This window comes from Crassostrea angulata, chromosome 6 (genome assembly GCF_025612915.1).
Source record: "Crassostrea angulata isolate pt1a10 chromosome 6, ASM2561291v2, whole genome shotgun sequence".
NCBI classification, from domain to species: domain Eukaryota; kingdom Metazoa; phylum Mollusca; class Bivalvia; order Ostreida; family Ostreidae; genus Magallana; species Magallana angulata.
Window position 1 is genome coordinate 34821975 of NC_069116.1, and position 233642 is coordinate 35055616.

General features: G+C 33.6%; 7 protein-coding genes, 1 long non-coding RNA gene and 1 other non-coding gene across 16 annotated transcripts in view; 6 read left to right on the forward strand and 3 right to left on the reverse strand.

Moving 5' to 3' along the window:
• LOC128190254 (actin-1-like) overlaps positions 1–2972 on the forward strand; it is a 6513-nt gene extending 3541 nt beyond the window's left edge. For all 3 annotated transcript variants that reach the window (XM_052862230.1, XM_052862231.1, XM_052862232.1), the window contains 2 exons: positions 1430–1549; positions 1656–2972. In XM_052862230.1, coding sequence (XP_052718190.1) covers positions 1430–1549; positions 1656–1867 — 332 coding nt within the window. In that variant the 3' untranslated portion in view covers positions 1868–2972. The remainder of the gene's footprint in view (positions 1–1429; positions 1550–1655) is intronic.
• Positions 2973–7250: 4278 nt separating this feature from the next.
• Positions 7251–8939, forward strand: LOC128187476 (uncharacterized). Its single transcript, XM_052857908.1, has 3 exons — positions 7251–7563; positions 8537–8623; positions 8929–8939. Exons 1-3 carry the CDS (start codon positions 7251–7253, stop codon positions 8937–8939), a joined length of 411 nt encoding a protein of 136 aa, XP_052713868.1.
• Positions 8940–17383: 8444 nt separating this feature from the next.
• Positions 17384–23714, forward strand: LOC128187046 (metabotropic glutamate receptor 3-like). 2 transcript variants are annotated; one of them, XM_052857122.1, is made up of 6 exons: positions 17384–17573; positions 18972–19009; positions 19570–20982; positions 21087–22359; positions 22462–22677; positions 22876–23714. In XM_052857122.1, the coding sequence occupies exons 3-6, from the start codon at positions 19570–19572 to the stop codon at positions 22908–22910; spliced, it is 2937 nt and encodes a 978-aa protein (XP_052713082.1). In that variant the 5' UTR covers positions 17384–17573; positions 18972–19009; the 3' UTR covers positions 22911–23714. The 2 variants fall into 2 exon arrangements, with proteins under 2 accessions (XP_052713082.1, XP_052713081.1); XM_052857121.1 differs by lacking the exon at positions 18972–19009 and having other exon boundaries at positions 17385–17573.
• Positions 23393–38731, reverse strand: LOC128187047 (inositol polyphosphate 5-phosphatase K-like). The gene is made up of 12 exons (XM_052857123.1): positions 38675–38731; positions 37884–37988; positions 37146–37239; positions 36643–36759; positions 36180–36287; positions 35711–35778; positions 34931–35042; positions 32830–32939; positions 32308–32470; positions 30729–30875; positions 30221–30406; positions 23393–29891 (listed from the first exon to the last, which is right to left on the reverse strand). Exons 1-12 carry the CDS (start codon positions 38707–38709, stop codon positions 29880–29882), a joined length of 1257 nt encoding a protein of 418 aa, XP_052713083.1. The 5' UTR covers positions 38710–38731; the 3' UTR covers positions 23393–29879.
• A 229-nt stretch (positions 38732–38960) lies between these two features.
• On the forward strand, positions 38961–45163 carry LOC128187048 (RPA-interacting protein A-like). Of its 5 annotated transcripts, none has more exons than XM_052857124.1 (8): positions 38961–39023; positions 39982–40072; positions 41685–41852; positions 42313–42397; positions 42644–42764; positions 44175–44238; positions 44398–44535; positions 44861–45163. In XM_052857124.1, exons 2-8 carry the CDS (start codon positions 39989–39991, stop codon positions 44888–44890), a joined length of 690 nt encoding a protein of 229 aa, XP_052713084.1. In that variant the 5' UTR covers positions 38961–39023; positions 39982–39988; the 3' UTR covers positions 44891–45163. The 5 variants fall into 5 exon arrangements, with proteins under 5 accessions (XP_052713084.1, XP_052713088.1, XP_052713085.1 ...); XM_052857128.1 differs by having other exon boundaries at positions 44401–44535; XM_052857125.1 differs by having other exon boundaries at positions 38980–39005; positions 39981–40072.
• Positions 45164–47024: 1861 nt separating this feature from the next.
• LOC128189767 (uncharacterized) lies at positions 47025–50145 on the forward strand. The gene is made up of 2 exons (XR_008244277.1): positions 47025–49400; positions 50053–50145. It is a non-coding gene; the product is annotated as an uncharacterized LOC128189767 (long non-coding RNA).
• LOC128190936 (U6atac minor spliceosomal RNA) lies at positions 49742–49862 on the forward strand. The gene has a single exon (XR_008244412.1). It is a non-coding gene; the product is annotated as a U6atac minor spliceosomal RNA (small nuclear RNA).
• A 1912-nt stretch (positions 50146–52057) lies between the features above and the next one.
• On the reverse strand, positions 52058–74024 carry LOC128187920 (ribosomal protein S6 kinase beta-1-like). Its single transcript, XM_052858603.1, has 16 exons — positions 73801–74024; positions 69100–69128; positions 68186–68306; positions 65156–65224; positions 64366–64437; positions 63934–64067; positions 63513–63613; positions 62914–63004; positions 62584–62674; positions 61116–61157; positions 60560–60625; positions 59303–59365; positions 56336–56413; positions 55158–55265; positions 54945–55063; positions 52058–54722 (listed from the first exon to the last, which is right to left on the reverse strand). Exons 1-16 carry the CDS (start codon positions 73888–73890, stop codon positions 54521–54523), a joined length of 1476 nt encoding a protein of 491 aa, XP_052714563.1. The 5' UTR covers positions 73891–74024; the 3' UTR covers positions 52058–54520.
• A 5968-nt stretch (positions 74025–79992) lies between these two features.
• Positions 79993–223038, reverse strand: LOC128188604 (eIF-2-alpha kinase activator GCN1-like). Its single transcript, XM_052859768.1, has 52 exons — positions 222953–223038; positions 222755–222857; positions 216531–216729; positions 201696–201804; positions 201397–201495; positions 201136–201270; positions 189773–189841; positions 189417–189525; positions 189209–189283; positions 188966–189094; positions 175962–176114; positions 175575–175672; positions 169210–169285; positions 168821–168976; positions 161205–161297; positions 161013–161088; positions 153835–153994; positions 150274–150457; positions 142086–142210; positions 141827–142005; positions 141213–141309; positions 140960–141079; positions 129274–129466; positions 128446–128765; positions 127952–128179; positions 127364–127491; positions 127061–127253; positions 126486–126722; positions 125489–125683; positions 121733–121979; positions 121428–121549; positions 118380–118494; positions 118116–118295; positions 107027–107247; positions 106597–106804; positions 105954–106150; positions 105622–105811; positions 101781–101851; positions 101436–101651; positions 95062–95226; positions 94703–94864; positions 94264–94356; positions 93462–93605; positions 92986–93255; positions 92047–92160; positions 90821–91051; positions 90396–90589; positions 89185–89396; positions 87476–87627; positions 87120–87221; positions 85942–86157; positions 79993–83304 (listed from the first exon to the last, which is right to left on the reverse strand). Exons 1-52 carry the CDS (start codon positions 223004–223006, stop codon positions 83176–83178), a joined length of 8043 nt encoding a protein of 2680 aa, XP_052715728.1. The 5' UTR covers positions 223007–223038; the 3' UTR covers positions 79993–83175.
• Between the last annotated feature and the right edge of the window lie 10604 nt (positions 223039–233642).

Consider the following 233642-nt stretch of genomic DNA (forward strand, 5'->3'; position numbering starts at 1 on the left):
GTAAGTCTTACAGTATGGTTGTCATACTGTATGGCGCATAGAATGATCTCTCTAACCGTCTTTAACTTCATACTTTTTAACTCATTCGTATCCTTTCTGAGCTTAATATAAACTTCCATTGCAAGAAAGGAACTTGTAGTTGCTTAAATACAAGTACAAATGTATTTGATGGACAACAGCCTAATATTATGATATATATGTTCTTTGCCGGTAAAGCGAGAATGAGGGGACTATTAAAAATGGACAAAAATGTATTTGGGATCGTTTAAAAACGATGATCCCTTTAAAACGTATACAATTGTGGTTTCTGGATTTTTTCCTTAATCAACTTTTTTCAGGTTTTACACGAAAACCATATACATATATTACATGTTGAGTTGTTATCTATAGATTGTATATCCAGATCTATGTCCTTTTAATTTGCCCTTTTTGAAATGGAAACGGGAGGTTTTTCTGAGTGGTTCCGCTTAAAGACAAGCGAAAGTTCTATTCGGTTTCCGAGTCAGAATGCATTGTCAAAAGTCTGGCATGATGGTTACAATGATACTTTATTGTATTTTTTTTTATATTGAAAGAGGTATAGCGCCTTTTCCTGTTATTTCGCCTACACCTGTGTTTGGACGGAAATTACCTATTACTAAAAATAGCTTCAGGTACCCAGCTGTCGCAATATGATTTTCGAAACCTGGATACGCTGTACTGGTTTTATAATGGTGTCTGTAACAACTGATTTGTCATAACTTCGGGAAACTCTGTGTATAACAGTAGTTGATATTCTGAACCGTGATAAGTTCAAGCAAAATGCAAATGATTTAAGTGTAAATAGAGTTCATGTATAGTGTTAATGAAGAGATCTATATATATTGGGTGTGCTTGTACTCAGTCTGAATTAAACAAGATAATTTTTTTAAAAACCATAGAATAGAAACATGTAACTTAACCTCTCTGTTCATGTTTCAATTTAAGTGAAAAAAATTACTACTTAATGGATTCGATCCAGCGACCACAAAATCAAAAAGACCTCCGCGTTACCACTAGGCCACGCATCTAACATTTTCAGTAGATGCATTTTCAATATATATAATTCAATGTAAACGTGTACTACAATACCCATAGAACATAATTTTAATCGGATGTCTTTGGTTTAGAGTGGTTCAAATAGTCAAATATCCAATTTTGTATCGTATACTAACCACTTTCGTACACTAACTACTTTCCTATATATCCCTAACAAAACCTGAATATTTTAATGATGTCGTGTAAGATAATTAAGACTCTTAGAGCATGGTAATTGTGTAATTTGCGTTTCTTTGGTTATATTTAAACTAAATATTGTATACTTGAGTAATATTGAAAACGTCCGATGTTTGCAAAAGGCTATATTTGAGGCCAAATCGTATATAAAGTGCGCTATACCTCTTTGCTATAGGTTTCGACTTCCCGGGGATTCATGAACTGGTGAAGGAAAGCATCGATTCCTGTGACATCAGCTCACGGCGATCTTTGTATAACAATATCATCTTATCCGGGGCATCGACCATGTTTCCACGTATACTATATTTATTCGATTTATTGTTACGAAAGAAAAACTATTTTAATTGGGATTGCATGTAATCATAGCCTGGAATATATATTACACACTCTCTCTATTTCAGAGCTGCATTCGAGACTGGACATTGAAATCAGAGCTTTAGTTTCGGATCATCTGCCACTAAGAGTTATTGCCCCTCCAGAACGGCGCTCTTCTGCCTGGATTGGAGGGGCTGTCGTATCATCATTAAGTTCTTTCGATGACATTCTGATATCTCGACAAGAATACGAAGAATTTGGTCCAGGAATAGTTCATAGGAAGTGCCGATACCTTTAATTTTTTTCTTTTTACTACATGTTTATTATCTAATTGCATTTCTTTTTGTACGTAGTGATATTTTGAAATAATATTTGCTTTTTGATATGCTTGATTCAAACTTGTTTTAACATGTTCTCTTTATCACTGACTACTGATTACGTGCATTGTACATGACGTAATTACTGCTTTTTAAAAAAATGAAGTATTGAATGACCAGCTTTTACAAGTATATTTCAAAACATATTTTTAGACTGAGGAATATATCTTGCAACATCCACGAAAATTCGTAATTTAATTCTTGAAAATTTGTACATATATCGTAATTGTTACTATTTTCAATGTACAATTTATCTTAAAGCTGCTTGGTCCGATTTTATATCAAATTTTATGCACGCTTTTAAACGATGGCTAAGCTTAGTATATGTATAATAATAGACATTGCATTAGTTTTACCCGTCAATTATGCCAAATTTCAATGAAGAAAAATACGTACAAAATTTGCTAACAAAACAAACGACATTAAAAGGTACCGCGTTATTTCGCCTCATGTAAAATTTCACCCCTGACGACGAGACGGGTATCGTTGTATTACGAATTTGACATCGTTTTAAATAAAGGTCGAAATGATCAGACAAATTACAAATAAACATGTGTACCTTTTGTTCGCTAATATTTCCAGAGTCTGCTTTCTTTACAATCGATGCGTAGCGTGCGGGTTGAATAACCCCAATCATTCGGGGGACGAAACCAAGCGGTTTCCTTTTCTAAACATTCCCGTGATGCATTTTGGTTTGTTTTTTCGTTTGCCCAAAGAGAAATTATTTTTATTTACTTTAAATATTTCTAACTTTGAACGGAGACTGATTATGCTGGTGTAAATAGGAGAAAGTCCATAACTTTCTAAGATAAATGATTTGTATGAAAAAAATGTTGATACTGTAATTACAAAAAAATCGGACCAAGCAGCTTTAAAATGTATCTTAAAATAGATTCATATCATAGACTTTGTAAAAGATTTCTTATACAAGCTCCAGAATGTGACATCAAGGAATATTTGATTTGAGATTTTGAATTTTGAATTATTGGAAATAATAAATTTTGTTATTTTGTGTAATTGAAAATAATGCGATTTACCTGAGTTTTTCATTGTGCATATTAAACTCACCGAGACGAAACTCGGAGGAGCTTATGCTTTACACCGGCGTCGGTGTCGGCGTCCGGACCTGGTCAAAGTTTTTGTTGCAGATCCTAATCTAAATTATTAGTTGTCCTGTCTTCACCAAACTTGCATGGATTATGCATCTGGACCTACTTATTTTAAAATATACTGTAGTAGATTTAACTGTAATATAAATGAATCGCAGATATAGCTACCGGTGCAGATATGGGCGGCGGAAAGGGTAGAAAAGACGTTTATGCAAAACGAACAACTAATTTTTAAAAACAAACGTTAACTAAACTAGATGCTGTCATTAGACAGTAATACCTGCACAAGTGTTTGCCCCTAAATAACACTGTTTTGTACCAGTTTTGGTAAAAATGAAGGCCACATGCAATTTCCGGTAATTTTATAAAGGACGAGATCCCATCCCATAATACACATGAACGGCCCTTTATGTACAATTTGGGGTTAAACCTTTTGCAAGTGATCATAGAAAGTATGGTTTAAATAAATATTACAACAAAATTAAATTATGCCCCCTCCCTTCAGCGGTTGCTGACTTTAGACAGTCGTTAAGTTTTAAGCAAGATACAGAACTAACATCTGTGTCATGTAAACAAGGCTCGTGCCCTGTCTTTGTTTACATAGGTTCAATATACCAATAAAAAAAATTTCAAGCTGATTTTAGGTCTAGAATTGAAATTTTCACTTCAACATTCAGAATGTAAACAAAAGCTTTGTTTACCTAGCAAAGAATTGTAAGCTCTTAATCGTGGTTATAACTCAACTAATGACACTCAAATTTTGGTTGCCTATTAGGAATGCCTCACTGAAGCATTGTAAACATTAAAATAGGAAAATATTAAAAAATGAAAAAAATAATAATTTTAAAAATTTAAAAAAAAAATATTTAAAATATAAAAAATAATAAAATTTCACGTCACCTGCATGTAAGGCAAGGGTTATGGCTGGGAAGGTGGGGGAGGGGATGTATTTGTCTTATTATTTTATTCGGCTCAGGAATTTCAATGAAAGAAATGAGTGAATTCATATGTTTAGAAAAGAAAAATAATGAAGCTGTCCATCTAGGTTATCGATATGATATTGTGAAAGCATTTGTTTTTGGCATCCGTTTCATTCATTCGTTCGTTTGTTTATTCATTCATTCATTGTTCATCCAAGTACCTTATTACGTCAGACACTCATGTAAGTGCATACACTGATGGTCAGTCAAGGTCGTGCTCTTTCGCTTCGCATTATCAACCAGTAACATTTCAATTCCGGTCCAGTTTTATGTATCTAAGTCATCAAGGTCGCTTTCCGGGTGTGGAGATTTTCTAAGTCCAAAAGTCCATGGATTGTTCAGATATATACACAGAGAAAATGAAAGGGGAAAAATCCCTACAAGACTTGTGTCATCTGCTCCATCCAAGTCCAATACTGTTCTGCGCTAATCTTGGCTCACATAAAGAGCCCCATCGATTCCTGTTCTTCCTCCTGCTACGCACTCAAATAACTCTCTTTGGAATCATACTTTTATACCCTATATAATATTCATTTCAAGTGGGTAATGCAACAACAACAAATGTTAACACAGTATTTTAAAAATAGGAAATTGACTTAGATGTTTATTTAAAGCTGCTTGGTCCGATTTTATATCAAATTTTATGCACGCTTTTAAACGATGGCTATGCTTAGTATATGTATAATAATAGACATTGCAGTAGTTTTACCCGTCAATTATGCCAAATTTCAATGAAGAAACATACATACAAAATTTGCTAACAAAACAAACGACATTAAAAGGTACCGCGTTATTTCGCCTCATGTTAAATTTCACCCCTGACGACGAGACGGGTATGGTTGTCTTACGACTTTGACATCGCTTTAAATAAAGGTCGAAATGATCAGACAAATTATAAATAAACATGTGTACGTTTTGTTCGCTAATATTTCCAAAGTCTGCTTTCTTTACAATCGATGCAAAGCATGCGGTTTGAATAACCCCAATCATTCGGGGAACGAAACCAAGCGGTTTCCTTTTCTAAACATACCCGTGATGCATTTTGGTTTGTTTTTTCGTTTGCCAAAAGAGAAATTATTTTTATTTACTTTGAATATTTTTAACTTTGAAAAGAGACTGATTCTGCTGGTGTAAATAGGAGAAATCCATAACTTTCTAAGATAAATGAGTTGTATGGAAAAAAATTTGATACTGTAATTACAAAAAAATCAGACCAAGCAGCTTTAAAAAAAAAAAACCCGTCATTTCTCGATTGCTTTTTCGATAATAGCTGAATTTGCATGGTGCAGCTCAGCCCCCTGGGCTCAAATAACGAACGTATATCCGTAATTATTAAATCGTACATTATCGATAACTCGCATTAAGCTTACATTCAATCTACTTATTATGCACCAATTCATGAAAATATGAATTGCCATTTTGGAATGATAAATACAAAGATATTTGATCGCTTTATATTATGCTCTGTATGACACTGTAGCTCCCAGGTCGTCCATCCGAATTTTTCAGACCGGAAGCTACAGACCAGCAGCTTGCATTTAGCTTGTCTATTTTTCAATTGAATGGGGGGGGGGGGGGGGGGCAGGAAGAAACGCAATGTCTAACCAAATGTAGGAATATTCTTTTTTTATCTTATTCAAGGACCGTTTGTTATATTTGCGCATAGTTACTATGTTGGATACAAGACCATAAATACAAAAGCTATAAATACATATGTTCGATGATACTGTGATTCATAAGAATGAAATTAAATGTTCGCTCTCAATTTTGGAAGATTGTTTTAAATGAATTGTTAACGAATCGAATGTTCGTAAACTTTTTGCATCTTATAATGAGGATGCCAAGAATCTATTTGCAATTGTCGCTATTTTAGCAGATATGAATTAAATATGATTTTTGTTTCAACGTTTTAAAAAAAAGTAAATATGCAAACATTATGACCAAAGGACCATCTGTAGGTTTTTGTAATTTCTCAAATGTTAATTGCTGAAAGATGTGGAATTCATCTGAAAATAATTGGAAAGCCTGCTTGTTATATACCCAATTAAAACCAAAATATATGCTATATCAATTATGAATTATAAGATTGTGTTTAATGTTCAATTGATTTGTACAGTGGGAGAAAGAGCAATTATTTAACATCTCTCCAAAAATACCTTGATTTGGCAGCCACGCACAGTCACCGATATTCTTTACAATCAATATTTTGATATCCTTTGATAAATAAAGAATTAAAATACGGTTTAATCACAGGCACCTTACGTTATATATTTTTATCAAAATAAAAAAATATTTACCCTCTGCTTAATTAGATAGAGGGTATAAGTTTGTTTATTGTGACTCCACGAATATATACCCCCTCCCCATAAATTCGAACTTTTCATGGAGACTTTCATTCAATTTTATAAAAAAAAAATTATACCGTTCTGTTGTAAACATGAAACAGGTTTTATCAGAAATGGAAGACCATTTTAAGCCCTTTTGAAATAATCTTATTCATGCACGTACATGTAGCATTATACTTAAATATTTGTTGAGGAAGAAAAATAATCACCCACTTAACTTTCCTTCAAAACTATCTTTTGATTTTTTATGAAAAGAAAGGTCATTGTTATGGAGATTTTAAAATGTAGGATTTTGGATTTCTCATTGATTTTCTCGAGATCACAGATTTTAAATGCAGAAACAGTTTTAAATCGAGCATCAACTTGTTGAATATTCAGATTTATAGTTATTTTTGCGGAAATAGCAACGGAAATGTTACTAAGATGTTTCAAAACAAAGAAATTAAATAGAATAATCACAAACTGAAAAACAGCAATTACCATCGAACCATTATGAAAATAATTTATTTTTAACCCACCAATGTTATTTTTGGTATGAGAAATTTCAAATTAACATTAATATGATAATTTCAATAAGATACCTTACAGGCTTTATGTGCCTTCGTAAATTTCTTTTTGATTTCAAAGATAAGATATGCCTTCATCTTCCGTTTCATTTTCCAGTGCAACAAATACCCAAGCAACAAACTTCTAATCCCTTGCTTCTTTTTACTTTAAAATATGTGGCTTTTAATTGACATAAAATCGATATGATAATGAAAGAGAGATTAACCGATCATCTATTCGACCAATCGCACCGCATTTGTAGAAAAGTAGTTTAAATAACGCATCACACACATACATGTACCGAATACTAAGTTGTAAATGAAAATGAAATGCAACAAATTCATTGTCTTCATGATAATGATCATCCTAGCGGTACGAGGGGAATTCATCTCCGATTTTATGTACAGAAATTCCCATTACGACAACAGGGCAACTCTGGAAACCAATGTTATTTTGACATCGAATTTCCACAGCGTTATCGACTGTGCATCCCACTGCACGAGACGCGATGAATGTGAATCTATGCTGTTCAACATGGACACTTATTCTTGTCAACTTCTGTCCGTACGCATGGATGTGATGTCAGACACAGGACCACAGTCTTACCTAGGATGGCTCTACTATGAGAGGAGAACTAGTATGTCTAATTTTACATATGAGTTTTCGCCTCAAACAAGACATAGGTTCTTTTTTCTCATTTAGAAGGGGGTCTGGATTGGAGTTAAGTGTTTTCGTAACAACCCCCCCCCCCCCCCCGAGAAACGTCTATTTATGAAAAACATGTCTTTATGGACCGGTGAAAAAGAGCGTCCCGGTATTAGATGAATGCTTTTGTTGGTAAGAAATCGATTAAACTTTAGGCTGGTAGATTCAATTTTTGTGTCTCATAAAATACGTGTGATGAATTTGTACAAGAATTTTTATACAATCCTGCGGTTATCTTTAGACGCTACGAGCTAAAGCATTTTACACATTGACACTTTGAGATTAAAGATGAGAAAATTGAATACAGAGGGTGCTACGAATCTGATGGACGTGATGACGTATGCGTAGCTATTGAACATGATAAATGCCATCTATTGCTTTGAAAGATTTATAACTATCTACAAAGCCCGTGTATTCTTGTGACGATCATTATGATTGTTCATACACAGTCTTAACATTGTCTTCATACAAGTCAGTAAAATTCAGAAGTGTTAATTACACACTGAGACAACACAGGCTTCATTTTCGTCACATCCATAATATTTTTTGCTAAACCCGGAAATTTATATTTTATAATGAGATAATGAATTTTACATCAAGCATCTTTTTAAATCTATATTTAAAAGAAAAAAATATCATTCTAAGTCGATAATTTCATATCAATCATTATAACTTTACTTTCATTAGTACTAGTAATAATAATAGAATTACACATCAGATGCATTTATATCGCATCCTATATTAGCCCTCGGACGGTGTATATCAGCCCTCGAGCCTGACGGCTCTCGGGCTGATATACAGTGACCTTGGGCTAATATAGGATGTGAAATAAAAATTGCCATGTAATAATCTATATTTATTGTACAAAAATGTATATCAAACAAACGACTGGATTGATGTTTTAGGTGAGCCGATTGCATCCTTGACAACTGATTTGCCAGGAACAGAAATTAACACTGAAATTGAGACTGGAACTACTCAGTCTTTACCTGGTAAGTTGTAATTTTCAATGCTTAATTGGTGGTGTCAGTACGTATTTTTAATAATTGGAAAATTTATGCAAATGTTCATCTATAATTAACAATTTGAAAAAATTGTCATAATTTAAAATTTTTGAAATCACCATTTTCTTTTTATCTTTATGAAATTTCATTTTCAAGATTGTTGAAATGATGTGATGATCATGATAGACTGACACCGATTCCCATATCAACTCGTGTTGTGATCGATGTAACAAAAATATTGACAACCATGCGTATTATATGATATTACAACTGATAATCTTTCTTTGATACAGTTCTAGTCTGAACGGTGTGCTCACCTCATTCTACTATCAAATGTTGCTGAAAAATTAAAATTTCCCATTTCTATGGAGGGTAATCGTGTTCAAAAATCCAGACATGTAAACTATGCAATCGTGTTGATGTGTGAGCCTGAGCATGAATATGTGTAATTCTGATCGTGTAACCTATAAAACTCGGGCATAAACACGTGCAAGATTTGACTCAGTTCCTTTGCATGATGCACATTTTGCACATTTATTGTTTACATTAGTTAATTAAACCTTCAACTTTGCACACTTTCAATCCGTAGTTTCTGCTTTTGTAACTTCAGGCTCGACAATAGCACATCTGACATGATACAAATTGACAAATGTAAAGTCTACAAGTTTGTCGAATTTTGACATTACCTTATATGGAAACAGTGACGTCACTGATAGAAAAAGGCTAGCTGCAGGTAAAGGCATGCCGTAATCGCCGGAATAGGGACGGAATAGCCTATAATCATATTATCTCTGGATAACAACATTTCATAGAGTATTATTTTTCGGAAAATTAAATTATGAGATTGGTGTACATTTTATCAAGAGAATGTATAAAAGATGCGAGTAAAGAATTCGATCGGCTTCAGATATCCTCTTAGAACTGAAAAAAATTACATTTAATGACTTTGTTTGAATACACGTGTATAAAGATATATACGCATTTTTATTCATAGGCGTCTGAACCGGGAGGGGGGGGGGACTTAGCCCCCCCCCCCAACTTTTTTGCCAAGTTAGACCTAACCATTAGGAACATAGCAACAGGGAGGATTCAACCCCCCCCCCCTACTTTTTCCTCACAATAAACAAAATTGTTCCTTAAAAGACCTTAAAGAGAATGAAATATTGATAGTGATATTGAAAATTAGAGTCATAGTAGGTATACTAGCACCCCCCCCCCCTTAAATTTGATTTGAGTTATTGGTATACCCTCCCCCACGGATTAGAATTTTCATGATTACGGGAATTCTTGTCAATATTTTTCATAATTAGTTTAGCCCCCCCCCCCCACCCCCTTTCAATTTGCTTCCGACGACACTGTTATTAGAGTACATGCAACAATTTGTTAAAGTATAGGCCTCGGCTGAATTAAGAAGATATCTCCAAATGCATCCTTATCGCTACCACAAAGTTGTGATAAGACCCCCCCCCCCCCCCCCCCAAGCAAAAAATTACACGGGGTCCGTCAGCTGAGTTGCAAAGTTATCGATAAGAAAAACAAACTATTTAAAGACATTGGTATTGAGATTGTGATTACCCGGTAATATGAGACTTAAGAAGCGACACCCTCTTTAAATAAAATGAATAAAAATTCCAAAGATAAGGTTAACTGTCGTGAAATTAAAATGTGTATAAATTATTTTAAGAAATGTTTCTTTGCATTGTCGGCAATATATGGGGAAAAAAGCCTATCATGCAGGTAAAAATTGACATTTTTAAAAAATTATTTTAAGCAATTATTACGGGATTGAGTATGACGTCCTGAATGTCGGTTAAATACAGACTCACTTTGTGTATTAATGTATTATTTTATCACATGATACTGTTACATATGATATTGCAATACATAATATTGTATCATATAATACGATATTGTATATTAAATAATATCGTATCATACGATATTGTAAAATATGATATTGGTTTTATATAATATAATTATTATTAAATCACAATAAATTGTACTATATGATATTGTAATATATAATATTGTATCATATGATACATGATATTTAATATGATATGATATCATATTATATGATGTTTTATCAAATTATATTGTATCATATGATACAATATCATATTATGTATGAAATATGATATAGTATCATACAATACAATATCATGCTTTATCATGCAATATGATATCATGATGTACAATATTGTGATGTATTATTTGATATGATATTTTGTTATACTTTCATGTTAAATACTGAAATCTGATTGGTTAAGACGCAGTTAATAATATTTACTATTACCCTCAGCGTTAGCAACGCACTTGGCAACGGGTAACATTAAAAAATGTTACATGCGCGAAAATTATGCGCGTACGGTTCGCTGTAGAATTCACGTTATTCCTATATAAAAGCAGTAAAATTTTCTTAAAATTTTTAAAAAAGACATTCAGTATAACAAAATAAATAGTGCCTGTTTGGGAGGATAACAGTTGAAATTGACACCCCTCGAAAACCATTGTCAACCTCCGCTTCGCGTCGGTTGACAATGGTTTTCTCGGGGTGTCAATTTCAACTGTTACCCTCCCAAACAGGCACTATTTATATAGTATCATATAATACTATATTGTATCATGTATTATGATATTGTATTATGTGATCAAATACAATAAACCAAAACACAATACAATGTCATATCATGTGTTACACTATTGTGTGTCAAGTTTAGTTGAAATTGGCCCAGTGGTTCTTTGAGAAGTCGAAAGTGTAAAAGTTGACAAACAGACAGACAGACGAAAAAGTGATCAAAAGTGATCAGAAAAGCTCACGTGAGCTTTGAGCTAGGGTGAACTAAAAACGATCTCACTTGGAAATTTGTTTTTTTCATATTTATCCGAGCGCCTTACAATCAAGTTTCACTGTCAATAACTATCTAAAACATGATTTTCCATGAAGACATCGAAGCTGTACCTAATGAATACTGAATTTATTTGAGATAACAAGAAAATGAAATGGTACGTTATAAAAAGTACATCGCTTTATGTCTAGTCTTATAACATTTATTTAGTCATACTAACTCGCAGCGTAACATTGTTGACACTGATGACAATCGATACAGTCATATATGTACACTGTACCAGACAATCTGCTTACGGGGATATTAGCGGTCTTGGATATGTTACAAGACCTCTTTTGGTCTCAGAAGGATAGCTTTTTATAGAATTTGGTATCTTATACCGGAAGTATGATCCTGGCAATGGAAAAGCATCTTCCCTACAAGCAATAATACCCGGAAGCGAACGCAGAACTGTTTTCCAATATTGTCATGATATCGAAGCTGCTGCAGAAGACACTAGCCCGCGTTCGACAAAAAACTATGTTACAGGCTGACACTAGAACCTACATAGCTGGCTGTGAAAAGTGTTTTAAGAGAAAGAGTCCACAGATGAGAAAGAGAGCGCCAATGAAACTTGCAAAGAGTGGAAATACAATGGACAGAATTGCAACAGTTACTGACATCTTGGGTGAACTTTCATTGACAGAAAAGGGCAATAGCTGTATATCCTAGTCATTTCCGTCCTTTTTTCCTAAATGGACGGAAAGCTTTGCCATGCCAAATAAGGAAGCCTCAACCGTTGCACATCCAAATATAAAATTACGTTTCCTAGCTAGTGTCTTTGTGCGATATAACATTATGAACTACATGAATAAAATTGGCGAATTACAATTAAAATTACAAGATTTAACAAACAATATTTACACCTTCAAATGTTTTCCCTTATATATACACTGCGCAATCCACTGTTATGTCTGCATAACATCATTATGGGCCAAGAGGTCAAAGTAGCGCCTTCGGGCTTTATTGGATTTGATCACGCCCCGACCAAAATTATCATCTCATAATACTCAAAGAATGATTCCTTATTCCTTATTTGAATACTGCTAATGAGCACTGTTCTGTGATTAATGTTAAGCTGGACAAAGCAAGGAAAAAATGAAGATAGTCTTCACATGTGTGACCACAATTAGATTACCCGTTGAAGTGTCACTTAAATGTTGGTTAATTAAAAAGATGAGCTTTTAAATTACTGGATTTATTTCGAGGTTGACAATGACAATGAACTTTATTCTCAATAAACTGTGTTTACAGTGTAGAGAAGATATATACAACATTGTGAAGAAGGATTAGTACATGTACATTAACCAAGAGAGCTAACTCTCTCAATAATTGTATTTATAAATTTACAAATCTTGATAAGTTGTTTTTTGTTTGATACATTAAACATTGCTTCAAATTTTAAAACATTTGGGTTTGATATATGATATTTTGGTAAATACATGTTTTTAGCATCAGTTATACAAAGATCAGAACAATTAAACAAATAGTGGAATCCATCTCCAATTTCATTACAAGTACATAATTTGCAAGTTCTATTCTCTCTTGGAATATTGAACCATCTTCCTGTCTCAATAGGTAGTTTTGAGTTACCAGTTCTAAAAATACAGTATTTCTTCCATAGTTTTGTTGGCAAATTCAAAAAATATTCCTCAAAAGCCAATGATTTTTTAAACAATCTGTAATTTATACTTTTTGGTGAATTTTGAACATCACTATACCATGTTTGTTTGAACTGATCTAATAGTATGCTGCGAACTTTCGTTTTTAACCAAGGAATATTTATAGAATTTTCTTGCCATAAATAGGACAATCCACAATTATTTAAAATGTTCTTTACAAATTCACACCATGGATTCTTATAGTTTTTGAGTATATGAAAAAGTTTTGAAGATAACTTAGAATTCTGGGAATTAATTAATTTACCCCAAAATGAAATCATTCTAACTTTAATATTAATAATAAGTGGATACCTTCCAAGTTCACCATGCACCATATAGTTTGGTGTTGAGGAACTCAGATTTAATATATGTTTACAGAACTTAAGATGAAGTTTCTCAATAAGCTTTGTTCTTTGGAAACCCCATACTTCACAGCTGTATAAAAATATTGGCTGGACAATTTTATCAAACATGTCTAATTTACAGTCAATTGCTAAATTATGCTTTCTACATTTACCAATACAACTAAACATGGCTTTAATAGCCTTTTCATGTAGATCATTAAAATTTAAATTGAATGAATTGCTTTTACAAAATGTAACACCTAAATTCTTAAAATTGTTAACTATTTTCAAATGTGAGCCTTCAAAAGTAAATTGGTTACTGCTTTTACCTCTACCAAATATGACCACTTTGGTTTTTTTACTATTGACCTTAAGATGCAAGTTTTTACAGTATTCAGAAAAAGTATTCAAAAGGTATTGGAATTCTTTAGGGTTTTCAGACAATAAGATGGTATCATCAGCATACAGTAGAACAAAAAGACTTAAACAAAGATTAAGATCTTTTCTAATCTTGTTGGAGACTTAACATTATTTACATGGAGATATTCTTCTAGGTCGTTTAAATACAGTGAACATAAAAAAGGTGACAAATTTTCCCCTTGTCTTACTCCAACAGTACATTCAAAAAAGTCAGAACATCTTCCATTGACCAGTACTTTTGACTTTATACCTTTATACATATTTGTGATAATTTTAAAACATTTTCCATCAATATTATTCAATAAAACCTTGTTCCATAACCCGATATGCCAGACAGAATCAAATGCTTTTTTTTTAAATCTATGAAAGCACAATACAATTTCATTTTGTGTATTTTGAAAAGTTCTATAAGAGAATATAATGAAAAAATATGGTCAGCAGTGCTGTAACCTTTACGAAAACCAGCCTGATTTTCTAAAAATAAGTTGAACTCTATCTGCATAATTATTAAGTCTTTCATTAATTATAGCAGTAAACAATTTTCCCAAACAGCTCAATAGTGGAATAGGTCTATAGTTCTGTGGATCCTTGTTATCTCCCTAATTTTTATACACTGGAATAATATTACCACAAATCCACTGTGTAGGTATCACGCCAGAATCAAATATTTTGTTAAATAATACAACATATAAGTTCAACATACAGTCATGTGTACTTTTAATATATTCATTAAATATTCTATCATCTCCACATGCCTTGTTATTCTTCAGCATGTTAATACTTTTGAGCAAGATTTTCTTTGCAATTTCCATAATTGTAAACTTTAGAATTTTTTGCTAATTCTACTGATTGCTTTTTAAGGACATTTTTGAAAGATGAAAAGGACTCAATACATTTTTTTCCAATGATAAATTAGTCCATAGCCGAATAGTTGATGGCGAGAGGCTGTTAAAATATGCAACTGTCCTAGACTGTGGTATAATGAAGTTAAAGTTACCAACATTACGAAGATTTTATCCATGCTGTGGTGGTTTGAAAGGCAGGGTCAAATCTTGTAAATATACAGGAGCTATCCCATAAACAATCTTGAATAATGAAAGTTTTTGTTTTTCCCTTCTCGTATGTAATGGTTCCCACCCAAACTCTGAATACAAAGCAGTCCTAGATGAGTTTTCCGAAGACCTGTAATTATTCTACCTGCTTCTATCTGGACATTTTCTAAGAGATTTTAATTTTCTTGTGAGCAATTTTTCCATACAATACTACCATACTCCAGAATTGGTCGAATGAAAGCAAAATAAATCTTAATTAATGCAAGATTTTACCGTGGAAAAGCTTTTTCATATATATTATTTATATGACATGACCATCTAGCATCACTTTGAAAGATAAGACCAAGATGACAACGGGCTTTAGATTCATCAATAATACTACCGTTGAAACCAAAATGACCCTAAGGATGATTATTTGACCCTCATGAAAAATTTATATTACAAGTTTTGTTAGGGTTGAAATCCACAGCGCATGTGGCAGACCCTGTATCAATTTTATCTAGATCAGCTGTTAATGAAAATGCTACTGCGTAAACATCATTATCTACAACAATAAACAAAGTGGTATCATCCGCAAACAATCTTGTATTATTAACCAGATTATTAGATATGTCATTAATATAAAGGATAAATAAAAAAGGACCTAAAACAGAGCCTTGTAGGACTCCTGCTGTAATAGGTCTAAAATTTGAATGAAAACCATCTAGTACTACTATTTGGACTCTATCATATTTAAATAGTTATCAATCCATTTCAACATATTACCATTTATCCCACAAGACTCAAACTTAAAGAGCAGGCCTTTGTGCCATACTTAATCAAAGGCCTTTGAAATATTACAAAAGATAAACCTGACATCTTTACCTTAATCTAAGTTTTATATTATGGTATTATAAATTTCCACTAACTGGTTGACAGTTGAATCATTAGGTTGAAATCCTGATTGATTTTTTGTTATGATATCATTTTCTAAGATAAAGTTGTACAAATATTTAAAAATGATTTTTCCATAATTTTGCAAACTGAACTGGTCAGGGATATTGGTCTATCCTTATTGACTAGATCTGGACTACCTTTGCCCTTGTAAACCGGTGTAACATTGGCCTGTTTCCATATGTTTGGCAGGCATTTTAATTCAAGTGTGTTATTAAAAAAGTTTTACAAGTGGTTTGCATAAACACAATCATGTATTATGTATGATGTACTTGCATACGTATTTCATTATGTTTTTGTTTTGTGTCTTTCGGGCGGGGTATTTCTTTTTTAAATAAAATATTAGGGCCTATCACACTGATTTCCCCAACCACCCCTCCCCTACTTACACACCGTGAAGAAAGTTAACGTTTATTTACAAAAGTTATTTAGTTTAGGTGGTAGTTAGTAAGATTATGTAATTCTTTGCAAAATTAATCTGTATTTTTTTTTTTAGAAATATTGATTTATCATCAAAGCAAACCGAACAATATTTTTGACATCATTAACATGCGCGGATCTAGAGGAGGGGGGGGGGAGGGCGACCCCCCCCCCCGGAAAATGAAAATTTATTAAATTTACATAGTAACATTATCGCAAATATACCTCGGGCAAATACATAATTATATCTATTTGATGATTTTGGGAATAATTTATTTCCTTGGTATGAATTGTTTTGGAGCGGTATGATTTTTATGATTTTGGCAATATCTTTATTTTCCTAGGTATGATTTTTCTTGGAGTTATAGGTACGCTATGTTACCTCCCCCCCCCCCCCCCTTACGGATTAGGAATTTCATGATTTGGGGCTTGACAAGATTTCTGATGATTAGTGTAGCCCCCCCCCCCCCCTCTTTCAATTTGCTTCCGACGCCACTGCTTAGGACCCCCCCCCCCCCCCCCTGGAAATTTTTTTTGATCTGCTCATGATTAACATGTATTTCAAAGTGAGTTTTCAAACACCTCCATACCTCTAAAAATGAATATTTTGCTTTAATCGATGAAAGAATGAAAAATAATTTGATCAAATTATTTGCAATAAGTAAACATGATTCAAACAGATTAAAAACCAAATGAAAGTGTCTTTTAATAAATGAAATTACTTTAAAAATAAAGTTCTTTTCAATCGCACGTTTAAAGGCAGCAATACCGGTTAATTATTCAATAATATACCCTTATAATAAGGCCTGCTTATTGGTCTGTGCGATTATTATGCAAATTAGATCGATATTGTCAATGAACACAGTCCCGTCTATTTTTATCCACCTTGTGCGTGAAACTGGTCGGACAGGTTTTTCGAGTCTCGCACCATTGAGCATAGTATTTTAATGCATAGGCGGGCCATTCTCTAGATTTATTACTGTCCGACTAGGATAATGACTGAGACTTCAAAATTTTGGGTTACCTGAATACAGGTATTTCAATACAATAGTAGTTTACTTTTCAATAGACTTATAAGGTGTGTATTTTTAGAACGCCGGTCTGGGTTGGGTTAAATCTTGTTGTTTCCTCCAAGAAATTGGTTCACTGGGATATTCCAGGATTTCGGAGTCGGTATAAACTTGGAACGGGGAAAGAACTTGGCCCCGTAGCTGAAAAAGGTACGTTCTAGCCAGCTTAATTAATTCTCTTATGAATAATTTTCCGTTAATACCAAACAAGAAACCCAAAGACATGTGTATTAAATGAATGAAATGTCTTCTGCATGCTACTGTTTTGTTGATGAAATGAACAGTTTACCGTCATTAGTTGATAATAGTTACTCTATCAGATATTGTTATTTATGCACTGATTAAAGTGAAATATGTCGTGTATGAATATTATTTTTATTTTTCTAATGAGAGTTTGCAAATGGGGTACCACCCTATGACTTATTTTAAAAATCAAAATGATGAACTTTGAAAACATTCAAGAAACCAATCCCGCTTCATTAAAACTAAACTGAAAGATTGAAAGTCGTTACACTTATGCATACATATATTTTGCATATTGGTTAACATTGAATAATGGAATGCAGAGAAAAAATGACGTTGCCATTCAAAGTAACAGGGCTTTTGATATTTCTTGTATTTGTATAAACCCTATAAATACTTGTACAAAGTGTGGATGAGGTTTGTATTTTGTCTACGTGTAGGGCGGTATGCACCATGTTATTGCTAAAATTGGTTATGGTGTCTATGAAACTGCTGAAGCAGCGAAAATGAAAGGAGCACAAGATGTTGTTTTCAACGCCCGTGATATCCGCCTTTCTTCCTGCTAATTGAAAAACAGACACACAGAGAGAGAGAGAGAGAGAGAGAGAGAGAGAGAGAGAGAGAGAGAGAGAGAGGGTGGCAAAGGGGGGTTGGGGTTTGGGTGGTGCTATGGTTCTTAGGTATAAGTGAAATGGCTTAAGACAGACTTTTCTTTATGTCAAATAAGTACGCTTCGTTTATTTAAAGCAACAAACACGCTTTTGAAAGTCCGAGAAATTACGCAAGAAACTGTTTTTTTTAACGTTATGTACTATTGCAGTCCTGATTCTGGATGTCGATGGGTTTTTAATTACCATGGTTAATACCAAAGATACATTTAAGTTTGAAAGTTGAAATATTTTTATTTTTTTAACAATTGTTAACACAGAGTATCGTGATCTTTGAATTCTAAACTTTGATGTTACATTTTCCTGCTTCTTAAACTACTATAATTATGTATACTTTGTATTTCCAATAGGCAGTTTACTAGTATATATTCAATAGGAATAATTTCTACAATCGACAATAGAAAATGAAGATATTTTTCTCTAGAAGGCTGTAGTTCTTTTTAGATCTGTTTCTTCTCCTTATTGTGAAAATAACAACTAGTGGTTTACTAGCTTTGAAATTGTAAATACATTTCTTGTGAAGCATCAGTCAAGCTATCCTTCAGATTAAAATAGCCTTACTTTTCTTACATAGCCTCAAAACAACCCAACAAATGTATACTCTGTTAATGCACTACGTATTATTAATTTTTTTCAGTGGACGATCCAGGTTATTTTCGGGGGTGGGTCCAAAAAGTATGTATTTGATAAATATGTTATTGTAGATTCCGGTGGTGGATCCGGACCTTTTAACCACCACTCCCCCTCCGCGCTGAAGGTCTACCGTCTCAAAGAAATCATTAAGCATCAAAATTGAATCTGATATTGTAGACCAAATATATGTAGTCAGCAAAGGCTAGTATGGTAATGTAACTGTAACAGCTGATAAACGATTTTGCTAATAAGTTGGGAACTCTGTTGCATTTACTGATATATCGGTTGACATCTATCAATTTTCGTTTATGTTAAAGGTGGTGTGGGCACCCTTTAGATATCAGTATGGATATGTCAAAAAATATAATTATGATTTTAAAATTGTATGGTGGTGCCCCATACATCTAAAAAAAAAATCGTTCGAAAAGATATCAGATACACATTTTTTGTAGAATAAACAAGATAGTGTTTCCCTCCCATAAAATAATAATAATGATGTTCAAATTTTCATATAGTTACCTCACTAAAAGACATAACAATTTAGGACGATATTGTCTGGCATTCAGGTTTTGCATTGCCGAGTATTTGCTTTATAATTCCAGATGAGGCCTCTGTGTGTCGTTTCGTTCCTGGCTATCATATATCAATGTGCGCATGCTCAGAGCACATGTCCAGCGACTGGTGCCGACTGTACATACAACAAGGTAGCCGTAAAGCCAGCAACAAACAATGAACCCAACAGGCATTACTACATAGGCGGTCTGTTCGGTATTCACGAAAGAACCAACGATGCCTACGCATGCGACAATGCTCCGATTCGAGAAGAGGAACTCATCAACTTGGAAGCGTTTCTCTGGGCCATAGATAGATACAAGAGCATTCATTCCAACATTTCCATAGGCGGGGTGGCTTTTGACACTTGCTCTCGTTACCAAAAAACCATAGAAGATATTCTCAGTTTTGAAACTTGCAAAATTAGAGTTTCTGATGTGAACCCACCCACGCCACGAAATCTGTTGGCATACATTGGACCAGGCGACAACTACGACGCCATGTCATCTGCACGACTTCTAAAAGATATGAATAAAACACAGGTTAGCTACGGAGCCTCGACCAATCTGTTGTCCAACAAGGGTGAAACTTACGATTTCTTCCTGAGAACTGTTCCCAGTGATGCAATCAACATAAAAGCTTTGAGCACGTTGATAAGTAGTACATTAAATGCAAAGTATGTACAGGTTCTTCACACGAAGGATGACATCGGAATGGCTGAGTACATGAAATTCAAAGAAGAGGCTGCAAGTTCGGGTATTTGCATTGTCTATCATTCTGGCTTTTCTGCAGATCCATCAGCTTCAGAAATCATGACTATAGCTGATGCTGTGTTTGATAAAGTTAAAACTAGGCATGTTGTTGTCCTGGCTCCGGAATCTCAGGCCAAAAATTTCCTGTCTGAAATGAAAAACAGAAATCCGAATAAATTTACACAATTGATTTTCTTTGGATCATGGAATCCCAGAGCTATAATGGGACTTGAAGTAAACGCGTACACTACTAGCCTCCAAAGCCCTTCCAACTATGACACTGATGTAAATAGCTTTTATTTACATTTAGACAATTTGAAGCCTGGAGAAAACTCAAAAAACAGAAAGTGGTACGAAGAATACTTTAGATCCAAAGTAGGTTGCAACAGTTTAAACTGCGACTACACCAATAAAACTATACTCGGTAAATATCAGAAAAGCCCACATGTCCCGTACATTCTTGCTGCGGTAAAAGCAGTTATTCAGGGGGTCAAAAACGGAGCCACCAAGGCATGCACTTCAGGCGACCTCTGTTCCAACTATCTTAACGTTAACAATCGTGGTCAGCAGATCTACACTGGAATAATCAACACCACTGATCTAAGTGTGCCCTACTTTCAAACAAGCGGAAGCATGAAAGGCGATGCTTCCAATTCATTGAGCAATTTGAAAATACTTTTATATGATGCATCAAAAAGTGAATCCATCGAGGTAAGAAACTCATTATAATCTGTTTCGAAAAAGAAAGTTTTTATATTGTAATTTTATAGACTATTTTGTATCTCAGATATTATTCCAAGTATTTTCCTTTTCAGGTTGCAACTTACAACCCCAGTTTAGGTCTGCAATTAGAGAAGACTATAACAGCATACTCATCCTCTTGTCCAAGCTCACCCTGTCTGGAATGCAACGAGTTACCTGTAACAACAACTTCAACAGCCAGTCCGACGTCACGTGTCACCGTTTCCACGACAACAGATCCCACGGAAGGTGGGAAATACGCACTGCTGAGATTTCCTTATAACGAGGAGATGACCGGGATTTTCCCTCCGTCCGGAAGCAGAGATCTATTTGATACCAGATTCAAAACTGGTCAAAGATGGATCATTGCTCTGGGTGTTTTGGCTGGATTGGGTGTTTTAGCTGTGCTTATTTTTGAGGTGTATATTCTATACAAGTTGCTTGGAACACGAATTGGGCGACAGTGGCGTACCATGTGGTTAGGCCAGTTGTTATTACTTGGGATTTTCTTGTCTTATTTGACTCTCTTTGCTTTTATTGTCATTCCGACAGATGTCACTTGTGGTATAACGAGATTTGGGGTAGGTTTCTGTTACTCCATTCTTTTTGCTGTCTTGTTAGTCAAACTCATGGTTTTGTTAACATCGAAATCCTCCGACTCCATTCTCGCCGATATGGAATCACCAAACTACCTCAAGGGTATTTACCAATTCTTGATGTTTATGTTTGCTGTTGGTGTTCAAGTTGTAATAAACGTACAGTGGCTCATTCAGGTCCCACCTTATGCCGTCAAAGTCACGGCAAACTACGGAGGAGAGGAGTGGATTTGCAATCATTTTACTTGGCAGGCCAGTATGGGTTGGAACGACATGCAGAACTTCGTCAGAACTCCATTCGAAAACCACCTTCTCTCCCTTCTGTACATAATGTTTTTAATTCTCATGACCACCATTGTTGCCATGAAAGCACATGGAATTATCACAAATCATAGAGAGAGTGTGTTTATTGGGATCGCTGCTGGGTTTTCTATTCCGGTTTGGATTGCTTGGGGCCTCGTTGGAGGATTGAACCGCGACAATGCCTATGCTCACGAGTATGGTGACGCTTGCATTGCATTTGGGTTGTTTGCCACTGCAACCCTTTGTTTGTTTGCTCTCTTTTTGCCCAAAGTACGACAACTCGTCAACATGGGTGTGGAAGGAATTTATCTTGAGGACGACCGTGATACCTACTACGCAGGCTCAGTGGTCATGGCTCCACCAAGCTATAAGAGCAGGCCAAGCTCAATGATATATGTAAATTCAGGAGAGTATTCCAATCCAGTTGTCATTGGCAATGGAGATCCAAGTAAGTTTCGAAAACTTCAAAACATTTATGAATTGGTAAACCGATACATGATTAGGTAATAAGATAGACATGCAACCTCACAAAGTCTCTCCGTTTTTTTAGACCACCTAAAGCACCCAGGCAGTATGTACAGTGGTCACAGTGCCCCTGTCTACACCAAACGGAACGATCTAGGGGGCAGCCGGGTCCTACGCGTGACCGGGGATCTTACGGGAAAACACCCCACCGAGCGTAGGCGTCCAGTGTCCGAAATCGGCTACTCGGGATACGCTAGCTCCTATAGGAAAACCAGATCCGAAAGCGGCGGAACACTTAGAAGTTAGTATCCTTGAGTAATGAGAAAGCGTGAGAGGGATAAATAAATAATTGACTTTACCTCTTTTAATTTGTCCTGTATCAAGAAACAAACAGAGAGGAAGGGAGGAAGAAAGACTGGATTTCAAGAGGGGTGAAAGAATAGATAAATGAATTGACTTACTAGTATTTTATTTAAAAAACTTAATCTTTTTTTTTCAGAGTCTCGCTCCGAACGTGAATTAGGTGCACTTTGAAGAGAGAAAAGTAAAAAGAGCTTATTTGGAAAGAAAGAAACATTTTTATGAATCAGCTGCCATAACTCCTAAACTTTGGCATCTTTGAGAAAATGACATAAGTGTAGTTCATTGCCTTAAAAAATCGATCAAATATGCCGAAGGTGTCCGGTTCCAGTGCGTGAAAATTTCAAAATATGACTTGCCAAGTATCCAGTGACATAAAAGATGTCAATTCAACTGTTATTTAAATCTTCTTTCCAGAACTTATACTAGTTCTTTTACAGTTTTCACCTGTAGGGTTTATTTCAATGCGAATGATTAAAAGTTCTTTATTTCGACATAACTACAAGTAACGATTAACTGCATAATATTAAATCGTTATCTCTGTTGAAGAATCTCATATTTTTTTCATATATGGAATTCATTTAAGATCGTTATTCTTGATGTACGATTTTTTTTCATTAATGAAGGTGTGTACATGCATATACATGTATTTTGTACATAACAGTTTATATCCAATGTTTGACTGTAACATGTTTACACTGTGTGTGCATTAGTGCTTCTGTGAGGCGAGTGAATGACTGTAAATATTAATTATCTTTTTGTACTCCATCATAAAGTCATTTCTGACTCTGAAAACAAGTCAGACTGATAAAATACAGTGACCAAAATTATAAACCAATTATGATTGATTGTCGAACAATTTGAAACGCGTGATTTCTACTTTGCTTATCAGATTTGCACATTATATGACAATATGTATTAGGTGAGATATAGTATATATTTATATGTAATAAAAATATTTTGTTAAAATGAACAAAATATGTCTCGTATATACTCCACTCAGGTAAACTAACATTTCACAGCAAAGAGGGGTGTTCCAGGCCGATACCCACTACATTATCTCACTTTTCTTTAAACCATCCCGAGTCCGAGTTATCTCTTCCAAACTCTGTGCTAGCTGATGATTAATTTCATAAAATTTACCAAATACCTATCCCGCGAATAGCTTTTAAGTGTAGAATTTAGGCTAAGTCGGTTATATAGTTGATTTTTTTCATCATACCATACACCAAAATTTAAATTTTTTAGTAAATAGTAATATTTTTAAAACCCAGAATGAATGAAGTTTGTTTTTGTCCTGTCTGTTCTTTTCGGTCGTTTTCTGTCTGTTCGTCTGCCAAAATGATATTTAGCAAAAGTTTTGATTTCCTACAGTAGATACATCCTTCAAGTCTTGCGAGCACATTTAACAACTGAACGCATATTCTATGTATGTTTATATTTTATTAATTCAAATACATGGCCAGATTTCTTCCTTAAGACAGTCGATAAACATAGGTAAGGAAAGATTACAGAGCTCACCTTTATAAGATCACCTTTATCATACTATATGAAAATCATATTTATTGATGATATTAACATATTGTATGCAAATGTATGGTTTGATACAATATTGTATAATATCATACATTACAATATTGTATCATATATTGTGAATTACAATTAAATCGACCTATATGGGAGTTGAATTTTTGGAAAAATAACTTTAGAAAATCAAAGTTTTTTGTTTTAGAACCTTTATAACAGGAGTTTGGACTTTGCGTAGTTGTGTCAAACAGCAATGTGACGTATGCCTGTCTATTTCATTGCTGCCCACTCAGTGAAAGCTCAATGAAATCAACACAATTTGTCTGGCTTTTGAGCTAAGACTACGCAATCGGTGCATATTTCACTTGAATCCAGCATCATTTTTAGCATGTTTTGACGCAAGAAATGATAGCTACGTCCTACGGACAGTCCAAGGCCTTGTTAAAATGGTTCTATTTTCTATAGTACATAATTCTAATTTTTTCGGATTTGCATTTTGAACCTATCGCATTTCTCTTGCAATTTTATTATTAATCTTCAACGTTGGCTAAAACAGCATTCTCTCAGTAAAATGGGAGTGCTTTAGTTACTTTATATGAAGGGTTAAAGGGACTTTGACACAATTTTATATCAAAATGTTATTTTTCATTTTATGTATAAAAATTGTTTACTTGCGCATTTTGAATGATTAACCAAAATTTGAATGTTAGATTTCTAGTTATAAGAGAGATACAGAGGTAAGAAATCATTGTTATGTAAACAAAGCTCGAGTCTTATATTTGTTTACAAATAATGTAAAGTATGGATTTACCAGTTCTTTGACAAAATAACTCGTGGCAAACAAGGTAAACTGATTCAATGTGTTCATAAATAATATTATCAACAGAAAAAGCAACATTTGATTGGAACTTGTACCAATAAAACACATGTCTAAACATTAAAAAGGCTCGAGCTTTGTTTACAAAACAAAGAATTTCAAACGCTGTATCTTGCTTATAACTCAACATTTGACTTTCAAATTTTGACAAAGCATTAAAAATACCCATATTAACCATTTTTAACACTAAAAATGGAAAAATAAAATTTAAGATTTTGAGCTCAAATCGTGTCTCAGTCCCTTTAAAGAGATTAAAATATCCATTAAAATGTTTTTTGGAGAAACATATGGGCTTTAGAGGTAGCGATCATCTCAGACATCCTTTTCATTTAATCATCAAGATTTCTTCATATTATAAGTTTCGTTGACAAATTCTCCATTCTTCTCCGACTTGAGTTTATAAACTGCGAATTTGTAAAATATAATTCATATTTTAAAGGAGCATGGTCACGATTTTGGTCAACTTTTATTTTCTGGTTTTTATTATTTAAAATGCTTAGATAATGCATTTCTTATGATCCAATAAAATGCGAGAGTCAGTCGTTATACGCAAGATATAGGGCTCACAACTTGTTGTCATGTAAACAAGGCTCGTGCCCTGTTTTTGTTTACATGGGTTCAATATACCAGTTGAAATCTTTTTCAAGCTGATTTGTTTATCTTCTTATTCATTTTAAGCATAAATAAACAGTTCCCAACGATTAACACATGCATTCATTTGAGGTCTTAAACTGGATTTTTCACTACAACATTCTAAATGTAAACAAAAGCTTTGTTTACATATCTAAGAATTGTAAGATAATTATCTCGGTGATAACTCAGCGATTGATACTCAAAATTCGGTTACCTATTAAAAATGCCTTACTAAAGCATTGTAAACACTAAAATCGGAAAAGTGATTTTTGACCAAAATCGTGACCATGCCCCTTTAAATATTATTTCCCTATCCCAAATTTGGGCATACAGCCTATTTCCACCTGGAGATGGAGCGGGTGAGTACAACGAATTAAAAACTACTTCATTGAAAAATTAATACATACATTTAATACATGCGTATGCGGTTAAACCTTTTTTAACAAGAGGGTTTGTCTTTAAACCAGTAAATGCAAGTTTGAGTATCAAGAACAAACATATTCAAATTTCACCACAATAATTTTTTTTATTGTTAATTTACATTCCCAATGTTGAGTGATACGCACATTAATAAATATATAGATATATCTATAAAAAGTAAACCACATTTATTAAATAATCACAGAAGTTTTAGCACAAGTTACACATGTTTAGGTACATCATAATGTATTGTATAATACACATATATCACCATATACAACTAAGCCCGTTGAACAAGCTGAAGTAAGAGAAGGACAAGTTTTGTCCAAAATGAAATACTCTATGCATCATTTTGATCAGTTTACATTTTGTTCTTTTGAAGGGTCTGACAATGGAAATTATGCATATGCACAACAAAAATAAGTAAAAATCTAAGGCCATTGTTGTTACTTCCTGAAAATTGTAAAACATATTCTTTTACCACAACGCTTCAATTAATAAGTAAATGTTAAAATATCGTAATCAAATGTGTTTTGTTCAGATGAACATAACCAAAATCTTCTCGGATCATTTCATATCCAAAATTGCATTACATATTTTCGATATATTTCGGCCAGTATACGTGTATTTATACTCCTTGGATATTGACTAGTTATAACTTGATTCAACAATACACATACAAAGTATCCCATGGCTAAAACAATTGTGTTCCTTCTGACCACACTTCAAGATCCAAAATTCTGTGTTATACATGTATTTGATTTTGACCCAGTCTAACCTAACTATTTATGTATCTACTTATTCATCTCATTTTAATATGGAGATGTCTGTTTTGTGTGATAGTTTAAGCTGTTTCAATAAAAATATTCCTGAAACTTTTTAAACTTTTGAATAAACAAGAGGCCCATGGGCCACATCGCTCACCTGAGGAACAATAGGTATGATAAAATCAGATTAATGGAGTCATAATACAAACTATCTGGACAATGTACAATAATACATGTAGATCCTGTATAAATAAAATCCATTTTTCCCCTGGATATTCTTATGTTTATAATCATTAGTCCCTTTTCTAACAGGATGATTTTATAGTCATATCATATGTTGAGTATTGCAGTTCTCAAAAAGATCCTTAACAATTGTTTATATATGGGATATAAACGTACATCAAACTCTGAACCTTCTTGTGAGGCCAAAGAATTGTCCTGGGGCCAAAGTCTTAACAATTATAAAGAATCATCTGGCTGATTAGTTTCTGAGAAGAAGATTTTTAAAGATTTACCATATATATTCCTTTGTTAAACTTTGACTCCCCATTGTGGCCCCACCCTACCCCCGGGGATCATGATTTTCACAACTTTGAATTTACACTACCTGAGGACGCTTCCACATAAGTTTCAGTTTACCTGGCTGATTAGTTTCTGAGAAGAAGATGATTTTTAAAGATTTACTCTATATATTCCTACGTAAAACTTCGACCTTCCATTGTGGCCCCACCTTACCCTCGGGGGTCATGATTTTCACAACAATGAATCTACACTACCTGATGATGCTTCCACACAAGTTTCAGCTTTCCTGGCTGATTAGTTTCTGAGAAAAAGATTTTTAAAGATTTACTTTATATATTCCTATGTTAAACTTCGACACCCCATTGTGGCCCCACCCTACTCCTGGGGATAATGATTTTCTCAACAATGAATCTACACTACCTGAAGATGCTTCCACACAAGTTTTAGCTTTCCTGGTTTTATGGTTCATGAGAAGAAGATTTTTAAAGATTTACTCTATATATTCCTATGTTAAATTTCGATCCCCCATTGTGGCCCCACCCTACCCCCGGGGGTCATGAATTTCACAAATTAGAATCTACACTACCTGAGGATGCTTCCACACAAGTTTCAGCTTTCCTGGCTGATTAGTTTTGAGAAAAAGATTTTTAAAGATTTACTCTATATATTCCTATGTAAAACTTCGATTCCCCGTTGTGGCCCCACCCTACCCCCGGGGATTATGATTTTCACAACTTTGTATCTACACTACCTGAGGATGCTTTCACACAAGTTTCAGCTTTCCTGGCTGATTAGTTTCTGAGAAAAAGATTTTTAAAGATTTACTCTATATATTCCTATGTAAAACTTCGACCCCCCATTGTGGCCCCACCCTACCCCCGGGGGGCATGATTTTCACAACTTTGTATCTACACCACCTGAGGATGCTTCCAGTCAAGTTTCAGCTTTTCTGGCTAATTAGTTTCTGAGAAAAAGATTTTTAAAGATTTACTCTATATATTCCTATGTATAACTTCAACCAACTAATAAGGCCCCAGCCTACCCTCGGGGGTTATGATTTTCACAACTATGAATCTATACTACCTGAGGATGCTTCCACACAAGTTTCAGCTTTCCTGGTCTTATGGTTCATGAGAAGGAGATTTTTAAAGATTTACTCTATTTATTCCTATGTTAAATTTCGACCCCCAATTGTGGCCCCACCCTACCCCCGGGGGTCATAATTTCACAACAATGAATCTACACTACCTGATGATGCTTCCACACAAGTTTCAGCTTTCCTGGTCTTATGGTTCATGAGAAGAAGATTTTTAAAGATTTACTCTATATATTCCTATGTTAAATTTCGACCCCCCATTGTGGCCCCACCCTACCCCGGGGGTCATGAATTTCACAAATTAGAATCTACACTACCTGAGGATGCTTCCACACAAGTTTCAGCTTTCCTGGTCTTATGGTTCATGAGAAGAAGATTTTTAAAAATTTACTCTGTATATTCCTATGTAAAACTTTGACCCCCCATTGTGGCCCCACCCTAACCCGGGGGTCATGAATTTCACAAATTAGAATCTACACTACCTGAGGATGCTTCCACACAAGTTTCAGCTTTCCTGGTTTTATGGTTCATGAGAAGAAGATTTTTAAAGATTTACTCTATATATTCCTATGTTAAATTTCGACCCCCCATTGTGGCCCCACCCTACCCCCGGGGGTCATGAATTTCACAAATTAGAATCTACACTACCTGAGGATGCTTCCACACAAGTTTCAGCTTTCCTGGTTTTATGGTTCATGAGAAGAAGATTTTTAAAGATTTACTCTGTATATTCCTATGTAAAACTTTGACCCCCCATTGTGGCCCCACCCTACCCCCGGGGGTCATAATTTCACAAATTAGAATCTACACTACCTGAGGATGCTTCCACACAAGTTTCAGCTTTCCTGGTTTTATGGTTCATGAGAAGAAGATTTTTGAAAATTTCTCGAAAATTTTCATAAATTCCTTATTATCTCCCTTTACAAAAAGGCGTGGTCCTTAATTTTCACAACTTTAAATCCCCTTAGGCTAAGGATGCTTTGTGCCAAGTTTGGTTGAAATTGGCCCAGTGGTTCTTGAGAAGATGTTGAAAATGTGAAAAGTTTACAGACAGACGGACGGACGGACAGACGGACGGACAGACAGACGGACGACAGACAAAATGTGATCAGAATAGCTCACTTGAGCTTTCAGCTCAGGTGAGCTAAAAACCACAGTAGATCTTGTTATATACAGCATGTATCCGATACATGTAATAAGACACTATAAAGAGGAAACTAGACGATTTTGTTGAGGATTTCCTGATCTGTTTGGCAGTGTCATACTTTAAGTCACTAGGCGATCATTACTGTGGCAGTCAATCATGAGACAATCTAAATAAAAAAATGTCTGCAGTTATCTAAATCATTAAAGACCAAACATCTTTACAAACAAAAATGTCTCAAAGACAGACAGTACATGTAATGCCTTTGGTAAATCGTTCATAATATTTGCTAGACAATTATAGACATTAAGGTAATCATTTGATTTTTAAAATCATTGGATTCATTTACAAAGCTATAAGATGGGAAAAATCATTTAAGAACAATAAATTAAAGGCCACCATAGTTTTAACTAACTTTAAAAGTCTTTTTGATTGAATTGGTACACTTTAGGACAATGTGTTACATTTGATCTTCAAAAATCCAATATCATGATGTACCTGAAATTCCTCGCTCAGCCCTAGAAGTGTGTCCTTGTAGTTACTGATGTATGCCACCCTGTAACTTCCCCGGCACCCTGAGAGATAGCGCCCAGAGAAGGTCACCTCTACCCCCTCAGGGCAGCCCTCGGCTAGCTCCCTGGCCCACACATATGTCACATAGTCATTCAAGTGCTTGAAATCATCCTGTAAAAAATAATGTATTGATATGTTTGATCAAATCTGCATACATCATTTTATAAACTTCTGCCACAGTTAGCATTTAAAGTAATTCTAATGTATATTTACACAAATATCTTTCATGTAAGATTTCTTTCCTTTTTTCAATGTTGCACAGAGGGGAAATGACAAATACTGGTTATGTTCTTAACAAATGATATTTGTTGTTGTTGTTTTCTTTTCAACAATAAATTTTCATACAATATAATTAGGTACAAGAGACTAAATAATCAGGGTACTTGCATGTTTAACATTAATAACTTTATTTTTTTTTCACATCCAATTGTACCTTGTACAATCCGATCCAATCTCTACTAGATGACATCAGCTCTGAATTTTTTCTCATTTTGTATCTGACAACTACATTCTGACCTGCTTTCCAACATTTCTCCACATCAAAAATCACAGGAGCTGGAAATTTCTGGCAAGGAAAAACCTGAACACGAAACAGGATCCCAATATTTACTTGGTTATTTTAAGAGAAAAATCAGTTAGTTTCAAATATGTTAACAATTGTATATATATATATAAGCCACAATTTACATATACGAGGGTTGTTCGGAAATTATTGAGACATTTACTCTTACTAACTTGTGAAAAAAGATAAATCATTGAAATTTCACCAGAAAATACACCAGGATGTCTTTTGTTAACGTAAAAATTTTGAAGTTGTTGACGTCATTTGTTCATTCTTGGTAAACTAACAAACTTGCTTACATCCAATGACCAGGCGCAACCACAAACGCATCGCAAAGTCGTTTGAACGTTCTACTTGGTCCTGTATTATGAACACCTTGCAAACGAACGGATACATGAACTATTCTTCATTTTTCATCTTTTCTTCTTATTTTAAAATGGCAGCATTTACATATATTTTCCATTCTTGATTTTTGTGTGAAAAAAATCAAGTTTTTTTCTCCCAAAAGTCAACTTACTGTGATATGTACTACTCTTACATTCATTCGGTATATATCTTAAAACTGTTAAAATCAATTTGTGTGAAAAAGTATTTGATATTTAGTCCCAATGTTTTACTTCTAGTTAAACAATCAGAAAAAAAAACGATTACCTGAAGCTTTTGACTCTTTTCCATCGAATAGTTTTTATTTAAGCAATTTTCTGGCCAATAAAAGTCCATTTCCGAGGTTCACACCAATTTCATGCATATTCGCTGCGCCGCCATGACGTCAAAATTCAATAAACCGTCTCAGTCAGATTTCAATTGCTTGTTAAATATTAAAAGTACTCTCTCCGTATTTCAACTCATACAATAGTAAAACTTGCACAAAAGTTAGTCACAGTAATTAGCAAAATGAACATACATACCGGTAATTGGATTTATTTTATCAAGAGTTTTAGGTCTAACAACACTTAAAATGAAGATGTTTAAATATTTTAAACTCCGAGTTTGTGCCTGCGCCGGGTACCCCAACCACCGACTTGTTTATGTACTGTCATAAACAAACTAGTATTTTTTTGTAGTTTTAATTTGATCATTTTTTCAATTATGTTTCTTCAATGTTAATTCCAATTTTCATTAAAATCCGCCACTTAGAAAGAGAGATATTTGTGATGTCTCAATAATTTCCGAACAACCCTCCTATAGAGACCATGCAGACCCAGCCCAGAACATACATGTAACTCCACATTTTGAAGTAACTATAGATTGAAAAGGAATGGAGTAACTGAAATACATGTACAATATACTTTATGTAAAGATTTTTTTCTATTCTTTTACTTTATTTCAGTGTTTAAAAGAAAATTTAGGTTGATCAAAGTAATTAAAAGTTGTTGATAATAAATTGATCAGTTGCACATGACATTGGCTTAGGGTGTGTATTTCTTTCCTCTCCATCTCAGAACCTCACCTTTAATTTAAATGTGGCTACCACAGGTTTATGATCACTGAGAACATAAAATGGAAGAGACTTGTATTCCAATAACTCTGCTGCGATTGTTATCTTCTCAAAAGCATCGTCGTGTACCTGCCACAGAATCCTATCGCACCATGCAGGAACCCGCCTCTTAATGCTAAGGAGTAACATGTTTTGTAATAAAATAATGACTGAATCTGCTTTTTTTAAAACATGTGTTTAACATTTTTTTTCACCACAAACTCTTCTTTCACATATTTATGACTCATGCTGAGAAAGTATTATCTAAGTAATTTAAAAATATTGAAATGCCTGCAAATGGTTAAAAATAAAATGTCAAAATGAAAATGACTAATCGTTTCCTAAAGCCAACTGAATTACATGTATATAAAGAATTAATTCTCAGATAAAATAGAAGCATCTTTAGTACATGATCTGTCAGTATTTCTGACACCAATATAACCTAGTACAATGTCATGTGTCTATAATTGCAGGCAGTGCTTAGTGTGAATTCACCTGCTGTCATAGGTATCTGTTCCTTTATCGAACTTGTAGGTGGGAGGGAAATCTAGCTGTCCTTCTTCAAAATCACAGAATATCAAACCTTCTTCCCTGCATTTGATTAACTGCAAATGCAAACTAAAACATAGACCGGAAAGAAAACAAGAGGCCAACAGGCCTTGATGGTCACCTGATAAACTAAGCTTACTTCAGCTTTCAGCTCAGGTGAGCTAAAAATGGTAACAATCAGCTTTGTAGTTTTTAAGAAGAAGTTAAAAATGTAAAATTGTTAACGCACGACACACGACGGCGGACAAAAATGGATAGCAATAGGTCACCTGAGTTTACTCAGGTGACCTAAAAAAATTGGTAATCTGCTTTCTTTTCTCACTTCTCATGTTTCACCTGTTCAGTTATATTCCTTCTATGCAAAGACATCATCTGGAATTTATTCAAAAATAATTGTACACATACCACACATCAGTATTTTTTGCTAGCCAATTTTTACTTTACTATTAACAAGTCTATTTGTATTTTTGGTTGTTTTGTTTCATATCATAATACTTGTGACCATTATGGCCCCATCCTAGCGTCAAAACCATCTCCTCGGGGGACATGAAATTTACAATTTTAGTAGAGGGCTTCCTGGTCTAAATAATTATGAATTCAGTTTTTCTTACAGATGAGTGGGAGCATAAAGAAATTTTTTTGAAAAAGAGTCAAGTTCTTGCCCTGCCCTTTGGGCCCCTATGGGGCAAGAGTCATGAAATTTACAATTTATGTTTCCTTTACCCCAACGATGCATCATACCTAATTTAAATAGAATTGGCCAAGTAGATTTTAAGAAGCTGTTAAGGGGCATAGTCACGATATTGGTCAAATTCTATTTTTCTGTTTTAATTATTTTCAATGCTTTAGAAATGCATTTTTAATGACTAAATGAAATTGGAGAGTCAGTAGTGAAGTTATAAGCAAGATACAGGGCTCACAATTCTTTTTCATGTAAACAAGGCTCGTGCCCTGTTTTTGTTTACATTAGTTCAATATACCGGTAAGAGTTCTTTTTCAAGCTGATTTTCTCATCTTTTTCATCTCAATTTAAGCATAAATAAACAGATCAAATGTTTACCACATTTATTTTTGGTCCAAGACTGGAGTTTTCATTTCAACGTTCCAAATGTAAACAAAAGCTTTGTTTACATAGCAAAGAATTGCAAGCTCTGTAACTCCCTTATAACTCAACGAATGTCACTTAAATTTTGGTTGCATTATAAAAATGCCTTACTGAAGCATTGTAAACATTAAAATCTGGAAAATAATTTTTGACCAAAATCGTGACCATGCCCCTTTAAGACACGAGGCACAACACTGGGAGGAGGCACAGCGCATGGTAACGGACAAAAACCAATGGCAATAGGTCATGTGTATATAGCTACAAGTACCTGCACAATGAATTCTTATTGTAATGAAAAACTTGAGATTTTTTTTTCTTCACAAAATACATTTGCATTCTTGTCTAACGCAACGTAAATCGTTCTGATACTTTTGTCCACCGTCTGTATCTTTAATACAAGATTCTTATGTGTAAAGTCATAACTTTAGAGGAGCTCCTTCCATCTTGTTTTTGTATCTGTGTATGATGCAAAAAATATGAGATTATAATCTAAGTGCATGTTTAAATAAATGTTTTTACTTTTGAGTCGCTTTTTCTAAGAAAAAAATACACAGAATGTACAGTTCAAACTTCTAAGGATAAAAACAGTTTTAATCATTTATGTCCCATAGGAAAAATACACATTGGAATATTTAGGGATGTCATTTCTTAAATTCTTTACAATCATTAACACTTGATGTTTGCGGCTGTACTGTGGTAAAACCTTCATATTTGTTTCATATCAGTTTCATTTTCCATTTTAAGGTTTATAATATGTATCAAGATTGTTGCTATCGATGAAGTGAAATCAAGTGTAATCTATAACAAGTGCATTCCTATAAAGCACATTGTACTTTTAATTCAATGAAATTCTTATAATAAGATATTTTGTAGAAGGGACAACCAATTCCTAGCTACAGTATAGAGTATGTCAAAATAGCCATAAATTTCTACAAGAGTTACCTGATCTTTCTTCCTCAAAGTTTCAAAGTCTTTCTTCTCAATTAAATTCTGTACTTCTTCTTGAGTCAAGTCGTCTATTCTGAAGTTTAGGTCTCCAATCCAGAATACATAGCTGTTTTTAATAAATATACAATAAAACAATATACATGCATATTGTAGATGTATATTTTTTGTAACTACATGTTAAATAATTATCCTTATACATTCCACCTCTGCCCCGGCAGGGTCTTGAACATCACGGCCTCTGGAACCCACTCTCAGTAAGCAGCCACTGCCCTAACCACTCAGCCATCTAAGCAAGACAAAAATATTGCTTTCGATGACTATTGTTCCAATCCTCTCAAATTGTCATTTAACTGTATTCCACCTGTACCTCAAACGACCATGTTGTGCGCAACCAGCTTGCTAGGTTCTGTTTGTCATCAAAAGGAAGCCCCGGCCAGGGCATAGGTGGAGCTCAAATATAGTAAATTTCCCTGTGCTCTATGTATATCTATAACCTTCACTATAGGCAGGTATATGTCAATTTGAGAGTTATTGCAATGTTAGTGCTTATTATATGTATATATCTATGCAATGTGTATCGTTCCGATCCTCTCAAATTGTCAAACCACTTTTTCCTAACAAATATTTCAAGAATAATTTAAAAACATTTTTAAGCAAGAAAATCCTGAGAGAGAGAGAGAGAGAGAGAGAGAGAGAGAGAGAGAGAGAGAGAGAGAGAGAGAGAGAGAGGGGACTGTCATACTAAATGTACATGTATGTCAATTTCCAACTTACTCATGATCTAATATATGATCTACATCTTTATCTCTGAACTTCTGTGTATCCAAAACAGTTAAAAAATCCTGTACATAAATAAAATTTATAAACTAAAATATGTAGTCTGTGCTAATTATAACAAATGGTAAAAGAGTAAAAAAGCAAAAAACTTATATGTGTGCTTTTATTGGTACTTGTCTAATAGCTGCTAATACTTTTCATAATAGAAATGATGGATTAGTCCAAGAAATTCATTAAATTGACATAGCTGGTAATCCATGATGACTTCGCTATATCTGTGAATTTGCAATATCCGTGTTCGTACTAAACGAGTTTTACTGTATAAGTAACTAAAAACACTAAGTGTATTTCAAAATCATACTCATACTCTACAATATTAGGAAAGAAACAACCAATAAAATTGTTCAATGACATCTATCAGTAATTATTTGTGCAAAGTTGACTGGTTCTTGGCAGCTAGATTTACCTCAATCCTTTCGGCAGAGTTATGCCTGTGAGCTGCTAGGTGAGCGTTGACAATGATAACATTGACGCCATTGAGATCAAAGCGGATACTCACTCCTCCTTTGTTTCCCTGCACATCAAAGTATCGGACACATTTATACATATAAATATACATTGTTTTTCATCATATCATGACAAAAAACCATGACACCAATCAATCCTTGACATGCTTTGTAGGAACACTCCTGCATGCATACACACATTCACCAAATATTGAAATAGCCTTCTTTTCTAGCTTTTATAAAGGCAGAGAAATCAGATCAACATGTACCTAAAATACTAAATTTCATCTAAAATATTCAGTTCCTGTTGCTAGTGAAAACACTAAATGAAAAGGGGAGTTCAGGAAATATTTTGCCTAGGTAATCCAGGTTAAGATTGTGAATGTATGATGATTATGACGAAAAATAAAGAGGGACACCTACCCACCAGCCCCCCATCCCCGCCCGTGATATTTCCGACTCAACATGAGTGGCACACAGAAGGTCTTCCTTTTTGATGTACACAACCAGGAGGAGGCCCTGCATTTTGACTGCCTTCAGCTACAACAATGATGTCATCAGTTAAAATATAATCTGTCTCTGCATGAGATACTGTCATTGAGTAGTTAATTTTTTTTGTATGCAATCTAAACTAAAGTAGTGAATTATTTTTATTTTTTATTATTTCATTTTTATTATTTGTCATATTGTTACCTTAATTAATTAGTATTTAAACTCATTTACGATCTTAATATAAATACATGACAGATTGTTATGCTAACTTTCAACATGACCACAACATGAATGATATCACGTAGTTTTAAGGAGTCTCACTCCCATATGACAAATGAGCAGGTTACAAATCAAAAGGACTTTTTTAATGTTACTTCATTTCCTGATTCCTCATTCATGAAGAATATCAGTAAACTGTTACGAATAACAATTACCAGACAGAATCCCTTGGGAGCTAGGATGTCATTGAAGAGTGCTGTCCATGAGCTTTTGTAAGCACCATACTCCCCAGACACTACCTCCTGTAATCTGAAATAGTCAATTCAATTTAAAAAATATATATATAAATATTACCATATGCTCAAGAAACTACAATTAAATGATTGTCAGAAGCATTATTTTTTTAATATTAAGAATTGTTCGATGGATAGATTCATATAATACACTGAATACAGGATTAATGTATACATGTACAAATTCATGAACCATGATTCAATTTAAATAATTTAAATAATTTCATTTCATATGATGCAACTGAGATGAATTTAAATTGAATTCTTCCTTGAACACATCACAAATGATGTGTTCAAGCAAAAATTCAATTTTCATTTTTTCACTTTTTGAAAATTTTGCAAAAATTAAGTAAATCTGTAACTTTTTGTCATAAAAAATTCAATGGTAGCAGAAAAATGATCAATACTAATTGTGTACATCATATTATTGTTTATGAAAAGGTTATAGTATTTTCCCTATCAAACTATTATAACTATGTGCTTTATCTTAAGGAGTACATGTAAAATAAAGAAATAAAAACCTTGAGGTAGTGTTCCAGACAAATAGTTTTCAGTGTATACCTGAACCTACTGATTCTTTAAAATTTATTTCTCATTTTGTCTAGCATTTTATGTGATGCACATGTGCATAATTGGTTCCAAATAATTCAGACAACTAACCCTATGCCATAAATATCAGGCAATGGGTCTGTCTTAAGATCCAACAGATCTGTAAAGTCTGCCAAGGGCTCTTCATCTCCTACATTCCAGGTTACCAATTTTAATCTAAAAGGAGGACATAAGTAAACATTTACGAAGTAAATAAAAGATGATTTATGGTCACATAGCAATTAATAGCCCAAAATCTCCATATAACTGGGTTATAGAAACTTGTAACATTGATGACAATCCAGTAAAAATATTAGAAGTGCATTAACATTTTTAAAACAGCTTTTCATAATAATTGATAAATAAAATTCATCACATATTTAAAATCTTCAAAGCATTTGTAACTTATACTTGATTCCGATCATATCGCAGGTTCTATGATATCGCGGTATTTCTGTTAACGTGTAGTAGCACGCACTGAAATTGACATTTGATGTCGGGATATTTTTAGACATAGTAAACAGAGACACGCTGAACATCACTGAGGTATATAATAGAGGAAACTCACAATAACATTAGTGTCTGGAAATATTTCCGTATTGATAGATTTTTCGACAAAATGATTTAACTACCGCGATATATCATAGGATGGGCTTATTCTCTTTTGAGAAGTGGACAAGAAGTGGATGTAGGCTATATATGCCTGTCTACTTCTCAAAAGAGAATAAAGGACAGGCTCATATATAACGTTAACGTATAAAAGACCGTACAGAATTTCAAATGCAGTAAGGCTGTTTAAGTTAATTTGGGCGGCCAGACTAAAAATACATGTAGATATACGTAGAAATGGCTATATATGATACCTGTATGTTTTAGTTTCGCCTGACATTGTACACATCAAATAAATATTTTCCGTGAAATCAGTATTATTTCAAATATTTTCAAAGAGCCTTAAGGCTCAAAGATGTTTAAGAAGTTATTCCTGTATGGGTTCGTTCCTCGTTAATAAGAGTAAAATGCAGGAAAGTTGCCAAAGCCATCGTTTCTTGTTGTTTACAGATAGTAACAGTGTCTGATCTACTTTCGCTTTCCAAATATTGAGTAAAACGTCATTGCGCATCATCAAATTTTGAAGTCAAGGGAGATAATTCCCGCAGTAAATCAAAAAGATGATCAAAAAAGTTGCGCTGAGTTGGATAGTGGTTTAAACGGGTGAGAGTTTACAGATACATAGGTTTATATCACAGGGGCTCTTCACGAAGTTTTTTAACCTTTTTATATCTACAACCTCCATACAAGATATAAAAAGGTTAAAAAAACTTCGTGACGATCCCCTGCGGTTATACCTGAATTATTCATTCTGAATGCATTTCTTCCTGTTACTCAATGAAAAAGTGAATATTCACATTTTTAAAAATAATAGATATAAGTCCGTTATAAAAAGTACTCCCTGTACAGTGCGGTACTTATGTTTGTTATGTTTACAGTGTTGTTGTTTTTTTTTAAAATATGGGCCTATGAAATCTTGAATATTATAGCATTGAATCATGATTTTTTGAAGTATACACTCTCATAACTGCAGCGGTGTGTGCATACAAATTGAGTAACGCGCGTTAGCGCGTTATGAAAATTTGTATGCACACACCGCTGCAGTTATGAGAGTGTATACTTCAAAAAATCATGATTTAATGCTTATATTTACATTTTTTTAATTTCTTGCCTTGTCTGCAAATGTGATTCATACCTTAAAATTCCTATCTTATCCTAAGGGTAAGTTACTATTATTGGAAGAGCCACAGTAACAGCCACAAGCGTGAACTTTGATTTTCGCTTGTGACGTTGCAGTTTACAGCGTTCAACGTTTGTGACGTCATAATAAAACTCGTCAATTTGACCTTTGACTATTTGTTGCATTTAGAGGCATTTAAACGTCACGGAATTTAATGGAAAAACACAGTAGAATGTAAATATATATCTTTAATTTTTGCGTAATAATGACGTGCATTTTCTGAAGTCAACAAACACATGATATGCAATGTCAGAGACATATATAACCATGATAACATGTTATTATTTATGTCTCTCTGGCAGCATTTCAGCTGTATTTTCATAATTATCATAACCCGATTAGGCTAACAACAATCTATTTGATATCTACATACATAACCAGATCCAGGATGTCTGTGAGTGAGAAGACAAGGAAAGACCACAGAGCTCTGTACAAGGCAAAGACTCCACCGTGGAAAGAAACCTACAGAAAGGTACGAGCCATTAAAGGGGCATGGTCACAATTTTGGTCAAAAATTATTTTTCCGATTTTAAATGTTTACAATGCTTCAGTAACGCATTGTTAATAAACAACCAAAATTTGAGAGTCATTCATTGAGTTATAAGGGAGTTACAGAGCTTAAAATTATTTGCTAATGCCTGTGTAAACAAAGCTTTTGTTTACATTTTGAATGTTGAGGTGAAAATTCCAGTTTTAGATCTAAATTGTATGTATATAACGTTAGGAACTGTCTATTTATGCTTAAAATGAAAAAAAAAACGTAGACAAATCAGCTTAAAAAAGATTTTTACTGGTATATTGAACAAAGGTAAACAAAAACAGGGTAGGAGCCTTGTTCACTGGTACACGACAAAGACTTGTGAGTCATGTATCTTGCTTATAACTCAAAGACTGACTCTCAAATTTCATTTGATCATTAGAAATGGATTCTTATAGCTTTGTAAATAAAATCAATAGAATTTGACCAAAGTCGTGACCATTACCCTTTAAATGGATGTAAAGTCATAGGCCTATATATATATTGCAAGTCAAACTCAAAAAAATGAGCTAACATAGTTTTACAGTTGATATTAAACTACAGACTACATGTGCACAAAAGTATCGGAACGATTTACGTTGCGTTAGACGAAAATGCAAATGTTTGCATTATTTACCGCAGGCGTTTTCGGTGTAGACATAATTTATTATTATACTTTCATGTTAAATACTGAAATCTGATTGGTTAAGACACAGTTGATAATCCGTTCTATTACCCTCAGCGTTAGCAACACACTTGGCAACGGGTAACATTATATAATTGTTATACTTTCATGTTAAATACTGAAATCTGATTGGTTAAGACGCAGTTAATAATATTTTCTATTACCCTCAGCGTTAGCAACGGGTAACATTAAAAAATGTTACATGCGCGAAAATTATGCGCGTATGGTTCGCTGTAGATTTCACGTTATTCCTATTTAAAAGCAGTAAAATTTTCTTAAAAATTAAGACATTCAGTATAACAAAATAAATAGTGCCTGTTTGGGAGGATAACAGTTGAAATTGACACCCCTCGAAAACCATTGTCAACCTCTGCTTCGCGTCGGTTGACAATTGTCAACTGATGCGAAGTGGAGGTTGACAATGGTTTTCGAGGGGTGTCAATTTCAACTGTTACCCTCCCAAACATGCACTATTTATATATTATAATGGTACACCTTGGGTGTTTTTAAAATGATGACGTCTTCATGTTTATATTAGCTACGTCAGATTTTGTTGTCTGCGATTTAATAGTAAGTAAATTCATCCACAAACAACATGGCTGCAAATCGTAAATATGCATCGGATGGTGTTAAAGAATCAGTTGTAGCATTGGTTCAGAAGAGAATTTCTTTTCAGAAAGTTGCAGATATGTTGAATATGTCGAAAACAACTGTGCACCGAGTTTACAGATATTTTTGTAAACGAGGAACTGTTAAAACATCCCCCAAAACAGGTCGAAAGAAAAATCTGAGCGATCGCGACGGAAGAAAATTTTTACAACAAGTTAAAGCTAACAGGAAAACTCCATTGGCATTGATTAATACATTTGTCTTGAACTACAGAGATGTATGAGCAGGCTGAGAGAGAGCAGAGAGAAGTTGCAAGAAAAGTTTCGCAAGATCAGCGCATCAATTAATGAAACAGATGAGTTTATAACAGACTTGATGAGAGATGAGCTCCAGACGATGCAGAAAAATTTAGGTTCGGGGGAGGAAAAGCTAGATATAGAGGTATATTGAGTATACAAGTGGAGATTAAAAGCCAACCCAATCCCCTCTTTTGAGTTGTATAAAGTTTTGTTTCAGTTTACAAAATGGCATTTTCTTTCTGGATATATGATCAAAGCATCATTTTGCTATGGTTTAATATACCAGTACTGTACAGTTAATGTACATATGTAATGCATAATCAATGTTTTACAAACTCTCAATCAATTAAAATGAAATATTTTTTTTTGGTTACCTCAAAGAAGTTTTAGCAGAACTCTTGCACTTAAAGTCCTGCCTTTTCAGCTGTGCCAATATCTGGAATCATCATTATATAATCGATATTTTTGTAAAAGAAATCTACTTGATAATTTTTAATCAATATCGGTAATTTTTTTTTATAAAAAGTAGTTTATCATTACAATTTTTACATTAAATGTTTAATTTATTTCTATTTAATATTTGATTCGTTTTCCTCTTATAGATGGAGGGATTTTCTGCTGCCGATTTTGATATAGAAAGTGTCCTTAATTTGTTTGAAGATATCCAAGAGGAGCTTAGACACGAAGGTACAAAAATTTTTCAATAAATACATTTGCATTTCAATGTTCAGTCAATCAGCTTAATTGTTTTATACTTTGTTATTTTGTTTAAATTCCAAAAGAAACAGTGATGGGCATTAATTTTGTTTCTACAACTGCAGGCATTCAAGGTGCATATTGCTCCTCATTCATAAAAATTAAAATGCATGGTAATGTTGAAAATATAATACACTTTAATTATAATTCTGTATGAATAATATTTATGGGTGTCAGAGCTGAAGATGTTGGCCGAGTTTGAGAAGTATGAGGCTAGTGTAAGAGAAGAGGAAGATGTGTTGTGTTCAGCAATTGCAAGTTTGTCAGCGGAAGAAGTGATCTGCCCAGTCTGTCAGAAGTAAACTATTTATCTCACCTTACTTGTATTTGTTAACATAATGATGTGATTAAAGCTGACATGAATTCATAAATATGCATTATTTCCCTTTTATCTCTGACTACAGCTCATATCTACTCACCCCCTATATAAGGTCAACTGATTCACCCAAACACGTTATGGTACATTGGACAGAAAGATTTTAAGGAACACATTTTGAAAACTGCACTGATAAGGAATTTCAAATGAAAGACGAAAGAAAACAGAATGAAACCAGGCACACATAATTAAAAAATCCTTGATCATTGTAGAACGTTTCCCTGTGTTGCACTTTTTAATCCGATTTTATGTTATAACATCACACATACCCAAACCAAAAGCTGTAGCAGATGGTGCAGTGACAGCATGGACTCTAGAAAACGGTGTGGTTTTGTAGAAACTGATAAAATCAATGTTATGTTGTTACTTTCTTGGATTTACTATCACTTATTTACTGTGTTGGATGTTGTGCGGTCGTGGTCCACAACATAATGTAGACGTTAATCACACGTTATGCACTGTATATGAACAATGCACGTGTTTGCTGTGCATGCGAAGTAAGGCAGCACATGTATCAGTGCAAGAAAATATGGATACTTTGGAAATTCTTTCAAAGAATTTAGCCTCTGTTATTAATTTTTTTTTATTGTAGTTTTCTTTATTTCTTTTTTACAAACATATTACCGGTACTACAATGTGTTGTTGTTCATACATATCGGTAAAGAAGTCCATGCTACCTGAATGCCTCTTTCCGAAAGTAACCAACTGTAACTTTCTTGACTGGTATGTCAGCTAGTAGCAATTGAGGAGCTACTTATAATATGGCGACAAAATGCTTTTATGAATTCATGTTAGCTATAAGCAATAAAATGCTTTCTTTGGTTGTTCATGTATCAACATAGTAATGTAAAGATACATTAACCATTTAACTATTTGGAAGTCTGACATCTGTGCATTATTCATTATAGGTATTTAAATAAATGTTGTTACAATTACATGACAGTAATGAACTTAACACTTAATAATGTATTTGAAGATTTTTAATGTGCACACTGAAGATTTTTAATGTGCACACTTAATAATGTACTTGAAGATTTTTAATGTGCAAAATTGGATTTCTTAAGAAAAAGGGTTAGAAACCATATTTACCCTTACACTGAAAGATCGGGGTAATAATAACAAGCCCATTGCCTAAACTATTACATGTATGTGCACTGATTCAATGATACCAATTCTGGTGTGGACTAGTGTATGCATACGTACTGTAGCTATCCAAAATTTTCAGTTTCATTCTCCATAAAGAGTTATTTCTATAAATATGATATCCGAATTCTGATCACAGAGAATAAAAACACAATATGTAATCAACATTTATCGAAATTATATTTTCAGAAACAGCCTGCTTCAAAACAAATCTGTGATATTCTGTAAATGTGGGGTGCGAGTAGATACCGAAGTAAGTAAAATGAACATCCTTTAATATAATCAGGAAACAATTATTTTTTACTTATTTCAAATATGCTCATGTTCATGCTCACTGTTTAAAAAATAAGTGTTATGACCAGTGTCGAACCAAGAGATTCAAGATTTTTTAAATCATACCATTTTGTTACAGCAGGACTGCCTGACCCTGAGAAATGTTAAACAGTTATTGGATGATGGAGTGAAACTTCATGGAAACACCTGTGACACCCCACCCACCTTTTCTGTGGTCTCTGAGCTGGGGCCCCAAAACCTACTCATGTCATGCCAGGTATGTTAAAATCAGCTTGAATATATAATCTATTTTTCCTGACCTACAGATGCTGTCTCTATTCCTCAAACTTAATAATCAATCCAAAAAATATTTAAAATTTACTATTCATGTAGAAGTTGTTGATAAATAAAATACCAACATTTAATTGAAGACTAAAAACTACTTACTAAATTTTCCAACATAAAGATGTATTCTATGAAATAAAGCAAATGAACTCTGAATTTTATGAGTTATTAAACCTTGCAGAGGAGACAGCATTGCTAACTTGCTTATTTTATATGAGAAAAAAATAACATATTCCATTTTTTTCTTCTATTTCAAGTCCTGTGATTGGATGTCTATTATCATTTAAGTCCAATTTCAAAGACATGAAGAGTGCTGGTTTGTGTCTAATCATAGTGCTATGGATGATGATGATGATAATGATGATGACGATTTGTATATAAAAAGAAGTTCACTACTTGCAAAATTTTCAGTTAATGTATGGTAGTCTTACATGTTGAAAGAAAGTAAAATAAGATTTTCTGATGGGATTGTACATTTTCTTCTTATGTTCATTTTTACATGCAAGTCATTATGTTGCAAAATATTTTGTTCAAAATAAAATTGACTATTCGGTTTCAAATTCCTAGTTTTGGTTGATTAATTGGCATTGATTAATACATTTTGCAGATGGTAGCTCTTTGTTGAATTAGATTATGAGAAGATAATCTCTGTGATTTTTAGAGGCTTATGTCTGCAATATTTTCATTCCACACAAAATGATATGCCCTTTCAAGATGATCTGAAATCTTGTGATAGACAGTGCACACTCTTTTTAATAGTTTCAAAGAGATCAACAAAAGTCCCATCCCAGTCTTGTGGTAATTCATTGACTGGTAGAGAGAAATCGTTTGAAAAATATCCCTTTGAATCCATTTCTTTGAAAATCATATATTTACATTTCCAGTGTCTTTGCCTGTGATAACACTACGAATCGATTTTGTACTATATAACCCATAATACAAATGACGCCAAAGTGAGGCGCCAGCGGGGTTTGCTTACTTAAATTTAAATATTTAATCGTACGATGGCTTAATGTTATATAAATATAAGTAATAAGGAATCATTCTTTGAATATTATGAGGTCATAATTTATTGGAATTGATCACGCCCCAACCAAAATTATCACATCATAATACTCAAAGAATAATTCCTTATTCCTTATGTAAAATCCTGGCAATAATTGTCACCATAATCTGGTACATTTAATTTTTGTTCAGAAATATAAAAATGCCAACAGTTTTGTTCTGCAATTGCTCTGTAAAGAGATGACAGTTAGAATACAGAGAGAACTCATGGAAGCATGATGATTGATTCCATTGTGCACGAGATGCAATTCCACAGAGCTGAACAACTACATTTTTTAAAAGAAATAAGGAAACTAACTTTCGAAAAATTTTCATCATAATCTTTTCCCTCTGAAAAATTATAAAGGTTTCTGATTTAGAAGACAATCTTTGGGTATTTTAAATACCGGTACTGGTCTTTCTTGCTTTTGACAATTCTTATGATTCTCTTGAATGATAGATTTTCAAAATATTTGAGTTTCTAAATATGAAGTAGAAATTCTCCATTGAATATGCCCCCTATCAGATATGAATGGACCAAAATGATATCCATGCTGACAAATTTCCTTGTGAATCAAATTATTTTTCAAACAGCTCTGGTTGTTAATTTTCCCAGGTTGTAGACAATCTACGATATGTTTTCCCATTTTGAAGCTTTGATGCATACTGTTATATCCACACTAATTTTCAAATTCCTAAAAACTGACCGGTATGGTCAGTTTTTAGGAATAATGAGGTTGCTGGTCCATAAAAAATGTGACTTTTTCCTCTGGATCCAGAGATAAATTCCTGGGAAAAGAGGATTTATCAAATTCTTTTAATACTTTCCATATTCCAAAGTATCGTAGAAGGAGTTTTTCACATGCACAGGGTGCAGAACATACTCTTCTTTGGCCCATATTATGTAACCATTGCTCATTGTTGTCATCAACCAAGGAAATTCATATGGCTTATAATTAGATCATATGAAACTTCAATCAAACTAAATGCTTGATTTAATTGCCATTAAATTTCATTTAACTATTTTATACATGTACATTAAATGTAGTTTATGTTGTGTTCTTCTAAGATGTAAAGGTTCCCAGCCCAGTCCATCATAAAAACATGATCTAGATAAGTAAGTAAGTAAATGATTTATTATAGTGACATGTGTTTTATAAACAAAGAAAGATACATGTATATGATATAATACCTTAATGAATAAACACCCGGCCCATCGGACCTACCGGTATATGTCACTTTATAAACATGAGTGTACAAATAGTAAGTTTACGCATTGTTATTTTTATACAGAACATATACATGTAATACACAGCCTATCGTTTACTCCCCCCCCCCCCCCCTAAATGAATTAACTCTAAACCCAGTAATAATTCCTGCAACTTCTACCTGTATGTAAAATAGATTTTTATAAACGAATTTCTATCTATGACATGTTTTAGTATTCAAGTATATTCAGCCTCTTACAAGCCTTTTCATGTATATTTGTTACTAAAATATATGATAAGTCCAAGTTCCATCAACCTGAAAATGTATTCCTAAATGTACATGAGCATTTGATTTTTATTTATATAATCACCACCATTGCCAAATTGAATGCTGTATGATGTGATAATTTCTCTGCTTTCTTGTAAATTTAACATTAATCGTTTTTACACTTTTAGAATCAAAAGCCCAAAATTGGGATCATATAATTTTTATTTTTTCAAGATCCTCAATAAGGGACATAGAAGGTGTAATAATGTCATTACCACAATGGCAAACAGGGATATTGTATTATCAGCAAATAATCTAATGTTAATTTATATGCCATCAGCAATATTATTAGTATATATCAAAAAACAAAAAAGGGTCAAGCACTGATACTAACCCTTGTGGTATCCCAGATTTATTAATTTCAATCTCAAAACCACTTTACAATGGTATAAAGAGACCATGTAATTCATAAACATTTGAGATTTTCTAATTCAATAACAATTTTCCTAGCATGTATATAGTTTTGTAAGCTAGTAGATGAAAAATCTTCTAAATTTACTCTTTGTTAATTTCTATCGGTAAGATAAGCTTCAATCCACCCCAGAATATTTGCACTAAAAAGTAATTTATAACATGCTAAAATATTTATGTACATGTATATGGTATTCAAAATAAGTTATAACTACTAAACAGGGTTTGTAATTGATTATGATTGTACATATGTATTTAAAATAAACTTTAATGCAACCATGTTTGTTTTCCTTCTCCTCAAAAGAATGAAAATTGAGTAATTTTACATACAATAAAATTAATTATAGCTACTATCAATCATAAAACAAACCCTTTTTAATTATTAAAATTTACTACTATTACATGTATTAATTTTTTTTTAAATTTTAAACATAATTTTAAAAAATTGCCTGTTATTTTTTTTTATATTTAATTAAACATTTACTTAAGGTCAATAATTGAACAGACTATAGTTCACCTGTAATTAATTTCCTTTGTTCCTTGACACCCATAAAAAAATTCAGAATTTTAGGTAAGTGGGAAGACACCTTCCTGATTTCCAATCCAATTGGATGCTTACCTGCTATACTTGTTTATTGATAGGTAAAGCTATGAATTGAACATATTTTATTGAATAAATCAAAAGGATAAGACACAAGTTCTAAAACTTAGATAGTCTTCTCCTAGTAATGAAATTTTATAAATATTGCCATACATTGAATATATTGAAAAATTGAATACACATAAATATACATGAATAAACAATCTACTGCATATATAATATCACCTTATAAATTCAAACATTTTTTGAAAAACAACCACATTCACTCAAAATTTGTATCGTCTTGAAAATTTCAGTGTTTTGTATATTTGTCAACGAATCATCCCCCCATAATAATAAATGTGCATCTATAATGTGTACATAACGTAATGTCAATAGCTTATTCATTAGAGAATTCCGAGGTCTTGTATACTTTTTACAGACAAAAAACAAATGGTATGCATCTTCTGATAAGCCACACGAACAGTTTGGACTGGCTATTAAGTTACAGCGGAATAAGTCAGAATTTAAAATACAGTTGTGTCTCAAACGTGTATGTGTTATGTTTAAAAATCTTTTAAAGCTATGTATATATCAACATATATTACATTATAAATTCTTTTATTGTCAATTCATGTGTTCTATATTTGGAAGGTGGGAAAGGCTATTAATGGGCATTTTGTCACCAATGTTACCAGTAACCATTGTAACAATTAAGTCACAAATATATTAAATTGTATTCAATCATAAAAAATAAATATTGTCACCAGTTACCTGGTTACAGCTGTCTGAAAACCCCATAGAAAGTTTAACATTTAGCATTGTAACCAATGTTACTGGTTATAAATGGAGTGGGGTAAAAGTCAGGACTAATTTTCCTCTTCAAATACATGAAGTTCGTAAAGGTAGTCGAATTCATCTTATAAATATTTATTTTTAAACCGTTGTAGTAACTTCCCACAGGTAGTAGCTAGAGTTTACCTGTTTGCCTAATCTCAGCGAGATTCGTCAAGACTGACAAATTTGGACGGACGTCACTGGTCTGAGATTCGGTAGAGACGTCCGTCAAAAATGAATCTCGTTGAGATTTCAAGTACTGTTAGTGTTAACCGGGAGTTCATTTTCCCGCACAGCATCGATAATGGTTTTCAGAGCACGTTCAATACCATGCCGAATCCTAGACACTTCGTTGTTATCAGGAAGCTTAACTTTGTTATCCAGATCAAGTAAGGCTTGTGATAGTTTATCCATTAATGATTTGGTACCAATTACACGTAGTCACATGTTCAGTACTTTCATTTTCGAACTTCCGTCAACAAATAGAGTTCTTTCCCTTTATTATCATTAAAAAGGATTTCTTTAGTAAAATTTACAAAATCGATCCAAATTAATATATTTTGAATTATTCTACTATAATTTTTCTATGTTTTAAAATTAAAGCAAGTTTAAAATAAAGGTCTATACCATGTAGTTAAAATAATAACGTTTCAAAATTAAATAAAAACACATTTTTTTAAATATGCAAAGAGTTGGGGATATAATTCATGTTGGACTTCCTTGGATGTTTGTGTTGTAAGAAAGGAGAGAAGGTTAGCACTCCCCTAGATAAGGACGGAAGGGACCTTCATGGTCTATACAACACATGTAAGGCAATCGTCTTCTTACTTTGAAGACGACCTTATTTTTCCGCGATTCCAATTTTCATTAAACAAATTGATATTCTTTGAATTATTCTACTTTAATTTTTCTCTGTTTTAAAATTAAAGCAAGTTTAAAATAAAGGTGTATACCATGTTGTTATATGTCTCATTCATTAATTGTATATGTTGAGTTGAAATCATGACAAAAATATCTATTTACTCAATTATTCTTTTGTAGTCTACCTAAACTGACATCAACAACAAGCGAGAATCTTTGTTTACTTAACCACTGCATGAAGACTTAAAGGTTTTAAATAAAAAAAAATTAAAAGAAAGAAATGTTTTCATTTTTCCATTAAGCTACAAAAGTTATAAACTTTATGCTAAGTATACAGTTTGAATCAAACGCATTTAAAAGTTTTAATATAAATTCGAATTTATTTATTTTTTGACCGGGCCGGTCAATAAACGTCCAATTTTGAAATATTCATTAGCACGTGATGTGACAATCTAATTTTAGAACGTACAACAAGAGGTCGACGGCGAAACGTGGTCGGTCAGTGGAAAAACGCGTTCGAAGGGAGCAGTTTGATAGAAAATGTTGTAAAATGAGAATCTAAATTGAAGACCACTTTGAGCGGTGGACACGTGTTAGAAACTTCGTGGTTTACTATGGGCTTTTTTTTCTTATCAAAGAGAGGGGTTTGTATATGCCTTTTGGCTTGTTTCCCAATCTTATTGTACTTTAATAAGGAACAAGGAATCATTCTTTGAGTATTATGAGGTGATAATTTTGGTCGGGGCGTGATCAAATCCGATAAAGCCCGAAGGCCTTTATGATAGAAACTGGAAAATGTTGACCAATATTGTTTTAAAAATACATGTACCCGCTATTGTAAAATATCGATAAATACTGTTTAAACTAACTACGGGGTTGCAAGCCTCTTGTTATAGACCAGCTGAAGACAGGTGGGCCATGTATATGATACGATATTCATTGTCTGAATATGATAAAACTTGTGTAGCTATCACTCGAATACTTAAAATCTATAAAATTGTATCCGTTTTGAGTCGAGGGGCGGGATAATTTTGATGTTCTATTATGATAATATGTTGTCAATGTATGAAAATAATGGTTAATTGCAAAAGAGCTCTCATCGATTGTCTTTGACACCGATAAGCAACCATCCTCATAAAATGCAGATGACGATATCTGATATATTTCTGTTAACAGCACACAAACCTGTTTATATGAATTAAAACAGATGTAAACAATCTGTCGTATTACCTCGTTCTGCATGCTGCCTTTCTAAATTACTATTTCCGCGCACATGCGCAAATCAACTCCTTATGAATATGCATAGTAAATCTCCGTTATTCATTTTCAAATTATGGCTAGTTCAAAAAATTGCAAAATTTTCTATAAACTTCTTTTTCATATATCTAGTCATGCCGACAGAATTTGGGTCTGGTTTTCAACATTGCAAAAGTGCCGTTAAAATCGGCATATATACCTTTAATCAGAGACATAAATAACATGTTATTTATGTCTCTGCTTTAATTTAGTATACATCACTGGTTATAAGTTTTGTAGATTTGTATCGTAACGAAATTTTTAAATTTCAAGGATCAAAATATAGTTTGAGCAATTTAAACATGTCCTGGCAAATTACTTATACTTGTAGAATTACACAAACACGCAATGTAACAAAGTTATGGCTAAAATAATTTTACAAATGCTCATCTGAATAAGTTAGAAAATTGCTTATTAAAAAATATGACTGCTTAAAAAAATAATCCTTCTCCTTAAACCCGCATCCCAAATTTAGCGCTCAAAATCGGCATCCAAAATATTTGAGCAATGCAAAAGGTACCATCCTCGGGAAGATAGAAACAGTAATAACTAAAACAGCGTCATTAAAGGTCACCTGCTCCGAAAACCTTCATCTAATCTGAATGCTAAGCTTTAATCTTTTCCAGCATCTGTAATTCATGGCCAAGATCTGCATCCAAGTCCACTTATTTAATATCCCCATATGCGCCACTCGAGCTCAAAAAAGTTTGTTGAAGTTAGGAACAGCAAAATTTAAGATATGGGACCTGGTCCGAAGATCTAAACACGACAAGAGTATAAGCACCACCTCTCCAGGAAACCACAGAGCTAAAAAGTACTTTTGACAGAAGACAAGCCATTCATACACACCTCAAACTACATATACATCAAGGGAAAATGAACAAGGTAACGCATTTCAAATTGATTTATTCATTGTTTTCAGATTTAAAATATTCATTAAAATGAAGATACTTTTGCTAGAGACAATTATTAAAATAATAAGAAAATTAAAACTCTCATACAATAAATTAAAAGTCTATCTTCCATTCCACAAACACTTCCAACAGCAGTGTATGTTTTTTCTTCCTTTGACATTTTAATTAAATTTAATAGCAGCAAAAATTAAACTGCAATCAGTGATACAATATCATGACATCTTTGATTAAATTTGCAATTACATGTAATTACAAATACAAAGAATCATCAACAGATATAAACTACACTGCTTACAGTACAAATTACAATATCATGTGTGAAGCTTTAATTGTATTACATTTGTGCAGGACAATTCCTCTGTTACTACAATTAATTTACTAAATATGGCTCATGATTAAAACATGTACAAATTTTTTTTTTCAAGTAATAAAAAACAAATATCTCCCTCTCTCTTTGGGAATTTTTTAATGAGCAGAATCGTGAGATATTTTTCTGATTCAGATCAAATGTCATACCCATGTCTAAAATGAAATAAAGAAGGAAAAGTAAGTGCCATGGAAATGGGCACAAAAAACATCATTGACAAAATTGATATTGAATACTAGTACCGTAATAACAATTATGGCATGATTCATATTATTTACAAATGCACAAAAACATAATAATAATCCTTTATCAATTTACAAAAATGAAGAATTTACACATCATGGCAGCTTTCTCTGTAAAAGAAAAAAAATAAAGCTCAAGTTTCAAGTGTTTACATTTGGACTAACTTCACGACTGAACAATAAAGGAAGAGGCAAAAATTACACGTCAATAATCAATAACAAAGGCTAGAATGATGCAGACATTTCTAAATCAAACTACATCATATCCAGATTTGTCCCAACCATAAAAATAAACATTCTCTGAACACAAATTCAAACCAGCAAATCAGCTGTCAGTTCCTTCAACTTGACCATATATAAATCAGGCAACTTACAGAACTTATGTAAGCATTGCAGTATTTTGTCTCTATTAAATAAGTTGGCACAGCCAAAGTGAACAGTGATATTTTGTTTTGTTTTTCTTCTCTTAATAGAGAATATCTTGATAATAATATCTTCAAGTGCCAAAGTAATACTAGTTAAGCTTTATCCACAATATGCATCCCAAAGGAAGGTCTCTGTATTTGAAGCTGTCCACATCTATTTGTACATATATGTACTGGTATGCTGTATGAGTTATAATCATTTTAAATAAGGTTACAGATAAACCTTGGAGGAAAAAAAAGTTACAAAGCAAACAAGATAATATTATCTAAAAAATCCAATAAGATACATTTCTTACTATAAAATCACAAATTCTGGATCAAATTACAGTACTCGATATAAAAACCAGCAGACAAGTCTGGAAAATTATCACAGCAATCAAGTCTTATGAACTTATGACACTAACATGCATGTAGTACAATAAAATCTTTCTACACTTGTACAAAGTGCAGAATGAATTTCTGGGAACATGAGTTTCTTCCTTAAGACAATAAATATTTTCTTTCTCGAATCTGATGCTTTGAAAGTGCCAGTAAATCTGCTGGCCAACATGTCAACAAGGCTTTGTAATAGCAAGCTCTATTTACTACATTACCACTGTACATGAACATAAATCATAAATGAAATTATTTTCAAGAAAATTTAATTAAAAATTTGTGGAGGATAACAAATTCCATTACTTGACACAGATTACTTTCTGAGTCATCACAATTCAACAACATTAAGTAATACCTGTACATTGCCATGTACCTGTACATCTTTCATTATTTTGGTCTGCATTCTCCAACCTGAGTTATGTATCTAGCAAATTAATGTCCCAAGACATTCCAATTTGCATCCTTTTTGATGTACGAAGAGAGGTTATTACCCTTCTTGCTCACATTCATATTTGTCTTTGAACAAAGTATCACATACAAAGTGAAACATTTCTTTGATTTTTTCATTAATGAACATTTGATAAGAATTTTTTTTCTATTTACACACAAAATAAAATCATCATCAACTATATGTAGTGTACCCTTTGATTCTGTGGAAACAATGATTAATGTTAAAAAGGGAAAATCATGGTAATATCATTCTATCTTCTGCAACAATAAAAGCAAATAATTAAATGTCCCATTTCCCTAAATAATTTGGCAAAAATCAACTTTCACTTTTCTGGTACATCCTCAGTTGGTAAATAAAAACATCTGTTTGGTAAACATTAGCATCTATGACCATGCCACATAATACAATGTTTCTTAAGACTTTTTAAGTCATTCAAATCAATAATAAATACATAATATATTGCAAGCCAAGAGCAATCAATTTGTAACAAACCCGCTATTCAGATGTAACAAGGAGGGAAAAAAATATTTTTTAAAAATTGTTTAAATTCCTAATTTTTTCCTAAAGAGGGCCCTTAGTCAATTCATCCTGAGGTGAGGGGGTCGGTTCTGAGCGCCAGGATAAGCGGCCTGCTTGTAGGTGGTGTTCTTTGTGGCGATGGCGGGGGAGGTGGATCTCTTGGGGATGGTTGGTGTGGTCGTGTCCATCACCTCCATGTCGTCCATACCATTCATTTGTCCGGCCACTCGGAACCCCTCTATGAGATTGATCTGATGGGGACTACAATTACAGAGGGCAACCAAATGATGCAAGCACATGAACTGTGAGATTAGTGTATGATTTTTCAGGAAATTAAAAAAAATGTACAGCATAAGCAAATACTTTTCTTGCTGGGAGGGGTTGGGCTATATAAAAGTAATCTTGCATTGTACATTACAATCTTGGAAAGTTGGATGTTATGCTTATTGCCATCAATTTGCTAGTTATTCTATAACTTTGTACCTCATGCTCATGGATGCTTTGAAACTTGATCCAATTTTGCGAGGAGACCTAGGTTCTTTCTCTGATATCCATGGTTTGTTCAGCTCTTCTAGAACTGACGGGGCAACATATGTAAATCCCTGTAAAAGGTATCACATTTGTCATCAATCAATAGATGGAAAGTAAATATAGAGCAAGAAATGTGGATTGGGATTTCATTGATGGGACACTTACTACAAATACTTGATTGGCACTTTCACTTAGGACTGAGTCGTCGGGGGAGTCTACTGGGGTCTGTCGGGTGAACTTTGTGTCAAACTGACTGACATCCTCTTCACTTGTCTGTCAACACAGAGTCAGACACCAACAGTTAAATAGCCACACACTGGCTCAACAGTTACCAAAAGTATAACATTGTAACATGAAATGTTATCTAGATATTGTTGACAATGCACCTCTTTAATAGAAAAACTAGTTGGTACCATAGAATTGGTTTCCAAAACCCATGTCTGAAAGTGTCACTGACTTTTATAAAGATATTAGATGTAAAAACACGGAAGCTTTAAATTTGAAATATAAATAACATGTTAATTTTCTTCTCAAATATTAACTGTTTTGCAACAAGGGAACCGCTAAGCAGAGCATCACCTCGCGACATCAATTCTTGTGTTGGGGATGGGGATTTAGGAATATACAGTTATTTACATGTAATTGAGGTGACTTAATTATACTAACCCTCCATTACTACAATTTTTTTTTTTTTTTTTTTTTACCTGCGCTAGAACTTAATCCAAAAACTACTGTAGAAACATAAATATTTGTTGAGGATTTAATTTCATTATTTTCGTTGGCAGTTTAAATAAACGAAATGAAATCCATGACGAATTTTTAACCTAAATAATACAGAGATTATGATATAACGAAATTAAATGCCAACAAAATTTTATTTTGTTTAAAAACAACGAGATTTTGACCCAATGAAAATATGTGCTTCTACAGTATCAAGTTGTTGATTTGAAGTGCTTACTTTCACTTTAGTTTCACAGTAGTGAAGCGGAAGTAGTTATAGTCAAGTCGTACATAAAATTTCTGTTTAAAATTGTGTTATTTTAACGATATATTAAAAAGTATTCAGCTATTTGACTTGAAAATTAACAGGGGTTGTCCTTTTACCATATGGCAAAGAAGTGTATGAAGTTTGTTAAATATCCGTGCAAGGGTTTTTTTTAAAAATCTTGCTTCCAAGCTGAAGAAGACACACACAAATACATACATACACACGCACAGCAGCAATGCTTTATCCCCTTCCCAACAAGTTGCGTGAGGGAATTATTAAACTTCATAACTATGTATATGTTTATTAAGCATATTTATTATATTAGAGTGCAAAATATCTTATTAAATCAACTCACCACACATGGTTTAAATGGGGGCTCAACCTTGTGTTGGTGAAGTTCATTCCAGTCTATATGTCGAAAAAAGGCATGTTGCTGCAAATATGTGAATGAAAACTTTAAAATTCAAATCCAAGACCATTTCATTTTAAAACAAGAGGCCCATGGGCCACATCGCTCACCTGAACAGCAGTTCCTTGTAACATTACATTTCGTAGCATATGCTTTTTCTATTTTAAACATTGAACCCCTTTCTGGGGACCCAGTAATGGTCCGAGGTTTATGGTTGGCTTGAACAACATAAATAGTAACATAGGAATGAAAATGTGTAGCACTGCGGTGGGACCGCACGTACACAACCTGAAAAACTGAACGTAGAAGAGTTCCACTTCAAGAGGAATAACTCTCAGACTGTACAGAACATTAAGAAAGATAACTCTTGGTTCCACTACATTAGAGTTTACACAATTTGAGGATCCTTGCATAGTAATCTCACAAACTGTAGCATTATAGTTCTCGAGAAGAACTTTTTAAAAACATTTTCAATATATCTTTCTATGTTAAACTTTGAACCCCTTTTGGGGCCACAGTATTAGTCCAGTGCTAAAGTTTTAATTATTTGGAATCTACATTATTTAAGGATGCTTGCATAGTTATCTCACAAGCTGAAGCATTATAGTTCCCTAGAAAAAGATTTTTCAACATTTTCCCTCTATATTTCTATGCTAAACTTTGAACACCTCTTGGGGCCCCAGTATTAGATTGAGGTCACGGCTTTTATAATTTCGAATCTACACTATTTGAGGGTGCTTACGTAGTTATCTGACAAATTGATGCATTGTAGTTCTCGAAAAGAAGATTTTTAAACATTTTCCATATATACCGGTACTTCTACATTTAACTTTAAACCCATCTTGGGTCCCTAGTATTAGTCCAGGGGTCACTATTTTAAAACTGTCGAACCTTCATTATCCAAGGTTGTATGCATGATAGTAATCTCACAAATTGAAGCATTGTAGTTCTCGAGAAGAAGATTTTTTAACCTGTTACCTTTATATTTCTATAATAAACTTTGACCCCATCTTGGGGCCCCATTATTGGTCCGGGGGTCACGATTTTACGAATTAGGAATCTACATAAGCGAAGGATGCATGCATAGATATTCCACTAACTAAAACATTGTAGTTCTTGAGAAGAAAATTTTTAAACTTTTCCTTTGTTTTTTAAAATGTTTAAATTTTGAACCCCTCTTGGTGCCCATCAATTGTCCGGGAGTTACAATTTTTTGAATCTACATTATTTAAGGATGTACATGTATGCATAGTAATATCCCAAACAGTTGCACGATGGTTCTTGAGAAGATTTTAAAACATTTTCCTATATATGTTAAAATCTAAACCCCTCCTGGGGCCCCACTTTTGTTCGGGGGTCACGATTTTTACAATCTTCACTATATATACAACCTTTTGTGTATGTATTGTTCTTTTGGGTGAAGTGGTTCTTGAGAAGAAAATTTTTAAACATTTTTCATATGTAGTTCTATGTTAAATTTTCATCCCCTCCTGGGGCCCCAGTTTTGGTCCGAGGGTCACGATTTTTACAATTTAGAATCTTCATTATACATACAAGCTTTTGTGTAAATATTGGCATTTCTGGTGCAGTGGTTCTTGAGAAGAAGATTTTTTAAACATTTTCCTATGTATTTCTATGTTAAACTTTGAACCCCGCCTGGGGCCCCAGTTTTGGTCCGAGGGTCACGATTTTTACAATTTATAATCTTCACTTTGTATACAAGCTTTTGTGTAAATATTGGCATTCCTGGTGCAGTGGTTTTTGAGAAGAAGATTTTTTAAACATTTTCCTATGTATTTCAATGTTAAACTTTGAACCCCGCCTGGGGCCCCAGTTTTGGTCCGAGGGTCACGATTTTTATAATTTAGAATCTTCACTATGTATACAAGCTTTTGTGTAAATATTGGTATATCTGGTGCAGTGGTTCTTGAAAAGAAGATTTTTTAAACATTTTCCTATGTATTTCTATATATGTTAAACTTTGAACCCCGCCTGGGGCCCCAGTTTTGGTCCGAGGGTCACGATTTTTACAATTTATAATCTTCACTTTGTATACAAGCTTTTGTGTAAATATTGGCATTCCTGGTGCAGTGGTTCTTGAGAAGAAGATTTTTTAAACATTTTCCTATGTATTTCTAAGTTAAAATTTGAACCCCGCCTGGGGCCCCAGTTTTGGTCCGAGGGTCACGATTTTTATAATTTAGAATCTTCACTATGTATACAAGCTTTTGTGTAAATATTGGCATTTCTGGTGCAGTGGTTCTTGAGAAGAAGATTTTTTAAACATTTTCCTATGTATTTCTATATATGTTAAACTTTGAACCCCGCCTGGGGCCCCAGTTTTGGTCCGAGGGTCACAATTTTTACAATTTAGATAAATATTGGCATTTTTGGTGCAGTGGTTCTTGAGAAGAAGATTTTTTAAACATTTTCCTATGTATTTCTATGTTAAACTTTGAACCCCGCCTGGGGCCCCAGTTTTGGTCCGAGGGTCACGATTTTTACAATTTAGAATCTTCACTATATATACAAGCTTTTGTGTAAATATTGGAATTTCTGGTGCAGTGGTTCTTGAGAAGAAGATTTTTAAAGACATGCACCCTATACTCACTGTTTCGCAATTATCTCCCTTTTGAAAAGGGCTGTGCCCTTTATATTAACAATTTATAATTCCCTTTCCATAAGGATGCTTTGTACCAAATTTGGTTAAATTTGGCCCAGTGGTTTTTGAGAAGAAGTTGAAAATGTGAAAAGTTTACAGACGGACGGACGGACGGACGGACGGACGACGGACAACGGGTGATCAGAAAAGCTCACTTGAACCTTCGGTTCAGGTGAGCTAAAAAGGAAGCCCTAATTTTTCTTGTCAATTCTATTGAAAATTATCATTCTTCATGTTGTTTCCCTATTTACCTTGATTGGTTTGGAATCATCCACACCTCCACCTAATCTTTCTTGTGGGCTTTTTTTCAACAACTATAAACACATACACAGATAAGATTATTGGAATAAAGGTTAACAAAAATAAATTTTATATACTGCAAGAGCACAAATATTCTTTGGGAAAAAAATATTAATTTTTTTTATAACATACTGGTATACCAACAAAATCAAATTTACAATGAAATTTTTTTATGGTATTTACATTTTTCAGTGTCTTTGCCTGTGATAACACTACGTATTGATTTTGTAATACCGGTATACTATAGCATTGAATCATGATTTTTTGAACTATACACTCTCATAACTGCAGCGGTGTGTGCATACAAATTGAGTAACGCGCGTCAGCGCGTTATGAAAATTTGTATGCACACACCGCTGCAGTTATGAGAGTGTATACTTCAAAAAATCATGATTTAATGCTTATATTTACATTTTTTTTAACTTCTTGCCTTGTCTGCAAATGTGATTCATACCTTAAAATTCCTATCTTATCCTAAGGGTAAGTTAATATTAATGGAAGAGCCACAGTAACAGCCATAAGCGTGAACTTTGATTTTCGCTTGTGACGTTGCAGTTTACAGCGTTCAACGTTTGTGACGTCATAATAAAACTCGTCAATTTGACCTTTGACTACTTGTTGCATTTAGAGGCATTTAAACATCACGGAATTTAATGGAAAAACACAGTAGAATGTAAATATAGTCCAATAAATTCAAATTACGTATAATTGGGACGCAAGCACGGTTTGCTTATTAACATTCAAATATTTATTTGTACAATTGCTGAAAATTATATAAATATAAGCAATAAGGAATCATTCTTTGAATATTATGTGGTGGTAATTTCGGTCGGGGCATAATCAAATCTAGCATGAAGCCCTTTGGGCTTTATTGGATTTGACCATGCCTCAACCAAAATTATCACCTCATAATACTCAAAGAATGATTCTTTATTCCTTAAATTATTGTGAATTTATTAAATTTAATACAAGTACTATCATAGTGGGTTTTTTTAAATGATAAAATGAAATCCACACAAAACCATTTTAGATCACAAATACACAGATTTCTTCTTCTACAGCATATGATACATTGTCATCAAAAATGAAATAAAGCTAAGAATCAAAATCTGTATATCACTGTTATTGTGATTCCATGACAAGGCGTTAACTGTAACACACAACGTACATAAATAAATTAAAAAGTTTGATTAATTTGCAAGTCCTACCCTTTTAATGAGTCCTCGGGCTTCATTTGTTAAATAAGGAGGAAGACTAAGCTTGGCTTTCAAGATCTGCAACAGATATTCCTGGTACATTTCAAAAAACTTTACACAATTGATATTTCAGGTAACTTACATTGATTCTATTATGTAATAAATAATTACATTTCACAATAACATTACCTGGTACTTCACACAATTATACCAATTTTACATGTATTAAATAAATGATTACATCTGAATAACTCCACTGAATATTGCTTCATTTAATAGATACAATTTGTGAATGTATTAAATGATTGAATTTCATAATCCAACATTTCAGTATATTTATATTAGTGTCAAACATTAATACCAGTACACACATAAAATGTCAACACAATGTCAAAGCTCACAATTTCCTGGTAATAAAAGGAACTCTAAAACCTGATTTTAGATTTTCTTCAATCTATAAGTCTTGCAATATTGACCAAGCATTGCAAGATTGTTTTTTGGTGATAAAAATTATAGTTGGGCAATGTCAGATTTTTCAGCAGATTCAAAATACATCAAAACCACTAACCTTATCAATGGTTTTCTTTCTGTTCTCTGCTGTAAATGGTGGCTGAAAATAGAGTTAAAACATGCAATTAAGTATGTATATATGATATAAGGGTGTCAATGCTAAACTGTTATTAAATACCCAACTTTAATTTAAATGCAAGAAAATTTCAGTACACTTGCAAAAGCTTTGTTGTAGCAATTTTCAAAGCCATAAAGCAAGTTCTTTTAATGTCATTTATACTTGTATTAGATGGTATTTGTAGGCTTGTTTGTGAAAATTAGTTGCAATCAGGGCTCTCACAGCGCTTTTTTGGTACGGGCCGGGTCCCTCTCCATTGGGAAAATTATCGACATTTTTTCTCAAATTGGGAAAATTTAAGATACTTTAATATGTCATTAAATGACTTCTGTATTTGGTACAATCTGTTATTCACCTCTTAATTAAAGTTTTACAGCTAGCTCACATGATGTTCTCAGGAACTAACCAAGAGTTTCAGAATTATGAAGAGGCCAATTTTTAAAAATTTTATTTATACATGTTGATTTAGATTTTTTATTTGAAATTTTATAGTGGTCAGGAAAATAAGACTTCATTTTTTTCACATGATTGATACATGTTGATTTGCATTTTTTTTTAAAAATCAAGGTATTAACCCACAGACAAAGATAAAAAAAAACAATTTTTCAAAAATGTTACAAAAAAGTATAAAATCAAATTTGGAAAAGGGAACAAAATTTAGTCATGTGGAATTTTTATACTGGTACTTTATATCATAGATTAAATATTTGCAGTATCTTATAAGCAAAATTCTGTGTATGTTACTGACATCTTGTGTATTTACGGGTATTAATAAAACCCTGTGACCCAATTACAGCCGTAATGCAGAAGACCTGTTTACGATGTCTAAATTATTTCATGATAATCTAAGCATTTACTTGGAAGGCTTATTATCTAATAACAAGACATCAACCAAAGCTACTAGCTGTCATCACAATAATTTATAACCATCCTTTATAAATTTCCGAGCACTTTCAAATGCATCACTCGTAATGCCGTGCTGTTGGGTGTAACCGACCCAAAAGTTGGGCTTGTGTCCAGTTGTGAGAACCTTTTAATTAAAATAATCATCAGTGTCTTCCCAATTACATGATCATTAGAGATATAATTAAGCCAGCTTTAATCAATTACAGCAAATGTACAGACCAAAAAGCAAACAGCTGTGTAAATCTCCCAAGTTGTTAATAATTAATGCAATTGGGAATTTTTATCCTAAAATTGGGGAAATCTGTGGCTTTTTGCCATTGGGAATGGTCAAATATTTAGTTCAAATTTGAGGGGAGTGACGGCCCTGGCAATAAACCAGTTTGCCACTTAAAAATTGCAAAGTAAAGTTGTTGCAAATAAAAGAAAGTTTACAGTATTCAACTTGCGAATGGATTTTCCTTTAACCCCACCCTCCTCTCTTACAAACTGAATTGACACTTACTGCTCCGGTCAACATGTCGTACATGAGTGCCCCCAAACTCCACCAGTCAACAGCCTTACCATGACCACTCCTTGTCAGGATCTCGGGGGCCCTGCAAGGAAACAACAACCACACTGTTAACATGTATCTCACAGAGTCTTACGCCTTATTTTTTATCTGGTATGTTCAAGTAGGTTTTTAACTGCTAATAAAGTCAGGTCAGTCAAATATCATTTTAGATTCAAAAGTAATTACATGTACTGATATTTGACAAGTATCAAATGATATATTTGATTAACAAGCTTAAATGTTTTCTTCAATTTAAACAAACCACGCAAATCCTCTACTTACATATATTCAATTGTTCCACAGAATGTATGGGTTAATCCTCCTTCATTGATAGACTCTTTACATAATCCAAAATCTGTCAGCTTTACATGTCCTATAAATCATTATCAAATAGACACCATTAAATTCTGCATTGGTATAATATTCTGTCAGTCATCTATAAAGAACAGTTAGCAGCTTATTCTATCTTTCCTTTTACACTAATGTCAAAACATGTTATTTTACTTAAAGAGAACTTAAAGGAGAAAGCTTCAGCTGAAATAATAACTACCTGTACAGTCTAACAAGTATTTTCTGTGGTTGTTTATTTTATGTTGGACTATAAAAGTTAGATGAAAAGTCCACAAAAATATTCTTTTTTTAAATATTCATTAAAATGATGATTACCTGTATATACCCATTATACAACATTTTTATACAATCCTTATACATATAATCTAGAATTTCAGCAAGTCTTCCAATGCAATTAACATAACCTTGAAGATTTGAGTTTCAGGTATCATTATCAACTTTTTCCATGGGAAAAACTTAAGATATTGTGTGATGTAACAAATTTTTTAGGAGGAACATGGCATAGAGACACTAGATCTCTTATCACTGACCTGTATTGTCTAGGAGAATATTTTCAGGTTTCAGATCTCGGTAAATAATGCCTTGTGAGTGCAGGTGCTCTATTGCTAGTGTGATTTCTGCTAAGTAGAAACTGTAAACAAAGGATAACATTTCAGTACAGAATTAAAGTAAATGGTACTTGATTAAAAAATTCAATCAAGAAAATATCAACAAAGCTAGTAAATCATTTACATGCAGTGACCATTGAATTCAATATGATGCTTTTGAACCACAAGGGTTTTCAATGACCAAGAAATTAATCCAATTTAAAATACAGAAACATTATTTTAAGAAGGTGAAATCAAAAGATGTTGACAGTATAATTCACAATTTATTAAAGTAAATATCTTAAAGAATGTTGTAACTGGGTTATATGGGGGGATGTGGATGTGTGGTGGTGGTGCCACTTACCAGGCTGTGTCCTCCATGAAGATGCCCTCCCTCTCTAGCTGCATGAAGAGTTCCCCTCCCGGCAGATACTCCAGGATCAGGTACAGTTTGCCCCCGGTTTGGAATGCATAGATCAGGTCCACAATGAAAGGATGCTGCAATATTACACGGAGTTCACAGAGAATAAAAATACACTGAAAATCACATACCAACATTGAATTCTTTTTTCATTTTTCTGTTAGGCAACTTACTGTACAAGGCAATTATTGCAATCTGGTATTTTATCAATTCAAATAATGAAATGCCAAATAATGTGTCTATTTTTCATCAGAAAGAATTACATGGACTTATTATAAAATTCCACTAATTAGATGTAGTTTTTTAATTAATTTTGCTAAAAATTAGACCTGTTTTTTTTAAAAAGTTTCTGTAAAATGAAACTGCTTGGCATACCTTTACACATTCCAGTATGTTACGCTCTGCTTTTGTGTGTGCTGTGTCTTTGGCATTTCTGGCAATTGTGGCCTAATAAAATTCAATAAACAACATGTAAAATTCAAGATTTTCACAATGATTATTTTTCTTCCTATTGTTTTTTTTATTGTCTGTAGTGCAATTACCCTGCACTTAAATTAGGCGTACTTGTAATGTCCCTATACATGTACATTGTACTGTTAATAATACAGTTTATTGACTTTATTCATTTAAGCATCACATAATGGACATGAAAGCACATTAAATATAAAAATGTTATTTTCTATTACAGCAATATAAATGTGATTATACACCCCATCTTATTCTAATGAGACTTCTCTACAACTTTGTATACTGTATTTAGTACATGTATTTCATTCATGCGACTTTTGTCTTTTGCAGTCTATCTTTTTTAAATATAGGCAAAATTACTTCATAAAATTTATCACTATTTTGGGGGCTTAAAATAAGTTAAACTCAATGTGAGGGTCAAATTGATTAGATAAGATCACAGATGCACTCTCATCATATATATTGTTCTGTTGACAAAGATGTACATGAACTTCATCAAGGTTATACAAGCAATTGACCTGACATTGTATACACAGTCCACAGTCAGCTGTGTACCAATAGTCTTCCTAAGTACTAGCTGTTAAACAGTGTCCTACTTCCCAGCAAGTGTGACTTTGAATGAAGTACCAGTATATCTGTGTGTAGATAAGTAGGTTATATTTTCATACAGTGAATATGAAGGTCATGACCCCCTCACCTTCTTCAAAACTTTCATGGCAAATATCTTGCCATTGTCTGCCCCTGAGATTTTCCGGACTTGGAATACCTGACAAAAATAAAATGAAAACCAGATTGAAACACAATGTAAATTTGTTTCTTTTAAAGACATAATTTTAAAAAAAAATTGTCAAACTTTTAATTGTCAAAGATATTAAAATTTGTATATTTCATGATAAAATACCTGATAAGTAATGACGTGACAAACTTCAGTTATACATCATTCAGATTTAAAGAGCTTTTATACATGTGAAAAATAAGGTTCTATATTGAGGTTTAATTCATGCACACTTATTAAAATTGCCATTTTTTCCACTTTTTAAAATATACTAGCGGAAAAAAGAAACTGTGCATTATTTAATATATGAAAAAACATTTAAAAATTACAATGAACAGATTTTATTTTTTGTAATACTGTTAACACATGTATTCGTAACAACATCTCGTAACACATTAATGTCAATGTTGAATAACGTCAATTTCAGCACACTCGAAAGTCACTGTTATTAGAAATTGAATTAACAAAATTAATAACACTAATTACTTTAGAGCATTCTATACACCAGAAAAAGAATTAAAATAAATTGTCCAGGTGAAAAGAGGGAATGTTTAGACAATTAGCCATTTCCTCTTATTACTTCCTGTCAAAATGGCGGCCACTTTGAAACCATCGTAATGAACAGTGATGAAGGAAAACATTTTCTTTTGAGCATTTACAAACAAAATAAAGACTACAATGCTATTTCATTGCTAATGCAAGGTAAATTATTTCATTTTAAACTATTGACAAACAAATTATATCTTTTTGTTGATAAACTATGTATTGAAACAAGTTGTATTTATTCTATACCAAAATTAAAGACCATAAAAACACTAAATCGGTTAATCTTATTATCGGTTAATCTGATATTTTTTCTCTGACAAACTGATGATCAGATTAAGAGGAACCCTCTGTAATACATTTATCCCCTAACAGTAATGTTTTTAACTGTTTTAATGAGGTCATTTTATTTAAACCAACAAAGTTGTTACAGCATATCATCCTTTTAATTTTTCAGTACAAGTATTTAACGTTTAGGGAGACATTTCTAGTGATAAATCAAAATTTCAGCGTCAATCGTAGAATTATAAGCAAGATACAGAACTCACAATTCTGCTTGGTTTGAGTCAATTTTTTGTCCACAATAGTTAATTACATTCAACTTAAGATTTTTAAACTTGGTATTTCCTATTCAGAATGAACAAAAGCATGGCCTCAGTTCTTTGAGCAAAGCTCTGTATCTTGCTTATAATTCGAAACTTGACACAGCTGAATATGGTTAGTAAAGAGAAAATTGTAAACAATTAACAAAGAAGAAACATGCACTAAAACAAAGAAAGAGCACAATTTATTTTTCATAATATATATATATACCTATATATTTCTAGCAGCAAAAACAATCTCCATTTAGACTGAAAAGCATCTTAACAAAACATGTTGCATTGATTATAATCAACCATAGGCATAACTTAGAGATCGAACCGAATTACCAATAGAATGTATAGTATTTATCATGTTTTATAATATAATATGTTGTTAGTGCATCAGATTTTGCTCATCTTGGACAGGTAAACAATTAACTGTCTGATTTACGGAAGTCTATATTTGATTCGATACGTAAACATTTCAAAATACAGGTGATATTTCCCCTCAAGTTAAAAAGCATAAACGAAATTCAAAACAACGTAAAACCACGGTCATGAGTCAAAAATGTCAACGCATTGAAAGATTTAACCTCAATTCACTTCATGAAATCGGCACAAATATATTAAGCATGTTTCAAGTATCCCTTCGCACGTAAACTGTTGCACAACAAGCAAATTCATCATTGTCAGTTTGACCCATTTGTCATGCATCAACATTCAAACATGGCTGCCTTATACAATTAACTTTCGTTTTCGATATGGAATACCGAACCCGAAGTTATAAACTGATTGACAGCTATTATCTCTTTATTTTTGTAAATTACTCAAATCTGAAACTCGCCGATAATTTTTGCAATTTATATTTTCCTTTCCATAAGGATTATTTTTGCAAAATTACGTTGAATTTGACCAAGTAGTTCTTGAGAAGAAGATTTTTAAAAATGCACCCCCCTTTTTCTACAGTTTCGAGGTTTTCTCCATTTTAAATAAAGATCGGTCTTTCATTTCTACAATTTATAATCACCCTTCTATAAGGATGCTTTGTGCCAAATTTGGTTGAAATTGGCCTAGTGGTTTTAGAGAAGAAGTTTAAAATGTGAAAAATTTACAGATGGACGGACGGACAAAAGGTGATCAGAAAAGCTCACTTGAGCTTTCAGCTCAGGTGAGCTAAAAAGTTTAAACAAATCCTTTACAGTTCTTATTCCAAACAGTATTGGCCCGTAAAACTTGTGCGTACAAATTCTTCAATAAACAACAGGTGCTCACTAACCATGAAAAAGTCTGTGCATCAGGACGGTTACCATCCGATATTGTTAAAAAAAATTACCAATATCAATTGTTTAAATTTTATAAATACAAACAATAGATATAGAAAAATTCTACTCAATTTTATAATGCACAGTTTCTTTTTTCCGCTAGTATACTAAATTAGTATATTTTTATGAGTCTTTTCTACACTCTTATTCCCTTTGAAACTCTGCATGAGTTGTCTTCCAATCCCCTACACAAACAGCTCAAATAATGCCTTCCCATGCATACAGAAATCAATAGGTTCAACCACCTCTGTGACTTATAGCCAAACAACACATTACACATTTGCTGTAGATCGAGGTCAACAACTCTACATAACAACCTGTCCCCAGCAAATGCTTGATCAACATCGCTGCATTCTAATTGACAGTTTCCAACTGCTGACTAAAATCTTGCCAAATCTCAGATGCTTTCTAATTGAAGATGATGTTTTTTTTACTACCGGTACATTAATAACAATCAGGCAGGAATAAAACAGCCCCTTCAGTGGTGTACAATTTGTGTTATATACCTTTCCATATCCTCCCTTCCCCAGAACCTTGAGAAGTTCGAAGTCCTGGGGGCCCACTTTCAGCTCTCCTGGATTGACTGTGTTCTCTGTGATCTCCACCGTCTCCATGCCATCTTCACACCTGAAAATCACCCCATCACTTACTATTATAGTCATACTCACTAAATAAGTTTTTATTCTCACTTGGCAAATTTTCTTTCATTCAAAGAGGCATTTTTACAAATAGATTAACTATAATTTGAAAGACACAGTTTAAAGTCTACATGCTGCTGGTGTGCTTTCCTAATACAGATGTGAGTCATGTGACAGAATAAAATACTAGTACATATCACTAGTACCTGAAGACAGTATGAGCCAATTGGGTATAAACAAACCTTTAAAGATGCATATGTATGTTTAAATTGAAGGGTGGGAGGGGTAGGTCCAATTTTTTGAAAATGATTTTAATCAAATTCTTTTGAAGCAAATTGAAGCTTTTATTATGCAATTAAATGTTTCTAAAAAAAAAAGTATTAACAGCCATGTAATATGTTTCAAATATATATATTTTTTTTTGGGGGGGGGGGGGGGGGTTAGAGATTGTTGATGATATGATATTATTCCTCACCTGGTTTCCTCAAAACATAAGCAAGCACTATATAACCAATACCTAATATCATCTAGTAATGTCACCTAGCTAAATATGTATGGTATTTCATTTTTTTCTATAGTTTTAAATAATTCTAAGAAAAGTCAGAGGAATAAATGCAAAAGAATGCTGAGGTTGTTGTGCAAAGGCTGCTACACCATAGTCATCATACAAAGGAACCTCCACGAACATAGAGTCACATGTATTTATAAAAAGTTTCACAATGTTTTACCATACTTAAAAATGTTGCAATTGTCGGAAAACTTATTAATATGAAATTACTTACATAAGATTCTGGCCACGTCCAGATCCTCCCTGCATTCAAAAGAAGAAAGTAATTACTATTACATGTAGTACAGATGCCAGCATTTACTGTGGGATTTTTATGTAATTCAGACAACAGTAACATTAACACAAGCTCAAGGTATATGAAATATTACCTATATGTAATAATACACGACTTGATAAATTCAAAGCATTGTTAACATGATAAATTCAAATTAACACAAGCTATTGTCAGAGCTCAAGGTATATGAAAGCAAAACAAAAATGCCATTTATAAGTACAAAAAAATTATACATGTGTGTACTACATACTACCTATATAATATAATCATCATATTTTTAAAAATGCGACATTAAAATACCTGATATATATGACTAGCACATTATGGATGGGTCCTGAAATTCTAATTCCGCAAAAAAGATATTTTTTGTATTCATGAGAGAAATTTCAATTTCTTTGTGTTCTTGGTTCAAGATATAATAAAAATGACCCCCTCCCCCACGGTTTTTTAATTTGATTGAGTTTTACTGTATCAATACAATCTTATTCTGTCAACCTGCCTCAGGAAAACAACCCTGAACAATTTGCAGGTATCCATACTAATGAAAAAGTTATGTTCTAATATGTAGTAAGGCATGCTTTAGGTTCTCAGGTCTGAGGCACAGGTCTCCAAAGCACAGTTAGCACATGGCCAACTTTACATCAGGTTCTATAGATCTACATGCAATGTCTGTATGTAGTACATATTTGTGTTAACCTCCAAGAGACACTGGCATTTCTAAAGGCAGAGTTCTTGAAATCTTTCGGTCCTGTCGGCAAGACCGATAAAAATAACCAAGGACCGATTACTTGAGGTTGCCTGTCAGTCCAAATGACCGGTAGATATGGACAGAGTAACTTGCGAAAATATAACTAATTTTCATACTCACTGAGGAGATCCGAACGCATACGATAAATCTAGAGGAGTTTTTCGCGGTTTTTTCGCTCTCTCTAGACTTATTATACATTTTCGGAACACCTCAGTAATTATTACTTCCGTTGCTTTCGATACGTTTGGCGAGTATTTCGTACATATTGATACGGTGTGTTTATAATCCAGCTAACAGATGTAGTCAGACAATAGGAATAAGTCTTTCAATCATTTTCCAACCTAGATGTCGTCAGAAATTATGGGAGAAATTGGAGAACTTGTTTTAAACATAGCGTGAACTGAGGGCCCCCTATAAATCCAAGATGGCGAGTGTTGTCTCGTTACGTTTTTTCAATGTACATTGCATACACAGAAACAGGGTTTTCAGTGAATGTTTTTATTGCAATACACAGAAATACACACAAAAATCCCAATGTAATCATTTATAAAAAATTTCGGGAAATAAGAACTCCGCTATCTGACAACCGAGCCCTAGTTACATATGAGATGTGCAGAAAGAGAACGAAAAGAGAACAAGAAGAAAGTTGATAATGAGAGAGGGAAGGAAATAGAAATAATGAATGAAGTGATAAATAAGAATGTTATCAGGAGCCAGAATGTGAAAGTTAGGAGAAATCAGATCAATTAAGGTAAAAATGAGAGAAACTATAAGGCAAATATACTTGTAGTTTTTCATCTTTCTATTGAAAATGTTTGGACTGATAGAAATCAGTCTGGACTGACAAACTTCTGATGGTTGTCAGTCCAAATGACTGACAGTGGAAAAAAGATTTCAAGAACTCTGTAAAGGCTATCATCTTTTCCACAATAAAGTATTTGAGTAACTTCAAAACGTATAAGAGGCATATACGAGGGTTGATCCAAAAGTAATGTCACAGATGCGATAAAATCGCGAAATATCGACGTAAAGTGACAAAAATTCGTGCTGTGAGATATCCACCTATTTCAATTCAGATATGAAAATTTTAATGCATTATGATAATTTTTCCTGAAGATAATATATTTTGTAGAGCGTAAGGTAAGAATAGTCGCCACACGTTAGCGACATCATTTCTAAATCTTTGGTGTTCTGGTAGAATTTCGTAATTTAGTACTCTATTAACATTGGCCACGATGCCCTATTTGACATTTTTTTTTTATCATTTTTGTTATAAAGTAACTATAAATTACTCTTTTTGTAATCAATCGATTAGTATATTGGATTTGTTAATGTGTGATCAGTTTGTCAAGGTCTCTTTAAGAAGTCATGAACGTAGCTCATTACCTAAGAACCTACAGTAGCTTTAACTTTCCTTCAGAGCGTACGTCTTATCTGTCTGTCTAATTTCTTTTTAAACATGTCATATGCTTTTATTAGATATTGGAACTACGTTAAGGGTGCCTTGTTCCCCCGCTCTCAATTTTAGGTCGTTATATCGTTTCCAGTGCATTTTCTATCCATCGAAGCAAAAAATGCATCGTATCACTATTCGCATGGCCAGCCTTTTTATTCCTTGATCTAGAGACAAAAGGCATTGTGTAGATATCCGAAATGGACAGTAATGTTCCCTATTTTTTTTTAAAACAGTTAGAAAATTTCTATGTTATATCTGATTCAAAATATTGTGTTGTTTGAGGCTTTTTTTAAAATATTGATGCACGTAATTTATTCATAAATACACAATTTAAAAAGAGGTAAATTCATGACGCGTCGATGCCACGTATATATCATGCTATAAACATCAATATCTTGATATCTGTTCAACGAAATTTAATCAAAATTTTAATTCGAATTAGAATTTTGATAAGGACAATTTTGATGCATCATTTTATACAATACAGCGCAAGTGAGAAGCGCGGTGCATAGTGTGACATTACTTTTGGATCAACCCTTGTATATTCAAGTGGGTAACATGACTCACACAGCATGGGCAAAAATGTACAACGCTAGCTCTCCACTACCTACAGTCCTACACGTGCAATAAATACTTTAAACAATTGGGCAAGGGAACAATCGCCAGCAAGATATTTATACATTAACAGTGATTTTTGCTGAGTATTTGTATATTTTTGATCCAACAAACCAATTCTACATTGGCCATTTCATCTGATTACATTAAATAAACATGCATTCCTTTGTCATCCCATTATCTCAAGGACTACCCCATAGCATGACCCGACCTCATTGATAATCAGTCCCGGAATTCAAACAATTTAAAAAAAAAATGACTGCAATGCCTAACATGTTTCAAATGTTCATCACTGATTAACTACCACATATCTTAATATTATTATACATGTTAATATCAAACAAAAGTTTCGACATGAGCAATGAATATATCTAAATATCCATTATAATATCAGCCTACACCAGTTAAACAACTCTGTGATTGTATGGAAATTCTTGCTTTATAATAAGTACTACAGTCTTACAAAATACACTTCAATTTTTTATTCATCTTCGAAAATTTAAAGTTCAAGATGGGTTCAAATCATAAATATCACTATTGAGTATTTTGGCACATCTTAAACAGAGATGAAAATATCACTGATGACATTGTTAAACCTCATGTTGACTTTACATTAACCTATGATAGCTAGTTCACAATCAAAAAATGTACATGTATACATCAATGCAAAGGATAAGAAGAGATCAATTAATATTTATTTTGAAACCCAAGGCTTGTACCTGCATGTGCTTTTCAAAATTAACATTGAGAACAACAGCATGTTTTCATCAATGATGCATAAATATCGTATTCAAATTATTTAAATTATGACCGAATGTCTATATTGTCTAGAATAATTATTATCCACAATTTGATCTTTTATCCTAGCGATTGATATAGGTTTGTACTTCGTAGCATGTCAAAGGTCAGATTGGTACAGCATTTGCTGCAAATGTTCTTTTTAGTATAATGTAGGATGAAATCAAGTGTGATAGTGTGTATACAGGCTCAATACAGCCCTCTCTTACTAGCACTAGCTAGTGGGTTAACCCTTTCGGTTGAACGATGGTTTCAAAACTGAAGGGTCTTGGGTTTGAGCCTATACTTTGGTCATTTCTTTTCTTCTATTACACAAGCATGTTTGGTGGGTAAAGCCTGGGATTAATAGAGTTACTGTACACATGTAAATATACTACATGACACCTTATAGTACCTGCTGTAGAAAAATTACAAGTGTATATATATTATACATATAAATCACATTCCTTAAAGTGGATACCTGTAGAGTGATGCACGATTCTGCATTGTCGATTCAGAATTCTTGTTCTATCATATACCGAATATTAACATTAATTAACAAGATTGCTAAAAAGAAAGAATGCTTACATAGTTTATATAACATTACATAAGAGATATAATGTATCTCCGGAAATCAATGTAATTTAACATTTGGTCGGGGTCAATGGGTGCACACGGCAGCAGTTTTAAATTAAAATTTCCTTTCATTTTCTCATTGGATTGATAAAAATACAACCTCACATTGTGAAAAGTCATGAAAACTGTCTTTCTAAAGAACTCTCTTTATTAAAATATTGTAAAAATATTTTTATAGCCATGGGGTGATAGTAAATTCGTTATAAATAATGCTTGGTCATCAAAGCTTCTCTCTGACTGTAAGTATACACTTAAGATCGCTAAATATTAAATTAAAAACCCATTCAGATAATTAAATAAGTTAAGCATATTTCATAATTTATACGAGGTATACTCAACAATGTGAAACTAGGTAGATATTCGTTACGAACGATGATGAAATATGGAAAACACCGGTCTTACACCATACCTCAAGTTCTGGCTCGAAAAATTCATCATCCGAGATTTCCTCGTCCCCTTCCGGAGTATCGTGCAATTCTAAATCAAACACCCCAGCCATATCACTACATCTGTCGGTATATACAGAAAATATTAACGTTAAAAAGTCCAAAACTATTACATAGCATAGATCAAAGACGGAATTATTCGGTGAAAAAGCCGAGGGATTCCATGTGACGTCAAATAAGTCACATGTACAAGCCCATTTTCAGAAATTGACCAATAAAACGAGTCATAGGACAAAACGGAACTGCGTAGTATTTGTGTTCGATAGTACCATTGGCTAAGGTGCACGTGTTCACGATTCCATTCGGATCTCTCGGTATTTTAGTACTCTGCAGCGGGTAATTATGAAAACTGAAAGAACTAGGTACAATTTCAGACGTATTTTGCCCTGTTTTTAGATTTAATTTTAAAAATATCACAAAAAATTGAAATTTAACGTTTATTTACACAAAACTAATAAGGAATCATTCTTAGAATATTATGAGGTGATAATTTCGGTCGGGGCGTGATCAAATCTATCATATATTAAGCCCTTCAAGCTTTATTGGATTTGATCACGCCCCGACCGAAATTATCACCTCATAATACTCAAAGAATGATTCCTTATATCAACGAACGTCAAAGAATTTTTGAGAGAGTATTTCTCTACAATAAGTAGATAAGCCAAAAATACTAATTTAAATGTTTATGATGCATACGGCGCAACCCCCTACCCCTCCGGGCCACAGAGAGAGAGAGAGAGAGAGAGAGAGAGAGAGAGAGAGAGAGAGAGAGAGAGAGAGAGAGAGAGAGAGAGAGAGAGAGAGAGAGAGAGAGAGAGAGAGAGAGCCCGGTCCCTGTTTGTAGACGTGCAATTTCCCACTTTCAAATCTAATGGTTTGACTATATGCAATATATCTGCATAGTTTTTTTGACAGTTTATTTTTTCTCTTTATTCCTTTTTAATTAATTCAAAATGTCCTATGTTTATTTCCTCCCTACTCATGCATACACTTACCTGCCGGCTGCCTACTGTACGTTCATGAACAATTACCTTAAAAAGGGATCGATATGACAGTAAAATATGGCTCTTGCTTATATATTTATATAATCTCTATATAAAAAAGAATTAAAAACAACTCAACGAGGCAGGTATCGCAGTCTATACTGAAATAGCTAGTACACGCATTTCAGATATTTGATCCACCTCTAAATTTATCCCGGGAAATATAGCGCGAGAGCACTGTGAAGTCATCCATGACCGTTTTTTTTCTTTGTTTACGTATCTCGACTCAATACCACCCCTGCGAATGTTATTTAAGCATTGAATCATTATTTTATGAAAGATATAGTCTCATAACTGCAGCGGTGTGTGCATACAAATTGAGTAACGCGCGCTAGCGTTTACCTGCTTGTGAGAAAACATACCTTGAAAATTTGTCCACGTGATCCATAGGTTTTATAGTTTTATTTCTAAAATTTATTTAAGATTCGTCTGCGCGGTAATAATGTTATCGTGTTTCAAATACAGTGTCATTAATAAAATCAAGCAACGCCATTTCAATGAGATATATAGTAAAATGCACATTTTAACCGAGAAACGCATTACAAAACTATGCTCTAAACTTTTAAACGATTCAGACGAAATTAATCATACTCAACACAAAAACAGAGGAGATAATTATGAATTAATTCATAAAATAATATCAGTATGTGTTCTCGGCCAATTTTTGGCAAAAAAACTTTAACTTGAAGATTTAAAAGATTTCTCAAAACCTTATATTTTCATTACGACGTTAGCCTGACGTCATCATTTACTTACTTCTTAGAACACCAAAATTGAAATGCATTTATTGACAAGACTAGCTGTTTAACACATTTTAGAACATGTAAATGCTTATTAGACATTATTGTGAATGTTATCAAATACAATTAATGTAAGGCTGTAAAGATACAGAAAATTACTATTTTTGTTTTTATGAAACTCTGAGTCAATCAATGCAAAAATAAAATGCCAGGCAACTACTGACATTATAAGTAAGTAATCGAATTAAAACAGTTATCTCAAGCCAAAAGAAATTTAAGAATTTAATCGGTAGTACCGATTACGGAATTTTCGGCACTTGATATTATAAATCTTTGTATAAACAGTCATAAACCGCATATAAGCTTTTTAAAATATTTTCTTTTATACTTCTAAATATCTCATTTGTCGTTTTAAAAAAAAAATTATGAGTTTACGGTCAACTCTTTACGTCGATTCCTATTGTGACGTCAGCAAACCCGCGAGCTACGTTAAAGTAATGGAAGAGCCACTGTAACAGCCACAAGCGTGAACTTTGATTCTCGCTTGTGACGGTGCATTTTACAGCGTTCAACGTTTGTGACGTCATAATAAAACTAGTCATTCTAACCTTTGAGTACGTACCCTGTGTGTGTTACGGTCTTTAAGGAATGAATTCAATATTTATTTGTTTTATACGATATAAAATGGTTTGGGGCAGTTTACGCTTTATAAACCGCGAAGCGGTTTATAAAAAAGCGTAAACTGTTTTTTACACTTCATTGTAGATAAAAACGATCATTTAACCTTTAAAATGACGTAATATTGTACAAAATTCAAACGTAACGTCAGGCGTATTGATACGTTTTTGACGTTAGTCTTACTATGACGTAGGCAACATTCTTTATACGATATAAAATAATTTTTTAGCCAATCAGAAAGCGCGTTACAACTAGAATTAAATTATTATAACTGCAGTGTCTTTTCACACACTTTACATGCAAAAAATATTTGGAATGTAAATATTGTCATTTAAATTTTAGACCACGTGGTTTTATTTGACCCTTTCTGTTTCGCAGTAAATCGTGCCTCGTATTTATAGTCTATTTCATGGTTTATTGATTTTAAACTTTTATCTTCATCAATTGGTGGATAAAATGTGTTCTAGAAATAAATGTGACAATTAATACAAAAAAAAAATTTTTGTCTGCTGTTGCAACAATTAACATGCTTAGTAGAGACCCCCCTTGAGGATTTATTTTCGATCCGCGCCCGATCTATTAATAGTATCAATAGTGCAACAGACTATACTATTTTATGCAGAATGTTCCTTGAAAATGACTCGATATGCTAAGTTTTTATGCAAAACAGACACCCAATATTTTTTCCAAAAACATGGAATTGCACACCACAAGCATCATTTATTAAGCAACCCAATGTTTATATTTTCAACCACTCTACACTTGGTTGAACACGAACGATAACTCTTTTCTGTATATTATCGTTTAATATCAATAACAGCTGTATGGTAAAATAAGACGTACATCTTAAAAGATTGTCATGTTTTAACATAAATCAAAGTAGGATATGATATGAAAAAACGACCAGTACTTACGTATTTTGAGAATATTATCCGACCACCTATACTTCCGCTCGAAATTTTACAGGAACTGAACAAATCTCGGTGAAATCTCGTAAACTTTCATTCGAGCACCTCTGGATTTATTACAAACTTAGCAACGATAAAGAAAACATTCCGAACACATTCGCAGGGGTGAATGCGAAGGTATGGAAGTAGCCTATGTAACAAATCTCTTGGGTCTCGCCAAAGCTTGTGCGGTACTCAAAACGTGTCTTCAAACCTCAAGACACCGTAAATTACGAGTTAAATGTCGGCCATTTTGGCATAGCACCACGGGTGGAAACATTAGAGAAGCATTATGGGACGAAGACAAAAAAATTTTGTTTGATGAATCTGTAGGTTTAGCTGGTTCGTTTTCCCGCGCACACTGGTTCTTCGCTCGCTATTATAACTTTAACATGTGATAATATCACATAAAACTGCTGTAAAATATATCAATTTCGTTGTGGGCGACGGCTGCGGACACATTTTCCTCTTCAAAAAACTATCTTAGAATATGCCAAAATGTCTAAGTCATAATTATATTTTGAAACAAGATAAAAGTTTTTAACCTGGTACTTTATATACACACCAATCGCAACTTCTCGGGCCTTTCCGGCGAGCTCGGAAAAACACCTCGAATGTATTACCTTGGCGTCTTTGACAACCCCTCTTTTTGTAAAACTTGAAATAAATAGAACACATTTTACGATCTGTTGAGATGTGAGCTTTACTTCATTAAAGTAAACGATATACACTAAAATATAGCACAGACTGTCTAGCCGATACTTATTTTAATGGGAAGCGACTCCATTTTGTATAAAATTCTAACATCCGTTGATGTTAAGGAAGGAGTCTTCTCGTTATCAAACATACTTCTAGTAATAAGAAATTCATGAAATTTTGACACAGTCAAACGGATCATATTACTAAATGATTCTATCAGTTTAATCAAATATGACCTTTTTGTTTTCGCATAAAGGTCAGGTCAAGGTCACTACCTTTTTCCTCAACATAAAGGATGATAAAAATAAGTGTATAGCTCTTTGCAGTTATATAGACATTTGTTTAAGATTTGAAAATTCTATTCTTAAATGATATGATAGAATATCAGAATGTTTATCAGCTTATGCTAATAAATTGGAATAAATATTCATATTAAAATTGATATTACTTGGCCCGCATTTCCTCTAATTTTCTTAAATTTTGAAGAAATTTTGATTATTTTTTTGTGCTTCTAATAATAAAATATTTCCGAGCTTGCCGGAAAGGCCCGAGAAGTTGCGATTGATATACACACATGTTCAAGGTAGTCTGTGTATTTTTATGAGATTTAAACAACTTTTGAATTTTAAGGCAAATATTGAAAGAAACTGTACCTTCTTCTTTGTATATAGTAGCATCGTCATTTAAATACAGTAAAGTGACTATTCATTTTTTTTTTTATAAAAAGTTTATACTCGATAGAACCACATTACTACTCGTTCGGTCGGATATTTGTGGTTAGTTGATGGTTTGCACCACGCAGAAGTTCGGTAATATCAGAGACATAAATATTTTAACGTTACGCAACACAGATGATATAGTATGAACATTAACTGAAAGAATTTTATAAGTCTCTCCAGAGACATATTTTAATTATTAATATTGTTTTATATTATGTTATTAATGTCTCTGGTCTCTCAAAGGGAATGAAGTGTTCATGAAGATATAAAAAAAACAACCTGTGGTTAAATAATATCTGTATCAAATGCACCATGGCCTAAATCTGAGCCGATTTTGCACATCTCTCTTTGAATATAGGTCTGTAGTATAATATTTTGTTTTCTTCAGAGCTCAACAATGTACACTCATGCACGAGTAATTTGGTCAGGTTAATCCATACTTGCATAATAACTATCATCTACATTGCTAATACAAGACTAATGTAAGACTAAATTTGGAAAATGTGCATAGTGACATATTCTAATTTCTTATGTTTTTTAATACTATATCATACTAGGCCCAGTACCGTACATGAATAATTAATTAGTTTCATAATTATTGTTGATGATACATGTATGTCACTGGCACTAACTTTCCCAACAATGTACAGTGCGTAAATTCTTTGTAATAGTAATCGATATATTATGGGAGGATGCATAGTATTACAGACCCAAGTTTACACAGGATGCTCTTATACTATTATTTTGTACAAATCTTTTACACTAATTACAGTTAACTCATAAACCAAACTGACTTCAATTATAATATTATGCCTTCCTTCAAAGAATGATAAGAATTGACGAATTTGTCAAGCTAATTTATCGGTTTTTTAAAGAAAAGATTGCATGTAAACAGAAATTATCTATCAAATGTTGATATATGGACCTCTTTGGCAAACTTTTTGGAGATGACAGTAAAATATGTGGAGACTTGTTCTAAGCTATTGAAAACACTTTACCCACAAGCGCTATGAGCAAGAATATAATTAGGATCTTTGATATATGGGTGAATGGACTTATTGGTAGATATGGACCGAATGGGCACAGGGAGAGAGAAAGTTACTCAAGACATTGCCAAGGAACTTTAATACAAATCTGCTATGCATTCACCAGGAAAACTGATTTAAGGTCACTAATTAAACCACAGAATGAAGTTGGTGACAGATTGGGTCACTGGGGAGAGAAATACATTCTGGACTATAGCAATGCCAGACGGGTCACTATACAGGACATACAGAGGCATTTCCTAAATTTATGAAGTGCATGTCCATTCAAAATTAAAAACAGAACTATCAACATTGATTAATTTTATTTCAATGATGAACATTGCAAACACACATAGCACTGTACCCATCAGGTCCACTGTTCCACTCATCTGATGTATAAACAATATATTCTCATCTGTGAATACTCTGCACATTGTTTAAATACTTTACCATAAAATGTGTCATAAATATAACTATAGAACTGCACAGTTGTACATGTATATAGAAAATGATGACAAATTAAAGACACCTTGAATAAACTCAACATACAATTTAACACATTAATTAACAAGAGGCCCATGGGCCACATTGCTCACCTGAGCAACAAATAGGTATGGTAAAATCAGCTTAACAGAGTCATAATACAAGCTATCTGGACAATGTAGTATAATACATGTATATCCTGTATAAATAAAAGTCCTTTTACCCTGGATATTTTTTTTGTTCATTAAGTCCCTTTTCTAACAGGATGATTTTATAGTCATATCACTTGTTGAGCATTTCAGTTCTCAAAAAGATCCAAAAAAATTGTATATATATGGGATATGAACCTACATCAAACTCTGAACCCCTTTTGTGGCCAAAGAATCGTCAAAGAGCCAAAGCCTAAACAATTTGAAAGAATCAGCAATATGTGAGAATGCTTGCATTTAAGTAAAACCATATATCATAACATTTCATTTTTTTTTGTGAATAATTAAAATATTTCCCTTTTTAAAATTGGAATCCAAATGTGGCCCCACCCTACTCCTCAAGATTTTGATTTGAAAGAATTTAAATCTACATTATCTGAGATTGCTTTCAGTAAAGTAACAGCTTTTCTAGGCAAGTGGTTTTTAGAAAAAGATATCTTAAAAATTTTCTTTTGTAAATTTTTGCCCCTCCCCCAATGTTGTGACCCCATTCTACCCCTGGGGACCATAATTTTAACTTTGAACAAACTTGAATCTACCCTACCTGAGGATGCTTCCACACAAGTTTCAGCTTTCCTGGCTGATTAGTTTCTGAGAAGAAGATTTTAAAGGGGCATGGTCACGATTTTGGTCAAGTTTTATTTTCTGTTTTTATTATTTACAATGCTTTAGGAGTGCACTTTTAATAATAAAATGAAATTTGAGAGTCAGTCATAGAGTTATAAGCAAGATACAGAGCTCACAATTCTTTGAAATGTAAACAAGGCTCGTGCCCTGTTTTTGTTTACATAGGTTCAATACACCTGTAAAAAATCTTTTAAAGATGCTTTTGTATCTTCTTACTCATTTTAAGCGTAAATAAACAGCTCCTAATGTTTAATACATTCATTCCAGGTCTAAAACGGGAATTTTCACCATAACAATCAAAATGTAAACAAAAGCTTTTAAAAGCTTTGTTTACATAGCAAATGTGACTTGCTTATAACTCAACGAATGATAATTCAAATTTTGGTTGCTTATTAAAAATGTCTTACTTAACCATTGTAAACATTAAAATCGTAAAAAAAAAAATTTGACCAAAATCGTGACCATGTCCCTTTAAAAGATTTTTACTACATATTCCTATGTAAAAGTTTGACCCCCCCTTCTCCCCAAATTGTAGGTCAACTCTACCCAAGGTATCATTATTTTTACAAATTTGTATCTACACTTCATAACGATGCTTCCATACAAGTTTCAGCTTTCCTAGCTGAATGATTTCTGAAAAGATTTTTAAAGATTTACTCTATATATATTTTATGTAAAACTTTGACTCCCTTTGTGGCCCCACCTTACTCCCCGGGACCATGATTTGAACAAACTTTAATCTACACAATCTGAGTATGCTGAACATACAAGTTTCAGCTTTTCTAGCCGAATGGTTTATGAGAAGAAGAATTTAAAAGGTTTACACCATATATTTTATATGAAATTTTGACCCCATTGTGGCCCCACCCTACCACAGGGGATCATGATTTGAACAAACTTGAATCTACCCTACCTGAGGATGCTTCCACACAAGTTTCAGCTTTCCTGGCTGATTAGTTTCTGAGAAGAAGATTTTAAAAGATTTACACTATATATTCCTATGTAAAAGTTTGATCCCCTCATTGTGGCCCCACCCTACACTACATGATGATGCTTCCACACCAGTTTCTGCTTTCCTGACTGAATGGTTTCTGAAAAGATGATTTTTAAAGATTTACTCTATATATTCTATATAAAACTTTGACCCCCATTGTGGCCCATCCTTACCCCTGGGGACCATGATTTGAACAAACTTTAATCTACACTATCTGAGGATGCTTCCACACAAATTTCAGCTTTTCTGTCCAAATGGTTTTTGAGAAGAAAATTTTTGAAAAATATCAACAAATTTTCAATAAATCCTAATTATCTCCCCTTGTAAGAGAGAATGGCCCTTCATTTTAATAAACTTCAATCCCCTTTACCCTGCAATGGTGTTTTGTGCCAAGTTTGGTTGAAATTGGCCCAGTGGTTCTGGAGAAGAAGTCAAAAATGTAAAAAAATTACAGACGGACGGACAGACAGACGCCGGACAAAAAGTGATCAGAAAAGCTCACTTGAGCTTTCAGCTCAGGTGAGCTAAAAACTTAAGCATAAACAAAAACATGTTTCTTACATAGAATTATATTTTCCTGAAAAAAAAAAACCCCTAAAAACAAAACATACTCAGTAAATAACTAAAAATCCTTTCCACCAGCAACCAAATTCGTCAACTATCATGTGCATGAAAATTCTTCTTACATGTTTATGGTTTAATTCTAACACATTTCTTCCCTTTCTATTTAACAAAGAACTAATTCTGCACATGTTGGACACAGCTTAATAACATTCACTCAGTCTCTATTTATATCTGTAGTTGAGTATAACAACATCCGAGATTACATTATATTAAAGCATTGTAAATCATTAATTGACAATCAATAACAATCTTTTTTAAAGTAAAAAAGAAAAATATTACAGATCACAAACAACTGCCGTATCTATGTTTGGGCACATAATTGTTTTCTAATGCTGGTGAAATGTTTTAATGAATGAAATAGAAAATGAAATTGAAAATTAACAAAGGAAAAATAATGTCAACATTTTACCAACTCAAACAGATTTTCTGATATAATATTATAGCAATGTTTTTTTTTTTCATCATGCGGCTGACATGAGGGGAGAAAAGTCAACGAACAGGACATTAGTGCTTCAAGTTCACTGATTAGCCTGCCCTGTGTCACCTGACTTCATTTCAATATTGTGTCGTCTATTTCATCCAATGATGGCTCAGGTTGTTTGCATAGTTTGTTAAGAGACTTGGTAACAACGTCACTCAAAGAATCGTGCATTCCCACATCCAGTTCAGCAAGAATTTGCTGTAAAAAAACAAATGAAAACATTTAAAAAACCTTTAAAAATGTCAAGCATGTTTGTCAACCAATACACAATTAAAGGAGAAGACCATACGTTTTCTGACTCGTTTATTCTGATTACCATTAATAGGACCCTAAAAGAATTACAGATACAAAATTTTACAACTTTTCTCAGGAACTTTCACTTTGACATTCAAGAATAAACAAACCATTTTAACTTTCTTCTAGAGTATCTGGGAAATATTTACATCATAAAAGGGTACATAATTATCAAAGTTCAGCACTTTCTGTCCTGCTTTTTGTGTCTTTAATTCAAGCTCACATTAACGTGATTAAAACAATGCATATATACAAGTAAAAGTTTTAATTTGTGCTTTAATTTATGGCATTACAAGACAGTTACAAAGTGGTACCGCACACCAAGTATACAATTTTGCCTACAATATAGTGCTTTTTGTAAACATCAGACATTTTTCATGTACGATATTTAGTTAAAATATATTTAAAGAAACACAAAATACACAATTACCAGTTTAAAAGAATCTTTATCATCTTACACTATATCATTAAAATCTTAAGGTTTTGTTAGGGATATACAGGAAAATAGTATATAACTAGACAACATTGAGATGGTGACCATCTCAAAGGGCCCCGCTTACATAGTGGACAATATGATGAAAAGAATTTCAGAGAATTTTGCTTTGACCTTGACTTATAACTTCCAAATTTTCCACCTGGCATAAAATATCTAATTCAATCACATTACCACTTACATACAGACATTTTAATTTGTTCAATCTGAACAGATTAACCAAATGGGCAATAATCTATGGTCTGAAACTGATTATAAGGAGATCTGCTATGGCCTTCACATTGACTTGGTTCAAGGTCAATGCAAGCCATTAACCAAAAAGCTCTGCTTAAGTAAAGACTAAATGGAGAGTATATATATGCTCTTTAAAAAAGGATTTTTGTTTGATCTGTTATGACCTTGACACTTATTCTACAAACATCATATAATGTCACTGCACACTCTTTAATCAAAGGCACTAGTGAGTGAAGTATGAGTCAGATTGGAGAAAAGGGAGAGAAGATATGCTACGGACAAGGATTTTTCATATAATTCTGCTATGACCTTCACTTTTGGCCTTAAAAATTGGTTCAAGGTCACTACACACCCTTTATTCATAAGCTCTGTTTATTTGAAGTATGAGCCAAATAAGGCTAAGTGGGAAGTATATATTCTCTGAAAAAAGGATTTTTGCACGGTACAATATGACCATGACCTACAAACTTTATTCAAGGTCACTGCACACTCTATGACCATAGACACAATGTGAGTGAAGTATGAGCTAGATTGGATCAATGGGAGAGAAGACATGCTCCGGACAAGGATTTTATTTAAAATTCTGCTATGACCTTAACCTTAGACCTAGAAACACAGTTCAAGGTCACTGCACACCCTTTACCCAAAGGCACTCTGTGGGTGAAGTATGAGCCAGATGGGCCTGGGCCAAAGGGAGAGAAGATATGCTCCGGACAAGCCATCTTGGATGGACAGACTGATCACTATAGACAGCCCGCAGAGTGGGGCCCTAATAAAAAGTTGGATATTTGACAATTTTAACCACTTTAAACCATAGAAATCCAATTAAAATTATGTCCTACAGGTATTGTAGTACACGTTTACATTGAATTAATTTTAATCTAACATGGTCTTCATACTGAAAATTAGACAAATATTTCAATTACCGATAGTGACTTTTCTAACACAATCACATACCGGTAAATAGCCACAGATATTGAAAAGAAATTCTATGAAAGTGTTAAAGCCCCAAGTTCAGGGGAATTTAATGCAGCCACTGTATGACACACACTGCTTGTTTTAAACTCAATTTAATTGGTTTTTTTATCAGAATCTATCACCTAGCATTAGATTCAGCTGTATATAGAGCAGCTGAGTTGCAGAGCCGTCAGCTCAGCACTGCTGGTATATCACTGACTTTCATTGATAAACACCAATTGCTAACTTTTTATGTAATATTTCTCAAATTAATACAATTAATTAACAGTAGCAATTATTTATCACAGCAAATAAACCATATTTACATAATATTCAGTCACCTATTCCACATCTTCAATATCTTGAAGGTTTTGCGGACAAGGCTGTTTTAAAATTAGTATGGTCAAGGTATCCAAACCCACTTAGTGTTCCTTACCTTGGACACAAGTGGGAATAAATTTCAACACATTCCTGTTATTTCATTCAGTAATGCTGTAGCTTTTTAGGCAGAGCATCACTGCAGAGTCATAAATCTGACTGGATTGTAACCTTTTGTTGACAGCAGACCCTGATGAAAAAAGTTTCTCCCATGGGAGAAAAACTGGGCTTTAAATGTGGGGCCAAGTGGTAATGCGTAGGTCTTTTTGATTTGGGGGGTCCTTGGATCGATTCAACCAAGTTGTAAATATTTTTTTCTTTTCACATTTTCAAAAATGTGTTAGCTTGTGCATATGAAAATTGAACAAAAACAGAAAATATTCTCTGACCAAAATGAAAATAACACAGTGCAGAGTCGTTTGATTCTGCATCAATCAACATAGTCATATATACCGGTACATCAAAATAAATTCACTGACCTTCAGCAATGCATCTCCCTCCCTGAGTTTCAGGACTGAAATAATGGCATATTCACTGCTAGATTTGACCATGCTGTTCTTTTCCTTGGTGCCCATCACAAGAGCAGGGACCAGGATTTTGATGACAGGCATTGGGAGTGGAGTTTTAGAACTGGCAATCAGGCAAGTCACTTGAGTCACTATCAGCTTCACATCATTGGAGTCTTTCTTTAGTCCCTAGAAGTAGATTTTGTCCCCTTAAGGTGGAATGCTACACCAAAATTTTATTTTGTGGATCGCTAGAGTATCATTTCTGAAGCAATATTGCATTGTTCAAAAAAGAATATATGCCCATAAATTTTTTTTTTTACAATTTTTCTTTGTATTTATCACGAAAAAGTAGAAAATCTATTTAGATTGCAAGTAACGCACTGTAGAGTTTAAAATTTGATGTGAATAAATGCATAATATAAATATCTAACAAATCATGTCCATATTTATGAAAATAAAAAAACTTCTGTTGATAATATTTTATGGCAAATTTTCAAAATCGAACCACACCCGATCGAAATTAAACTGATCCCGACTTGAATGATAAAAAATTTAAATATATAACAATTTCACCCAAAAACTAAGATGTTTGGTTGTAATAGGAGAACAATTGAAAATTCTATTGATTTCTTGTCTGCACATGAAGAAATACTGTTGATTTTCAATTTTTTGCAATTTAGCTCGGGATCAGTTCGTTTTAAATCAGGATCGGCCAAATTTTGAAAATTAGCAATATATATTTCTAAAATTTCGTCAATTTGATTCAATTTCTTTTTAAAAAGTAATTGCCTTATATTTCTTCTCCATAAGACACGTCTCTTTAAAAGATTTCATACATAGGTTAATCTGGTTTGAAAAATATGAACAATAGATTTTTGGTGTAGCATTCCATCTTAATGACTTTCATAAACAATTTCAGACGTCGTTTAACATCAGAAATCATCTACAATAGCATCTCCCTTGTAAGACACGAAGTGCTGTTTTATTGAATTGTATTCGTAGAAACATTTGTATTGCATTGATAACACATTTCTGTATTATCAATACCGAAATGTGTTATCAATGCAATACAAATGTATTGATATACAAATGTATTGATAAGTCTTGACAGTGATTACACACATCACAATGCAGATGGAATGGTTTACCTTGATCAACAGACTGACTAGTTCTGGGCTAAGCTCTGAGGACATGCTCTGATGTAGAAGTGCATAGCCAAGCCCTCTCAGTCCACTCTGGCAAAGGGGCACCTGCAAAAGAAGACAGTACTTGGTATTTGGTGCTACATTAAATGCAAAACTGCAGATATATTGACAGCAGAAGAAGTATTAATTAAACTACCGGTACATTGTGAATCTGACACCGTAACAATATTAACCCTTTAACAATTTTAATCCTTTAGGATTCTGATAAAAAATTACACTGATACCGTGCAGCAGTTATTTTTTCATATATCAAGTAATATGAAGTATTCAAAATGTTATGAATAGAAACAACCAGATACCTTGTCAGAGTCGATCAGACCAGACAGACACTTGATGATGTCCGGTTGGAAGGTGGGGGTCCAGATCTTTGGTGCTGCCTCCTTGAGGGCCACGGCTAGAGCCTGACCCCGTCCATGTCTTAGCGTCCAGTCTATTCCACTCTCTGCTGTATCTGATCAACATCAAATATACCAACTTCACAGCGAATTAACTATCGACACAGATTATATCACTTACTTTACAGAAATGTGTTATTAGATTATTAGAATTTATGATGGCTCAATTTTACCAGCAAATTATGAAATAATCAAAGTACATTGTATTGTAAAGGCAAAGAAACTAAGGTGGCTCACTACATCTGGAAATAGTTTCTCAAATCAGAAGAAAATTACTTGAGTATTATGAATAGCATGATGCATAAAAAGTATAAAAGTCAAATAAGTGAAAAAAATGGATGAAAAATATGATTGTCAAAAAAATATGAACAAAAGTCCCAATGCGGATTCGAACTTATGATTTGCGGATCACAAGCCCGATACTTTATCTACTGAGCTAAGATGATATACAAGAACAACCAAATAGATTAACTGATATAAACAGTTGAAGGAAACGTTTAAATCACCATCTTGTGACGTAGCGTCAAAATACGTCTTAAAGCTGACATGAATTCATAAAAGCATTTGGTCGCCATATAAGTTTCGATCTCCCCTCAATTGCCACTGGGGTATATATAACGGTCGAGAGAATTATGGTAGGTTGCTTTCCGATCGAGGCATTCAGGTTGCACGGACTTCTAAATGCATGAACTACACATTGTAGTAAAATGTTTGTAAAAAAGAATAAAGAAAACTACAATCAATAAAACACAAAATTATCTATTCTTTTAAATCATTTCCAAGGTATCCGTATTACCTTGCACAGAGTGTGCTGCCTTACTTCGAAAGCACATCGAACAAGTTTGTCCATCATTCAGAGTGCGTAATGTCTGCATCTTTCTGAAGACCACAGATAAATGATAGTAAATCCAAGAAAGTAACAACGTAACACCGTTTCCATCAGTTTCTACAAAAACATTCCGCTTCTAAAATCCATGACGTCATTGAATTTGCTCGATCTGCCACAGTATGTGGTTTGCTCATGTGCGATGTTATAACATACATAAGAAAACTTCTACAAATATCGAGGATTTTTGAAATACATGTGCCTGGATTTCAGTCTGTCTTGTTTTGCATTTCATTGGATATTCCTTATACCAGTGCAGTGGCTGTCATATTATTGTTTCTACAAGTCTTTTTGTCTAATGTAACATGTTCAAGTGAATGAAATACCTGAATGCGGTGAAATGTGTTATCTGCCTAATAAAGGGATTGGGAAGCGATAAGCAGAACAATAGAAATCGATAACTAATATGGCGAAAATCGGAAATAAAAAGGAAATAATGTGTATTTATGAATTCATGTCAGCTTTAATGTAGTGAGGTATTAACTTAAATGCATTTACCATGGGCTTCTGTGTACAATAAGATTTAAAAAGAGGACATTATGGACATTATAATCATTCATTAGTGTATATGCAATTCTGTCAATTTGCCTTTTAGTTTTCAAGAAGAAGTTAAAAATATAAAATTGTTAATTGAGTGACTCAGGTGATTTAAAAATTAAATGAAAATATTACCCTTTTTTTTCATTTACTAGTTTCAATCGAATAATGACATAATTTTTACCAGTACCTAATAACTGTTGAATCATGAGTTCAGTTAATTCTTCTGGGGGTAATATTTTACAAAGAGACCCCACACAGCCTGATACTACAGTCCTGGTGGAATCCTCCTGATTTCCTAGCAGTACCACCAAAGTCGCCATGATGGCTTTCCTGGAGGCATCCGACATTTTTTCACCTGCTCCACTGATACAAAACCTCAAGGCCTGCAGCATGGTGTCCCTGGAAAAGAAACCAAACTGTGTTACACAATAAACCCAGTCTTTTCAGCTTTTGCTGTTAAAAATTATCCCTACTTATAAAATATTTATCATGCATGTATTTCTTAAATATATGTAAATTGTGCTACCATTGAGCAAAAAAAATTGAAATGCAGATAACACTGTTAAAATGAGAGAACAAAATTTATTTGAAACGCACAAAATTGGATGTGCCTTTAACTCATTTATTAAGCCAACTTAACACAAAAAAACCTGCTGGATCAGTGTACATTAAGATGTCTCAACACATTGATAAACAAGGGCACTGCTAAGTGGAGCATCCCCTTGTGACATGAATTATTGTAGGGAGGAATGCATTATATAGGAAAATACATGTAAATGTATCAGATCAGAAAAATATGACAAAAGTATTCATATTGGGGGTGATTACATTTATGTGGTTGTACAGTTTTTTTATTCCTAGCAGAAACTAAACACAAATATGCAGCTATTGATATGAAACAATTTTCCAGTGATAAATGTGCGATATCTGTTAAACTCTCTTCTGATTTTGAACTAGTTCCACTCCAAGTAATATGGAAAAAATTGTCAGAAATTTGACTGCTTGTTTTGATGTAAATCGTTTGCCCATTTCAACTTTTAATCATGGACAATCTTCTAACCCTCCATTACTACAAAACATTTGTTTTTTACCATTACTAGATTGAAATCCCCCCAAAAAATCATTGACAAGCTGTTGATTTGAACTGCATAAGGTATTGATTTACTTCAAGTCGTACATAAAAATACCTGAAATGTCTATTGTCAAGTTGTACACAAAATTCCTCTTTTCATTTCGTTTTTTTTTTTCCAGATAATTTAAGAATATTTAATCAAACTTTAAAATCAATGAGTTTTGTACCCTGAAAATCCAAACAGAGGAATTTTGGTTCCAAGAGAGATGCCCACAATAAAACTTATATTGAACTTCGTTTACACAGCTGATTGATCTTTGCTATACCTAACACTCTGGTCTGATGCATTCTTGACAGCGGAATGGAGCTCTGTAAACAGAGGGTCTACCCTTGTGTGAATGACGGTCAGTTTCCCCAGCGCAGATGCAGACTTCAGACGCACTGGTCTTTGGGGATCATTCAGTGCTTTCAAGAAGGTTGTTTGTAGCTGAGGAAGGAATGGCTTCAGTTGAACTCCAACCTACAAAATGCAAATTACATAAATCAAGTGATGATCTTATAGATTTCGAAGTTTGATATACATTATTTAATGTATACAGTGTATAAAGAATACTATTCTTGGACTAATTTAAAAAATCAAAAAAATTCAGAGTAAAAAGGCTGAAATCACCAAAAGCAAGTAACTTTCAAAACTACATAAATTTGAGAAACATCATATTCCTTAAATTTCCTGTGTAATAATGGAACAAACCTTGGCAAGAAGCAAAGTGAGCGTTTCCAGGACGGCAACTTTGACCTGCCAGGAGAATCTGTCCCCAAGGATACGGATCAGAGGTCCAGTGATGTTGACCACCGAGGGTTTGAGCGCTTCTGCACTGGTGATATTGATTAGCTCTCCTAATCCATCAGCAGCCTGTGCTTTCATTTCCTGGGAGCCATTCAAAATACCTTCTCTGAAGATTGGCAGCACTGGGGCAATTCCCTATAAGACATGGTAATGGGTTACATATATGTAATGTTGCTGAAACTTAATTTTCAGGGAGCTAGGACTATACCCTTTTTAAAGCATTGAAAAATATCACTTAATTGTTATCTAATTTTACCATGGCAAATCTCCCTGCAGCAAGTAAATGGAGTGTTAATTCTCTCATTTCTTGTCCCCAATATTAAGATTTTAGATTAATGCAATTCAATTAAGACAAAATTTATCAAGTATTTATATATATTTACATCTACCAGGTATAATTTCCCCTATTTCTTATGGAAAGTTATAGTTAATTCATAGCTGTATAGAAACAGCCGACTGAAATCTACACGCCCCATTTATCGATTGGTCAAAATCTACAGCGGCTGAAAGTGACAGGACTGAAATTGACATGCCCTGTTTATCAATTGGTCTGAAGCTACAGCGACCTAAGTAAAATCACGGACTGCACGAAATAATCTTGATGATGCCAGACTCATAGTCTCAGAGGAGACAATTTGGCTGTGTCTTTTATCTAACGTACTTATGTACTTTAACAGTAATTTAGTGAATTTTACAAACTTTTCATAATCAAATCATGGCTTTCTTTAATAAAGAAACTACTATACTTCATTTATTTAAACTCATCAAAACCAAGGTTATGATAAGTCTACAAAGAATTGCCCGAACAAGGTCATTTCGGGCTGTCAAGGTCATAAGACAATTTTGTTTTTCTTGATGCATATAAACATTGCTAAAAATCAACTTTTTGAAGTTATTAAGGAAGAAGTGTAAATCTTTGAATATAATAATTTATTTTTTTTGAATGGCACATTAAAAAGACTGTGGTAAAACATAAAATGAACATTCTTAAAATGACATAATACAGATGGATAACCAAACATTTGCAAATGTTGCATTAGTTTGCTAAAATTTAGTCTTGAAAAGGGAAACAACTGATCATTTCCATTGTGCTGTACTTGCTATTCACAAAGAGAAATAACTCTAAATACCTTCTTTGGCAAATTGAATCCAGGCAATTCTTTGCCTTTGTAGTCTGACATTGCATACCGAACAGCTTGTCTTACATCGGCAATGTGTTGGAACATTTCAGTGACATCAATTTTCTATAGAGGGAAACAGAATTATTAAAATTTTGTTTAGTATTTTGACCAAGAAGCCAAACAGTTGGTCTTCCACAGTTAAATTATTAAATATCTAGATTTAATAAGGCGAACGTTTTTTTTTAGTTGGATTACGGATCCGTCGACCAAATTTTTTTTAACTTTTAGAAAAAAAATAAAATGCACTTTTCCAAATTTTATTTTACTGACCGACATAATATAAAAGAAATACAAAAAATAAAATAAAATGACTGGTGAAAAATATCAATAAAAACCACAGAAATTGGTTTCATTCACGAAAAAAATACCTTAACTTTTACACTTTCAGTTTTAAAATTGATCGGGTTTGGAATACGGACTTCTCTATCACACACGTGCCATGTTGTCCAACGGTGGTTTGTGTTTTATCATTTAAATGGCATACTTTCACATATCTGTCGTTTGCAAAAATGACATTAAACTATCATTTAATACCTTGAAACAATGTTGTCCCATGCATACTGTGGGGCAAGCGGTGTCAGAAGTTCTTGAAAGTGAAAGAACCCATGTTTCATAGTTTTGGAAATAAAGTCGTCAGACAGAAGTACGGGTAGCCAAGAATCAACTTGCTGGGTGGAGCAGTCTACAAGTTGCTCCACTCTCCAAGAGTTTGGACAGAAGTTTTTTTTTGGTTTTTTTTTTTCGACCTAATGACCCAATTTTTAAAATATAAAATCCGTAATCCAATTAAAAAAAAAATTTCGCCTAAATGTCCATCCATAAAAAAAATACAGTACATGTACTTGCATATTTAGTTTTTTACATCTTGTAAACACAACACATGCTTACTTTTGTAACTGCATTGAGACAATCCCATGCAGCATGAAGTACTTTCTCTGAGGAGTTAGTAAACAGTCCAATCAGGCCCCGGAACAGTTGCGGCAGATAATCTGCATAATCAGCACTGGTCTTCTCACAGAAAGTATGTAGAATGGCAACAGCGCTCCAGCACTCGCTGGCGGTCGGTAACTGCGAGGCGGACAGAAGTTCCTGCATTACCGTCCTCACCCCCACATCATCAGTGACTGACAGCACCACTGTACGACAATATTCTATTTCCTAAAGAAGGAAAAATTCATTCATGCAACAAATAATATTTTTTAAAAATCACCAAAGCACTAATTAATTTTTTTAAAATATGTATTCTGTTAATTGATCATTACATGTATTAGGAGATACTTATTTTGTAAATATTAAAGCAGTAATTAAGTTGTTATATTAAGTACAATGTAGTTAATAATAAATGAGCATGTTTTACACTTTACCTGAGCTTCCTCGGGAGTATCCATTTTACAGCTCAGTGCTGACAAAAGAGCAGGAAGAATCTTGGATAGATGCTTGGTCAGGGCATCGCCAGCTACTGAGGACAGGAATGACAGAGCTCTGGTATTTACAGGAGGAGCAGTCAACTGGAAAAAAAAAATCCAAAACAATTTTTAATAAAAATGTTTAATCTCACAAGAGCAGTCACTCTGGAAGAAGTTTCAGTCTTAACAAAGAGTTGTCTTTCCTTTTCATCATATTCTAACTGCAAAATTGTGCATTAAACTTTATTTATGTTACACATATTTTGATTCCAAATACAATCCATAATTTAATTTCAACATAATAAAATTTAAAAAATTAAGAAACTGATTAAGTTATTTGTTTTTCATGCAAAAAGAGTGCTGAATCATTCTTAAACATTGATATATAAGAAATTTTAAATACCACCTATATATAACAGTCCAGTGTGCCATTTTCAATTGTGTGGTGGTAATGCTTGCTTACTGGGTTACACACTAGAGTGGCTTTCTCACTCTTTAAAACCTAGGGGAAGGTCTGAGACTAAGGCTATACAACCTCCTAGCAGGGGGCCCTCATAAAAGAGGGGTGGGGAACCCAGAAATAGGCTCCCTCAGGCTCTGCATGAGAAACCCATGGTAGATGCAATAGTGCCTGATGTGGAGTTGGAAATTCCCATGGCCAGCTATTTAAGTATGATTAGCAAGGTGGCACTGTCATAACTCAATTCAGACTACTCTACCCCCACACCTTTTAATTTTTTCATTTTAAGTTATTATTTACCTGGGGAACAAGGTATGGCAGGACAACTCGACTTTTGACTGTCATCACTTGTTTCAATCCGTCTAAAGCCGATTCAGCGAACTCATCATCATCCTGAAAAAAAAAAAGGAATATGGCTTCCAATCAAGATATTCAAGTACAAGCATGCCCACATGCACGCACACACACACACACACACACACACACAGAAAGATAATATTGAAGATGTAATGGTCAGGGTTGTTTCCAAGATTGAAGTAGAAGGAAGAAGGGTCTAGCTTATAGCACGATTGTGTTTAAAATGCAATAATAGCTGGATAATTAAGACATTATAGGTCTTAGATACAACCCTGAATGGTGTCTTAGGATCATACATGTAGTTTTCATATATAATATCTTACATCACATCATATTCATAAACATCTACATGAACATGAATTTTTCTCTATAGAACACCTACCAATTGTTTCAGAAGTACAGGTAGAATTTCATCCAGGGCTCTTTGGCCAATATTGGAGTGTAGATTGTCAAATGTTTCAGCAGCTGCCTCCCTCACTTCTGGTAGTTCATCTGTTAATGCCCGCCTGACTGTTGGTACTAAACTGTCTGCATACACAGATACCTGCCAAATAAAAAACGGCAATATTGTATCAATCATATCTTTATAAATTATACATCTGGCTGTAAATGAACGCATGAATTAAATATGATACACAGAAAAATTGGCCTTTTGACGTGATTTGTGTAAACTTCTCAACCATAACCACAACCACTGTTTATATTTTTATAAATACTGGGTGAATTAAACGTTTGACATACATGTTCTCTGCTGGTGGCCTTCATGATTTCTGACAGTCCGATACACACTCCCTGCCTCTGGTCAGCTCGGTCCGAGTCCAGACCTTTCTCCAAGATTGGAATGATTTCTGGAAGAACTCGTTCTCCTAACTTCTTCACCAGATCTCCTAAAGTTCTAGCCGCCACCTGATAAGAGCAATTTAACCATGTAAATTACCAGTAAAAACATGAGGCCCATGGGCCACATTGCTTACCTGAGCAACAATAGACATTATAAAATCAGCTTTACAGAGTAATATACCAAAAACAAGAGGCCCAATGGACCACATCGCTAACCTGAGCAACACCGGCCTTATATGGACGTTCAAAGGATATTGTGCCATATGGCCCCTGGGTAGATTAACCAAAAATGAATATCCAAATTTACACTCATCTTTGCATTTACTTAATCTTTGACCTTTATGGAATACCATTTTTACCGAAAATAAGATTATATGCAATATAAATAACTAAAGGACTATGTGCGGTATCGTCAAATATCTGCCCCCGATTTCAACCAATTTTTAAATAGTATCGTATAAAAATAAAATCTTCACAAATCATTGTATAGAGGATGCCTATAACTTTAATAATGATTTTAGTCAGCATTGCTCATTCGCTGTGTATCTATGACGTCACCTAAATGGCCAAATTCCCGCAAATTTGCAATCAAATGAAAATATTCTCATTTTTGCTCTATATTATGCATTCAGAAATATAGAGCGCAGGTCTGCTCAAGTGCGATTTTAACATATGTTTTTCTTCAGATTGTTATACACATTATACTAAAATATGGTAGTTGAGCAAGCCTGCGCTCGATGTTTCCCAGTCGAAAAACCATCGGAAAACACCCATATTTCGCTACAAAACATCAATTTATCAAAATAATGCAATCTTCATGACGTCATTTCTACATTATGACGTCACTTTGGTGATAACCTTTTACACCTTTATTTCCAATATGATTTTAACTATCTTTCACCTTATCTTTAAAGCTCTTCCTAAAACGTTGATTTTGGGGGCAAAAAATGCATAAAACCGCACTTAGTCCTTTTCATTTGGTGTTCACAGTTATCTTCCAGTTCTCTTTATTTTAGCCCCCCCCCTCCCCCATCACTTTTAAAAACGATTAAAATACATGAGAGCATAAAGTTACATTTTCTTCCTCCACTTCTTACTAGTTATTGTATTTTATCTTTAAAAATCCTATATGTGAAAGAAGAAAAGTGTACCTCAATGCACCAGAATGAATTTGCTCAATTCCTCAAATTAAAAACACTGAAAAATTTCTTTGGCCTTCTCCATTATAAACAATTGTCGTTTACCACGCATGAATTCATTTCGTATGACATTTCATATCCTTACTCACTTGACTGATGAATAAACTTAAGTGAACAAGAATAGAATTCCTGGGTCCCCCGCCGGTCAAGCAGTATACTAGTATCAAGTCTATCGACCAAGGCTGATTTTCGAACTTGACCAAGGTATTAGTGGTATAAACATTTGGTCTAAATTTAATGGTATAAATTTAATGAAAATCCGTCAAAATTTGTAGGCATGAGAGCGCTTACAAAAAAGTGTGACGGACGGACGCACGGACCCACAGACCCACGCCCGGCATTTCTATGTCCCCGCACCGCGTTGCGGCGGGGGACAAAAATGTTGTTACATATGTTAAAGAGCTATATAATAATTCAAATCAATGTATTGGCAGGCATGTCGCTCTATTGTACCAAAGCCCACCCATATTTTCATCTTTATTAAAAAACAACAAATGTCTACAAAGATGATTTTCCGTTGCAATAATTTTTAAAGAACAACGCTTATGCTTTTATTATCATTATAATAATGTGTCAGGACTATGGAAACTGTTTAAAAGACATTTTTATTTGTGCTCTAAAAACTATCAAAAATTTGTGTAGATTTTATGCAATTCATCGTTTAAGAAGGGACACCAGAAAGTAGTTACAGCACATCAGCCTTTTAGCAAGACATTTCTATTGATCAACCAAAATTTCAGCATCAATCATAGAATTATAAGCAAGATACATAGCTTGGTTTGAGTCATGTTTTTGTTCACATGAGTTTATTACATTCAACTCAAGATTTTTAAACTTGGTATTTCCTATTCAGCATAGCTGAATTAACAAGATATCTGTGAGCCAATGCTCACTAGTGATACCCCCGCTCTGATGTGAATATGCAAAATAAGCAAAGTCGACATTTAACAGAAAGCTGGCATCCGATTGGTACAGAAATATATCCCACAATATGGAATGCCTAAACAAATAGTGTGTTAAAATTTCAAGCATCTGTGATAAATAGCTGCTGAGAAATCTTTGAGGAAAATTTGTTTGAAAATTTTGGCCAAAATAAACAAAGTACTCATTTAACAGGAAGATGACGTCTGATTGGTACAAAAATATATCCAACCATATGGCATGCCTTAACAAACACTGTGTAAAAATTTCAAGCATCTCCGATAAATAGCTGCTGAGAAATCTTTGACGAACATTTGTTTGAAAATTTTGGCAAAAAATAAACAAAGTCATTATTTAACAGGAAGTTGACGTCCGATTGATACAAAAATATATCCCACAATATGGCATGCCAATACAAGTAGTGTGTTAAAATTTCAAGCATCTGCGATAAATATCTGCTGAGAAATCTTTGACGAAAATTTGTTTGAAAATTTTGGCTAAAAATAAACAAAGTCGTCATTTAACAGGAAGTTGACACCCGATTGGTACAGAAATATATCCCACGATATGGAATGCCTATACAAATATTGTGTAAAAATTTCAAGCATCTGCGATAAATAGCTGCTGAGAAATCTTTGACGAAAATATGTTTGAAAAATTTGGTTAAAAAATAAGCAAAGTCGTCATTTAACAGGAAGTTGACGTCCGATTGATACAAAAATATATCCTGGCCACAATATGGCATGCCTAAACAAATAGTGTGTTAAAATTTCAAGCATCTGCGATAAATAGTTGCTGAGAATTCATTGACGGAAATTTGTTTGAAAATTTTGGCAAAAAATAAACAAAGTCGTCATTTAACAGGAAGTTGAAGTCTGATTGGTACAAAAATACATCCCACGATAAAGCACGCCTATACAAATAGTGTGTAAAAATTTCAAGCATTTGCCATAAACGGTTGCTGAGAATTCATTGACGGAAATTTGTTTGAAAATTTGGCTAAAAATAAACAAAGTCGTCATTTAACAGGAAGTTGACATCTGATTGGTACAAAAATATATCCCACGATATGGCATGCCTATACAAATACTGTGTAAAAATTTCAAGCATTTGCATTAAACGGTTGCTGAGAATTCATTGACGGAAATTTGTTTGAAAATTTGGCTAAAAATAAACAAAGTCGTCATTTAACAGGAAGTTGACATCTGATTGGTACAAAAATATATCCCACGATATGGCATGCCTATACAAATACTGTGTAAAAATTTCAAGCATCTGCGATAAACAGTTGCTGAGAAATCTTTGACGAAAATTTGTTTGAAAATTTTGGCTAAAAATAAACAAAGTCGTCATTTAACAGGAAGTTGACACCCGATTGGTACAGAAATATATCCCACGATATGGAATGCCTATACAAATATTGTGTAAAAATTTCAAGCATCTGCGATAAATAGCTGCTGAGAAATCTTTGACGAAAATATGTTTGAAAAATTTGGTTAAAAAATAAGCAAAGTCGTCATTTAACAGGAAGTTGACGTCCGATTGATACAAAAATATATCCTGGCCACAATATGGCATGCCTAAACAAATAGTGTGTTAAAATTTCAAGCATCTGCGATAAATAGTTGCTGAGAATTCATTGACGGAAATTTGTTTGAAAATTTTGGCAAAAAATAAACAAAGTCGTCATTTAACAGGAAGTTGAAGTCTGATTGGTACAAAAATACATCCCACGATAAAGCACGCCTATACAAATAGTGTGTAAAAATTTCAAGCATTTGCCATAAACGGTTGCTGAGAATTCATTGACGGAAATTTGTTTGAAAATTTGGCTAAAAATAAACAAAGTCGTCATTTAACAGGAAGTTGACATCTGATTGGTACAAAAATATATCCCACGATATGGCATGCCTATACAAATACTGTGTAAAAATTTCAAGCATTTGCGTTAAACGGTTGCTGAGAATTCATTGACGGAAATTTGTTTGAAAATTTGGCTAAAAATAAACAAAGTCGTCATTTAACAGGAAGTTGACATCTGATTGGTACAAAAATATATCCCACGATATGGCATGCCTATACAAATACTGTGTAAAAATTTCAAGCATCTGCGATAAACAGTTGCTGAGAAATCTTTGACGAAAATTTGTTTGAAAATTTTGGCTAAAAATAAACAAAGTCGTCATTTAACAGGAAGTTGACACCCGATTGGTACAGAAATATATCCCACGATATGGAATGCCTATACAAATATTGTGTAAAAATTTCAAGCATCTGCGATAAATAGTAACTGAGAAATCTTTGAAAATTTGTTTGAAAATTTTGGTTAAAAAATAAGCAAAGTCGTCATTTAACAGGAAGTTGACACCCGATTGGTACAGAAATATATCCCACGATATGGAATGCCTATACAAATATTGTGTAAAAATTTCAAGCATCTGCGATAAATAGTAACTGAGAAATCTTTGAAAATTTGTTTGAAAATTTTGGTTAAAAAATAAGCAAAGTCGTCATTTAACAGGAAGTTGAAGTCTGATTGGTACAAAAATACATCCCACGATAAAGCATGCCTATACAAATAGTGTGTAAAAATTTCAAGCATCTGCGATAAACAGTTGCTGAGAATTCCTTGACGGAAATTTGTTTGAAAATTTTGGCAAAAAATAAACAAAGTCATCATTTAACAGGAAGTTGACATCTGATTGGTACAAAAATATATCCCACGATATGGCATGCCTATACAAATACTGTGTAAAAATTTCAAGCATCTGCGATAAACAGTTGCTGAGAAATCTTTGACGAAAATTTGTTTGAAAATTTTGGTTAAAAAATAGGCAAAGTCGTCATTTAACAGGAAGTTGACGTCCAATTGGTACAAAAATATATCCCACGATATGGCATGCCTTAACAAACACTGTGTTAAAATTTCAAGCATCTGCGATAAATAGTTGCTGAGATAAATGCGACAGAAATTTTTGTTACGGACGGACAGACAGACAGACAGATAGACGGACGGACGGACGGACGGACGGACGGACGGACAGACAGACACACAAGGGTAAAACAGTATACCCCCTCTCCTTCGTAGCGGGGGTATAAAAATAAAAAAGAACTGAACAGGCCTCTCACACCCATTTTTGGTACTGGGGCTGGGGCCAATGGATTGGGAAAAATGCGACGTTTTGATAAAAATTGGGAATTTTTTTCTTACTTTATACGTACAGTCCCATGAAAAAAAAAACTAGGATACTGATATGATTTTAAAAAAATTTATATATATTTTTTAAATTCTAGCCACTCGGCCATGTAGACACATGACTACATTGAATTAAATTTTATCATTTTTAAAATAATGATAAAATTAATATTTTTTATTGGAACTCTTTATTACTTGGAGATACAAAAAAGATTCTTGAGGAAGTGTCGTCTGACCTTAAAGTTTAACTCTATATAATCCTATGTAAAACTTCGACCCCCCATTGTGGCCCCACCTTACCCCCAGGAACCATGATTTGAACAAATTTGAATCTACACTATCTGAGGATGCTTCCACACAAGTTTCAGCTTTTCTGGCCAAATGGTTTTTGAGAAGAATATTTTTAAAAATTAACTCTATATACTCCTATGAAAAAACTTCGACCCCCCATTGTGGCCCCACCTTACCCCCGGGGACCATGATTTGAACAAACTTCATTCTACACTATCTGAGGATGCTTTCACACAAGTTTCAGCTTTTCTGGCCAAATGGTTTTTGAGAAGAAGATTTATGAAAAATGTCACCAAATTTTCAATAAATCCTAATTATTTCCCCTTAAAATAGAGCGTGTCCCTTTATGTTAACAAACTTGAATATCCTTTACCCAATTATGCTTTGTGCCAATTTTGGTTGCAATTAGCTAAGTGGTTAAGGAGAAGAAGTCGAAAATGTAAAAAGTTTACAGACAGACAAGACGGACTCTGACAGACAGACGTACGCCAGACAAAAAGTGATCAGAAAAGCTCACTTGAGCTTTCAGCTCAGGTGAGCTAAAAACTGTTTTGCAGATCTTCACTGCAAATGACATACACAGGTTTTATTTTAAGCAAATGATTAGGTTCTTGAACAATCGGTTGGAAATACCTACAGCAGATGACAAGAGTCTCAATGTACCATACCTGTCTCTTGTCATGACTAGTGCTGGCCAAACACCCAAGGAGGAGAGAAAAGAGTGTGGGGAGGATCTCTCGGAGAGTCATGGGAGTATGGGCCACAATGATCTTCCATACATGTAGTGCCGACTGACGGACAAGTAGAGCTGTGTCTGATCGACCCATGTACAGCCCAGCCAATACCCGGTCACGCCTCTCCCGACCAAGGGCTTTCAGAATGACCTGACAAAAAAATGATCATATACATACATGAACATAGAAAGATAAAAAAAAATCAAAGCATCCATAACACATACAAAACTCAATCTTGTTGTAAATCAATTGTGAATGGTGGTTGTTTGGTCCTATTACCTTTTGAGAACTCTCTGTTCCAAAGTTGTCATCATCGTGAGCTGTTTCTGTCGACATTTTGCCAGAGACACCTTCATCAAAACAAATATCATCATCAATTATCATCAGTTGACAATTTGCAATAAACATCTTAAAAAACAAGAGATGTTTGTAAAACACTTATTCCCCCCTCCCTTGGAAACATCTGCAAAGAAAATGAACGGAATTGAAATTTTGTAAGTCCAAGGCACATAACTCCGTCAAAAAATGCTTGAACATACCAAAAATTTAACTTGACCTAGATATTATTATGCTTAACCTGTATACCAAATTTCCTTACATTATGTGCATCATATGCGAAGAAAATGAACGGAAACTGCAAATAATTGGAATTTTTCTACATCCAAGGGGCATAACTCTGTCGAAAATTGCTCGATCGTAGCAAAAATCGAATCTGACCTAGATATTATATGATAAACCTGTATACCAAATTTCATTTTAATATGTGCATCCTCTGCGAAGAAAATGAATGGAAACTACAAATAATTGAAATTTTTCTAAGTCCAAAGGGCATGGCTTCATCGAAAAATGCTCGATTGCACCCAAAATCAAACTTGACCTAGATATTATTATGATAAACCTGCATACCAAATATCATTTCAATATGTGCATCCTCTGCGAAGAAAATAAATGGAAACTGCAAATAATTGGAATTGGAACGTCCAAGGGGCACAACTCTGTCAAAAATTGCTCGATCGCACCCAAATTTATACTAGACCTAGATATTATTATGATAAACCTGTATATTAAATTTCATTTCAATATGTACATCCTTTGCGAAGAAAATGAATGGAAACTGTTGGTGGACCGACCGACCGACAGACAGCAGCAAAGCAATATGCCCTCCCTTCAAGGTAAGTATAATTTTTTGTGAAATACAAGATGTATACATAAACAAGATATCTGTGAGCCAATCTCACAAGTGATACCCTCAATCTGATGTGAATATACATAATAAGCAATAAGTCATCTAACAGAAAGTTGATGTCTGATTGGTCAAAAACGAATTCCACTATACTGCAAGAGTGTAATAAAATTTCAAGCAGCTGCAATTAATAGTAGCTGTGAAATCTGTGACAAGATTTTGTTTTAAAAAAAATTTGGGATAAAAGTAAACAAAGTCATCATTTAACAGGAAGTTGATGTCTGATTGGTACAAATTTCAAAATGAATCCCATCATCTGGCATGCCTTAAACAAAGAGTGTGTTTAACAAAGAGTGTGTTAAAATTTTGAGCTGCTGCGATTAATAGTAGCTGAGAAATCTGTGACAAGATTTTGTTAAAAAATTTGGGATAAAAGTAAATGAAGTCATCATTTAACAGGAAGTTGATGTCTGATTGGTACAAAAATATTAGGGATGGCAATTGCTAACCAGTTAACCGATTAATCGGTCAAAACAATGCTACCGGTTACAAATTTTGAAATCGGTTTAAAAAAATCGGACACAATTTTATCAAAATTCAACACCCAGAACTATAAAAATCTTAGATGAACATATTCAAACATCGCTTAAATATTTGATTTGGTCGGTCATCCTACGTAACAACTATAACAAATTCATTGTTTACTTTATTCTGTTTCTTTTTGTAAATCCTGCTTTTCTTATACTTTTGTATATAATTCTTCTGCACCTCATGTAACATTATATGTTATGAGTGAAATAAATGAACTTGAACTTACAGCTTTAATTTGGGTGTAACTGGTTTCCTTCTAGCTTAATTAAAGGGATGTGTACCGGAGTTAAAGGTCCTAATTACTGTTTAAACACCTCAAAATTGTCCTTACTGTCCATTGTTTTTTTAATCATGCGTGAATGATTATGAAATCGCTATTTGGTAATAAATATATTCTTTCTGTTGCCGTTTTGATGGGAAAGTCGTTGCTCTTGTACATGGTAAATGCAGATCTTTCATTCTCGAAATCTGAAAATCTTACAAGTCTTCACATTGTATAGACCACACAATACAACTACGTGTGAAAGGAGCATTTGATTTACTGACAGTTTTAAAATTACATTCCCGTGTCTGCTGGATGATTTACAATTGATTAAACGCGAGCCTCAAGACCATCAGCAAAGAACAACCCCCCTGCACCCTAAACAAAATATAAAGCTAAACAATCGTTGGACTTTCTGACAGCGTTTCAAGACAAGCTGAATTAAGAATTGGAAAGTGAAGTGTCGAAATATTTAAATAAAAAGAAATGCAAAACGTTGATCCTCTAAAAATTAAGTACTGTTTCCAAATATCGCTGGTCTAGCATGAAAATATTTATCAATACTAGATACATCAATGCCATCTATAAATAGGATATTTTCGACAGGCATTGTTAACAAACTTTGAAGCCAGTTATCATCAGATCAGATAGTATTTTTGAACAAAAACTGAAACGAAAGGACTGATTAATATGATAAAGACAATGCAGCATTACTATAGAAAAAAAAATGTCCATGATATTTAATGCATGTTCATTCATTACATGTGTATTACTATTTTTACATAAAAAAAATAAAATGAAATATTCTCAATAAACATGTCCATACTGACAAAATAACATACTTTGAGTCTTCTTGCATGTAAAGTTTATATGAGAATAATATCCCACCATAATAGTTACTGAGAAATATTTGTTATGGACAGACATACAAACAGAAACACAAGAGTAAAACAGTATACTCCCCTCTCCTTCAGAGCAAGGGTATAATAACATCCCTTTTATAAATAGAATTCAGGACAAAGGACAATGCACTTATGGGCCCCGGTGAAAAGTGAAAAAATGAAGAACCAAATCAAGCATATTTTTTCCCATAACATATATATTATCTATTGATATCTATTCCATAAGAATTCACAAGTTTTAGCGCTGAAATTATTGTTTATAAAAATCACGAAGCTTTAAAACATAGTAGGGGTCAGCAGACATTCGTGATTTTGTTTGGTAAATCGAGGACAGGCATTCATTTTAAAGCCTTTGTTTACTGTCAGCCTAACCGAGTACAAACTTGTGGAAAAGACAAAATACGCATTATACATTTAGTAAACGCCTGTGAAAGTAAGAAGTTTGTACTCGGTTAGGCTGGTACCTAAAATATGAAAAACGTATGAAAATTTGAAGGTTTTTCCTATAGCAAGCGAAAGCTATTACCTGCGTGACCCATGTTTGAACTCACGCATGGAATAAATTATTTCAAACAATCACGTGGTTTCTATCCAGGTAAACGTGTGTTAAATGTGCTCACTGTAAAACATTAACACGTTTTAGATCGCCATCTTTGTATGGTCAGGAATGTTTGTTTGTCACTTATAATGGTAATATGCAACTTCAAAGCTTCATTCGAATTTTGTTTCAGACGTAAAATAATGCATAAAGTATAATTCAGCAAACGCGCCAATTGATCCACCAACAGAGCAATGTTGATTTAAATGTCTCCTCCCTCTGATTTAAATAGACACAATTCAAGTAGGTTCAGTTCGATTTTTCCAGATTTAGATTATTTATAGGCATTTAAAAATCCTCACTTTTTTAAATTGTATTCTAATTTTGGTAAATTTAAGCGTGCATATAAATCAGAAGTATCCATGAGTGCTTAACTATTACGAAAAAAAAGCAATTTGTTGTGTTTTCTACATAAAAACGGCACTGAAAAAGGGCCCATTCTCTATAGCTTAAGTGCACTTGTTCTTTACAGAATTTTTTTACTAACAAAAATAACCCAAATACAGGTAATACTGTGATTATCATTTCAAATCTACCAGAAAAATTCACAAATAACGACTTTCCAGAGATTTTATTTGACTGACCTGAGATTTTGTACAGGAGGTCTCCCAGCAGTTGTACAGAGCTGTACCTGATCCTCCAGTTATCATCAAACAATCCCCTCTCTAACTCGGGCAGCAGGAGTTCAATGGCCGTGTCGGCGTACAGATTGATCATCCTCTGTCCAGCTCTCAGAGCCGTGTCTCTCACATACTCTGACTCATCAGCCAATGCCTGAAAAAAACCCCATGCTTTGCAAATCTTCAGTCAGCAATGCGTTTGCAATCTGTACACCTACAAATGCATTTCTTTTTCATCAATAAGAACTACGTCAATATTCAATTGTTATTACATAATGCAAATATTATTTTTCTACCTTCAGAATTGATGGAATAATTGGTCCAATATACTGCAAGAAATCCTTTTCAAAAACGACAGGTAGATAGATGTAGAGCATGATGTAGCCGTCTCTGACGTGGGATGGAATATCGTTCCTCTCAGCTGTCTGGATAATCCCTGGCATCAGACGATGCAACTCCTGTACACCCAGCCCACCAATAACCTCGCTCAGACCTACAAAATAATCAGTAAATGACCACCATGGATCCCCATCAAATATTTATTGTCTCTTGTACCTACATGTACATTCAATTTCAGATAGAGAAATTTTACTTTCCTTGATTACTGTACATGTATTATATCAATTAAGTGTGTGCAATATTTCAGGGGAAAATGATTTTTCAAGAGATTAGTGTGAATTTGAATTAGCATCTTTCTGAATGTGCCTATTCTGATACATATATGAATAGCAATTAGCGATGTACATATACTTAATTTATCACCAGTTTTCTGCCAATTGAAAGTTGTTGAAAAGAAGTTATACGTTTAAAGTGCATTTATTTAGTACAAAATTCAGAGCAATTTTAATTATTTATCAAAATTTGTTTATGAAAAAAAAAAAATCCATAAAAATACTGATATAACATGATAACGTGATTGAATTATGATGAAAGGTGTACCCTGAGCGGCTCCTGACCGGTCCACAGAACTCTGTTCACACTTCAGGGTCTCCATCAGCCAGTTGAGCAGTTCATCAAATTTGGCCCCACCCATACCCTTTACCATAGCACCAAGGGCCCGAGATGACACAGTTCTGACCTCCGGAACTGGATCAAGTAATGACTGTTTCAGACCAGGAATGACCTTTTCTATATAAGGATCTAGATCCTACAAATAAATTAGAAAAGCATTGTTAAATACCATTTTCATAAGAAATATACACTCCATAACAATTAATTCATAGTACACTTGAGTGTATATACATGCATTTGATTATGTAATGAATAGATTTTTTTGTAAATTGGCAGAATTATTTAAATTTTTAATAAAAGGACATATCTATAATCTTATAAATACATGAAGGCAATAGGTCCATAACTGTGATATCACCTTTTGGTCTGTCAGGGAATACATATTTCCAATAATCTGAGCTGCCATTTTTCTGGTCTCTGTATTCCTATCCAAGAAAGCTCTCTCCACGACTGGCATGATCAGAGCCAGAGATGGAGCATCAATGAAGTGCACAAACTTGGTCTCTAGGAGACACTGTAGACAGAGCAGTGTTTTCTTACCAGGTTCCTGCAAGGCGTCCAGCAACACTGGCACAATGGCTGTAAGGATGTAGGAGAATTATGACACCTTTTGAAATAATTCAGCATACATAATCGAGGGTTGTTAGAAAAGTTCGCAGACACAGTAATTCATGGAAAAATTAATGTGTACTTTGTAGGATAACGTATGATTTATTAAATGGGTATCAATTGAAAATAAGTATGCAAAAAATAACATGATTTTAATAATTTTTTCTAAATATACATCAATTTTTACTTTGCATGAAATAGATTCACAGTTTCATGTTTCTACAACGTCAAGTGATGTCAAACAACTGACAAGAGGCCCATGGGGCCACAACGCTTACCTGAGCAACAATGGTTTTATATGGGCGTTCATAGGACATTGTACCATATGGCCCCATAGTAGAAAAACAAAAAAAGAACGTATCCAAATTTTACATTTATTTTCATACACTTAATCTTTGACATAGCACTTTTATGAAATACCATTTTTACCGAAAATAAGAAAATCCTATGCAAGATATAACTGTTAACTTCCAATTATATCCAAAGATATAAAACTAAACTTTTGGTAGGGGTACACTGTTAACTTCCAACTCCTTTTATTTTAGTTCTGCCCCCTCACTTTATAAAGCAATCAAAATATATGAGAGCATGCACATAGGTATATTCTTGTCTTCAACTACTAGCTAGATATTGTATTTAATAAAAAAAATTACTATACGTGAAAGAAAAAAATTGTACCTCAATGCGCTCAAATTAAAAAATTTCAAAAATTTAATTGGTTTTCCGCATTACAAACAATTGTTGTTTACCAGGCATGAACTGGAGTGATGTTTTATAACCTTACTCACTTGATTGATGAATATACTCAAATGAAAAATGTTGTCATGTGATATGTTATACCATATTTTTTTTGACGATTAGTCGGTATTTTGTTCTCTGAAGCAGAGCACCAGACTTATCGCCTTGTTCAACTTGTCAGAAAATTGTTAAAAATAGCATTAAAAATCTTGGTTTTAATAATCTTGAGTTGGCTGTGTGATTAAAAATTTCATTGTTGAATTCACTGTTCATCTTTAATAATTATCATTTTCACTCATCTGTTAACACTAAATACATAATAATAACAGTTATAAAAATATGGTACATTGTATTTAATCAATTAAAAGTTTTACCGTTCCGTTTTTATAAACACATCGTCACATGGTTCCATATATCACTAGTGGGAAGATAACATTGCGCAGAAAAATTGAAACCAAATTTGAATGGAAAAAAATATTGCAGTAGGTCCGGGGAATGTTTTTTAAGTTTCATTATTTTATTAGTAAAGAGTTGTTAGTGGAAAGTATAAATAAAATATATTTTATGGTCAAATTCAATCTTAAAATACGTAATCGGCAATTATCAATACTACTGTTTATACAATAGGCTGACACCGGTTGTGTTAATAATCTTGCCCTAAGGCTGAGATCTTTACGGCAATTCCACTCCCTGTGTTTATAAAGAGTACCGTTATAAGAGTGATTATAGTTCATTGATTAATTACTGTCCAAATCTCTGATTATTGTTAAATAAAATTTTTAGGAAACGTCTGTATGTCGTATATATCGTCATTTTCAAGTCGTACAAATGATCGATCTATTTCTAACAGTGTCTATGTAAAACAATAGCGTGTAACTGCATTACTGGATACAAAGTAAACAAGTTTCATCAAATCATAGTAATTGCTAAGCTTTCTGCACTTGAGATCCCCCTTTAAAGTCCGACACGAGACAGGTTCATGCCTCTGACACCGGAAATTGTTAAACAAACATTGACCACGCGGCGAGTCAACAGGTGGCTGGTTACGTAATGGCAAATACACTGGCGATGGTCATAGTGGATAATTATTTTAATGCATGGGTACAAAATATTTCTGACAAAGTAAGTTTAGTTTTGCTTAACACACGATATCGGGAATTGTTTAAAATGCAAGCGACTTTGTAGATATTTCCGGTATTTGAAAATATGATGCATATGTTTAAAGTGTAATTGTTTAAATGTTAATCATTAATAATAATTGGTAGCAAAATCGGGGACATCGTGGCATCATACACTGATAATGTTACTGCAGTTTTATACGCCATTTTGAAGTGATAGATCAACGTATGGTCTGAATCGAAGTATTGTAGGATTTTGTTAAATTTTTTGCTAAAAATGAGCAATTCGACGATTAGTCGGGAAAATACAGTTATTAATGCAATAATTAATGTCGGAACCGGGGATGTACCCCCTTTTTTTTGCAGAGTTAGACATAGTCATACTCAAAATCCTTTTATTTTTTTTGCTTGTCAAGATTTCTGATAAGGTCTAGCCCCCCTCCCCCCCCCCCCCCCACCAATTAGCTTCCGACTGCAATGTATTGACAGGCATATCACTCTATTTTACTAAGGCCCATCCTTTATTTTCATCTTAACTAAAAAAACAGCTGAACAAATGGCTACAAATCAAGATGTTTTCCTGCTGTAATATTTTCTTAAGAATAGCGATAATACATTTATCCCGTAATAGTAATGTTTTAAACTGTTTGAAAGAGGTCGTTTTTATTTAATTGTGTCTAAAAAACCATCAAAGTTGGTGTAGATTTCATATAATTCATTGTAAGGAGGGGGCCCCAGAAAGTAGTTACAGCATATCATCCTCTTAACTTTTCTGTACAAGTATTTAACGTTTAGGGAGACATTTCTAGTGATCAATCAAAATTTCAGCATCAATCATAGAATTATAAGCAAGATACAGAGCTCACAATTCTGCTAGGTTTATTACATTCAACTTAAGATTTTTAAACTTGGTATTTCCTATTCAGCATTTAAAATGTAAATGAACAAAAGCATGGCCTCAGCTCTGTGAGCAAAGCTCTGTATCTTGCTTATAATTTGAAACTTGACACTCAAATATGGTAAGTAAAAAGAAAATGGTAAACAATTAAAACAGAAAACAAATGCATTAAAACAAAGAAAGAGCACAATTTATTTTTCATAAATAATATATATATACCTATATATTTCTAGCAGTGAAAACAATCTCCATTTCGACTGAAAATGCTGAGCATCTTAACAAAACACGTTGCATTAATCAACCATTACATAGAGATCGTACCGAATTACCAATAGGCTGTAGAGTATTTATAATATAATACTGTGGAATCATTAAAATTCGTGGGAGCCAATTTTCGTAGATTGCTTAAATTTTACAGGTTCGTGGGGAGAGTAATTTCGTGTATTTTCTTATACCTTCAAAAGGAAATATGATTCTGTTACCCTAATTTATCAGTTGGTGGAGGATGTTAATTTGTGGATGAGAGGTACCGACGAATTCCACGAAAATTAAGCCACCACGAAATCAAATGATTCCACAGTATATTGTTAGTGCATCAGTTTTTACTCAATTTGCACTGGTAAACAATCAGCTTTATGATTTACCGAAGTCTATATTGGATTCGAAACCTAAGGCGATAGTTCCCCTCAAGTTAAAAAGCTCAATTAATGAAAATTAAACAAAAATCAAAACAAGCTATAAAACCACCGTCACAAGTTAAAATGTCAACGCATTGGAATATTTAACCTCAGTTTACTTCACGAGATCGGCACAAATATATTTTGCATGTTTCAAGTATCCCTTTGCATGTAAACTGTTGCACAACAAGCAAATTCATCTTTGTCAGTTTGACCCGTTTGTCATGGGTCAAACATGGCTGCTTCAAACATAGAACTTTCGTTTTCGATATGAAATACCAAACATGAAGTTATAAACTGATTGACCGTTATTATCTCTTTATTTTTATTTTCGTAATTTACCTAAATTTGAAACAGAATTAGCCCATCATTTTTTGTGATTTATATATTCCTTTCCATAAGGATTATTTATGCTAAATCACATTGAATTTGACTCAGTAGTTCTCGAGAAGAAGTTTTTTTAAAAATGCACCCCCTTTTTCTACAGTTTTGATGTTTTCTCCGTTTTAAATAAAGATTGGCCTTTCATTTCTGCAATTTATAATCACCTTTCCATATGGATGCTTTGTGCCAAATTTGGTTGAAATTGGCCAAGTGGTTTAAGAGAAGAAGTATAAAAAGTGAAAATTTATAGACAGATGAACAGACGGACGGACAAACTGTGATCAGAAAAGCTCACTTGAGCTTTCAGCTCAGGTGAGCTAAAAGCAAACCTGTCACTCTTTTTCAAAGTAAACACCTTTCAGTTCCACACAATTTTCATGTCATTTAATCCATTTATAAAATGCTCCTATATACCATTATTTGTCAAGTTTTCATATATAATAATGTCTTTTGTGACATTTTGTGGATCAATTCAGGTTCAAAAATCTCTGTTTTGACTTTAGATAAGAAAATAAAGCAAAATCAATAAGTGCATTGATCCGTGTTGTATGGGGGTAGGGTGCTCAATATATATCTGTTCAGTTCATCCATCTTTATACCTATTATTCGAAAGGTAAGCTTGTTTATAAATATGGACATATGTGGCCCATCTTTGGTAGCATCCAAGAACATTTTGGTCTCCATCGGAGATGTTCCTGCTTGCATACAGAATATAATGACGGCCCGGTGCTCCAAGATGTCAATCACCTTAATGTTTTATACTCAATTTTCAAGTGTTGGTCATCCATATTCGGCGATAAAACAGCAAAACATTCTTCAATTTAATTGAAACTTTTACAAACTGACCTTTATAAATTACAGTGACGTGTTATGAAATATCGTGAATTTTTAAACGGTACATTTTCTTCAATAAGGAAAAATATGTACAAAATATAAAAAATAAAAAGCTTACATGCTCCATGAAGCATATCTTATCATAAAAATTAAGAATGATGTATATTTTTTATGGTGCATTTAACAAACTAGATCTTTACATATTTCCTAGAAAACACATCAAGTTTAAATCTGAAAAGTTTTGCTGGTATCATGCGAATAGTCTGCTCACAATCACTATTGTCCCCAAACTTTTCTAACAACCATCATATGTGTAACTCACTAAAACTACAAATATGAATACAATATGGCTGTCTATCATATATTTTTCATAATAGTAATATCAAATACAGTCGCACCTGCTGTTACGGCCACCTTTAATCAGCGGCCACTCCCCATGAGCGGCCAGTTTCAATCCCGCCCGTTTAGTTTTTCACTATATTTTAACTGCTTTAAGCGGCCACCTGTCTAACGCGGCCAGCGTTTTTAGGTCCCGTGGTTTCAACATACCTGTTTTCAACGGCCATTTTGTCACATGACTTCTGACTCTGACATGTGACCCCGTATCAAAAGAAGCAAAACTTGACAGCTGATAATGAGTTAATGACAAATAAATGAGTGTGTAATTTGAAGTCTACTGAGATTTAATGAGATAATTGATCATAACACCTGTTTTGTGTTGTTTATATATCTACATGTACAGTATGATGCAATAAGTATTCATACAAAATGGTGGCGCGTTTACATTCGCGACGGAATTAGGTCACTCTTCAAACTTCAGTTTTCATGTTTAAAAATACAGTGGAACCTCAGATATCCGGACGCCAGATATCCGGACGCTTCACTTACCGGTCGATTTTTATTGGGAACGGAATTTTTACACAATAATTTGTCTCGTTTATCCGGAATTCCGCGTTCCGGATCCGGACGGTCAAATTTTACCACATAATACAGTTTTCCTTTAAATTTTACCTCATTTAACCGGACGGTCACATTTAAGTGTTCGGGGGCACAAAAGTTTTTTATGCGCAAGTGCAAATTGGTGTAAAAACATCTGACACTGGTTGTTGGTTTTAAACAATGCCTTCGTCCGGTAATCAGGGTCACCGGTGTCACGCTATGTGCTCGCCCGAGGATATTACGATAACCATGGATGCGACATGTTTAATTGTCGCCATTTAACTTATGAACTGTTACTGTTTGATTAAAATGTCATGAACATTGTTTAATTTGTTTTTTAAAAAAGTCATCTATTGATTGAATTAAAATTATATTAATCGTAGTGTGATTAGATCGTTCGTACGCCTATTCATTTTAAAACGTAATTGAAATGAAATATTTGATAATTTGAGTTCTGTTTACGATAGTTATTAAGACCGCTTGGGATGTTCAGGATATCGACATTAATTTTATAGCGTGTGTTCAATTAACAGTGTAATAATAATTTATGCCAAACATGGCGTGGATGAGTGTTCACGCTACTTGTAAATATCGCTTGGGTGCAATTAACTTTATAGAAAGATGGATACGTAAAATTAGCTTGGATAAGTTCTGTCAATGAAAAAATAGCTTGGACAATTATCAATATGGGAATATATACAGACTTTCACCCATTTTCAATCATCAAATGTTGACCAGCTTCAAACATGTCAACACCACTGGCCAAGAGAGTGAGAGTTGCGATCACCGCTAGCTTGAAGAAAAAGATTTGTCAGCGTAAAGTGGAACACCGACTTTCTTCTCTTCGCTTTGTTATGCGAATGTAATTAAATTATCGGTTTAATACAGTGATTGTTATGTACATGTACATGTACATGTGTTGCCTTGAAGAATGTAGTGCTTGGTGTCCTGTGGAAAAAACATACCTTAAATAATGTTTTTAACAATATTTTGTTTTGTTAATTTAAAAAAAACTTTTTTGTAGTGCTTATGGCTATCAAAATAAAATATTTAATTGTATAATTAATTTATGAGTTATGTTTCCATAAATATTAAAGGTAAATATCACAATTCAGATATCCGGATGCTTCACCTATCCGGACGATTTGGCCTGGGGACAAAAGTGTCCGGATAAGTGAGGCTCCACTCATTTCAATAGCTAAAACTTACTATATACTTTGTAAGATGACCTTTCAGTCGAATAACACTTTGTAATAGCAGAGGAGTTGTCTGATATAGGCTTTTTATATATTCAGACGTGATCTGAGTCCAGATGCGCTGGATTTCATGCAACACGTCTTCTTTGTTTTCTATTCTCCGAAATCTTCCCTGAAGTTTTCTTTTAATCAAAAGTCAAACATTTTCAATGATGATGATGTCAGGGCTATGTGCCGACCAGCTCATTATTCTTATGCCATTTTTGTGTAAATAATCTTGGGTAAAATGCGCACTTTGCACCGGGGCATTGTTGTCTTGGAAAAAGTAGTTTCCAGTCGGAAAATGATGGGCTAAAACGGACCACAAATTGTCGTCTAGTATCTGCTGATATTTATATGCATTAATGTTACCGTCTACTGCAGAAATAGTGCCGACTCGATGCATGTGAGACATCCCCAGACCATCACTTCGTAACATGGCTTGGTTTTCCATGCCCTCGCCAAATCGGGTCTCCAGCCCTCGCCTCTCTTTCTCCACACATATACACGAGAATCTTGCCCCACCCCTATCTTAGATTCGTCTGAGAAGATCACTTTCTCCCAGTAATTCTCTACTGTAGTACAGTCAGTTGTCACTTTTCACGGCACCAAGACAAACGTTTCTGACGATTCACATCTTTAACAACTACTTTCTTCTTTGAAACTGATCTTCTGTAGGCCTACCCATTTTTATGTAATTAAATGAAACTGCAAATTAAGTACGTTTTGATATTGGTATTTCCCTTTTCTCATTGAATTTTGATGTAATGTCTTGTAAATTGTCTCTTCTGTTAACTTTTACTAACCGCTCTAACTTTCTATAGTCCCTTGCTGTCACGGAGGGGGTCCTTTCTCTTCAGGGGTGATTTCTATCGAGCCCCAATGTTCAATACCCTTTTTTAAGCTCCCAACAGTAGATCTTGGTATATGCAACGTATTTGACACATAATTGATGGTTTTACCTGCTTCAAATAATTTCTGAGCGATTTCTTTTACATCATTGCTTAGTTCTTTTCCTCTGCGACCCATTTTACTTTCTATGTCTGAGATTTGTTTACAAATGCAGACGAAAAAAAAAATCAAGTGACGTATAAAACGTCATCGATGACAGAATACCATAAATAACAACCGAAATCCCAATTCTAATTATAACCCATTTTATCCCCCTTGCAATGTAACGATGCGAAGCGTGATATAAACACGCCGCCATTTTCTACGAATACTTATTGCATCATACTGTACTTACATACTTCATTACAAAGTTATTAAATGGCCAGTCTTGAGCTTAACATGTACAGCAATTTGCCGATAATATGCACATTTTTTCTGGAAAATTCCTTTCAGAGAATTAAAGGGGTGCTTAATTATTACACACTCCAATAGAATTTTGACACTTTCTTAGAGGTTAAACATTGGCTATCGTAGTTCAGTACATAGCCTTTGTACGGAAACGCTACTTCTGATTGTTTACCGCATTTAATTAATTTACAATTATTGTTTGGGCGAATTTAGCAAAAAAATATTTTACTCTTAATCCCTTGATAGATAAATTATATTAAAACGGCCATTTGGAATTAATATAAACTGTTTGTTCAGCAATCCGAGCTGTGCATTCACCATCTCCGTCGCCATTACAGAATGATGCTATTAATAAATCTGTGCAATAGAGCCAAAATGAATAAACTCGGTGGGTTTTTTTTTCTTCATTAATTTGAAACCTGGAATAAGAGGCCACCTGTCTTAAGCGGCCAGTTTGTCATTGTCCCACAAGTGGCCTCTTAAAATATGTGTGACTGTAACAGCATACAGTTGTTGACTGGGGTCGAGGGCAACAGTTGATCTGTCGGACCGGCTCGTAAACTGTTGCCCAAGGCTGAAGGCTGCGGGCAACAGTTTGCAAGCCGGTCCGAAAGACCAACTGTTGCCAAGACACAGTCAACAATTGTTTTGTTATACCCCTTATAATTAATACCATGTTTTCGCGGAATGTGACGTAACCGATCAACAGTCATTTTTAACAGCTGATTTTAACAGTTCAAATCCAACATTCAAAATGCTGGACTTTTTTATCGCATACAGTTATATAGTAACTGTTTTATTCTTTAGAAATTTTTGTTTGCCAGGCGTGAAACGTGCAATAGATAAAAACCTTTTCAACAATACACTTCTTTTATTATTTTCTACAGTATATTTAATATCAGAGAGAAAATATGCAGATATCTTAATGCTACATAAAGTTTTACTTCTAGTGACCTGAATTTGAAAATGGCAAGTTAAATTCAAAGTAAGTTGCCATTTGGCGACTTTGTCCAAAAGTCTACTTTGAGCCATGAAAACTGTATATCCTGTCATTATTTGGTACATAGAATATCATGCCAATTCATAATTAAAGGTAAACCAATATTATTTGGTTTTAAGCCCAATTTATAGAGATATTACTTTCAACATAATATGGTTTATTGTTGACATATAACACAAATTATGACAGTGCGCCATGACCTCATTTCTGCAGGATTAGATCTAAATAATTCTTAGAAATAAAGGAATACATTAACTGTATTTGATTTTAACCCTCCCGTATTGCGCGGGAGACTCCCGCAAAACGGCCTAAAAATCTAAGATCTCCCTGATCCAACCTATCTCCCGTGCGGGAGACAAATTTGTCCATCAATCGTATTTGTCTTCCCCATACCCCCCCCCCCCCCCCCAACTTCTGAATCTTTACATGCAAATTTCAACAACCACTGCGGGTTTTTCTCTGATTTTAAGCTCAAAAAGCTGCTGTGTAGTTTGAATATATCAAAATCCATCCAAGTACTGTCTACCGTGATCATAGTATGACATGTTATAGTCCAATTTACTTTTTATGATTACTTCCGGTTTTGACTTAAATCAGTTACGTATTTAGTTATGCATAGGCCCTATAAAAAAAAAATAAGTGAAAGCTTTAAACATCTTGATTTTACTCTGTAACACCAAAGAAAACAATACACAGCCAGTGGTGTCACTTAACAGGTGCACAGGTAAAGCACCCAAGCCACGTGCAGTGAGTCGTGACTAATTCTGTCTGGCCAGCACCTCGGTAAATATCAAAGTGAGTTAGGAACACTGAGTGTTTATACAAGCTACCGATAAAAAAGCATTTCACAAGAGTTTTTAAAGTTTATAGTACCGGTACTATGAATTACAGGGATTCTATAGATATTACAACAGAGATCATTTTTAAATGATACTGGAGAAATACATGTTGTTTTGTGAATTAAAAATCTATCCTATATATAAGGCAAAAAATAATTTTAATGAATATTATTTACTGGTATTTTCTTAACTGGGTTTCACTGCAAATTCAAAATAAGCAAAATAAATTTTCTGTGTTTACCCTAGATGTTAGCATGCAGTGATGGTTCAATACTGAACAATAAGAAGACTTAATATAAAAAGTGGCACTATTTGACTTCTTGTATAGTACCATGCAAACAAAATAATAGTTTTCTGAACATGTACAGCAACACAAGTTGTAATTGCACACTGGTAGTCATAGAAATAATAAAATTTAAAATGATTGCAAATGCATTAATTACAATGGTAAAATAAGGTATCTAACAGTATTTTTAATTTATATTTGCATTTCACGTGAAAAAAAGTCGTTTACGCAAAATCTCCCCCTTAGCCAAGTTGGTAAGGGGGAGATTCTCCCACATAGCAGCTTTGAAAGGTTAACAGGTATGGTTGTTGTCATGGTTTAGATCTGCAAACGTTATTACTTTTATAAGCACTTTTAATACATTAATAACGCATGCACATCAATGTTTTTTTTAAAAAACCTAGTTCAAAAATTTCTTAGTTTTTGGGGTGCGTTTTATACATAGGAACAGCGTTTTATTTTAGCATTTTACACCCAACTTGGGGGGGGGGGGGGGGGTATTATACAAAGGAGCGTGCAATACACAAGAATTTACAGTAAATGTAAATTCACTTCTCTACATTTTCAAGTTACGCAGTTTTATCTCCTGACCTTGGATTTCTGGATTCCTGATGACCTTTCCAATCTGCTTGAGGGCCTGTCCCCCAGCTTTCTGTACTTTAGCGTGAGAGTCAGTCAAAACCTCTGAGATCTTTGGTACAATACTGGGAAGACATGCTGATAACTGCTTAGGAGCACAAAATGCCATGGCTCCTAACAACTCCACAGCCCCTGTTTAGTAAAATGTACATTGTGTAGTAAACAAACGATGAAATGTGGTCTAACAAATCGCTGATTTTAGAGAATGTTACAAACCTGTCTTTGTTCTCCATGAATCCTCTTCCAAACCTCTCAACAATGAAGGAAGAACAAGTTTCACTCCATGAGCAGTGAGCATGCTCATCACAGCTTTGGCTGTATCATCTGCTGCCTGAAAACAAAATCCAAAATCACATTACATATGCACTTGACATGCACTAGACAAGTTTTTTTATGAAATCATTTCATGGTAACCTTTACTATATTAACAAGAGGCCCATGGGCCACATCGCTCACCTGAGGAACAATAGGTATGATAAAATCAGCTCAATGGAGTCATAATACAAACTATCTGGACAATGTACAATAATTCATGTAAATCCTGTATAAATAAAATCCATTTTCCCCTGGATATTCTTATGTTTATAATCATTAGTCCCTTTTCTAACAGGATGATTTTATAGCCATATCATATGTTGAGTATTGCAGTTCTAAAAAAGATCCGTAACAATAGTTTATATATGGGATATAAACGTACATCAAACTCTGAACCTTCTCGTGAGGCCAAAGAATTGTCCTGGGGCCAAAGTCTTAACAATTATAAAGAATCATCTGGCTGATTAGTTTTTAAAGATTTGCCCTATATATTCCTTTGTTAAACTTTGACACCCCCCCTCCCCCATTGACGCCCCACCCTACCCCTGGGGATCATTATTTTCACAACTTTGAATTTACACTACCTGAGGATGCATCCGCACAAGTGTCAGCTTTCCTGGCTGAATAGTTTCTGAGAAGAAGATTTTTAAAGATTTACTGTGGATTCCTATGTAAAACATCGACCTCCCATTGTGGCCCAAACTTACCCCCAGGGGTCATGATTTTCACAAATTTGAATCAACACTACCTGAGGATGCTTCCACACAAGTTTTAGCTTTCCTGGCTAATTAGTTTCTGAAAAGAAGATTTTTAAAGATTTACTGTATATAATCATATGTTAAACTTCGATCCCCCATTGTGGCCCCACCCTACCCCCGGGGGTCATGATTTTCACAACTTTGAATTTACACTACCTGAGGATGCATCCGCACAAGTGTCAGCTTTCCTGGCTGAATAGTTTCTGAGAAGAAGATTTTTAAAGATTTACTGTGGATTCCTATGTAAAACGTCGATCCCCCATTGTGGCCCCACCCTACCCCTGGGGGTCATGATTTTCACAAATTTGAATCTTCACTACCTAAGGATGCATCCACACAAGTGTCAGCTTTCCTGGCCGATTAGTTTCTGAGAAGAAGATTTTTAAAGATTTACTTTTTATATTCATATGTTAAACTTCGACCCTCCATTGTGGCCCCACCCTACCCCCAGGGGTCATGTTTTTCACATCTTTGAATCTACACTACCTGAGGATGCTTCCACACAAGTTTCAGCTTTCCTGGCCGATTAGTTTCTGAGAAGAAGATTTCTAAAGATTTAATCTATATATTCACTTGTTAAACTTCGACCCCCCCCCCCTTGTGGCCCCATCCTCAGGTGAGCTAAAAAGGTTAAGTTTACAATTCAATAAGTTGGTTTCTGGAAAAACAGATTTTGAAAATTTTCGTAATAAATATTGACAATTTTTTGTTACTTTTTTAATCTTTAGCTTTTAAGATCTGTGTACAAACATAGAATTGTGAGCTAATCTCTGTATCTTGCTTATAATTCGAAGCTTAACACTCAAATATGGTTAGTAAATAGAAATTGTAAACAATTAAACACAAGAAACATGCACTACATGTATAATGAATTATATATATACATGTATATACCTACATATTTCCGTAAGCGATATCAAACTCTATTTAAACTGAATAAACTAGAGAAAATGGCGAGCATCTCAACAAAACCTATTGCATTAATCTACCATTACGCAAAAGATAATGCCGAATTACCGATAGAATGAATTGTATTTCATCCCCTACATCAGATTTTGCTTAATTTGCGCAGGTAAACAGTTAACGTAACTGTTTGATTTACCGAAGTCTCTGTTTGATTTGATACGTAAAAATCACGAAATACAGACGATAGTTTCCAGGTTATAAAGCATAAATAATGAAAACGAAACGAAAATCAGAACAAGCTAACACCAACGTCATGTGTGAAAACTGTCAACGCATTGAAATATTTAGCCTCAATTTACTTCACAAAATCGGCACCAATATATTTTTCATGTTTCAAAATTTCCCTTCATACGCGAACTGTTGCACAACAAGCAAATTCATCATAGTCAGATCGACCCTTTTTCGTATAATGTCATGGCTGCTTTAAACAAAGAACCTCGTTTTAGAAGTATGGAATACGAGTCTTGGTAAAATGGGTATGCAAACCCGGGCCGTGGCAAAATAAATGCTGGGGCAGATCGGCAATCGTCAATTCCAAATACGCATTATTTTGCAGCAATATCTACAGCGAATACAAATATACTAGTCTATCAAATATCCTGAAATTTTAATGAGATTGGCAGATTAATAACTGCCAATCTTTTGTTTTGCCCAGGCCAAGTCTTGCCTACCCATTTTATCGGATGCCGAGCCCGATGCTATTAAACTGATTGAAACACGCCTTTCCTTTATTATTATTTTCGTAATAACTTAGATTTGAAACAAAATTACCCCTTAATTTTTGCAATTTATATTTTCCTTCCCATAAGGATAATTTATGCTAAACTACGTTGAATTTGCCTCGGTAGTTCTTGAGAAGAAGATTTTTAAAAATGCACCCCCCCTTTTTCTACAGTTTCAAGGTTTTCTCCGCTTTGAATACAGATCGGACTTTTATTTTTGCAATTTATATTTGCCCTCCCATAAGGATGCTTTGTGCCAAATTTGGTTGAAATTGGATAAGCAGTTTTAGAGAAGAAGTTCAAAATGTAAAAAGTTTACAGACGGACAGACAGACAGACGGACAGACGGACAGACGGACGACGGACAAAATGTGATCAGAATAGCTCACTTGAGCTTTCAGCTCAGGTGAGCTAAAAATATTAAAACATCAATTAAAAGAGATAACAATAATTTCCCCGATTCAAATTTTGTATGGCAGCAGCCCTAGTTTACATAGACTCACCTGTCTGACGTAGGGACTGTTGTCTCCAAAGCAAAGAAGCAGATGTGGTAGAATGTGAACCACATATGGCTCAAACAGCTTCCCCAGCATAGTACAAAGCATTTCATAGGCAAACAAAGCACCTGTTCCCACACATATGTAAAGAATACGTAATAAGGGACTCACAAAGTACAAACTAGTAAATATTCATAATAACAGGAGGCAAAGCTTTCATACTTTTTGTTTGAAATTAATGCTCATTTAAAAATAATTTAAGATCAAAATTTTAATCTGAACTTTCAACCAATTTTTTAAAGTCTACAGACCCTCCTTTCTGCGGGGGTTCTTCTTGTCTTTGACAGCCTGCTCCAGGGTGGACATGATCTCCAGCTGTTTGAGGGCAGTGATTCCCAGCCCCCGGACCAGGCCGGCCAGACCATAGGCTGCCCCCCTTCTCTCTCCATAGTTGTCAGACTCCAGCAGAAGGTGCAGCAACTTCTGGACTAATTCAGGGGCATTCTGCTTAATTCCTGGCACCAAGGGAGGTAGGCAGTTAGCTACTGCTTCTTGTACCTAAAAATAACAAACCCAAATAGAACCATCACTGTCATGTATCCGCGACGGTAGTGACATGTTTGAATAATGTGAAAATGGCGTATCCATTGAAAAAATAATGAGTGTTGTGTTCTTTTTTCTATCAACAATGAGGTAAATATCAAACAAGGGCACCGCTAAGCGGAGCATCCCCTCGCGACATGAGTTATTGTGTGTAGGGATGCATTATTTAGCAATATATAGTTATGTTAATGAGAAGACCACATTCTTCTAACCCTCCATTACTGCAAAAACTACATTTTCTTTACCTGTACTAGATCTAAATCCAAAAAATATCAAGTTGTTGATATGAACTGCTTACTTTCACTTTGGTTTCAAAGAAGTGAAGCAGAAGATTGATAACTCTTACTCAGAAATTTCGATTGATAACTCGTATACAAAATTGATTATAACATTGATTTAATAAAATAATAATTTGTAGTAGTATTAATGGTTTGGAAAGGCACATGCATTTTTTATTTGTTAATTATTTTACAGAAGTGTGCAATCTATGATAAATATTTTTAGTTTTGAACGAATTTTGTCATAATGTATGCCCCCCCCCCTCCCCCTTTACCATGGTGTAATTTTATCTAAGTTTTTGCATAAAAATTTGACCAATTAATATGACATTGCATTTGTTTTAATCTTTTACAATGAGGCATATTTATGTAAAGGTTGAGGTTATTCTATTGGAAGATTTTTTATTAATTCACTAGAAAATTGAAATGGAGGGCACACACATACATACAAACACACACATGCGCGAGGGGATAATTAAATATCGTAATTGTCATTCATATTTTTCTAAAGGTTTTGCAGTTGAAAAAAGTGTGTGTTATTTTTGTTCACCGTAAATAAAAACTATTTATTTGTAGGAATATCAATCATTAACGTGTCATTTAAACTCAAAAACCAAGAACTATTTGAGATTACGTAGATAATATAACACATACTAGAAATCTGAAGCAGCCAAAATTAATTTAAAAGAGATAACAATACACTAACCAAATGAAATCTAACCAATGTCTTTTTAATACTGTAACATTAATATGCATAAAAATAGCAATAACTTCATGCACCTGCTAAATAAGTAGTATGGTTTGGATAAAATAAATTATTCCGGTTTGGATGCTAAAATATAAATTGTCCAAATGGTACAGTTTGAATAATTTAAAGATACATTATTTTTGATATTTTAGACAAGAATGGAGTAGTTTGCCTTTTATCGGTGTGCAACCGAATATACATCTTTTAAAAAAATAGTGGACCATTCAATTACACAGCAGGCAAAAGATGTATCAAAGTCAGGCTAAAGAACTTAATATACAGATGCTGAATTTTTCTTTCCTGTCCGACAGTTTCACAAACGCTATGAAACCAAAATATTTCCACATGTTCGAAGGGGACTAAAACAGGATGACTAAGTTCATTTATGTTGACAATCATGTTTTTTTTTCCTCTGATAAAATGCTATACTTAGTATAAAATTGATAAGGAATTGATTTATTTAACGAATGAGGAATCATTCTTTGAGTATTATGAGGTGATAATTTTAAGCGGGGCGTGATCAAATCTAATAAAGCCCGAAGTGAAATTATCATCTCATAATATCCAAAGAATGATTCCTTATTACTATCACCAGTGAAATATAATACAAAGTACCATTGATGTCTGCTTAGTCATATTTACTCTGGTGTTAGAAATAGTTGATCCAAAAAATTCAAATGATGACAAGACCTGAGTAAACCTCACCATTTTGCGAACTCATCTATGGCCAACTACTGTATATGTACATTTATTTAATTATAATTCTCACCAGAAAATCAAAATGATAAATATGTATCTATGTATTCTACTGATCAAGAAGTTTTGTTGATTTCTTCAATTAATGAACTAAAATAATAAAATTGATTACACAATATACCGCTATTTTACATTGCTTTGATTTCATCCAATGTATATTGTAATTCTGTTCATAATTTGGTACAACAATGAGCATTTTTGTTTAAATTTCATTCTCAATATTTAGTTCTTTTTCACTGCAATGACAAAACACAAAAGTTAATGCTTACGAAGAGGACATATGCTTTTAATTACATTGCATGCGGAGAAAGTGAACGAATAATATACCCAAAACGAAGTGAAAACGCTGTGGCGGGGGTGGGTACCATGCTAATTATAATTTAGTTTATTAAAACAGTAAAATGCTTTCTTTGGTGACTCATGCGGAAAATGAAGGTGGCAATATTGCAGAAAAAGTACATAGCCCGTGTTAGTATTTAACACAAAAGTATAATTATAAAAATCTCTTAGTTAAAAATTTGCAAAAGTTGTTAGGCTGTTGCAAATCTAAAAAGTTGTTTGGGAACGTTTCAATCTAATTTCTAAAAATAAGACAAGTATGATGTTTGGTAAATTAAATACTATGTTTCTAAGGTGAAATATGTCTTTTTCTCATTTTCATGAAACCCATGCAAGGATACCAAAAAAAAAATTCCCGTTATGACGGTTTGTGCAGTGTATCTATATATTTACATATTTCCCTTTTTTAATAGAGAAAAAAAATATTGTATCATTAGATGATTTTACAGCCTTTGAACTTTTTAGAGTTAGTATAATTCTGTATCTGACAGATTTAAAAAAAATTTTCTTCCCAACATTGTTTAAAGCCAATAACGTTAGACGACGTGTTTCGAAACTCATAACTTGATCGAAACTATCGTAAACATGTTTATTTTTGTGTCGGTAAAGATATTAGTAAGGCTGAATCTTTCTAAATTAATATTGATGAAATGATTATACAACAGACTTAACATATCTGTAAAACATTCTGTATACAATTTTTAGAAGCCAAGTTACTTGGAGCTTGTATTGTGTAAACTTGAAATTTAAATTATGGTATTTAAAGTTTTGTTGACTTAATGCACAAGTTTTTCAATGTGTATGTTTATTTTTTTACCAAATGTGACTTCAAATGTCTATCTCATGATGATCTTCATTGAAAGTATGCTTTGCAGTGAGGGCATGTATATTGCACAGTAGCGATGCTAAATCCCATTCGCGAAGGAATAATTAAAAGAACTGTTTGAACTCTTAGTCAGTCTTAGATATCGTTCCTATTTGGAAAAACAAGGCCATCCAAACATGTTCTGTTGTTCACAATTAATTGACATAAACTGCTTATTACCTAATTTTCACATAAACCTCGTAGAAATTTAAAGATTTAATATGCTATTAAATAGATTTGATGATCTTTTTAATGTAAAAGTAAACAATGCAAGCCTTAAATAACATGAAAACTTATCAAGAAACAAACGGTGCCGCCATTTTCACTTCATCCAAACAGAAACACAACAGTGACCGTGTTTCCACAAATGCACAGAGCAAAACAAATGTCCTCATTGTAAAACTAAGGTAAAACAATTTGACTTAATCAGCTACCAATTTGTATATGCTTGATATGGACATTTAGAGCTAAGGAATACCTCCTGAGATGGTGTAGACAGAGCTCCAATCAACTGAGCCACGATGGGCTTGATTTTGGGGTTGTCTTTGTCTAAATGTTTGGCCAGGGATCCCATCAAAATAACTATGCTCTGTCGCACTGCATCAAAACTGGCCGTGTCTGGGGCATTACTTAAGCAGTTCTCAAACACGGGCAAAAGGATGCTGACATTCTCCTACAAAATAAATGTACAGTAAAACTTGTTTAGTTCAAACATGGATATAACGAAATCTCGGATATAGCGAAGTGTTTTTGAGTCCCCGGTAAAATTCTTAACAAATCTTTGCAAAATATTATGGATATATGGAATTCGGATATAACGAACAGATTTTGAGTCCCGTAAAGGTGAATAATGACACAATTTAACACTTCTATACTGAATTTCTTTCAGAGTTTTAAAAGTTTGCTCTAACATTTAACATAATAGTTTGAATGAATTCTTTTTTCACATAAATTCTTCAATTTACAATCTGGTTATCAAAGGTTCCAAAAGAATGTATTTTCATTCTAAATCTCAATTAGCAAAAATTGTAGTCTAGTAAAAGAAAACATGATTGTGTATAGTAAATTCGCTATAGTAATTATTACGAATTCATTATATGGATATAACGAATTACAGATATAACGAAGTAAATCCATTGGTCCCTAGGACTTCGCTATAACCAAGTTTTACTGTATAGATCAATCAAAGCAATTCCTTTTGAAATGGTTGAAATAATTGATCGTAAATTCATTGAATAAAAATACTAATATAATGTATATATACTTATCAGTTTAATCTGAACATTCAAAACAACATAACACACATGTACATAAAAATCTTATCCAAAACAAATTAAATATCAACTTAGAGCAGCAAAAGAATTAAAATATGGTACACAACAAATTCTATGCGTGTTCATGATAACTACTGTAGATTATTTGTTTTTCTTATTTTGATTTATTTAAAACACAACTGAAGAATTCAGCATGCTCACCTTTCCATGAGCTGTCACAGTTGCTAAGGCAGCATCTCTCATATGCGTCCTGACCTCAGCTGACCTGTCTCCTAGTGCATGGGGTACATAGAAGGAGAACAGTTCCTCTATCTGGTCAGCAGGCAGAAGTGGGGAGATCTTTTCCAGAGCCAGGGCAACCCCACTGCGGGCCTCCCACTCATCCAATGGAGGCTCCCCAACCTGTCTCCCAAATGAGTCAAGTATAGGAGGAGGCATCTAAAACAAAAGAACAAAACATTCTTACTTGTACATCTATTTCAACAGCTTGTGCAACTAAAGCAGTCTGTTTTTGCCTTAAGCATTAAATCAGCACATGTTATCCTCCACAACTTTTTGTACCCCTTCCCAAAATGAAGAAATATTTTTTTGTACTTAAATTTTTTAGCTGCCTTCACAATCATAAACATCTAAACAACTGAATAACCTTTCAAAAAAGCCAGTAACAGTTACTTTCTACATGGACTACCAATCATATCAACATTTATTAACAAACTGCATATAAATATTGGGACTGTTTTAATGATAGTATTATTAATCAAAACCATCATTCTCACAAAGAGCTTCTCCTCGTATTTCTCTTTAAGTTGTTGTATGGTGGTGGTGATGAACTCTGGGTGGCAGCTGATGGTCCTCTCCAGGGCTTTAGAGGCTGCCTTCCTGACTGTCTTCTCCGGGTGGATGACATCATCAATCAGAGGCAAGCACAGATCTTCATACGGCTCTTTCAGCTTCAGCTTCTCTCTCAAACTATGTAACACAAAGAAATAATTGATAGTGTATGAATAAAGATACATACACAGACAAGTAATAAGGTCACCTAATGAAAACAGTCCGATCACTATATGCAAAGGACTTACATTTCGGCTATCTGTCTGATATTTTCATCCTCATCAAAGTTGACCACCCAGACCCTCTGTGCTATCTGTAGTCCAAGGTCAAGGTCATCATTAATGTTTGGCAGGACATCAGCCAGACGAAGAAGTGCCTGAAATAGCCAGATTTTACAAAGACCTTAAACAACCTAGGAAACTGTCTGAGCATGTATACAAGATCATTCATGATGTCATTACCTCTCCCAATGATAGTACAGACCCTGAAATGTGCTACTACACCAGGTGCATGGTTCGGTTCAGTACGCTTTTTTAATGATACAGTTCGCTTTGTGAACGGTATAGTTCGTTTTGTGAGCGGTACGGTTCGTTTCTTGCACTGTACGGTTCATTTTAGAGGTGTAGTATCAGTTTCAGGGTCTGTACATAAATACATGTAAATATACAAGTACATGTAGGTTAACTAAAAAATGAAAGATATCTCTTTGCATAACATATTAACAAGTACTGTGAACATTACATATTCATGTAGATTTAGCAGGTTCACATTTGAACAAATTGCTCCCTCTTAAAATGAGTAGAAAATACGAAAAGAGTGCTGCATTGAAAATATACCTGCAGAGCCGAATCTCTAGACATAGCACTTGGTAATTTCAGAGCTTCCAGCAAAACTTCTATATCTTTTTCTGTAGCTCTGCCACACCCCTCTTTCCCTGAGATGGACTCTGCCACCTCCACTAGAGCAGTGCTGGCCAGCTGCTGAATTTTGGAGGAAGAGGAGGTGCCAACAACTTGAAGAAGGGTTCTCAGGATGTCACAGTGAGGCAGCAATTCAGGGTTGGACTATTGAATAAAATGAAGACATATTTCTTATCAAATGTATATAAACAAAATTAATCAATTTCAGTTGACACATGGGAAAAATCAAACAATCACATAAAACAAATTCTAGCTTTTAAATTGACTATATTGGAAAGTAAAATTCATTATCAGTTCAATTTTGATAATCAATTTGTTATATATTTGGTACAATAAATCTATTGTTCTATGAAAATATATTTCTTTATTTATTATAAGTTCAACTAGACTAACTACAATCTGATACTCACAAAGTTTCCTGATTTGGTTTTCCTCATCTCAGCATGAGTGATGATCATCTTCAGGGCGCGAGACATGGTTAACTCATCACTACCAACGACTTCCCCAGCATTCCGTAACACAACTCCCAAAAGGTAGAAAATAAACACAAAGGTTGAGGCCTCAAACAGTTCAGTCTCTTTGTCAGGGGTAGATAAATCTGGCACTGATTTTTCACACAAAAGCTGTACAATGTGCATGGCCTGTTCTTTGGCAGTAATACAAGTCCATTCTTTATTGACTGGACAGGCTGGTTCCAGCAGTCTAAGACCGATATAGCTTACTTTCTTGCCTAAAATGCAAAAATTTTAAAAGATGGTGATAATCATAGGTGCCAATGGACAATAAAAAACAAATTTTTTTTTTTTACGAAAAGGCTAAGCCCTAAAACAATATTTACATGCAAGTTAGCTGCAGGTTTGTAACACCCACTCTTGAAAAATTTGGATGGACAATTCCTTATCTGTTAAAGAATTGCAATTTACGACGCATAAAAACATGCGCTAGTTTTGGACTGATTAATCTTATTTTCGAACAAAATTTGTAGTCAATGCTTCGTGATGGATTAATATTCAAAAGGAGGCATTACTTTCTTGGCAGGAAAATAAATATTTTTTATTAATCAAAATTTACATCTTTGTAAAGAGATCAATTCAGCAATATAAATTACAGCAAAAAGGTAACTTTTAAATTAAGTAAACAAAAATATGCATTTTCACAATCATTCAAAGTTGATGCAAATTAATGCATGCTTGATGATTAAATGATAAGTGAGCTATAATTGTTAAAGAAAAACAAACCCAGCATGTTGTCCTCAAATACTGCTTGACCTAAGCTCAGGAAAACTTTGCTGGCTTCTGGTGCTCCAAGAGGGGATTTCAGTAAAGGCACTAAGCAAGCACAGAGATCCTTCATAAATTCACAGGTAGCTGAACTGTTTCCTTTGAGACAAGCTGTTATAATTTGACATCCACAGCAAAGGGCATCATTTAGCTGTTAAAAAAAAGACAATTACTAAAATATTGCAACAAGGAATATGAAATCATTGATTTTGGTGAAAAACTCTAAGATAATAAGAGTGCAATGTGCAAGACTCTAATGATAGAAGAATGACCCCCCCCCCCCCTCCAAGGAGCCAGAACCCATGCCTTAGGTGTCATGTAATTTAAAATTTAAGAAGTCAGCTTTATGGTATTTCTTAATAAGCAGTCGGTTTCAATTCAGTTCAAACATTAACACTATTTGACTTTCTTAGCCCAACCCTAGGGTCAAAACCCTGGGGGATATGAAATTAACAATTTTCACAGAGAGCTTTATTGTCTTTTTATATATGCAATCAATTTTCATGCAGTATTAGCAGAAGATAAAAAGAAGATTTTTAAATATCATACATATCACAATGTATCATCTTTGCTAGCCAAGGGTTTTTGGTCAACTCCGCTCCCCATAAACCCTTGGCAGAGCTTATATGAAAACTTGATGATACGGTGGGGCTATCTAGCAAATAACTTGAGTTGCGCTCCTTGCAAATTCACATTTGGATCAAATGAAATAACAGGTTAATAATATTTTGTTTCAAAACTTACTTTTTTCTAATTATTTTATGCAGAGAGTGCATTGTCACTAATTCCCAATCAAATGCACTACATTCAAATATTGCTTTAGCGTAAAATCTTCATATTAACTAAATTTTCAAAAATGGCGTATTTGAAGCATTTTACAATGCCTATATTTCTATTTCTTAGACAATGTGACTGTCAAATTCTTAATAATCATAAAGTCCATTAGCTCTAAATCAGGAATATCCGTCACAGCACACGAGTGCATGCACATTTATTTGTATATTTATAACCAAAGTTGTCCGATCCAAGGTATGTGTCCGATGCATGGTTAACTCACCCTACCGGTATTTTTTGAAAGAATTTCTAGGAAATCGCATTATTTTGCACATATAGTGTTGCCTTACTTTTCATGCACATTGAACACAAGTGTTATTCATACAGAGTGCATAACATCTGCAGCTTTTAGAAAACCCCAGCGGCACTACATCAAACACAGTAGCTAAATGATAGTAAATCCAAGAAAGTAACATCGTTTCCATCCGTTCCTACAAAAACTCTCCATTTCAAAGATCCATGTGATCATTGACATTGCTCGATCTGCCACAGTGTGTGGTTTGCGAATGTGCGATGTTACAACACACACAGGAAAACGGTCAACAATTATTGAGGATTTTTGAAGTATCTGTGCCTGGATTACAGTCTGTCTTGTTTCGTCGTTCATTGGATATTCCTGGCCAGTGCAGTGCTTGTCTTGTTATAAATTTTTTGTTCAAAACGTGTTTCTACACTCTCTTGGCCTTATATATAGGGGGTGTGTAGCCATGAGCAAAACAATAGAAAATGACAACTAATATGGCGGTAGTCAGAGATAAAAGGGAAATAATGCGTATTTATGAATTCATGTCAGCTTTATCAAACTTGAATCTACACTATCTGAAGTTGCTTTCACTAAAGTTACAGCTTTTCTAAGCAAATGGTTTTTAGAAGAAGATATCAAAAGATTTTTCTTTGCTTTCATGATTTGCTTTGACACAAGTTTCAGCTTCTCTGGCCAATTGGTTTCTGAGAAGAAAATTTTCAAAAACTTTTCTCCATATACTCCTATGTAAAAATTCTACCCCCAATGTGGCCCCATCCTACCCCCGGGGATCATGATGTTCACAACTTTGAATCTACTCTACCTGAGAATGCTTTTACACAAGTTTCAGCTTTCCTGGCTGATTGGTTTCTAAGAAGATTTTTGAAGACTTTTCTCTATATATTTCTAGGTAAAATTTCGACCCCCCCCCCCCCCATTGTGGCCCAATTCTACCCCCCGGGGTTATGATATTCACAACTTTGAATCTACACTCCCAGAGAATGCTTCAACATAAGTGTCAGCTTCGCTGCCTAATTGGTTTCGGAGAAATGTTTCTATGTAAAATTTTGCCCCCTACTGTGGCACAATCCTTCTCCTGGGGGTCCTGATTTTCACAACTGTGAATCTACACTACCTGAGAATATTTCCACATAAGTTTCAGCTTTTCTGGCTTATCGGTTTCTGAGAAGAAGGTTTTTAAAGAATTTACTCTTTATATTCCCTTATAAAAATTCGACCCCCGATTGTGTCCCACTCTACCCCCAGGGGTCATGATTTTCAAAACTTTGAATCTACACTACCAGAGGATGCCTCCACAGAAGTTTCAGCTTTCCTGGCTGATTGGTTCTTAAGTGGAAGATTCTTAAAGATTTACTCTATATATATTCCTATGTAACCCCCCCCCCCCCCCCCCCCCCCCCCAAATTTTGGCCCAATAAGGGATAATGATTTTCACACTTTTGAATCTCCACTACCTGAAGATACTTCCACATAAGTTTCAGCTTTTCTGGCCTAATGGTTCTTGAGAAGATTTTTGAAAATTTCACGAACATTTTTAATAATTCCTAATTATCTCCTCTTGTAAAAGGACGCGGTCCTTAATTTTCATAACTTTGAACCCCTCTGCCCAAGGGTGCTTTGTGCCAAGTTTGGTTGAAATTGGCTCAGTGGTTCTGGAAAAGATGTTGAAAATGTAAAAAGTTTACAGATGGACAGACAGATGAAGGACAGGCAAAATGTGATCAGAAAAGCTCACTTGAGCTTTCAGCTCAGATGAGCTAAACAAAGAAGTCCATGGGCCACATAGCTCACCAGAATATTACTTCCTGCAGTTTTTGCACATGTGTAAACTCTTTAAAGATAAAAAATTTCATACGTTTACTAAGATGAATATCAGTTTAAAAATCTGCACCCACTGTGGGCCTACTTTATCATGTGTAATCATAATTTGAACATGTTGAATCTACACAATAAAAGGAAGCCAATATTTTATTTCATTAATATTTTGTTCAGAGGTCAGGCAAAACATATCTAGTTTAGGCCAGCATTTTTTTATTTTTAGGTTTTCAAACAACAAAATGATAAAGTTCCGTAGGAGGAGGAAATAAAAAAAAAATAAAAATCTCTTCTGACCTACAATTTTTTTATTTTTAGGTTTACGAACCACAAAATTGTAAAGTTCTGTAGGAGAAAAAAAAACTTTTATGACATCATATTTATTCTAATAATATAATGAATGACAACTTCATGATAGTGTTGTGTAACTGCATCAAGTGTAGCATGTGAAAAGTATGTCATCTGTGTAACATACATGTATCACTGAAATAGTACAATAGAATATTAGACATACAGCTTTGATATTACATGTACATATAGCAATGTCAGGGGTGTGCAATTACAAAATTTGGCCACCAAGTTACTAGCCCAAGATTCAAAGTTACTAGTCAGACTATTGTCGGACATGTCAAAATTTATAAAATCACTGCAACTATATGTGTGCATGTATTTTATCCCGTTGAATTTCCATGTACAAAGTACAACTATGCAATTAATTATGTAATGGTAAATTTTAATTAAAAATAACGGAAAATGCACGAACAATAATATGCAAAATATGATTTTTTTTTAAATTCACTTGGCAGGTCACTTTAAAATGTGTTCATGAGAATAGTTATAGTTACTGCAGAAATTTATAATATCTCTAATACATCTCTCTCTCTCTCTCTCTCTCTCTCTCTCTCTCTCTCTCTCTCTCCGTAAAATATTTTTTTTTTAAAGCCAATGAATACATATGCCAATTCAACACAAAAAGAAAGGGAATCATTTTACAGTGATGTACTTGAAAACAGCTGCACAGGTAACTATCGAAGCCATGTTCAGTGAGGTGTGACTATCTCGTCTAGCCACTGGTCAACACTGTCGGTAAAACTTCAAAGTATGAAACTTACAGCAGAGTGTTTGTAGAAGCTTCTCTGAAGAATGTAGCACGAGAAAAAGATGCGTAAGAAATTTTTAGGCTATCATGACACAAAAAGAGCATATTTTATGCCTGTGTGATAACAATGACGATACACTTTTTCTACTAGGAAAACTTTGCTGTCGGGGAGAAAAAAAAGATCTTTTTTGTAATTTTATTTTTTTTCTAAAAACTCAGAAAACCGAGCGGCGGGTTTGTAAACCTAAAAATAAAAAAATGCTGGCCTTAAAGAGACAGTACAGCTGAAAACACATGTGTGAATAACATCAGATAAACCCATTGTATTGTTAGGAAATAAGAAATAACGTTGGTTGTAATAGTTGAAATACATAAAAATCCCTTTCACGTACCTTATTAACGTAATAACGAGCTTCCGGATTTTTATAAGAGATGGGAAACATGGCTTTTTCTTCTTAATAGACTTCACTGAACAATTATAGCAGACTCTGACTGTATAGAGATGATATAAAACTCTAAATCAATTTCTTTAAAGGTAGTACAAACCAGAATAATCTTATATCATTTATTTGTACCATGTGGACTTTGATTGACACGACTACAGTCATCATGGTATACGAGGTCAAAGGGACTCTCTAAACGGAACACATCACCACTTTCTCTATAATTTATTGATGGTTTACCAATTTCGGTTCATTTTAAAATGAACAGACATAAATATGTCAAATAAACCCCCAAGGGGCCTCATTTAAAAAATGAATTTAGGTTGTAGGAACTCTTATGATATACACGCAAAATACATGCTTATAAAATAATAATTGTGGTTTTTTTTAAAACTTTGAACAGTTATTACCTGGGAGAAGTAGAAATAACATATTTTTATCAACAAACATGTCCAGGAGAATCTTTGCGAGCCCTGCATGTGTTTTGTTTACAATAAATACGCATGCGTATTAGTATAGAAGGCGAAACCCTGTAACACGTGGTGATGTATTTATGTGATAGGTTATACCTAATTATTAATTTTAATGAAATAATTAGATTTATTTTATTGAGATATTTGTAATTTTCTGAAAGTATATATATTTATGAGTAATACAAAAATACCGAACCCGTTCGAAAAAAATTTTCAAGTTGGTTTTTTTATAAGATGCGCCGTACTGTCTCTTTAAATGATGAAAATACTGTAAAAAGGTGGTTACTATTTACCTGCAATAATTTTTGTTTGGTGCATTGATATTTATGAAAATAAAATTGAACTTAAATAAATGTAATTTTCATTTTCCACATCTAAGTGAATATTTTTTTTGTATTTATTTAAGAAGCTAAGTTCTAAGAATATATCTAGCTGCAGATCTGTAGCTCTCTGGTTGAAAAAATTCAGATAGACAAACCAGAGAGCTACAGTTCCAAGCGTTGTAAAAACCTCCGATTTACGCCGCCGTTTTTGTGTCGCTCGCTTCGAGAATTATATCCGACTTTAAAAGCATTCAACCGCCTAAAAAATTGGATTTATTAATTAAACATATAGTTTACCCTAACTCTGCTAACTTTGTTTTCCTTTCAATGGTTCACAACGGCCATCCTTCGCCTTGGAATGTCATCGTTTTAAAAAACTCGCCTTATGACAACCATGTTTACCTAGTAGCGAGATCTCGGGTGCGTCGATTTACCCAAATGGACCCAAATGAACCCAAATGGCGATTAAAGTGGAAAACAATTATAATAAAATCCTCATAATTTAGGGAAATTTGGAAAAATAAAAGCCGAAGGTCCAAAACAATAATTAAAATTATTTCAGTATATCTTTAAAAATTGTTTTTGAAAAATAAAGATGAGCATTTTATCTCGATTTGTAAAAGTATATAATGTATGTAATTATATTCAAATAATATAAATATATATATTATATAAAAATAAAACAACTTTTTAAAATAATTTTAAAATTGTGAACCATTGAAAGGAAAACAAAGTTAGCAGAGTTAGGGTAAACTATATGTTTAATTAATAAATCCAATTTTTTAGGCGGTTGAATGCTTTTAAAGTCGGATATAATTCTCGAAGCGAGCGACACAAAAACGGCGGCGTAAATCGGAGGTTTTTACAACGCTTGGAACTGTAGCTCTCTGGTTTGTCTATCCGAATTTTTTCAACCAGAGAGCTACAGATCTGCAGCTAAGAATATATCATGCCGATGAGATACATTTCATTTTCACAGCTCTCATTATGTGAAAGTTATTAAAGATTGACGGACAGAGGATTGCCAGATAGTCTGGAAGCCAGTACGCAGTGTTTGAACTCTGTGGCAAAGGTCGCAAGGGCTACAGTCAACAACTTAATTGGTCTTTCCTTAAATAGTTGTTTACCTGGTATGAACTTGTTTACCTGGTGTAGACTTGTGTGACTTTTTATAACCTTACTCACTTAATCGATGAAGATATTCGACTGGAAAATGTTGTCACGTGATATATGTTAAAAAGCTATATACAGGTAACTCTCGATAGCTCGAAGTCCATGGGACCGAGGAAAAACTTCGAGGTTTCAAGAGTTCGAGTTTTCAAGAGTACGGAATTTTCCGGGTTGACCGACGGGTTTTAAAATTAGTCTTACCGGATGTTATGATTAAGCCATTTATTTAGGGCTTACCTAACGCACGTGCTTAAACAATGTTTTCTTTTCAGTAAAATATACAGAACTAAAACTAAATACAAACAACTATTGAATAAATTCATCATAATTATTTATTTTATGCATCATATTAAGACCAGATTGTTCAGTACTACTGGACTTTGAGACGATCGACTTGTCATAAATGTGATAACTGAGATCCATTGTTCCCACTGTACGGGTCCTTCCGGATCCCCAGCTGTAAGAACTTGTTCAGCAATAATCATTATAATGATAATGATGCTCATTAACATAATTTTTACAGTTTTATAATTCTAAAATTTGACCATGGCTCAATATCATTGTTCTGTCTCAATTAATTTCTCAATTTCTTTGGGTCTCCAAATTATCGTAAAACGGTTGGTGTTAATTATAGATTGGGTATCGGTATGGTCAATCATCAAGCAATTATCACCTTGCAGGACAAGTGTCACCTGAATAAACAACCTCTGACACGAGTCCCGCGTCTAACTCCTGGAGCCATTTAAATGACCAAGTAGGTGTTAATTAGGTATAGCGCTTGGATATACACGGCGACTTCGAGGTATCGAGAGTAAACAAGAGGCCCATGGGCCACATCGCTCACCTGAGGAACAAAAGGTATGATAAAGTCAGCTTAATGGAGTCATAATACAAACAATCTGGACAATTTACAATAATACATGTAGATCCTGTATAAATATATTCCATTTTTCCCCCTTGGAACTCGGATAGCCCTGATTGCTGCCAACATTTACAAGAGCAGACTTTAATCACCACTCCTGCACATATATAGGGACTCATCGTTAGCAGGCAGGGATGACCACACACCTACGCAACTCAACAGGTACCAAGCAGGGAGTGCCGCACACATGCGCTAGAAAGGCCAGAACACCAGCAGGGATGACCATACACTAGTTCTTCGCTACAACCACCACCAATACAAGCAGGTATGACCGCACACATCAATGTGATACAGGGCAGGAATGACCACACACTCTGTATTGTAGGTTAGAAAACACAAACATTAGACAGAGCAGGGATATTCACACACTCAATCTATCCGTACCTGTTCAAGTTTAACCTCAAACAGTCGCTTTTAGAAATGCAATAGACACTGTCCCTATATATGTGGCGGCCTAAAATAATTCATAGTATCTAAAAATTGGAAATCAAAAATAAACAAACTAATCTGGCCTAACCCAAAACTACTTATGCAGAACAACTTATATACATTGAATATTTATTATTGTATAAAAATAATCATCACAGTAATTGGTTATCAGTGGATGCATTAATTAAAATAATCAAGAATCAATAAATCAAGGGCAATAACTCAATACAGTAATACAAAAAGATTCTAATGAAAAAATAGCTGCCTGCTTCAATTTATAGTCATATCACATGTTGAGTATTGCAGTTCTCAAAAAGATCCTTTACAATTGTTTATATATGGGATATTTAGCTACATCAAACTCTGAACCTTCTTGTGAGGCCGAAGAATTGTCCTGGAGCCAAAGTCTTAACAATCATCTTGCTGATTAGTATCTCAGGAGAAGATTTTTAAAGATTTACTCTATATATATCTATGTAAAATTTTAACACCCCCCCCCAATGTGGCCTCACCCTACCCCCAGGGATCATGATTTTCACAACTTTGAATCTACACTACCTGAGGATGCTTCCACACAAGTTTCAGCTTTCCTGGCTGATTAGTTTCTGAGAAGAAGATTTTTAAAGATTTACTCTATACATTCCTATGTAAAACTTCGACCCCCCATTGTGGCCCCACCCTACCCCCGTGGGTCATGATTTTCGCAACTTTGAATCTACACTACCTGATGATGCTTCCACACAAGTTTCAGCATTCCTGGCTGTTTAGTTTCTGAGAAGAAGATTTTTAAAGATTTACTCTATATATTCCGAAGTAAAACTTCGACCCCCCATTGTGGCCCCACGCTACCCCGGGGGACATGATTTTCACAACTTTGAATCTACACTACCTGAGGATGCTTCCACACAAGTTTCAGCTTTCCTGGCTGTTTAGTTTCTGAGAAGAAGATTTTTAAAGATTTACTCTATATATTCCTATGTAAAACTTCGACCCCCCATTGTGGCCCCACCCTACCCCCGGGGGGTCACGAATTTCACAACTTCGAATCTACACTACCTGAGGATGCTTCCACACAAGTTTCAGCTTTCCTGGCTTTCTGGTTCTTGAGAAGAAGATTTTTGAAAATTTCTCGAAATTGTTCATTAATTTCTAATTATCTCCCCTTGAAAACGAGTGTGACCCTGAATTTTCACAACTTTAAATCCCCTTTGCCTAAGGATCATTTGTGCCAAGTTTGGTTGAAATTGGCCTAGTAGTTCTTGAGAAGATGTTGAAAATGTGAAAAGTTTACGGACAGACGGACGACAGACAAAATGTGATCAGAATAGCTCACTTGAGCTTTCAGCTCAGGTGAGCTAAAAACTATAGATTATGAATAACGGGACTGCAATTTGACTTCGAGAGATCAAGGGTTTCGAGAGATCAAGAGTTCGAGAAATCAAGAGTAAATTTGCTTAGTTATATAGGGAAAAAAAATCGAGACCCTAGACTCACTTCGAGCGATCGAAGTTCGAGCCATTGAGAGTTACCTGTAATTCAATGTATTATCAGGCATACAGGTATCACTTTTGTACTAATTAAGGCCCATCAATTATTTTCATCTTTTCTCAAAAACAACAAATGGCTACAAACCAAGATGATTTTCTGCTGCAATATTTTCTTAAAAATAATGATAATGCAGATATCCTCATAATTATAATGTGTCAGAACTGTTTAAAAGATGTTGTTTTAACTTAATAAATTACTCATTTGAAAACTACCAAAATTGTTGCAATTTAATTCATATAATTCATCAAATGAGAAGGGACCCCACGAAATAGTAATAGTAGATCATCCTTTTGATTTTTCTGTACACAAGTATTTAATGTTTAGTAAGACAATTCTTAAGATCAAGAAACATTTCAGCGTCAGTCTTAACTTATCCAATATGTTTAATTTCATTTTTTTTTAATGTATTCATACATTATATACCGTATTTTTCAGACGATTAGTCGGTATTTTTTTTCTCTGAACCAGAGCACCTGACTTATCGTCTTGTTCGACTTGTCTATAAAGGGTTGAGGTCAGAAAATTGTTAAAAATAGCATTAAAAATCTTGGTTTTAATCATCTTGAGTTGGCTGTGTGATTGAAAATTACGTTGTTGAATTCACTGTTCATCTTTAATAATTATCATCTCATCTGTTAACACTAAAATACATAATAATAACAGTTATTAAAATATGGTACACTGTCTTTAATCAATTAAAAGTTTTACCGTTCCGTTTTTATAAACACATCGTCACATGGTTCCATATATCACTAGTGGGAAGATAACATTGCGCAGTAAAATTGAAACCAAATTTGAATGGAAAAAAATATTGCAGTAGGTCTGGGGAATGTTTTTTAAGTTTTATTATTTTATTAGTGGAAAATATAAATAAGAAATATTTTATAGTCAAATTCAATCTTAAAATATGTAATCGGCAATATTCAATACTACTGTTTATACAATAGGCTGACATCGGTTGTGTTAATAATCTTGTCCTAAGGCTGAGATCTTTACGGCAATTTCACTCCATGTATATAAAGAGGGCCGTTATAAGAGTGATTATATAGTTCATTGATTAATTACTGTCCAATTCTTTGATTATTGTTAAATAAAATTTTTAGGAAACGTATGTATGTCGTATATATTGTCATTTTCAAGTCGCACAAATGATCGGTCTATTTCTAACAGTGTCTATGTAAAACAATAGCGTGTAACTGCATTACTGGATACAAAGTAAACAAGTTTCATCAAATCATAGTAATTGCTAAGCTTTCTGCACTTGAGATCCCCCTTTGAAGTCTTGACACTAGACAGGTGCATGCCTCTGACACCGGAAATTGTTAAACAAACATTGACCACGCGCCGAGTCAACAGGTGGCTGGTTACGTAATGGCGAATACACTGGCGATGGCCAGAGTGGATAATTATTTTAATGCATGGGAATAAAATATTTCTGATAAAAGTAAGTTTAGTTTTGCATAACACGCGATATCGGGAATTGTTTAAAATGCAAGCGACTTTGTAGAAGTTGCCAATATTTGAAAATATGATGCGTAAGTATAAAGTGTAATTGTTTAAATGTTAATCATTAATAATAATTGGTAGCAATATCGGGGACATCGTGGCATCATACACTGATAATGTTACTGAAGTTTTATACGCCATTTTGAAGTGATAAGATCAAAGCATGGTCTGAATCGACGTATCGTAGGATTTTGTTAAAATTTTGGCTAAAAATGAGCAATTTGACTAGTCGTCCGCATCGACGATTCGTCGGGAAAATACCGTATATAAAATGTTTTGTGATTGAGTTAGCCAAGTGACATGCACAATATCAGTTTATGCACTTCTGTGTATTTTGGAGGCATTAGTCCTACCCTATGACCCAATTACAACATTTTTATTTTGAAAATAAATGTAAACAAATGGCATTAATTTGGCATAGTTATTAACTAATTACAGGTTACCAACTAATTATAATATGAACAAGAAAAGACATATATATCGGTTGTAATTTTCAATGCACCGTATGTGTTTGCATCACCGGTATTTATTATCTCTACAGATAAGACAGTCGCGAATGATTAATCATAACAGGGTTTAACTGCTAGAGGCTGTGAAAACATCTTTTCAATTACAAAAACATCGTTTTATTGTCTTTGGAGTTTATTTACACAATTATGAACTCGGAATACATGGCTCCTTTAAATTTTCTTTCAGAGGAAATTCCGGCGAAGTTACCAATCAAAAATCTATTATCTCAACCAAAGTCACCTCCCCCCTTGTTTGGTCCTTGCTGAAACTCAATTAGAAATTAATTATAAAAGGGGAAAATCCCTACCTTTGTAAGCCTCTTTCTGATTTCAGCCTCCTTTTCCTTCTGAGCTTGCAGCATTTCTTCCTGTTTCTTGGAAAGTTTGATTGGCTCTTTTGGTTTTTTCCCCTTTTTCTTCTCTAACTCCTACAGAACACATTACGTGATACATACTATGTGATTGATAAAAACATCTATTAAACAGTAGCAGTAACACTTAATGAACATAAAATATTAGCTGACAAGTTGAATAATAAGATGGACTAAGTATTAAAAAAACCTTTTTGAGTTCTAGTTCAGCCATTTGATCTTCATACGTGTACAGCTTGTTCTCCCTTTTAATGTTGGCACCAGAGCTGTCAGAACACTTTTCAAACCTGAAAATAATTCAGGATACAGATGAGAATCATCTGTATAACACTAACAGCACCATAAAACTACATGAACATACATGAAAAAAAATGACAATAACAAACTGTCAACCATCTCAAAAATCCATAAAGCAAAATACAAATTCAAAGCAGAGCAACACGGACCTCTAAAAAGATAGAGGTAGGATCAAGTGCCATGGAGGAGGGAGCATCCTCTGCTGACCGGTCACACCCGCCGTGTGCTCTATGTCGTAATCAGGGATAAAACGGAAAAGTCCGTAGACAATTAGGTGATTAATTATGGTCTAACAATTAGTATGAAAAACGTCAGTCAGCATGCGACCCAGTGGAAGATTGTATTTGCTGACAAGGTCGTTGTATTGACCATAGAACTTACGAAAAGATGACTTCAAACGAGACTGTTGATAGTCCTGTTTTATCAACTTGTTTGTCAGTAGCTTGCCTATGTATATCCTCTATATCCCCTGATGCCTGTTACAAACAATCCTTAATATTTACTCACTGCTGGATGAGTGACTTGTCGTAGAGCTCTCCCTCGGGACAACAGAACACTCCGTACTCGTTCAGGGTCACCAGTAACAGCTCGCTCTGACCCAGAATACCTGTACTGTAGGCCACAACTCTCCGCAGAACAAGGTCAGCCCCAATCCGTGCAAAAGTGCTCAACGCATTCTGTGTGTTCTGAAACAAAGATCAAAATGGATTTAAAGCCAAACATTGAAAACCACACATAACGAATTCTAAAAAAGAAATTTAATTACCTCATCAAGTTGTTTGTCTATTAGAACACATTCCATGCATCTGTCTGCATTCTTCAACAAAAACTGTCTGGCATCAAGTTTTAACTGATACAGAATATCAGTCCATGCTGAACTGTTTGAAAAAACTGTAATAAAAAAACCCAGATATTTTATTGTATAAACATCTAATGTATAAATTTGATTACAATAAACACCTTATATGAAACTTTCTATTTTACCTAATCTATAAACAATTTGAAAATTTTATCTTTTCTCAATAATAAAATATATACCAAAAAAATAATCAAAGCCCTGAAGGGCCATAATGGCTAATGGTTTGATAAGACTATATTTACATGTATCGAGTATGATTTCCTCTATTTCTTACGGAAACTTTAGTTTATTTATAGCTCTATAGAAAGTAACTAATTAATTCATAGCTCTATAAAAACTAACAGGACCAATATTAACATGCCTTGTTTATTGATTGGTCGAACTTTAGTGACCGAAACAGACAGGATTGAAATCTAGAAGCCTCTTTTATCTTTTGCTTGAAACCACCATTGATTTAAGGAAAATCATGGACTGCATGAAATAATTATGATGATGTCAGACTCAACCAACAACTGAAGTACATTAACAGTAAATTAATTCAATGATATAAGACACAAAAACACTTTAAATCAACATGCTCTCAAATATCAGTATACCTTGTATTCCTACGCACTATGAATTGGTACGAAAATGTCATGACGCTACAGTTCTCTTCCCTTCTTTTCATACTTGACTTAAACATGGCACTGTTGCCATTTCAGTGTTTTCCCCAGAAAATTTTTGATGCATGGGGGGGAAGTTTGGCAGAGTTGGTGTGCGGTGCGATGTAACAGCGCCACAACCAGCGCAGCATCACTGCGCGTAAAAATGGTATGACCATATGATAAAATGTACTGCATGTTATTTACAATAATTAATGCATTCTCATGAAATCTACATCAACAAGTATTATTTCATTTTATTTGTAATTCATACATGTATATTTATCCATATTTTTTTTCTGTTTTTTTTCTAGCAAAACTAATAGCATTTTTTTTTCAAAATCAACTTTTTCAGGAGGCTGACCTTCACAAGCTTTTATAATAAATATAGATTTACAAGGCAGTTCTCACACCTTCTGGTTTTTTTTCCCTTTATAGAGAGATAACTGGGGAGGGGGGGGGGGGAGAGACAGGCAGAACTATGCAATTACAGCAAACTTGTTTCAGCTTTTTCTGGTAGGTTGATATTTTTTTTTTTAAATGTGGGGTTTACATAAAAGATTCTGTGATATTTTGACACCAAATTTAATTAAAATTAATAACTGCACTATTTCAACATCTACCAAGTAATCTTATGGGACGTATAGTCAATTGATAGCTCTGTAGAAACAGTCAGATTAAAATCTACATGTCCCGTTTATCGATTGGTCGAAATCTATACAGCGTCTGAAACTGACAAGAAACTGACAGGACACATCCTCTTTGTTGATTGGTCGAAACCAACAGCGACCTAAGAAAAATCACCGACCGCACAAAATAATCATGATGATGTCAGACTCAAAGTCTCACAGGAGATGATTTGGCTATTTCTTTTAGCTAACGTACTTATGCACATTAACAGTAATTAAGTGAATTTATTAACTTTTCACAATCAATTTATGAATTAGTTAAAAGGAATATGTTAATATAAACAATAAAATGCTTTCTTTGATGATTCATGCCAGTTATGAAGGTAGCGATCATTGCAGAAAAAATTAACATTTTTTCTGCAATGTCGCTACCTTCATATCCCGAATGAATCACCAAAGAAAGAACTTTTTTGATTTAATAACTTAGCAGTCGGTCTCTTTACACGACATGTGCACAAAGTCATTTTCAGAGGTATACAGTACGATGACTCTATATTATAGTCATGTGACATCACTTCCATGTATGACTTGCAATTAGGCCTAACTCTAATTTTTTTTTATTTGAGTACATTTCCTCAAGTTTCCAATATTTTTACAGCAAATAAACAGTTCAATCACAGCACAACCAACCTAACTTCATCGAGTGAACATTGTGCTATTTTAAGATCTTGGAAAATCCCCAACATTCGATAATGGCGGAGATGTCGAAGAAGGCACATTATATTAAAACAAGAACTAATCGCCCCTCTATTTAGGCATATTACCCCGATTTATAAACTCAGTTTCAATATATCTCAATCATAAGCTCAGTCCTTTAACCGTTAACCACGTGTGCCCCCTTGCTGAGATCGATGTTGATCGAAGATAGCAACGCTCTCTGCGGCGGGTGCAAATGTTTTTATGAAGATTGAACGGAATAACGACAATTTTACACAGGGCTCTACATTAACTTTTTTTCCTACTTGTCCATTCGGACAAGTGACCAAGATATTCACTTGTCCGAACTTCAACTTCACTTGTCCAAATATTTTTCAATATTAAAGATCAAATACTGTCAACTTGAAAACTACAGTTCTGTATTACTAAAATAAAGTCATTTATTGATTATTCTTGCCATAATTAATAACCTGACTTCTTAAATGGAAACTTCAAGTGTCTTTCCTAAATGTATTGGTTCCATATAACATTAAACATGATTTGTCAGCTGTAGCTTTGTCATGGCAGATTACAAGAAATTTTAAATTTAGCATCAGGTTTTAAAATACATGTAACTCTTATATTGATTTCTCAGCTGTTTTTTAAACTAAACATGGAAAGTCATCACAGTCTATCAATGATGAATGAAGCCTAAAATAAATTACATTTCTTTCCATAATCCTTAAGTTTATCTTTGTTACCTGTTCTTCCTTTCTTTTTGATAGCATGTGCGTTTGGTACTTTGTAAGAACTAAGATCCACACCTTTACAGTTCAATATTGAAAGTTGTTTGTAATTAGTGAACTTCAATCCCGATCAAGAGTAACTCAATTGCATTTCAATTTGAAGTCGGGATTGAAATTCAAAATAACTAATCGATAAACTTATAACGGGACTACGGATAAACTTATCACAAAACTTTCTTTACTTTTTAAAATGTTGGAGACTTCTTTACATAAAAATGAATGCACTTGTCCAGTCGGACAAGTGGCATGCAATATTCACTTGTCCGTATATTTTTTTAACTGGTACCGGACAAGCGGACAAGCGTTAATGTCGAGCCATGTTACATCTACTTTTTTTGCAATAAAATATGTATGCATAGCGGGAAGCATGGTGGCATTGTGTGATGCATGGCTGGGGTGGTACCGCTATGCAAAACCGGCCTGGGATAAACACTGCATTTAATATTCATTCGCGTTAGGTTTCGAGTTTATTTAAATTTAACAAAGTTAATTCATATTAGTTACAATAATGTAAGTGATTATTAACATATGGAAAAATATAAACTAGCTTAAAGATATTTATTACGAACAACAAACAGTAGACTTTACAACATTTGAATAGAATTATTTTGTGTCGCCCATGTTCAGATTATTGTGAACTCTTTGTCGAAAAGATTATCCGGTAACTAGATGGCGTTAAGCCATAAAAATTGGGAAAGAATGTATTTTTTCATTTTTTAAACCAGTGCAAATTATCTATTGGACAAAGAACAATAGTTTCCTGTTTAACTGAAGCCTAATTATGAAATGAAAATTGTGCAAAAACAATAGCATAAAATTACATTAATTCATTTATTTACATTCATCTATTGTTACCCAGCATAGGATGCCCAGTTTTTGGCAATACCTAAAGAGTCAACTTTTTCATAGCTACTCAAGATTACACAAAAGGTGGTTTAAAAATGCTGGATGTCCATAATTTCGTTTCTTCTCTCAAATGCTCATGGATTAAAAGGTTAACTCTCAAACACAAACCATGGATGGATATTTTTTTTGCAATTAACGGCAAAGATGTTACTATGAAAATGTTAGAGTTTGGGGATAATTTTATAAGAAAGATGATTAAACAAAATAATGTTTTTGGCAAGATGTTTTTCAATCATGGCACCAGGTAGTGAACATGTTAAACAAACAGCCTGGTTATATTAAGAAAAATATTATCAATGTTCCAATATGGCACAACTCTTGTATTACAGTTGCCAATAAATCTTTCTTTATTAATGTATTGTACCAACATGGTATAAAGATAGTTGGAGATTTCTTATCTGCAAATGGAGCTTTTTTGACATACCATAATTTTTTACATACGTTTAACTTGCCTGATGTATATGTCATGCAATACAACAGTATTATTAGCGCTATTTCAAAGTTTTTAAAATCAGTCTTTGTTGAAAGAGTAAATATTGAAAAAAATTGTACTCCTTTTTTACCAATGTATTTTGAAGTGATTTTATTGAATGAAAAATGTACCAAGGCAATTTATAAAATTTTGAACTATACTGAAGTGGTTCCAACTGCAATATCAAGATGGAATAATGAATTACCACTTGAAAAAAATTTGTGCATACAAGACTGTTTTAAACTAGAACTGTCCTAATGGGACTAATACCCCCGCTAGGCTAATTTCAAATGGGACAAATAATTGAATTGAATAATAATTAAGGTTTGGAACACATAAAAAAAAAAAATTCTAGAATTGTAAAAAAAAAAAAAAATAGTTAACAAAGAAAAATCAAAATTGTCAGAATTTCACTGTAAATACATATCTATAACAGCAATACATTTACAAATGTATGTATTTGATGATATATTTTTTTAATTTAATTGATTTAAAGAAAAACCAACAAAATGACAAAAACCCCTCCCTTTGCAGTGAATAGAAATACCGGCAGCCAAGCAATGCTCTTCTGTTGATAAAACTTTATATATCTTTCTTATAAGAGTCTTGACAGATGCAATTAGTTGTTTCAAATTTTCCTCACTTTCTCCTATGGCACAATTGAACTCCATATCAGAAAATTGATCCCATAGGACTATGATTTTCTTTGATGAGCTTGTTAAATTTAATAAACTCCCAAAACATTACCATAATTACCATACTATGTAAAAATATGTAAAAAAGAAAATTTAATATTACAAACAATTTTAAATTGCCAAAACACTACAATCATATCAGTAATTTTGAATTTCATTTAAATTAATGCCCAATAGGGTCACTTCATCAAATTACTTGACAAATAAATTTAAACAACCTCTAAAAATAGTTTAACTTCTTTATTAATAATTAAATTATTTATTTCCTTATAATGATAGACCTTTTGGTTTACATGAAACAGTTTTAAAATAGCCCCAAAACCATCACCCATTTTACAGATTATCAATTTCCCCTAAACACATGCTCCATCTGAACCATGGCTCAGATAATGGCTCCCTTGGGACAAATGAATTCAGCCACACTTGTCTTTGATGTTCTCATTAGCTCCTAAGAATTTATCATTGACAAACAAAAACTTTGCATTGTCAGTTGATAGAATACTTAAAAAAAATAATTTTTTTTTTATTAATTAAGACATAAAGACAAAAAACTCCATCTGGATGTATTTATATAAATATATTTTAGAGTGTTTTCTATTAATTAATTAATAAAATCTGTAAGGATTACCTCCCTTACTTTTCAACATTAGTGTACAATATATAGAATAAGGAAAATGAAAACTGTCATAAAATCATTAAATCTTGTCTGATCTTAAAAAAAATTGCAGGTGCACATCTTCAGATGGTGTTCAACATATGTACAAATTTTCAAACTGTTCCATGCAGTAATAAAAAATTCTATAAGGGGGACAAAGTTGCGTCTACAGACAGACGGACAGACGGACAGACAGACAGACGGACAGACAGACAGACGGACAGACAGACAGACGGACAGACGGACAGGGTGAAACCAATATACCCCCCTAAACTTCGTTTGCGGGGGTATAAATATGTTTTATGACAACAAATGATACATCTGTTCAATGGCTACAATACAGAGTTATACACAGAATTCTTCCTGTTAACTATTATTTTAAAAAAATCAAGATCATTGCAAATGATTGTTGTACTTTTTGTAAAGAAGAAACAGAAACAATACAACATGTATTCTTTAGTTGTACTAATGTTTTACCCTTGTGGAATGATCTTAGTATGTCTATACATAGAAAAACAACAAAGAGGGTTGGATTCAATGTTATCAATATATTATTTGGAGAAAATTCTCTAAGTGTAGACAATAAACCTGTGAACTTCATAATTTTATATACAAAACAATTCATATTTATATGTCTGAAGCAGAATAAGATTCCAAACTATGTTGATCTATTATATTATTTGAGTTTTAAATACAAGATAGAGAAATATGCATCAGTTCAAAAATTTCCACTTAGGAAATTTGAAAAATGCTGGTCACAGCGGGAAGATTTCTTTTGTTCATAATTGTATACCTATATTATACAGAAGTGGAATTTGCTACGAATATTATTATTTCATTTATTTATGTATTTTCTTTTTTTTAGCCAATTAATATACAACCTCTGGTTCATTTACTTTTGATTTTTGAATGAGTGTATGAATGAAAGTGGTATGAAAGAATGATTATAATATTTAAAAAAGAAGTTGACATCAGTTTAACAGTAATTATGTATGTTTGAATTTGATGAAAATGCAAATAAAAAAAAAAACTAGAACTGTCCTAATGGGACTAATACCCCCGCAAGGCTAATTTCAAATGGGACAAATAATTGAATTGAATAATAAAGGTTTGGAACACATACAAACAAATTTTTCTAGAATTGTAAAAAAAAAAAAAAATAGTTAACGAAGAAAAATTAAAATCAAAATTGTCAGAATATGTAAATACATATCTATAACAGTAATACATTTACAAATGTATGTATCTGATGATATATATTTTTTTAATTTAATTGATTTAAAGAGAAACCAACAAAACGACAATAACCCCTCCCTTTGCAGTAAATGGAAATACCGGTAGCAAGCAATGCTCTTCTGTTGATAAAACTTTCAATATCTTTCTAATAAGAGTCTTGACAGATGCAAATAGTTGTTTCAAATTTTCCTCACTTTCTCCTTTGGCACAATGGAAATCCATATCAGAAAATTGATCCCATAGGACTATGATTTTCTTTGATGAGCTTGTTAAATTAAATAGACTCCCAAAACATTACCATAATTACCATACTATGTAAAAATATGTAAAAAAGAAAATTTAATATTACAAACAATTTTAAAATTGCCAAAACACTACAATCATATCAGTAATTTTGAATTTCATTTAAATTAATGCCCAATAGGGTCACTTCATCAATTTACTTGACTAATAAATTTAAACAACCTCTAAAAATAGTTTAACTTCTTTATTAATAATGATACTATTTATTTCCTTATAATGATAGAACTTTTGGTTTACATATAGCCCCAAAACCATCACCGATTTTGCAGATTATCAATTTCCCCTAAACACATGCTCCATCTGAACCATGGCTCAGATAATGGCTCCCTTGGGACAAATGAATTCAGCCACACTTGTCTTTGATGTTCTTATTAGCTCCTAAGAATTTATCATTGACAAACAAAAACTTTGCATTGTCAGTTGATAGAATACTTATAAAAAATAAATTTTTTTTATTAATTAAGACATAAAGACAAAAACCTCAATCTGGATGTATTTATATAAATATATTTTTGAGTGTTTTAATACTATTAATTAATTAATAAAATCTGTAAGGATTACCTCCCTTACTTTTCAACATTAGTGTACAATATATAGAATAAGGAAAATGAAAACTGTCATAAAATCATTAAATCTTGTCTGATCTTAAAAAAAATTGCAGGTGCACATCTTCAGATGGTGTTCAACATATGTACAAATTTTCAAACTGTTCCATGCAGTAATGAAAAATTCTATAGGGGGGACAAAGTTGCGTCTACAGACAGACGGACAGACAGACAGACGGACAGGGTGAAACCAATATACCCCCCTAAACTTCGTTTGCGGGGGTATAAAAAACTTTTTCATAAGGCAGTGAGTATTAAACAGTTCCTAAGGTATAGAAAGGACAATATGTCCATGGTAGTCTGACCTTGACCTTGTGACCTTCAATCAAAGGGGTCCTCTACTCCTTAGGGGTACCAGTTTATCAAATTTAATCTCTGTCAACCTATTAGGATTTCTCAAAATGAGAGTCAGTATTTGCTACAGCTCATCTAGTGATCTCAAATGCTTTACCTATGGAGGGGTGGTGGGCTGACCTGACAGTTGCCATGGCAATGGTTTCTGCATCTTTGGGGTCCGCTTTGTCTACAGAGGTGATACTCATCAAGCCTCTAGCAAGAATCACTGGAGCAATGTACTTGGTTACTTCTGTGGCAACATTTTCTTTTTCATTGTCAACTATTTCTGGATCAATCAACTGAAACAAGGAAAAAAAATCAAATTAAAATGCACATGATTTTGGGATAGGTGGTTACATTAAAAAATCCAAGTACTGAAGTACTGACGGGAGTTGATTATATCTTAAAATCAACAATATGTTTTTTTGCTTGGCAAGTAGTTTATAATCTCTATTTGAATTACGCACATTTTTATAGTATGGATTCTCGAACTTTTCCGACAAGAATTTCGAGAAAACCTCTTATGAATCATGTTGTGTAATATTTAAAAATAGAATTGATTTCATCAACTGTGTATTGGTATTCAAAATATTTAAAAAAGTGTATGGATCCAACCAATAATGAACTCTAGTCTCGTTCAACCAGATGCTCAGCTGGTTTCGTTAATCTCCGACAAGTAAGAGATACCAGGTCACGTGATAGCTTGATGATGCAACCTCTAAATATAGACTGACTATCTGCTTGTCGGAGTTGTACGGAGACAGCCGATGGTTGAACGAGACTATATAGAATTCTGGCGTAGGAATACATACGACTGCAAAAAACTTCTAAATTGTTCGTACTATTTAAAATCTGACTATTTCTTAGGTTTTCATAAATAAGTTTCCTTTAAAAAAATGCTCTAGCGTACATTACGTGGAATTTATTGATTATTTTCAAGAACTAACTCTTGTCAGCAGTGATGATTTGTGCTTAGGTCCAAAGACTGTTTCAGTTTCGGTTTGCCCGAGTAACTGCATAGGAGAGTTGATTAATATCAACTCCCAAAAATCTTAATGAACAGAACTGGTATTTGTACTTACAATATCATTTCTAAATATTATTGATGTTAAAATTTAACTGTACTAAGATAAAAGAAGGCACAGGTTTTATTGTGTAATTTTCAACAAACCATAATGTCGCGTGTAAAACACACACTTTTTTTCAGCCAAAATTTGATCAAAAGTGGGGGGTGCGTGTTGTACATAGAACTAAAAATTTACCCTATTCTTTCAAGCCACGATTCTTGATACCATGGCAGTAGTGACTGCAGATATAGCCTGTTATGCAAGTTGTATGAGTGTATACTAAATTTACTGCATCAGAAATACCTTATTCTTAGTTTTATTTCCATGTATTGAAATATTTATCCTCTTTCAACACTATTTCTTGCATCAAGCAAGTTTAAATATCGCCAGTGTAATCGCCATTACGTAAGCAGCCACCTGTTGACTCGGCGCGTGGTCAATGTTTGTTTAACAATTTCCGGTGTCAGAAGCATGCACCTGTCTTGTGACGGTCTTCCCAGGGTGTTTTCAAGTGCATGAAAATTAGCAATTATTATGATTTTATTATACTTGATTATTTCCTGTCCAGTTAAGTAGTTAAACGTTATTGCTTTACATAGACACTGCTAAAAATACATCGATCATTTGTACGACTTGATAATGACGATATACGACATACATGCATTTCATCACAATGTTTATTTAACAACAATCAAAGAGTTTGACTATAATTAATCAATTAAATCATTTCTTTTGATGTTATTTTGGTTTATATCTGCAAACAATATTATCTTTAAGCACTAAGCTCGGTTGCCATTCTTCTCTACATATGATGATTTTCAACTTCTCCGCTGATTTTTTTTTAGAAACTCTTTACGAAGTGTCAAATGATATTTGATACCGCCCATGTAAATCATGCCGTCCTTTTTAAGTAAAATTGTAAGAACTTTGAATCTAATATCGCTTGGGCCATGTTCCGATCAGGAAGTTACAGTGATTGCGCTTGGGTTATAAAATTATCATTACCGTATATACTCGCCTATAAGTCGGATTTTTGGGAGTAGAAAATTGAGTGAAAATTGGGGGTCCGACTTATAGGTGAGACATAGTAAAAAAAAATTTCACAAGAGAGAAGTAAGTTATATTTCTTTTTAAACAAGAATAGAATTTCTGGGTCCCCCACTGGTCAAGCAGTATACTAGTATCGACCAAGGCTGATTTAGGAACTTGACCAAGGTATTAGTGGTATAAACATTTGGTATAAATTTCATGTAAATCCGTCAAAATTTGTAGGCATGAGAGCGCTTACAAGGTCAATTTTTGGATAAAACGGAGTCATTATTGTGGTAAAAGTCCCATAACTCCAACAAAAAGTATCAACCAATGCTGATTTTCGAACTTGACCAAGGTATTAGTGGTATAAACATTTGGTATAAATTTAATGAAAATCCGTCAAAATTTGTAGGCATGAGAGCGCTTACAAGGTCAATTTTTGGATAAAACGGAGTCATTATTGTGGTCAAAGTCCCATAACTCCAACAAAAAGTATCAACCAATGCTGATTTTCGAACTTGACCAAGGTAATAGTGGTATAAACATTTGGTATAAATTTAATGAAAATCCGTCAAAATTTGTAAGCATGAGAGCGCTTACAAAAAAGTGTGACGGATGGAAACATGGACACACGGATCCACGGACGGACGCCCGCGTTGCGGCGGGGGACAATAATAAACAGAAAAATGCATTGAACCTGTGTTCATAAAAAGGAAATTCAAGCAGTCAGTTTTTCACACCTAAGGTGATAATTAATATAGGGGTCATGTCACCTAAAACAACACAAGCCAACACCCCAGTTTAAAGGGCTAATTACCAACCTCATCAGTCAGTAAGGAAATAAATCACTATCATCAAATTCTTAAAAGGACTCTATTTAAATACCTTGTAGTTTTAAAGCTATTACCAACTTGTAATTAGTGTTATAAAAAATAATGGCATCTAAAATCAAAAGTTATTAACATCATAGACCCATGATAGAAATAGTCTAGAAGCAATTATGGGGTGAAAAAAGGGCAATTTTTTTTAAAACTCAGAACATGTATGATAAAATGTGGTATTATATTGAGAGTATCTGTACATTAATTGTCCTGAAAGAGTGACCCGACTTATAAGGGAGTCAACAGCAAAATCTTCAAATTATAGCTGGAAAAAGGCAACCGACTTATAGGCAAACCGTACTTATAGGCAAGTATATACGGTAAACATCAAAAGTTATTTGGAAAAATGGCAGCCATTGATTTTCATTGTCTGTGCTATGTTCCGATCACAAAATTAAAGAAATTGCGCATGGATTATAAAATTATCATGAAACATTGATAGTTTGGGAGGAAATGGCGCTGTTGATTTTGCCATTTTTTGGATGCTTATTATACATAGAACTTGTTGGGTTATTTTTCGCCATTTTTTGGTCAACTTTGGGGGGCGTATTATACATGAGTGCATATTATACACGATACTTTATGGTATGTGTTCTGATCTTGTTTATGTAAAGAAATTCTTCTTTAACTGCATTAACTTCACGAGCATTGCTGAAAATGTTGCATCAAAAGTATGGTAAGACTATTGGAACATACCCTCTGTGTTTCCAGCATTTCTTCATACTCCTTCACCAGACTGAGACAAACAGCTGTCCCGCCGAGCAGGGAAATTAACCGCTTCACCACGTCCTGAGTGGGCTTCCTCACCGCTCGAGATTTGTGTGCTACACAGTACACCAAAGCCTTGTAGTAAGGCCTGAAACAAAAAACTAACTACCTGTATTTGTAAATATAACAAGGGCACCGCAAAGCGAAGCATCCCCTCGCGAAATGAAAATTTTGTGCTGGGAAATGCATTATTCAGAAATAAACATGTAGTTGAAGAGACCAAATATTTAACTTGTTCAAAACCATTTGAATTAAAATATTTTGTTTTTTTCCTATCCCCATGCACGCTCTGTGTGTATCCATGGGGGATGGGTGCATATATGTGGTTATACAATTAATCCCATTACTAGGGAAAACACACCACAAACGTGTTAAACTTTAATGATATACTGTAAATTCCTAATTAAACGCGAGGAATTAATATCCGCGTAAAATCGCGAGAAGCCCGTCTCGCGAATTCTAAAATCTCGCTTTTAATTTTCGGACAAATGTAAACTGCATGAAACTATGATAAAATTTCGGCATTCGCGATTTTATGTTCTCGCTATTTGATGGAAAATCGTTGAATCGCGGAATTAAGTACTCGCGTAAAATAAGGAATCTACAGTAGTTTAATAAATTCTCTTTATCCAGTGACATACATTAAGCATGTAGACAATTAGTGTAGGCAAATTTAAGTTTCATATTGAAAAGGAAACGTAGTTAAGATCTGGCGATTTATAGACTGCTCTATGAGAAAATTTGAGCTAACATGTCGTAATTTTAACCCCAATATTTAAAAAGAGTAACATTTCTTCAGCGATTAACATAAAATGAATTCCCGGTTAATCATGTTGACGATATTTGTCAAAGTCTCTTGAATTATGAACCTACTTTTGCTCTGAGTGATTGATAACTCTTACTCAGAAATTTCGATTGATAACTCGTATACAAAGTTGATTATGACATTGATTTAATGAAATAATAATTTGTAATAGTATTAATGGTTTGGAAAGGCACATGCATTTTTTATTTGTTATTTTACAGAAGTGTACAATCTATGAGAAATATTCTTAGTTTTGAACGAATTCTGTCATAATGTATGCCCCCCTCCTTTACAATGGTGTAATTTTATTTAAGTTTTTGCATAAAAATTTGACAAATTAATATGACATAATGATTGCATTTAATTTAAACTTTTACAATAAGGCATATTTGTGCAAAGGTTTAAGAAATTCTATTGGAAGTTTTTTTTTTTAATTTACTAGAAAATTGAAATGGAGTGCACACACACACACACACATACACACACACATACGAACACTAGAAAATTGAAATGGAGTGCACACACACACATACAAACACGCACGTTAGCGATGCTATATCCCCTTCCCAACAAGTTGCGCGAGGGAATAATTAGTTTACAAATAAACAATGATTGCAATAAACATGCAAACTATTTTTAAGTACAATATATCTTTGACTTTACAAACAGGGGAAATGTAATAATTCATACCTGTTCATTTTTTTTTATTATCATATATTATTATACCTCTACTTATTTTTCACTGTATAACAGTATTTTGATATATTTTGATGATTCCCTGAAAATCGCCATAAACAGACTTGATTCCCTGCAAAAAGGTGTGTCAGTTCGGTGAAATGATACACACCTATTCGGAACACTTCGTAATTTCTGTTAACCAAAGAATTCTAAAATATTCTGAATAAAATCATGAATATTCATAACCATATGATTTAATTTCAGTTGCAATGTCCTTTTTCATTGCCTATACTTACAGTATTCATCTTTAGGCCAAAAAAAATTAATCATTAGTTTCTCGGGCCAAAACTTTGAAATGTTGATGGCTTCTTTTTTTCTTTTTTTAAAGACAAAATTTACAGTGACAGTACATATATTTTATGATTAATTTGTGTACTCATCAGCAGATATTCATCAAACTGATACATTGGCAAAGTTTAAATATTTGTTTTAATTTGTTCTTTTTTAGTTTAAACTGTCTCTGTTTCCTTTTCAAAGGTTGAGTTTTTGCAGATGAACAAACATGACAAATGGTTTGTGCCCCTGCTTCATTTTGCAGCCCATCTTTCCCCTCCACAGTAATAACACAAGTCTGAACTGAAAAAGGGGACTTCTTATGGCATATTTCACGAGTTGAATTTGCCATATAAAAATTATCAAATAAAGCATTCATTTGGGGGCGTTTTCTTATTAATCTCCATTGCCTTGAGAATCAAGGAAAAGTAAATTAGACATCAAAAAATTCTCTAACAATAGAATTGTCCTTTATTCCTGCTACTAGGCAATATCACAGGGGCTTCAATTTCTAAATATAACAGAGAAATTTCAGTGGTAGTGTTAACAGGGACCAACATTGGGCAAACTTAGTTTAGGGAGACCTCACTTCTGAAATTCTCCTTCACAGAAAAATAGGGAGAAGTTTGAGAAATCAGGTGGACTTCCATTCTTTGACAATGGCATAATGCTAATGATAATACATGTATACACAGATTCAACCTTAATTTAAACTGGATTAGAAGCAAGTCAATTAACCCCTAGGCTGCTACGCGCGACAATTGTCGCGCCGAAATTTCAGATCCGCCACTGCTACGCGCGACTATTGTTGTTTTTCCAAGAGCGAGTTATCTAAGGTTTCCCTAAGCCTCGCTTTGAACAAAAACACGATGGCTATTGTTAGAAATGAAATATGATTGGTCAATTGATGTTTTCGGAAGGTTTCTAGAGTTTTCCAGAGTTTAAAATAAAGGCTATAAAGCGGTAAACTTCCGAGAAATGTTTTGAATTTGTAGCCAAAATGGCCAACGTAGAATGAAGCGACGAGACGAAAGTTTTGAACTTTTTTCACGGTGATAGCTAAGACGAAAATAATTTTGATGGATTTAATCCTGCAGATCATAACTTAGGAGATTTTAATTTATTGATTTATGTGTCTTTAATGGACTTTGTGCCAAAAAATGAACGAGAATTAGATGCCGATCTCGATGTAGGCTAGTCGCATGTTGATCCACCGCCATTGAATATCCCATTCATCAGAGAGGAAAATTAAATGCTAAAATGGAGGATTAGGAACCTTTATCGTTTCTAAATTATTTTTTTAATGATATATTTATGGAAATTGTTGTTTAATTGATCAACATCTATACCGAGAGAAGTGTGCGGTCCGAGAATGTGAACCAGAACAACATTAACAAAAAAATTGATGAAGTGTTTGATGTATTTCTTTATTTTTCAGTTATTTTTACAGATTTTTTGTTTACCCAATGTTCAAAAATTATATGAATAAATATGAATCTCACAATGTATGACTTATTATTGTATTAAGGAACTTTTACAGTCATTTGGGTTCTAAAATATGACAATTGAAGAATGGATCAATAAAAGGCATTCATTTTAATTGATTTTCTCATTTGAACGTTCCTAGATTGATAAATACAAGTTAAATGAAGAAAATGAGCATTGCATTGAAATTTTCAACATTTTCTCTTGCATTTAAATATAAGTTTGGTAACTGTAGCATAAATAGTTGCTGAGATATATTATTTTAAAACTCGATGGTCAATTACCATTAATTGTGATTAATTAATTCAGCAGTGGCGGCCATCTTGGCGAAAATTAAAGCAGCAGCCTAAGGGTTAAAAATAAAACAACTCCTAAACTTATCCCATTTTTTAAATTTAATTTATTAGGTGTATTCATACATTTTGTAGATGAATGTTTGTAATTGTGTTGGCTAAATGACAAATAAAACCTGTCTATGTGTTTCAGTGTACTTTGGAGGTATTAGTCCAACCCTTTGACCCAATTACAACCTTAATATAGGCCAAGTTGGATTTGTTTAATTTTAAACATAACTGTAAACAAACGGTTTTATGATTATTTTAGCATTAACTTGGCAGAGTTTTTAACTAATTATAGGTTACCAACTAATTATGATATCAGCACCTAAAGTTGTAAACATCGGTTGGAATTTTCAGTGCACAGTATGTGGTTGCATCAACCGTATTTATAACCTCTAACGATAAGACAGTCGCTAGTTATTAATCACAATAGAGGTTAACTTAATGATAAAATAATGATAAAAAAGTTTGATGCTGCGATAATTTTACTGATGCGGTGGTGCCAGAGAAACAAATCATTAATTTTTTTTGGCCTTAGAGCATTCTATATTTAGAGGTCGCATCATTAAGCTATCACTGAGTTGATGTGAGGATCATGTGACCTGGTGTACACATTGTCTTTTTCATATAACATAACTTGGCTACGTCACAATATGACGCACGTGCAATTTAATTTTATTTATTTTGACCTTATAACTTGTAGAATACACGAAGAATTATATGAATTTAAACTTTTCCTGATTGTTTTTTTTTAAATCCGTATAATAAACAAGAGGCCCATGGGGCCACATCACCCACCTGAGCGATAATGATTTCATATGGGCGTTCAAAGGATATTGTGCCATATGGCCCCTCTGTAGAATAATGAGGCCCATGGGCCACATCGCTCACCTGAGGAACAAAAGGTATCATAAAATCAGCTTAATTGAGCCATAATACAAACTATCTTGACAATGTAGTATAATACATGTAGATCCTGTATAAATAAAAATCTGTTTTTTACCCCTGAATATTCTTATGTTTCTTATCATTCGTCCCTTTTCCAACAGGATGACTTTATAGTAATATCACATGTTGAACACTGCAGTTCTCAAAAAGATCCTAAACAATTGTTTACAGGATATTACTAGGGTATAAACCTATGTAAAACTCTGAACCCCGTGTGAGGTCCAAGAATTGTCATGAGGCCAAAGTCTTAGCAATCTGAAAGAAACACCTGGCTGATTAGTTTCTGAGAAGAAGATTTTTTATGATTTACTCTATATATTCTTACATAAAAATTCGAACCCTATTGTGGCCCCACCCTACACCCGGGGGTCATGATTTTCACAACTTTGAATCTAAACTACCTGAGGATGCATCCACACAAGTTTCAACTTTTCTGGCTGATTAGATTCTGAGAAGATTTTTAAAGATTTAATCTATATATTCCTACGTATAATTTTGACCTCTCAATTATGGCCCTATCCTACCCCGGGGGTCATCACTTTCACAACTTTGAATGTACACTACCTGAGGATGCTTCCACACAAGTTTCAGCTTTCCTAACCAAATGGTTCTTGAGAAGAAGATTTTTAAAGAGTTACTCTATATAATCCTATGTAAAATTTTGAACCCGTTATTTTTTGTGTGATAGTTGATTTTGGGCTGAAATGTTCTCTGCAGTCGGCTAGGGTGTGTGGTAATGAAAACAATGTTAACAAATCGTACGAAGAATGTGAATCTGCATAAATATTTATCTAACTTGAATGTACTATAATTTGTTTTTAATGTATCATTTTCTTACACAGAAAGAAATGTTATTATGATAGATTTACTTAAACAAGAGTTGGGTTTTTATAATTGAACCCGCTATTTTTTCATGTAATTTGATCTCGGGCTGAAATATTCGCGGCGATCGGCTAGGGTGTTCGGTATTGACAACAATGTTAACAATACAGAAAATTTATTGATTATTTATGCTCATAATTTTAGTGAAAAAAAATTAACTTGTCATTTTTATACATTCTATAAATAATTCAACAATTGTTACTAAAAAGAAATCCCGCTTAAATCTTTATTCGTACGTGTTCTTGCTCAAACTCTGCCATTATCAGTTTATTTGTGAAGATCGTTTAAAGCGATTATACGTTTATCATGAACATCGTTTATCCTTTCCTTTCGTGTATCAATCCTATCCTATCGTGCATGTATACTTTTCTATCGTGCGTTAATCCTATTCTATAGTGTGTGTATACTGTTCTATCGTGCGTTAATGCTATTCTATCATGCATGAATCCAATCCTATCGTTTATCTTGTAAAAAATAACTTTGTGGGTACTGTGTTTGTGTGTGTCTATATATATATCGTCAGCAATATTAAACTCTGTTTAAACTGAATAAACTGGAGAAAATGATGGGCATCTCAACAAAACACATTGCATTAATCAACCATTATGCAAAATGTCATACCGAATTTCCAATATATTGAATTGTATTTTTTAATTAGTATTTTGTTAATACATCAGACTTTGCTTATTTTGCACAGGTAAACAGTCAACAGTCTGATTTACCAAAGTCTATGTTTGATTTGCTACGTAAAAATTTACAAAATACATTATAGGTGATAGTTCTCCAGATTACAATGCATAAATAATAAAAATAAAACGAAAAACAAAACAGGCTAAAACCACCGTCATTTGTGAAAACTGTCAACACATTGAAATATTTAACCTCAGAACCTTTACAAAATCGGCACCAATGTATCTTACATGTTTCAAAGATCCCCTTCCCACGTGATCGCGAACTGTTGCACAATAAACAAATTCATCTTTGTCGGATCGACCCGTTCATCGTACGTCCAACATGGCTGCTTTAAACAAAGAACCTTGTTTTAGAAGTATAAAATACCAAACCCGAAGTTATAAACAGATTGAAACATGCATTTCCTATATCATTATTTTTGTAATAACTGAAATTTGAAACAGAAGTAGCCCATAATTTTTGCAATTTATATTTTCATTTCCATAAGGATTATTTATGCTAAATTACATTGAATTTGACTCAGTAGTTCTTAAGTTGAAATTGGCCACGGGGTTTTAGAGAAGAAGTTCAAAATGTAAAAAGTTTACAGATGGACGGATGACAGTCGGACGACAGACAAAATGTAATCAGAATAGCTCACTTGAGCTGAAAGCCTCCGGAAATAGACTTGCTCTCAGAGGACTGGAATCTTGCTGACTCCCTCAATGGTATACTTTAATTGTAATCTACCTCCATTCTTTAATTCGATTATGTACATGTTACTTGAAAATTACAGCTGAATAGAATGGAAATAAAATAATGTTTTATAAACTTTCAAAATACATGTATATTAAATTTTTTGGGATTACTAGGCAGGCAAGGAATAAGTCATTTAGAACAAACATTGGCCACTATACCTATGATTAAAAAATATTCTAGGACTTAAATTTCACAATAAGACTAACTTTGAAATTTTTTCAGTCATTTTCTGAGGAAATTCCAGAATCATTTTTTCAGCCAGAAACACAACACTGCCAAGAACTGGAAAGAAATAATTTATTGTTAACTTTAATTTAAACATTTAAATTTTCAAAATTCTTCAAACAAACAATCAAGAGATCTCATAAATGTAAATACACTGCACATGTACATCTAACCTTCATCGCTGACAGATGACAAAAACTTCTCCTGCAGGAAGAACTGCTTGTTGTTCTCCATAGTGAATGACCAAAACAGCCCCATCTTGGATTCTACAGTCAGGAGAAAAGTAATATTTTTTCATAGCTGGTATAAACCAAATAAGAGGATGTTGCAACGTAAAAAAAAAAAAATCATGAAAAGACACTTTTGAAAACACATTGGAGTCTGTGCTTTAATAAGTTTCTTCACAATACAAAGATAACAAATCCTAGTATACCATATTTTGCCAAATTTAATACTTTTTTCTAGAATATTTTTTTTGTGAGAAATGGCTGTGTATTACACACTACAATTGGTTTTGCCACATTTGCTTTCAGATGAAGCATGGGCTATACTGCATATTACCCAGAGACATAGCCTTTATCTAGAGAGATTGTTATTCTGTTTGTTTAATGCTAAATCTGAAGAAATTATTGTTCAAGTGTATATTTGGCAAAAAAATTGTTCATTTTATGATCATAGATAAATTACATGTATTTTTTTTTATTGTTTTGCATATGGACATCCACTTGAGGCAACGAAATTATCAAAACATCAAAATATCTTATTCTGCATACCTGTTGTCTGCTATTGAAACTGAGTAATCAAGCAATTTAAAGATTTACCGCAACACAAAGTCTAAATTTACTTTTAAAACATGCATCACTAATAGCATTATTCATTATTACTAAGGGGACAAGATTCATGGTCTAGGATGAGGCAAACCCCACACAAATATATAATGAATGATTATTTTTCTCGCATTATTTAACAAGAGGCCCAATGGGCCACATCGCTCACCTGAGCAACCTGGCTTTATATGGGCGTTCAAAGGATATTGTGCCATATGTTCCTTTGGTAGATTCACCAAAAATAAATACAGTAAAACTCGGTTATAGCGAAGTCCCGGGAACCAATGGATTTACTTAGTTACATCCGTAATTTGCTATACCCATATAACAAATTCATAATAATAACTATAGTGAATTCATTATATAGGGTGAGTTAACCATGTATCGGACACATACCTTGGATCGGACAACTTTGGTTATAAATATACAAATAATTGTGCATGCGCTCATGTATCAGCATCATTGTCATTGTAATGATTATTGCTGAACAAGTTCTTACAGCTGGTGAAGGACCCGAACAGTGGGAACAATGGATGATACTCAGTTATCACATTTGTGACATGTCGATCGTCTTGCAGTCCAGTGGCACTGAGCAATCTGGTCTTAATATGATGCATAAAATAAATAATTATTATGAATTTATTCCATAGTTGTTTGTATTTGGTTTAAAAAAAATCCAGTTCTGTATATTTTACTGAAAAGAAAACGTTGATTAAGCATGTGCGTAAGGTTAGCACTAAATAAATGTGTTAATAATAACAACCCCTAAGACTAATTTAAAAACCTGTTGGTCAACCTGGAAAACTCTGAACTCTTGAAAACTCGAACTCTTGAAACTTCGAAGTTTTTCATCGGTCCAATGGACTTCAAGCTATTGAGAGTTACCTGAATTTTACCTTTATGAAATACCATTTTTACTGAAAGTAAGATCATATGCAATATAAATAACTAAATTTTCAGTTGGTGTTCACGGTCAACTTCCAGTTCCCATTATTTTAGCCCCCCCCCCCCCCCCCCTCCTCCAATCACTTTATAAAACGATTAAAATACATGAGAGCATAAAAGTACATTTTCTCCCTCCATTACTTACTAGTTATTGTATTTGATTTTAAAAAATCCTACATGTGAAAGAAGAAAAGTGTACCTCAATGCACCAGTATGAATGCGCTTAATTCCTCAAATTAAAAACATTGAAAAATTTGATTGGCCTTCTACATTATAAACCATTGTCGTTTATCAGGCATTAATTCATTTCATATGACGTTTCATATCCTTACTCACTTGACTGATGAATAAACTTAACTGAAAAAATGTTGTCACATTTGTTAAAGAGCTATAATTCAAATCAATGTATTGGCAGGCATGTCGCTCTATTGTAACAAGCCCTACCCATTATTTTCATCTTTATTAAAAATCAACAAATGTCAACAAACAAAGATGATTTACCGTTGCAAATTTTTTTAAAGAACAATGATAATGCTTTTATCCTCATAATAAAATGTATCAGGACTATGGAAACTGTTTAAAAGGCGTCGTTTTTATTTACTTGTGTTCGAAATACTATCAAAAATAGGTGTAGATTTTATGCAATTCATCGTTTTAGAAGGGGCACCAGAAAGTAGTTACAGCATATCATCCTTTTAGCAAGACATTTCTATTGATCAACCAAAATTTCAGCGTCCATCGTAGAATTACTGTAGATTCCTTATTTTACGCGAGTACTTAATTCCGCGATTCAACGGTTTTCCATCAATCGCGAGAACATAAAATCGCGAATGCCGAAATTTTATCACAGTTTCATGTAGTTTACATATGTCTGAAAATTAAAAGCGAGATTTTAAAATTCGCGAGACGGGCTTCTCGCGATTTTATGCGGATATTAATTCCTCGCGTTTAATTAGGAATTTACAGTATAAGAAAGATACATAGCTTGGTTTGAGTCATGTTTTTGTTCACATGAGTTTATTACATTCAACTTCAGATTTTTAAACTTGGTAATTCCTATTCAGCATAGCTGCATTTAAAAAATATAAACAAACTAAAGCATGATCTCAGCTTTGTGTACAAACATAAAGTAGCATTGTGTGCAAAGCTCTGTATCTTACTTATAACTCGAAACTTGACTCTCAGGTTAGTAAATAGAAATTTGTAAACAATTAAAACAAGAGAAAAATGCACTATAACAAAGAAACAAGAGGCCCAGGGGCCACATCGCTCACCTGAGCAACAATTGCCTTAATTCTGATCAAATTAGCATTACAGTATCAAAATATCTTGACAACTGAGTACAGTAGATCTTGCTAAAAAAAATTGAAAATCTGCCAATTTTTATCAACCTCTTATTTTTTGGTAAATACCAAGCCCCTTTTGTTGTTGTACCTGTAAGAAGATTTTTCTCTATTCCTATATACCCCCCCCCCCCATTTCATGGCCCTATTTTTCTCTAAGGAATCATGGTTTCATCAGACTTAAATCTGCATAACCTTTGCTTTCACACTAAGTACATGTACTGAGTTTTGAACCGAACACTTTCCCAGAATAGTTTTAAAGATTTTCTCTTTATATTCCTATGTAAAAATTCAAACCGCCATCACGGTCCCGCCCTACCACTAGGGACTGTGATTTTGCAAACTTGAATTTACACTACCCGAGGATGCCTCTACACAAGTTTAAACCCTTTCTGGCCAAAAAAGATTTTCTCTATATATTCCTAAGTAAAAATTCATCCCCCATTGTGGCCTCACCCTACCCCTGGACTATTATTTAAACAAACTTGAATCTATATGATCTGGGGATGCTTCCACTCAAATTTGGGCTTTCCTGGCCTAATAGTTTTGAGAGGAAGACTTTTAAAGATTTTCTCTATCTATAAAAATTCATCCCCCATTGTGACCCCGCCCTACCCCCATGGACCATGATTTGAACAAACTTGAATCTACACTTCCTAAGGATGGTTACATGCCAATTTGAGATTTCTTGGTCAAATATTTTTGAGAAGACGATTTTTAAAAGATTTCCTCTATATATTCCTATGTAAAACTTGATCTCCCAATTGTGGCCCCACCCTACCCCCAGGGATCATGATTTGAACAAACTTGAATCTACATTGCCTGAGGATGCTTCCATTTCAATTTGAGCTTTTCTGGCCTAATAGTTTTTGAGAAGATTTTTAAAGATTTTCTCTATATATTCCTATGTAAAACATGATAAAACATAAAAAAATATTGTGGCCCCACCCTACCCCCGGGAACCATGATTTGAACAAACTTGAATCTACACTATCTGAGGATGCTTCCACTTAAATTTGAGCTTTTCTGGCCTAATAGTTTTTGAGAAGAAGACTTTGGCTCAGGTGAGCTAAAAAAGGTTAAGTTTACAATACAATAAGTTGTTAAAGTTGGTTTCTGGAAGAAGAGACTTTGAAAATTTTCTTAATAAATATTGACAATTTTTTTACTTTTTTAATCTTTAGTTTTTAAGATCTGTGTACAAACATAGAATTGTGAGCAAATCTCTGTATCTTGCTTATAATTCGAAGCTTAACACTCAAATATGGTTAGTAAATAGAAATTGTAAACAATTAAAACACAAGAAACATGCACTATAACAAATAAAGAACACAATCTATTTTTTCGAAATGAATCATATATACATACATGTACATGTATATACCTACATATTTCCGACAGCGATATCAAACTCTATTTAAACTGAATAAACTCGAGAAAATGCCGAGCATCTCAACAAAACCTATTGCATTAATCTACCATTACGCAAAATATAATGCCGAATTACCGATAGAATGAATTGTATTTCAGTACTTTTTTGATACATCAGATTTTGCTTAATTTGCGCAGGTAAACAGTTACCTGTTTGATTTACCGAAGTCTCTGTTTGATTTGATACGTAAAAATCACGAAATACAGACGATAGTTCCCAGGTTATAAAGCATAAATAATGAAAACGAAACGAAAATCAGAACAAGCTAACACCAACGTCATGTGTGAAAACTGTCAACGCATTGAAATATTTAGCCTCAATTTACTTCACAAAATCGGCACCAATATATTTTGCATGTTTCAAAAATTTCCCTTCATTCGCGAACTGTTGCACAACATAGTCAGATCGACCCTTTTTCGTATAATGTCATGGCTGCTTTAAACAAAGAACCTCGTTTTAGATGTATGGAATACGAGTCTTGGTAAAATGGGTACGCAAACCCGGGCCGTGGCAAAATAAAAGCCGGGGCAGATCGGCAATCGTCAATTCCAAATACGCTTTATTTTGCAGCAATATTTACAGCAAATACAAATATACTGGTCCATCAAAATATCCTGAAATTTTAATGAGATTGGCAGATTAATAACTGCCAATCTTTTGTTTTGCCCAGGCCAAGTCTTGTCTACCCATTTTACCGGATGCCGAATCCGAAGCTATTAAACTGATTGAAACACGCCTTTCCTTTATTATTATTTTCGTAATAACTCAGATTTGAAACAGAATTAGACCTTAATTTTTGCAATTTATATTTTCCTTCCCATAAGGATAATTTATGCTAAACTACGTTGAATTGGAATCAGTAGTTCTTGAGAAGAAGATTTTTTAAAATGCACCCCCCTTTTTCTACAGTTTCAAGGTTTTCTCCGCTTTGAATACAGATCGGACTTTTATTTCTGCAATTTATATTTGCCCTCCCATAAGGATGCTTTGTGCCAAATTTGGTTGAAATTGGATAAGCAGTTTTAGAGAAGAAGTTCAAAATGTAAAAAGTTTACAGACGGGCAGACAGACGGACGGACAGACAGACGACGGACAAAAAGTGATCAGAATAGCTCACTTGAGCTTTCAGCTCAGGTGAGCTAAAAACTAAATTTATTTTTCATCATATATACATACTTATATATTTCTAGCAGCGAGAATATTCTCAGTTTAGATTGAACTTGCTGAGCATCTTAATAAAACATGTTGCATTAATCAACCATTACGTAGAGATCGTACCGAATTACATATACCAACAGAATGAATAGTATTTTATAATATTTTGTTAGTGCATCAGATTTTGCGCATGGTACATGTAAACAATCAGCTGTCTGATTTACCGGTCTAACGTTACACGTAAAAATTTTAAATTCTAAAATAAAGATGATGGTTCCTCTTAAGTTAAAATAAAAAGAAACAAAAAATGTTAAACGAAAATCAAAACAAGCTAAAACCACCATCACAAATGAAAACGTCAGCGCATTGAAATATTTAACCTCAATTTACTTCACATAAATGGCACAAATATATTTTTGATAGTGCAAACATTCCCTTCGCACGTTAACAGTTGCACAACAAGCAAATCCATTCATCTCTGTTCAAGATGTCTGCTTCTTACATAGACTGGTCCTCTAAACTGGTTTTTGTTATATGAAATATCGAGCCTGAAGTTAAACTGATTGACCCCCATTCTCTGTGTCTCATTATTATTTTCGTAAATTACTTAAATTTGAAACAGAATTTGCCCTTAACTTTTGCAATTTATATTTTCCTTCCCATAAGGATTATTTATGCTAAACTACATTGAATTTGACTCAGTTGTTTTTGAGAAGAAGATTTTTTAAAATGCACCCCCCCCCCTTTTTCTACAGCTTCGAAGTTTTCTCCGCTTTGAATAAAGATCGGTCTTTCATTTCTGCAATTTATATTCACCTTCCCATAAGGATGCTTAGTGCCAAAGGACTATATATGGTTTGAGCCTAAAATGGCCCCCTTAAATGAACATTATCATTTTACTGTTATTCTTTGTTTTATTTGCACAAATATACATTTGAAGCTTTTTCATATTGATTTTTAGTGCCCACAATTTAAAAATATGACATCATAAAATTTACCTTTTCCCGCCATTTTCGCATTTTTAGCATAAAGCGACTGCTTGAATAAACAAAATATTTTCACCAAAGATGTATCTCTCGAGTACTGTCAGTAATTGACAGAAAGTTCGTTCTTGTTCAAAGAGTCGCTTTATATTTCCCATTTGAAAAAAGATAAGAAAAATGTCAATTTTTTACCAATTTTGATTGAATTATAAAAATAGCGTCACTTCTGACGTCATTTACTGCCAGTGAGTGCATATAAATGAAATAAATAGGCGGAAAACATATTTTATGTCAACTCTTTTATAAAATAACACAACAAATTAATGTACCTGAATCACTTTAAAATAAGCTAATTATGGGGACCAAATTTGACTTATATCATATATAGTTCTTTGGTTGAAATTGGCCAAGCGGTTTTAGAGAAGAAGTTCAAAATGTAAAAAGTTTACAAACAGACAGACCGACGGACAGACAACGGACAAAATGAGATCAGAAAAGCTCACTTGAGCTTTCAGCTTAGGTGAGCTTAAAATGAAAAACAATGTCTGACAACTTTCTCTCATGACGTTCAAAGTTTACTTTCAATTTTTACTTCCGCGCGCAACAAATAGTGCAAGTCAAGAAGGGGGCATTTGACAATTTGTTTTCAATTAAAATATGCAAAAATGTAACCAGCTAAGCAAAACAACTGCTTAATTGATTAGTTCATTCCATCATTTTACATTTCCTTACAGCAGACGATGCTTAATTACGTTTTACAGCGGTGTAGTAATACACAGTGTAAGACAGATAAATCTCAGACTGGACAAATCGATCTCACACCGGTCATAATGTGAGAGAAGATTATCTTGTTCAGTGTATGTAAAAGTTCTGTACATTAAAATTTCCCAAGTGTTCTCCTTTAGATAATCATGATTAAAGTCAAGATTACCACTAGGTCATAAGTTTTTCCTGCCGATAATAATACATCAAACTCCAATTTTATCCTAATTTTCAGGCCTAAAAAGGGGTGTGTATATAATACACCAGTGCATATCATATTTTGAAAAAATATAATAATCAAAATGTATCCTCTGTTTAAAATCAAACAGTTCATCACTGTACCTGACTGAATGTCATCAACCACTGAGAATTTAGCTAGCAAACAACACGCTGTAAGTGCCTCGGTGACCAGCTGTGATTGGCTGGATTGGTTGACTGCCTTGTTGATGGTCTGGATCAAAATGTCTAACAATTTGGAAGTCTGTGTCAAAGTATCACCTATGAGGCATGAAAAATTAAACCATTGCACAATACACTTCAATTTTAAACATCACTATCTGATAATTACAAGTTCATGCACATGTATGCTGAAAATTAGTAAAATTTCTGCAAAGGAGTCTTTTACACTAAATATGTGAAAAGAATGTATTTAGATTTTTGATTTTACTTTACAACACAAAACTCAGTTTAAAATGCATTGTACAATCAAACAAAAATTTCCTATCACTTACCATGAAATGAGGCATTCATACAATAAAGATAGGCATTTCTGACAGCTGAAGTAGAGGTCTTCAAAGATATTCCTTTCTGAAATTGGAAGTCAAAATTAATTTTTCCAGTTTGTTTCAATGTCTTTATAAACAGTCTAGACGGACTCCCAAAACGGAGTCAACGGAAGTGAATTTCTGCAAGTATTATGGACTCAGTTTTGGGAGTCTAGATATGCGCAGTTGTACAAAAAATGGTGACTTTTCGATAAAAACATGGGGTCCACAAGAAATCAGCTTGCAAAGTGCTGCATGTGTTGCCAGACTTCTAAATTGTTTTACTAACCCAGGATATAATTTACTATCGATCGTATTTGCACAAAATAAGGGTTTATTTGCACTTAAGAAAGTTGTTTATCTCCAAGTTGGATGTTTGGACGATGCTTAAAAAGTGATATTTTTGTGTTTTTCATAGAAATTTATCGTTACTAAATGGTAAATTGCATTAAATTGTACTTTTTTCATATTGTATTACAATTTAAAGTCACCATGCAAACACTAAAATTGTTAAGTGCATAAACAAAAAGAGACCAGATTACTAACAACAAGAGGCCCATGGGCCACATCGCTCACCTGAGAAACAATAGGTATGATAAAAATCAGCTTAATGGAGTCATAGTACAAATTATCAGGACAATGTACAATAATACATGTATATCCTGTATAAATAAAATCCATTTCCCCCCCTGGATATTCTTTTGTTTATAATCATTAGTCCCTTTTCTAACAGGATGATTTTATAGTCATATCACATGTGGAGTATTGCAGTTCTCAAAAAGATCCTTAACGATTGTTTATACATGTATATGGGATATAAAGCTACATCAAACTCTGAACCTTCTTGCGAGGCCAAAGAATTGTCCTGGGGCCAAAGTCTTAACAATTATAAAGAATCATCTGGCTAATTAGTTTCTGAGAAGAAGATTTTTAAGATTTACTCTATATATTCCTATGTAAAACTTTAACACCCCCCCCCCCCCAATGTGGCCCCACCCTACCCCCAGGGATCATGAGTTTCACAACTTTAAATCTACACCACCTGAGGATGCTACCACACAAGTTTCAGCTTTCCTGGCTGATCAGTTTTTGAGAAGAAGATTCTTAAAGATTTACTCTATATATTCCTTTGTAAAACTTTGACCCTCCATTTTGGCCCCACCCTACATCAGGGGGTCATGATTTTCACAACTTTGAATCTACACTACCTGAGGATGCTTCAACACAAGTTTCAGCTTTACAGGCTGAGTAGTTTTTGAGAAGAATATTTTAAAAGATTTACTCTATATATTCCTATGTAAAACTTTGACACCCCATTGTGGCCCCACCCTACATCCGGGGGTCATGATTTTCATAACTTTGAATCTACACTACCTGAGAATGCTTCCACACAAGTTTCAGTTTTCCTGGCTAATTAGTTTCTGAGAAGAAGATTTTTAAAAATTTACTCTACTGTACTGTACGTAATACAAGTAAACAGTTGTGAACATGTGACATAAATATGACAGATAAACGTTCAGAAATGTTTTTGAAAGTTTAAAATTAATTTTTATCGTGTTTTTGGCCAATTTTAAAGATTTATTTAGAACTAAGGGGCATAACTCGTACGTTGTTTACATTAGAAACGCCATTTTACCACAATGCATGATGGAGCCAAAGACTCCATTTTTGGAGTCCCGTCTAGACTGATAATTATATTTGTTTTCCCTTGGACTGAAACGTCACATTTTCATTGGTTTAAACATAGCACGTGATTGCCTCATATATCTCTATATTTGTTCTGTGAGAATTAATATTAGGCAATATGGCCGTCATTGGTCGACGCTTCGCTTACTCATTTCGACATTTCATAGTATTTAGAAACATAAACCGCATGCCGTAAGTTCTTAAAGTATTTGGAGTAGTTGCCCTTTGAAATTCTTTAAAATTAGAGTAGTTGCCCTTAGAATATTAACATCACATTGTTTTGTCTGGAGCAGAACAAAATGGCAGCGTCGAAATGCTCAAATCTCTGCAGAGAAAAGGGAGAAAACATTTAAAATTGAATAGCAACAAAACATTGTAAGTAAACATGGGTGAAGCAAAGATTTTTAAAAAGTATTTGAAAGGCGAGATTGAAAATTTTGAAGAGTTTAAATGAGTTAAATTGGACGAGATGTTAGGCTGTGCCACGATCATCGCTTTTTGTGAATAAATATGTCGCTTAATAGTCCTCGGGAAAACAAAACACTTATTAGGTTAGTTACTGACTCACTACGGAAATATATTGGGTTGATCAATCTCATAAACGGCTCGGCTTCGCCTCGCCATCTATGAGATTGATCAACCCAATATATTTCCGTAGTGAGTCAGTAACTAACCTAATAAGTAATAGTATTTAAAACATGGGTCCAATTTGCACATCTTGTATCAGATTTCAATGTACCGTACCAGCAATGTTATTTTTTACAATCCTATCCTATCGTGTATCAATCCTATCATATCGTGCGTGTATACTGTTCTATCATGCGTTGATCCTAACTGGTTTATCATTCAATTTATCAGGTTTTCCGTTTATCCTATCGTGTTGATTGTATCATGCTCTTTGAGAGCAAGTATTTTTACTTCAAAGTAACAAGTCCTTCTGTACATGTAAATGATAATTTATCTAATAAATAATGTACATCTATAAACAGTTTTCTATCAAACAAACAATATTAAGCTAAATGTTTTCAATTTTTTTATTCCAAAGATATTCAAAACAAAATTTAAAAAAGATATTTAATCATCTCTGTAAATAATGGAAACTAGAATTGTCCTAATGGGACTAATACCCCCGCAAGGCTAATTTCAAATGGGGACAAATAATTGAATTGAATAATAAAGGTTGGGAACACATACAAATAAAATAAATTCTAGAATTGTAAAAAAAAAAAAGTTAGCAAAGAAAAATCAAAATCAAAATTTCACTTTAAATACATATGTATAACAGTAATACATTTACAAATTTATGTATCTGATGATATTTTTTTTTATCTAATTGTTTTAATGAAAAACCAACAAAATGACAATAACCCCTCCCTTTGCAGTAAATGGAAATACCGGTAGCCAAGCAATGCTCTTCTGTTAAAACTGAATATCTTTCTAATAAAAGTCTTGACAGATGCAATTAGTTGTTTCAAATTTTCCCCACTTTCTCCTGTGGTACAATGGAACTCCATATCAGAAAATTGATCCAGTAGGACTATGTTTTCTTCGATGAGCTTGTTCAATTTAATAAACTCCAAAAACATTACCATAATTACCATACTACAGACCCTGAAACATGCTACTACACCAGTTGCACGGTTTAGGTTGTTACGCTTTGTGAACGGTACGGTTCGCTTTGTGAACGGTACGGTACGCTTTGTGAACGGTACGGTACGCTTTGTGAACGTAACGGTTCGCTTCTTGCACGGTACCCTTTGCTAAATATAGCTGCACGCTTTGTGAACGGTTTGCACACTTTATTAATGAGGTGGGCGTGGCCTGAATGCTTTGATTTTTTCTCGATATAATTTCGTTTAGTTTTTGCCCGATCTACTTCAGCAAGGTGGTAATTATGACATATGATAATACATTTTTTTGTTTATTTATATGATATTTTACATATGTATTTCTATCTATTTAAAATCAGAACTTTCAACCGTTCCCCTGTTTTTGATACGTTTCGTGAAACTTGTACTCAGTGACAACTGGGAAGCGGGGGTTATTTTTATTTTGATTAGTCTGTTATTATTAGTATTTAACTTTAGATAAATGTAATCATTACGATAGATTAAAAGAACTGTTTGACTTTAATCCGATATATTTTTGTTAATTCAGCGAGCTGTAAAAAAGACACACCATGACACTTCTCTTATATGTTGAATTTTGGCAACTTAACCTATTTTTTCTGAACCAAGGCAATTGTTAAAGTCTCTGCACTCAAATATTTTTTCCTCTAAAAATAAATAGCTTTAATACGGTATTAATCAATACGATGGTAAATGCATGCAAACATTTTTATTGCATATGTTGATATTACTAAATTTCAAAAGTCATATATTTTTAACTAATCAGAAACCCTTACTACATTTGTAGTACATCACAATCTATGCTGCGAAATATACGTGAAAAAGACCGCGCGCAATGCTACGGCTTTTCAGTTAAAAATCTACCTATTTTTCATCACTTGAGGTTAACATGTATGAATTTTCCCTAAACACATGCTCCATCTGAACCATGGCTCAGATAATGGCTCCCTTGGGACAAATGAATTCAGCCACACTTGTCTTTGATGTTCTTATTAACTACTAAGAATTTATGATTGACAAACAAAAATTTTGCATTGTCAGTTGATAGAATACTTATAAAAAAATTAATTTAGTTAAGACAAAAACCTCCATCTGGATGTATTTATATAAATATATATTAGAGTGTTTTAATACTATTAATTAATTAATAAAATCTGTAATGATTACCTCCCTTACTTTTCAACATCAATGTACAATATATAGAATAAGGAAAATGAAAACTTCCATAAAATCATTAAATCTTGTCTGATCTTAAAAAAAAAATTGCATGTGCACGTCTTCAGATGGTGATCAACATATGTACACATTTTCAGACTGTTCCATGCAGTAGTAAAAAATTCTAGAGGGGGGGACAAAATTGCGTCTACAGACAGACGGACAGGGTGAAACCAATATACCCCCTTAAACTTCGTTTGTGGGGGTATAATGAAAAGAGTATATTTAATCATCTCTGTAAATAATGGAAATGAAAGAGTATATTGTACAATCAGAATTCACTGGTACAGGGTAAATACATGTATTTACCTGTAGGTCAGATACATTAAATCATATACGGCAAGTGTCTAACTGCGTAAACATTAACTTGTATGTAATTCAATTTGTTTATTTTATGCCAGGGCTGTCACAGCACTTTTTGGTACAGGGACCCCGTCCCTTTCCATTTGGAAAATTATCGACATTTTTTGTCAAATTTGGAAAATTTAAGATACTATAATATTTCATCAAAATGCCCTCTGTAATAATAGCAAAATCTGCTGTTCACTTCTTAAAATTAAAGTTTTAAAGCTCACATGATGTTCTCAGGAAGTAACCAAGAGTAAAAAGAAGACACAAATCAAAGTACTGAAGAACTGACGGGAGTTGATTTTGTCGATGTTTATCTATTTTAAAATCAATGATATATTTTTTTGCATGACAAGTACACGTATACGTAGTTTCTAATTTGAATTACGCATATTTTTATAATATGAATTTTTGAACTTTTTCGACTAGAATGTCGAGAAACCTCCATATGAATCATGTTAAATAATATTTAAATATAAAATTAATTCAATCAAAGTATGTATCAGTGGTAGAAATATTTCTCGAAAATTGTATGGATCCAAGCAATATTGAACTATAGTCTCGTTCAACCAAACGCTCAGCTGACACCGTAAATCTCCGACAAGGGTTTACGGAGACAGCCGAGCGTCGAGTTGAACGATACTATATTGAACTCTGGCGTAGAAATACATACGACTACAAAAAATATTTAAATTGTTCGTACCATTTAAAATCTGACTATTTTTAAGGTATTTGTAAGTAAGTTTCCTTGAAAAACAATGCTTTAGCATACATCACATCGAATTCATCAATTATTTTCAAGAACTAAGTCTTGTCAGGAGCAATGATTTTTGCTGAGGTCCAAACACTGTTTCACTTTCGGTTTGTCCGAGTGACTGCATAGGAGAGTTGATTAAAAATCAACTCCCAAAAAGGGAAATTTTCAGAATTATGAAAAGTTTAATTTTTAATTTATACATGTTGAATTACAGATTTAAATTTGATTAAAAATTTTATGGTGGTCAGGAAAATTAGAAGACTCAATTTTTTTTCCACATGATTGAGACATGTTGATCGTGTATCAATCCTATCGTATCGTGTGTGTATCCTTTTCTATTGTGAGTTAATCCTATCCTATCATTCGTGAATCCTCTCCTATTGTTAATCTTGTAAAAAATAATGTTGTGTGTAATATAAGCTACCATATATCCAGTTATTTTGCGTGTCACAAAATTTGCGAAAATGAGGAAAATCTGGTACATTTTTAATTTGCGTCAGTTTTTTTTTTGCTATACAATGTATTAACAGTTTCTTATAGAAAATGATACAGGATATAATTTCTGCGTATTTAATTATTTGCGATTTAAAAGAGATCGCGAAAATTAGATCATCACGAAAATTACCGGATATATGGTATTACTTACAACTACATGTTGACAAGAAACAACAATCTGAGACATTATGCAAGTACATTACCTTAAACCACTCTATCAGTTTGTCTGGAACATTGGTGTAGAACTTGGCACACCAGAGAGACATCATGTTCAAAGCAGTCACCAAAGTACCCTCATGCACTAAAAAAAAATTCTCAGTAAAAGTCATGAGTACATGTGTAATTCTAATCTGTGCATCTTTATCCTCTGTTCTTGGCATCCTCGCTGGCCAAGTATTTATGATCCACTCCTCTGTAGTACAGTATGGGTTGGAAACCCTTGGCTTGTAAAGATGCTGTTCTTAGTTGCCAATGACTGAATGTTGTCATTTGGTTGTTATTGTTGTATACATGTATATAGATAACTCAAGTTATGCTCAAGTTGTAGAGAGAGTCCTCTTGTTTGTTGTTACTGATGTACATTTACTCACCCTCACTCTGCAGAAGGGGCAAGAATTTCTCAGCCACAGTGGTGCTTAAACTTTCTAGTGTGTTTGCACCGCTGACTGCATTCTGACTCGCACTGCCAATAGCCTGAAGAACACTGATTCTCTGGTCAGCAATAGTCAGCTTTCCCTCTGATCCTGGGGTAGGATTAACATAAAAATTACCAGAAATTCAAAACTACCAAATAATAATGAAATTTCATTCTTCTGAGAGATTTGTCTGAATACAGCAAACTAGGAATTGAAACAAGAGGCCCATGGCCCACATCTCACACCTCAGAAACAATAGCCATAACAAAATCAGCTTTATGGAGTCATATACAAAATATCAGGACACTGTAGTAGAAAAGATACTGTAAGATTTTCAAATTTTACCTCAGATATTCTTATGTTAAGCATTGAGCCTCTTTCGCAAGAGGATGATTTTATAGTCATATCACATATAAAGCAGTTCTTCAAAACCATTGCTCATATACAAATAAACCTACATCAGACCCTTGTGGGGCCTAATAATTGTCAAGGGGCCACAGTCTAAACAATTGAAAATCAACATTATGTCATGAAGCTTGCATATAAATAATACCATATATTATTACACTTGAGTTTTGAAAAATAATTTTGTTTTCCTATGCAAAAGTTTCACCCTCCATTGTGGCCTACTCATGATTTGAACAAACTTGAATCTACTCTTTCTGAGGATGCTTCTACACAAGATATAGCTTTTCTGGCCAATTGGTTTTTGAGAAGAAGAGTTTTAAAGATTTTTCTCTACATATTCCTATGTAAAAATTTGACCCTCCATTGTGGCTCTACCCTACCCCAAAGGATCATGATATGAACAAATTTGAATTTACCAGATCTGAGGATGCTTCCACACAAGTTACAGCTTTTGTGGCTAATTGGTTACTGAGGAGAAGATTTTTAATTATGGTCTTTCGTTTCCAATGGAAGAACTTCTTGTTATTGCTTTGTTTCTGTTTCCCTTATTCTTTTTTTTTTTCTTGGGCATTTTTGTGCACGTGAGTTCTCGGGAACAGCTTGGCTGATTTTTATGAAACTTTCAGAACTAACACATATTGATCTGAACCTTATTGGAAATATTTTATTTTGATGACATCATTTCTGTTTTAGAAATATTAACATTTTAACGATTTTTAAAGGGTCGACTTGTCCGTGGATTTTCTTCTAAATGAAAACATATATTTGATTCAAATTTTCAGGGTTTGTAGACCTATGATTGTGGATGTGATAGAAGCATTTTCATTATTCTGTGACAAATGCACTGAAGCTTGCCTGAGCTTAAAAAATGAAATAAAAATCGTCATGATTTTTTTGTGGTTTTCTTTGAAAGGGAAAGGTCAGGCAAAAATAAAGAAGAGTTGAAATAATTATATTTACCATAAAAATGATGTCAACAATTATATTTCACTTAACATAATCCCAATTAAGCAATAATCACTGATTAAATATCAAAGTTTGACAAAATCATGGGAGCTGCCATTTTGATGCTCTTCACTGTTTAGAGTTAAATATTGTGTGGCTTATCTTCGGGTTTTATCGCAGCATCCCGATAACTTCCAAATGCCCAGTGATGTCAGCATACCCCATTCAGAGTTCTTATCAGTTCACCCATGTGGTCAGTGCCTAGGAAAGTTTAACAATTATGTGTGTGTAAATATGCCTGCTTGTCAAGCCTTTAATTGCAAAATTAAGCAAGGAGAATGCAAAAAAAGTTTTTTTGTGATACCAAACCTTGCCAAAGATGCTGCATCAAAACGAAGATGCAAACAATGGATTACTAAATAAAGAGCTAGAGCCACGAAGCATCAAAATGTGCCTTAAAATTTTCACAAAACTCAAGTTTGAAACAATACAAATTGTAATTACTTATAATGTAGGGCACAATATTCTGCTTCTATGCATATGAATTTTTTTCATTTCGGCCCCACCGTTTAGCACATGCGCATCATCAAACATACTATGATCGTTTAAAATAGCTGAAAATTGTAGATTTTACTGCAGTATTTCCCAAATTTGAATGTGGCCACACTTGAGTACCTCTTTGAAACTTTTAAAACTGAGAGATATTGCATAAATGCTTCCGCCTGCAAAATTTCGTAGAGGTACTCAAGTGTGGCCAATGTGTATTTTACAATTTTTGAAAATTTTAATAACAGAAAATAACACTGACCACTCTATTTTAGGGTAATTATTTGCTTCCTTTGTATTGAAATAGCAGAATTAAATTAATGATGATAAAGAATTATTTGTGATTATTTACAAAATCATCATTTTATTAAATATTTGAGGAAGAAATGCATATAATCTGAACTTTAACATGTTTTATCAAGTAATTTTATACTGTGTATTCATGCTTACATCGTGCATCATCAATGACGTCATAGTTTGACGTTTGCGACGTCAGTTGAATCTGTACATGGAATCTTGAGTTCTTTCAGTATTTTGCCAATAGAATTGACCAGTAAAGTATGCATTTTTAAAAAGCATTATTTCTATGTACCACGGTATTATTCAATTGCAGTAGAATATGAGATACATGAACATTGCTATAAACAGAAAAAAAATTAATTGGCAAAGTTAACTTTGTACGTACGTAAGTAAATATATATACCTGTACCTTTATGTAGAATAAGCGATAGCACGATACGTAGCTAGTTGTGGGTTTTTTGTCAAACGGTGAAATGCATTAAACGAAAGGAAAGATGCAAGGGATTTTTTTCACACAAGTACGTGTTCCTGAATACTGCGGGAGAAAGACAGTCGACATCACATGAAAACATGTACATATATGATAAACTTAATTTATTCCGTGAAAAAACTTGATTATTTAATTCCTAAGTACAGCTGTAATTGAATATTAAGCCAATCGTCCCTTGCATAAAAAATTTTTGCAAATGCATACGTCTTTTCTTTATCAGCCACCTGTTGATCAGTGTTGATTTGTCGCGTGGTCGATGTATTTCCGGTGAACCGTTACATGCAGTTACACTCCTTTCTTAAAAGATCGATTGTGTCCATTTCGATGAAGACGGCTTTTGGTATACACAGCTTAGAATACAGTATCAGCATGTGCTTTATATAGAAGTCTAATCCTAATTGCGATGTCTTTGTTGATAATTTGTCCAATAAAATAAAAATTCACCCTAAATATGTGTACATCGGTGACTTACTTTTGCCTATAAAATTCTCGATTGAAATCATCTTTGATTATTTTATGCGTATTAAATCTAATTAAAGTTTTTCTTGTATGGAATAAAGAAAAAAATCAGATTGCCGGGCCCTTTCTTTAAAAAAAAAAACAACGATGAGTACAACAGTATTTGTTTCCATTCAACCCCCCCCCCCCTTCCCTACCCTCTGAAAAAATCGATTTACGGCCGAGTTCACTACAAATCTATAGCTATGACAACACAATTTCTACAGGCTTGCTATGAACTCGACTTTTCAAGACAATTTTACAACATTATTTATGTGCTACTGCTTGATGTTTTAAATAAAAATGTTCATTTTAACCTATCTTCGCTCCAAAATAGTAAACCCACATTCTCTCTCTCTCTCTCTCTCTCTCTCTCTCTCTCTCTCTCTCTCTCTCTCTCTCTGAAATATGATCTTAATTCTCAAGACATTTACGGATAGCTTATCACTTGCAACAATTCTCAAAGGACATGCATATCACTAGAAAAAATGAAATGGAAATGAATAGACATTATGGCATTTATAAGGAATAATTAACTCATAAGAATATTTTTAAAGAAATCGATATTCTTTTTTCATTTAATTAATAAAAATTAAAACACTGCTGTAATGTCATTCCTTTGTTCCAGCAGTCAAAAATTTTACTTGTGACAGTCCGATATATTAGAGAGCTTCTTGATATCAGATAATTATCAGTGGTTACAACACTGTTATTCTTTAAAATCAGGCTGTCTCAAGAATCAACAATGATATTCTAGGCTATATATGCCTCAAACACTTCTGTACGAAAAAATATCACTATTCTCGGCCGCGAAACTGTTTTATATTATTTCATACAGAACTGCTTTCGGCATACTAGTACATCCATTACATAAACAGAGTCGCTAAAAGGTTTTATTTTTCACTTGAACAGTTCGTGAACGGTGAGCGCACAGTGATTGTGCTCTAAACGAACGGCGAGTGCACGCTGAGCCGAATTTGGATAGCGCTTATGAACGGTGAACTGAGAGTGAACGCAGAGCGCAAAGTGAACGTTGAACAATATATGTACTCTATGTGAACGCAAGATGAACGATTTATTCGGAGTGCCCCGGGCGGTATTGTTACATTGTGTTTCGTTGGTAATCAGGAAATAATAACAATAAACTACATGTTTGTATTGTTATAAGCCTAAATATAATATTTTCTGACTAAATAATAAGTGAACACTAAACGAATGCAGTGAGCGCATGCAAGGCGAAATCTTTGTGAACGCACGGTGGGCGATTTGTGCACGATGAGCGGGAACGGAGCGGAGAGCGCACATGAACGCACGGTGAGCCCACGGGAAACTTGGAAAATTAAACATTTCAAAGAACTGAACCCTAGCATCTAACTGCTGTAAAGCGCCAGGATTGGGTGAAAATATCGAAGCCTTGAAACAAGTAAAATAATCATGTAGAATAATGTACACAGACTGTTACAGTAATGCATCAAAATTCGAGATTACATATATCTCTATTAAATTAAATTACCGTATCTCTGACATATTTATATATTTATTTTTAATAATTTGTGATTACATTGGTAGAATTCAATGATTAATCCTCAGTTATACATTGCGCATCATCAGCATTACTTCATGCAGTTTCAAATTGCACAAAAAAGAACTTTTAAGACACTGACATATATAAATGTACCGCCGGTATATTGACCTTCAGCACTGGTCCCTGTAATATGTTTTAAACTATATTGTAAATAAGCTTTTCATGCTATTTTCATCAATAAATTTATTTTCATAAATTTATTATTATGTCTACATGATAATTTTATTTATGTTTTTTCGTTTATTTTATTAGATTCAAGTCATACGTAGTTTTATCATTTCATGACGTTACTTAACAAAAATGACGTCTGTTCTTCATTTTTCATCAAAACAATGCCATATTGTAAACTCCGTTTATAAAAAAGTATGATAGATATCGAAAAAATAAAAAGAGTTATGAAAAGCTAAGATCCTACCCTATATTTGACCAAAATATGGTAATTTTTAATGATAGGGCATTTTTTGATGCTTCGTGGCTCTAGCTCTTTAAAGAATGGAAAGTTGTGTTTTGAAACTTATGTTTTCAATACTAAAAAGCTTGTCTGTGAAGATCATTTCACCCCAGATTGTTTTGAGAGAAATCATGTGGCAGAATCTCTTAATTTTTTTCCAGGATGTAAAAAAATTGGTCAGTTATGCAACCTATATCTCCCATATTCCCAACTGTATAATCGCACTGTTTACAACACATGCATTCCTCCACAGTGGGCATGACCTCGCATTGTCCACAGGAACACCATTCCTCTAATGTTGGAATAATTGGACTTGATGGGTTATTATCATTAGCAAGATTTTCAAGTTCTTCTGTATATTCAGGTTCAAATGCATATGGTTCTATCCCAAATACATTTTCTTGCGCCATTCTTCCAGAATTTTGTTATACAATGTGTGGGTCAAGTTATCGAAGTGGTATGCTGACGTCACAGAGATGCTATCATGGCAGCCTCCATGCCCTTGCGGGAGATTTAACACTCACCAGATAATTAAACCAAGTTTTACGGCTTAAGATGAGATAATGGGATAAGGTATATGGTGGGTGTTAAATACAAACTTTAGTATATCTATTTTACTAGAATTTTTTTTTACCTGACCTTTCCCTTTGAATATCTTTTTTCTCAAAACAAGAGGCCCAGGGGCCACATCGCTCACCTGAGCAACAATTGCCTTAATTCTGATTAAATGAGCATTAGAGTATCAAAATATCTTGAAAACGAAGTACAGTAGATCGTGCTAAAAAAAAATTGAAAATCTGCCAATTTTTATCCACCTCTTTTTTTTTGGTAAATACCAAGCCCCTTTTGTTGTACCTGTAAGAAGATTTTTCTCTATTCCTTTATACCCCCCCCCCCCCCCCCCCATTTCGTGGCCCCACTTTTCTCTAGGGAATCATGGTTTCATCAACCTTAAATCTGCATAACCTGTGCTTTCACACTAAGTACTGAGTTTTGGACTGAAACTTTCCCAGAATATTTTTAAAGATTTTCTCTATATATTCCTATGTAAAAATTCAAACCGCCATCACGACCCCACCCTACCACTAGGGACTGTGATTTTGTAAACTTGAATTTACACTACCTGAGGATGCCTCTAAACAAGTTTAAGCTTTTCTGGCCAAATAGTCTTTAAAAAGAATATTTTTAAAGATTTTCTCTATATATTCCTATGTAAAAATTCATCCCCCATTGTGGCCTCACCCTACCCCTGGACTATTATTTAAACAAACTTGAATCTATATGATTTGGGGATGCTTCCACTCAAATTTGGGCTTTCCTGGCCTAATCATTTTGAGAAGAAGATTTTTAAAGATTTTCTCTATATATAAAAATTCATCCCCCAATTGTGGCCCCACCCTACCCACAGGGACCGTGATTTGAACAAACTTGAATCTACATTATCTGAGGATGGTTACACGCCAATTTGAGCTTTCTTGGCGAAATAGTTTTTAAAAGAATTTTTTAAAAAGATTTTCTCTATATATTCCTGTATAAAAATTTATCCCGCAATTGTGGCCCAACCCTACCCCCGGGGACTATGATTTGAACAAACTTGAATCTACAATATCTGAGAATGCTTCCATTTTAATTTGAGCTTTTCTGGCCACATAGTTTTTGAGAAGAAGATTTTTAAAGATTTTCTCTATATATTCCTTTGTAAAACTTGATCCCCCAATTGTGGCCCCACCCTACCCCCGGGGACCATGATTTGAACAACTTTGAATCTACGCTATCTGAGGATGCTTCCATTTTAATTTGAGCTTTTCTGGCCTAATAGTTTTTGAGAAGAAGATTTTTAAAGATTTTCTCTATATATTCCTATTTAAAACTTGATCCCCCTCTTGTGGCCCCTCCCTACCCCAGGGGACCATGATTTGGACAAACTTGAATCTATACTACCTGAGGATGTCTCCACACAAGTTTAAGCTTTTCATGCTGAATAGTTTTTGAGAAGAAGATTTTTGAAAAATACCAACAGTTTTTAATAATTCTCAATTATCTCCCCTTTAAAGAGGGCGTGGCCCTTCATTTGAACAAACTTGAATCCCCTTCACCTAGTGGTGCGTTGTGCTAAATTTGGTTGAAATCTGCCAAGTGGTTCTTGAGAAGAAGAGAAAACGTGAAAAGTTTACAACAACAACGACAGACAACGGACAAATTGTGATCAGAAAAGCTCACTTGAGCCTTTGGCTCAGGTGAGCTAAATTTTTTTTTATAAAAGTCAAGAGCTTTCATTTGACATCAGGGAAAAGGGGCTGGCCCTTTCAATAAGGGACGTAAAGGGCTCTAAAGTATTCTAATATCTTTTAATTGTTAAATATTTTGTAATACTTTATAGAAGCAATTATGTTCATTGTAATGTTATGTACCTATACATGACAATTGTTTACTCTTTGTTATGTATGTGAAGATTTCTGGGTTTTAACCCTTCATTTATTCCCTCATTGTCATGATCGTTTCATTTGAAACTATCAAGGAGGACAGACTGGTTCAAAAATTCCATGTATAAATAAACAGAGTTTTTTGAGTTGTTTAAGTTTTAAAGTAGACAATAATTCACAAAATTTAATTTTGTATTTGGTCTTTCACAAAATCTAGGTTCCAAGTATTTTTGTCCAATACATGAAAGAGCATTACATTCTAATATAAAGTGCAATTCATCAGCTATTTGATTGTTATTACACAATGTGCAGCATCTTTCATTTATAGGAATGCCTAACCATTTACCAGTTTCTACAGGAAGTCGGTGATTCGACGTGCAAAATTTAACGTTTTGATGGTAGAATACTCAAATATTTGTCATATCCCAAAGTAAATTTGAAAGTTTTATATACCGTATATGACCTTTTGAAAAATTTTCAATATCAGCCGACCATTTCTGCACTGGTCTTTTAGCCTTTTGCTTGACAGCATTTGAAATCCAATTAACATTTACAGTACATTGTTCATTCCACATGTTTGAAAAACCACACTTATCAAAAATCGAATGTATACAATCAATCCATGGGTTCTTAAGAAAAGTCATTATTACATTGAAACAATAAGGAATTGTAAAATATATGAACAATTTTATTTTCAGGCCCGGTGAACAATTTTGCCCAGTATGAAACCATTCTAGTATATAATTATATTTACAGATAACACAAGGACAGCGTAACTAAAATGGGCTTTCTGTGTACGTTACACCATTGAACACACGGGTTTTCTTAATATTACACCTTTGAAATCAGTCTAATGTAGAGAAATCCCCCAAGTTTTCCAAAAAAAAAAAAAGGATAATTAAGACTCGCAAGTTGTACATTTTCTTTGCCAGAAGGAATATAATTTAACTTTATTTTGACAATTTTAGGGGGCGCCGGGTGTGCGCCCTCATTAAATCCACCACTGATTTAACGCTTATTCTATAAAATGTTTCCATTTCCAAGGTTTGTGGAATGCAACATAAATGATAAATGATGAATAAGTAAGTAATAGAAAGTGTTATACTTTTATGCATCCCCCATCCTTTGTAATGTTTAGAACTAACCTACATTCTCAGTGTAATCAAAGAAGGGACCCTGCTAGTGCATCTGATTGAAATTGATTAATAACGATACATGTACATTGATTTCTTATTTTAAATGATGGGGAGTATGGGTCGTATTTGACTAAAAACAGAATTCTTAAAAAGTCGAGCCATTCAATGAAATTATTTTGTACATATATTAGATTTACATGTATAAGTACATTAATTAATAAAGCAAAATATCTCAAAGTTATTTTGATAATCTTGGTTGAGCTCGCCCTTACTCTTAAATTCACCTTCATTATATCTATAGATATGTCATTAATGAAATGGTAAAAACTTTACATTTTAATTCATATACATGTAATTATGATTAAATTATAATACATATACCTATAATACAGCAACATTTCAATATGAACAATATTATATGTTTGCACTACATTTTATTTGATTAAATGAGTACGACTTTGAGAAAGCTCCAAAGCTTGCTCAGAAAATTGCTGTTTTGTACGAAAGCCGAAAAGGATCATTTAAGATTTGAGATTCAAAATACGAGATTCGAAATACGAGATTCGAGATTCGAAATTCAATATCTAAATTAACCAATCAAATCATGGATCTGAAACCTGTATCCTAGCAACATCAAACTGTTCTAAATAAAGATCATTCGTACATGCTCTTTCCTACAAATAAATGTCTTAATAGCTCTTATATAGTGGTTATAAAATGGTTAAATTAACATTGATGAATTAACCCCACACAGTATAAACAATTAAATTAGAAATAACACTGTTGGCTTTGCGAATCTAAGTGGTTTTGTTTGCCCTGTATGTATTTCCCCCCGAACAATTTTACCCCGAAGTGTATTCGCCCCAACTGTGTAAAATTCGGCTCGCGAAGAAAGATCTGTTTAATTTAAATGTTTTAGCTATGAAACGAAACTCAATGAAATAATCGACATGTCAAAATATAGGTTATGATAAAGTTTTAAACCATAGAAGATATAATGATTTACAACCTCAAAGACAAAAATCCAGATAAGAGTAGTGTATTGTAGGGTATGGCAATGCCATTGTCGATATGAAAGAGAGAGAGAGACAGACAGACAGACAGACAGACACAGAGAGAGTTTTGTAGTGTCAAATTCAGTTTTGATTTAGAATTTGAAATTGATTTGATTTGTTACAAGCATATATAGCCTCTAAAAGGAGAAAAGAGAGGAGGTAGCTAGGGTAGGGCAGACCAACTAGCAAGCTTTAATTTTAACGGTGTTAGCGCACCTGTGATTTACATCGACTCTCTCTTTCTTTCTCTCTCTCTCTCTCTCTCTCTCTCTCTCTCTCTCTCTCTCTCTCTCTCTCTCTCTCTCTCTCTCTCTCTCATCACCTAGCATTTCCTTTTCCGTGAGGGGGTTTGGGGTATTTGTGATGTCTTACATTAGCTAGCGAATATGATAAAAAAAAAAAACATGAAATTTTCTTTAAATTGTGTGCGGATGTTGTACTCCAATAATCTGTTTTCAGTATATACATTTCAAGAGGGGGGGGGGGGGGGGGGGGGGCTATATAGTCCTATTAAATTAGTTTGCCAGTTATTCTGTCCCCACTTTGTTTTCTCTTCGTTTTCCAGGTTTTTTTAATTTGGCTCGGCAAATTAATATAAAACTTTCTGTGTAGCTCCATAACGATGCACTGTAGATAAATTATGAGTAGTTTTACTTTTGATAAACAGGTACATATCCGTACTTGATTTTTAATTTGACTCTTATAATTTGATTTAATATTCCAATAAATATAGGGTAGGAAATAGTAGACGGGACTTTTTTTTTGCGCATATCCTACTGTACCATTCATTCAACACAGGTATTAGCACTCATCGAGTTCGACTTGCTTTCCTTTTTTTCATCCACTGGATTTAAAGCTATTAATTTTTGAAAATATTTTGAATTTATGGCCTGATTATATATAAATAAGAGCTGCGCTGGTGCATCTATTTACCCAAATGGACCAAAATATAACCAAATGAATCTAAAACATTTGACAAAATTAGTTTTAAACGTACGACTCTTTTTCAATTCTAATCGGGTATGTCCTTTAGAAAAATCTTGAACCACATACATTTTAGCAAATAAAACGACAGTTGTTTCATTTTTTTATGGGGAGGGAGGTGGTGCCGGTAAAGGACATTTATTGCTTGTGGCAGTTGTGCTATACTCTCATTTGTTATAATAGGTAATACTACATATTGATATAAAATGAAAGTTTCCAATTACACTGTACATAGCTTCTATCATGCATTTTGACCCGTGCGATAGTTTAAAACAGTTTTCAAAGCATTTAATGTAATTCAACCGATCATTTTTTAAATTTTTTAAAAGAGAATCTATCGTCTGAAATGAAGCACTATCTTCTAGAATTCAAAATTATCGAGAGAGAAACTTCCATCCTTCGCAACGACATAATGAGTCAAACTCCTTCACTGGGATTTTGTAAGTTTCCTCAACTTTCCTGTCAGATTCCATTCATAAAAATCCATACTGTTATAGCAAGTTGTTTGAGAACGTTCATAAGCGTGTCCATTACTTTAATCACTTAATTTTTACAGTCTAATCTCTGGTTTTCTAAGATTAGGTCTCGTTCCATCCTTCTCTATATCCTCCATAATTTATATGTTGATTGATATTAAATAAAGCGTGCTATTGTTCTGAATACACAACTGTTGTCTAGGTTACCTCCCCTTGCTTAGATACATATCACTCTTTGCCGCTATTTTTGATACATTATTTTTCAATTTTCAGACGTGCAAGGTGATGCTTTGTATTATTTATATGTTATTCTATCGTTATTTATAAACTAGTCTTAATTCAAAGCAAGGATATTTAGGAACTAGCGATTTTAAATTTGAGGGCAATACACCCCTTGACGACGGGCTGAGACAGAGAAATATCAGCCCCGAGGGCGATACAGCCCTAGCTTCCAGTTGCTGTCTCACCCTGTCCAAAACACAAGTATCAGGGCTGATACACTACTAGGTATATGATATAATAATTAAACAGTGACCCATTTAAGCATTAACTCGTACCCTTGGTTCGTTACACGTAATTAGGGATTTTAAGGGGCCAGCAGCCCGAAATTTGGATCTTATATATCTGAAAATGGAGAGAAATTTTGAAAAGCAGTATAAATGATTGAACAAAAGATGCTCAACTGAGTATGCTTAACAATCTGCAGCCATAATTTTTTTGTTATCCAGTCCCTTAAAAGAGGTATAGGGTCAGCCCCTAAAACGATCTCTTCCAGATATCTTGGGAATGGTACATAATTTCTACATACGTGTTGAACAAAATGTGTTTGAAATGACAAGAGCCTTCTTTTCACATCAAGAAAAAGGGGGCTGGCCCTTCAAATTAGGGGCCGATAGGGTTCTAAAGTCTTTTAATCTTTTAAAGTCTATACATGAAAATTGTTTACTCCTATGTTATGTAATAAGGGATTTTAAGGGGCCAGAAGTTCGAACTTATGATCATTAACGTCTCAAAATAAAAAATAAAAAACAATTTTAAGAAGCAATACTGAACAAAATATGCTCAAAAAATATTGTTAACAACCTGCAATGGGGATCAAGTTTTACATAGGAATATATAGAGAAAATCTATAAAATCTTCTTCTCAAAAACTATTAGGCCATATAAGCTCAAATTAAAATGAAAGCATCCTCAGGTAGTGTAGATTCAGGTTTGTTCAATCCTTCATCCATCGCTCTTTTAGATCACATCTGCATTTCCCGATATGTTTCCCCATTGTGGCTCCTCCCTACCCCGGGCATCATGATCTGCACGAACATGACTCTACACTGAGGATGCTTCCACACGAGTTTCAGCTTTTCTGGCCAAATGGGTTTTTTTGAAGACATTTTAAAATACCAACAAATTTTCAATAATTCTTAATTATCTCCCTTTGAAAGAGGGTCCTTCACTTTAACAACCTGGAATCCCCTTCACCCAATAATGCTTATAGCCAAGTTTATTTGAAATTGGCCCAGTGGTTCTGGAGAAGAAGTAAAAAATGTAAAAAGTTTACAGACTGACAGACAGTCAGACACCGGACAAATCTTTATCTAAAAAGCACACTTGAGCTTTTAGCTCAGGTAAGCTAAAAAGTCAATATATTTTATATCAAGCTCCTAACCATTTAAAACTCCAAACAGATGAGTAACCAGTTTCTCCACTGCTCCAGAATCACTACACTGTTTGGCAAGGCTGGAGAAAGCAACAGCAGCCTCATGACGAGAAATATCTTCCTTGGAGCAAAGTTGTACTGTAAAAACAATATTTTTGTTTTAATTTACAGGTATTAGTGATATTTACTGTACAGAAAGCATCCAAGGAAAACAATTTCTTACTACTGATCATAGCAGTGAAACTTAATTACTTCCAAGTGGTTTGGCCAAATCCTGAATGTACTGTCCCAAATCAATGGTGACTCCAAGCAAAAGACTTCCTACAGCTTAAATCACATAAGATGACAAACATGTATATAACATACAAACTTAAATCTATAATAGTTTTTTCATAAAAATTAAATGAAAAATTCAAAAAGGAAAGAGACACCATTATTATTATTTAAATTGTACATGTACCTTCTAAAATGATTTCTGGACTCCTTAGCATAGCTTTCTGTAGGGCTGGTAGCACTTTTTCTTTAAACTCTGCGTGATTCAAGTGTCGAAGTAATTCATTGGAGTGTTTCTGTTACCAAAAGAAGAAGTAAGAAGTAAGTTGATGTGACTATGCATGTTTCATCGTTCATCACTTAAATATCATAATCTCTGACAGTTCCAAAATCTTCAAGATTTAAAAAACAATGAAATACATGTATGTACATAAACATTTATCATGGATACAGATATTTCTTTGAGTGATCAGGGTTTGAAAAATCAGTTTTATCCATATAGACAACTTTCTCACTTCCTGAAACTTCTTTTTCAAGTCTTACCAACACAGTCACAGGTGGTTTGCTGCGACTCCCTAAAATTTGTTTCACATACATCTCCACAAAAGGATCCTGAAAATATAAACATAAAAGAGGTCTACAATATAAAACCCAATATCTCTATAACTTTTTCTATTGTGGTCCCTGACTTGCATTACATGTGTACAGTTATTCATAATTAGGTCTTTCCACCTTTCAGGTGAAAGACCTCTTGTTTTCTTGATGTTTTTAGGTCTTTCCACCTTTCAGATGAAAGACCTATTGATTTCTTTATGTTTCTTCTTCTTCTTTTTTTCTATTTACCTTGGGGTCAATTTTTTGTTATTAGGGTTATCCAAACAATTCAAACTTTATGTAATTGCTCATTAAAAGTTATGGTACCAATTAACCCTGTGTCAAAAAACTCCCAGAACTTACAGAGTTATTGCCCTTTGAGAAGTAAATGCTTGTTATCGCTACTCCTCTGAAACCACAAGAGATAGAGACTTGGAACTTTTACCAATGTCTTTAGTACAATTAAAGGGTTCTTCAATCTATTCATACCGAAAGGATCTGAGGCCCCCTTCTAGTAGTTATTGCCCCTGAAAGTATTTGAATTTCCATAAAATCACTTCCAACTTTTTTATTACTTATCATAGAGACTTCGGACCACTTGGGATGGAAGCGTCTACCTTCGCCGAACAAAATGACATAAAGGTCAAAGGTCAAAGTCATTTAGAAATCTGTTAATTAATGAGTTTTTAGATCTCTTTTGTTAAGAGTGCTAGAGAAAAACTTTTTCATGGATGTAGTAGGACATCTTAAGACATTTTAAAATGTAGCCCCTTGGCTCACACCTTTAAATAATTACAGAGTTATTGCCCCTATTATACTAAATGCTTGTTATCGCTACTCCTCTGAAACCATAAGAGATAGAAACTTTGAACTTTTACCAATGTCTTTGGTACATTTAGAGGGTTCTTCAATCTATTCATACCAAAAGGATCTGAGGCCCCTGTCTAGCAGTTTTTCCCCCTGAAAGTATTGAAACTTTGGTAAAACCACTTCCAAATTTTTTATTATTTATCATAGAGACTTCGGACCACTTCGTTTGGGAGCGTCTGCCTTAGCTGAACAAAATGACATATAGATCAAAGGTCTAATAATTTGGAAATCTGTTAATTTATCTTTTGAATGACAAAATTATAGTAAGGGTTTCAATAGCTTGCTGGATTGCGCAATAAGGTATTCAATTGGGTCAGCCACACCCCTGCGAATGTGTTCGGAATGTTTTCTTTATCGTTGCTAAGTTTGTAATAAATCCAGAGGTGCTTGAGCGAAAGTTCACGAGATTTCACCGAGATTTGTTCAGTTCCTGTAAAATTTCGAGCGGAAGTATAAGTGGTCGGATAATATTCTCAAAATACGTAAGTACTGGTCGTTTTTTCATATCATATCCTACTTTGATTTATGTTAAAACATGACAATCTTTTAAGATGTATGTCTTATTTCACCATACAGCGGTTATTGATATTAAACGACAATATTCAGAAAAGAGTTATCGTTCGTGTTCAACCAAGTGTAGAGTGGTTGAAAATATAAACATTGGGTTGCTTAATAAATGATGCTTGTGGTGTGCAATTCCATGTTTTTGGAAAAAGTATTGGGTGTCTGTTTTGCATAAAAACTTAGCATATCAAGTCATTTTCAAGGAACATTCTGCATAAAATAGTAGTCTGTTGCACTATTGATACTATTAATAGATCAGGCCAGATCGAAAAAAAAATCCTCAAGGGGGGTCTCTACTAACTTGAAGCATGTTAATTGTTGCAACAGCAGACATAAACTATTTCTTGTATTGTCACATTTATTTCTAGAACACATTTTATCCACCAATTGATGAAGATAAAAGTTTAAAATCAACAAACCTCTAGATTTTATATTTGATTACAATTAAGTACTTAGATTCCATGAAATAGACTATAAATACGAGGCACGATTTACTGCGAAACTGAAAGGGTCAAAAAAACCACGTGGTCTAAAATTTAAATGACAATAACATTCGCAGGGGTGAGCCAGGTATCACATCAAGTCATGTGGTTACTCAAGTGGAACTTTTTTTTTTACAGTCAACCAATTTATATTGTACAAAGATAGCTAGCCTCTAGAACACGCTCTTCTATTATTAGGTTTTCTGTTTATATGCTTGTGTAAAGAATATTTACTTGGTTCGGTTTTGTACAGAGTAAAGGCAAAAAAATTCAGAGATGTTTACGATAAACAACATGGAATTCTTAAATGACTTGAAATTAAAAAAATCTTTAAAGATCACTGATGGTTTTGTGGTTTTCTCATTTTAAAGTACAATCTATATTATAGGTATGAGAATTTTTGGTATATTTTTTTAGCAATCTAGCAACTTATTAAAATATTAAGGTGGAAAGACCTCTAATTGTTCGAGAACAATTAGTCTACTAGTTTATTTATATTCATCTTCCAAAGTAAGGTGAATTATTATAATGGTAAAAAATGAGCCGACAACAATTAGAGGATTTCAATTCAATTCATTTATGTCGCTTAAATTCTTCTGATAAGGCACCTTATTTCTAACCCAACAAATGTATATCTTCGCAAATGTCTTATTTCAAATGTTCTAATGAGCTTTTGCATGCTTAAAAATATCATATTGCGTTTCATAATCACAATTTTCTCAAAATCGTATAAATTAAGCTTGTTTAGAACTTAGTACTAAGAACAAGATATGGTATTGGCAGTATTTGGTCGTAAAATTTACGATATTTTTAAGGTCTTTGTCTTGGTATTTAATGTTATGTATTGTACTAAGTATGATATAAGCTAAATCCTACAGGTATTTAAAAAACGTCATTTTTTCACTATGACGTCACTCATGTGCACTAAACATGGAATGCTCGATCAAATGCCTTACTTTTTACTGTTATTTGAATAGTTTTCGTTAAAACTAGACACTTTCACATGCGACAACCACTTTTATATTTTACATACGGGCTCATCATTTAATTATTTATTCACATGTTAAAAATAGTGTTGGTTGTCACATGTGAACAATAGGAATTTTTTTTTAAAAGAATACGGAAAATGATATCTTATTGATGTCAGTTGCAGGGCTCGAGCTAGGCTTCGCCATTTTCGCCAATGGCGAATTTTTTTCAAATGTGGCGGAAAGAAATTTGAATGTGGCGAAAATCCTTTTTTTTAATAAAATGATATAAAAAGTCAGTGTTCAGTTTTCCTTTAAAATATACACCTGTTTATTCAGTCAGAGTGTGTTTATTTAGTCATCAAACGCGACCGGAAATCTCGCGTCGCTCCAGTGCACACAGAGCTCTGGCCAGATAATAGCCTCAGGTAATATTTGGCTGCAAGACGTCGATAATTATGTAATCGGTTGTATACACGGCTTGTGGTCAATTTTTAAAGCATTGAAGGTCTCACTCATTATACTGTTATCGTCTCCATATTAGTGTCAAATCGTAACCAGTGCACCGATCGCTAAATAATTGGTTATATAAAAATGCGTATAATATGTATACATCAATCGTATTCCCAAACATTTGTTTTTGGATAACGTTGAAACTATTTATTAAAATTTTCTATAATTGGGTTGTGTTTGCTTTTCTCTCATGAAATTTCAAAACACTGCAGTCGGTCGTCATTGATATGGACATATCAACACAGATAATTAATTTTCTTTGATGTCCAGTGCGCTACGGTATAAATATGATAATCTTGCTTGACCATGTACCACATTTACTTTTGACACTTGGCTTGTCAATATGGGGAAATGTAAACTTGTAGCTTCTGACCCTTGTCAGTCTAAAATTCAGAAATTGTCATTGTTTGGCTTTTCTTCCAATTCGGGGTCTGAACATTCAACCCCTCCTGCTCAAGCATCTAATTCAGTCAAAATAGTCAAACCATCCACTCCAAAACGTAAATTTAACATCAGTTGGAAATTTAACAGGAACTGGTTGAGATACGATTCCCAGTGATGATATGTGTGATCAAGTGAAATGTGAAGTGAAATGTGTTTGTGCAGTGTTAGTGTAGTGCTGTGTTAATCTTTATAAACATTAGTGTAGTCACTGTAGTGCTTTGTTCTACTGACAGTTTATTTATTATTTATGTAACACATAAATCAAACATTGACCACGCGCAGAGTCAACAGGTGGCTAGTTACGTAATGGCGAATACACTGGTTTGATACAAGGAATATTGGTCAATGTGGATAAATATTTTACTACATGGAAAAAAATTAAGAATAAGGTATTTCTGACAAATTAAGTTTAGTTTACACTCATACAACTTGCATAAAACACAATATTAGCAGTCGTACTCCCAAATCACAGCCTGAAAAAATGGGGTAAAATTTGCTTCAATGTATAACACGCACCCCCCATTTTTGATCAAATTTTGGCTGACAAAAGTGTGTGTTTATATACATGAGACTTTACGGTATTTCTGGATGCACCTAATCTTAAACACATACATGTATGCATGATATTTAGCCACACGTCAACCTCCAGTGATGAAATATAGGTAGATTTTGAACTAAAAAGCGGTAGCATCGCGTGCGGTCTTTTTCGCGTATATTTCACAGCATAGATTTAGATGTACTACAAATGTAGTAAGGGTTTCTGATTAGTAATTAACGATATCAACTGAAATATAAGACTTTTGAAATTTAGTAATATCAACACATGCAATAAAAATGTTTGCATGCATTTACCATCATACTGATTACGGTATTAAAGCTATTTATTTTTAGAGGAAAAAATATTTGAGTGTTAGACTTTAACAATTGTCTTTGTTCAGAAAAAATAGGTCAAGTTGCCAAAATTCAACGTATAAGAGAATTAAGAACTTGTAGGAAATCGTATATTCTTTTTCAATATCAAAATGATGTTTACATGCTTATCACAAATCATGCAGCATTGCAATAAACTGCAAGTCAAGTTTACTGTTATAGCCAAGTTAAAAGATATATTCATTCATCATTAAAGCCACGAGTGGAACTGCAAAGCTTCTTTTATCTTGGCAAGGACAACATCGACATGTCTTGTAACTAATGTTATCACGGGAAGGAGCTTCTTTCATCGTTCAATGTAAAACACGTTTGAAAACTTATCGTTCAACTGGCTTAAAAAAGAGTTTGTGTGCCTCCGATTCAAAGTCAGGCGTTAATTTCAAACCCAGTGAGATTTTTTGACCACAATGGCTTCCAAAATAGCTATCTATCAAAACAAGGCACCTATTTTGAAGAAAAGCGATAGATTTTTTTATAAAAGCAGTAAGCGGGAGACAGAGCTAAAAAGTGGTAGACTTCCGTGTAAATCGGTAGAGTTAACATGTATGATTTAGCGATGTACCCTACTTGATTTAGCGGAGGCTGCTTTCTGCCAAAAATGTCCCCCTCATCCAAGCATTCCCCCGGATGTGATGGATGAGGGGCATTCTTGGAAGACAGCCTGAGGCTGAGGAGTATCAAGTAGCATTATTTCCTGGCTATTATGCTCGGGATCGCCCTTCAAAAAAAGCTAAAAACCTACCTGGAAGTGACGTCACATACCGTATAAATAGTGCGTCCATTGTGATAAACACTCATAATTTTAAAGCAGATTTATTGTCAAATATGTATTTTTATCTGAGGTGGGATAAACAATTCTCAAAACCCATACAGGGAGGGAACCTTGATACTCCTCAGCCTCAGGCTGTCTTCCAAGAATGCCCCTCATCCATCACATCCGGGGGAATGCTTGGATGAGGGGGACATTCTTTTCATCCAGCCTTCGGCATATCGGAGTATCAAGTAGCATCTTCAAAGTATTTGACAATAAATAAAAAACCTTCCAAATAGAGAAGATTCTCAATCAATGATTTAAATAAACATAGACCATTTTAATAAATCAACTTTAGTTTCATCATGTGGAAACACAAAACTGCTTGATCATCTTAGCCACAAAACACATCAAATGTACCCATTATTTTCCCCACCAATTTCTATAATAATTGTCCATATTGTGGCTGCATGATTAATGTTTTCTCAGAAAATAATGTTTTAAAACCATTCTGCCTCATTTCTCTGTGATATAGATAAAATACATTGTTTGTAAAATCCAAAAACTATATCTAATTTTCTGTCTGTAAGATGTTAATAGAAAGAAGAATGAATTGCATTCATTGAAATGTCAGATTTTACTGTCTGATATATTATAAGGGTATATATACACATATAATACAGCTGTAATGTAATTAAATGTATGATCTTCTAGCTTCCAATGTAATGTAGAAAACAAATGTTTTCTTCCTTGAATATAAAGTATCATATTCATGTATAATTAAGTTTTGCAACATAACTAAGGTACAATGACCCTCTGATCAGAAAAATATTTACTCTTCGTGAATTACCTTTGTCAATCATTCTTTTATAAACTAAAATCATATTTATATATACATGTATGTCCTATTTTGTCCAGCTCATATAGCTATATATTAGGATAAGTTAAGTTTTCTTTGAAACTTAGATATTATCAGTAAAAGCAATAGTATTCACTTGTGTACAGAAGGATGTCAGGTATAATCTTGCCTGATGTCTTTGAACTTCAACATTCCTTCCTTTGAAAACTCTTTAATCAATATCTATGACTTTCCTGGTATGTGGTATTTATACAAAAATTAAAATGTTAATCCTTCATAACACATCCATTTTGATATATTAATACACTGTACAACCAAACTCTGCACAAATTAATTAGTTTTAAGAAAACTAATTTCAAAACTTGCAATCTTTTCTAAATTTGATAATTACATCTTCAATATGAAATAAGTTTATATAAATGACCTATGTAAAGATTTTAACCTCTAGCTAGGTACTGTTTTCTCTTAAAAAACATGGAATTCATATTTCATTTTCCATAAATCTAATATATGTATCATAATAAATAATCTATTACATGTATTTACATATACATGTATATTCATGGAGTATATATAACTTTTCCCTATAAAGTGGGAACATTGTATGACGTTAATTTTTTTTGAGTATTAACAATTTATGACAAGATATGAAATCTAATTTTAAGTTCTTTGTAATGTCATTTTTTGGTCGTCAATATAACTATATTCATGTAATCACAATAAGACCAACAATTGGGAACTGTAAACAGGACTATTTTTGCCCCATGTTATTTTCTTAGATTGTGAACAGTTTTGTCCCAATTAAAACTTGCCCAGACAAAGCTGTTTATAGAGAGACAATGTAGGGCATTGTAATTCGCCTAGTCTTCATTAATTCACCCACTGGCAAAGAGACAAAAAATAAAACAGGAACAAATGTGTTCCCTGTAATCTTTCTTGGAATCTATGAATCAGATATGTTATATCCAGGGTAACATTATTTACATATATGCCAGCAGCTAAATATGAGTAAACATTTCTTCAATAGTAAATATTGTACTATAATATCTTTGTTCTTTGATCGAGTGATATGATTAAACACAATCACTATCTTGAAATAACTTATTATAATCAAATTTCATAATATGAAGTAAGCAAAAATATAAATCCTGTTAATTCATATATTCAATCAATATGACACAATTAGAAAATACAGAAAGAGAACTTTCTCAATCTTTTGCAAAAGAAATTCAATCATCTTTAATATTTAAAAGTTTTTCCCATCATTTTAATTTTTTGTTGCAGCTACTACATAGCCTTAATGTTCACACAATGTCTTAATACATATATATCTGTAAAGTTAATATTTTCTATTCTGATTCAAATTCTGAATATTATGTACCAGAAACGTGCTAAAATCTGTTTTAAATTTGTAGTATCATATATACTAAACACCATTAGCGAGTAAATACATGCAACATTTGTCTTTTCATGAAGACTTCAGTTCTGATGATAAGTTCTGAAGAGATAATCAATAATTATTCACTTATACTGGAAACCATATATTCCAATGCCTCAACTAATACATATATGGTAAGTATATAATAAATGAATGAAAATCAGTTTGTTCTTTGCTTTTCCTCAATATGAACATTGTAAACATGTTGCTAGCTAGTGTATTGTAATTCCAAATTAAAGTTACTCATGTACCCATCTTGTATTAAGAGAATCTCAAAAATTCAAATTTCAGTGTCTCTACATGTAAATATATAATCAAACATAATCTCATGTTTCATATCGTATATTCAATACTCTATTCAATAACTTGTATATTGCCAATTTACCATTCAATTATATCTCTTCCATTGCAATATTCTATTACAAATGTATTTTTACATTTATAATCCTTTTCACTGGACTTTTCCCTAAAGAGGAAGGTTGTAAAACAACTGATCTCCATTCATTTGACAATTTGTCTTGGTAGAAAATTGCTTGTATTGCATGATCTAGACAGGCTAGTATATATAGCTTTTATATTTGATCTAATTGTAAAAGTTTAATTCACCAAATTCTTAGGATAGAAATAAAAGATGGTCACCTATAGTCTCTTTCTTTAATATATACCATACTCTTTCATTTCAATCTAATTGAACATGTACCATACTTTAGTAATAAGCTTTAATGTTATAACAAATAGGGTTATAGTGAACATTGTATCATTTCTGGATTTTCATTCTGATCACACTGATCCTCTTTCACTCTGAACCTTTTCTTTTGGTATTATATCTCAGGATTTCAGCAATGTATCAAACATGCAACTTCATTTCTTTATGTCATACATTGTCATAACAATACTTATCAAGCCTTAGTTTCCAGGAAGTCTTCATTTAAATTAGCTTAAAATAAATTCATGTATGGTGTCTGAAATCAAATCATCTAAGTCAATAAATGTTTGGTTCTTTGTTCCTCAAATCATTCCCATGAATCATATAATGATGTGAAGATTTATGACTTTTGTAATAATTATGGATGTAAAAAACAATTAAATAGTAAAACCATACTAATTATTTGACTGAATACATGTATATTACCGGTACATGTACTTATTTTAAAAGTACTTTTCAAGTCAAGTATCCTAATGTTTGTTTGATTTCTCTCTATTACTAACTTAGACATATATATGTCTTTCATTCAAATTTTTTCATCAATACTGGTACTCCTGTTTTCAACATTCACTGTCACTTCAGTCAAACTTTATAACTCTTAACTCAAACTTTATATCTGAATAAAACTGCACAAACAATTGATACGATTCAAAACACTGCATGAATTGTCTTTTGCACCCATTACAAACAGTGATCAATTTAATTCTCTAATATTTTATGATTCAGTTCGTCTTTCTAAAAATTTATGATTCTCCAAGCTTCTTTCTTCCAAACTTCACAACATGCACAACTTCGACTGTACAATGTAATATAAATGAATGTAATGTAGACAATCATCTTTTCTGTGACAATAACTTGAAAACACCATATATTATGTGGTATAGAAAACATATGTATACATAAGCTTCTCATCCCAGAATTAAAACATTTCACAGCCAATGTATTGTTCTGAGAAGCAAAATAAATTCCTGTTCATTCGAGCAATTTCTTTTTTGGTCTTCAATGACACCAAATAATTTTACTGATATCATCAGCTGTACTTATTTCCAACCATGTGCAAACTGATGCCTTGAATACTTCTTTTTTATCATGATCAATAAACCAACATTAATTTCATGTAAAATATTGCATCAGCCTGTTCAGATGTTCTAAATTGACATCTTCTTTCACCTACATGATTTAGTACAGTTGTATTATTAAACTGACTGTTATTTTGTTCAAACTTCAGACCTTTGGTCATTTTACTATGAGCACTACATCTTGTAAATATTGTAGGTCGTAAACCAATTATCTCTAGTATCAGTCAGCAGTTAAGAGAAATTCCATCTCTTGTCTCATTTATATCCCTGATATTGAGATCAATAAAACCATTAGAAAAACCTGAACACAGCGTGTTCTAATTGTACTGTACTATTTAATATATACACAGCGTGTATATTATTCAACTTGCGGTGTAAAATTTTTTATATAGTCCAAGTTCTGAACACAACGTGTTTTATAAACGTACTATCAACCAATACACAACGTGTATTGTAAAACTTGCTGTATAAAATAAATTCACGACAAAATTCTGAACACAGCGTGTTCTTATCGTGCATTCAACAAATACACAACGTGTATTGTACAACTAGAGTTGTAAAATCACATGAACCATGTGTAAAACGAAATGCACGGATTATCAATCCTTTCAAACCAAGACTTCGTCATTGGTAGATTTAATTCGTTTTCAAAGGCTTTACAAACCTTGCAACTAAGACCACGTCTTAGAAAATTTATTAACACCGCAATAACCATATAACCGACAAGGGCTCATGTCCCGATGTCGCCAGAAAAAATATGAGTGTTTATCACAATGGACGCACTATTTATACGGTATGTGACGTCACTTCCAGGTAGGTTTTTAGCTTTTTTTGAAGGGCGATCCCGAGCATAATAGCCAGGAAATAATGCTACTTGATACTCCGATATGCCGAAGGCTGGATGAAAAGAATGCTAAAAAGAATACACAGCCAAATGTAATACATTTACATTATCACATATTTATCCCAATATACGGTGGATATCGCTCATGGGATAAATTTTTGATATTCCACTGTGTGTTCTTACGCCACGTGACGTCATAGTCAATCATTACGTAGGTTTAGACGGTTGATTGACGTAGAATGAAAAAGTAAATAATTAATTCAGTTGAGGGGTGTTGAGATATAAATTTGAAACATTTAAGGTTGTTTCAGTTATTTGTCATGAATTCATTAAAAAATGTTCGAAAATGAATGTCTGTTTGTTAAACTTCAAGGAACTTTTTCTCCATGCGTAACGTTGTTGACGTGTTGTAAATAATGTGTTGTGCGGCTCACAATCACAATTTTTACAGAAAAAGTAGGGATTAGCAAAATACTCGGTAAAACATGTGATAAAAAGAATCTCTCATGATTTGCAATGGTATATGATTTTTATCCAACTCGTTGTGTGTTTTCTATCCCCTCGCCAAGGCTCGGGGATAGAAAACACACAACTCGTTGGATAAAAATCATAAGGCTCGGGGATAGAAAACACACAACTCGTTGGATAAAAATCATATACCATCGCAAATCATGAGAGATCCTATATGTATACCACATCAGTCAAAATTTTGGGGATCAGAAAATCAGGTCAACTGATCATCTCACCCTAAATTTCTATCAGGTAATTATTTTCACAGCAAAAAAATAAGCAAAAAACTTTTGCATTTTGGTCATCATTAGGCTATTGAAATTTAACATACTATGACTTTTCAGATAACTGTACTTTTAATTTTGTGAGTAAATCTTGATCTTTGCTCTTGCTTAGATATTTCAGTAACATGGCCACAGCACTCAAGTTGTACATTGATGGCTCAATATCTTGAAGAAGTTGGGCATACTCTGCTGTGACCTCTTTCTTCTGAAAACATGAATAAAAACAAGCATGAAATTTTTCTCCGACATCATTAAAATACAAATACCAGTATTTCTCTTTTATTCATTTTTAATCTGTGTTTCATTATCAAAAGTTAATGTAATAATTTACCACTGAGAATATGCTGGACATCTTTCTGAATGTTGAATCTGAGATGGATTTACATTTAGCAGCCAATGCTCCATATATAAGCCCACACTGGACATTCACCTAAAATAGTTAATGCTTTAAATGCCACTAATTTCCAAAATATACATGTACATGTATATCAAAATAAGTACTTGGCTACTAATATTATATTAAATCAGCACTCCCAGACTGGAGATTTCCAATTTTTTTTTTCAGATCAAGAGATTAACATGTATCATTTTTTTCCATGATGTGATATTAATTAATAAACTTTTACAAACCAAGTTTTTCAGGTCATTTTTATCACTTTTGAAGTTGGCTGTCCAGACTTCTTTAAATACAATACATGTCCAGGTAAGGGCAAACAATGCATCCCCAGACGAACTATGACTGCAAAATATAAAACATTTACATGTACGAGGGTTGTTCAAAAACTTTGTGGATACATGCTATCATCTTATTTATCATAATATCAAAAGTGGCATGTGCAGATGATAACATTTGAACATTTAAAAAATGTAGGGCAAAATATTTTCCAAATATTTAAGACAAAAAAAATATGCATATACAAGCTGAACAACCAATCTATAAGGAACTATATATGATATTAGTCAATTTTGAAAATGATTCAGGTACATTAATTTGTTGCGTTATTTTATAAAAGAGTTGACATAAAATATGTTTTTCACCTATTTACTTGATTTATATGCACTCACTTGCAGTATATGACGTCAGAAGTGACGCTGCCTATTTTTATAATTCGATCAAAATCAGTCAAAAATTAACATTTTTCGTATCTTTTTTCGAATGGGAAATATAGAGCGACTCTTTGAACAAGAACGAACTTTTTGTCACTTATAGGTATTGGAGAGACACATCTTTGGTGAAAATATTTTGTTTGTTCAAGCAGTCGCTCAATGTTTCCTTAAGGTATTTCACTCCTCATGTTTTGATTTCATTGCGCAGCATACTTGCCAACTGACCCGATTTCGTCGGGTCACACCCGATTTTTCAACCCTTCACCCTATTATTTTTTATGACCCGGCGGGTCATGCTTTTCACCCGATTTTTGTCGAACAACCCGAAAATCTCCCGATTTCCGGATTTGGTTCCTAAATTACGTTGCGCATTTGACTTCCAGTTATGAACCCAAGCTGAGCTTGGATTTACGTAACGCGTAAACAATGCCGATGGCTATAACAGACACATTAAGTGTAATTATTATCGTGAGTTGTTTTGACTAAGCAAAGGTTTAAATCAATAAATGTGATGGCTTCCAATAAGAAAAGGTCTTCATCGGGGCCAGTGGAATCAAAACCAACAAAAAGAAAACAATATTTTCTCAATTTTTTGTACCTATCAACATATCTGGGAAAATGAATTCCCATAGGTAAAACAAAGTAATCGAGTACAAAACGAGGCTTTTGCGTTCTATGTAACGCACATTTGAATATTGGATTTTGTGCCCAAAATGATCTGACTAAACATGCAAAAACGCTAAGTCATCACTCATGTATAGAATGCTTTTTAATACACAAAAGTCTTCCAAGTCACTTACAACTTTCATGCCATCATTTACAGAGTTCAAAAGCAAGGTTAATGTAGCAAAAACTCTTTTTGCATTTTCTTTTTTAGCTGAACACAAGTTTAACCAACCATTTTCTGTGTCAGATCACTTTACAAAATTCAAAATCAGCAACTGTTAGTTAAAATGCTTCTTTGCAATAAAGTATTACACATAAGTTTTCACACATATTGCTATTGTATATACCTATGAAATGCATGATAAATATGTCGTGAATGTCGTTACGCGCTATGACCAGATTTTTTACTTTCCAAATCTGGTCATGACCAGATTTTCACATGTTGGAGGTTGGCAAGTATGTTGCGCAGATGATCATTATATTTAAAATGAATATGATTTTATTTATTTAATCATCACAGATAGATTATTATTTCATAATTACACAACATTCATGAAGAAAATCCATTTGAATTCAAGAAACAAACAAGTTTTTGGGGGAACTATTTTTTTGTGCGGAAGGTTTTTTAGATGAAAATGACAGAAACAAGCAATTTTATGAATTTTCAATATACTTTTCTTTTTATTATACTTTATTCATTATTCACATTTTTAACATTTGATAGGTTTGTAACATATTTTATAGGTTCTGTGTGACATGTACAAAATCAAATCTTGAGAATGTGATAGCCGTTTAGCATAAAATCATGCATATATATAGAAGGTCTGAATTTTTTTAAGCGAAATTTTGCGAGAATTTTACCTTTGAAGCCCTATATCTAAAATTTGACATCACTGACCCCAATGTTATATTATGTCAAAATGATACTGAATACATATTTAGGCAAACTGGATTAATCTTATAAAATTCTTGATATTCAAAAAGTTTTTATTTCAAATCAAATTGTAACTATTATAGAAATTGTCTATTTTAAGTGCAAAAAGGTCACAAAAAAATTTATGCAGCTTTGTACAAATTTTTTTTGTAATCCCTCTATTCAGTGTGACCATTGTGCATAATTTAAATCAATATTTGAAGAAATAAGTTTGCTTAATCAAAAATACTGACAACAAATCCTAATCAGGATGAAATTGCATTTTAGGTGCAAAAAGGTCAAATTAAATGGGCCATAACTCAGAGGGATGGATACTGATCCCCCATTACCTTTGTATTATTTAAGTTTGTTTTGTCTACAGATTTCAATGATATACTTCTCAAGAAAATCTTGATACAACAACATTGAGGAGTGGGATACCTTAAAGAACAAGAGGCCCAATGGGCCACATCGCTCACCTGAGCAGCACCGGCCTTATATGGGCGTTCAAAGGATATTGTGCCATATGGCCCCTCTGTAGATTATCCAAATTTTACACTCTTAATCTTTGACATTTATGGAATACCATTTTTACGGAAAATAAGATTATATATATGCAATATAAATAACTAAATTTCAAGTTGGTGTTCACAGTTAACGTCCAGTTCTCTTTATTTTAGCGCCCCCCCCCTCCCCCCCCCCCAATCACTATAAAAAACAATTAAAATACATGAGAGCATAAATATACATTTTCTCCCTCCACTACTTACTTGTTATTGTATTTTATTTTTAAAAATCCTGTATGTGAAAGAAGAAAAGTGTACCTCAATGCACCAGAATGAATTTGCTCAATTCCTCAAATTAAAAACATTGAAAATTTCTATTGGCCTTCTCCATTAAAAAAGATTGTCGTTTACCAGGAATTCATTTCGTATGACATTTCATATCCTTACTCACTTGACTGATCAATGAATAAACTTAACTGAAAATTGTTGTTACATATGTTAAAGAGCTATAATTCAAATCAATGTATTGGCAGGCATGTCGCTCTATTGTACTAAGGCCCACCCATTATTTTCATCTTCATCAAAAAAAAGAAGAAATTCTACAAAGATGATTTTTCTTTGCAATAATTTTTTTAGAACAACGCTTATGCTTTAATCCTCATTATAATAATGTGTAAGGACTATGGAAACTGTTTAAAAGATTTGTGCTCTAAAAACTATCAAAAACTATCAAAAAGTTGTGTACATTTTATGCAATTCATCGTTTATGAAGGGACACCAGAACGTAGTTACAGCATATCATTTTTTCAGCAATACATTTCTATTGATCAACCAAAATTTCAGCGTCAGTCAAAGAATTATAAGCAAGATACAAAGCTTGGTTTGAGTCATGTTTTTGTCATGAGTTTATTACATTCAACTTAAGATTTTTAAACTTGGTATTTCCTATTCAGCATAGCTGAATTTAAAATATAAACGAACTCAGCAGGCCTCTCACACCCATTTTTGGTACTGGGGCCGGGGCCAATGGATTGGAAAAAATGCGACGTTTTGATAAAAATTGAGAATTTTTTTCTTACTTTATACGTAAAGTCCCCTGAACAAAAAAACCAGGGTACCGGTATACTGATATGATTCTTTTTTAAAATCAATATTTCTTTTTAATTATTTTTAAAACTGGGAACATGTGTGTATAACAATGAGAAGGAAAAATTTTTATTCATAGAGTGTGAAATAAATTTCTTAATGAAGGTGTAAATTCCCAAAACGTTTTTGTGTAATTACTATATATGTCAAATGGCAAAGAAAAAGATGAAACAGTTTATCAGAATTTCAAACAAGAGGCCCATGGGCCACATTGCTCACCTGAGGAACAATGGGTATGATAAAATCAGCTTAATGAAGTCATAATACAAACAATCTGGACAATGTACAATAATACATGTAGATCCTGTAAAAATAAAATCCATTTTCCCCCCTGGATATTCTTATGTTTATAATCATTAGTCCCTTTTCTAACAGGATGATTTTCTATATAGTCATATCACATGTTGAGTATTGCAGTCCTCAAAAAGATCCTTTACAATTGTTTATATATGGGATATTAAGCTACATCAAACTCTGAACCTTATTGTCCTGGAGCCAAAGTCTTAACAATTATAAAGAATCATCTGGCTGATTAGTTTCTGATAAGAAGATTTTCAAAGATTTACTCTATATATTCCTATGTAAAACTTCGACCCCCCATTGTGGCCCACCCTTCCCCTGGGGGTCATGATTTTCACAACTTTGAATCTACACTGCCTGAGGATGCTTCCACACAAGTTTCAGCTTTCCTGGCTGATTAGTTTCTGAGAAGAAGAATTTCAAAGATTTACTCTATATATTCCTATGTACAACTTCAACCCCCCATTGTGCCTCACCCTACCCCCGGGGTCATGAATTTCACAACTTTGAATCTACACTGCCCGAGGATGCTTCCACACGAGTTTCAGCTTTCCTGGCTGATTAGTTTCTGATAAGAAGATTTTCAAAGATTTACTCTATATATTCCTATGTAAAACTTCGACCCCCCATTGTGGCCCACCCTACCCCTGGAGGTCATGATTTTCACAACTTTGAATCTACACTGCCTGAGGATGCTTCCACACACGTTTCAGCTTTCCTGGCTGATTAGTTTCTGAGAAGAAGAATTTCAAAGATTTACTCTATATATTCCTATGTAAAACTTCGACCCTCCATTGTGCCCCACCCTACCCCCAGGGATCATGATTTTCACAACTTTGAATCTACACTGCCTGAGGATGCTTCCACACGTTTCAGTTTCAGCTTTCCTGGCTGATTAGTTTCTGATAAGAAGATTTTCAAAGATTTTCTCTATATATTCCTATGTAAAACTTCGACCCCCCCATTGTGGCCCACCCTTCCCCTGGGGGTCATGATTTTCACAACTTTGAATCTACACTGCCTGAGGATGCTTCCACACAAGTTTCAGCTTTCCTGGCTGATTAGTTTCTGAGAAGAAGAATTTCAAAGATTTACTCTATATATTCCTATGTAAAACTTCGACCCTCCATTGTGCCCCACCCTACCCCCAGGGATCATGATTTTCACAACTTTGAATCTGCACTACCTGAGGATGCTTCCACATAAGTTTCAGCTTTCCTGGCTGATTAGTTTCTGAGAAGAAGATTTTTAAAGATTTACTCTATATATTCCTATGTAAAACTTCGACCACCCAATTGTGGCCCTACCCTACCCCTGGGGGTCATGATTTTCACAACTTTGAATCTACACTACCTGAGGATGCTTCCACACAAGTTTCAGCTTTCCTGGCTGATTAGTTTCTGAGAAGAAGATTTTCAAAGATTTACTCTATATTTCTATGTAAAACTTTAACACCCCCCCCCCAATGTGGCCTCACCCTACCCCCAGGGATCATGATTTTCACAACTTTGAATCTACACTGCCTGAGGATGCTTCCACACAAGTTTCAGCTTTCCTGGCTGATTAGTTTCTGAGAAGAAGAATTTTAAAGATTTACTCTATATATTCCTATGTACAACTTCGACCCTCCATTGTGCCCCACCCTAACCCCAGGGATCATGATTTTCACAACTTTGAATCTGCACTACCTGAGGATGCTTCCACATAAGTTTTAGCTTTCCTGGCTGATTAGTTTCAGAGAAGAAGTTTTTTAAAGATTTACTCTATATATTCCTATGTAAAACTTCGACCACCCCAATGTGGCCCCACCCTACCCCCGGGGTCATGATTTTCACAACTTTGAATCTACACTACCTGAGGATACTTCCACACGAGTTTCAGCTTTCCTGGCTGATTAGTTTTTGAGAAGAAGATTTTTAAAGATTTACTCTATATATTCCTTTGTAAAACTTTAACACCCCCCCCCAATGTGGCCCCACCCTACCCCTGGGGGTCATGATTTTCACAACTTTGAATCTGCACTACCTGAGGATGCTTTCACACAAGTTTCAGCTTTCCTGGCTGATTAGTTTCTGAGAAGAAGATTTTAAAAGATTTATTCTATATATTCCTATGTAAAACTTCGACCCCCCCCCCCCATTGTGGCCCCACCCTACCCCTGGGGGTCATGATTTTCACAACTTTGAATCTACACTACCTGAGGATGCTTCCACACAAGTTTCAGCTTTCCTGGCTGTTTAGTTTCTAAGAAGAAGATTTTTAAAGATTTACTCTATATATTCCTATGTAAAACTTCGACCCCCCCCCCATTGTGGCCCCACCCTACCCCCGGGGGTCATGATTTTCACAACTTTGAATCTACACTACCTCAGGATGCTTCCACACAAGTTTCAGCTTTCTTGGCTGATTAGTTTCTGAGAAGATTTTTAAAGATTTATTCTATATATTCCTATGTAAAACTTCGACCCCCCCATTGTGGCCCCACCCTACATCCAGGGGTCATGAATTTCACAACTTTGAATCTACACTACCTGAGGATGCTTCCACACAAGTTTCAGCTTTCCTGGCTGATTAGTTTCTGAGAAGAAGATTTTTAAAGATTTACTCTATATATTCCTATGTAAAACTTCGACCCCCCCATTGTGCCCCGCCCTACCCCTGGGGGTGATGAGTTTCACAACTTTGAATCTACACTACCTGAGGATGCTTCCACACGAGTTTCAGCTTTCCTGGCTGATTAGTTTCTGAGAAGAAGATTTTTAAAGATTTACTCTATATATTCCTATGTAAAACTTCGACCCCCCATTGTGGCCCCACCATACCCTCGGGGGTCATGAATTTCACAACTTTGAATTTGCACTACCTCAGGATGCTTCCACACAAGTTTCAGCTTTCCTGGCTTTCTGGTTCTTGAGAAGAAGATTTTTGAAAATTTCTCGAAATTTTTCATTAATTTCTAATTATCTCCCCTTGAAAACGAGTGTGGCCCTTAATTTTCACAACTTTGAATCCCCTTTGCCTAAGGATGATTTGTGCCAAGTTTGGTTGAAATTGGCCCAGTAGTTCTTGAGAAGATGTTGAAAATGTGAAAAGTTTACGGACAGACGGACAGACAGATGGACGGACAGACAGACAGACAGACGGACGACAGACAAAATGTGATCAGAATAGCTCACTTGAGCTTTCAGCTCAGGTGAGCTAAAAACTGATTCAAAACAAGCCGTTTTATGCTAAAAATGAGAAAATGGCGGGAAAAGGTAAACTTTAGGATGTCATATTTTTAAAATGTGGGCACTAAAATCAAAATGAAAACTATGAAAAAACTTCAAATGTATATTTGTACAAATACAGAAAAGAATTACAGTAAAATGACAATGTTCATTTAAGGGGCCATTTTAGGCTCAAACCATATATAGTCCTTTTGTAGTATTCTCAACACTGAATATACATAAATAAGTCAAGTCAAACACACTGAATCAGATATACTTTGAAAGTTTTTTTGTGATTGTACCAGACTGAGTGCTTATTTCAGTTCACCAGAATGTTCAATCTTAACCACCTTTCAGTGTGAATTAAAAGGGAATAGGGCAAAATCCATTAGAACTAAAAGGAAATAGGGTAAAATCCATTAGAACAAGATCAAACGACAAATCTTTTGGCAGACAAGTAAAAGCTGCTGTATGCACATGAATATTGTCTTGGTGTAAAAAAAAACATTTCATAGATCGTCAAATGCTGAGCAGATGTTTCACTGTCCTCATTAAGTCACTATGATATTTCACTTATTAAAGAAAGTCAGGCGGGATTTAGGAAAGGGTTTTCCACACTTGACAATATTCTAGTTCTGCAGTTTTTAACACACACTGATCAACAGTAAAAAGGAATTTTTCTGTGCATTTGTAGATTTCAAACAAGCTTTTGATACAGTATGGAGGGATGGGCTCTGGTACAAACTTCTTAAAAGTGGAATAAATGGTAAATGTTTACATACCGGTACATAAAAAACATGTACAAAGGTATAAAATCAAAAATATGTATTAATGGTTTTTCATCTGATCTTTTTACTTGTAATGTCGGTGTACGACAAGGAGAAAGTTTATCTCCATTCTTGTTTTCCTTGTATATAAATGATCTAGAAGATTATTTGTTAGATAAAAACGTAACTGGACTGTCTACAATTACTGAGGGAATTGAAAAGGAACTTCTTTTATATTTAAAAATGTTTATCCTGTTTTATGCAGACGATACTGTTATTTTAGCTGAGTCTGCAAACGATTTACAGTTTGCCCTTAATGAATTCTATAGATACTGTGATACGTGGAAACTTACTGTTAATATTTGTAAAACAAAAATTGTTGTATTTTTTAAAGGTCGTCAACCCAAATATGTCTTTTCATATAATGGTTTACCTATTGAAATAGTTAAGGAATTTAATTATCTCGGTGTAATTTTCTCAAGAACAGGTTCATTTTTCAAAGCAAAAAAACGGCTATGTGAGCAAGCACAGAAATCCATGTACGGAGTTATAAGGAAGATAAGAACTTTTAATTTACCTATTGATTGTCAATTAGATTTATTTGATAAAATTGTTGTACCAGTTTTATTGTATGCATGCGAAGTTTGGGGTTATGAAAATATTGAGATTATTGAACGTGTCCATTTAAAATATTTGAAACATATACTTATCTGAAAAGTTGTACACCTAGTTACATGGTATATGGTGAAACTGGACGATTTCCTCTGTATATAACCATTTTTATTTGAATGATTTCATTCTGGGCCAACATAATTAATAGCAGTGAAAACAAATTAAGCAAAATCATATATATGTATGTACGCATTCTTTTTGATAAGGGACAAATATTAAATCCATGGCTATGCTCTTTAAAAAATGTTTCAGATAAATGCGGGCTTTCAAATTTATGGTGTGATCATGAATCGTACCATTATAACTCCAGTTGGATTAAGACAACTATTAACCAAAGGTTAAGAGATCAATTTTTACAAAAATGGCATAACGATATTCAGGAATTGACTAAGGGTGTTATATATAGAATTTATAAAACAAATTTTGAATGTGAACGCTACTTACTCTTGTTACCCAGTAAATTAAGAAAAATATTAGTTAAGTTTAGAACTACAAATCATCATCTTCCTGTTGAAATAGGAAGGTGGGGTATTGTTGAAAGAAGTAAACGTTATTGTAATTTGTGTAATTGTAACAAAATTGGTGATGAATTTCATGTTATATTAGAATGCAAGGCATTAAGTAAGTTACGAAGTCAGTTTTTAGATACATATTACTGTTCTTCTCCTAACACAAAAAAGTTCTATGAAATCATGTCTTCAGTCGATTATATCACATTAAGACAAGTGAAAAGCTGTCAATGTGACAGCAAACCAGGTTTTCTTTTCTGTAAACTGTATCCATAATCCATGTCAACCCTTATCCAGTGAAATGGAGTACCCTACATATATATGCAACATTTTGCCAAAAAATGACTAAGTTCAAAAGCTAGTATTTTTTTCATAAATTATCGGAAATCAAAATCCTAGCAATATGCACACCTCTGATATATGTATAATTGATCTGCAAAAGAACAACTTCCTATCTTGAGAACTGTAGGAGGAGTTATCCGCACAATGAGGGTACCCTATATGCAATATTTTGCCAAAAAATGACGAAGTTCAAAAGCTGGTATTTTTTCGATAAATTATCGGAAATCAAAATCCTAGCAACATGCACACCTCTGATATATGTACAATTGATCTGCAAAAGAACAACTTCCTATCCTGAGAACTGTAGGAGGAGTTATCCGTACAATGAGGGTTCCCTATATGCAATATTTTGCCAAAAAATGACTAAGTTCAAAAGCTGGTATTTTTTCGATTAATTATCGGAAATCAAAATCCTAGCAATATGCACACCTCTGATATATGTACAATTGATCTGCAAAAGAACAACTTCCTATCTTGAAAACTGTAGGAGGAGTTACCCGTACAATGAGGGTACCCTTTTGCCATCCGCCCGCCCGCCCGCCCGCCATTTTCACCATTTTAATAACCGGATTTTTCCGTTGGAAAACCCGGTTAAAAATTGTGTTTCTTTATTTCAAAAATACTGTTCGTTCACCCCACTTACTTTCTTGAACTTTACAACTATATTGTATATATGTAAATATGTTTGGTCTTCTTATGTACCTCTTGTACCATTATATGGTGTTGAGTGAAATAAACTGAACTGAACTGATTCATTCTTTATTGAAGTGCAAACTAATTGGAGTAAATTTTTAATGGTTTCTAAATCTTAATAATAACACTCTTAAAAAGGTTATTAAATTGTGTTGTTATATATATTAATATTAATAATTTAAAATTGAATTTTTAAATCTTTTTTTAAAATGATTTTAATCAAATACAATTTCGGTTATTCATTTATTCATCACATTTTTTTAAAAAGTGAACATGCATAAATAAGCATGATAATGCAATGTAATGCCATGTAATGCCAGCATTACACTAGATTTTGGAAAGTAATTCATTACATTACCATTACTTGTAATGCTAAATTTGTGGCATAAACATTACTAGCATTACTTTGAAAACATGTAATGCATTGCAATACCATTACATTTAGCATTACCCCAAGCCTGGTCACTACCTACCACCAATCTTTAAAAAACAATAGGCCCATGGGCCACATCGCTCACCTGAGGAACAATGGGTATGATAAAATCAGCTTAATGGAGTCATAATGCAAACAATCTGGACAATGTACAATAATACATGTAGATCCTGTATAAATAAAATCCACTTTTCCCCCTGGATATTCTTATGTTTATAATCATTAGTCCCTTTTCTAACAGGATGATTTTATATATAGTCATATCACATGTTGAGTATTGCAGTTCTCAAAAAGATCCTTAACAATTGTTTATATATGGGATATAAAGCTACATCAAACTCTGAACCTTCTTGTGAGGCCGAAGAATTGTCCTGGAGCCAAAGTCTTAACAATTATAAAGAATCATCTAGCTGATTAGTTTCTGAGAAGAAGATTTTTAAAGATTTACTCCATATATTCCTATGTAAAACTTTGACCCCCTATTGTTGCCCCACCCTGACCCCAGGGTCACGATTTTCACAACTTTAAATCTACTCTTCTTGAGGATGCTTCCACACAAGTTTCAGCTTTACTGGCTGATTAGTTTCTGAGAAGATTTTTAAAGATTTACTCTTTATATTCCTTATGTAAAATTTCAAGCCCCCATTGTGGCCCCACCCTACCCCCAGGGGTCATGATTTTCACAACTTTGAATCTACACTACCTGAGGATGCTTCCACACATGTTTCAGCTTTGCTGGCTGATAAGTTTCTGAGAAGAAGATTTTTAAAGATTTACTCTATATATTCCTATGTAAAATAACGACCCCCCATTGTGGCCCCATCCTACCGCCAGGGGTCACTTTTTCACAACTTTAAATCTACACTACCTGAGGATGCTTCCATACAAGTTTCAGCTTTACTGCCTGATTAGTTTCTGAGAAGAAGATTTTTAAAGATTTACTCTATATATTCCTATGTAAAACTTCGACCCCCCCCCCCCATTCTGGACCACCCTACCCCCAGGGGTCATGATTTTCACAACTTTGAATCTAAACTACCTGAGGATGCTTCCACACAAGTTTGAGCTGTCCTGGCAGATTAGTTTCTAAGAAGAAGATTTTTAAAGATTTACTCTATTTACTCCTATGTAAAAATTCGACCCCCCCCCCCATTGTGGCCCCACCCTACACCCAGGGGTCATGAATTTCACAACTTTGAATCTACACTACCTGAGGATGCTTCCACACAAGTTTCAGCTTTCCTGGCTGATTAGTTTCTAAGAAGAAGATTTTTAAAGATTTACTTTACATATTCCTATGTAAAACTTCAACCCCCTATTGTGGCCCCACCCTACCCCCGGAGGTCATGAATTTCACAACTTTGAATCTACACTACCTGAGGATGCTTCCACACAAGTTTCAGCTTTGCTGGATAATTAGTTTCTGAGAAGATTTTTAAAGATTTGCTCTATATATTCCTATGTAAAACTTCGACCCCCCCATTGTGGCCCCACCCTACCCTCGGGGGTCATGATTTTCACAACTTTGAATCTACACTACCTGAGGATGCTTCCACACAAGTTTCAGCTTTCCTGGTCTTATGGTTCGTGCGAAGAAGATTTTTGAAAATTTCTCAAAAATTTTCATAAATTCCTAATTATCGCCCTTTGCAAAAAGGTGTGGTCCTTAATTTTCACAACTTTGAATCCCCTTAGGCTAAGGATGCTTTGTGACAAGTTTGGTTGAAATTGGTCCAGTGGTTCTTGAGAAGATGTTGAAAATGTGAAAAGTTTACAGACAGACAGACTGATGACAGACAAAATTTGATCAGAATAGCTCACTTGAGCTTTCAGCTCTGGTGAGCTAAAAAGGTGCACAGATTCCATTTAAGTTGTTTAACCCAAGTGTGCTCCCTTTCAAAATAGGTTATATGTTTTCATAGATAAACTAAAACAAGGTGGCTAGTATACTACTTATTACTTTACTATTAACAAGTCTACTTTTTTTTTTAATTTAAAAACTGTTTTTGTTTTGAATGATAAAAACTTGCATAACTTTTTTGATCATACAACTTCTAAATTACATTATATTTAATGATAAATTACTAAATATGAAAAAGCCAAGGAAGATAACTCTATTATGAAGAAGCAAGAGAAGAACTCCATTAACTGTTATAATCCTCTTCCCTGAACTCTTTTCCAATGCTTTCACAATATCTTAACGATAACTTTGATGGACAGCTTCATTATTTTTCTTTTCTAAACATATGAATTAACTCCAATCTTTCATTGAAATTCCTGGGCAGAATAAAATATTGAGACAAATACATACCCCCCCCACCCCTTCCCAGCCATAACCCTTGTCTTACATGCAGGCGATATGAAATATTATTAAAGATGACAGGACAATTCTTTTTCTAAATAAGCAGTTAGTTTTTATTCTGTGTCTGTAGAGAAGATTTTTAAACATTATTGCTAGCGCTCTCGAGCGCTAGCAACTACGTTAGTCTTTTTCACTGGAATACGCATGCTCGACTCCATAGTAGGGGATTCTGGGAATACTGCACTACGATAGATAAACTGTACCATTTGAATTTCGTTTTATCGTCTTCACATGAAGTTTTATGTTTTATTGTAAATGTCAAAAAGTAACAGTAGCTCAGGTCTTATAATGCAAAGTTATTTTCAATATTATGATAAAAAGCTATTTTTATCTTTAATTCCTTCAAGCTCGAAAAACAACTTCAGATATGTTTTCTGAGCTTGTCGGAAAGTCCCGAGAAGATACGATTGCTTCAAAAAGGAACCAATGGTTCTTGAAAATGTTCACCTCGAAATAGAAATTACAGTATATACATAATGATTAAGGCACAGTCAATGAGCTATGCCATTGCCAATGTAAAGCCCACTCTAGATTAACAATTTTAAATATTGAGACCCCACTCCAGCACAATTCCAGTACACCACTTTGCCTTCTTATTGTTAATCAATCCATTCAGAAATTTAAACCAATGATTTAGAAATCTGCTTCTGTGTTTGTGATGGCTACACCGCTAGCTCACCAATCTTTTTAAAAGATAAGCTTGTATGCATTAACATTATATGGCCAAATTGCCCCCCCCCCACCCCTACAACCTTTACCCCCAATCCAGGGGCCATGAAGTTCACAATTTATGCAGAGGAGTTTGTGGACATCATAACAATGCATTAAGTTTTTCCCCACAGGTGTGGGAGTAAAGAAGAAGATTTTCTAAGATTTACTACATTTTCACTATATGGCTAAATTGGCCCCACCCTAGGGCCTCTAGCCCTGTCCCAGGGGTCATGAATTTCACAGTTTAGGAAGAGGAGTCCGTTGACATCATAACCATGCACTCAGTTTTATTCAAATACATATGGGAGAAGAGAAGAAGATTTTCTAAGATTTAATATATTTTCACTATATGGCTAAATAGGCCCCACCCCAGAGCCTGAACCCCTGATCCAGGGGCCATGAATTTCACAGTTTAGGAAGAGGAGTCCGTTGACATCATAACCATGCACTCAGTTTTATTCAAATACATTTGGGAGAAGAGAAGAAGATTTTCTAAGATTTAATATATTTTCACTATATGGCTAAATAGGCCCCACCCCAGAGCCTGAACCCCTGATCCAGGGGCCATGAATTTCACAATTTAGGTAGAGGAGTCAGTGGACATCATAACAATGCACTCAGTTTTATTCAACTATATATGGGAGAAGAGAAGAAGATTTTCTAAGATTTAATACATTTTCACTTTATGGCCAAAGTGGCCCCACCCTAGAGCCTGAACCCCTGAGCCAGGGGCCATGAATTTCACAATTTTGGTAAAGGGCTTCATAGAGATTATAAACATGAATTCAATTTTTTCCTCACGTGTTGGGGTAGAGAAGATTTTTGAAAATTTGGCTTTTTTTGCATATTTGGCCCCACCAATTGCACCCCAGGGGTGGTAGAGCCATGATTTTCCAAATTTAGATTCTTCTTACCATAGAGATGCTTCATACCAAAAATGGTGACAATTGGCCTTGTAGTTTTTAAGAAGAAGTTAAAAATGTAAAATTGTTAACGCACGGAGCACTACGACAAATGAAGACCAATTGCATTAGGTCACCTGATTAACCCAGGTGACCTAAAAAATTCAATTAACTCTTTTTTTAAAAATCTTTGAAACAAAAATTTTGCAGAAAAAAAATATTGTTACCTTGCATGAACTTGTTTCTTCTGAGCCTCTGTTTCAGATTTTAGGGAGGATGTAACATTCTTCAGAGTAGCAGCAGGATACGATTTTGCTAGCTCCTTTACAAGGTTTCTAACAGCTTGTCTTGATCTGTTATCTTGATACCGTCCAATGGTTAGGGAAAGAAATTTTAACACACCTTTCACAGCATTTTCCGAGAAATCTACAGAAATTAAAATGATTTTGAATTAATTTCTTTCCATATTATTAGAACCATTTTAGACTGTCTGTGGGACGTTACTATCTAGTTTGCTCATCAAAACATGCTGTCACATATTGACCTGCTTTCTTCATTGTCTTGAGAATTAAACAGATCTTCTACATAACGTACGGTAGTAAGTGAGTCAAAGGGTTGGACTAATACCCCGAATACACGGATGTACAGAGACTGATTTAATCAATATTGACATTAAAATACAATACAGAAATATTTATCCAGAAAAGGATAAATACATTCATACACATGTAGATTTAACTTTGCAAATAATAATAGTTTTTATTTATAATTTTAATAAAAAAAAAAAATTTTCTTTGCCTGTTTTTTTCTTTACATTACATGCATCAATAATACAAAGACCTTTGGAAATTTGAAGTCATCATTAACATACCATACACTGTACAGACTGTGGACAAACGTATCAGAACGATTTACGACGTCGCACGGTTTACGGAATATACTCCCATTTGATTCGATACCGAAAATGGTCGTATTATATAAAATCCAAAAAAATAAATTACATCCGTTTTAAAGAGGAGACAATTTTGCACCTAAAGCTTATTTGTAAAAATGTACCTTAAGAGCATTGGCAACGTTCCTGGTTTCTGGACAAAATTTTTCATAAATTCTTAAATGAATTTATATGTGTTTATAAAGACAACAACAGACACTAGAGACCCCTCTTTCCATCCTTATTAAAAAATTATTTCCAAAAATATTAATTTCGCATTCAACATTGATTTCAATGTAATTCAAGGAACAAATCGCAATAATTAATATTTGAAAGGAGCAATTTTTTTATGAGTGAGATATGTGATTATAAATTAAATGATACATATTATTGTAAATCGATTTTATATGTTATCCTACTGATAATGAAATATAGGGCGAATATTTTCAGAAAAGTGTGAACCTCAATTTGCTCTTTCCTATTCAAGAGTTACTGTCCTTGATTTTGTCACCATACACACACACAGTAAATAATAAAGATCATTAACAACTATTTATACTTATTTTTGAGGTATCAAGAAAGAAGAAGGTTCTTATATTTTTGAATTTCTAGTTAGCCTTTAGGCGTACTCTAAGAGAGCAAAAGTAACTCATTATTTATTGTCAGAAATGTCTCTTTTACAAATTAATAATTAATTTAAAAATGTGAGGCATAAACATGTATGGTCGAAGGTCCTAAAATCAACAGCGTCCAATTTCGACGGGGTTTATCTTTTGTTTACATCTCGCTCATTTTCGCAGGAATAAGAGAAATTTTGTATGCATGTGATACTATGATAGACTAGCAATCAACTGGCCTAGTATTTATTAAATCCACTTCAAACAAGTAAGAAATTAATTTATGAATTTTTCCTCACAAAAATCAGCAAATTTTGTTAATCCACCATTACCCTGCATTTAAATCATCGTAACACAAAAATATAAACACTTTGACGAAACACATGGTGTATCATATGCAAGGACCAAAGATTCAATAATGAAAAACAAATAATGTTGTGAGGATACATTTAACTGACAAGACAATGTAGAGCAATCGTCGAATTTAGGACCCAGTAATTTTGTTGATAAATTTATACTTTGTATATTGAAATAACAAAATGTAAAAAGGTTAATCAAATTATGTTAACACAGCAAGCTATGATTGATATTCATGATAAATGTCTTAGCTTTCAAAATTATTGCCCATTTCATCTGAAAAGAGGACCTATAGATTAAGACTGTCGAAATATGGGCACAAAAGGATATATGTGTGTATTGTACTATAATATCAAAACAATAGGTATGAAAATAAATGAATTAAAGACTTTCGGTTTACTGTCTTTTGTTAAAGAGTATCGGAGTTAATCAATGTTTGGTTCACTTCTTTTCTTCACTTTGCTCGTCAATATCTTGAAGATGACCCCCCCCCCCCCCCCCTCCCAAACCTTCCTCAGTCGTCTGTCAATAGTAAATAAGAAAACGAAAGGTCATTTAAAATCTTTCTCACAATGTTTGCCATTTAGGAATTACACCCGCCCATTGTGACCCCACCCTACCCAAAGGGATCACGATTTTCACAACTGTGAATCTACCCTACCTGAGGATGCTTCCACACAAGTTTCAGCTTTCCTGGATGATTAGTTTTTGAGAAAAAGATTTTTAAAGATTTACTCTATATATTCCTATGTAAAACTTTAACCCCTCCCCCAAGTGTGGCCCCACCCAACCCCTGAGGGTCATGATTTTCACAACTTTGCATTTACAATACCTGAGGATGCTTCCACACAACTTTCAGCTTTTCTGGCTGATTAGTTTCTGAGAAGAAGATTTCTAAAGATTTACTCTATATATTGATTTCCTATGTTAAACTTCGATCCCCCATTGTGGCCCCATCCTACCCCTGGAGATCACAATTTTCACAACTGTGAATCTACACTATCTGAGGATGCTTCCAAACAAGTTTCAGCTTTCCTGAATGATTATTTTCTGAGAAGAAGATTTTTAAATATTTACTTTACATATTCCTATGTAAAACTTCGACCCTCCATTGTGTGCCCACCCCCTTCTCGCGGGGGTCATGATTTTCACAACTTTGAATCTACACTACCTGAGGATGCTTCCAAACAAGTTTCAGCTTTCCTGGCTGATTAGTTTCTGAGAAGAAGATTTTTAAAGATTCACTTTACATATTCCTATGTAAAACTTCGACCCTCCGTTGTGGCCCCACCCTACTCGCGGGGGTCATGATTTTCACAACTTTGAATCTACACTACCTGAGGATGCTTCCAAACAAGTTTCAGCTTTCCTGGCTGATTAGTTTCTGAGAAGAAGATTTTTAAAGATTTACTCTATATATTTCTATGTAAAACGTAAACGTGATTATTTTTACTTAAGTGGGATTTTTGATTTATTTGACATACATCGAGAAAATACAGCATTCGCAGGAGTTTTTTTTATTACTGAAACAGGGAATACATGTAGTTCCCATTTAGTGTAATCATTCCTCAATAGGGTAACTGGGCCGGAATCAAGTGAAGTCATACCTAAACCGACTCGCACCAAACCGACTCATAATCAAATGGTCAGGTCGTACCCAAAACTATGTGGTTCACTCGTACCCAAATATGATGACTTTACTAGCAGACTCGTACCCACGAAAAAAAAATATTTATATTAGGAAAATGATATACAATGGTTTTCATTCACATGTTGTTAAAATCATGTTTTGTATAACAAATTTATATATATACAAATATGCCTATAGTTCTGTATTAGAATACGGAAAGATCAATATTCATTATAAGAAAATAAAATGAATTGTTTTTTTTTTTTTATGTTGTCATGTTTTGTATATTATCAGTATAATCACTAACATTATGTTAATTGTATAACAAATTTAAAAGAATTTCTTATAAAAATATAGTCTACTATAGTTCTGTACTTAAATGTGGACGGATCAAAGAAAGATTATGAGCAGGTAATTAATTATCATCAATTAGAATTAATTGCTTTGTGTGTTTCCGTTCAACCAATGGGTTTGTCAGCACAAAATAAACATGCTGCTCATAATTAAGAAGATTTTCATCACTTTTGGAAGATCAACATGGTTCGAGAAAGGTGTGTTTCCTACAAGAAAACAGTACATAAACCACTATATTAATGATTGTTTTGTAAGATGTAAATGACGGGATGATAAATATGTATTTATATATAAATGATTTTAAAAAAATACCATGGGTACAAGTTGACTAGTGTAGTCATACTCAAATATTTGGGTACGGACTAGTGAAGTCATACTCAAATATTTGGGTACGGTAAACCACACAGTTTGGGGTACAACCTGACCATTTGATTACGAACTGGTTTGGGTGCGAGTCAGGTTGGGTACGACTTGACTGTTATTTACTAGGCTCAACCGAAGGCGGCACGGGACAGTTTTTTATACAATTCATTGTAGCCAAGGGATGTATGTCTTCGGAACTCTGTAACTAGAATTTCCTCAGTTCCTATTCAGCACAAATACCTTTAATTCACTCTTTATAAGGCCAATCACCAATTTCTGAAGAAAATTACTTGTCAAAACCTGTAAAATTCTCTACATACTGGTTTTCATGAGATTTTGACTCTTTTATATTTTGCTAATTTTTCATGATTTTTCAGCTTTTTAGAGCTCCCCCGGCTAATTCCCTGCAGAGGGTTGACCTTCTGTACCGCGTGCATGTTGCACTATCATATGTCAGAAACTTACCGGTGTATAGTTTACAATTTCCCATCCACCTACTTTTCATGTTATTTTACCTCCCGTCTGTAACTTTGTCAACACAACAGTCATAGCAGCAGGTTTTTGCATTTTACTTCTGATTCTCATGTACCTAACATATGGGGCCTACATATTGCATATCAATTTCAACAAGAAAGCATATTGACGCAAGCGTCAAATGGGCCGCAAAAATATAATTGTTGTATGAATCATTGATTGTTTACATAAAAACACCCCACAAAGAAGAAAATAAAAGTTGGTTGTACTAATTTTTATGGTAAATTTTAATATACTTTCAGCAACTTGTTTTGAAGTAAGTTTAAGTAATATTTTATTCAAAAATATACATACAAGTATATAATTGAATCTGGATTGAACAGCAAGCAATACTAGCCTATATTAGTTCTCTCCATCTGAGATTGAAGTTTAACATTTTACTATTATCATAAAGAATCGATTTCGTTACTGAAAGCATTTCTAACGGAAATTGTATGATCATTGCCATAGTATGAAGTAATGGAGAACACACTGCATGATTTGTACATTACTCTAATACAAAGTTCAACAAATCATTTTTCTCTTGGAGATTATGAATTTCAAACGGTTAACCATTTTGGGTTTTTTGTTGTTGCATAGTATTGAATGAAAACTTAATGCATTAATTTAATATATGATTTCAATGGACCTCATAATAAAATAAAAATGGATAAGTTCAAATTTTCCAGTCAATTCAAATTTTCATTTCTGTCATATTCTTGCGTAAATAAATGATATAAAATTAAAATAAATGTCATTTCATGATATTTTCTACCACATTTTACATGGAAATATAATAAATACACACGCAAAGTCATTTTATTTGACACGGCACATAGAAATTCAAATACATCATTTACATAAAATTTAATGACATTCAGGTCTTTAGTATTTCAGGTCTTTAGTATGTCCCGCATACCGATCCTGATGCATTGTTTTGAAAAGAATAAAAAAACTCCGAAATTTTCAGAATAGATTATAGTCTCGATAAAAACGCGCCAAATATGACAATCTACTAAGTATGACCTACTTTTCAATTATGAGTAAAACAAAAAATATGTGATATTTTCTAAAAGGCATAAAACATATTTCTACCTGCAAATTTACTTTAAATTCATAAAAATAAGCATAGTATTAATTCTATTAAAAAAGAACTGTCCCGCAGAAACGCAGTAACAATATTTAAATGTGTATCAAATAACGGACCGCCTTCCGGCGGCCCGTAACAAGAGACACCCCTCTAACTAATGATAAACATTAAAAATCATTTCATGAATTTTAGCAACACTCATAAGCCTTCAAGTACAGCAACTCTCAAATTTACAAAAATATTGACGGGTACTTTATTCGAAACTGTCCCTTGCTACCTGATTAACTCTTTAATGGACACAAATGTTGGCAAGTCTTAAGAGATTTTATCATCACTCATATAGATTGTGTAACTCTCATATCCAATCCAGTATGATCTTGTAACGAATCTAAGATAAAAGTGTATCTTTTTTCAATATTGGAAACTTGTAAATGACAGAGATTATTCGAGCCATTACAATATATGGCACGTTTTTAAAATTAAATGTATATTTTCCTTTTAAATTTTTAAAATAGTCAAACTGTGGTTGGATGTTGTAAATGTAAATGATTCGCGCTATTGTTGTCATATGAATAAACATGATTCATTCTACTTACCGGGTCTGCTAACACATACTCTCACGTTTTCCAGCAGACTAATTCGTTCCTTTGTGCTGGATGTCGTAATTCGCTGGGCGAATTTCTTCAAAGTCTCAGCGCTCTACAAGTAACAAAATACATGTATTTTTAAGTATGTATTTTGAGACAACTGCTGTTACGCTATCCGTCAAAGTAAAAATTATAAGAGGTCCATACCGAAATTTCATCTTTTTCCGCCATGTTGGTTGTGCAATGTGTGTCGTGATGCATTGTAATATTTCGAAAAAATAAAATTGCTGAGACTTGCGGAAAAAATCACACCCAATAATTCAAAATTTTCACTTTATGGAAAATCTATATTCTTTGCTATTTTATATCGGTCATATATTACATCCTAACATTTCATTTAGGGGCATCACGTTTCATTCGGAATGCTTCGGATAAAAAAATAAGTACTGTGCTGGCGCGGATCACATGATAATATTGACGTAACAAACAACACATCAATTCTAAAGTCACAGCATTTGGATATTTTGATCAATATTTTGTAAAATAAACTCCACCCTTGGTGTTCTTATGGTTTAATCCACGGGCCCTGGAAGTTATTGTAAATATATTGCATGTGCATGTATAAAAAAGTATACATGCACATGCAATATATTTACAATAACTTCCAGGGCCCGTGGTTTAATCCGTGTAATATTTGTTTAAAGAACTATAATGATAAGAGTTAAATTTTGCCCCCATAATTCGCCATTTTTTTAATTAAGTGTTTCGGGTACAATAAATTGTTAAATAATTTCTTAGAAGAGTTGATATAGAATATATTTTTAATCTATTTATTTGATTTTTTTGCACTCACTGGCAGTATATGACGTCAGAAGGGACACCATTTCTATAATTCAATCAAAATCAGCCAAAAATTGACATTTTTCTTATCTATTTACGAATGGGAAATATAGAGCGCATGCTTGAACAAGGAACATTTTTTTGTCACTTATTAGTCTTGGCTAGATACATCTCTGATTAAAATATTTTATTTGTTCAAGAATGCGCTCTATGTTTTCGGAAGGAAAAACTGCTTGAAAACAAGCTGTTTTACGCTAAAAATGCAAAAATGGCGGGAAAATTAAGGTTGTCTTTACAATATCATATTTCTAAATTGTGGGCACTTGAATCAAAATGAATATTATGTAAACACATCACATACATATCTGTACTAAGAAAACAAAGAATGATAGTAAAATAATGATGTTCATTTTAGGGGGCCATTTTAGGCCCTTATCATATATAGTTCTTTGGAGATTAATTTATGTAAACATTCAAAATGAACTAAATGTAGGTATGTTGCAAATATTTTGTTGATGCTGCAGAAGCTAACGCAGGTACACTATCAGGGCAATTATAGCAACGACTGCTCTCCAATCAAACCTCACATTTTTTTTAATGATTTCTAAATAATAAAGCAATTTTTAAAGAAATTAATTGCAATCCTTTATTTTATGTATTTTAACATTTTAAGGCCATTTAAACTTGTCAGTATTAAAGCTATCACATTTCGTGTGTAAATTGATACAATTTTCCAACCATTAACAGTTATAATTAAGCAACATAAAACGTCTATAATTTTTTAATAATGGTTCAAACTCACTGAAAATTGGTACATTTGTAACTCATTATATATCCTATCGAAATCTGGAAAGAAATGTTTACCTTGCCAGGTGAAAAATTATGAATTGTACGTAACGCTAGCCTCTGTCAAGTTTTCCTATGTACGGTCTTATCACTTTTTCGCTGAATTCTTAAACTGCTCTCTATAAATTGTTAAAAATTGGTGTCATTTCACTTTACATAGCTTAAAATGTGTTTACACAAGTTAAATCAAGAATTATTGGCAAAACTATGCATCACATAACGCTAATATTATAACCGATATCGGTAAAATTTTTCGGAATGCTAACAATGACGTCATGCAACAATCGAAAGACCTTAAACTAGAACTGTCCTAATAAGACTAATACCCACCGCAAGGCTAATTTCAAATGGGACAAATAATTTAATTGAATATTGAGGCTTGCAGCACACAAACAAAAAAATCTAGAATTGTAAAAAAAAAAAAAATCTGTGAATTTTTTTTTTTTAAATCTGATAGATTTAATTATTGATTAAATTTAAAAGCTTTAAAAAATACAGGCAGTTAAAATCGTTATTAATAATGATATATAATATATTTCCTTATAATGATAGAAACTTTTGGTTTATATGAAATAGTATTTAAATAACCCACAAACAACTGCCCATTTTACAGATTATCAATTTTCCCTACACACATGCTCCATCTAAACCATGGCTCAGATAATGGCCCCCTTGTCTTTGATGTTCTTATTAGCTCCTAAGAATTTATCATTAACAAACAAAAATTTTGCATTGTCAGTTGATAGAATACTTATAAAAAATAAAATTTAGTTAAGACATAAAGACAAAAAACTTCCATCTGGATGTATTTATATAAATATATTTTAGAGTGTTTTAATACTATTGATTAATTAATAAAATCTGTAAGGATTACCTCCCTTACTTTTCAACATCAATGTACAATATATAGAATAAGGAAAATGAAAACTGTCATAAAATCATTAAATCTTGTCTGACCTTAATTCAGCCACACTTGTCTTTGATCCTAAGAATTTATCATTGACAAACCGGTAAAATGTTTGCATTGTCAGTTGATAGAAAACTTATAAAACATAAATTTAGTTAAGAAATAAAGGGAAAAAAACCTCCATCTGGATCTATTTATACAACTAGTTTTTACTATAAAATCTGTAAGGATTACTAGTATCTCCCTTACTTTTCAAAATCAGTGTACAATATATAGGAAAAGGAAAAGCAGGCACGTAGCATCGTTTTTGAAAGTGGGGGGGGGGGGGGCAGATTCATCCAAAAAATCTTGAAATCCCCAAAAAAGGAAATTCAAAGTTTCCCAAAATCTTCAAAATCCTAATCCGTGGGGGTGGGGGGGGGGGGGAAGGGGGGCAGGTGTAGTATATAACTTCAATTTCACTCCTCATTTCCTTATTTTCATATCATTTTTTACATACTCCCCAAAAAGTGGGGGGGGGGGCAACTCCATGATAATTTATTTTTTTATATGTCAATTTTAAAAAATTGGTTGCTGCGAGAAAAAGTGGGGGGGGGGGGGGGGCAGCCCCCCCCCCCCCCCCCGATGCTACGTGCCTGAAAAGGAAAATTGTCATAAAATCATTAAATATTGTTTGAACTTAATAAGAATTGCAGGTGCATCTCTTCAGATGGTGTTCAACATACGTACAAATTTTCAGATTTATCCATGCATTTGTAAAAATTTAGTGGGGGGACAAAATTACGTCTACATACAGACGGTCAGACAGACGAACAGGGTGAATCAAATGTACCCCCCTTAAGGAGTCTCGGGGGAGAATGTTTCAAACATACGATTTCCTTTAAAAATTTTACAGTGAAATGTCAACTTATGAGTAAACTATGTGCTAAATATAAAGTAAATTGACCGGATAGTTTATCTGTTTGTCGCGCTCAAATTTTGGTCGTATGTCCGATTCATCACCGACATTTTATATAGGATTATACAGGAAAATGAGGGTTTTCATTTTCAATTTCATATTTAAAAAATTACAAACATACGATTTTCTTTAAATTTTCAGCGATGGAAGGTTAACGTATAAGTAAACTTTTTGCCAAATTAAAACGAAATTGACCGGATGGTGTTTAGGCTATCCGTCCTCATTGATCCTATAAACGTGTCGTGCCAGCCATTTTACATTATAGAATTGTATAAAACAAAAGGATGTTTACGAATCAAATTTAATTTTATTTGTATTAGAAGAAAAAATACATTTCCACTCACACAGAACGTAGAAGGGTCGGGAATATGTTTTCTTTTGCAAATTATAGTTTTGATTTTAATTATTGACGCTGTAATAGAAAATGCACGATGTTAATTTTTGTCAATTGTTACGTCAGAGTCTCAACTGACGTCATCCTAAGACGATGACTCCGACGACAATAACGTCGATTTTGAAGAAGCGGCGAAAAAATTAAAATACTTCTGACATTATTCTAACGATTCATTTCACTTGAAATAATTTTTTGATAAGTAATTTTTCTGAAATAAAAACGTTACATGATAACCTGTATCATTGAGCATTTTACTTTAAATTTGTGTTTTACAACAGTAATGCGCAATACCCTGCGCAGAGGGCGCAAAATTTTAAACCCGCTACCGACCTTAAACCTCGTTTGCCGGGGGTATAATAAAAAGGGTTTTATATGTGTAGTAATAATGGATTGGTAAAATAATTTAATTAAGAAGTGTTCTTGCGTCGCCTTGTGGTACTGGTATCTTTTGTCAAGTGCCTCGGATCTTTTATTTGAAAAAAAAAATTAAACAAAATGAAAAATTAAACCATAACGTTCCCAAATTAGTGTCTTGGTGGGATTCTTTAGTTCGATCTTTATACGAGAGAAATAATGACGGAACAGACCAGGATTTGAAACCCCCTGAAACTCTAGTCAGGTGCTTTACTGAGCTAGCAGATGCCGTTATTCGAACCAGTCTGACTGTCACATTCCTCTCCCTTAAATGATCTTCGCCCTTGAAGGTCACTTTTTCCCCTGACAGGAGTTAACTTGTCAGTTCCAAGGGTTGGCACGGTACCAAATATAACGGGTTGGAAGAAATAATGACGGACCAGACCGGGGTTTGGAACCCAAGCCCGCTGAAACTCTAGTCAGGTGCTCCAACGACCAGCTGTCTGACGCCGGTATTCGAACCGGTCTGACCGCCACACGTACTTGTTTGGACAATAATGCCCATTCGTTAATCAATTCCATTCAATTAAATTCAGTTTATTTCGCTCACACCATGGAATGGTACACGAGGTCAATCATTATATACAGTTCAAAAGTCAGAGGTACATTGTATACATGAATAGATAAGTAGTAGATAAATAGTAAATAAGCATAAATATACAATATATACAATGAAGATAGGAAAAAGTACATGTATAATAATGGAGGACAGACTATCATATCAAACTGTATATTTTGATAACAATATAACAATTTTTTCAGGTTTGTAGCATTTGAACAAGAAATAAGTTCACCACATTCCTTGTGTGCAGGGGAGTTGTTGAAGTTGAAGGTCGTGCGTGACCCAATACTGACAATTTTTGTCCTTGTAGGACCATAATTATAAAGTCTTCATCCTCGACCATTTTGTATCACAAAACATGCATGTATTTCAATGTGAAAATATTGCTATTGTTCACAAATTCATAAATGAAACCTATAATACATATGGTGCATGATAAATCTGTAAAATGTGTACAACTCAGGCACGTAGCATCGTTTTTGAAAGTTGGAGGGGGCTGGACTGCCTCATAAAAAAAAACTTGTTAAGCAAATAAAGAAAATAAAAATCTAAAAATCATGAAAATCATAATCCGTGGGAGGGAGGGGGAGAGAGGTGCGTTGTATTCCTTTAGCTTCAATTTCACGGTTGAATTCCTTCTTTACACTCTCCCAAAAAAAAATTGGAGGGGGGCGACTCGATGAAAATTCATTTTTTATTTTCAAATTTAAGGAAAAATTCTACTGCGAGAAAAAGTGGGGGGGGGGGGGGGGGGGGGCTTTAAATCACAGCTATTTGTAGCTTCAGGTATGAAAAAATTCGGATGGTCTTTTACAAATCCGATTTTTTTTTTAGATCGGGAGCTACATACGTGCTGCAACTATTTGTACCACTGCATTGCATGTAACGCTGTATGTATTCGCTATACTTAGTTATTCCACTGCATGCATTAGTAACATATATTTCTATCACTTAATGATTCAATTTGTTCCCATGACTACTATTGATATATGAGGAGAGGAATTAGTAAGTTGTTAGAACTTGTCTCACGTCCATTTGATTGATTTCAATAAAATATGTTCAAACCACAACATCGTCTCAAGTAACAGTCAGAGAGAGAGAGAGAGAGAGAGAGAGAGAGAGAGAGAGAGAGAGAGAGAGAGATCAATTGGTTCTTTGTCTGTTAAAAAATCTGCAGGCGTGTAAATCAACTATTTGCAAGTTTTGGCGATTTTTTTACGTGAGAAGTAGAAAAAAGCAACAATATACGTTAAATAAATCAACAAATCTTTCCATTGACAGTTACATATTAAAGTATAACTGAAATGTATCGAGATAACTTTTGTCTTTGTTAGTTTAAAAGAGTATATAAGTTTCAGGCATTTCAGAAATAATCTGTTTTACTTAAGGTAAAAGGATTCATTCTTTGAGTATTACGAGATGATCAAATACGGTCGAGGGTGATCATATCCGATAAAGCCCGAATGACTAAATATGATAGATTTGATTATTTTCTTTGTATATTAATGACTCAGAAGATATTTTATTAGATAAAAATATTGTTGGTTATAGCATCAAAAAACACACAGCCATCCACAAAGGCACGAGAGTGTGTTTACATCAAAGTTACACATGTGCTTGAAAATCATGTCCGAGCCCTTTCACCCCCTTGTCGAAACAACTGGCATAAAAAATTCAAGTGACCTCGTATTTTTACAAAGGTGGGAAAATCAGGCATTTTACACGTTGTTTTTCATCTCATTAAAAGTACAGTCCTTGTCGCTGGCGGAAAACTCCTAAAAACGATGGGGAATTCAGGAATTATTTTCCCTCAGCCATGTTTTGACGTGAATATCGGGAAAATAGTGTTGTGAGATAGTTCACTGCATGTTGCGTATATTATATAAACAGAGCTGACCAATGATATTTCATGCCGATCATTCCTTTAAAAGGAATACTTGTTTAAAAATAACACATGACTTTTGCAGGGAGAATTGCTATCTCCAATATTGTTTTCATTATATGTGAATGTATTCAATGTAACGGGATTTCCCAGCAATAATAAGACAATCCTTTCTTCAAATTTCTTTAATGGTGTTATATTTTTTATACTCTGTAATATATTATGATAAAATAAATATAACATAATTGTATAATATCAAGTCATAAAATACATTAATACATTATTACAATAGAATTATCTTTAAATACATTTCCATTGAAATATACATATTTCCCATATACATATAATTTCATTCAGTCCAAGATCAGAAAGACACAATTAAGGGAAATAACTCTTATCAATTTTAACATACAACAGTTGTCTTTCTTTTACAATAGAATATTTAAATACACAATTATAAAGCATACCAATTTATGGAAATGAGTCTGGTTCCAAACCGTTCAATATCTTCAATAACTGATGTTAATTGATCTGAATATTAAATATATATCTAAATACATGTTCCTTACATATATTTCCTATTGACAATATAAAACACTTTAATATTTTCTTAGAAATATTTACTATTATATATTAAGCTGTATTACAAATGCTTGTCCATCAGATTTATCTACATCTGACACAATGAAAAAATAAACTTTACTTATCAGATTTAATTCCTTCTAAATTCTTAATCCTGATATTTCATAATATAAACTCCAATTTTCTATAATATTAGTAAATGGTTAAAATAGAAACTTACATTGTCTGGATGTCTTCAAGTCTTCAGAATAAAAGGAATGACAAAATAAACTTCTCTGTTTAAATTCTGAGAGTGTTCTACCTGAATACTGTTCACAAGACAATGAAAACTCTTGACCAATAAAACCCGAGAATTTTCAGTATCAACCAATGAATGTCAAATGTTTGAGTGTGTGTGTGGATCTAAAGGGGTGTAAGGCTCTAACTAAATACCTTGTTAGTAGAAGAAAGAATTAGAATTTATTTTATTAATATTTTAATTTGATAAACTTTTTATTTATTTACATTTATATTTTATTTTTATTTATAACTTTTAATTAAAAACACATCTACTACATGAATGATTTTGAAATGGAATTTTTGTGTAAAGGTAACATACCAATACACATTCAAGAGTTAAATCTTTTTGTTTTAATGTACGCAGATGACATGGTAATTTTCTCCGAAACTACACACGAGCTTCAAGAAATGTTAAATACATTGTATTCTTATACATCTGTCTGGGATCTTACTGTAAATGTACAAAAAACCAAAATTGTCATTTTTAGAAATGGTGGTAAAATTCACAATAATGAAAGGTGGCATTTAAATGGCGAGCCAATTGAGGTTGTCGATAGCTTTACATACCTGGGCCTTTTGTTACTTTAACAATACACAGAAACAGTTGGCGAGCCAAGGGAGAAAAGCCATGTTTTCTTTAAAGTCAAAAACAAGTCAATTGTATCTGAACACAGAAACAATGCTGTCAATTTTTGATACTTATATTGCTAGTATATTAAATTATGGCTGTGAGATATGGGGCATGCATGCTGCAAATGATATAGAAAAAGTGCATTTAGAATATATTAAATTTGTGTTAAGTGTGAAGAAGAATACAAACACTGCACTTGTATATTTTGAAACTGGGAGGCTACCTATGAAAACTATACGAATGTTTAGAATATTCAAATTTTGGTTCAAATTGTTTGTTACAAAGTCAGAATTGTATTTTGCAGTCCTGTTACAAAATGCTGTATAATGAGTATGAATCGTCTTTGGCACCTGCTGAAAATTGGGTTACTGTAATTAAAAATAAACTTTTTATAATAGGTTTATGACATATATGGTATGGACAGGAGTATATACATTGTGCAACCTATTTTCCTTTAATCAAACAAAGAATCATAGATCACTTTACTCAACAACTTGTAGAACAGATTACTAATAATTCCTCATCTCGATGTTATTTTTACAAGCATATTATTGACCAGTTTTCATTACAATATTATTTAACAAAATCTATACCTTCTACATATAAGAAACAAATTACAAGAATTAGATTGTCATCTCATAGACTTGCAATTAAAAGTGGATGACACACTAATGTACCAAAAGAAAGACGCTTATGTAAATTTTGTTCAGATATTGAAGATGAATTCCATTTTGTGTTGAAATGTCAGCAGTATAGAGAAATCCGAGTAAAATATATTATGAAATATTTTTGGAAAAAACCTTCTGTATACAAATTTATACAATTATCAAGTGTTCAAAATTTTAAAGAACTGTGTAATTTGGGGAAGTATCTCCATCTAGCTTTCAATATTCATGATAATTAAGAAAAATTCTCTGGTTTTTTCGCCTGTTAGTAAAATTTTATTTTATATACATTGTCAATGTACTTTACATGTACCATACCATTATTTCAATATTGCTATTATCTATATGTAATTACCTATGCCATAAGATGTATGTCTTGTGCAAATAAAGAATGAATATGTTTATATGTATCTCCATATACATGTATGTTAGACATATGGGTCTATAGTACATTTTCTTAATCAACAGCAGTCAGTGATATTTTAATTATCGATTAGACGTATTAAGGGAATTTAAGCCTTAATCTACAATAATGGGAACTATCACATTCTTAAATTTTATATGATATTGTAATATATCTTTTACGCTTGTTTTGCTTGATCGTTACTTACACAGAATATAAAATCTAACTCTTTAAACACTGAAATTGTCGTTTTTCTTTTATCCTCCCGATCTCGAATTATGTACGGGACAAGTCCCTGGCTATACAGTCCAAGTACAATAAAGAGACGAAAAAGCGATTTTGATTTTATTATTTGGTGGATATCAGTTTTTCGAGAATTTATCTTAAATATTTGAAAACATTTGTATTAGACAGCATATAGGAAAATGATTTTTAAGAAAATATAATTTTATAATTTCAGAATCAATTTCTTAAAGTGACGTAAAATTGAGCACGATTTGAGCCTCTCCCACCTCCAAAAGAAAAGAAATAATTATCATTTTTCTTTCATGGATAGCAAAGTGATGCTTTTTTTTTTATTTTACTAAACTTTAAAAGTCAAAAGTGAAGTTACAAACGAAATACAGAGCTTTGTTGTGCAGATATGCTAAAGCCGCCCCCAACAAAATAAATAAAATTTCTCAAATTTACATTTCAAAATTACATTCCATATGCCTCGGATCCCCCCCAATCCCTCGGAACCCATCCTACCCCTTCATCGAAGAAAAAAATTCTGGATTCGCGCATGAAAAAGTTCATTGAAGTCAAGGATACGTTTTCTCCGGATTACGTTTTCTCCTGGGTACGATTTCTACTGATACCTCTTTGCATGCCATCTGGCGTTTATTCGGTGCATGACTGTTGGTTTTGCATCGGTGATCTTTTGTCTTGCATCAGTGTCTGTTGATTTTGCAATAGAGGCTGTTGGTTTCGTTTTAAGCTGGTCAATTTCGTATTTTAGTATGTTTTTAACGAGGCCGAGTACAGAACGAGTACGCACGCTTTCGCGCAGCGTTTCATTTGTATTGTGACGTCATCTTTTTGCTTGGTTGACGCCATGGCGTTATAGTTTCAACTGCAGATATTCAGCGAAAATTGTAGAAAATATCTCGTTTGATGCGTAAAAATAATGTTATATTGTGGAATAAACATAAATATCTCGAAGTATGAGCTATATTAGGGCTCGGGTCGAAAACATGAAGAGGGTTCTGCAAGCCTAGCCCTCTGTCACGTTTTCTTAACCCGCCTAAATATAGCTTAATTCATATATTTCAAGACAGTAACCATGTATTTTATATTAATGACCTTTAATATGTGATGTTATATATTTTTTTATTACTTAAATATGTCTGAATGTTTTAATAATACTAAGAAGATCACCTTTTCCGCCTTTGTCAAATAAAAAATAGCCATTATCTGACGAATCTGGGAAATTGGGCATACAAAATCAACTTTGATAAGACCCCTGGAACAAACCAGGAGATAAAAGGTTTTT

What these genes read in the sequence shown, in the direction of transcription:
- LOC128187476 (XM_052857908.1), top strand. Translation starts at nt 7,251, where the DNA reads ATGAAATGCAACAAATTCATTGTCTTCATGATAATGATCATCCTAGCG. An exon ending in CTACTATGAGAGGAGAACTA is followed by an intron (nt 7,564 to 8,536) that starts GTATGTCTAATT and finishes TTGATGTTTTAG; the next exon opens with GTGAGCCGATTGCATCCTTG.
- LOC128187046 (XM_052857122.1), top strand. Translation starts at nt 19,570, where the DNA reads ATGAGGCCTCTGTGTGTCGTTTCGTTCCTGGCTATCATATATCAATGT. An exon ending in CATTGGCAATGGAGATCCAA is followed by an intron (nt 22,360 to 22,461) that starts GTAAGTTTCGAA and finishes CCGTTTTTTTAG; the next exon opens with ACCACCTAAAGCACCCAGGC. An exon ending in AAGCGGCGGAACACTTAGAA is followed by an intron (nt 22,678 to 22,875) that starts GTTAGTATCCTT and finishes TTTTTTTTTCAG; the next exon opens with AGTCTCGCTCCGAACGTGAA.
- LOC128187047 (XM_052857123.1), bottom strand. Translation starts at nt 38,709, where the DNA reads ATGTGTACAATGTCAGGCGAAACTAAAACATACAG. An exon ending in GGCGAAACTAAAACATACAG is followed by an intron (nt 37,989 to 38,674) that starts GTATCATATATA and finishes TCCTCCTTTTAG; the next exon opens with ATTAAAATTGGTAACCTGGA. An exon ending in ACTCTGCCGAAAGGATTGAG is followed by an intron (nt 35,779 to 36,179) that starts GTAAATCTAGCT and finishes ATTTATGTACAG; the next exon opens with GATTTTTTAACTGTTTTGGA.
- LOC128187048 (XM_052857124.1), top strand. Translation starts at nt 39,989, where the DNA reads ATGTCTGTGAGTGAGAAGACAAGGAAAGACCACAGAGCTCTGTACAAG. An exon ending in GGAAAGAAACCTACAGAAAG is followed by an intron (nt 40,073 to 41,684) that starts GTACGAGCCATT and finishes CTTGAACTACAG; the next exon opens with AGATGTATGAGCAGGCTGAG. An exon ending in AGAGGAGCTTAGACACGAAG is followed by an intron (nt 42,398 to 42,643) that starts GTACAAAAATTT and finishes TATGGGTGTCAG; the next exon opens with AGCTGAAGATGTTGGCCGAG.
- LOC128187920 (XM_052858603.1), bottom strand. Translation starts at nt 73,890, where the DNA reads ATGGCTGGGGTGTTTGATTTAGAATTGCACGATACTCCGGAAGGGGAC. An exon ending in TATTCTCCTAGACAATACAG is followed by an intron (nt 63,005 to 63,512) that starts GTCAGTGATAAG and finishes AATGATTTATAG; the next exon opens with GACATGTAAAGCTGACAGAT. An exon ending in AAAGCATCCATGAGCATGAG is followed by an intron (nt 54,723 to 54,944) that starts GTACAAAGTTAT and finishes CTGTAATTGTAG; the next exon opens with TCCCCATCAGATCAATCTCA.
- LOC128188604 (XM_052859768.1), bottom strand. Translation starts at nt 223,006, where the DNA reads ATGCATCACGACACACATTGCACAACCAACATGGCGGAAAAAGATGAA. An exon ending in TCAGAAAGAGGCTTACAAAG is followed by an intron (nt 129,467 to 140,959) that starts GTAGGGATTTTC and finishes TTTTTTTAACAG; the next exon opens with CTAAATGATGCCCTTTGCTG. An exon ending in CAGGAATCCAGAAATCCAAG is followed by an intron (nt 107,248 to 118,115) that starts GTCAGGAGATAA and finishes ACATCCTTACAG; the next exon opens with CCATTGTGCCAGTGTTGCTG.